The following is a 250,181-nucleotide window of genomic DNA, read 5'->3' as shown; positions in this document are numbered from 1 at the left end:
TGCGCCAGCAGGGGGTGCACCATTCCATCTCTTCATTGACGCACCCGTGACTTGATCACTGAAGATCCCTGTGTCTGTCATCACTGGATTCCTGTGACAGCCAGCCTGTTGCTAGTGTTCATAGGAGACCGTGATTTCTGCTATATATAGCAATGCTGTATATAGCACAAGCAATCAGATGATCGCAGGTTCAAGCCCCCTAAAGAGACGAACAAATACAGTGAAAAGTAAAAAAAAATGAAAAAAGTATAAAAGTTCAAATCATCCCAGTTTCCCCCCATTAAAAATTAAGAAATATAAAACATTTAAAAAATACACATATTTGGTATCGCTGCGTTTGTAAAAGTCAGATCCATCAAAATATAAAATAAATTAATCCATTTAGTAAACGGCGTAACTAGAACATTACATAAAATGCCAGAATTACAGATTTTCAGTCGTTGCAACAAGGAAAAAATATATAATAACAGACAATCAAAACATTGTATATACCCCAAAATGATCTCAATATAACCATCAGTTTGTGGTGCAAAAAACAGCCCTCACGCAGCCCCATTCCCAAAACATGAAAACGCCGCGGCTTTCAGATCTCGGAAAGTGGCGACACAAGCAAATTATTTTTATTATTTTTTTTTACAAATTTCTGAATTTTTTTCATCACTTAAATATAAATCCTATAAATCGTCACTTAAGTAGAACAGATGAAGCTTTACTACCTCCTGCTCCAGGTCCAGCACTTCACCGCTGCCGCTGATCTTTAGTCACTGGCTTCAAGGGTGACATCATGACTGCAGCTCTGCAGCCAATCACTTGGCTCAGTGGCCACGCTGACAGAGCTTCTAAGCTCAGTGATTGGCTGCAGCAATGATGTGTGCTGAAGCTGAGCCATCACCCCTGCAGCCTGTCACAATAGAGCACAGGAAGCGCTGAAGATCCAGAGCTGGAGCAGCAGGAGAAAGTAAAGCTCTGTGTGTTTTCTCTACCACTGGGAACCTCCTATATATTACATAAAAACATTCCTGAAAACCCCTTTAATCTGACTTTATAGAAAAAGTCTATATCCGGCTACTGTCCTCCCCTCATGAATCACAAAATATGCCAAGTGTGAACAACTCCTGTCCCCAAATGAGGACTTGCAGGCGATCAGTTGATAGTCGGGGGTCCGGCAGTGAACACCCTCAGCAATCAGCTGTGTTTTGCTGGACGTAGCGGCCTCTTCAGGACACATGTGGTATTACATGGTGCTCTTTCAGAATAATATGTAATATGTAATACATGATATCTTGAAGTCTTCCAGAAGAAGATATTGGCAGACAGGTAATGACTTATTACCTACCAGCCATTGTCTCCTTTATCACTCGCTACTTCTTATACACATTTGGATGATGTCACATCTTCGTTGGAAGCCGTATTAGGAACCTCCATCGCAGATTTTATCATATAGGACGACTTCTCAGCCAACAGTTATTTGGCCATTGTTCACATGATGTAACCTTATGTTATATACAGCAATATGCAGCAGGATACACGAGATCCAGGGAAACATCCGATCGCCAAAAATGGGGTCAGGAAGGAATTTTTTTCCCCCTTGAATCAGAATTCTTTTGGGGGGGTTTCTTTGCCTTCTTCTGGATCTTTGGGTCCCAATGACTCTCAGGTGGTCCCCAATGACCGCAGCTCGTTTTGTGGTCTCCACCGGGGCCAATCTGAGAGTGACTGTGACCATAGTTTAATTTCTTAAAGGACCAGTAATATTTTCATTACAATGTTGCTTATTGCTATTTCAATAAAAAAATTAATTTTATATATATATTGTTTTGTGTGTTTTTTTTTCCTGGATTTCACCTTACACAGTGAGAATGATAAGAGTAATCACAAAATATGGGGGCTCCATACACAGAGAGAACTCTGGTAACAAATTCCATGACAATTGTTCTGGGGTTCAGTCTGTGATGGAGCAGTAACATTGTATCCAGGACGTCGTACACACCATGCTACAGAAAGAAGACTGAAGAACGGGACGCAGCTGCAGAATACAGGAGACACAGGGTCTTGTGTAACAGTAAAAAACAGGAAAGATGTTCAACAAGTGGCCGGGGGGCTCCAGGACCAAACCAGGAGGGAGGCCTCAGTCATCAGTGGCCAATATTCGCATGAAGTGGCCCACATTTACCAACCGCTCTGCAGCCACTCGTTTACCTTTCTCCAACACCTCCGTCGGTCCTTGCAGTTATTAGGCCACCACTGAAATTCTCTTCTGACTACACACAGACACGTACATAGAAACCGTGCATGCCGCCATCACCGTCCAGACCAGTGGCCTTTCCAATTCAAGTCTACTTGGGTTTAAACAAGGGTCCTGTCTCTAAGAGAACCATGTGCTTGCCACTTGGAACAGCAGTAATACAGTAACACCAGGTTAATATTCTTCGGGCACAGAGATGCACAGACAGTGAACCCTCTTAAAAAGAAGAATTGGACTGACATTCCCTAAGCAATAAGTACCCACACAATTGGAGGGACAGATTGCTTGCCCTTGCTGCACCATGGTGTATGCCCAGTGGTGGCCACTCTTAGTCCAAGTTGTCTCTTCAGATTGCATGGTGATAAAGAACCTGAGGGCCATATACCTTCAAGAAAAAGATCTCATAAGGACACGTCGCCTTGAATTGTGAAGAACACAATAATGTTTTCCATACAATTCTATTGTGTTCTATTCAGGATACATTAAAAAAGTCTGGTCCTTAGAAGTTATAAAATGAGATCAATACAACCTCAGGTGAACAACGACACATCACAAATTACACCAGGTCATCGAATATTTACCAAAAAATAGACTTAAATGCAGAAACAGGGTGTGAAAAATTAAAGGGGTTGTCCAATGAAAACAAGCTCAAATCTACAGGAACCTTCATCCCCTTTAGATTGGAACGGTGGTCCGCATGCTAAAATGCTGCTCCATTCATTCTATATGAGGCGGCCATGAAGTGCGCCTGACTTTTTTGGACCAATGAGATAGAGTGGCCTTACAGAGAAGGGTCCTTGGATTGGACGCCGAGTTACGGACCCCAAAGCAGCACTGAATATGATGTACTAGTGGGAGTCACGAGTGCAAGGGTTCAAGGGCACCAGTAGTGGAAGACATAGTGCGCGAAACCGAAGAACAAGTAAGCAGACCTGCTGATCAGCACTGCAGTGCCGAGGCCGAGTTATGGTGAAATAGGGAGCGACAGTGCGCCCCACCAGTCCTGGAGTATATTACACAGGAAGGATACTGTGTGGAAAATGCTTCATACTGTAAAGGAAACCTCCAGAACACTTTGTGCCCCCCGATATCCCTTGTATGCCGGGACGTTGCTACGGTCCTAAAAGATCAGGGGCCAAAGCCCCAAAGTAGGAGTTTCCCCATACAACCTCCCCGCCACTTAAAAGAGGACCTATACATATATAATTACAGTACACCATTGTTGCTAACCTAAAATACACAACTGAAAGACCAATATTCCCAAAATTACTTCTATACAAGGCAGTAATAATCCCGCTACACAATGCCCTCTACCATCACCACTACACAGTGAGTACATAGTACTATGATATGACCATTGCCTCTACATAAAAAAACACACTGTACAAAGACCATCTGACTTCTCACATTTCCAGCACCGTCCCCATCTATTCCCACCCTGCACAACCTCCCCATGCTGCCTGCTCTTCCGACGTGGAATAGGAACCTCAATACTTCAAAAATTATGTCATTACTATGATTACCCTCCACCAATTAATGCTACAAAGACTGTGTGCCAGATAGAGGGGACCTATAAAAATAATAGCGTCCCATAGAAAGTAGTAAAGACCCCACTGTGCTACCTAGCAAGTAATAATGCCAGATATGCTCTTATGAAAGTTTCAGTATCTGAAGTGTTCCCTCCAAGCAACAAATACCGTTGAGTATCCCCTTTAAGTAATAATGCCCCCTTAAAGCCACAATCAAACTACACCCAACTACAAAGTTCTTCTTCAAGTCTATGGACGATGATTTCGGGGTGGTGAAAGAAGAAATTTCTGATGATGCACCCATTTAAAAGAAATAATGTCCTGAGTGCTCCCATAGCACCCTGTATATTGTATGATAGTCCCACAGCTCACTACACACTGTATGATGGTCCCCACAGCTCCCTATGCACTGTAAGATGGTCCCGAGAGATCCCTATACACTGTATGATGGTCCCCACAGCTCCCTACGCACTGAATGATGATCCCCGTAGCTCCCTATACCCTGTATGATGGTCCCCACAGCTCCCTATGCCCTGTATGATGGTACCCACAGTTCCATATGCACTGTATCATGGTCCCCACAGCTCCCTACGCTCTGTATGACGGTCCCCACAACTACCTATGCACCGTATGATGGTCCCCACAGCTCCCTATGCACTGTATCATGGTCCCCACAGCTCCCTATGCTCTGTATGATGGTCCCCACAACTCCCTATACACTGTATGATGGTCCCCACAGCTCCCTATACACTGCATGATGGTCCCCACAGCTCCCTAGACACTGTATGATGGTCCCCACAGCTCCCTACGCACTGTATGATAATAATATAATAATAATAATCTTTATTTTTATATAGCGCTAACATATTCCGCAGCGCTTTACATACATTATCGTCGCTGTCCCCATCTGGGCTCACAATCTAGATTCCCTTTCAGTATGTCTTTAGAGTGTGGGAGGAAACCGGACAACCCGGAGGAAACCCACGCAAACACGGGGAGAACATACAAACTCCTTGCAGATGTTGTCCTTGGTGGCATGATCCTCATAGCTCCCTATACCCTGTATGATGGTCTCCACAGCTCCGTATGCACTGCATAATGGTCCCCACAGCTCCCTATGCCATGTATGATGGTCCCCACAGCTCCCTATGCACTGTATGATGGTCCCCACAGCTCCCTATGCACTGTATGATGTTGCCCACAGCTCCATATGCACTGGTATCATGGTCCCCACAGCTCCCTATGCTCTGTATGATGGTCCCCACAGCTCCCTATACACTGTATGATGGTCCCCACAGCTCCCTATGCACTGTATGATGTTACCCACAGCTCCATATGCACTGGTATCATGGTCCCCACAGCTCCCTACGCTCTGTATGATGGTCACCACAGCTCCCTATACACTGTATGATGGTCCCCACATCTCCCTACACACTGTATGATGGTCCCCACAGCTCCTTAGATACTATACGATGGTACCCACAACACCCTAGACACTGTATGATGGTCCCCACAGCTTCCTACACACTGTATGATTGTCCCCACAGCTCCTTAGATACTGTATGAGGGTCCCCACAGCTCCCTAGACACTGTATGATGATCCCCACAGCTCCCCCATGCACTGTATGATGGTCCCCATAGCTCCATATGCATTGCATAATGGTCCCTACAGCTCTCTATGCTCTGTATGATGGTCCCCACAGCTCCCTATGCACTGTATGATGGTACCCACAGCTCCATATGCACTGGTATCATGGTCCCCACAACTCCCTACGCTCTGTATGATGGTCCCCACAGCTCCCTATACACTGTATGATGGTCCCCACAGCTCCCTACACACTGCATGATGGTCCCCACAGCTCCTTAGATACTGTACGATGGTCCCCACAGCTCCCTAGACACTGTATGATGGTCCCCACAGCTCCCTACACACTGTATGATTGTCCCCACAGCTCCTTAGATACTGTATGAGGGTCCCCACAGCTCCCTAGACACTGTATGATGATCCCCACAGCTCCCCCATGCACTGTATGATGCCACAGCTCCATATGCATTGCATAATGGTCCCCACAGCTCTCTATGCTCTGTATGATGGTCCCCACACCTCCCTATGCCCTGTATAATGGAACCCACAGCTCCCTATGCACTGTATGATGGTCCCCACAGCTATCTACGCTCTGCATGATGGAACCCACAGCTCCCTATGCACTGTATGATGGTCCCCACAGCTCACTATGCACTGTATGATGGTCCCCACAGCTCCTTAGATACTGTATGATGGTCCTCATACTTCCCCATACACTGTATGATGGTCCCCACAGTTCCCTACACACTGCATGATGGTCCCCACAGCTCCTTAGATACTGTATGATGGTCCCCACAGCTCCCTAGACACTGTATGATGGTCCCCACAGCTCCCTATGCTCTGCATGATGGTCCCCACAGCTCCCTATGCTCTGCATGATGGCCCCCACAGCTCCCTAGACACTGCATGATGGTCTCCACAGCTCCCTATGCCCTGTATGATGGTCTCCACAGCTCCCTATGCACTGTATGATGGTCTCTACAACTCCTTATAACTGGCATGATGGTCCCTACAACTCCCTATATCCTGTATAATAGCCCTCACAGCCCCATATATACAGTACTGTATGATGGCCCCCGCAGCCCAATATATACTGTATGATGGCCCCCACACCCACTTGCACACTATATTATGGCCCCTACAGCTCCCTTTATACTGTATGATGGCCCCACAGACCCTTATAAACTGTATTCTGGCACCCACTCCCCATTTTATATAATATGATGGCCCCACTGCCCCTTATATATAGCATGATGACTCCCATAGCCCCTTATAGTATGATGGCACCCACACCCCTTATATATACAGGTGCATCTCACTGAATTAGAATATCATCAAAAAGTTTATTTATTTTAGTTCTTCAATGCTGAAAATGAAACTCATATATTATATAGAGTCATTACAATCAAAGTGATCTATTTCACGTGTTTATTTCTGTTAATGTTGATGATTATGGCCAGGGGCGCACATAGAAATCATGAGAGCCCATAGCAGAAGCTCTAATTGGACCCCCCCACCAAAAAAATAAATAAATATTTGTCTGTGTCACAGAAGAGCCGATCTCACAACTTTCCAGCCTTTACTTCGCTTTTCTAATGTTCCTCCTACTGAAGTCCTAGATCCCTCTTTCATTGCCCCCATGAAGTATGATGCCAATAAAAGTGCCCCCCAAACACAGTATGATACCCCATGGTGCATTCCTCCACATTAGCCTCTACATGAACAGTATAATGACCTTATTGTACCCCACTTCAACTCCCAAGGCAAAGTATGGTGACCCTAATACAGTATGATTCCCCCAACTGTGACTCCCACACAGCCCCCCATACAGTATAATGGGCCTACATACAGTATAATGGCCCACACTAGCCCTCCAAACAGTATAATGGCCCCACACAAACCTTCACACCATATAATTGCTTTCATACAGTATAACGGCCCCCCACATAGCCCTCAAAATATCATAATGGCCCCACATAGACTTCCATATAGTATAATATGCCAACCACAATCCTCCATATAGTATAATGCAGCCTCCAAAATCCTCCATATAGTATAATGCACCCCCCATAATCCTCCATATAGTATAATGAACCCCCCATAATCCTCCATATAGTATAATGAACTTCCCATGGTCCTCAATAGAATATAATGCACTCCCCATAGTCCTCCATACAGTATATTTCACACCCCAAAGGGTAAAATGCAGCCCCCATATAGTATAATGCACCACACAGTCCTGCAGTATTATGGGCACCACGTACTCACTGATTTTAAAATAACGTATGTTTTAAATGAGACGACCCGAGTATAAGCCGAGGCCCCTAATTTTACTACAAAAAAACTGGGAAAACGTATTGAGTTCAGTATAAGCCTAGGGTGGGAAATGCAGCAGCTACTGGAAAATTTCACCATCCTGGTATGTATGGCTCCCTTATCACCAATCCTGGTATCTATGGCACCCCTCATCCCCCAATCCTGGTACATATGGCACCCCTCATCCCCCAATCCTGGTATGAATGGCCCCCCACTCATCCCCCAATCCTGGTATGCATGGCTACCCCTCATCCACCAATCCTGGTATGCATAGCACCCCTCATCCCCCAATCCTGACATGCATGGCCTCCCTCATCCCCAAATCCTGGTATGCATGGTCTCCTCATCCCCCAATCCTAATATGAATGGTCTCCTCATCCCGCAATCCTGGTATGTATGGCCTCTTCATCCCCCAATCCTGGTATGCATGGCCTCTTCATCCCCCATTCCTGGTATATATTGCCCCCCTTATCCCCAATCCTGGTATGCATGGCACCCCTCATCCCCCAATCCTGGTATGTGTGGCCTCCTCATCCCCCAATCCTGGTATCTGTGGCCTCCTCATCCCCCAATCCTGGTATGTGTGGCCTTCTAATTCCCCAATCCTGGTATGTGTGGCCCTGTCAACCCCCAATCCTGGTATGCATGGCCCCCTCATCCCCCAATCCTGGTATGTGTGGCCTCCTCATCCCCCAATCCTCGTATGTGTGGCCTCCTCACCCCCCAATACTGGTATGTATGGCCTCCTCACCCCCCAATCCTGGTATGTGTGGCCCCATCACTGCACACACAAAAAATAAACACTTATACTCACCTTCCTTCCTCACCTCTGCTCCAGAGCTGCTGTGTTCTGTCTGCCAGCAGCTCATGTTGGCATCTGAGCAGTGTGAGCTCTCAGTTGTCGAGGTGAGCTGCTGCTGCTGCCGGCATATTCACTCCTCTCCATGCCGGGACTATGGGCGTTGACAAGCGTGAATATGCATTCTCTTTAGTAGCGGGCACTGTAAGCAGGAGCCACGGGCTCAGCGCTCCTCTGTGCCCGCTACTAAAGAGAATGAATATTCCCTCTTCTCCACGCCCATGGAAGTGGAGAAAAGAGAACATTTCCCTTTAGCAGCGGGCACACGTGGTAGCTACAGCAGCCGCTACTGCGTGTGCCCGCTCCTCCGCCGCCGCAACCTCCCACCCCCCCAATACTCACCTATCCTCCTCGCTCCCCCGTGGCTCACGGGCCCCATAGCAGTGGTGTGGCCTGCCACCATTGGTGGTACGCCACTGATTATGGCTTATAGTCAATGAAATCACAAAAGTCATTATCTCAGTAAATTAAAATACTTTATAACATCAGCTTGAAAAATGTTTTTAAAATCCAAAATGTTGGCCTACTGACATGTATGTTCAGTAAATGCCCTCAATACTTGGTCAGGGCTCCTTTTGCATCAATTACAGCATCAATGCGGTGTGGCATGGAGGCTATCAGCCTGTGGCACTGCTGAGGGGTTATGGAAGCCCAGGTGGCTTTGATAGCAGCCTTCAGCTCGTCTGCTTTGTTGGGTTTGGTGTCTCTTATCTTCGTCTTGACAATACCCCATAGATTCTCTATAATAGATTCTCTATGGGGTTAAGGTCATGTGAGTTTGCTGACCAATTAAGCAGAGTGATACTGTTGTTTTTAAACCAGTTATTGGTACTTCTGGCAGTGTGGACAGGTGCCAAGTCCTGCTGGAGAATGAAATTTCCATCTCCAAAAAGCTTGTCGGCAGAGGGAAGCATGAAGTGCTGTAAAATGTCCTGGTAGACGGCTGCGCTGACTTTGGTCTTGATAAAACACAGTGGACCTACACCAGCAGATGACATGGCTCCCCAAACCATCACTGATTGTGGAGACTTCACACTAGACCTCAAGCAGCTTGGATTGTGGCCTCTCCACTCTTCCTCCAGACTCTGGGACCTTGATTTCCAAAGGAAAATTGTAACTCTGGGACCTTGTGGATGGTGTCAATGACTGCCTTCTTGACATTTGTCAAGTCAGCAGTCTTCCCCATGATTGTGGAGCCTACTGAAACAGACTATGGGACATTTTTAAACACTTAGGAAGCCGTTGCAGGTGTTTTTTGTTAATTATTCTAATTTACTGAGATAATGACTTTTGTGTTTTCATTGGCTGTAAGCCATAATCATCAACATTAACAGAAATAAACACTTGAAATAGATCACTCTGTCTGTAATGACTCTATATAATATATCAGTTTCACTTTTTGTATTGAAGAACTCAAATAATTTAACTTTTTGATGATATTGTAATTTAGTGAGATGCACCTGTATATGATGACTGTTGCCCCCAGTGGAATATATGCGGTGTCTATTTTGGGATATTTTAGTACACCCATGATGATACTATAGACAGCCATTATACCTGGAATGGCCCCTTCCTTGCGTGCCGTGCTTTTTTTGGCTTACATGTCTAACAATCACATATGTGTTGTGTCCCTTCCCCCATCATCCTATTGTTCTATTGCTGAATAAATAGGATAGATTTTATACTCCCTGGACTCCTTTGATGGTCTTTTACCCTGCGGGGTTTTCTTTCATATATGGACTCGCTGTGTGGTGGTGATGGTAGAGGACATTGTGTAGCAGGATCATTTTGGCCTTGTATAGTAGTAATTTTGGGAATATTGGTCTTTGTATAGTGTATTTTAGATTAGCAACAGTGGTGTACTGTAATTAAATATGTATAAATCCTCTTTTAAGTGGCAGGGAGGTTATATGGGGAAACATGTACTTTGGGGCTGGGGTACCTGACCTCTTAGGACCCCAGCAACGCTCCTGCACTGGGGAAAAGCAGGGTCTGGAGGCCACTTTAATATGATCATTTTATGGATATGACGCCAAAGAAACTAATGAAGTGCTTTGCAAAGTGCCATAATTATCACAATTCTGAAAAAAAATTGTAAGTTTAGTTCCACTATAAGTGATGTTAATTCTGTTATGAGAGCTAACCTTCTGAGACAATTTATCAATGCGCTGTGTGAATTGTCACATTAAGCTTTGCTACATCTATACATAGTGAAGTTCAGGATCAAAATGCTGCAGGTCCCATCTCTTCTACATAACAATCCCATGGAAATAAAGCTGATCATTTTATCAGATGGGATCATTAGAACTTACCTGGTTGGATCCTTTGTTTCTGGTGGTTTCTTTCCCAGGTCGTCATTAAGGCCCTTTACAATAAGCTCCAAAAACTCATCGGACTTTCTGAATCTTTCAAGCGTTTTCTCCATCACAGAAAGGACAGAAAGGAGGCGCTTATCCTGGCAGAAGAGAATCACAGATATATTGTTCTACATCTTCCAGATGTTTGGATTTATCTACAGACTAATGATTAATCTCGCATGAAGAATGATAATATTATAACAGATCACAATTTTTGGGTAAAATTATTCAATTTTAAAAAAATATATATATATATATAGCAATTACATTATTCTGACAAGACCAATTTTTTGTTTTTTTTCCTCCCCTTTTTCCCAAAAAATATAACTTTGTTTTTTCATTAACATAGACGGAGGGCTTGTGTTTTGTGGGACTAGTTGTTCTTTGGAATGACAACATTCAATTTAGCACATAAAGTATTGAAAAATGGGGAAAAAATCAAAGTAAGGTTATTATTTTTGTTTGTTTGGGTTTTTTTATGAACATTTAAAAAAAAATGTGGTTTGTGAGACCATTTTCATCTTGCGAAGACCTAATTTTATAAAATGATCCCATTGATGGAGTTGTCGGCTTTTTCTTGTGGAGAGATCAGTAGTTACAAGTTTCTGATTGCATTTTTGGGAGGGAAGTAGAGAGACCCAAAAACCACAACCACAACCATGGCACTTTACTGTCCTTTACAGCATTGACCTGACGTGTAATAGATTTATATATAATGAAAGATTGTACTTATGTCAATGCAGCAGTAACAAATATTGTTTTACGCTTTTTCTTTTTTATAGCTGGCCAGAAAACCGCAGAACCTTAAGCAGAAAATGACATGAATGAGAACATCTGCCCGGCTTGTACCGGATCCGGGGGTGTTACGTACAAGGCGAAGCTCCCAGAATAAGGATTTGCTTCATTTTGGTGCAGAGTTTCTAGTAGTTTCTGGTTACTACTGTTACAGGCAGATGCCGTCTGCATAATACAGCCAGCACCGCCTCAACCCCTCCATGCATGTGGACCCCGGCACAAACACCCAGGTACATCCTTTTATGCTAAGACATTAATAATTCTACAATTATCCCACACAACTTATATACAGAAACCCCCCAACCGTCCCCGATCCAATGGGACTGTCCGGCTGTCGCTGGAGGTCGGGGCCATGTCCTGACGAGCTGTGTTCTGTCAGGACAGTCTGTGTAGTACAAGAATGTCTCATGCCGTGCTGCTGTGATCGCTCCTGGAGAGGGGAAACATCCGCTCCGCACGCCTCGTACACGCCCGGCTCCGCTCCGTATGCCTCGTACACCCGGCTCTTCTCCGCAGGCCTCGTACACGCCCGGCTCCGCTCCGTACGCCTCGTACACCCGGCTCTGCTCCGCAGGCCTCGTACACGCCCGGCTCCGCTCCGTACGCCTCGTACACCCGGCTCTGCTCCGCAGGCCTCGTACACGCCCGGCTCCGCTCCGTACGCCTCGTACACGCCCGGCTCCGCTCTGTACGCCTCGTACAAGCCCGGCTCCGCTCCGTACGCCTCGTACACGCCCGGCTCCGCTCCGCACGCCTCGTACACGCCCGGCTCCGCTCCGCACGCCTCGTACACGCCCGGCTCCGCTCCGCACGCCTCGTACACGCCCGGCTCCGCTCCGCACGCCTCGTACACGCGCGGCTCCGCTCCGTACACCTCGTACACACAAGGCTCTGCTCCGTACCCCTCGTACACACGCGGCTCCGCTCCGTACACCTCGTACACACAAGGCTCCGCTCCGTACACCTCGTACACGCCCGGCTCCGCTCCGTACGCCTCGTACACCCGGCTCTGCTCCGCAGGCCTCGTACACGCCCGGCTCCGCTCCGTACGCCTCGTACACGCGCGGCTCCGCTCCGTACGCCTCGTACACGCCCGGCTCCGCTCCGTACGCCTCGTACACGCGCGGCTCCGCTCCGTACGCCTCGTACACGCCCGGCTCCGCTCCGTACACCTCGTACACGCGCGGCTCTGCTCCGTACACCTCGTACACGCGCGGCTCTGCTCCGTACCCCTCGTACACACGCGGCTCTGCTCCGTACCCCTCGTACACACGCGGCTCTGCTCCGTACCCCTCGTACACACGCGGCTCCGCTCCATACACCTCGTACACACGTGGCTCTGCTCCGTACACACGCGGCTCCGCTCCGTACACCTCGTACACACAAGGCTCCGCTCCGTACACCTCGTACACACGCGGCTCCGCTCCGTACCCCTCGTACACACGCGGCTCCGCTCCGTACACCTCGTACACACAAGGCTCTGCTCCGTACACGCGCGGCTCAGCTCCGTACACCTCGTACACGCGCGGCTCAGCTCCGTACACCTCGTACACGCGCGGCTCTGCTCCGTACACCTCGTACACACACGGCTCCGCTCCGTACACCTCGTACACACGCGGCTCCGCTCCGTACACCTCGTACACACGCGGCTCCGCTCCGTACACCTCGTACACACGCGGCTCTGCTCCGTACACCTCGTACACACGCGGCTCCGCTCCGTACACCTCGTACACACGCGGCTCTGCTCCGTACACCTCGTACACACACGGCTCCGCTCCGTACACCTCGTACACACACAGCTCTGCTCCGTACGCCTCGTACACACGCGGCTCCGCTCCGTACGCCTCGTACACACACGGCTCCGCTCCGTACACCTCGTACACAGGCGGCTCTGCTACATCCACACTGTAAACCCCTCCTGACCCCACACATAAACTTCAGCTCATCCAGCACCATGACAACCAGCACAGCAGAGTCCTGCATCCACTGAGGCCCCTGATCATGTGACCCCTGACTCCTCCCCTCCTGTGACCTCATCACAGCTCCTGTGCGCACAGAGCAGCCATATATGTGGTGGCGGCTCTGCAGGTGGAGGTATGTGGAGACCCCATTACTGGGCGCAGGGGGCATTAACCCCTTCAGCACGGGGACTCTTTTGGGGTCTTGTGTTGCCCCTTTATAAGAATCATAAGGTTTTTGTTCTGTTTCCTGTAATAGATACATACGACCCAACTATGGAGACAGGAAGGGGGGAAACGTATTGTTCTCATAGTACAGGACCCCCTTTACTGCTCCCACAGTGTAATGCCCCCATTATGCCCCTTATGCAGGATGTATGATGCCCCCACACAGTGTAATGCCCCCATTATGCCCCTTATGCAGTATGTATGATGCCCCCACACACTGTAATGCCCCCATTATACCCCTTATGCAGTATGTATGATGCCCCCCACAGTGTAATGCCCCCATTATGCCCCTTATGCAGTATGTATGATGCCTCCACACAGTGTAATGCCCCCATTATGCCCCTTATGCAGGATGTATGATGCCCCCACACAGTGTAATGCCCCCATTATACCCCTTATGCAGGATGTATGATGCCCCCACACAGTGTAATGCCCCCATTATACCCCTTATGCAGTATGTATGATGCCCCACAGTGTAATGCCCCCATTATGCCCCTTATGCAGTATGTATGATGCCTCCACACAGTGTAATGCCCCCATTATGCCCCTTATGCAGGATGTATGATGCCCCCACACAGTGTAATGCCCCCATTATACCCCTTATGCAGGATGTATGATGCCCCCACACAGTGTAATGCCCCCATTATGCCCCTTATGCAGGATGTATGATGCCCCCACACAGTGTAATGCCCCCATTATGCCCCTTATGCAGGATGTATGATGCCGCCATTATGCCCCTTATGCAGGATGTATGATGCCCCCACACAGTGTAATGCCCCCATTATGTCCCTTATGCAGGATGTATGATGCCCCCCACACAGTGTAATGCCCCCATTATGCAGGATGCATGATGCCCCCACACAGTGTAATGCCCCCATTATGCCCATTATGCAGGATGTATGATGCCCCCCACACAGTATAATGCTCCCATTATGCCCCTTATGCAGTATGTATGATGCCCCTACAGTGTAATGCCCCCATTATGCAGGATGTATGATGCCCCCCACACAGTATAATGCTCCCATTATGCCCCTTATGTAGGATGTATGATGCCCCCATTATGCCCCTTATGCAGTATGTATGATGCCCCCACACAGTGTAATGCCCCCATTATGCAGTATGTATGATGCCCCTACAGTGTAATGCCCCCATTATGCCCCTTATGCAGTATGTATGATACCCCCACACAGTGTAATGCCCCCATTATGCCCCTTATGCAGTATGTATGATGCCCCCACACAGGGTAATGCCCCCATTATGCCCCTTATGCAGGATGTATGATGCCCCCCACACAGTATAATGCTCCCATTATGCCCGTTATGCAGTATGTATGATGCCCCTACAGTGTAATGCCCCCATTATGCACCTTATGCAGTATGTATGATGCCCCCACAGTGTAATGCCCCCATTATGCCCCTTATGCAGGATGTATGATGCCCCCACACAGTGTAATGCCCCCATTATGCAGGATATATGATGCCCCCCACACAGTATAATGCTCCCATTATGCCCCTTATGCAGTATGTATGATGCCCCCACACAGTGTAATGCCCCCATTATGCCCCTTATGCAGGATGTATGATGCCCCCATTATGCCCATTATGCAGGATGTATGATGCCCCCCACACAGTATAATGCTCCCACAGTACCACCTGAGATTTTACAGTTGGAATAATCCCTCTGGAAATGGTTTTCCCTTTGCCTGCTCCCCTACATGTAGACCCTCGAGCATGTATATAAAAACAACCTTTATTCCAAATGGATTAAAAATTCATGTTCTACAAACAAGCGCTGATTCAGATGCATTCAACTGACTCGTTTTGAACCAATAAAGTTCTTATTCCTAGAATTGCAATTCCATTTGGAATAAAGGTCATTTTTATTTATTTTTCAGATTTTTCCACGTGACTGGTGCTGGATTATTCACCTGCCTCTTTTTGCTCTAATAACTTGTGGCTGAGACAAGCTTTCAGCCTGGGCACTACTGTTGGACTTCATCAGTGATGAGTGAGCTGGATATATTCTTTTTTATTCCTCGAGCATGTAGGGGAGCAGGCCTTACTCAGCTCCCAACCGTCCTGTCTTCTGCGGGACTGTCCCGTCACGGCTCAGCTGTTCTCCTGCGGGACTGTCCCGTCACGGCTCAGCTGTTCTCCTGCGGGACTGTCCCGTCACGGCTCAGCTGTTCTCCTGCGGGACTGTCCCGTCACGGCTCAGCTGTTCTCCTGCGGGACTGTCCCGTCACGGCTCAGCTGTTCTCCTGCGGGACTGTCCCGTCACGGCTCAGCTGTTCTCCTGCGGGACTGTCCCGTCACGGCTCAGCTGTTCTCCCGGCTTCTTCTTATACTCACCGCTCCATGTTTGGCTGTAGCTCCTCCTCCTCCTCCTCAGTGGGGATATGGGGGGAGGGTGTCAGTGAATAAGTTAAATTATATTACTCAGTACACGCCTCTTCATTCTCCTGTGACCACACCTGCCCGCAACTCCAACCAGGAACTCAGTATCCAGAGGCTGAAGATCTAACCATTGAGCTACAGCCCCCAATGGTGAACATAGGAGGATTTAGTTAACTTGACTTTACAATGCAGTCAATGCATCCAGAAGCAGCTCATATAAGCCCATAGAAATACATTGTGTATAGCAGTATTTTTATGGTGCCTGTATACTGAGCAGAAGAAAATGATTATTTTGGTCCTATAAATGAAAAGTGGTAAATTTATGAGCAATTACAAATTATTTTTTTCCTGTGAGTCCCTGGTGTTGAACCCTCAACCTCAAAACATTACAGACACAGCAGACCCTTATCCTGCTGAGCCACCAGCTATATTGAGATCAGGGCAGGCAGGGTCCTCGCTCCTCCTGTACCAGTCGCTGTCACATTGTGTTCAAGATTATTGTAATTGTTCTTGTATTATACCCCTTTTTCACATGTAAAGCGCCATGGAATAAATGGCGCTATAATAATAAATAATAATAATCTGTGCTGCAGTATCTGCCCAGGATAGAAATACTCTGCTGTGTACAATGAATGGATTTCTATACACACATTGTACACGCCTCTTCATTCTCCTGTGACCGCACCTGCCCGAGATAATAATAAAGAAAAACACTTGATAATTAAATAAAAATTTACATTTTTAATGAGTTTTGTAAAAAATAATGAACATCACAAATCAGCACATAACATGGACATATTTGGTGTCCCTGTAATCGTGATGACCCGCGCTACACAGCGATCAGATTATTTATGGGGATCGATAAATGGCGCAATAACAATCTTCTCTGATTATTGGTGTTTGCTGCGTTTCTATTATGCGTTTTCCTGCTTATTTGATGTGATTTTGGGGCGGATATGAAGTAGAGTTTTCAACGCTTTTTAATAGTACAGAAAAGCTTTGATTCTGCGCTTAAATATGCAGCTGAGTTTTTTTTCTTCATTCTTTTTTTTCAGAAGAAGTATATAGAGAAAATGCACCAAAACCGCAGAGTAGTGATGAGGGTGTATTGTTAACCCTTTCGGCAAGCACGCTCGGGTGCTTGCGGAGTATTTTCAGCGTGTTTGGCATCTACATTTAAGCCATTGCATGTGTGTGGCGGCACTAAGATTAATGCCGAGCGTGCTTGCCGAAAGGGTTAACAATACACACTCGCTCATCTCGCTCTTCAGACGCTTCTATGTGGAGCCTAAAAAATGCAGATACTTCGTTAAGTTCAAAATCAAAGCTTTTCTGTCCTATAGAAAGCACCTTAAAACCATGGCTTCACATCTGCACCAAAACGCATCAAATAAGGGGAAGAAAAGTGTTCTTGTGTAGTTTGGTGCGGACATCTGCAGACACACAGATGACGTCGCGCTGCCCCGGAAGATAAAAGACTCCAGGCCTCTCATCCACCCACCAGGTGGCACTGACCTGGACGCTGGATCAGAGACCCAGGAATCCATCTGCTTATCTCTGTCCCGGATACAGTGGACAGTCCTGGATTTGGGTCTACACCCTGCAGTCTCAGGCGTCTGCTGAATTTTCCTCACTACCAACGCCCCTCTGACAACTCTTCCTATGGGGGGGGGAGATAATGGTAAATGGGCATGGATTGGGGTGTAGCCAGGGGCGTGACCAAAATTTGCCGTGGCACACATAGCTGGTGAAAGGAAACCACAATATCATTAAGAATAATAAGTGGTGACATCCATATATTGGGGTATGGTATAGATATATTGATGACATTTTTGTCATCTAGTCAAGGACGAGTGAACAATTTCTTGGATTTGTCTGGGAACTCAAAATCAATAGAGTGGGCCTGAGATTTATATCAGAGTTTAATTATTACCAGTTCCTGGATGTACTAATCAAGAAAGAACGGGATGGGACCCTAGGGACATAAACCTACACAGCACTAGTAGTCTATTCAAGTGGGATAGCTTTCGTTTTTTGCCTTACTGTGTGATCAGAAGGTGATATGTTGCCAATGATAGGAGAGGTGTTACTATTGGCAACATATCACCTTCTGATCACACAGTAAGGCAAAAAACTAAAGCAAAACGCAACTGGTTATCTGAGTCCGGTTCATACAAATGCGGCAGACGACAGTGCGGCTTATGTCCATACATGGATAATTAAAGCCCCAGCTGCTCCATACACACATAGGAACCGCACGGTTATTAATTGCAGTACAACCTATGTGGTTTATGTCATTACGTGCACACAGTGCAATCTGCAATATGTTGGTTGCACTACACGACCTCTCAGGACCAGAATTTCCGAACATATGTATGATGCTGCAAATGTCACAACAAGAGCTTTATCAGGAGCCTCTTACCATTTTCTGTCTGTCCATAAAGGTTGTCTGGACTTTTTTCATGTTCATGCATTAGAGGAGGTTCTCACCAGTGATCGAGGTGGTGATAGAGATAAAGTATTGCATTTTAGAGAAGCACAATATATTTTCAAGTTTAATTGCAGAGTTCCTTCCGGATTGAATAAGAGAACGGATATCACGTATTATTATTATTGAATTAATGCTTTTACACCTATGACATTTGTTTGGTTTATTAGCATAATTGTTTCATTTACATGACTAATTGCTCACCTTGTTCCTTTTCCTCCCTTTTTTTTTATTTAACTTTGCTTTTGTAATGATCACAAGACATGGTTATGACTAAGAACATTTTTGTTCGAAACGCGTAATCCCCTGGATTTATAATTTTAACAGCATGATTTTAAAGGAATTCTAATAAACATGAAGTTTTAACACACATTCATATTCCTATTTTGATGTTTGTCGCTGGATCCTTGCTTTTTGTTGATTTCTATATAAAAAAGTACGGATCCGGGAAATATTTTTGAGTTGGAGTCGGCAGGAAGTGGAAAGGGCTTGGATATGTGGTTTGAAGGCGAGAACAGAGTACAGGGTTACCCCGAGGCAGCGAGCCTGCGGGAGTGTGGAGAGTGAGCAGTCATTTACTTTAATTGATAGGTCTGTTGAGAGGGTTGAGTGAGATGGGGGAAAGATGATCAATTCTGTTTTGTCCATGTTAAGTTTTAGAAATCTAGCAGAGAAGTATGAAATAGCGGACAGACATTGTGAGATTCTGGTTAGTAGGGAGATGATATCGGGTCCAGAGAGGTAGATCTGTGTGTCATCAGCATAGAGGTGATACTGAAAGCTGTGGGATTCTATGAGCTGTCCCAGGCCAAAGGTGTAAATGGAGAAGAGCAGGGGCTTTAGGACTGAACCTTCCGGGACACCGACACATAGGGGGCGAGGTGAGGAGGTGGTGTGTGAGACTCAGAATGTCCATTCAGTTAGGTAAAATGAAATCCAAGATAGGGCCAAGTGATGAGAGAATCTGTAGTAATAGGGAATGGTCCACCATGTCAAAAGCAGAGGACAGAATAGTGTCGCTTGGATTTGGTGGCTAGTAGGTCATTGGTGACTTTAGTCAGGGCAGTTTCAGTGGAATACTGCAGTCGGAAGCCAGATTGAAAGAGGGAGCAGGAGGAGAGGTGGAAGGACAGTAATTTTTGGCCAGTCATTTTTTGAGGCATAGAGGAGAAGTAATATGAGGCGATAGCTAGACAGAGAGGATGGGTCATGGGAGGGCTTTTTGGGGAGGGGTGTGATTGAGGCATGTTTAAAGTTGGAGGGGAAGACACCAGTTGTTAGTGATAGGTTGAAGAAATGGGTTAGGGTTGGAGTAAATACTGTTGTGAGATTTGGGATGAGGTGGGAAGGGAACTGGTCGAGTGCACAGGTGTTGAGATGTGATCTTGAGGGTAAAGCGGAAAGTTGATCTTTCATGATGGCAGAGAAGCTGGTTTTGGAAGAGGAGGGCTGAGTAGATATGAGGAGGTGCTGTGAGGGTTGTTGGCCAAAGCTTTCTCTGAAGTTATCAATCTTCTGCGTGAAGAATGAGGCAAAGTCTTCAGCTAAGATGGGTGGAGAGGGAGGACGTGCTTGGGGACGGAGGAGAGAATTGAAAGTGTTGAATAATTGTTTAGGGTTGTGAGACAGGGAGGATAAGAGATGAGAAGTATGTTTGCTTTGCTGCAGTGAGTGTGGACTTGAAAGTAGTGAGGGACTGTTTGAATGCCATGAAGTGCTCTTTGGTGTGGGATCTTTTTCATCTCCGATCAGCAACTCTGGAAGCCCGCCTCAGTTCTCTAGTCTAGTCTCTCTGGTGTGCAAGGGTTGCCTGTTAATTTTGCGAGCTTTGGTATGTGTGAGAGGGGCAGCCGATTCGAGAGCTGTAGATATTGTAGTGTTATATAAAGCGGCAGCAGCATCTGCATTGTGTAAGGATTCAAACTTATGTTTGAAAGAGGGAGAAGGGACTCAGAAAGTGAATGTAGATCAAGGTGTTTAAGATTTCTGCGAGGGTGTGCAGGTTTGTGGAGTGGGGATTGTGGACTTAGAGAGGAGAGGGAAGATAATGTAAGTAGGTTGTGGTCAGAAAGAGGGAGAGGTGAGTTAGAGATGTTAGATAGGGAACAGAGAAGGGAGAAGATGAGGTCCAGAATGTGGCCATAATAATAATTATAATAATATTTTTTTATTTTTATAGCGCCAATATAGCTGCACTTTACAATTTTAGGGGGAACTTATACAGACAATACAGAATAAGCATATCTCATGTCGAAAGGAGTGAGGGCCCTGCTCGCCAGCTTACAGTCTATGAGGAAATGGGGGAGACACAAAAGGTAAAATGTACATCTATTGTATAATACAGCCTTGATATACTATATAGGATAAATAATACATGGACTGGTCGCCAGCCAGTATGTGTGCAGTCCTGACCGAAGCTATTTAGTGCATGGCTGGTATGAATCTGAAATTGAAGAATATTTTAATATGGGGGAAAACTGGGACGGACAGATAGTGTGTGGAGGCGATATGCCAGTCTAAAGAAATGGGTTTTTAGGGTCCGCTTGAAACTGTGGGTATTGGGAATTAATCGAACTGTCCTGGGTAGTGCTTTCCATAGAATTGGCGCAGTACGCGAGAAATCTTGGAGACGGGAGTGGGTAGTTCGGATTATGGAGGATTTTAGTTTTAAGTCTTTGGCAGAACGGAGGGCACATGTAGGGTGGTAAACTGAGACAAGGGAGGAGATGTAGGGGGGTACTGAAGCATGGAGCCCTTTGTGGGTAAGCGTAAGTTTAAATTGAACTCTATATTGGATGGGCAACCAATGCAATGACTGGCACATGGTGATCCTGGCTGCTGCATTAAGGACGGATTGGACAGGGAAAGTTTAGTAAGAGGGAGACCGATTAGTAGAGACTTGCAATAGTCGAGACGAGAATGAATAAGAGCTACAGTAAGAGTTTTTGCCGAGTTAAAGGTGAGAAAAGTCCTGATTCTTGAGATGTTTTTGAGGTGTAGATGACAAGAACGAGCGAGTGATTTGATGTGAGGAGTGAAGGAAAGATCTGAATCAAAAATGACCCCAAGACAGGGGTCTTGTTGCTGGAGAGTAATGGTTGAGCCACAAACGGAAATGGCAATATCGGGCTCAGGTGGGTTAGTGGAGGGAGGAAATGTGAGTAGTTCAGTTTTTGACAGATTCAATTTTAGACAGAGGGAGGACATAATGTTAGACACAGCAGAAAGACAATCACTGGTCTTTTGTAGTAATGAAGGGGTGATGTCCGGAGCAGAGGTGTATAATTGGGTGTCATCAGCATAGAGATGGTACTGAAAACTGAATCTGCTGATTGTTTGTCCAATAGGAGCGGTGTATAAGGAAAAAAGAAAGGGGCCTAGGACTGATCCTTGAGGAACACCAACAGTAAGGGGAAGGAGAGAGGAGGAGGAGCCGGCAAAAGACACAGAGAAGGAGCGGTCAGAGAGATAGGAGGAGAACCAGGAGAGAACAGTGTCCTTGAGGCCAATAGTGCAGAGCATGGTGAGGAGGAGCTGGTGATCCACAGTGTCGAATGCTGCAGAGAGATCCAGGAGAATCAGCATGGAGTAGTGACCATTAGATTTAGCTGTTAGTAGATCATTAGAGACTTTAGTGAGGGCAGTTTCAGTAGAATGTAAAGAGCGGAAACCAGATTGTAAAGGGTCAAGAAGAGAGTTGTCGGAGAGATAGCAGATTAGACGGGAATGGACCAGGCGTTCCAGGAGTTTAGAGATAAAGGGAAGATTGGAAACAGGTCTGTAGTTGGCCGTGCAGTTCTGGTCAAGGGATGATTTTTTAAGTAATGGATGTAGGCTGGCATGTTTAAAAGAAGAGGGAAAGATACCAGGTGAGAGGGAGAGGTTGAAAATTTTAGTTAGGTGAGTGGTGACAGCTGGAGAAAGGGACTGAAGGAGATATGAGAGAATAGCGTCACTGGTGCAGGTGGTAGACCGAGAGGAAGCAAGGAGCCTTGTCACTTCTTCTGTGACTGGTTCGAAGACAGAGAGTGAGCCAGATGCAATGGGGCGGGGAAGAGCATGCATAATGTTTGGGAGAAAACTTCCTGTCGGATATGGTCAATTTTTTCTTTGAAATAATTGGCCAGATCGTCAGCGCTGAGGTCGGTGGTCGGGGCCTGTGCTGTTTAATTGAGGAGAGAATGAAACGTGTCAAAGAGTCGTTTAGGATTATTGGAAAGTGAGATGATGAGGTTGTTAAAGTAGGTTTGTTTGGAGAGGTGAAGGGCAGAGTTATATGTTTTCAGCATAAATTTATAATGGAGGAAATCTTCGGGCAGATTAGATTTTCTCCACAGCCGTTCAGCGCACCTGGAGCACCGCTGGAGAAGACGTGTTTGAGGCGTGTGCCAGGGTTGTAGCCGTCTATGCCGAATTGTTCTTTGTGTAGGAGGTGCGGCTTCATCCAGGGCGCATAGCATTATTTCGTTACAATGCTTCAATGCAGAGTGGGGACATGAGAGGAAGGAGATTGGGGCCAATGATGATTGCAACTTTTTCAGAAATTTATGGGCGTTAATGGCGCGTATATTTCTATAAGTGTGGAGAGTGGGGGTGTCTTGAATAGAGTCACAGTTCTTGACAGAGAATGAAAGAAGATTATGGTCAGAGAGTAGAAGGGGAGAGTTAGTAAAGTCATGTACTGAGCAAAGCCGGGAGAAGATCAGGTCCAATGTGTTCCCATCTTCATGTGTAGGAGAATTAGCAAGCTGTGAAAGGCCGAAGGAGGAGGTTAATGATAAAAGATGAGCGGCAGATGGGGCCATCTTTGTGAGTGGCTGCGGAGTACCAATCAACAAGGCCGAAAGAGGAAGTGAGAGATAGAAGCTTAGAGGCAGCTGAGAGGGAAGTGTCAATGTGGATGTTTAAGTCACCCATGATGATAATGGGGATGTCAACGGAATGGAAATTAAATTAAAGGGGAATAAGTTAAGGACGGATTCCTTATCTTAGACTAACATTTAAGCGAACAATTGTCTATACTAGAGAGGAAGCTACAGTGTCACCAAACTGGGACATGAGTTATCCCACGAAGAACTGAAAGCCACAGCAAGGAGGCATTGAATGTAATTTGTGAGTACTAGTGAGGAGTCGTACCAATATACCACAGCCAGTGAGGTACTTACAAGTCAACTGGGAGCAGAGGGCACCCATATGGCCCCCATAGGGGATGATGGACCTAGCTATGATGATTTTCTGGACTGTTGTAGCTTGTAACAAAAGTTATGTAGTGCCACATGTAACCGGAAAGTACTTGACTCTGCATAATACAAAAGAACCATCCATGAAATGTTGTGCCTGATGTATATCAAGTTCTTGTAAAGTAAAGAAAAGTTTATTTTCGGACTTTGGTTTCCCTCATTCATCTCCATACCATCTGGTCTGCATTATATAGTTATATTTATGTTTTATATTGGGATCTGTGATTTCAATCTATTCCACTGTGTATAGGATGTCTATAGGATAATAGAGTATAATAAAGTTGTTATGGACGTGACTTAACTAACATTATGCAGTGTGTCTGGTTTCCCTATAGTGACGGATATTTCTTGTTGCTAAAACTGTGATATTTTTTTTACGTTAAACCTTTTTTAAACAACTCTCATTAGTGCGATCATACAACACAGAAGCCTCTGATTGCTCAGATGATGCACTGTACTACTGTAGTGCTGTATACTATCCCTGCCTGTCAGTGTAATACTAACGGCCCCGTACACATGAGATAAGTGTTGGCTGAACGGTCATTTGGCAGACGGTTATCTCTCCAGACTCCTCCATACACAGAAATATTCCAGCTTTCCTGTGATCTGTATGAGAGTCGCCTCCAGACTCCTCTAGCGGAGGATTATCTACAGGAAGAAGAAACGGATTAACCTCTGAAATTCAGGAAATTCAGGATGCCAGATCCTTCTCTGCCCTGACATTATCTGTCAGGAGGCCCCCAAATACATTATATAGTCTACCAACACCCCCCCCCCCCCAAAAAAAAAAATAGTGCTTTCATGCACCTTTAGTCTAATATGTATGGGGGCATTAAAAGGTAACTTATTGGACGCTGCCTCTGGCCCGGCCTAATAGAATTTAGTACATTACAGGCCCAGGCACCATTATTAGGCATTTATATATCGTAGTAACTAGGCGGCCCCATATTATCAAGACCTTGGAGGAGGAGGGGCATTTAGAATAACTCTGTCAAACCTTCTTAGATGCCATGTTTGCTTTTGACATCAGCAAGTGGTTAAACTGCCAGGGTTTATGTTGCAGCCGCACCTGTGCCATCCCTGCGGTGTAAATCTATGTTCTGGTGCTGAAACAAGTTAATTTTTTTATATTTAACATATTAAAAAATAAGAAAATATGTCTCATGCTTTTTGCATGTTTTTTTTCTTTTTCCTAGAATTGTTGGGGCCAATTTTCTTTTGAAGCATTTTAATATCTGCTTTTTTCTGGTGTATTTTTTGTAACATACGAAAGCCTAAGGCCAGAAATAAACTCCATAAAACACTGTACATGGAGACTTTGGTATCAAATAATTTCTGTCCGAGGTGTTTGTGGAAAGAAAAAAGCTTTTATAAAAGCCTCAAACTTCTGTGTGTGAATCAGACATGAGATCTAACGTGATAGAAGATTACAGTCCGGGGAAGACGGGAAACATTCATATAGACTGCCGGTGGTGATGTAGTCAGTGATGGACTCTGGCCAAATATGTTTCTAGAGCCGTAGTAGAAGATGAAGATGTCGTCCTCATCATGAAGTAGTTATTTCTCATGTCACGTGTAATGAATATCTCCTGCAGTATTGCTAATGCCGATTCCAGTGTCTGTAAATAAAATGAGAATTAGCGTCATGGACGATGAGTCTATGAGAAACGTATTCAGCTGCAGACTCCGAGGAAGAAACTGCTTGTTGTCTGTGGCCTAAAATATATAGGTTTTATTAGTAGATGTAAAGAAGAAAACTAAATACTGTAAAATAACAAATCTCCTCATATGTTTCCCTTATTATCTCCAGTAATTGTATTATTACACTGCACTTTTATGATGTTTCATTGGCTTATCTTCTTCTCACTCAGGTCTCTACAATATCGGATCCTCTTAGTGAAGATCTTCTATAGAAGAGAATTTTCCTGATTTACCCATCAAAGACAGAGACAAGATGGCAGAGAAAATATTACACCTCACCCTAGAGATCCTCTTCCGGCTTACTGGAGAGGTGAGAGATTCTGATGATGTCACATTACATCATTCTTATCTATGGGAATAACAGATGGACAGAACTGGAGAGGTGAGGACTCTGGAAATGTCTGTAGTGAGATTTATTAATGTGTCTCTCCATAATCAGGATTACACAGTAGTGAAGAAAACCTCTAGTGAGCGCCGTCAGGACCCTGTGTCTGAGCAATGGGAAAGACCCCTGAGCCCAATCACAGGACCTCCACCTCACCCCCTGATACATGAGGACATCAATGACCAGAAGATCCTAGAACTCACCTACAAGATGATTGAGCTGCTGACTGGAGAGGTGACACTGCTGGGACATTATACAGTAACGCTATGAAGGGATCGGGGAGATGATGGTATCATTGTATGTGTCAGGTTCCTATAAGGTATCAGGATGTCACTGTCTATTTCTCCATGGAGGAGTGGGAGTATTTAAAAGGACACAAAGATCTGTACAAGGACGTCATGATTGAGGTTCCCCAGCCCCTCACATCACCAGGTAATAGACAGGACTAAATACACACGGCCTATAATTATCTGTATGTAAAGAATGAATTCAGTCCCTGTATGTGTTTCCTCCAGATCTGTCCAGTAAGAGGACAACGCGAGAGAGATGTCCCCATCCTCTTCTTCCACAGGACTGTAAACAAGAAGACCCCAATGTTCCTCAGGGTCATCAGGTAGATGGAGAGAAGGTGTCATGAGATCTCCTCTATGATGTGTAGACGGCTGTGATGGTCTTGTGCTCAGTCTTGTTTTATCCACCAGTATTATATGTTTTATACTTGTGTAATGAGAACGGTGGAGATGACAGGATTAGAGCCGATCATAGATGTGACTTCTCCATCTGTCTGTGACTTTTACAATATTTGTTTCAGGCTGAAGATCTGACCCATATTAATACTATAGAGACATATGTGAGGGGTGATGAGCAGTGTAAAGAGGAGATTCCTACATATGACTATCCAGGTGAGTAGTAACCACTAAATGCAGAGAAGTTACAGATTCTTCCCAGCTTCTCAGCTTTGCTGGTAGTGTATCCCGACCATATCACAATTGTGTAATCACCATTTTGCCTTTAGACCACAACATTCTCCTCCACCCAAAACTGTTCAAATGACTTTGGGTATTAAAAGCCCTTTTCTATAGAGTTTACAACTTTAGAGGATCCACCTACCCCCTGGGATTAGAAAACGCTAACTCTTACCTGCCCAGATCTGTAAACTACAAATCCAAATGACAGCGTACGTAGAATGTGCTGACAAATCAGAAAATCACTTGAAGAAAAATATTATCATGGACCTCTAAGAGAAAGTGGAGGGTAATGATGCTGTTGGCATCCTAGAATCCTGATATCTTATTGGATGAATCTACCTTCTCTCCATTCTGTGCTGCTGAATGTGCTCATATGTTTCCTAAAAGACCAGGTCCAGTCTTTCTGACCAAACTTCACTTTTATGATCGATAAAATTAAATGTACAGTGAGGGCCAAGTGTGAATTTCTGTACAATAATAGATTACTTTGGAATTTTTCACAAATGGTGCTTTACATGTGAAAAGAGGTTACCGACTGGTACAAGAGGAGAGAGGACCCTGCCCGTGAGGGCGCTCAAACAGTCTATAAGGGATGGGTGGGGATACAGTAGGTGAGGGTACAGCTGGTCGTGCAGCTATATGGTGGAGCGAGGGTTACTGGGGGTTGTAGGCTTGTCGGAAGAGGTGGGTCTTCAGCTTCCTTTTAAAGGTTTCAACAGTAGGTGAGAGTCTGATATGTTGGAGTACAGAGTTCAAGAGTAGGGGGGATGCACAGGAGAAATTTTGTATATGATTGTGGGAAGATGAGTTAAGAGGGGAGTAGAGAAGGAGATCTTGTAAGGATCGAGGTTGCGTGCAGCTATGTACCAGGAGACTAGGTCCCAGATATATTTAAGAGACAGGTTGTGGATGGCTTTGCATGTCATGGTTATGGTTTTAAACTGGAGTCTCTGGGCAATGGGTGAGCCAGTGAAGGGATTTTATAGATTGTAATCTTATAGTAGATTGATATTGAAATGATAATAGGAAACAGATTAACTTTATAAGTTATTTTCCAACTTCTCTTGAATACGACAATCCCCTATATACGTATACGGTTGTACACTATTATCTGGGCACATGGCAGATTAAGAAGAGAAAGAGCGGCATTTAGCTATTTGAATGTAGATCTTGCTGGAATAGTTTGCAGACTCAATGTATTGGATTCACAAAAGATGGCTACCACGAACAGGCTTGGCACTATCTACTCCGTTTCCAGATTTCACAGATTGCCTTGTTCATCACTAGTGATGAGTGAGAACTAAAATGCTCGGGTACTCGTTGCTCTCGAATTAAGCAAATTGGAATGCTCAAGTGCTCGGCCCGAGCAACGAGCCCAATGTAAGTTTATGGGAAACGCGAGCATTTGTCTGGCGCCCCCCCCCCCAAAGGTCTGCTGGGGTTAGGGTTTTGAACTGGAGTCTCTGGGCAATGGGGAGCTAGTGAAGGGATTGACTGAGAGGAGAGGCCAGGGAATAGCGAGGGGACAGATGGATTCGTCGGGCAACAGAATTTAGAATAGATAGGAGGAATGCGAGTATGTTAGAAGGGAGGCCACAGAGCAGGAGGTTCCAGTTGTCGAGACGGGAGATGATGAGGGCGTGCACTAGTGTTTATGTAGATTCGTGGTTGAGGAATGTGCGGATCCTGGAGATTTTTTTTTACTTCGAGTCGGCATCCTCCTTACTCCCACCATTCCAAGTTCCCTGAGACAACTGATCCCACACTTGGACACTTCGAAGAGCTGTTTTGTTCATCTTTCCATTTATAGATTCTGGCCTCTCGCTTGGTCCGCTCGGAAGTCGAAAGAACTTGGATATGTGGTTTGAAGGAGAGATTAGAGTCCAGGGTTACCCCAAGAGCTGTTCACTTTTCCATTGATAGATTTGGGCCTCTCGCCCGGCCAGCTTCAAGCAGGGTAGCAGAAGATCGCATGCAGCGATTTGAGCAGCCATGGTCACCCGAAGGTGACAGTGGGAAAATGAAATTACTGTCGCAAGGGGTGGATAATGATGAGACACAATGGACAGAAAGTCAGGAGGAGAACCAGGGTGTGGAAGTGGAAGACGAAGCGGTGGACTATGAAGTCACTAACCCAACCTGGTAAGGGGACATGCAGAGCAAGAAAAGCATCACATAGGGGGAGGGAGGCGTAGCACCACAACAGGCAGGAACAAGCAGTGTGGTGGCCACAGACACAAGGCAGGCAACTGCTCCCTGGAATACCCACACGCCGGAAGTTGCCAGTGCAAATATTATGTCTTCCTGAGACTGGTTCTTTTTTAAAGACTGTTTAGATAACCCCAAAAGGGGCATTTGCAACATCTGCCAGGCCAGCATCAGCAAGAGCACCAAAACGAACAGCCTGACCACCAACAGCATGCTCAGGCATATGACAGAGGATTGCAGAGTTGTTGAAAGCTGTATCAGAGAACCTGATGGCGGCTCTGAAGCTAGGCAAGCTTGCACACGTACCATGCCTGGTCCATGTGCTCAACTTAGTGGTTCAGCGATTTCTCAAAATCTACCTGGATCTGCCAGAGCAGCTTGTGAAAGTACTCCACGTGTGTGCCCATTTCAGAAAGTCAGCTACAGCTTCCGCCGCCCTGGCCGGGTTTCAGCAGCGTTTGCAGCTTCCAGTTCACCAACTGGTGTGTGATGTGACTACTCGTTGGAAATCAACGTTGCAGATGTGTGGAATGATTTTGAGCAGCAGAGAGCAGTTGTTGAGTACCTGCTTCAACACGCCCGTTGGCATTCAGGTCAGCCTCCGCACATAAGAGCTGATGAGTGGGCATGGATGTCTGACATCTGTGTCGCCATCCAAAACTTTGAGGACTCCACCAAGATAGTGAGCGGCTATGACACAATAATTAGCGTCGTCATGCAGGTGACATGAGCAAGTGAGTGATTTTTCACGTTGAATAAAGGATAGTTGTGTGTCAAATATGACTCCAAGACAGCAGGTGTGCCGAATGGGAGTTATAGTGGCACCAACTAAAGGAAATTGCAAAGTTAGGTATAGGTAGGTTAGTAAAAGTCAGGTATAGGTAGGTTAGTAGAGGGAGGAAACCAAAGGAGTTTATTGTTGGAGATATTAAGTTCAGGCTCTTGAAGAATTATATAAAAAAAATTCCTATCTGACAACGCTGGTGGCAGAGGTCACAGTTCCTTGGACAACCAAGGAATACAGGCAGGAGAGACACAAATCAGATGCAGCAGAGGTAGGGGAACGCTGTCAAAGGTCTGTGACAGTTTTCTCAGACCCTCCCAGTGCCCAGGCTCTAATAAACCTGGTACTCTGACAAGGAGGGAAAAGGTTTGGAAGATGCTGAAGGACTACCTTGGCGACTGTACCAGCATCCTCCATGATTCCTCTCTGTGCCTTACAACTGTTGGGTATCCAAGCTGGACCCTTGGAGGTCCTGGCGGCTAGCGTTTTGTCAGAGATGGTTTTTAATGCTGCTGAGGGCATTATAAATTATATAACTGATAGGCGCATCTGCCTGTCAACTGAAAATGCTGACAGGCTGACTTATCAAAATGAACAAGGGCTGGATTGGGCCAGACCTCTCAACACCACCAGATGATAGCATCGAGCATAAACTCAAATCCAGTGGTTATTTTTTTGGGGTCTATTCCCATGCACCCCTTCACACCCAGACATCCTCCTTCTCCTCATCCTCCACCTCCATATTTCCATGCCCACATAAATTTTTAAGAGTGTTTCTAATTAGAGACGAGCGAATATTTCAACATTCGATTCAGATTATAATTACCGTTTTTGCAATATTCGCCAATGTAATTGTCGAGTATTCGCCGAACATTGCCGAACGCCATTGGATTCAATGGGGGTCAAAACCAATCGCATACACAACACCTTCAAATGGGACCAAAAGCTGCAAAACACATCAATTTAGGGGCAGACAACAGGAAAGTGCTATCAATTGACCCACAGTACAAGTAGTATAATTATTATTCATTATTATAGCGCAATTTATTCCATGGCGCTTTGCATGTGAAAAGAGGTTACCGAGTGGTACAAGAGGAGAGAGGACCCTGCCCGTGAGGGCGCACAAACAGTCTATAAGGGATGGGTGAGGATACAGTTGGTGAGGGTACAGCTGGTCGTGCAGCAATATGGTGGAGCGAGGGTTACTGGGGGTTGTAGGCTTGTCGGAAGAGGTGGGTCTTCAGCTTCCTTTTAAAGGTTTCAACAGTAGGCGAGAGTCTGATATGTTGGAGTACAGAGTTCAAGAGTAGAGGGGATGCACAGGAGAAATCTTGTATATGATTGTGGGAACATGAGTTAAGACGGGAGTAGAGAAGGAGATCTTGTAAGGATCGAGGTTGCGTGCAGGTACAGTACAGATCAAAAGTTTGGACACTCCTTCTCATTTAAAGATTTTTCTGTATTTTCATGACTATGAAAATTGTACATTCACACTGAAGGCATCAAAACTATGAATTAACACATGTGGAATTATATACTTAACAAAAAAGTGTGAAACAACTGAAAATATGTCTTGTATTCTAGGTTCTTCAAAGTAGCCACCTTTTGCTTTGATGACTGCTTTGCATACTCTTGGCATTCACTTCATGAGCTTCAAGAGGTAGTCACCGGAAATGGTTTTCACTTCACAGGTGTGCCCTGTCAGGTTTAATAAGTGTGATTTCTTGCCTTATAAATGGGGTTGGGACCATCAGTTGTGTTGTGCAGAAGTCTGCTGGATACACAGCTAATAGTCCTACTGAATAGACTGTTAGAATTTGTATTATGGCAAGAAAAAAGCAGCTAAGTAAAGAAAAACGAGTGGCCATCATTACTTTAAGAAATGAAGGTCAGTCAGTACGAAAAATTGGGAAAACTTTGAAAGTGTCCCAAGTGCAGTTGCAAAAACCATCAAGCGCTACAAAGAAACTGGCTCACATGAGGACCACCGCAGGAAAGGAAGACCAAGAGTCACCTCTGCTTCTGAGGATAACTTTATCCAAGTCACCAGCCTCAGAAATCGCAGGTTAACAGCAGCTCAGATTAGAGATCAGGTCAATGCCACACAGAGTTCTAGCAGCAGGCACATCTCTTCAACAACTGTTAAGAGGAGACTTTGTGCAGCAGGCCTTCATGGTAAAATAGCTGCTAGGAAACCACTGCTAAGGACAGGAAACAAGCGGAAGAGACTTGTTTGGGCTAAAGAACACAAGGAATGGACATTAGACCAGTGGAAATCTGTGCTTTGGTCTGATGAGTCCAAATTTGAGATCTTTGGTTCCAACCACCGTGTCTTTGTGTGATGCAGAAAAGGTGAACTGATGGACTCTACATGCCTGGTTCCCACTGTGAAGCATGGAGGAGGAGGTGTGATGGTGTGGGGTGTAACGGGTCTGGGAGGCGGAACCTCTGAGCTACTATACAAGGGGGCAGCCCTTGTAAGGGAGCGGGTGGCAGTCTCTGGATGAACGGACAGGGAGATACGGCAAGTGATCAGGGCAGTCTCTGGGTAAAGGGTAGGTACGACCTGTGATGGCAGAGCCTCCGGGTAGGCTAGCAGGCAGATGGTAGATGTGTGCTCCCAGGTGAGCAAGCGAGAGTCTCTGGAATAACAGGTGGTCACGGCACGTGACGGCGGAACCTCCGGGCTGGCAAGCAGGTAGGTAACGGAGAAGCGCTCCCAGGTGAGCGGGCAAGAGTCTCTGGAATAGCTGGTGGTCACCGCACGTGACAACGGGACCTCCGGGCTGGCAAGCAGGCAGGTAACGGAGATGCGCTCCCAGGTGAGCGGGCAAGAGTCTCTGAGATAGCTGGTGGTCACAGCACGTGACAACGGAGCCTCCGGGCTGGCAAGCAGGCAGATAACGGAGAAGCGCTCCCAGGTGAGCGGGCAAGCTGGTCCATAGACAGACTGACCGGAGTAGTAAGGCAGACCGTCGGACCTCAGGCAAGCAGGCAGGTAGCTGATATGCGCTCCCAGGTGAGCGGGCAGGCTGGTCCTTTAGACAGACTGACAGGAGTAGTAAGGCAGACCGTCGGACCTCAGACTGGCAGACAGGTAACAAGTATTCAGGCAGGAATCAGGCAGGTAACTGGCAGGAAACTGGCAGGTAACTGGCAACGGGACCTGAGGGCTGAAGCACAGGTGAGACACAGGTGCAAACAACATTGCTCGGGCACCTCCATTTTGGAGGAGGTGCCTTATATATGATGAAGTCCTCCGGCCATTGGCCGGGGACTCTTTAGGGCGGCGCGCGCGGCCCCTTTAAGAGGAGGGGAGCGCGCGCGCCCTAAGCACAGGGGCCGGGAAGGAGCGCGCGCTGAGAGCAGAGCAGGAGGAGGACGCCGGGACGGAGCGCGCGCTGACAGCAGAGCGGGGGGAGGAAGCCGGGCACGGAGCAGAGCGGTGAGGGGAGCAGCGTCCCTGCCTAGCAGAGGGCAGGGACGCCGGCACTACATGGGGGTGCTTTGCTGGTGATACTGTTGGGGATGTATTCAAAATTGAAGGCATACTGAACCAGCATGGCTACCACAGCATCTTGCAGCGGCATGCTATTCCATCCGGTTTGCGTTTAGTTGGACCATCATTTATTTTTCAACAGGACAATGATCCCAAACACACCTCCAGGTTGTGTAAGGGCTATTTGACCAAGAAGGAGAGTGATGGGGTGCTACACCAGATGACCTGGCCTCCACAGTCACCAGACCTGAACCCAATCAAGATGGTTTGGGGTGAGCTGGACCACAGAGTGAAGGCAAAAGGTTTCTCAAGCGCTAAGCATCTCTGGGAACTCCTTCAAGATTGTTGGAAGATCATTTCAGGTGACTACCTCTTGAAGCTCATCAAGAGAATGCCAAGCGTGTGCAAACCAGTCATCAAAGCAAAAGGTGGCTACTTTGAAGAACCTAGAATATAAGACATATTTTCAGTTGTTTCACACTTTTTTGTTAAGTATATAATCCCACATGTGTTAATTCATCGTTTTTATGCCTTCAATGTGAATGTACAATTTTCATAGTCATGAAAATACAGAAAAATCTTTAAATGAGAAGGTGTGTCCAAACTTTTGGTCTGTACTGTAAGTACCAGGAGACTAGGTCCCAGATATATTTAAGAGACAGGTTGTGGATGGCTTTGCATCTCATGGTTATGGTTTTGAACTGGAGTCTCTGGGCAATGGGGGAGCCAGTGAAGGGATTTTATAGATTGCAATCTTATAGATTTTTGGAGCCAGTCCACAGTAAAAAAGCAACCATAGAATGTCCGGGAACCTTCCCACAGACTTCTTAGCCAGGGCTGCTTCTCGTCTGGGTTGGATGGGCCCACCAGAGAACCGGAAACTCCTCCAGTGGGCCCTGGCTTCTCCTTCAGGAGAGTTCATAGTGCAAACCTTGCAGGTCGTGATGATGATAGAGGCCACCATCTTGTCACACACGACCATGCCTAGCTGTATGTTCAGCGGTGAGATCCACCAATCTGCCTGTTGTGTTACAGCTTTCAACAACTCTGCACCGGTGTGTGTTTTGTCACCTAAGCATTAAGCATATTATCTTCAGCACAGCCTGTTGCCGCTTGGCCAAGGCAGTGCTGCAGTGCTTCCAACTTGGGACTGATGTGGTCATTTCGGAGATGGATGCCGAACAGGAGGAGGAGGGGGGTGCAGGAGCTGAACAATGTTATTACATTGAGGGTACATTAGCGAGTCTGGTTTTTATACAAAAGAAAGATCCTACTGTGTTTTTATTTTATTTGTTTTTTTACAGCTCTTCAAATGTGTATTGGAGTGCGTCCTAATTTTTGGCAGCCCTTGAAATTGCTGCATATGCAATAACAGTGTAACATCCCTGGCAGCGTGCTTGCATAGTGCACCACCTCCCACTATGCAAGACCGCAATCTTACCTGTCAGTCCAGCCTAAAAACCGTGCTCCCGTTCATGCTGTGTGCATGTCTCTTGACTGACTGCTTAGGGTGGCGGCCCGGTTACTTCCTGATTCTTATAGCTGCTGTGGGCACACCCCTAATGCGTCTCCAGCCTATTGCTGTGAGTCACTGGATATTTAAACCCCCTCCACCCAGAAGGAGGTGCCTGAGCAACACTTTCACTCAGTTTGTCTTTGCAACTGTATTGCCAGGTCCTGTCCTGTTTCTGCCACTCTGGGGGCTGCATACCCAGACCTGTTATCTCTGACTTCTAGTCTGTTTCCGCCACTCTGGGGGCTGTATACCCAGACCTGTTACCTGTGACTTCTAGTCTGTTTCCGCCACTCTGGGGGCTGTATACCCAGGCTCGTTCTTGTATCTCATTGCAGTAGCAGTTCCTGTCTGAACTGTATCCTAGCCTGTTACCTGTTTGTCTCTATGTCCGTACCTTCCCTTTTCCTGCAGTATCTGAACCTGCACCTAACTCCAACTCGTTGTCTCTGTACTTCTGTTTGCGAGTTTTGTGTCCACTCGCTACTTCATAGGAAGTACCCTGTGTGTATCTGGTTCTGCTTGTCCCTTTTCCCTTCCTCCGTATCTTCCTCCTGTGTTCTAGCCATCTTCCTGTATTTTCCAGTCTGTTCCATGTGAACAGAGCCCTGTCCTCTCTGCCTTGTTCACCGCACCCCCGGTTTCGCTCCGCTCTGTCTTGCCCACCACTCCAGCGGTTTCTCTCTGCTCTGACTTGCCCACCGCTCCGGTGGCTTCCCTCTGCTCTGCCTTACCCACTGCTCCGGCGGTTTCTCTCTGCTCTGACTTTCCCACCGCTCCGGCGGCTTCCCTCTGCTCTGCCTTACCCACTGCTCCGGCGGCTTCTCTCTGCTCTGCCTTGCCCACCGCTCCAGCGGCTTCTCTCTGCTCTGCCTTGCTCACCGCACCAGCGGTTTCTCTCTGCTCTGCCTTGCCCACCACTCCGGCGGCTTCTCTCTCCTTTGCCTTGCCCACCGCTCTGGCGGCTTCTCTCAGCTCTGCCTTGCCCACCGCTCCGGCGGTTTCTCTCTGCTCAGCCTTGTCCACCGCACCTGCGGTTTCTCTCTGCTCTGCCTTGTCCACCGCTCCGGCGGTTCCGCTCTGCTCTGCCTTGCCCACCGCACCTGCGGTTTTCGTTCCGCTCTGCTTGCTCACCGCACCAGCAGTTTCTCTCTGCTCTGCCTTGTCCTCTGCTCCGGCGGATTTGCTTTACTCTGCTTGTCTACCGCATCTGCGGCTCTGCACCTGTCTCCCAGTCTGTACTGGACCCTATCCAGCCTGCGCTCCAACCTGCTAGTACCTCCCTGTCTGCACTCCAGCCGTGCTTGCCAGTATCTCCCTGTCTGCACTCCAGCCGTGCTTGCCAGTGCCCACCTGTCTGCATACCAGCCGTGCTTGCCAGTACCCACCTGTCTGCATACCAGCTGTACTTGCCAATACCCACCTGCCTGTATGCCAGTCTAACCTGCCTGTTCCTGCATTCCCCGGTGTGGGTCAACAACTGTGACCGGGATCTGACCTGGAGTCGCACCTGGTCCCTCTGCTCGGTTCCTCCTTGGTCCACGGAGTCGACTAAGCCGCCGTGCGACCTTGGTCGGATCGGGTTGATACTTAGTTACGCCCCTCCAGGCACTCTTCGGTTCATGGTACAGTGGGATCACTAATCACGCTCATGCCAGTCAGTCCGGGTGCGAGCGTAACAAACAGTATTGGAGACACACTCTTTAATAATGGGAAAGAAAATTCAAATAGATTCTATATTCTAGAATATTAACTGTCTTATCTGAAATTCATTTACGGGTGAGGAATCGCAGTATGGATTGCGTATTACACCGATCCAGCCAGGTATTATTGCCTTATACTGCGTGCTGCTGGTGCTGCCCAAAAAATGTAAAATCTGTTCTATTCCCTATCGATAATGCTGTTAGATGCATTAACAATAGGGACAGGTGCTGCTAGGTGGTATCATCAGCTCCAGATGAGTTCATTCTGGTCGCATAAATGTCTTCCACAGTCCATAATTTTTTTTTTAGTATTTCTTTGGCTTTATATACAAGTCATTACCCTGGAAAGAATGTTTCTTAACATTTTTTCTATTTTAGCTTGTTTTTTGTATGTTTTCTTTTTTGGCAGTGGTGTAATACTCTGACAACATTGTTCACAGATTTTGTCAGCAGCCAACTGTGAATAGGTTTGAACCCATAACTGCAATTTTTTAAATAGAGTGTAATATTTGACACACTTACAAAAATTGCTGGATTATTAGGCAGGTCATATGGGATCACGTCTGATGGCCACAGTTTCAGGTAGTCGCCAAATAGTATGGTATTTCTCAGCGACCAACTATCAATTGGTTCAACAAAACACAGCTGTCTAAATTTTAATAGTCTGATCATTGAAAAAAAAAGTTTCTCTGCTTCCACAATACAGTAATGTGAATAAAATAAAAAAAATCTGTCTGTATTCTGCCAACAAGCAAATGGAGCAGTAAAATGGTGTACTCTGGATTACTTTTTAAGCAAATAATAAGGATTAAGATAAAAAAAAATTTTAACCCTGGCCCCTGATACCTTGGGCTATATCTACGGATATCTGTAACAGCAGCAGCAGACAGAATGTGCAATGGACCCTCTTGTGCTGTATACACTGCCACAAACCCTGACTGCCTGATTGCCTAACTCCTGCTATCACCACTGAATATATGCAGCTGGATTAGTCCTCAGAAGGACTGTTAGTTCAGATGAATTTATATATACTCCTTGAGTACCACTACCTATATCTAATTATTACACCGACAATTCTGTCCCTCACACAGCAGCACCTCTCCCTACTCTGCCTGTTCCCGGGATAGACTGTGACGAGCCTAGTGTCATCAAGTCTTATATAGACCTGATGACGCTATGCGGCCAGCCAATCACTGTAATGCCAGAACCAACATGGCTACGACAATACAGTGCTTGGCAGGAATCCCTGCATGTTCGTTGGCTCTCTAAAGAGCGTCAAACATGCAGGGCGGGGACCCCGAGCAAGCCGGAAATACTCGCCAAGCATGTCGATGCTCGGGCGAGTCCCAAGCAGTAGCGAGCATGGTCGCTCATCATTACTCCCTACCCTTTATCCCCTCTACATGGATCTGGACTTACACAGAGACCCCTAGGCTTGGGCCACGGTGTTACCTGCTGTTCTGGGGAGTGAGATGGGAAGAAGAATAGTCAAGTATCCGGGTCAGAACAAGGGGGGAAGAGAAAATACAAAATCAGAAGACACAAGAGTAGTCCGTAAACGGGCCGGGGTCACAACAGGAAACAAATACACAAGCCGGGAGCTGAGCACAGAGGACTGAACCAGAGGAGAACAAGGCTGTATCTGGCAGCTTCCGGCAATATGCTTCCAGCTTTAGTAGGGTGTGGTGCTTTCTAATTGGCTGAAGCAGAGAGCAGATTACTTCAGCTGGACAGCACACACCCCCATACTGCCAGACTGGATGGTACTAGAGGTCAAAGGCACCCTAATTTTAGTAGCTGGACAGAGCCTATGCCTCACAGAGCTTCTGGTTCAGATGTCTCTTCCATCACCAGTGCTGCCTGCCAAATGAATAAGGCGGCTCCTGGTGACTGAATCAGTCGTCACAGCAGCAGATCCCAGAGGAGATGGGACACACCATTTGCAGAAGCCCTAATGTGACCAAAATGGCAAAAAACCATAGCAGTAGAAATCCCCATAAGTGACTCCATTTTGGACATTATAACCCTCAGTGAATTCATCTATAGGAATAGTGACTATATTGACTCCACAGCCACTTTCTGGAAATTAGCACACAGTGGATGTTGGAGAATGAAAATTGGAAATATACCATTTTATTACCCAACACAGAGTGCCCAGATTGTGCTCCTGGAGACACACACCATCAATTAACTGGGTTCTTCTCACTATGGTAATGCCAAATACATGGATGCTAAATGTCTTTTGGGCGCACTGCAAGGCTCAGAAGCAAGGGGGAGATTTGACTTTGGGAGATCGGATATTGCTGGATTGGTTTATGGAAGCCATGTTGCTTTTCAAAAGCCTTTGAGCCACTAATAATGAGGAAACCTCCGTTTTTCCACTGACAGATGATGGACCTGAATAGGGTCTTGTTTTTTGTGAGACGAGTATATATTTTTATTCATATTATTTTCTCCTACATAACATTGGTGGCTTTTTATTCCATATTTTGGAGGCAGAATGAACAAACAGTTGAACACCATGCACTACTGGTTCATGCTATGAGGTTTTCTATTAGACTGTGAACTGTCATCTTGGTGAATAATTCAATATTTTACATAACTTAACATTTTTACGGACAATTTGAGTAGAAATGTTCAAAAATATTAATTTCAAGGATATTTTATTAAAAAATAATAATTGGTTTTATTCTTTGCAGTTGTCTGTACTAAGAGATCAGAGGAACAGCTGACATTTTTGATTTTTAAATCAGATGAGCTGGAGATCACACAGGATACAATTGAAGTGAATTATATTACTCCTGAAATACCATCATCCCTTTGCAGCAAAGATCTGTCATCTGATCCTTTGAAACAGGTCCTGTCTTCTGATTCATTGCAGACTACTAAGGAAAATCCAAGCCATAAAAGAACCATTAAAAAACAAACTGCTCTTAAAGCAAAGAAACCATTTTCATGTTCAGACCGTGTGAGATTTTTTAACAAGAAATCGCAACTTGTTAGTCACCAGAGAACTCACACAGGGGAGAAGATCTTTTCATGTTCAGAATGTGGAAAATGTTTTGTAGATAAATCAACTCTTGTTACACATCAAAGAAGTCACACAAGGAAGAAGCCTTTTTCATGTTCAGAATGTGGAAAATGTTTTGTAGGGAAATCACACCTTGTTAGACACCAGAGACTTCACACAGGGGAGAAGCCATATTCATGTTCAGAATGTGGGAAATGTTTTGTAGGTAAATCCATTCTTCTCGCACATCAGAGAATTCACACCGGGGAGGAACTGTATTCTTGTTTAGAATGTGGGAAATTTTTTATCTGGAAATCGTATCTTGTTAAACACCAGAGAATTCACACAGGGGTTAAGCCATTTTCATGTTCAGAATGTGGAAAATGTTTTGTGAATACATCATCTCTTATTAGTCACCAGAGAAGTCACACAGGGGAGAGGCCTTTTTCCTGTTCAGAATGTGGGAAATATTTTACACAGAAATCAAGTTTGGTTCTACACCAGAGAAGTCACACGGGAGAGAAGCTTTTTTTCTGTTCAGAATGTGGGAAATATTTTACACAGAAATCACGTTTTGTTCAGCACCAGAGAACTCACACAGGGGAGAAGCCTTTTTCCTGTTCAGAATGTGGGAAATGTTTTAACTATAAATCATATCTTGTTAGTCACCAAAGAACTCACACAGGGGAGAAGCCTTTTTCATGTTCAGATTGTGGAAAATGTTTTAATCAGAAATCGCATCTTGATAGACACCAGAGAACCCACACAGGGGAGAAGCCTTTTTCATGTTCAGAATGCGGAAAATGTTTTATCCAAAAATCATATCTTGTTAGTCACCAAAGAACTCACACAGGGGAGAAGCCTTTTTCATGTTCAGATTGTGGGAAATGTTATAACCAGAAATCGCATCTTGATAGACACCAGAGAACCCACACAGAAGAGAAGCCTTTTTCATGTTTAGAATGTGAGAAATGTTTTGCAAAGAAATCACTGCTCATTAAACATCAGCGAACTCACACAGTGGAGAAGCCTTTTTCATGTTCAGAATGTGGAAAATGTTTTGTAGTGAAATCACACCTTGTTAAACACCACAGACTTCACACAGGGGAGACCTGTATAAATCCTGAAGGTAAAACTAGAGAAGACAACTCGGACCTGGCTCCCTGAAAGGCTGTTGAATGTATCATGTACCTCCTAAGGAACCGTGCAGCATAGGAAGAAACCCAAGCAGTACACTTATTGGACTGGCCTAGATATTCAGAAGTAGGACCAGAACTCCAAGCAGAATCCACTAAAGACTATCAGCAGCAGCGAAGACCAGCAGGGGGAAGATTTAACTAGTAGGACAGGCAAGATAACAAATGAAAAACAATTGCTATTCGAAATGAATGGACAAAGGCAAATGGTAATCAGCACCCATACAGGTACAGAACCTGCTGTGGCTCCGTGGACAGAGACGCCAACATAAAAGAACAGGACCACCGATCAAATCCCGAGGCATGACAGTTTTATACAGAAATCAAATATTATCACACATCAAGGACCTTACACAGGGGATAAACTGTATTCTTGTTTAGAATGTGGGACATTTTTTAACTGGAGATTACATCTTGCTAGACGCCAGAGCAGTCACACAGAAAAGAAGCCTTTTCCATGTTCAGAATGTGGGAAATGTTTTACACAGAAATCAAGTTTTGTTTAGTACCAGAGAACTCACACAGGTGAGAAGCCTTTTTCCTGTTCAGATTGTAGAAAATGTTTTAACCAAAAATTCTATTTTGTTAGGCACAAGAGAACCCACACAGAGGAGAAGCCTTTTTCATGTTTAGAATGTGAGAAATGTTTTGTAGAGAAATTGCAGCTTAAGCTTATTAAACATCAGAGAACCCACACAGGGGAGAAGTCTTTTTTTTTGTTCAGAATGTGGAAAATCTTTTGTGAAGAAATCATTTCTTCTTAGTCACCAAAGAACTCACACAGTGGAGAAGCCTTTTTCATATTCTTAATGTGGGAAATGTTTTACACCGAAATCAACTCTTAATAAACATCAGGGAAGAAGCCTTTTTCATATTCAGAATGTTGGAAATGTTTTAACTGAAAATTGTATCTTGTTAACCCCTTCCCCCCGAATCTGTTTTACAATTCTGATCAGTGTCACTTTATGTGGTAATAACTCTGAAACGCTTTAACAAATCCCAGTGGTTCTGAGATAATTTTTTCGAGACACATTGTACTTTATTTTAGTGGAAAATTTTACTTAGAGTTTACTAAGTAATTACTGCACGTATTATATATTTATACCCAAGCTGGAGATTTTATAATTATATATATATATATATATATATATATATATATATATATATATATATATATATACATACACACATACACACACACACACACAGTATATATATATATATATATATATATATATATATACACATACATACAGTATATATATATATATACTGTATATATATATTTATACACTGCTCCAAAAAATAAAGGTAACACTTAACACAATGTAACTCCAAGTCAATAACACTTCTGTGAAATCTACCTGCCCAGTTATGAAGCGACACTGATTGTGAATCAATTTCTCCTGCTGTTGTGCAAATGGAACAGACAACTGGTAGAAATGATAGGCAATTAGCGAGATACCCCTTATAAAGGAGCGGTTCTGCAGGTGGTGACCACAGACCATTTCTCTGTTCTCATCCTTTTTGGCTGTTGTTTTGGTCACTTTTTCATTTTGCCATTTCTCTCACCCCTAGAGATACAGTAGCATGAGGCGATGTCTACAGTACAACCCACAGAAGTTGCTCAGGTAGTGAAGTTCATCCAGGATGGCATATCAGTGCGAGCTGTGGCAAGAAGGGTAGCTGTGTCTGTCAGCACAGTATCAAGAGCATGGAGCAGATACCAGGAGATGTGGAGGGAGCCATAGGAGGGCAACAACCCAGCAGCAGGACCACTACCTCCTCCTTTGTGCAAGGAGGAACAGGAGGAGCACTGCCAGAGCCCTGCAAAATGACCTCCAGCAGGCCACAAATGTGCATGTTTCTGCACAAACGGTTAGAAACCGACTCCATGAGGGTGGTATGAGGGCCCGACGTCCACAGATGGGGGTTGTGCTCACAGCCCAACACCATGCAGGACGCTTGGCATTTGCCACAGAACACCAGGATTGGCAAAGTCGCCACTGGCGTCCTGTGCTCTTCACAGATGAAAGCAGGTTCACACTGAGCACATGTGACAGAGTCTGGAGACGCCATGGAGAGCGATCTGCTACCTGCAACATCCTTAAGCATGACCGGTTTAGCAGTGGGTCAGTAATGGTGTGGGGTGGCATTTTTTTGGAGGGCCATCCATGTGCTCGCCTGAGGTAGCCTGACTGCCATTAGGTAACAAGATGAGATCCTCCGACCTCTTGTGAGACCATATGCTGATGCGGTTGGCCCTGGGTTCCTCTTAATGCAGGACAATGCCAGACCTCATGTGGCTGGAGTGTGTCAGCAGTTCCTGCAAGATGAAGGCATTGAAGCTATGGACTGGCCGCCCGTTCCTCAGACCTGAATCCTGTTGAGCACATCTGGGACATCATGTCTCGCTCCATCCACCAACGTCACGTTGCACCACAGACTGTCCAGGAGTCGGTGGATGGTTTAGTCCAGGTCTGGGAGGAGATCCCACAGGAGACCATCCGCAACCTCTTCAGGAGCATGCCCAGGTGTTGTAGGGAGGTCATACAGGCACGTGGAGGCCACACACAATACTGAGCCTCATTTTGACTTGTTTTAAAGGACATTACATCAAAGTTGGATCAGCCTGTAGTGTGTTTTTCCACTTTAATTTGGGGGGTGACTTCAAATTCAGGCCTCCATTGGTTAATAAATTTGATTTCCATTGATTATTTTTGTGTGATTTTGTTGTCCGCACATTCAACTTTGTACAGAACAAAGTATTCAATGAGAATATTTCATTCATTCAGATCTAGGATGTGTTATTTTAGTGTTCCCTTTATTTTTTTGAGCAGTGTATTATGGCTGCGATCAGACTGCTACTATAAGTAGTCCCCATAGTGGGACTAAGTAAAAAAGTGAGAAAAAACAACAACAATAAAAGTACCCATATTTGGTATCGCCGCAACTGGAACGACCTGACCTATAAAACTGTCCCACTAGTTAACCCCTTTAGTATACACAGTAAAAATAAAAAAATAAAAAAAAGAATGCTTTATCATCATACCGCCGAACAAAAAGTGGAATAAAACGAGATCAAAAAGACAAATATAAATAAAAATGATACCGCTGAAAACGTCATCTTGGCCCGCAAAAGACAAGCTGCCATACAGCTCCATCAGGGGCTCCCCAACACGACACTGCGTCCTCCTGTTACACTTATGAAAATGCAAAATTGCTGGCTGAAAAACATTTTTGCTGGAAAAATGTAATTTTATTTTTACGTCTCAATGTTATAAACTTCTGTGAAGCACCTGGGGGTTCAGGGTGCTCACCACACATCTAGATAAGTTCCCTGAAGGGTCTAGTTTGCAAAATGGTGTCACTTGTGGTGGGTTTCCACTGTTTAGGCACATCAGGGGCTCTCCAAATGCAACATGGCGTCCCACTAATTATTCAAGCAAATTTTACTTTCAAAAAGTCAAATGCGCTCCTTCCATTCCAAGCCCTGAAACACCGAATATGAGGTCAGTCAAAAACCTTTAACAAGCAATTGGTTACATGGTGGCACCGCAGAAGCGGGTGCCCACACTACATAAAATACAATGATTGTATAAATACACAAATAGTTAAATATATAATATATATAAATACACATACATACACACACACACACACATGTAGTCTGAACCACAAAGGAGCAAGTATGTACAAGTAGAGTGAGGCCAAGCGTATAAAGCAATATACCTAGTGTAGCATGTCAATGAACCTCGAGTAGCCTAAAAATAACATATAGATGAGCTTAACTGTATAGCATAAGATGATTGTAGATATAAAGTGGTCCTACACAGGCGGCGAGCCAACTGATGGCACCAGGGAATGAATCCCTCTTGTGAAGATTTAAATAGAGTCAATGACTAATGAAGGAAGTATAATGTAAGGTATAGAGTATTCCAAAGAGAGGGAAGGGGGAGGGGACACAATGGACATAACACCAGATCAATGGCAGACAGTGTTATATATAAGAAAGGGGCTTAATGACCGGCTGTGGAGAGGCGTGCCCAGAAGATGCTGGTTAGATGTTAGAGGACGTGTTCAACATGAGGGTCAGGTCAAAACTTGTAGACAAGATAGGTAATATGACTTATACTTCTGTTCTACGTGGTCCAGGGTACCGACCGAGTATGCGCCACACTCGGCACCCTGGGCCACTTAGGTAATATGCCTTCCATGACCTCATGTTCGGTGTTTCTGCTTTGGGTTTTGGCTTGAAAAACGCAGATTTCATTAGAATAGATTGTGGGCTCCATTAGCTGAGCCCCTGAGGTGGCAGAAACACCCCCCCCCCCCCCCGGTGACCCCATATTGGAAACTTCACTGCCTAAGGAATTAATCTAGGGGTGTAGTAAGTATTTCGAACCCATAGGTGCCTTACAGAATTTTATAACATTGAGTCGTGGAAATATGACATTTTAGTGGTAAAAATGCAATTTTTCTATTTGCTACAAATTTGTCAGGTACACAAGGGTTAATAGGTGAAACTGAACCTAATTTATTAAATAATATATCCTGAAAGAGGTGATGTCCCATGTCATCAGAAATTAGTTAGCCCACACCTCAGGGGCCACTCATAGCCATGGTGACTCGATGTCATCATGACAACATCCGGGTGACCAGAGCTAACAAGTTCTTTAGGTCATGTGCAGTGCATGATCTACCTAACTGGTGTCAGCGCAGCACTAAAAGTTATAAAGCATAGCAAAGCTCCTGTATATATATATATACACATAAAGGCAGTTGTACTCAAAAGTTTACATACCTCGGCAGAATTTTTCATTTTTTGGCCTTGTTTCAGAGAATATGAATGCTACAGTTTTTTTGTTTTCTCCACTCATGGTTATTGGTTGGGTGAAGCCATTTATTGTCAAACTACTAAATTTGCTCTTTTTATATTTTAATGACAACCAAAAACATCCAAATGACCCTGAGCAAAAGTTCACATACCCTGGTGATTTTGGCCTGATAACATGCACAGAATTTGACCCAAATGGGTTTGAATGGCTACTAAAGGTAACATCCTCACCTGTGACCTGTTTGCTTGTAATCAGTGTGTGTGCGTAAAAGCCGAGTGAGTTTCTGGGATCCAGACAGACTCTTGCATCTTTCATCCAGCCACTGACGTTTGTGGATTGAGAGTCATGGGGAAAGCAAAAGAATTGTCAATGGATCTACGGGAAAGGGTAGTTGACCTGTATAACACAGGAAAGGGATACAAAAAAAAATATCCAAGGAATTGATAATGCCAGTCTGCAGCATTCAAACTATGATTAACAATTGGAAAATCAGGGGCTCTGTAAAAACCAAACCACGCTCAGTTAGACCAACAAAAATTTCGGCCACAACTGGCAGGAAAATTGTCTGGGATGCAAAGAAAAACCCACAAATAACATCAGCTGAACATCAGGACTCTCTGAAAACTATTGATGTGGCAGTTTCAAGATGCACAATAAGGAGGCACTTGAAGAAAAATGGGCTGCATGGTCAAGTCGCCAGAAGAAAGCCATTACTGTGCAAATGCCACAAAGTATCTCACCTAGAATACACCAAACAGCATAGAGACAAGCCTCAAAACTTCTGGAACAAGGTAATTTGGAATGAGGAGACCAAAATTGAACTTTTTGGCCACAATCATAAACGTTACATTTGGAAAGAGGTCAACAAGGCCCATGATAAAAAGGAACACCATTCCTACAGTAAAGCACGGAGGTGGATCGCTGATGTTTTGGGGATGTATGAGCTACAATGGCACAGGAAACTTGGTAAAAGTTGAAGGAAACATGAATGCCGCACGTTATCAGCAAATACTGGAGGCAAATTTGCCCTCATCAGCCCGGAAGCTGCGCATGGGGACCTACTTGGACGTTCCAACATAACAATGATCCAAAACACAAGCCCAAGTCGACCTGTCATTGGCTACAGCAGAACAAAGTGAAGGATCTGGAGTGGTCATCTCAGTCTCCTGACCTCAATATCATTGAGCCACTCTGGGGAGATCTCAAGTGCGCAGTTCATGCTAGACAGCCCAGGAATTTACAGGAACTGGAGGCTGTTTGCCAAGAAGAATGGGCAGCTTTACCATCTGAGAAATTAAAGAACCTCATCTACAACTACCACAAAATATTTCAAGCTGTCATTGATGTTAAAAGGGGGCAATACACGCTATTAAGAACTGGGGTATGTGAACTTTTGATCAGGGTCATTTGGATGTTTTTGGTTGTCATTAAGATTTAAAAAGAGAAAACACAGTAGTTTGACAATAAATGGCTTCATCCAACCAATAACCATGAGTGGAGGAAAAGTTTTTTTGTTATCATTCATATTCTCTCAAACAAGGCCAAGATTGGAAAAATTCTGCTGGGGTATGTAAACTCTTGAGCACAACTGTAAGAGATTTCAAGAATGTGGAATGTTAATTGGAAGATCTAGGAACTGCAAGTTATCAGGCAGTAATGGGCAAGCTGAAAGGATATATAGGAGAGACGAATGTATGTGATCCCTATGGTATGTTGCTTTATTATTGTATGTACTGGTTTCTTGGTTTTGTTAAAAAAAAAAACTAATGAAAAAAATCTCAAATGTATTGGATTAAAAAAAAAAGACTAAGAAAAAGGCTTCTCCCCTGTGTGGGTTCTCTGGTGCCTAATCAAATCTGATTTCTGGTTAAAACATTTCCCACATTCTGAACATGAAAAAGTCTTCTCCACTGTGTGGGTTCTCTGGTGCCTAATCAAATCTGATTTCTGGTTAAAACATTTCCCACATTCTGAACATGAAAAAGTCTTCTCCACTGTGTGGGTTCTCTGGTGCCTAATCAAATCTGATTTCTGGTTAAAACATTTCCCACATTCTGAACATGAAAAAGTCTTCTCCACTGTGTGTGTTCTCTGGTGCCTAATCAAATCTGATTTCTGGTTAAAACATTTCCCACATTCTGAACATGAAAAAGGCTTCTCCCCTGTGTGATTTCTCTGGTGATTGACCAAAGCTGATTTCTGGTTGAAACATTTTCCACATTCCGAACAGGTAAAAGGCTTCTCCCCTGTGTGAATTCTCTGGTGCTTAACCAAAGATGATTTATCGTTAAAACATTTCCCACATTCTGAACATGAAAAAGGCTTCTCCCCTGTGTGAGTTCTCTGGTGGATATTAAGATGCGCTTTCTGGTTGAAACATTTTCCACATTCTGAACAGGAAAAAGGCTTCTCCCCTATGTGAAGTCTCTGGTGCTTGACAAAATCTGATTTCTGGTTAAAATATTTCCCATATTTGGAACAAAAAAATCTATTGTCCGCTGTGTGTATTTTTTGATGTTTAAGAAAATACTTTTCAAGGGTAAAACTATTTCCATTTTCTGAACATGAAAATGACTTTGTTCCTTTAGGAGCAGTTCGTTTATTAATGCTTATTTTTTTATTTTGATTTTCCTTAGTAGTCGGTAATGAATCAGAAGACAGGACCTGTTTCACAGGATCAGATGACAGATCTTTGCTGTGAAGGATTGATGGTATATCTGGAGTAATGGCATTCACTTCAATTGTATCCTGTGGGATCCCAAGATCATCAGATTTAAAAATTGAAGATGTCAGCTGTCCCTCTGATCTCCTGGTACAGTCATCTGCCAAGAATAAAACAAATTATTATATTTTGAATAAAATATCCCTGAAATTTATATTTTTGAACATTTCTACTTAAAATGCCTGTAGAAATGGCAAGTTATTGACAGAATGACAGTTAACAGTCTAATAGAAAACCTCATAGGATGAACCAGTAGAGCGTGGTGTCCAACTGTTTGTTCATTCTGTCTCCAAAATATGGAATAAGAAGCCATCAAAAAATGTTATGTATGTGAAAATTATACCAATAAAAGCTTCAACTCATCAATAAATCAATCCAGCAATATTCGCTCTCTCAAAGTCAAATCTCCCCCTCGCTTCTGAGCCTTGCAGTGCGCCCAAACCATATTCAGCATCCATGTACTTGGTATTACTATAGTGAGAAGAACCCACTTAATTGATGGCGTGTGCCTCCTGGAGCACAATCTGGGCACTATGTGTTGGGTAATAAAATGGCCAATGTGCAATTTTCATTCTCCACCATTCATTGCGTGCTAATTTCCGGAAAGTGCCTCTGGAATCAAAATAATCGCTACGTCTATAGATTAATTCACTGCGGGTTATAATTTCCAAAATGGAGTCACTTTGTTATATTAAAGAAGTTGTCCAGTACTTTTTACAATTGCCCCAATTTCCCCCAATGTTTTTACCCTGTGCCCATAAGTCTTTTTGCAATTACCTTCTGCAGTCCTTCTTGCCTGTGCGCATTGCTATCGCTGGCCGCTCTCAGGCACCACGTGACCCCCGATAGCGCCACTCACAGGCTACATGGTAAATACATTGGGAGACATTGGGCAATTGTAAAAAGTACTAGAAAACTTCTTTAAGGCTTCCGTAAATAGTGTGTCCAATCTCCCCTGGGATCTGCTCCCCCGACGTCTGCTTCTGTCACCAGGCGCCGTCTTATTCATCCTGCAGGCGGCGCTGGTGATGGAAGAGACAGAGTAACCAGAAGCTCTGGGCGGCGCAGGCTGTGTCCAAACACTAAGATTAGGGTGCCTGGGACCTGTAGTACCATCCAGTCTGGCAGTATGGGTGCGTGTGCTGTCCAGCTGGAGTAATCTGCTCCCTGCTTCATCCAATCAGAAAGCACCGCACCCTACTAAAGCTGGAAGCATATTGCCGGAAGCTGCCAGATACAGCCTTGTTCTCCTCTGGTTCAGTCCTCTGTGCTCAGCTCCTGGCTTGTGTATTTGTTTCCTGTTGTGACCGTTTACTGACTACTCTTCTGATTTAGTATTTTCTCGGTCCTCCTGGTTATGACCCGGCTACCAGACTATTCGTCTTGGGGTTAAAGGGTGATGAGCAAGGCAATCCCTGGGATCAGGAAAATGGAGTAGATAGCACCAAGCCTGTTCGTGGTAGCCATCTTTTGAGCTGTCAGGTGACCATGAACAGTGTCCCCAATACATTGTGTCTGCAAACTATTCCAGCAAGATCTGCATTCAGATAGCTAAATGTCGCTCCTTCCCTTCTTATCCTGCCATGTGCGTACAGTAGTGTACAACCTTATATAGGGGATTGTTGGATTCAAGAGAAGTTGGTAAATAATTTGTAAGATCCATTTGTTTCCTATTATCCTTTGTGAAGAATTACAAAGTTATCACCACATAAAGTGACACACGTCAGATTTGAAAATGGGCCCTGATAGGAACACAAAACTGTCTGCAGGAAGGGGTTAAATCAGAGTATTTTGGGAACTAACTACTGTAGTCAAAAACTGTGAGTATAGACTATAACATCTACTGAAATTATCAAACTCAACAGTCTCCATCAGTAATAAATGAGTAACTAGTGGTGAAACCTCTCTGGGGTAATTAGAGTATGGGGCTCGGTGGCTCTTGGCAATCTAAACTATCGTAAGGGACAATATTTTCTGTCAGATGAGTTTCAAGAAGAAATATTAGACGTTCAAAGAGAACTTTTTATAATAGTGCAGGGATGAGGTGTCTTAAATTTAGATCTCAGGCATTGGGAAGAGGTAATGGAGACCTTCTTTTAAAGACTACCAGGGAGTTACAGAGTCAAATAAGTGAGTCAGGCCGATCCCACCAAAATCAAACAAAGTGAACCTGTAAAAAAGACAGAATAAAAGATATGTTACATCCCCAACAACAACGTATATACAAGGGAGAGCTCCAACACTAAACCGGAGTCACACTCATTTATGGTGGAGCATTGGAGCTACTATGAGTCCTGACCAGGAGAGTAGAGAAAGTATTAGCGCCCCCATTTCAGGAGAGATTGTGCAGTAATCTGAATTCCTTAGGATTGAAAACATAATGGAATTTATGACATGGAGTGAATCCATGAAACCAGGGCTGGAGCCAACACATCTCCTGCAGGTGTGAATAAATGTATATTACAGCCATCAGCCACGCACAGCTTAGAGATATATCATGGCACAGGTGTAATGTTTTCTGTATAGTTTATCACAATCCTGTTTGAAGTTAGTTGGTTTAAAAAGAAATTGAAAAGTCAGGATAAAGGGAAACTCTGTTGTTATTGTACAGAAATTCACACTTGGCCTCACTGCACATTTAATATTGTCGATCATAAAAGTGAAGTTTGGCCACAAAGACTGGACCTGGTCTTGTAGGGACCATATGAGCACATTCAGCAGCACAAAATGGAGAGAAGGTAGATTCATCCAATAAGATATTAGGGATCTAGGAAGCCAACAGCATCATTACCCTCCGCTTTCTCTTACAGGTCCATCATAATTTTGATTTTCTCACTTGTCAGAACATTCTACGTACGCTGTCATTTGGCTTTACAGTTTACAGATCTGGGCAGGTAATGGTCAGCATCTACTAATCCCAGGGGGTAGGTGGATCCTCCAGGCTGTAGGTTCTACAGAAAAGATCTTTTACAATTACACAAAGTAATGTGAACATTTTCGGATGGAGGAAAATATTGTGGTCTAGCGGTAAAATGGTGATCACACGATTGTGATACAGCTGGACTACACCAGCGATAAAGCAGCCACAGCCGGTGACTGAGAAGAATCTGTGACTTCTCTGCATTTAGTGGTCGCTACTCACCTGGGTAGTCATATGTAGGAATCTCCTCTTTACACCGCTCATCACCCCTCACATATGTCTCTGTAGTATTAATATAGGTCAGATCTTCACCCTGAAACAAATATTGTAAACATGGAGAAGTCACATCTATGATCAGCTCTAATCCTGCCATCTCCACCGTTCTCATTACACAAGTATAAAACATATAATACTGGTGGATAAAACAAGACTGAGCACAAGACCTTCACAGCCGTCTACACATCATAGGGGAGATCTCATGACACCTTCTCTCCATCTACCTGATGATCCTGAGGAACATTGGGATCTTCTTGTTTACAGTCCTGTGGAAGAAGAGGACGGGGACATCTCTTTGGTGTTGTCCTCTTACTGGATAGATCTGGAGGAAACACATACAGAGATTGAATTCATTCTTTACATACAGATAATTATAGGCCGTGTGTATTTAGTCCTGTCTATTACCTGGTGATGTGAGGGGCTGAGGAACCTCCATCATGACGTCCTTGTACAGATCTTTGTGTCCTTCTAAATACTCCCACTCCTCCATGGAGAAATAGACGGCGACATCCTGACATCTTATAGGAACCTGACACATACAATGATACCGTCATCCCCCCGATCCCTCCATAGCGTTACTGTATAATGTCCCAGCATTTCCAGCAGTGTCACCTCTCCAGTCAGCAGCTCAATCATCTTGTAGGTGAGTTCTAGGATCTTCTGGTCATTGATGTCCTCATGTATCAGGGGGTGAGGTGGAGGCCCCATGATTGGGCTCTGGGTTCTTTCCCATCCCTCAGACACAGGGTCCTGACAGTGCCCACTAGAGGTCTTCTTCACTACTGTGTAATCTCTGGTTATGGAGAGACACATTAATAAATCTCCCTCCAGACATTTCCAGAGTCCTCACCTCTCCAGTTCTGTCCATCTGTTATTCCCATAGATAAGAATGATGTAATGTGACGTCATCAGAATCTCTCACCTCTCCAGTAAGCCGGAAGAGGATCTCTAGGGTGAGGTGTAATATCCTCTCTGCCATCTTGTCTCTGTCCATATTCATCTTTGATGGGTCAATAAGGAAAATTCTCTTATATAGAAGATCTTCACTGAGAGGATCCGATATTGTAGAGACCTGAATGAGAAGATGAGCCGACATAACATCATAAAGAATTCTGTGTATTAATACAATTACTGGAGACAATAAGAGAAATATATCAGGAGATAGAATGTGTAGATGTTGTATTCTCTAGTCTTTTATGGACTGGAACATAAGTTGAATTGATGACTTAGACATCTCCTCCATACTTCCAATCACTGGCTAAGTTGGCCACTGCTGCAGTAAGAATCACCCAGAAACCCAAGCAGCAATGGTATTTTTATTATTTTACAACATTCTGCTTTTGTCCCTGACGTACTAATAAAACCTATATATTTTAGGCCACAGACAACAAGCAGTTTCTTCCTTGGAGTCTGCAGCTGAATACGTGTCTTATAGACTCATCTTCCATAACGCTAACTCTCGTCATATACATTACACGTGACATGAGAAATAACAACTTCATGATGAGGACGACATCTTCATCTTCTAATACGGCTCTAGAAACAAATTTGGCCACAGTCCGTCGCTAACTACATCATCACCGACTGTCTATATGAATGTTTCCCGTCTTTCCCAGGTTGTGATCTTTTATCACGTTAGATCTCATTTATAAGAGCTTGTTTGTAAGAACACAGACAGGAGTTATTTGATGCTAATGTCTCCATGTACAGTGTTTTGTTTCCTGGATATTATGTTTCTTTTAGCATTTTTATGTTGGCTTCCATATATTACATGAAAAACACCAAAAAAAGAAAACCAAGTGTTAAAACATAAAATAAAATTGGGGTTGGCGGGACTGTGACAACATTATACTGTATGTGGGAAGATTGCGGTACTGTGGGAACATTATACTGTATGTGGGTAGATGGCGGTACTGTGAGAACATTATACTGTATGTGGGTAGATGGCGGTACTGTGAGAACATTATACTGTATGTGGGTAGATGGCGGTACTGTGAGAACATTATACTGTATGTGGGTAGATGGCGGTACTGTGAGAACATTATACTGTATGTGGGAAGATGGCGGTACTGTGGGAACATTATACTGTATGTGGGTAGATGGCGGTACTGTGAGAACATTATACTGTATGTGGGAAGATGGCGGTACTGTGGGAACATTATACTGTATGTGGGGGTGGGGGTATTGTGGGAACATTATACTGTATGTGGGGGGGGTACTGTGGAAACATTATACTGTATGTGGGGGGGGTATTGTGGGAACATTATACTGTATGTGGGAAGATGGCGGTACTGTGGGAACAGTATACTGTATGTGGGAAGATGGCGGTACTGTGACAACATTATACTGTATGTGGGAAGATGGTGGTACTGTGGGAACATTATACTGTATGTGGGAAGATTGCGGTACTGTGAGAACATTATACTGTATGTGGGTAGATGGCGGTACTGTGGGAACATTATACTGTATGTGGGAAGATGGCGGTATTGTGAGAACATTATACTGTATGTGGGAAGATGGCGGTACTGTGGGAACATTATACTGTATGTGGGGGGGGTATTGTGGAAACATTATACTGTATGTGGGGGGGTATTGTGGGAACATTATACTGTATGTGGGAAGATGGCGGTACTGTGGGAACAGTATACTGTATGTGGGAAGATGGCGGTACTGTGGGAACATTATACTGTATGTGGGAAGATGGCGGTACTGTGGGAACATTATACTGTATGTGGGAAGATGGCGGTACTGTGAGAACATTATACTGTATGTGGGAAGATGGCAGTACTGTGGGAACATTATACTGTATGTGGGAAGATGGCGGTACTGTGAGAACATTATACTGTATGTGGGGGGGGTATTGTGGGAACATTATACTGTATGTGGGGGGATGGCGGTACTATGAGAACATTATACTGTATGTGGGAAGATGGCGGTACTGTGGGAACATTATACTGTATGTGGGAAGATGGCGGTACTGTGAGAACATTATACTGTATGTGGGGGGGGTATTGTGGGAACATTATACTGTATGTGGGGGGATGGCGGTACTGTGAGAACATTATACTGTATGTGGGTAGATGGCGGTACTGTGGGAACATTATACTGTATGTGGGAAGATGGCGGCACTGTGAGAACATTATACTGTATGTGGGAAGATGGCGGCACTGTGGGAACATTATACTGTATGTGGGAAGATGGCGGTACTGTGAGAACATTATACTGTATGTGGGAAGATGGCGGGACTGTGATAACATTATACTGTATGTGGGTAGATGGCGGTACTGTGAGAACATTATACTGTATGTGGGAAGATGGCGGGACTGTGATAACATTATACTGTATGTGGGTAGATGGCGGTACTGTGGGAACATTATAGTGTATGTGGGAAGATGGCGGTACTGTGGGAACATTATACTGTATGTGGGAAGATGGCGGTACTGTGAGAACATTATACTGTATGTGGGAAGATGGCGGTACTGTGGGAACATTATACTGTATGTGGGTAGATGGCGGTACTGTGGGAACATTATAGTGTATGTGGGAAGATGGCGGTACTGTGGGAACATTATACTGTATGTGGGAAGATGGCGGGACTGTGATAACATTATACTGTATGTGGGAAGATGGCGGTACTGTGGGAACATTATACTGTATGTGGGTAGATGGCGGTACTGTGGGAACATTATACTGTATGTGGGTAGATGGCGGTACTGTGGGAACATTATAGTGTATGTGGGAAGATGGCGGTACTGTGGGAACATTATACTGTATGTGGGAAGATGGCGGGACTGTGATAACATTATACTGTATGTGGGAAGATGGCGGTACTGTGGGAACATTATATTGTATGTGGGTAGATGGCGGTACTGTGAGAACATTATACTGTATGTGGGAAGATGGCGGTACTGTGGGAACATTATACTGTATGTGGGAAGATGGCGGTACTGTGGGAACATTATACAGTGTGGGAAATAGAGGTACTATGAGAGCATTATATTGAGAGGCTTAATGACCGCAGTCGCTCCTGTGACCGGGCCCAGCGAACACCAACCCCTGCTGCAGCTGGATGTGTGTTCTCGGACTGACATTCAGCTTAGTGCCACAATACACGCTGCCGACCAATCAGAGGCCAGCAGCCGACATCGGCATGTACGTCATTAGGGGGCGCATGGAAGTAACATCATCCTCTCCTGTCGCTTCCAGCTGAAGTCAGCGGCAGCTCCAGAAAAAGACACCGCGCGGCGAGGGAGCGGAGAGAAGGCGAGTATAATGTTTTGGTATTTTTTAAATCAGCGAGTACACGGTGCCCTTGGCCATAATACTACATGTAAGAGGATGGGCTATGCATTATACTACATGTACAGACTATGGGCTGTGCATTATACTACATGTATGACTATGGGCTGTGCATTATACTACATGTACGGACTATGGGTTGTGCATTATATTACATGGATGACTGTGGGCTGTGCATTATACTACATGTACGGACTATGGGCTGTGCATTACACTACATGTACGGACTATGGGCAGTGCATTACACTACATGTACGGACTATGGGCTGTGCATTATACTACATGTACGGACTATGGGCTGTGCACTATACTACATGTATGGACTATGGGCTGTGCATTATACTACATGTATGGACTATGGGCTGTGCATTATACTACATGTATGGACTATGGGCTGTGCATTATACTACATGTACGGACTATGGGCTGTGCATTATACTACATGTATGGACTATGGGCTGTGCATTATACTACATGTACGGACTATGGGCTGTACATTATACTACATGTACGGACTATGGGCTGTGCATTATACTACATGTACGGACTATGGGCTGTGCATTATACTACATGTACGGACTATGGGCTGTGCATTACACTACATGTATGGACTATGGGCTGTGCATTATACTACATGTACGGACTATGGGCTGTACATTATACTACATGTACGGACTATGAGCTGTGCATTATACTACATGTACGGACTATGGGCTGTGCATTATACTACATGTACGGACTATGGGCTGTGCATTATACTACATGTACGGACTATGAGCTGTGCATTATACTACATGTACGGACTATGGGCTGTGCATTATACTACATGTACGGACTATGGGCTGTGCATTATGCTACATGTACGGACTATGGGCTGTGCATTACGCTACATGTACGGACTATGGGCTGTGCATTATACTACATGTACGCACTATGGGCAGCGCATTACACTACATGTACGGACTATGGGCAGCGCATTACACTACATGTACGGACTATGGGCTGCGCATTATACTACATGTACGGACTATGGGCAGTGCATTATACTACATGTACGGACTATGGGCTGTGCATTATACTACATGTACGGACTATGGGCTGTGCATTATACTATATGTACGGACTATGGGCTGCGCATTATACTACATGTACGGACTATGGGCAGTGCATTATACTACATGTATGGACTATGGGCTGTGCATTATACTACATGGATGACTATGGGCTGTGCATTATACTACATGTACGGACTATGGGCAGTGCATTATACTACATGGATGACTGTGGGCTGTGCATTATACTACATGTACGGACTATGGGCTGTGCATTATACTACATGTACGGACTATGGGCTGTGCATTATACTACATGCACGGACTATGGGCTGTGCATTACACTACATGTACGGACTATGGGCTGCGCATTATACTACATGTACGGACTATGGGCAGTGCATTATACTACATGTATGGACTATGGGCTGTGCATTATACTACATGGATGACTATGGGCTGTGCATTATACTACATGTACGGACTATGGGCAGTGCATTATACTACATGGATGACTGTGGGCTGTGCATTATACTACATGTACGGACTATGGGCTGTGCATTATACTACATGTACGGACTATGGGCTGTGCATTATACTACATGCACGGACTATGGGCTGTGCATTACACTACATGCACGACTATGGGCAGTGCATTATACTACATGGATGACTGTGGGCTGTGCATTATACTACATGTACGGACTATGGGCTGTGCATTATACTACATGTACGGACTATGGGCAGTGCATTATACTACATGGATGACTGTGGGCTGTGCATTATACTACATGTACGGACTATGGGCTGTGCATTATACTACATGTACGGACTATGGGCTGTGCATTACACTACATGCACGACTATGGGCAGTGCATTATACTACATGGATGACTGTGGGCTGTGCATTATACTACATGTACGGACTATGGGCTGTGCATTATACTACATGTACGGACTATGGGCTGTGCATTACACTACATGCACGACTATGGGCAGTGCATTATACTACATGGATGACTGTGGGCTGTGCATTATACTACATGTACGGACTATGGGCTGTGCATTATACTACATGTACGGACTATGGGCAGTGCATTATACTACATGGATGACTGTGGGCTGTGCATTATACTACATGTACGGACTATGGGCTGTGCATTATACTACATGTACGGACTATGGGCTGTGCATTACACTACATGCACGACTATGGGCAGTGCATTATACTACATGGATGACTGTGGGCTGTGCATTATACTACGTGTACGGACTATGGGCTGTGCATTATACTACATGTACGGACTATGGGCAGTGCATTATACTACATGTACGGACTATGGGCTGTGCATTATACTACATGTACGGACTATGGGCAGTGCATTATACCACATGTACGGACTATGGGCAGTGCATTATACAACATGTACGGACTATGGGCTGTGCATTATACTACATGGATGACTGTGGGCTGTGCATTATACTACATGTACGGACTATGGGCTGTGTATTATACTACATGTATGACTATGAGCTGTGCATTATACTACATGTATGACTATGGGCTGTGCATTATACTACATGTATGACTATGAGCTGTGCATTATACTACATGTATGACTATGAGCTGTGCATTATACTACATGTACGGACTATGGGCTGTGCATTATACTACATGTACGGACTATGGGCTGTGCATTATACTACATGTACGGACTATGGGCTGTGCATTATACTACATGTACGGACTATGGGCAGTGCATTATACTACATGTACGGACTATGGGCTGTGCATTATACTATATGGAGGACTATGGGCTGTGCATTATACTACATGTACGGACTATGGGCTGTGCATTATACTACATGTACGGACTATGGGCAGTGCATTATACTACATGTACGGACTATGGGCTGTGTATTATACTACATGGAGGACTATGGGCTGTGCATTATACTATATGGAGGACTATGGGCAGTGCATTATACTACATGGATGACTGTGGGCTGTGCATTATACTACATGGATGACTATGGGCTGTGCATTACGCTACATGTACGGACTATGGGCTGTGCATTATACTACATGTACGGACTATGGGCAGTGCATTATACTACATGTACGGACTATGGGCAGTGCATTATACTACATGGATGACTGTGGGCTGTGCATTACACTACATGTACGGACTATGGGCTGTGCATTACACTACATGGATGACTATGGGCTGTGCATTACGCTACATGTACGGACTATGGGCTGTGCATTATACTACATGTACGGACTATGGGCAGTGAATTATACTACATGTACGGACTATGGGCAGTGCATTATACTACATGGATGACTATGGGCTGTGCATTATACTACATGGATGACTATGGGCTGTGTATTATACTACATGTACGGACTATGGGCAGTGCATTATACTACATGTATGACTATGAGCTGTGCATTATACTACATGTACGGACTATGGGCAGTGCATTATACCACATGTACGGACTATGGGCAGTGCATTATACTACATGTACGGACTATGGGCTGTGCATTATACTACATGGATGACTGTGGGCTGTGCATTATACTACATGTACGGACTATGGGCTGTGCATTATACTACATGTATGACTATGAGCTGTGCATTATACTACATGTATGACTATGGGCTGTGCATTATACTACATGTATGACTATGGGCTGTGCATTATACTACATGTATGACTATGAGCTGTGCATTATACTACATGTACGGACTATGGGCTGTGCATTATACTACATGTACGGACTATGGGCTGTGCATTATACTACATGTACGGACTATGGGCAGTGCATTATACTACATGTATGGACTATGGGCTGTGCATTATACTACATGGATGACTATGGGCTGTGCATTATACTACATGTACGGACTATGGGCAGTGCATTATACTACATGGATGACTGTGGGCTGTGCATTATACTACATGTACGGACTATGGGCTGTGCATTATACTACATGTACGGACTATGGGCTGTGCATTATACTACATGCACGGACTATGGGCTGTGCATTACACTACATGCACGACTATGGGCAGTGCATTATACTACATGGATGACTGTGGGCTGTGCATTATACTACATGTACGGACTATGGGCTGTGCATTATACTACATGTACGGACTATGGGCAGTGCATTATACTACATGGATGACTGTGGGCTGTGCATTATACTACATGTACGGACTATGGGCTGTGCATTATACTACATGTACGGACTATGGGCTGTGCATTACACTACATGCACGACTATGGGCAGTGCATTATACTACATGGATGACTGTGGGCTGTGCATTATACTACATGTACGGACTATGGGCTGTGCATTATACTACATGTACGGACTATGGGCTGTGCATTACACTACATGCACGACTATGGGCAGTGCATTATACTACATGGATGACTGTGGGCTGTGCATTATACTACATGTACGGACTATGGGCTGTGCATTATACTACATGTACGGACTATGGGCAGTGCATTATACTACATGGATGACTGTGGGCTGTGCATTATACTACATGTACGGACTATGGGCTGTGCATTATACTACATGTACGGACTATGGGCTGTGCATTACACTACATGCACGACTATGGGCAGTGCATTATACTACATGGATGACTGTGGGCTGTGCATTATACTACGTGTACGGACTATGGGCTGTGCATTATACTACATGTACGGACTATGGGCAGTGCATTATACTACATGTACGGACTATGGGCTGTGCATTATACTACATGTACGGACTATGGGCAGTGCATTATACCACATGTACGGACTATGGGCAGTGCATTATACAACATGTACGGACTATGGGCTGTGCATTATACTACATGGATGACTGTGGGCTGTGCATTATACTACATGTACGGACTATGGGCTGTGTATTATACTACATGTATGACTATGAGCTGTGCATTATACTACATGTATGACTATGGGCTGTGCATTATACTACATGTATGACTATGAGCTGTGCATTATACTACATGTATGACTATGAGCTGTGCATTATACTACATGTACGGACTATGGGCTGTGCATTATACTACATGTACGGACTATGGGCTGTGCATTATACTACATGTACGGACTATGGGCTGTGCATTATACTACATGTACGGACTATGGGCAGTGCATTATACTACATGTACGGACTATGGGCTGTGCATTATACTATATGGAGGACTATGGGCTGTGCATTATACTACATGTACGGACTATGGGCTGTGCATTATACTACATGTACGGACTATGGGCAGTGCATTATACTACATGTACGGACTATGGGCTGTGTATTATACTACATGGAGGACTATGGGCTGTGCATTATACTATATGGAGGACTATGGGCAGTGCATTATACTACATGGATGACTGTGGGCTGTGCATTATACTACATGGATGACTATGGGCTGTGCATTACGCTACATGTACGGACTATGGGCTGTGCATTATACTACATGTACGGACTATGGGCAGTGCATTATACTACATGTACGGACTATGGGCAGTGCATTATACTACATGGATGACTGTGGGCTGTGCATTACACTACATGTACGGACTATGGGCTGTGCATTACACTACATGGATGACTATGGGCTGTGCATTACGCTACATGTACGGACTATGGGCTGTGCATTATACTACATGTACGGACTATGGGCAGTGAATTATACTACATGTACGGACTATGGGCAGTGCATTATACTACATGGATGACTATGGGCTGTGCATTATACTACATGGATGACTATGGGCTGTGTATTATACTACATGTACGGACTATGGGCAGTGCATTATACTACATGTATGACTATGAGCTGTGCATTATACTACATGTACGGACTATGGGCAGTGCATTATACCACATGTACGGACTATGGGCAGTGCATTATACTACATGTACGGACTATGGGCTGTGCATTATACTACATGGATGACTGTGGGCTGTGCATTATACTACATGTACGGACTATGGGCTGTGCATTATACTACATGTATGACTATGAGCTGTGCATTATACTACATGTATGACTATGGGCTGTGCATTATACTACATGTATGACTATGGGCTGTGCATTATACTACATGTATGACTATGAGCTGTGCATTATACTACATGTACGGACTATGGGCTGTGCATTATACTACATGTACGGACTATGGGCTGTGCATTATACTACATGTACGGACTATGGGCAGTGCATTATACTACATGTACGGACTATGGGCAGTGCATTATACTACATGGATGACTGTGGGCTGTGCATTATACTACATGGATGACTATGGGCTGTGCATTACGCTACATGTACGGACTATGGGCTGTGCATTATACTACATGTACGGACTATGGGCAGTGCATTATACTACATGGATGACTATGGGCTGTGCATTACGCTACATGTACGGACTATGGGCTGTGCATTATACTACATGTACGGACTATGGGCAGTGCATTATACTACATGTACGGACTATGGGCAGTGCATTATACTACATGTACGGACTATGGGCAGTGCATTATACTACATGTACGGACTATGGGCTGTGCATTATACTACATGTACGGACTATGGGCTGTGCATTATACTACATGTATGACTATGAGCTGTGCATTATACTACATGTATGACTATGAGCTGTGCATTATACTACATGTACGGACTATGGGCTGTGCATTATGCTACATGTACGGACTATGGGCTGTGCATTATACTACATGTACGGACTATGGGCAGTGCATTATACTACATGTACGGACTATGGGCAGTGCATTATACTACATGGATGACTGTGGGCTGTGCATTACACTACATGTACGGACTATGGGCTGTGCATTACACTACATGGATGACTATGGGCTGTGCATTACGCTACATGTACGGACTATGGGCTGTGCATTATACTACATGTACGGACTATGGGCAGTGCATTATACTACATGTACGGACTATGGGCAGTGCATTATACTACATGGATGACTATGGGCTGTGCATTATACTACATGTACGGACTATGGGCAGTGCATTATACTACATGTACGGACTATGGGCAGTGCATTATACTACATGGATGACTATGGGCTGTGCATTATACTACATGTACGGACTATGGGCAGTGCATTATACTACATGTACGGACTATGGGCAGTGCATTATACTACATGGATGACTGTGGGCTGTGCATTACACTACATGTACGGACTATGGGCTGTGCATTATACTACATGGATGACTATGGGCTGTGCATTATACTACATGGATGACTGTGGGCTGTGCATTATACTACATGTACGGACTATGGGCAGTGCATTATACTACATGGATGACTGTGGGCTGTGCATTATACTACGTGTACGGACTATGGGCTGTGCATTATACTACGTGTACGGACTATGGGCTGTGCATTATACTACATGTACGGACTATGGGCAGTGCATTATACTACATGTACGGACTATGGGCTGTGCATTATACTACATGTACGGACTATGGGCTGTGCATTATACTACATGGATGACTGTGGGCTGTGCATTATACTACATGTACGGACTATGGGCTGTGCATTATACTACATGTATGACTATGAGCTGTGCATTATACTACATGTACGGACTATGGGCTGTGCATTATACTACATGTACGGACTATGGGCAGTGCATTATACTACATGTACGGACTATGGGCAGTGCATTATACTACATGTACGGACTATGGGCAGTGCATTATACTACATGTACGGACTATGGGCTGTGCATTATACTACATGTACGGACTATGGGCAGTGCATTATACTACATGTACGGACTATGGGCAGTGCATTATACTACATGTACGGACTATGGGCAGTGCATTATACTACATGGATGACTGTGGGCTGTGCATTATACTACATGGATGACTATGGGCTGTGCATTACGCTACATGTACGGACTATGGGCTGTGCATTATACTACATGGATGACTATGGGCTGTGCATTACGCTACATGTACGGACTATGGGCTGTGCATTATACTACATGTACGGACTATGGGCAGTGCATTATACTACATGTACGGACTATGGGCAGTGCATTATACTACATGTACGGACTATGGGCAGTGCATTATACTACATGTACGGACTATGGGCTGTGCATTATACTACATGTATGACTATGAGCTGTGCATTATACTACATGTATGACTATGAGCTGTGCATTATACTACATGTACGGACTATGGGCTGTGCATTATGCTACATGTACGGACTATGGGCTGTGCATTATACTACATGTACGGACTATGGGCAGTGCATTATACTACATGTACGGACTATGGGCAGTGCATTATACTACATGGATGACTGTGGGCTGTGCATTATACTACATGGATGACTATGGGCTGTGCATTACGCTACATGTACGGACTATGGGCTGTGCATTATACTACATGTACGGACTATGGGCAGTGCATTATACTACATGTACGGACTATGGGCAGTGCATTATACTACATGGATGACTGTGGGCTGTGCATTACACTACATGTACGGACTATGGGCTGTGCATTATACTACATGGATGACTATGGGCTGTGCATTATACTACATGGATGACTGTGGGCTGTGTATTATACTACATGTACGGACTATGGGCAGTGCATTATACTACATGGATGACTGTGGGCTGTGCATTATACTACGTGTACGGACTATGGGCTGTGCATTATACTACGTGTACGGACTATGGGCTGTGCATTATACTACATGTACGGACTATGGGCAGTGCATTATACTACATGTACGGACTATGGGCTGTGCATTATACTACATGTACGGACTATGGGCTGTGCATTATACTACATGGATGACTGTGGGCTGTGCATTATACTACATGTATGACTATGAGCTGTGCATTATACTACATGTACGGACTATGGGCTGTGCATTATACTACATGTACGGACTATGGGCTGTGCATTATACTACATGTACGGACTATGGGCAGTGCATTATACTACATGTACGGACTATGGGCAGTGCATTATACTACATGGATGACTGTGGGCTGTGCATTATACTACATGGATGACTATGGGCTGTGCATTGCGCTACATGTACGGACTATGGGCTGTGCATTATACTACATGGATGACTATGGGCTGTGCATTACGCTACATGTACGGACTATGGGCAGTGCATTATACTACATGTACGGACTATGGGCAGTGCATTATACTACATGTACGGACTATGGGCAGTGCATTATACTACATGTACGGACTATGGGCAGTGCATTATACTACATGTACGGACTATGGGCAGTGCATTATACTACATGTACGGAGTATGGGCAGTGCATTATACTACATGTACGGACTATGGGCAGTGCATTATACTACATGTACGGACTATGGGCAGTGCATTATACTACATGTACGGACTATGGGCAGTGCATTATACTACATGGATGACTGTGGGCTGTGCATTATACTACATGGATGACTATGGGCTGTGCATTACGCTACATGTACGGACTATGGGCAGTGCATTATACTACATGTACGGACTATGGGCAGTGCATTATACTACATGTACGGACTATGGGCAGTGCATTATACTACATGTACGGACTATGGGCAGTGCATTATACTACATGGATGACTGTGGGCTGTGCATTATACTACATGGATGACTGTGGGCTGTGTATTATACTACATGGATGACTGTGGGCTGTGCATTATACTACATGGATGACTATGGGCTGTGCATTATACTACATGGATGTTTTGGGCTGTGCATTATACTACATGGATGACTATGGGCTGTGCATTATACTACATGTACGGACTATGGGCTGTGCATTATACTACATGAATGACTATGGGCTGTGCATTATACTACATGAATGACTATGGGCTGTGCATTACACTACATGCACGACTATGGGCAGTGCATTATACTACATGGATGACTGTGGGCTGTGCATTATACTACATGTACGGACTATGGGCAGTGCATTATACTACATGTACGGACTATGGGCTGTGCATTATACTACATGGATGACTGTGGGCTGTGCATTATACTACATGTACGGACTATGGGCTGTGCATTATACTACATGTATGACTATGAGCTGTGCATTATACTACATGTATGACTATGAGCTGTGCATTATACTACATGTACGGACTATGGGCTGTGCATTATATTACATGTACGGACTATGGGCTGTGCATTATTATACTACATGTACGGACTATGGGCAGTGCATTATACTACATGGATGACTGTGGGCTGTGCATTATACTACATGGATGACTATGGGCTGTGCATTACGCTACATGGATGACTATGGGCTGTGCATTACGCTACATGTACGGACTATGGGCTGTGCATTATACTACGTGTACGGACTATGGGCTGTGCATTATACTACGTGTACGGACTATGGGCAGTGCATTATACTACATGGATGACTATGGGCTGTGCATTATACTACATGGATGACTATGGGCTGTGCATTATACTACATGGATGACTATGGGCTGTGCATTATACTACATGTACGGACTATGGGCAGTGCATTATACTACATGTACGGACTATGGGCTGTGCATTATACTACATGGATGACTGTGGGCTGTGCATTATACTACATGGATGACTGTGGGCTGTGCATTACGCTACATGGATGACTATGGGCTGTGCATTATACTACATGGATGACTATGGGCTGTGCATTATACTACATGGATGACTATGGGCTGTGCATTACGCTACATGGATGACTATGGGCTGTGCATTATGCTACATGGATGACTATGGGCTGTGCATTACGCTACATGGATGACTATGGGCTGTGCATTATACTACATGGATGACTATGGGCTGTGCATTATACTACATGCACGACTATGGGCTGTGCATTATACTACATGGATGACTATGGGCTGTGCATTATACTACATGTATGACTATGGGCTGTGCATTATACTACATGTATGACTGTGGGCTGTGCATTATACTACATGTATGACTGTGGGCTGTGCATTATACTACATGGATGACTGTGGGCTGTGCATTATACTACATGGATGACTATGGGCTGTGCATTATACTACATGGATGACTATGGGCTGTGCATTATACTACATGGATGACTATGGGCTGTGCATTATACTACATGGATGACTATGGGCTGTGCATTATACTACATGGATGACTATGGGCTGTGCATTATACTACATGGATGACTATGGGCTGTGCATTATACTACATGGATGACTATGGGCTGTGCATTATACTACATGTACGGACTATGGGCTGTGCATTACGCTACATGTACGGACTATGGGCTGTGCATTATACTACATGTATGGACTATGGGCTGTGCATTACGCTACATGTACGGACTATGGGCTGTGCATTATACTACATGGATGACTATGGGCTGTGCATTATATTACATGGATGACTATAGGCTGTGCATTATACTGTATGGAGGATTATGGGGAGTGCATTATACTTCTGTTATGGGGCCCCATTACTTCTATGTTTGCCCCTGGTGAGTGTAATAGTTTATTTTTTTTCTATACACTAAAGAACAGAGGCAGAACGGAGGACATATATCAGGATGGGGCCTAGGATAAGGGACATACATATACAGTGGGTACGGAAAGTATTCAGACCCCTTTAAAGTGTTCACTCTTTGTTTCATTGCAGCCATTTGGTAAATTCTAAAAAGTTCATTTTTTTCTCATTAACCCTTTTACAACCCAAGGTGGTTTGCACGTTAATGACCAGGCCAATTTTTACAATTCTGACCACTGTCACTTTATGAGGTAATTACTCTGGAACGCTTCAACGGATCCCCCTGATTCTGAGATTGTTTTTTCGTGACATATTGTACTTCATGATTGTGGTAAAATTTCTTCGATATCACTTGCTTTTATTTGTGAAAAAAATGGAAATTTGGTGAAAATTTTGAAAATTTTTCAATTTTCAAAATTTGAATTTTTATGCCCTTAAATCAGAGAGATATGTCACACAAAATAGTTAATAAATAACATTTCCCACATGTCTACTTTACATCTGCACAATTTTGAAACCAAAATTTATTTATTTTTATTAGGGAGCTATAAGGGTTAAAAGTTGACCAGCGATTTCTCATTTTTCCAACAAAATTTACAAAACCATTTTTTTAGGGACCACATCACATTTGAAGTAAATTTGAGTGGTCTTTATGCCAGAAAATACCCAAAAGTGACACCACTCTAAAAACTGCACCCCTCAAGGTGCTCAAAACCACATTCAAGAACTTTATTAACCCTTCATGTGCTTCACAGGAATTTTTGGAATGTGGAAGAAAAAAATTAACATTTAACTTTTTTCACAAAAATGTTACTTTAAACCCAATTTTTTTTATTTTCGCAAGGGTAATAGGAAAAAATAGACCCCAAAATTTGTTGTGCAATTTCCCCCATATGTGGGGAAAAACCACTGTTTTGGCTCATGGCAGGAAGGGAAGGAGTGCCATTTGACTTTTTGAATGTAAAATTTGCTTGAATAATTAGCGGACGCCATGTTGCATTTGGAGAGCCCCTGATGTGCCTAAACAGTGGAAACCCCCCACAAGTGACACCATTTTGGAAACTAGACCCCTCATGGAACTTATCTATATGTGTGGTGAGCACCCTGAACCCCCAAGTGCTTTACTGAAGTTTGTAACATGGAGCCGTGAAAATAAAAAAATCTAACTTTTTCCACAAAAATTATGTTTTAACCCCATTTTTTTATTTTCACAAGGTTAAGAGGAGAAAATGGACCCCAAAAACTTTTCTGCAATTTCTCCTGAGTACGCCAATACCCCATATGTGGGGAAAATACAGTGTTTGGGCGCACGACAGAGTTCAGAAGGGAAGGAGCAGTGCGTGTCCTTTTGAACGCAAAATTGGCTGGAATTGAGAGCGGATGCCTAAATAGTAGGGTGCCTAAATAGTGGAAACCCCCCACAAGTGACCCCATTTTGGCAACTACACCCCTCAAGGGGTATAGTGAACATTTTGAACCCAGAGGTACGACAGAATTTGATAACATTAGGTCATCATATTGAATAAGTTGTCATTAGTCTTGAGCGCAAGGAATTGTTTTTTTTAAAAAAAAAATTATGCCGTTTCGTATGTGGTAAAATTGATAAGGCAGCTTTATTCTTCGGGTCAGTACGTTTACAGCGGTACCACATTTATATCGTTTTTCTATGTTTTGGCGCTTTTACACAATATAAACTATTTTATAGAAATAACATTTTTTTGCATCGCTTTATTCTGAGAGCTAGAACTTTTTTATTTTTCAGCTGATGGAGCTGTATGGTGGCTTATTTTTTGTGGGACAAGATGACCTTTTCAGCGGTACCATTATTATTTATATTCGTCTTTTCGATCGCGTGTTATTCCAATTTTTGTTTTTGCAGTATGATGATAAAGCATTGTTTTTTGCTTAGTTTTTTATTTATTTTTTCTACCGTGTTCACTAAAGGGGTTAACTAGTGGGACAGTTTTATAGGTCAGGTCGTTCCGGACGCGGCGATACCAAATATGTGAACTTTTATGTTTGTTTTTTTTCATAATAATATTTATTGATAGGGACATTATATTTTTATTTGTGGTGGATTCTTTTTTGATTTTTTAAAATATTTTACAATTTTATTTTTTTTTTCATTTTTTAACACTTTTTTTTACTTTTATACTATTTCCCACTATGGGACTTGCACTTTTTTTACTCTGATCGCCTGTATAGCATAGGGATGGACATACATACTGCATAAGGGGCATAAAGGGGGCATTACACTTTGTGGAGGCATCATACATCCTGCATAAGGGGTATAATGGGGGCATTACACTGTGTGGGAGCATCATACACACTGCATAAGGGGCATAATGGGGGCATTACACTGTGTGGGGGCATCATACATCCTGCATAAGGGGCATAATGGGGGAATTACACTGTGTGAGGACATCATACATCCTGCATAAGGGGCATAATGGGGGCATTACACTGTGTGGGGGCATCATACATCCTGCATAAGGGGCATAATGGGGGCATTACACTGTGTGAGGACATCATACATCCTGCATAAGGGGCATAATGGGGGCATTACACTGTGTGGGGGCATCATACATCCTGCATAAGGGGCATGATGGGGGCATTACACTGTGTGGGGGCATCATACATCCTGCATAAGGGGCATAATGGGGGCATTACACTGTGTGGGGGCATCATACATCCTGCATAAGGGGCATAATGGGGGCATTACACTGTGTGAGGACAACATACATCCTGCATAAGGGGCATAATGGAGACATTACACTGTGTGGGGGCATCATACATCCTGCATAAGGGGCATAATGGGGGCATTACACTGTGTGGGGGCATCATACATACTGCATAAGGGGCATAATGGGGGCATTACACTGTGTGGGGCATCATACATCCTGCATAAGGGGCATAATGGAGACATTACACTGTGTGGGGGCATCATACATCCTGCATAAGGGGCATAATGGAGACATTACACTGTGTGGGGGCATCATACATCCTGCATAAGGGGCATAATGGGGGCATTACACTGTGTGGGGGCATCATACATACTGCATAAGGGGCATAATGGGGGCATTACACTGTGTGGGGGCATCATACATCCTGCTTAAGGGGCATAATGGGGGCATTACACTGTGGGAGCATCATACATCCTACATAAGGGGCATAATGGGGGCATCATACATCCTGCATAAGGGGCATAACGGGGCATTATACTGTGTGAGGACATCATACATCCTGCATAAGGGGCATAATGGGGGCATTACACTGTGTGGGAGCATCATACATCCTGCATAAGGGGCATAATGGGGGCATTACACTGTGTGGGAGCATCATACATCCTGCATAAGGGGCATAATGGGGGCATTACACTGTGTGGGGGCATCATACATCCTGCATAAGGGGCATAATGGGGGCATTACACTGTGTGAGGACATCATACATCCTGCATAAGGGGCATAATGGGGGCATTACACTGTGGGGGCATCATACATCCTGCATAAGGGGAATAATGGGGGCATCATACATCCTGCATAACGGGCATAATGGGGGCATTATACTGTGTGAGGACATCATACATCCTGCATAAGGGGCATAATGGGGGCATTACACTGTGTGGGGGCATCATACATCCTACATAAGGGGCATGATGGGGGCATTACACTGTGTGGGGGCATCATACATCCTGCATAAGGGGCATAATGGGGGCATTACACTGTGTGGGGGCATCATACATCCTGCATAAGAGGCATAATGGGGGCATTACACTGTGGGGGCATCATACATCCAGCATAAGGGGCATAATGAGGGCATTACACTGTGTGGGAGCATCATACATACTGCATAAGGGGCATAATGAGAGCATTACACTGTGTGAGGACATCATACATCCTGCATAAGGGGCATAATGGGGGCATTACACTGTGGGGGCATCATACATCCTGCATAAGGGGCATAATGGGGGCATCACACGGTGTGGGGGCATCATACATCCTGCATAAGGGGCATAACACTGTGTGAGGACATCATACATCCTGCATAAGGGGCATAATGGGGGCATTACACTGTGTGGGGGCATCATACATACTGCATAAGGGGCATAATGGGGGCATTATACTGTGTGGGGGCATCATACATACTGCATAAGGGGCATAATGGGGGTATTACACAGTGTGGGGGCATCATACATCCTGCATAAGGGGCATTACACTGTGTGGGGGCATCATACATACTGCATAAGGGGCATAATGGGGGCATTACACTGTGTGGGGGCATCATACATACTGCATAAGGGGCATAATGGGGGCATTACACTGTGTGGGGGCATCATACATCCTGCATAAGGGGTGTAATGGGGGCATTACACTGTGTGGGGGATCATACATACTGCATAAGGGGTGTAATGGGGGCATTACACTGTGTGGGGCATCATATATACTGCATAATGGGTGCATAACACTGTGTGGGGGCATCATACATCCCGCATAAGGGAAATAATGGGGGCATTACACTGTGTGGGGGGCATCATACATACTACATAAGGGGCATAATGGGGGCATTACACTGTGTGGGGGGCATCATACATCCCGCATAAGGGGCATAATGGGGGCATTACACTGTGTGGGGGCATCATACATCCTGCATAAGAGGCATAATGGGGGCATTACACTGTGGGGGCATCATACATCCAGCATAAGGGGCATAATGAGGGCATTACACTGTGTGGGAGCATCATACATACTGCATAAGGGGCATAATGAGAGCATTACACTGTGTGAGGACATCATACATCCTGCATAAGGGGCATAATGGGGGCATTACACTGTGGGGGCATCATACATCCTGCATAAGGGGCATAATGGGGGCATTACACGGTGTGGGGGCATCATACATCCTGCATAAGGGGCATAACACTGTGTGAGGACATCATACATCCTGCATAAGGGGCATAATGGGGGCATTACACTGTGGGGCATCATACATCCTGCATAAGGGGCATAATGGGGGCATTACACTGTGGGGGGCATCATACATCCAGCATAAGGGGCATAATGGGGGCATTACACTGTGGGGGCATCATACATCCTACATAAGGGGCATAATGGGGGCATTACACTGTGGGGGCATCATACATCCTGTATAAGGGGCATAATGGGGGCATTACACTGTGTGGGGGCATCATACATACTGCATAAGGGGCATAATGGGGGCATTATACTGTGTGGGGGCATCATACATACTGCATAAGGGGCATAATGGGGGCATTACACAGTGTGGGGGCATCATACATCCTGCATAAGGGGCATTACACTGTGTGGGGGCATCATACATACTGTATAAGGGGCATAATGGGGGCATTACACTGTGTGGGGGCATCATACATCCTGCATAAGGGGTGTAATGGGGGCATTACACTGTGTGGGGGATCATACATACTGCATAAGGGGTGTAATGGGGGCATTACACTGTGTGGGGCATCATATATACTGCATAATGGGTGCATAACACTGTGTGGGGGCATCATACATCCCGCATAAGGGAAATAATGGGGGCATTACACTGTGTGGGGGCATCATACATACTACATAAGGGGCATAATGGGGGCATTACACTGTGTGGGGGGCATCATACATCCCGCATAAGGGGCATAATGGGGGCATTACACTGTGTGGGGGCATCATACATCCCGCATAAGGGGCATAATGGGGGCATTACACTGTGTGGGGGGCATCATACATCCCGCATAAGGGGCATAATGGGGGCATTACACTGTGTGGGGGGCATCATACATCCTGCATAAGGGGCATTACACTGTGGGGCATCATACATCCTGCATAAGGGGCATAATGGGGGCATTACACTGTGTGGGGGCATCATACATCCTGCATAAGAGGCATAATGGGGGCATTACACTGTGGGGGCATCATACATCCAGCATAAGGGGCATAATGAGGGCATTACACTGTGTGGGAGCATCATACATACTGCATAAGGGGCATAATCAGAGCATTACACTGTGTGAGGACATCATACATCCTGCATAAGGGGCATAATGGGGGCATTACACTGTGGGGGCATCATACATCCTGCATAAGGGGCATAATGGGGGCATTACACGGTGTGGGGGCATCATACATCCTGCATAAGGGGCATAACACTGTGTGAGGACATCATACATCCTGCATAAGGGGCATAATGGGGGCATTACACTGTGGGGCATCATACATCCTGCATAAGGGGCATAATGGGGGCATTACACTGTGGGGGGCATCATACATCCAGCATAAGGGGCATAATGGGGGCATTACACTGTGGGGGGCATCATACATCCAGCATAAGGGGCATAATGGGGGCATTACACTGTGGGGGCATCATACATCCTACATAAGGGGCATAATGGGGGCATTACACTGTGGGGGCATCATACATCCTGTATAAGGGGCATAATGGGGGCATTACACTGTGTGGGGGCATCATACATACTGCATAAGGGGCATAATGGGGGCATTATACTGTGTGGGGGCATCATACATACTGCATAAGGGGCATAATGGGGGCATTACACAGTGTGGGGGCATCATACATCCTGCATAAGGGGCATTACACTGTGTGGGGGCATCATACATACTGTATAAGGGGCATAATGGGGGCATTACACTGTGTGGGGGCATCATACATCCTGCATAAGGGGTGTAATGGGGGCATTACACTGTGTGGGGGATCATACATACTGCATAAGGGGTGTAATGGGGGCATTACACTGTGTGGGGCATCATATATACTGCATAATGGGTGCATAACACTGTGTGGGGGCATCATACATCCCGCATAAGGGAAATAATGGGGGCATTACACTGTGTGGGGGCATCATACATACTACATAAGGGGCATAATGGGGGCATTACACTGTGTGGGGGGCATCATACATCCCGCATAAGGGGCATAATGGGGGCATTACACTGTGTGGGGGCATCATACATCCCGCATAAGGGGCATAATGGGGGCATTACACTGTGTGGGGGGCATCATACATCCCGCATAAGGGGCATAATGGGGGCATTACACTGTGTGGGGGGCATCATACATCCTGCATAAGGGGCATTACACTGTGGGGCATCATACATCCTGCATAAGGGGCATAATGGGGGCATTACACTGTGTGGGGGCATCATACATCCTGCATAAGAGGCATAATGGGGGCATTACACTGTGGGGGCATCATACATCCAGCATAAGGGGCATAATGAGGGCATTACACTGTGTGGGAGCATCATACATACTGCATAAGGGGCATAATCAGAGCATTACACTGTGTGAGGACATCATACATCCTGCATAAGGGGCATAATGGGGGCATTACACTGTGGGGGCATCATACATCCTGCATAAGGGGCATAATGGGGGCATTACACGGTGTGGGGGCATCATACATCCTGCATAAGGGGCATAACACTGTGTGAGGACATCATACATCCTGCATAAGGGGCATAATGGGGGCATTACACTGTGTGGGGGCATCATACATCCTACATAAGGGGCATGATGGGAGCATTACACTGCGTGGGGGCATCATACATCCTGCATAATGGGGGCATTACACTGTGTGGGGGCATCATATATCCTGCATAAGGGGCATAATGGGGGCATTACACTGTGTGGGGGCATCATACATCCTGCATAAGGGGCATAATGGGGGCATTACACTGTGTGGGGGCATCATACATACTGCATAAGGGGCATAATGGGGGCATTACACAGTGTGGGGGCATCATACATCCTGTATAAGGGGCATAATGGGGGCATTACACTGTGGGGGCATCATACATCCTACATAAGGGGCATAATGGGGGCATTACACTGTGGGGGCATCATACATCCTACATAAGGGGCATAATGGGGGCATTACACTGTGTGGGGGCATCATACATCCTGCATAAGGGGCATAACACTGTGTGAGGACATCATACATCCTGCATAAGGGGCATAATGGGGGCATTACACTGTGGGGCATCATACATCCTGCATAAGGGGCATAATGGGGGCATTACACTGTGGGGGGCATCATACATCCAGCATAAGGGGCATAATGGGGGCATTACACTGTGGGGGCATCATACATCCTACATAAGGGGCATAATGGGGGCATTACACTGTGGGGGCATCATACATCCTGTATAAGGGGCATAATGGGGGCATTACACTGTGTGGGGGCATCATACATACTGCATAAGGGGCATAATGGGGGCATTATACTGTGTGGGGGCATCATACATCCTGCATAAGGGGCATTACACTGTGTGGGGGCATCATACATACTGTATAAGGGGCATAATGGGGGCATTACACTGTGTGGGGGCATCATACATCCTGCATAAGGGGTGTAATGGGGGCATTACACTGTGTGGGGGATCATACATACTGCATAAGGGGTGTAATGGGGGCATTACACTGTGTGGGGCATCATATATACTGCATAATGGGTGCATAACACTGTGTGGGGGCATCATACATCCCGCATAAGGGAAATAATGGGGGCATTACACTGTGTGGGGGGCATCATACATACTACATAAGGGGCATAATGGGGGCATTACACTGTGTGGGGGGCATCATACATCCCGCATAAGGGGCATAATGGGGGCATTACACTGTGTGGGGGCATCATACATCCCGCATAAGGGGCATAATGGGGGCATTACACTGTGTGGGGGGCATCATACATCCCGCATAAGGGGCATAATGGGGGCATTACACTGTGTGGGGGGCATCATACATCCTGCATAAGGGGCATTACACTGTGGGGCATCATACATCCCGCATAAGGGGCATAATGGGGGCATTACACTGTGTGGGGGCATCATACATCCCGCATAAGGGGCATAATGGGGGCATTACACTGTGTGGGGGGCATCATACATCCCGCATAAGGGGCATAATGGGGGCATTACACTGTGTGAGGACATCATACATCCTGCATAAGGGGCATAATGGGGGCATTACACTGTGTGGGGGCATCATACATCCTACATAAGGGGCATGATGGGAGCATTACACTGCGTGGGGGCATCATACATCCTGCATAATGGGGGCATTACACTGTGTGGGGGCATCATATATCCTGCATAAGGGGCATAATGGGGGCATTACACTGTGTGGGGGCATCATACATCCTGCATAAGGGGCATAATGGGGGCATTACACTGTGTGGGGGCATCATACATACTGCATAAGGGGCATAATGGGGGCATTACACAGTGTGGGGGCATCATACATCCTGCATAAGGGGCATAATGGGGGCATTACACTGTGGGGGCATCATACATCCTACATAAGGGGCATAATGGGGGCATTACACTGTGGGGGCATCATACATCCTACATAAGGGGCATAATGGGGGCATTACACTGTGTGGGGGCATCATACATCCTGCATAAGGGGCATAACACTGTGTGAGGACATCATACATCCTGCATAAGGGGCATAATGGGGGCATTACACTGTGGGGCATCATACATCCTGCATAAGGGGCATAATGGGGGCATTACACTGTGGGGGGCATCATACATCCAGCATAAGCGGCATAATGGGGGCATTACACTGTGGGGGCATCATACATCCTACATAAGGGGCATAATGGGGGCATTACACTGTGGGGGCATCAGGAAGGGGCATAATGGGGGCATTACACTGTGTGGGGGCATCATACATACTGCATAAGGGGCATAATGGGGGCATTATACTGTGTGGGGGCATCATACATCCTGCATAAGGGGCATTACACTGTGTGGGGGCATCATACATACTGTATAAGGGGCATAATGGGGGCATTACACTGTGTGGGGGCATCATACATCCTGCATAAGGGGTGTAATGGGGGCATTACACTGTGTGGGGGATCATACATACTGCATAAGGGGTGTAATGGGGGCATTACACTGTGTGGGGCATCATATATACTGCATAATGGGTGCATAACACTGTGTGGGGGCATCATACATCCCGCATAAGGGAAATAATGGGGGCATTACACTGTGTGGGGGGCATCATACATACTACATAAGGGGCATAATGGGGGCATTACACTGTGTGGGGGGCATCATACATCCCGCATAAGGGGCATAATGGGGGCATTACACTGTGTGGGGGCATCATACATCCCGCATAAGGGGCATAATGGGGGCATTACACTGTGTGGGGGGCATCATACATCCCGCATAAGGGGCATAATGGGGGCATTACACTGTGTGGGGGGCATCATACATCCTGCATAAGGGGCATTACACTGTGGGGCATCATACATCCTGCATAAGGGGCATAATGGGGGCATTACACTGTGTGGGGGCATCATACATACTGCATAAGGGGCATAATGGGGGCATTACACTGTGGGGCCAGTAAAGGGGTCCTGTACTATGAGAACAATACGTTTCCTCCCTTCCTGTCTCCATAGTTGGGTCGTATGTATCTATTACAGGAATCAGAACAAAAACCTTATGATTCTTATAAAGGGGCAACACAAGACCCCAAAAGAGTCTCGGTGCTGAAGGGGTTAATGCCCCCTGCGCCCAGTAACGGGGTCTCCACATACCTCCACCTGCAGAGCCGCCACCACATATATGGCTGCTCTGTGCGCACAGGAGCTGTGATGAGGTCACAGGAGGGGAGGAGTCAGGGGTCACATGATCAGGGGCCTCAGTGGATGCAGGACTCTGCTGTGCTGGTTGTCATGGTGCTGGATGAGCTGAAGTTTATGTGTGGGGTCAGGAGGGGTTTACAGTGTGGATGTAGCAGAGCCGCGTGTGTACGAGGTGTACGGAGCAGAGCCGCGTGTGTACGAGGTGTACGGAGCGGAGCCGTGTGTGTACGAGGTGTACGGAGCAGAGCCGCGTGTGTACGAGGTGTACGGAGCGGAGCCGCGTGTGTACGAGGTGTACGGAGCGGAGCCGCGTGTGTACGAGGTGTACGGAGCGGAGCCGTGTGTGTACGAGTTGTACAGAGCGGAGCCGCGTGTGTAAGAGTTGTACAGAGCGGAGCCGCGCGTGCACGAGGTGTACGGAGCGGAGCCGCGTGTGTACGAGGTGTACGGAGCGGAGCCGCGTGTGTACGAGGTGTACGGAGCAGAGCCGCAGGTGTACGGAGCAGAGCCGCGTGTACGAGGTGTACGGAGCAGAGCCGTGTGTGTACGAGGTGTACGGAGCGGAGCCGCGTGTGTACGAGGTGTACGGAGCAGAGCTGTGTGTGTACGAGGTGTACGGAGCGGAGCCATGTGTGTACGAGGTGTACGGAGCGGAGCCGCGTGTGTACGGAGCAGAGCCGTGTGTGTACGAGGTGTACGGAGCAGAGCCGCGCGTGTACGAGGTGTACGGAGCAGAGCCGCGTGTGTACGAGGTATACGGAGCAGAGCCGCACGTTTACGAGGTGTACGGAGCAGAGCCGCGCGTGTACGAGGTGTACGGAGCAGAGCCGCGTGTGTACGAGGTGTACGGAGCAGAGCCGCGTGTGTACGAGGTGTACGGAGCAGAGCCGCGTGTGTACGGATCAGAGCCGTGTGTGTACGAGGTGTACGGAGCAGAGCCGCGTGTGTACGAGGTGTACGGAGCAGAGCCACGCGTGTACGAGGTGTACGGAGCAGAGCCGCGTGTGTACGAGGTGTACGGAGCGGAGCCGAGTGTGTACTAGGTGTACAGAGCGGAGCCGCGTGTGTGCGAGGTGTACGGAGCAGAGCCGCGTGTGTACGAGGCGTACGGAGCGGAGCCGCGTGTGTGCGAGGCGTACGGAGCAGAGCCGCGTGTGTACGAAGCGTACGGAGCGGAGCCGCGTGTGTACGAAGCGTACGGAGCGGAGCCGCGTGTGTACGAGGCTTACGGAGCAGAGCCGCGTGTGTACGAGGCGTGCGGAGCAGAGCCGCGTGTGTACGAGGCGTACGGAGCAGAGCCGCGTGTGTACGAGGCGTACGGAGCAGAGCCGCGTGTGTACGAGGCGTACGGAGCAGAGCCGCGTGTGTACGAGGCGTACGGAGCAGAGCCGCGTGTGTACGAGGCGTACGGAGCAGAGCCGCGTGTGTACGAGGCGTACGGAGCAGAGCCGCGTGTGTACGAGGCGTACGGAGCAGAGCCGCGTGTGTACGAGGCGTACGGAGCAGAGCCGCGCGTGTACGAGGCGTACGGAGCAGAGCCGCGTGTGTACGAGGTGTACGGAGCAGAGCCGCGTGTGTACGGAGCAGAGCCGTGTGTGTACGAGGTGTACGGAGCAGAGCCGCGTGTGTACGAGGTGTACGGAGCAGAGCCGCGCGTGTACGAGGTGTACGGAGCAGAGCCGCGTGTGTACGAGGTGTACGGAGCGGAGCCGAGTGTGTACTAGGTGTACAGAGCGGAGCCGCGTGTGTGCGAGGTGTACGGAGCAGAGCCGTGTGTGTACGAGGCGTACGGAGCGGAGCCGCGTGTGTGCGAGGCGTACGGAGCAGAGCCGCGTGTGTACGAAGCGTACGGAGCGGAGCCGCGTGTGTACGAAGCGTACGGAGCGGAGCCGCGTGTGTACGAGGCTTACGGAGCAGAGCCGCGTGTGTACGAGGCGTGCGGAGCAGAGCCGCGTGTGTACGAGGCGTACGGAGCAGAGCCGCGTGTGTACGAGGCGTACGGAGCAGAGCCGCGTGTGTACGAGGCGTACGGAGCAGAGCCGCGTGTGTACGAGGCGTACGGAGCAGAGCCGCGCGTGTACGAGGCGTACGGAGCAGAGCCGCGCGTGTACGAGGCGTACGGAGCGGGGCCGCGCGTGTACGAGGCGTACGGAGCGGAGCCGCGCGTGTGCGAGGCGTACGGAGCGGAGCCGCGCGTGTGCGAGGCGTACGGAGCGGAGCCGCGCGTGTGTGAGGCGTACGGAGCGGAGCCGCGCGTGTGCGAGGCGTACGGAGCGGAGCCGCGCGTGTACGAGGCGTACGGAGCGGAGCCGCGCGTGTACGAGGCGTACGGAGCGGAGCCGCGCGTTTACGAGGCGTACGGAGCGGAGCCGCGCGTGTACGAGGCGTACGGAGCGGAGCCGCGCGTGTACGAGGCGTACGGAGCGGAGCCGCGCGTGTACGAGGCGTACGGAGCGGAGCCGCGCGTGTACGAGGCGTACGGAGCAGAGCCGCGCGTGTACGAGGTGTACGGAGCAGAGCCGCCCGTGTACGAGTTGTACGGAGCAGAGCCGCGCGTGTACGAGGTGTACTTAGCGGAGCCGCGCGTGCACGAGGTGTACGGAGCGTAGCCGTGTGTGTACGAGGTGTACAGAGCGGAGGTTTAATTTGATAATCTTGTTCTGCCATTTGGATTCTCCAATGCACCAACAGGATTTCACAACTTTCTGAATGATATTTCTCTGATTACTTTGGGAGATTTCTTGTGATTTATCTTGATGATATAGAATTTTCTCTCCTGATTTGGATTCTCACCAGGAACATGTCCTTGTTGTATTAGAAAGGTTGAGGGAGAATTCTTTCTTTGTTACAATTGAGAAATGTTTTTTTTTCTGTTCAGGAAGTTTCATTCCCGGGTCATTTTATCGGCTGATGGGTTTACGATGGATCCTGGGAAGGTGAAAGCCATAATAGATTGGGTCCAACCTAGTGACCTGAAAGTGTTGTAACATTTTGTAGGATTCGCCAACTATTATAGGAAATTCTTTAGGGTTTTTTTTCTCAGATTACTGACCTCACACGTAATGGTGCAGATCTCAAGGTTTCGCCACCGGATGCTATTGGGGCTTTTGAAAAATTGAAGAAGTGTTTTATGTCTGCTCCTTTTCTAATCCAACTCGATGTCCAAGAATCATTCATTGTGGATGTGGATGTTTCGGAGGTCGGGGTAGGGGCCGTTTTATCTCAGGGTTCCAAAACTCTGACCAATCTGGGGTCATGTGCTTTTTTCTCGAAAAAATTTTCATCTGCTGAAAGAAATTCTGCTGTTGGGAATTGTGAGTTACTCACTATTATATTGTCCTTTAAGGTTTGAAGACATTTTCTGGAGGGAGAAGCTCATCAAATCACTGTGGTCACTGACCAGAAGAATTTAGCGTATATTGAATCAGGTAAATGGCTAACTTCTAGACAGGCCAGAGGGTCCTTATTTTTCTCTAGATTCAATTTCTCTATCACTTTCAGGCCGGGGTCCAAGCAGTTTTAGTTCTGTTTCTCCTCCAAAACCTCCATTCTCCCTGAGGGCATTGTGGTTTCTGTGATATCCTTGGAGGTTGAAGCTGAGATCTGTAAAGTCCAATCGTCTCCTTTCGCCATGCCTAGGTCCAAATTATTTGTAGTTGGGTACCTAAGATTGCGTCTGTTGCAGGAGCTTCATGATTTAATCATGAGTGGTCATCCGCGGTTCACAGCTATGCAGAAAGCTATTACTAGGCTTTTTTGGTGGCCATCTATGAATAATTATATTAAAGATTTTGTATCTGCTTGTGTAGTTTACGCACACGCTAAAGTCTGTCTTAACAGTCCAGGTGGAGTATTGGCTCCATTGCAATTCCAGAAAGACAGTGAAGTCATCTGTCCATGGATTTCATCACAGATTTGCCTCTGTCTGGTGGGAAGACTGTCTTTGGGTGGCTGTTGACCGATTCATTAAACGGGCTCATTTTGTTCCTTTGTCAGAGGATTACCTAATGCAGAGACATTCTACAGGTTTTTTATTTCTCATAAAGTACGGCTACATGGGATCCCTATTAACATTGTGTTTGATAGGGGAGTGTAATTTGTCTCCAAATTCTGCAGAGCTTTTTGTAATAAACTGGGAATTCATTTATTTTCCTGTGCCTACCACCCTGAAACCAATGGTCAGACAGAAAGGACTAATCAATCTCAAATTTTAAGGTGTTTTGTTGCAGCTCAGTGTTTTGTTGCGACTTCATTCTTACTTCTTGCTGAGTTTGCCTTTCAGGCCACCGCCCCACTATTACTATTTGGGCAGTATTGTTTCTCAGGAGTGGGAGCCAAAACCAGGAGTGGGTGATAAATGTAGAATTGGTGACTTGTTTCTATTATACCTTTTTTCTGGTTGTTCCTCACCTGGTTTTGGCTCCCACTCCTGAGGAAAAATACTGACCAAATACTGACAGTGGAGCCGTGGCCTAACAGTCGGGTTAGTCAGTCTGCTGGAACCTCGCCGTTTTATTGTAATTATGGTGATCATCTCCATTATTTTGAATTTTCCTTTCTTTTTCCTGTTTGCCCAAATGGCCATTTCTCCACCCGTAATAAGTGCTACCTAGTCCTTAGTATGGTCTTTGGAAGGAATAAGTCAGCTAGAGATAGTCGCCATCATGCTCTCCAGAGACCCCCAAGCATCCCCAAGGAATAATCGTAAATCATGGGCAAACAATGCCACCTTCTTTTCCTTGGTCCCATATTTAAATCCATTTATCTCAGACATTTTACTAATTGCTGCCGCAAGAGGTTCAGTTGCTATTGAAAACAATAAGAGACAGGGGGAACCCTTGTCTTGTACCTCTGTACAACAAAAATCGGTTAGCCATAGAGCCATTCGCTCTTATTTTGGCCTTTGAGTCCGAATAAAGCAATTGCACCCATTATATAAATTTGTCACCAAAGCCCATCTGCCGCAATGTAGGTCACAAATATGGCCATTCTACACTGTCAAAGGCCTTAGCTGGGACCAAAGACAGGATCACTCTCTGACCAATATTATCAGTCCTTGCTTGTATATTAATATAAAGCCTTCTGAGATTGATCGCTGTGGACTTATTTGGCATAATCCCAGACTGATTGGGGTGTATTATTGAGATTACTTTTGAGAGTCTGTTAGCAAGAAGTTTGACGTCTACTGTTAAAAGAGAGATGAGTCTATAGGATGCCAGCAAGCTGGGGGTCTTGCCTTGTTTAGGTAACACTGTAATTATGGCTTCCTGCATGGACGTGGGCAATGATCCACCTTGAAAACATAAATTGTATACATCCAATAACACTGGTAGTAATATTTCCTTATATCTCTTATATACTTCCACTGGAAGACCATCCATTCCCGATGCTTTATCGTTGGCCATTGAGCCAGTTCCCATTCTAGCTCTTCTACATCAAGCGGTTCATCTAATAAATTCCGAGAGTTTAAGGAAAGGACCGGGAGCTGAGCTTTATCTAGGAAGGTCCTGGGTCTGTTCTTCTGAGGGTTGAACCTGAGAAGTATACAGCTTGCATAGTATTCCTCCAACACTTTCAGTATGTCCACTGTGGACTGTACCACATTACCCTCCCTAGTCTGCAGACTGGATATAAAGGCGGAGTCCCTCTGGGTGGCAGCTATCACAGATATAAGTGACCTGGTCTATCCCCCTCTTCACAATATTGTACCTTATGAAACAGCTTCTTCCTTCCTGCAGCTGCAATGTTACCTTATTCAGCAGGTCCTGAGCTGGTTTCAGCCTGTTTTGCGCAGCCGGCGTTGGATCTGTAATCATCGCACTCTCTGCATCTCCCAATTCCTGAAACACCAATGGATCCTGCTGCTTAGTTCGGGATTTAGCTGCTGAGATTTCTGTTATAAATATTCCTCTAAGGTCGGCCTTCATGGCTTCCCATACATATAAGATAGAAGGTGTATTTTTATTAATCACAAGATACTTCTTTAGTTCCCCTTTAATTTTCCCCTTAAGGTCTATAACTTGTAACCAAAAGGGGTTAATTTCCCTGTGGGTCTGTACTGCATTGGGGGATTAAGCTTAGGGAGACACAGAGGAGAATGATGGGATAGCGCTCTGGGCAGGAGCTGATGTCAGATATAAGACCCTGCATCAGTTCATTTCCAAGAGACAAATCATTTCTCCACAAAGAGGAGAATGTGGACGAAAAACAGGAGTATTGGTATACATTAGGAGGACGGACTCTCCAAAGAGCAATTAAAGCTGTCTCCTTAAAGGGGTGGTGCCACCATAGAACATATAGGTAATCCTGTAAGTATCATGTAAAGAAATGCTTTTGTAAATTAAACCTATTACAGATGATGCCACATTCAAAATATATGTTCCTCTGATGATCAGTATGGCGCCCCCTAGTGATAGCATTACTGGTATTTATGTCCATCCTTCTAGCCATCTCTAGAGGCCGAGCATGCGCGGTTCCCTCTCCAATGCAGGTTGGATCCCTCCGCCCGTCAGCCTGCCGGATCTCATCCAGCTGACTAACAGCCGCTGTGAAGTGTGAAGTCCCTTTGCCTCGGCTGTCCTCACTCAGGCAGGTGTTTTCTATCAATGGCGGCTGCTGGAAAACAGCTGAGTGTTGGCTCTAATCCTGATAATACATGGAGGAACGCACAGACTTAGGACATTGTCCTCCCACAGACATACAGGACAGGTCACCAGCAATTCTGGCTCCAGCACAGGTATGTCTCAGACCTTCCCTGCAGTCAATGAGTGACAGGAATATTCATAAGCCACATGTAAACCAGGGCTGGGAAAGTGCAGAATGTGAACCCAGGTAGAGGATAACACCTCTCTCAGGGACACAGATAACAATAGGAAACAACTTTACATCTATGTCCCCTCATCCAGTAATAGTGACTGCAGACACGGGATTACAATATCTGTGAGTGCAATACAGAGGACCAGTATACGAGGAGTCCTACACCTCCATTTATGATGAAGGAATCCATATCACCTGATAATCATATGTGGCATGCAGAAGTAGTGCTGTTGCTTCAAAAGCATCTAGAGGGGTTAACACAATCACAAGAGACAGGGAGTGGTTAGCAGAGCCCCAGGGAAATTGTGGGGAACTTGTTTACTATTCTGGCTGCAGCCAAAGAAAGAAGTGGTGTGTGTGATCTGTATCTCACAGAAGTGCAGGAAAGAGAACAGGATTCAAGTCCAGGGTGAAGCTCAACTCAGGTCAGATACCCTGCACTGTTAGTTCAGGAAGTCTATCATTGGGCAGGAAGATAAGGACTGGAAGGAATTGTGTCACAGAGATCATCTTCCTCATCAACCCCCCCCCTCCATCTCCATGCAGGATGAAGAACGCTGTGTACAATTGAGTCCTTGTGAAGGAAAAACCTGTGGTTGTGTATCCATTAAAACTGTGCTGTACTGTGCTACCGGATAATAGACTGTGTACTGCTGTGCTGCAAAGGAGACTGTACTGTTATTACTGGAGCCTGTTGCTTAAAGAGACATTTACATTGCACTGGCCATGCCTCATTAAATGTTACTGTTCTACCGTTTTTGACTCTTGTCAAATGTGTCTGGTCAGCAATTGAATCTGTCCTGTGCCTGAGAGAAGCTGCAGCCTATGGTTGCCTGGAATAATGGTTCCCCCAGGATTCCAACGATTTCATGTAACCGGTCTCGCCCCTATCTGAACTTAGGCTGCGTGCGTGTAACACATATGATTAAAATATCTGTGAGTGCAATACAGAGGACCAGTGTACGAGGAGTCCTACACTGCTATTTATGATGAAGGAATCCATATAACCTGATAATCATATAGTGAATTTTACTCCAATAACATTTACTGTCATTTGCCTGTGGATGAAGAAAGCGATAATTCTGAAGACACTTCCTCAGATCCTGATAAAAAAATAAAGGATGAAATCCTTAAATTTGTATCAAAAAGTCCCGATGAATACACCGATGTCTCATCTTGCGCAAAAGACGTACTAGATAACCAGACAGTAGAGGACGTGTAAGTATGTATACTTTGTTCTTTATTATTCTTTATTCTTTCCCCTGTTCCCTTTCCTCTATTTTCTTCAGGCTGTTAGTATAGTATTTAGATCCTTTTGTGTGTAATGTATATCCTCCCCTTCTAAAAAAACACAATAAAAATAATTTGACAGAGAAGAGAAAGAACTTACTGATGGCTTTACTAATTCATCTCCTTCTCTCCTCCCACTGGTCGGCCTCCCTCATCTCTTCCATTGCTGATTTCTCCTCCCATGTATCTTGCTGTCCACCTTACTTGACACTGCTTTCCCCCCTGGCTAGCTGAGTCAGTAGAGCAGTCAGTAAGTGCTCTACCTTCTCAAGTATTTTACAGGCACAACTAAGAAGGGAATAGGTTTTTCTTCTTGGTCAGCTGAGGCAGTAAATGCTTTTCATCCTCTCAAACAGCTTTCTCTAGGGCTCCTGTTCTGAGCCAACCTAAGGTCAATCTGCTTTTCTTTGTCGTGGTAGAAGCTTCTGCTATTAGTATGTGAGCTGTTCTTTCACAGAAAAAAATAGGGTATCTACATCCTTGTGCTTTTCTTTCCCAGAAGTTCACTCAAGCAGAGTCTATTCATGATATAGGTGACCTAGAGCTTCTGGCAGTTAAAAGAGCCTTTGAGGAATGGAGAAATTGGTTGGAGTGGGCAAGACATGAGGTGGGCAAGACATGAGGTTCTTATGATCGGTAGAGACAGATCTGTCTCTACCGATCATAAGAACCTGTTGTATAGTGACGCTGCTAAGTGCTTAAGCACCAGACAGGTTTGGTGGGACCATGTTGCCTGGTTTGATTTTGCCATTACTTATCTCCCCAAATCCAAGAATGTCAAGGCTGACTCTTTGTCCCTTAGTCTAGTCGCAGAGTTGATGGACGAAAATCCAGTCAAGATTCTTATTGAGGGGGTGGTGTTTAGTGCTTTGGGGGTAGATATCAGGCAGCGCATTCAGTGTGCCGGAAGGTTTACCTATAAATAAACTTTATGTTCCACCTTCTTTAAGTGTAGATCTTCTTAATGAAATACATGATTCCATTTTAGCTAAGTACTCGGTCTCTTCTGCAATTTGGAGATCTCTTTCCAGGTCCTTTTGGTAAATAAAAATGGAAAAACTGGAAAGACAAGAAATACAAGATAGGGTCTTATCTTGTCAGAAAAGGGTGTAGGGAGTTAAGAAATAAGCTCACCTGATGGGGTTGTGACAGTCACATTCCCTGTGTGAAGCATGTGAAGGCTGCTGCAGGATCACCAATGGGGTTTGATGCAATAGAATATGGAATCTGTTGATTCAAAAAACACGCTGCCAAGTATCCAAAGTGTGATCATAGACGCAGATGTGGTATGATTGCAGTTTATTGCGTCAACGCGTTTCAAGGTCTACAAACCTCTTCATCAGGACAAAACCACAGTAAGGATTACAATTCAAAAGTACTGGAATATATGGACAATACATTTAAAAGAAAGGCGAGCAGTAACGGACCCCTGAGATCATATGATGCTACGTCACAGTGACAAGTGCACAACATAAAAAAGTGTGTGTATTTTTTAAAAGACCAGGAAAAAACACAAGGATAGTTGGTATATAGTAGTTTTTATAGTAGTTTTTCTTTCTCTAGTCCTACAGTGCCTCGCAGAGAAATAAATTCATTACCTTCTCTCCCCCTTTTTTTCTGCTTTCAAAATATTTTCATTTGACTCGTACTTGGCATATCTACCCCACATCCACATCTATAACTTTGCTAGTCACATACACACCCATCACAGGCAGAGCTAGACTCTGCAGATTTCCCTCTTCTCCAGTCTCAATCCAAGGTCCCCAACAGCCTCGAATACAGTATGGTCACCATAGACCCAGTATTATATCCCCCACAGCCCCCCTATGCAGTTTGGTCACCTCAGCCTCCTATACAGTGGAATAATAAAATTAACAACCTCATCCACAACTACCACAAAAGACTTCAAGCTGTCATTGATGTTAGAGGGGGCAATACACGGTATTAAGAACTGGGGTATGTGAACTTTTGATCAGGGTTATTTGGATGTTTTTGGTTGTCATTAAGATTTAAAAAGAGAAAACACAGTAGTTTGACAATAAATGGCTTCACCCAACCAAATTTTTTTTTGTTATCATTCATATTCTCTGAAACAAGGCAAAGAAAGCAAAAATTCTGACGGGGTATGTAAACTTTTGAGCACAACTGTATATACTGGACTCTAGTTAGCAGTCATTGCTAGAGAGAGCCTCATGCTGCATGGTTAGGAGTTTGGTGGTTTGTTGTTGTTTGAGAAGGCGTTTGGTGGATTTATCTAAGACTGTTGCATGGTTTTGGTTGTGTATTAATCCTCTCTTTCTCCTACTTTGGTTTTTCCCATCCTCCACTCACCACTGTTATCCTCTGTTGTTTGTGTGCATATATTTGTATGATTGGTATTTTCCTTTATCCCTGTTTGCATTACCTTGTTACTCTGGTTGGTGTATTGCCTTACACTATTACTCCTCTCTTCCCTTGGTGGAGGAAGAGAACAGGCAGATTGAGGAGTTCAGACAAGGTACGTGGTCCCGGCATTTTCACCTTCAGAAGTAATTCGAGGAACATGGGCAAGCTAGGACGTCCCTAGTGTTAGGGACAGGGAAGGAGCCCCTGGTCCTGGGATACCCGACAACAGAGTCATGACATTAACTCTGGCTGAAACTGTTTTCTGATCCATCATGGATCCTATCACAGCTCTCACAGGGCAACTGCAGCAACTTAGCCTAGAGGTTGCAGATCTATGCACTGTCATGTTGCAGCTCCCTAACACGTCAGGTCCTGGGACCATGACTCCCAGGCAACCCCCTGTGGAGCCCAAGATTGCTTTGCCTGACAGCTTCTTTGGGGGGGCGTGACATGTTTGTTTTCTTCAGGGAGGCCTGTAAGCTGTACTTCAGGTTATGTCCTATCTCCTCAGGAACCGAGGAGCAATGGGTGGTGATACTAATCTCGCTCCTTCAGGGTGACCCCCAAGTATGGGCATTTTCTCTCCCGCCAGACTCCCAATTGCTCCGGACGGTGGAGGAATTTCTTTTAGTCCTGGGTCATATATACAACGACCCTGACCGCATCTCCCTGGCTGAGTCCATGCTATGTCAGCTTCAGCAGGGAGATCGGCCAGCGGAGGTGTATTGCTCTGAGTTTCGGAGGTGATACACTGACACTAAGAGGAATGACCCCGCACGACGTAGCCAGTTTTGTCAAGGGCTATCGGTATGCCCTTGTCGTATAGGAGACTCCAGTTTCTCTTGAAGCAGCCATGTCTCTGGCTATCCAGGTGGATCACAGTCTTCGCCAGAGACATAAAGAAACACCCCAATATGCGAGAGGTCCAGCGCCAAGGGAACCCTGGTCTGAGTCATCTGAGGAGCCTATGCAGTTGGGTGTGGTGACTCGTTCTGTGTATCAAACTCGAGTTCAGCGTAAAGGGGGAGTATGGAATCCATCTGGACAAAAATAAGGTGATCATTTCGGCCTTTCTGGACAGTGGGGCGGGTTTAATTTGATAAACGTTAGGTTCGTCCAGGTCCGGGGCCTCAAACCATATACACTGTCCAGACACATACCCATAATCAGCATCAACTCTGCATCCTTGAGCCAGGGGTGTTTTACTCAAGTCATCCGAGGGTTACATCTACAGGTAGGCCATACACTCAGAATGTATTGAGTTTTATGTGCTAGAGGGTCTGCCCTCTCTTGTGGTTCTGAGACTACCTTTGCTCACACTGCACAACCCTGTGGTAGATTGGCAGACTCAGGAGGTAGCAAATTGGATCAAGTATTGTCAAGGACACTGGGCACCTGGCTGGCTAGTGTGGATACCCAGTCTGTGCCTAAATACCTGTCTGACTTTGAGGATGTGTTCTCGGAGCAGGGGTGTCAAAATCTCCCTTCCCATCAACCTTATGACTGTGCCATTAATCTTGTTTCTGGGGCCAAGCTGCCTAAGAGCAGACTTTGTAAAATCTCTGGTCCATAGAAGCGGGCCATGAAGGACTATATCACGGAAAGTTAAAAAAAAGGATCATATCACACCATCGTCATCCCCCATTGCTGAAGGGGTTTTCCTTGTAAAGAAAGACGGGGGGTTACGCCCCTACCTAGATTTCCGCAAACTAAATCCAATCACGGTCTGGGAACCGTATCTGATCCCTCTCACCCCGGACTTATTTAATCAGATCGTGGCAGCAAAATGGTTTTCTAAACTGGTTCTCAGGGGGGCATATAATCTCATTCGTATTAAAGAGGGGGATGAGTGAAAACCAGCTTTCAATATGCCTGAGGGACACTATGAGAACCTTTGTCATGCTATTTGGGTTGAGTGATGCTCCCGCCGTCTTTCAGCATTTTGTAAATGTCATGTTTAGTCACCCGGCAGGTATATTTGTTGTGATCTATCTTGATTACATTAATTTTTGCGCCTGACCTTGAGTCATATCAGGTACATGTCAGGTAGGTCTTACAGATACTCAGAGTCAATGAAGTATTTGTTAAACCAGAGAAGTGTATGTTCTCTTGAGGAGATCCCTTTTATAGGCTAGATTTTATCATCCACCGGTTTTCACATGGATCCAGCAAAAGTCTGGGCGGAACAGGATTGGGATTGTCCTGAGGATTTAAAGGCGTTACAAAGGTATTTGGGTTTCGCCAACTACTACCGCAAGTTCATAAAAACTTTTCGGTAGTGGCCAAACCTCTGGCGGATATGACCAGAAAATGGACTGACTTTTCTAAATGGTACAGTCCGGCCAGGGAGGCATTCAATACCTTAAGGAGTGTTTTGTATTTGTGCCGATTCTCATGCAGCCTGACGTCACTCAGCCATTCATTGCTGAAGTTGACATGTCAGAAGTGTGTGTGGGGGCTGTTTTGTCGCAGGGTGCATCTCCTAGTAAATGGCATCCATGTGCATACTTTTCTAAAAAACTGTCACTCGCTGAGAGAAATTATGACATTGGTAACAGGGAACTCTTGGCAACCAAGTGGGCTTTTGGAGAGTGGCATCATTTTCTGGAGGGGGCAGATCATCCGATTATGGTAATCACGGACCATAAGAATCTGGTATATCTAGAGTCTACGAAACGTCTAACGCCTAGACAGGTGGGATGGCCGTTATTCTTCACCAGATTTAACTTTTTCGTTACATATAGGCCAGGGAACAAGAACATTAAGGTGGATGCCTTTTCCAGCGGTGGAGATAATTGTGAACCAGTTTCTATACTGCAAAATGGGGTGGTTATTGCATCTATATGCTCCGATCTTGAGAAGGAGGTTGTTGAGGCTCAGGGGGACGCACCTGCTGCCTGTTTATTAGGTAAACTGTTTGTACATGTGAATCTCCATCTTAGAGTTCTCAGTGAACATCATGATTGGGTCTTGGACAGACATCCCTGTTATAAAGACACTACAGATCTCCTTACTCTGCGTTTTTGGTGGTCAGGAGTTCATCAGGATGTTCACGAGTATGTAGCCGCCTGCCGTGTCTGAGCATGTTCTAAGATCTCTCATACTTGTTCATCTTGGTCTCTCCATCCATTGGCGATTCCCAGTAGACTGTGGATTCATTTATCGTTCGATTTTATCACTAATACTAATCTACCCGTGTCGGTAGGTAATACTGTAATTTTGGTGGTGGTGGACAGATTCAGTAAGATGTCACATTTCATTGTGCAACCCGCATTACCTAACACCAAGACTTTGATGCAGATTTTCATCAGAGAGATGGTAAAATTACATGGGAACCCTACTGATATTTTTTCTGATTGGGGGATGTAGTTTATTTCCAAATTTTGATGGGCATCTTGCAATCTTTTGAGGATCCATCTGTTGTTCTCTTCAGCAGTCTTCCGCAGTCTAAAGGGCAAACTGAACATGTTAACCAGAATCTTGAGACTTATCTTAGGTGTTTTATGTCTGAGAATCAGGAGGATGGGGTTACTGACTTACCTCTTGCTGAATTTGTAGTGAATAATCATTGTCATGAATCCACTGGTAAGTCCCCATTTAACAGGAATACCTGAAGAACGTTTTCCATCTTCAATTACGTCTGTGTGGCAAAGGGTTCTTGATTGCTTGAGGAAGATGGGGTCCAAATATAAGAGTGTGGCTGATTGGAGACGTGTGGTGGGTCTGGACCTGTGTGATGACTTGGTGTGGTTGTCTTCAAGGAGCATTAAGTTGAAGGTTCCATCTTAGAAACTGGGTCCCAGGTTCACTGGTTCTTATAAGATTGTGGTCGTCGTCAATCCCGTAGCATTCCACCTTGATTTGCCGCCCACCTTTAGGATCCATAATGTTCCATTAGTCTCTACCCAAAAAATACGTTGCGTCCTTTGTATCATCAGCGCTACTGCCATCTCTGGTCATTGTGGATGGACATTTGGAATTCCAAATAGGTAAGATCGTTGATTCTTGCTTAGTTCATCTGTCACTTCAGTAACTGGTACACTGGAAGAGTTATGGTCCTGAGGAGAGGATGTGGTTACCAGCATCTGACGTCCATGCAGCCAGGTTGATCTGGTCTTTTTATGCGGTACACCCTGATAAACCCAGCTATGAGGTTCCAGAGGTCCCTCGTAGAAGGGGTTACTGTCATGGGTTTACTGCGACAGAGAGGAGCCAGAACACTGCAGAGTCTGATTCCTCCTAATCCTGCACTCATTAGAAGCCTTTCACCTTCATATTAAATGGTGCAGATTTCTTCTAACAGTACAGGAGTTAATCTGCTCAGTTGAGAGCTCCTTGAAGCTTTCCTGCCTTAGTGTTCACAGCTATTCACTATTAGCCACTCCCCGTTCCTATATATACTGGATTCTAGCTAGCAGTCATTACCAGAGCTAGCTGTTGTTTGAGAAGGCGTTTGTGGATTTAGCTAAGACTGTTGCATGGTTTTGGTTGTGTGTATAATCCTCTTCTTCTACTTTGGTTTTACCCCATTCTTCCACTCCCCAGTGTTATCCTCTGTTGTTTGTGTGCATATATTTGTATGATTGGTATTTCCTTTATCCCTGTTTGTATTACCGTGTTAGTCTGGTTGGTGTATTGCGATACACTACTACTCCTCTCTTCCCCGGGTGGGGGAAGGGAGCAGGTGGATTGAGGAGCTCAGACAAGGTACATCGCCCCAGCATCTTCACCTTCAGAAGTAATCCAGGGAACAGGGCCAGCTAGGGCACCCCTAGCGTTAGGGACAGGGAAGCTGTGACAGCAGAGCTGTGAGCAACAAGCATGCTGAGAGATTTCACCAAGATATTGCGGATATGGAGAAAAGATATCAATGAAAATGCTTGCAGATAATGATTGAACAATTGTAAGAAATGATTCAATGCAGGAGTACAAGAAGCAAGCAAAAAAGAGTTGTCCCTGAATGAGGACCAAATTTTGTATCGCAATTTCTGTAACTGTTTATATTTCGCAATAGTGTTTAGACAGGTTTTAGTTATTTGAACTGTTGTTAAGTTTCCTCTAAATAAATATCAGAAAATTGGCATAACAAAATATTTGCATCTTTATATTTGCAAAAATAATGTTTCAAAGTACTGAAACTTTTATGCATCAATTATATGTACACACAAAAAGCAAAGACACACCAAGAATAATTAACCTACCATTTCATGGAGGGGGTGACTGCTTAGTATTTGAATTGCACACAAAAAGGCTTGTATAGGGTGCTGTTCACACTAGGGGGAATTTTAATTCTTCTTGGTGTGGCTTTGCTTTTTGTGTTTAGAGTAGGGCTCGTAAGCATGAGAACCCTTGTCGCGGGTTCCGAGCTTACATATTTTGGCCAACATATCAACTAATATCTCATATATTATATATATGTATTTTTGCACTTTTTAATTCCAGGGTGCAGCCAGGCCCATCAGTTCCGGCATTGTAAACTGGGGTGTCTGTTCCTATGGGGTGCACTTGGATAATACTGGGCAGCCCGCCTAATCTAATAGTATGGGCTTAACTAGTAGACTGTAAGCCGGATACTGTGCACTACCCTAGTGTGAACAGCACCCTATACAAGCCATTTTGTGCAGTCACCCCCTCCATGAAATGGTAGGTTGTGAGTGATTGTCTCATCAGTATTTTGCACCTGTGTAGCCGCCATCTTTATGTGGGTTTGCTGCACCCTGGTAGTGCATTTAGTTCTGAAGATCTGGGCAGGTCCCTGCTGCCCTTTTTTGCTGTGTTTTTTCATCAATTATATGTAGCAGTAAAAGGAAAACTCTGATATCACAGAAACAAGAGGCAACTAAAAATTTTATTGTGCAATTTGAATTCACATGGTCAAAATCATTAAAAATGGCTCATTTCATAAATGATCTGAAAGGTCCTTGAGGAAGTCTTCAGCTGCTCATTCAGGACATGCAGCCTCTGTGCAGGTTCCTGTAGTTTCTTCTCCTACTTTGCACCAATCAGTTAGATAAGTGGAGTGGAGGAGAGAGCAATTTTCTGATTGATCAGGAAGGACACTGTTTCAATGTTTTCCTCAGTAACAGGAAGCTGCCTAAAGTCTATAAGACACACTCACTTATTAGAAAGATTTTTTCTTGCTAATAAGTTTGTTTTTCCAAGTTAAACATTTCCCATATTAAGAAAAAAAAAAGGCTTCTTCCTTGTGACTGCTCTGGTGACTAAGAAGAGATGATTTATTCGCAAAACATTTTCCTTTAAAATGGCTTCTATCCTGTGTGAGTTCTCTGATGTGTAACAAGAGTTGATTTCTCGGTAAAACATTTCCCACATTCTGAACATAAATAAGGCTTCTTCCCTGTGTGGGTTCTCTGGTGTATAACAACATCTGCTTTCCGGTTAAAACATTTCCCACATTCTGTACATGAAAAAGGCTTCTCCCCTGTGTGAGTTCTCTGGTGTATAACAAAATTTGATTTCTGTGTAAAACATTTTCCACATTCTGAACATGAAAAAGGCTTCTCCCCTGTGTGGGTTCTTTGATGTCTGATCAGACTTGATATCTGTGTAAAACATTTCCCACATTCTAAACATGAAAATGGCTTCTCCCCTGTGTGAATTCTCTGGTGACTAACAAGATGTGATTTCTGTGTAAAACATTTCCCACATTCTGAACATGATAAAGGCTTCTCCCCTGTGTGGGTTCTCTGGTGTATAACAACATCGGATTTATGACTAAAACATTGCCCACATTCTGAACATGAAAAAGGCTTCACCCCTGTGTGAGTTCTTTGGTGCTTAACAAAAATTGATTTCATTGTAAAACATTTTCCACATTCTGAACATGAAAAAGGCTTCTCCCCTGTGTGAGTTCTTTGGTGACTAACAAGATTTGATTTCTGGTTAAAACATTTCCCACATTCTGAACAGGAAAAAGGCTTCTCCCCTGTGTGAGTTCTCTGATGTTTGATAACACTTGATTGCTCTGCAAAACATTTCCCACATTCTGAACATGAAAATGGCTTCTCCCCTGTGTGAGTTCTCTGATGTTTCATAAGACTCGATTTCTCTGTAAAACATTTCCCACAATCTGAACATGAAAATGGCTTCTCCCCTGTGTGAGTTCTTTGGTGACTAACAAGATTTGATTTCTGGTTAAAACATTTCCCACACTTGGAACAAGAAAATATATTCTCTGCTGTGTGAATTTTTTGATGTTTAAGAAGAGACATTTTGAGAGGAAAACTATTTCCATATTCAGAATGTGAAAATGGCTTCTTTGCTTTAGGAGCAACTCGTTTTTTAATGCTTATTTTGGGACTTTGATTTTCCTTAATAGTCAGTAATGAATCAGAAGACAGGACCTGTTTCATAAGACTAGATGATAAATCTTTGCTGTGAAGGGATGATGGTAGATCTGGAGTAATGGAATTCACTTCAATTGTAGCCTGAGGGATCTCAAGATCATCTGATTTAAAAATTGAAGATGTCGGCTGTCCCTCTGATCTTCTGGTACAGTCATCTGCCAAGAAGAAAATCAATTATTATTTTTGAATTAAATATCCTTGAATTTTATAGTTTTGAACATTTCTACTTAAACTGTCTGTAAAAATGGCAAGTTATGTAAAAATATTGAATTATTCACCAAGACAATGACAGTTCACAGTCTAATAGAAAACCTCATAGCGTGAACCAGTAAAGTGTGGTGTTCAACTGTTTGTTCATTCTGCCTCCAAAATATGGAATAAAAAGCCAAACAATGTTATGTACAGTGGGGAAAATAAGTATTTGATACTCTAGTGATTTTGCAATTTTTCCCATCTACAAAGAAGGGAGAGGACTGTAATTTTTATCGTCGGTACACTTCAACTGTGAGAGACAGAATCTAAAAATAAAAAACAGAAAATCGCATTGTATGATTTTAAAATAATTAATTTGTATTTCATTGTATGAAATAAGTATTTGATCACCTACCAACCAGCAAGAATTCTGGCTCTCACAGACATGTTAAGTTTTTCTTTAAGAAGCCCTCCTACTCTGCACTCATTACCTGTATTAATTGCACCTGTTAGAACTTGTTACCTGTATAAAAGACACCTTTCCACACACTCAATCAAAGACACTCCAACCTCCACCATGGCCAAGACCAAATAGCTGTCTAAAGAAACCAAGGACAAAATTGTAGATCTGCCCAAGGCTGGGATGGGCTATGGGACAATAGGTAAGCAGCTTGGCAAGAATGGAAAAACTATTGACACAATTATTAAGAAATGGAAGAAACACAAGATGACTTTGAATCTTCCTCAGTCTGGGGCTCCATGCAAGATCTCTCCTCGTGGGGTAAGAATGATTCTGAGACAGGTCAGGAATCAGCCCAGAACTACACGGGAGGTCCTGGACAATGACCTGAAGAGAGCTGGAACCACAGTCTAAAACATTACCGTTAGTAACACACTACGCTGTCATGGATTAAAATCCTGCAGGGCATTAAAGGTCCCCCTGCTCACACAAGCACATGTCCAGGCCCGTTTGAACTTCTCCAATGACCATCTGGGTGATCCAGAGGAGGCATGGGAGAAGGTCATGTGGTCAGATGAGGCCAAAATAGAACTTTTTGGTATCAACTCCGCTCGCCGTGTTTGGAGGAAGAATAAGGATGAGTACAAACCCAAGAACACCATCCCAAACATGACGACTGTACCGTATTGAAGGGAGGATGGATGGGGTCACGTATCGCAAGATTTTGGCCAACAACCTTCTTCCCTCAGTAAGAGCATTGAACATGGGTCGTGGCTGGGTCTTCCAGCATGACAATGACTCGAAACACCCAGCCAGGCCAACTAAGAAGTGGTTCCATAAGAAGCATTTCAATGTCCCGAAGTGGCCTAGCCAGTCTCCAGACCTGAACCCAATAGAAAATCTTTGGAGTGAGCTGAAACTCCATGTTGCCCAGCGACAGCCCCAAAACCTCAAAGATTTGGAAAAGATTTGTATGGGGGAGTGGGCCAAGATCCCTCCTGCAGTGTGTGCAAAGCTGGCCAAGAACTACAGGAAACTTCTGACCTCTGTAATTTCAAACAAAGGTTTCTGTACCAAATATTAAGTAAAAATTCATGCAATGTGATTTTCTGGATTTTTTTTTAGATTATGTCTCTCACAGGTGAAGTGTACCTACGATAAAAATTACAGATTTCTCCATTCTTTGTAGGTGGGAAAACTTGAAAAATCAGCAGTGTATCAAATATTATTTTCACCATTGTAGGTGAAAAGAATATCAATAAAAACTGCTACTCATCTCACAAAAAACAAGTCCCCAACTCAGGTCCATCATCTGTCAGTGTAATAACAGAGGTTTCCACATTATTAGTGGCTCAAAGGTTCTAGAAAAGCAACATGGCTTCCATAAACCAATCCAGCAATATCCGCTCTCTCCCGAAGTCATATCTCTTCCTCTCTTCTGAGCCTTGCAGTGTGTCCAAACCACATTTATCATCCATGTACTTGGCATTACTATAGTGAGAAGAACCCACTTAATTTATGGTATGTAAGTGCCCAGATTGTGATCCAGGAGACAATGTGTTGGGTAATAAAATGGAATATTTGCAATTTTCACTCTCCAACATCCACAGTGCAGAAAGTGCCTGTCGAATCAAACTATGGATATGGAAACTAACAGTGCAATAGTTACTTTGTGTCCTTCTCCTATTGGGGAGAATCAAGCAAACACTAGTGGAGCTATTAATTCTATCTTACCAGTGGTGAATAAGGATAGTGGTGTTTCCAATGATACAGAGCAATCATCACTAATTCATTTTGGGTTAAATGAATTAATTGGTGCAACCTCAACGCAGAGTGTTAGTGCATTGGATTTTTCTATTTTAACTATCCATCCTGATTCCCAAAATTCCTTACCAACAATATCTCAGTCATTAAGTGTAGGGCATACATCATTAGAGGAAGGTTCCACTGATAAATCAGTGAAGCTACCACCTCCGCAAAATATAACTTCTTCAATAGAATTGTTATCACCAGCTGTAATATTAACTAATGAAACTGCACCGCCTCTCAATGGTAAAAAAACACACCGCTCCTTTATGATACAAAAATCCCAATTTTTTCAGCCGGCCCAAGCTCGCCAACCAAAAAGAAAAAGAAATATCGGGGATGTAGGGGGCGAGGTAGAGCCATCCCAAAAAATAGCAGCCCTGTAGGATTTGCTAATTAAAAAGACAAAGCCATTAGGGCAAATATTGAGGAAAGAGAAAAAGACGAGAAGCAGAAAATGGTATGCAGTTTTAACCAGTCTCACCACACCTTATCTGAGGGGGAGATCTCACTATTGAGTAGAGGACTCTCTTTTTGACCTGTTTCAAGTTTGAATGTTTTCAATTTATATGTAGATTTGAATGAGTACTTTAGGAAATTGATGTTAAAACGTCACTTTATTATTGAAGAAAAACGTAAATCAATAAACGCAAGTATACCCCTTGCTAATAATGGAGTCGAAAATCATGTGCCCGCTATGGGTTTCCACCATGTTCCACTAGGTGGTAAATCTCATTTTTATCCTACTCACCATAAGGGAAGTCATCTCGAGACTTTTCAGCAACTGATTTTAAAAGACATTCGCACTTTTACTCGTATTAAAAAGAGGGATAACCTGACGACTCCAGAAAGACAAGCCATCTCTAGTTTACGGAAGAATAAAGGAATAATTATTAAGGAAGCTGATAAGGCGGTGGTATTGTGGTGATGAATCGGGGTTAGTACACTGGAGAAGGTTTGCGGATACTCAGTGATACTGATTATTATAATAAATTAGATTGTGATAATTCTGTCACCATCTTATGGAATATAAAAACTTAACTAAGGGAGCCCTTAGGGAGGGGATCTTGGATGTGAGAGAGAAAAGATTTTTGGATATATCATTTTTTCAGACCCCTTATTTTTATTTCCGACCCAAGATCCATAAAAGTACTACCAATCCCCCTGGTCGCCCCATCATTTCGGGGATAAAATCTATTACAGCTAATTTATCAAATTATGTCGATTTGTTTTTACAAAAATATGTGATTAGGCTTGAATCTTATTTAAAATATTCTTCACATTTTATTAGCTTGTTGAGGGATTTACCTCCCTAGGAGGAGGGCGGAATGGTGGCTCAGTGGTTAGCACTGCAGCACGGGGGTCCTGGGTTCAAATCCCACCAAGGACAACATCTGCAAGGGGTTTGTATGTTCTCCCGGTGTTTGTGTGGGTTTCCTCCGGGTTCTCCGGCTTCCTCCCACACTCCAAAGACTGATAGGGAATGTAGATTGTGAGCCCCAATGGGGACAGTGATGATAATGTCTGTAAATTGTCTGAGTTATAAAGTGCTGCGGAATATACTGGCACTATATAAATAAAAAGATTATCATTATTATGTTTTTTGTGAGTTCCTTATACTTCAACATTACACATATTTTGGGTTTAGAGGCTATTGATCATTATTTGTGTTCAGATACCTCTATATTTTTGGAACAGAAAAGGTTCTTATTAGAAAGTATTGAGTTTATCTTAAACAATAATATTTTTTCATTTGAAGGGACCACATATAAACAGATGAGAGGTTGTGCGATGGGGACGAGATTTGCCCCTAGCTATGCAAATTTATTTATGGGGAGGTTTGAGTCTGTCTTCATCGTACAGTCCCATCTATATGCTAGACATATATGTCTCTTTAGGAGATTTATAGATGATTTTTTCTTTGTCAGGACCGGTACCCATGAGGAAGCATCTATATTTGTATCTGAATTAAATAATAATACCCGGGGTCTTAGTTTTTCATCTAATATATCCAGTTTAAGTATTCAATTCCTTGACGTCCTGATTCATAAAAACCCAGAAGGAAAGATAATCACCATCAAGCATTTCAGGTGGATGTGAATAGTTACCTAGCATATGATAGCAGCCATCTTCCAGCCTGGGTGCGTAATATTCCCTATGGACAGTATTGGAGAATTAGGAAAAATTGTAGTAGAGATGTGGATTTTATTAATGAATCTAGGATTTTAAAGATGAGATTCAGGGAAAAGGGATATCCTGACAAATTATTAAGTGATGCATATAAGAAAGCCAAATGTTTATCCCAAGAAAAATGCTTGGAAATGATAAACAATAAGGGGAATCTGGCCGGACCTACCACTGTGGTAAAAAATGAGACTATTAAACCATTGAGTGCTGAGTATAGTCTCGTTACAACATTTAGCCAATATAGTTATTCTTCATAACCTATTGAAGACGTATTGGTTCATTTTATCCGGTGATCCGATTTTGGGCAAGCAACTGCCGGCCAAACCAAGGATTATATATTAGAGGTGTTAGAATCTGAAAAATGTGTTAGCGCCTAGCTCCACATCACTGACTAAGAATTATATAAAGTATAAAAATATAAACCAAGGAAGGGGGGATGGGTGCTTTAGATGTAGAACATCAAGATGTGTCTGTTGTGGGATCATTAATAATGGAACAAAAACTTTTAGTTTGCCCACCACGGGGGAGACTTTTCAGATTAGATGCCGGACAGACTACCAGTCGTCATATCTATATATATAATCGTCTTATCCCATCTGTCTGTCTGTCCAGGAAATCCCGCGTCGCTCATTGGTCCGGCAGAGGCCAATCAGCGACGCGGGATTTCAGAAAAAAGATGGTGGCCGTTAGCGGCTCATCTGCGGGACGGAGATGCAGCCGGGAGATGACCGGCACGAGGCATTCATCTCCCGGCCAGTAGCAGCAGAAGGACTTTGACCGCCGGCGCCGCTGACCTCCATGCGGAAGGGAGCACCGGGGAGCGGCGCTGCGGGTCGGGATACTTCTGCTGCGAGCAGCCACTCATATCCCGGTTTCTCGCAGCGGAAGTAGCCGCACAGGCAGCGGCGCTGACATCCATGCGGCTAGGGTGTCAAGGGAGGACCGGGGAGCGGCGCTGCTGGTCGGGATACTTCTGCTGCGAGCAGTCGCTCATCTCCCGGCTTCTCGCAGCGGAAGTAGCTGCACAGGCAGCTCCGCTCCCCGGTCCTCACCAATACGATTCCGCTCCCCGGTCCTCACCAATATGATTCGCTGATTGGTCGCGCTCTCCGGCCGCAACCAATCAGTGATCTTGGCGCAAAAGTTAAACACCGCTGTGCTGATTGGTCGCGGGCGCTGCTCGCGACCAATCAGCGATCTTGCCGACAAATTTAAACACTGCTGTGCTGATTGGTCGCGGACGCTGCTCGCGACCAATCACCGATTTGGGCGCAACATTTAAAAAGCGGCCGCGACCAATCACCGATCTTGGCGCCACATTTAAACACTGCTGTGCTGATTGGTCGCGGACGCTGCTCGCGACCAATCAGCGATCTTGCCAACAAATTTAAACACTGCTGTGCTGATTGGTCGCGGTCGCCGGCCGCAACCAATCAGCATTATTGGCGCCAAATTTAAACAACGCTCTGCTGATTGGTCGCAGCCGCCAGCCGACCGCGACCAATCAGCGAGATTGGCGCCAAATTTAAACAACGCTCTGCTGATTGGTCGCGGATGCTGGTCGCGACTAATCAGCATTATTGGCGCCAAATTTAAACACCGCTCTGCTGATTGGTCCCGGTCACCGGCAGCGAACAATCAGCAGTATTGGGGCCAAATTTAAACACCGCTCTGCTGATTAGTCGCAACCACCGGCCGCGACTAATCAGCGATTTTGGCGCCAAATTTAAACACACTCTCCAGTACTCACTAACACGGTTCGCTGATTGGTTGCGGCCGCCGCCCGCAAACAATCAGCAGTATTGGCGCCAAATTTAAACCCCGCTCTGCTGATTGGTCGCGGTCGCCGGCCGCGACCAATCAGCAGTATTGGCGCCAAATTTAAACACCGCTCTGCTGATTGCTCGCGGTCGCCGAACGCGACCAATCAGCATTATTGGCGCCAAATTTAAACACCGCTTAACTTATTGGTCGCGGTGGCCGGCCGCAACCAAGCAGCGATATTGGCGCCAAATTTAAACACCGCTCTGCTGATTGGTCGCGGTTGCCGGTCGCGACTAATCACCATTATTGGCGCCAAATTTAAATACCGCTCTGCTGATTGGTCGCGACCACCGGCCGTGACCAATCAGAGATATAGGCGCCAAATTTTAACACCGCTTTGCTGATTGGTCACGGTTGCCGGCCGCGACTAATCAGCGATTTTGGTGCCAAATTTAAACACGCTCTCCAGTCCTCACTAACACGGCTTGCTGATTGGTCGCGGCCGCCGCCTGCGACCAATCACCGATATTGCCGCCAAATTTAAACACTGCTTTGGTGATTGCGCCCGGTCGGCCGCATACATATTCTAGAATACCCGATGCGTTAGAATCGGGCCACCATCTAGTGTGATATATTTGTTGGAGTGCACATGTGGCCTACAGTATGTAGGTCGCACCATACAACCAATGCGCGCCAGGCTAAATAAACATTGGCAGAATATTAGAAATGGAGATTTGTTCCATAGTTGTCAAAGCACTTCTTAGAAGATCAGAAAGATCCAAAATATCTACACCTTACGATTATTGATCATATATCTGACACGGTGCATGATAGATAGAAAAGGTTGGTAAACCGGGAAAATTATTGGATCTATAAGTTGGGAACTTTATCCCCGGAAGGTCTGAATCTCTGACTTGAAAATATTATTAAGTAAGTTATATAATTTATGTAGAATTGAAAAATCTAGTGGATATTTATTTTTATTAGGTTTTTAATATGAGTGTAATTATGAATATATGCAGCTTTTACTCTTTTTATATTCTTCTTTTATTTGTATATATAGTTTTTTTCATGTAGTTTTATTTTAGTGTTGATGTTTTGTCTCTGTTATCAGCCAAGTCAGGTTGGCCCTTAGAAAGGGGATTTGAGGGTTAACTGGTCAATTGTTGGCACCTGCTGGTTAATTCTTTAAACTTCTATATAAAGTGCTTGTGTGGTAATATTGGCCATCACCTGATGAAGGCGGCATTAGCCGAAACATGTTGTGAAGCCATTTGATTAATAAAAAAAATGATGGAGTAACAAATACCCCGGCCTGCCGTCACCTTGCGCCCCATTGAAATCCACAGCAACTTTGTATTCTTGATTCCCTCTTGGGTGGGCGGTTGGGGGCTGCAGATATCAGCTTATTAACCGTTTACAAGGACCCGCGGTGATGTCACACCCCATGTGATTCTGTCAGCTGGTCAGCCTGAGACCCGTGCGGGGTGCGGTTCACGCCGGAGCCTTAATCCGTGGTTTTGCAGCGGTGCGCAACCACACAAGGTTAGTCAATCTATTTTCCGGTTTCCTCCCCTCAAAGATCACCGGGTATACACAGGAGCGCCTCTCTTTTCTTCTTTTTTTTTTTAGGATGTGGAATCAAAATAATCACACTACTTCTAAAGATTATATCATTCAGGGTTATAATTTCCAAAATGGAGTCACTTTATGGGGATTTCTACTGCTCTGTTTTTCTGACATTTTGTCATATTAGGGCTTCTATAAATGGTGGGTCCCATCTCCTCTGGGATCTGCTCCTGCGAAGTCTGCTTCTCTCACCAGGAGCCGCCTTATTCATCCTGCAGGCGGCGCTGGTGATGGAGGAGACGTCAGAACCAGAAGCTCTGGGAGGCACAGGCTCTGTCCAGCCACTAAGATTAGGATGCCTGGGACCTGTAGTACCATCCAGTCTGGCAGTAGGGGTGTGTGTGCTGTCCAGCTGGAATAATCTGCTCCCAGCTTCAGCCATTTGGAGAGCACCGCACCCTACTAAAGCTGGAAGCATATTGCCGGAAGCTGCCAGATACAGCCTTGTTCTCCTCTGGTTCAGTCCTCTGTGCTCAGCTCCCGGCTTGTGTATTTGTTTCCTGTTGTGACCTCGGCCCGTTTACTGACTACTCTTGTGTCTTCTGATTTTTTATGTTCTCTGCCCTCCTGGTTCTGACCCGGCTATCTGACTATTCTTCCCATCTCACACCATAGAACAGCAGGTAACACCGTGGCCCAAGCCTAGGGGTCTCTGTGTAAGTCCAAATCCATGTAGAGGGGTTAAAAGATGATGAGCAAGGCAAACCCTGGGATCTGGAAAATGGAGTAGATAGCGCCAAGCCTGTTTGTGGTGGCCATCTTTTGAGCTGCCAGGTGACCACGAACAGTGTCCCCAATATATTGTGTCTGCAAACTATTCCAGCAAAATCTGCATTCAAATAGCTAAATGTCGCTCCTTCCCTTCTTAACCTGCCATGTGCCCAGACAGTAATGTACAACCGTATATCGGGTATTGTAGGATTCAAGGAAAATAATTTGTAAGGTCCATTTGTTTCCTATTATCCTTTGAGAAGAATTTCAAAGTTATCACCACATAAAGTGACACACGTCAGATTTGAAAAATGGGCCCAGATAGGAACAGAAAACTGGCTGCAGGAAGGGGTTAAATCAGAGAAATTTGGGCACTAACTACTATAGTCAAAAACTGACTATAGACAATAACACATCTACTGAAATGATCAAACTCAACAGTCTCCATCAGAGAAAAATGAGTAACTAGTGGTGAAACCTCTCTGGGGTAATTGGAGTACGGGGCTCGGTGGCTCTTGGGAATCTAAACTATCGTAAGGGTATGTGCACACGATGCAGAAATGCTCAGGATTTTTTCCTGAGCGTTTCTGCATCTCCCTGGCAGGAAAAAACGCATGCGGATTGTACATGCGGTTTCCTGCCAGGGACATGCGGATGTGAAGCGGTCTTCACTTTCATTTCCGCATGCGGGTTGACAAGCGCTTCCCAAGCAATTTTAGCATCACTTGGAAAGTGCTTGTCAACTTCACACTATATAAATCCATGCAAACTGCATGGATTTATATAGTGTGTGAATTTCAAAAAATAAAAAATAAATATATACTTTACCCTCTGATGGCCCCCGGTGTCCTGCTTCGCTCGGTCCGGCTACCGGCAGTGAAGACTGAAGGACCTGCCGACGTCAGCGTCACGTGACCCGTCACATGACTCTGACGTCAGCGAAGGTCCTTCTTCATTCAACCGCGAAGTGCCGGGAACCAAGCAGGAGCGCTGCGCGGGTCGTCAGAAGGTAAGTATATATATATTTTTTATTTTATTCTTTTTTTTTTAATGGTACCTGGGTCTGGATGAGAGTCCTCTCATCCACACCCGGGTACTATCCGCACATTAGACCGCATGAAAAGCGCATCAACATATACAGTAATGCGGATTCCATGCGGTCTAATGCAAGTCAATGGCGCCAAAAAAGCAGCGTTTCCGCAAAATTAATTGACATGCTGCGGATTTTTGAGCGCAGCGTTTACGCTGCGGAAAAATCCGCATCATGGGCACAGCACATGCGGATTTCAATTGGAGAACATTGCTGCCCTTCTACCATGCGTTTTTCATGCGTTTCCGCAACTGCAAAAACGCCGCGGAAACGCATTAAAAACGCATCGTGTGAACTCAGCCTAAGGGACAATACTTTCTGTCTGATGAGTTTCAAGAAGAAATATTAGACATTTAAAAATAACTTTTTATAATAGTGCAGGGATGAGGTGTCTTAAATTTAGATCTCGGGCATTTGGAAGAGACAATGGAGATCTATTTTTTAAAGACTACCAGGGAGTTACAGACTTACATAAGTGAGGCAGGCTGATGCAACCACAAATCAAACTTTCATACAGAATAAACCTATAAAAAAAGACATATTTTTTGATTCTATGTTACATCCCCAACAACAACGTATGTATGAGGGGAGAACTCCAACATTAAACCAGAATTGCACTAATTTATGGTGGACCATTGGGGCTACTATGAGTCCTGACCAGGAGAGTAGAGAAAGTATTAGCGCCCCCATTTCAGGAGAGATTGTGCAGTAATCTGAATTCCTTAGGATTGAAAACATAATGGAATTGATGACACGGAGTGAATCCATGAAACCAGGGCTCGAGCCATGCCAACACATCTCCTGCAGGCGTGAATAAATGTATATTACAGCCATCAGCCACGCACAGCTTAGAGATATATCGTGGCACAGGTGTAATGTTTTTTGTGTAGTTGGCCGTCACTGCACATTTAATGTTATCAATCATAAAAGTGAAGTTTGGCCAGAAAGACTGGACCTGGTCTTGTAGGGACCATATGAGGACATTCAGCAGCACAGAAAGTTTTTGCATTGCCACATTTTGAGAGCTATAATTTTTCCATAGTTCGGCCAACAGAGTCATGTGATGGCTTGCTTTTTGCGGGACAAGTTGATGTTTTTATTGGTACCATTTTTGGGCACGTGACATTTTTTGATCTCTTTCTATTCCGATTTTTGGGAGGCAGAATAAACAAAAAACACCAATTCGGGAATTGTTTTATTGGGGTTCTTTTTATGCCGTTCCACGTGTGGAAAAATTTATAAGATCGCTTTATTATTCGGGTCAGTACGATTACAGCCGCACTACATTTATATTGTTTTTTAGGTTTTGGCACTGTTACACAATAAAAATTATTATTATTTTTTTTTTTTGCATCGCTTTATTCTGAGAGCTATAACTTTTTTATTTTTCGTCTGATGGAGCTGTATGGCGGCTTTTTTATCGCGTTTTATTCCATTTTTTGTTTGGCAATATGATGATAAAGCACCGTTTTTTGCTTATTTTTTTTTTCTTTTACGGTGTTCACTAAAGGGGTTAACTAGTGGGACAGCTTTATAGGTCAGGTCGTCCGGACGCTGAAATACCAAATATGTGTGCTTTTATTGTTTTGCTTTTTTTCATATATTATTTTTAATATATGTTGCAAAAATATATTTTTTAAATATATTTTTACAACAGGCTTATCGCAGTTATAAGACATAGCAGTGCAGGATCACTGCTATAACTAATAAACTGTCAGCTCTGCAGACACAAGTTACTTTGATCATGCACTGCGCATGATCAAACTAACTTGCTGGGGCTGGTGACCCGGATGTTGTCATGACCCGGATGTTGTGACCCCGCTGCTGTCCCTCTGCTCACTCGCTAAATGCTACAATCACATCGATTGCAGCATTTAGGGGGTTAAAGTGCTGGGAGCGGTGCGGGCACTGCGTGCCGAGTGTCAGCTGTCAGAATCAGCTGACACGGGCAGAGATTGCGCCCGCACAGCCTGTGTGCGGGTGCGATGGCCATGTAGTAATAATACGTACCTGGTCCATAAGGTCCAGGGCACAGGGACTTTAAGGACAATGTCAGAAAGGGGTTAACAGTTTTGTGTAGGGGAGAATGTTGTGGTCTAGAGCAGGGGTCTCAAACACGCGGCCCCTGAGGTTGCTTTATGCGGCCCGCAGGCACAGACCCCTTGATGATCCCGACCAGGTCCAGGAAGAGCCGCCGACAGCAGCGCTGCATTGCCGCACAGAGACTGTCTCCCAGCACTGCATTTCCAATGCCAACCGCTGGCCAATCAGAGGCCAGCAGCTGATATCTGCGTGTCGGCGCAGCGAGTATGACGTCATTGCCATATGTAGATATCAGCTGCTGGCCTCTGATTGGCCAGCGGCTGACATTGGAAATGCAGTGCTGGGAGACAGTCTCTGTGTGACAATTCAGCGCTGCTGTCCGCGGCTCCTCCTGGACCTGGTCGGGATCGTCAAGGGGTCGGACTCTGTGGTGCCTGCGGGCCACATCTGCAGGAAGGACGCCGAGGGAACGGAGGACAGGTGAGAATCATCTTTTTTTCTATTTTATGTGTGTGAAGAACAGCACAGGGGGCACATAGCCACAAGAGGGGACCTGGATGGGGCACATAGCCACAAGAGGGGACCTGGATGGGGCACATAGCCACAAGAGGGGACCTGGATGGGGCACATAGCCACAAGAGGGGACCTGGATGGGGCACATAGCCACAAGAGGGGACCTGGATGGGGCACATAGCCACAAGAGGGGACCTGGATGGGGCACATAGCCACAAGAGGGGACCTGGATGGGGCACATAGCCACAAGAGGGGACCTGGATGGGGTACATAGCCACAAGATGGGGACCTGGATGGGGCACAGAGCCACAAGATGGGGACCTGGATGGGGCACAGAGCCACAAGATGGGGACCAGAGCCACAACATGGGGACCTGGATGGGGAACATTGCCACAGGATGGGGACCAGAGCCACAACATGGGGACCTGGATGGGGAACATTGCCACAGGATGGGGACCTGGATGGGGCACATTAGTACAAGATGGGCGCCAGGATGGGGAACGTTGCCACAGGATGGGGACCTGGATGGGGCACATAGCCACAAGATGGGGACCTGGATGGGGCACATAGCCACAAGATGGGGACCTGGATGAGGCACATTAGTACAAGATGGGCGCCAGGATGGGGAACATTGCCAAAAGATGGGGACCTGGATGGGGCACATAGCCACAAGAGGGGACCTGGATGGGGCACATAGCCACAAGATGGGGACCAGAGCCACAACATGGGGACCTGGATGGGGCACAGAGCCACAAGATGGGGACCAGAGCCACAACATGGGGACCTGGATGGGGCACATAGCCACAAGAGGGGACCTGGATGGGGCACATTAGTACAAGATGGGCGCCAGGATGGGGAACATTGCCAAAAGATGGGGACCTGGATGGGGCACATAGACACAAGATGGGGACCTGGATCGGGAACATTGCCACAGGATGGGGATCTGGATGGGGCAAATAGCCACAGGATGGGGACCTGGATGGGGTACATAGCCACAAGATGGGGACCTGGATGGGGCACATAGCCACAGGATGGGGACCTGGATGGGGCACATAGCCACAGGATGGGGACCTGGATGGGGCACATAGCCACAGGATGGGGACCTGGATGGGGCACATAGCCACAGGATGGGGACCTGGATGGGGCACATAGCCACAGGATGGGGACCTGGATGGGGCACATAGCCACAGGATGGGGACCTGGATGGGGCACATAGCCACAGGATGGGGACCTGCATGGGGTACATAACCACAAGATGGAGACCTGGATGGGGCACATAGCCACAAGATGGGGACCTGGATGGGGCACATAGCCACAGGATGGGGACCTGGATGGGGCACATTAGTACAAGATGGGGACTTGGATGGGGAACATTACTACAAGATGTTTTCCATTATTTCTATATGATGCTAATTGTAAGACAATATTACTATATGTGGCCAATTGGGGGAAATAAAATTGTAAAAAAAATAAAAAATAAAATAAAGCATGAAAAAATATTGGGCACTAAAAATGCTGTTTTATATGTAAACTAAAGTAAACACAAAAAAGTGCACGTTTATTATCGCCACATCCATAACGACCCAAGCTATAAAAAAATAAACACGGCAAAAATGTTCAAAAGGTGTATACAAAAAAAATGGTATCACTAAAAATGTCACATTGAACAAAGAATGCGGCCCCCCAAATTCAAATGTTTCCCATGTGTGGCCCATATACCCAGCCGAGTTTGAGACCCCTGGTCTAGAGGAAGAATGGTGATCACATGATTGTGATACGGCCGGACTACACCACCGATAAAGCAGCCACAGCCGCTGACTGAGAAGAATCTGTGACTTCTCTGCATTTAGTGGTTACTACTCACCTGGGTAGTCATCTGTAGGAATCTCCTCTTTACACCGCTCATCACCCCTTACATATGTCTGTGTAGTATTAATATGGGTCAGATCTTCACCCTGAAACAAATATTGTAAAAGTCACAGACAGATGGAGAAGTCCCATCTATGATCAGCTCTAATCCTGTCATCTCCACCGTTCTCATTACACAAGTATAAAACATATAATCAGGGCCGGCTCCAGGTTTTTCTGGGCCCCGGGGGAAAGAGTCTCAGTGGGCCCCTTTAACACATACCACGATTCATGATGCACAGATACCGCAGAGAAATATATACATAGTACAATGCCGAAGATTTCACTTCTTACATTACATGAGTGATATCTATTGTAAATTCCACTATAGCTCAGAAAACAGTGAATCTCTCCACACAGTATACTGGCCCCCATAAAATGCTCCATACAGATTACTGGCCCCCATATAACGCTCCATACAGGATACTGACCCCCATATAACGCACCATACAGAATACTGGCCTCCATAAAATGCTCCATACAGAATACTGGCCCCATATAAAGCTCTATAAGGAATACTGGCCCCCATATAACACTCCATACAGAATACTGGTCCCCATATAACGCTCCATACGGAATACTGGCGCCCATATAACCCTCCATACAGGATACTGGCCCCCATATAACGCTCCATACAGAATACTGGCCCCCATATAATGCTCCATACAGAATACTGGCCCCCATAAAATGCTCCATACAGAATACTGGCCCCCATGAAACGCTCCATGCAGGATACTGGCCCCCATATAACGCTCCATACAGAATACTGGCCCCCATATAACCTCCATGCAGGCTGTTCCCCCCATATAATGCCCCACGCAGGCTGTTCCCCCCACATAATTCCCCATGTAGAATGTCACCCCCCCTTATAATGCCCCCTGCAGGATGTCACACAGACCCCCTCCCTTATAATGCCCCATGCAAGATGTCATACACCCCCCCCCTCCCTTATAATGCCCCATGCAGGATGTCATACACCCCCCTCCCTTATAATGCCCCATGCAGGATGTCACCCCCCCCTCCCTTATAATGCCCCATGCAGGATGTTACACCCCCCCCTCGCTTACAATGCCCCATGCAGGATGTCAGACCCCCCCTCCCTTATAATGTTCCATGCAGGATGTCACACACCCCTCTCGCTTATAATGCCCCATGCAGGATGTCACCCCCCCCTCCCTTATAATGTCTCATGCAGGATGTCACACACCCCCCTCCCTTATAATGCCTCATGCAGGATGTCACACACCCCCCTCGCTTATAATGCCCCATGCAGGATGTCACACACACCCCCTCTCTTATAATGCCCCATGCATGATGTCACAACCCCCCTCCCTTATAATGCCCCATGCAGGATGTCACACACCCCCACCTCACCCCCCCCCCATATAATGCCCCATGTAGGATGTCACACACACCCACCTCACCCCCCATATAATGCCCCATGCAGGATGTCAGACCCCCCCACCTCACCCCCCCCACATAATGCCCCATGCAGGACGTCACACACCCCCACCTCACCCCCCCATATAATGCCCCATGCAGGATGTCACACACCCCCACCTCACCCCCCCCATATAATGTCCCATGCAGGATGTCACCCCCCACCTCACCTCCCCCCATATAATGCCCCATGCAGGATGTCACACATCCCCACCTCACCCCCCCATATAATGCCCCATGCAGGATGTCACACACCCCCACCTCACCCCCCTATATATTGCCCCATGTAGGATGTCACACACCCCCACCTCACCCCCCCCATATAATGCCCCATGCAGGATGTCACACACCCCCACCTCACCCCCCATATAATGCCCCATGCAGGTTGTCACACACCCCCACCTCACCCCCTCCACATAATGCCCCATGCAGGATGTCACACACCCCCACCTCACCCTCCCCATATAATGCCCCATGCAGGATGTCACACACACCCACCTCAGCCCCCCATATAATGCCCCATGCAGGATGTCACACACCCCCACCTCACCCCCCATATAATGCCCCATGCAGGATGTCACACATCCCCACCTCACCCTCCCCATATAATGCCCCATGCAGGATGTCACACACCCCCACCTCACCCCCCTCCCTTATACTGCCACAGGCCTCCATTCAATAAAAAAAAAAAATGAAATACACACCTCACTCCTCACCTGCGGCCGCTGCTTCGGACTCCAGCGTCGCCGGCCTCATCCCGCTCTGCGCTGTGACTGCGCAGGAGAGAGCGCCCTCTGACCTGAGACGCCACAGTGCAGCAGCTGCGGAGGATGCAGGAGCTGCTGCGGAGGCACGAGGAGGGGTAAGTATTGTGCCGGGGCCCTGAGCAAGCGGGGGGAGAGCGGGCGCTAACACCGCTCTCCTCCGTTCACGGCTCCCATAGGGCAGCGGGGAGCCCGACGGCGAGTGGGTCCCTCCGCCTGCTCAGGGCCCCCTGCATTTGCCTGGGTGTGCTGGGTGCTGACGCCGGCCCTGCATATAATACTGGTGGATAAAACAAGACTGAGCACAAGACCTTCACAGCCGTCTACACATCATAGGGGAGATCTCATGACACCTTCTCTCCATCTACCTGATGATCCTGAGGAACATTGGGATCTTCTTGTTTACAGTCCTGTGGAAGAAGAGGACGGGGACATCTCTCTGGTGTTGTCCTCTTACTGGATAGATCTGGAGGAAACACATACAGGGACTGAATTCATTCTTTACATACAGATAATTATAGGCTGTGTGTATTTAGTCCTATTACCTGGAGATGTGAGTGGCTGGGGAACCTCCATCATGATGTCTTTGTACAGATTTTTGTGTCCCTCTAAATACTCCCACTCCTCCATGGAGAAATAGATGGTGACGTCCTGACACCTTATAGGAACCTGACACATACAATAATAATGTCATCACCGCAATCCCTTCATATCGTTACTGTATAATGTCCCAGCATTCCCAGCAGTGTCACCTCTCCAGTCAGCAGCTCAATCATCTTGTAGGTGAGTTCTAGGATCTTCTGGTCATTGATGACCTCATGTATCAGGGGGTGAGATGGAGGTCCTGTGATTGGGCTCAGGGGTCTCGCCCTTCCCTCAGACACAGGGTCCTGACAGCACTTCACTACTGTGTAATCCTGGTTATGGAGAGAGACATTAATAAATCTCACTACAGACATTTCCAGAGTCCTCACCTCTCCAGTTCAGTCCATCTGTTATTCCCATAGATAAGAATGATGTAATGTGACGTCATCAGAATCTCTCACCTCTCCAGTAAGCCGGAAGAGGATCTCTAGGGTGAGGTGTAATATTTTCTCTGCTATCTTGTCCTTGTCCATATCCAGTTTTGATGGGTAAATCAGGAAAACTCTCTTATATAGAAGATTGTCACTGAGCGGATCGAATATTGTAGAGACCTGAATGAAAAGAAGATAAGTAGATGTAACATCATAAAAATCCTGTTTAATAATACAATTACTGGAGATAATTAGGGAAACATATGAGGAGATTTATTATTTTACACTATTTAGTTTTTTTCTTTATATCTGCTAATAAAACAAATATATTTTAGAACACAGCCAACAAGCAGTTTCTTCCTTGGAGTCTGCAGCTGAATACGTTTCTCATAGACTCATCTTCCATAACGCTAATTGTCATCTCATTTACCGACATTGGAATCTGCATTAGTAATACTGCAGGAGATATTCATTGCACGTGACATGAGAAATAACTACTTCATAATGAGGAAAACATTTTCATCTTCTTCTACGGCTCCAGAAACATATTTGGCCAGAGTCCATCACTGACTACATCTCCACCGGCCGTCTATATGAATGTTTCCCGTCTTCCCCAGACTGTAATCTTCTATCTTATTAGATCTTATGTCTGATTCACACACAGAAGTTTGATGTATTTAGAAAACCTTTTTTGTTTACACAAATATTTGGGCAGAAATTATTTGATACCAAAGTCTCCATGTACAATGTTTTATGGGGTTTATTTCTGGCCTTAGGCTTTACTATATTACAAGAAAAACACCAGAAAAAAAGCAGAAATTAAAATGTTTCAAAAGAAAATTGGCACCAACAGTTCTTATAAAAAGAAAAAAACATGCAAAAATCATAAGACACATTTTGTTATTTTCTAACACATTAAACATTTGTTTTAAAATAATTAAATCCTTTGAGCAGCAGAACATAGATGTACACCGCAGGGATGGCACAGATGCCACTGCAACATAAACCCTGGCAGTTTAACCAATTGCTGCTGGCAAAAGGAAACATGGCATCTCAGAAGGTTTGACAGAGTTCAGCTGAATGCCCCTCCTCCCCAAGTACTCGATAGTATGGGGCTGCCTAGTTACTATGATACTTAAATACCTAATAATGGTGTCTTAACCTGCAATGTACGAAAGTCTATTAGGCCGGGCCAGAGGCAGCGTCCAATGAGGTACATTTTAAAGCCCCCATACACATTAGACTAGAGTTGCATGGAAGTAATGAATTGGGGGTTGGCTGACTATATAATGTATTTGGGGGCCTCCCGACAGATGATGTCAGGGCAGAGAAGGATCTGGCATCATTAATTTCAAAGACTAATCCGTTTGTTTTTCCTGTAGATAATCCTCCGCTAGAGGAGTCTGGAGGTGACTCTCTCATACAGACTAGAAGAAAGCTGGAATATTTGTGTGTATGGTGGAGTCGGGAGAGATAGCCGTCTGCCAAATGACCGTTCAGCCAACACTTATCTCGTGTATGGGGCAGTTAAGTACACTACTCAAAAAAATAAAGGGAACACTTAAACAACATAATGTAACTCCAAGTTAATCACACTTCTGTGAAATCAACTTGTCCAGTTATGAAGCAACACTGATTGTGAATCAATTTCTCCTGCTGTTGTGTAAATGGAACAGACAGCAGGTAGAAATGATAGTCAATTAGCAAGACACCCCCTATAAAGGAGAACATTTCTCTGTTCTCATCCTTTTTGGCTGTTTTGGTCACTTTTGCATTTTATCATTGCTCTCACCCCTAGAGGTACAGTAGCATGAGGCGGTGTCTGCAACCCACAGAAGTTGCTCATGTAGTGCAGCTCATCCAGGATAGCACATCAATGAGAGCTGTGGCAAGAAGGGTATCTGTGTGTCACCACAGTGTCCAAAGCATGGAGCATATACTGTATCAGGAGACAGGTCAGTACACCAGGAGATGTGGAGGGGGCCGTAGGAGGGCAACAACCCAGCATCAGGACCGCTACCTCCTCCTTTGTGCAAGGAGGAACAGGAGGAGCAGTGTAAGATCCCTGCAAAATGACATCCAACAGGCCACTAACATTTATTTGTCAGCTCAAACTGTCAGAAACAGATTCCATAAGGGTGGTATGAAGGCTCGACGTCCACAAGTGGGTGTTCCGCTTACAGTACAACATGGTGAAGGGTCATTGGCATTTGCCAGAGAACACCAAGATTGGCAGATTCCACATTGGCGCCCTGTGTTCTTCATGGATGAGAGCAGGTTCACACTGCGCACATGTGACAGACGTGATAGAGTCTGGAGATGCTGTGGAGAATGTTCTCCAGCACGATCGGTTTTGCAGTGGGTCAGTAATAGTGTGGGGAGGCATTTCTTTTGAGGGTCGCACAGCCCTCCATGTGCTAGCCATAGGTACCCTGACTGCTATTAGGTACTGGGATGAGATCCTCAGATCCATTGTGAAACCGTATGCAGGTGCAATGATCCCTGTGTTCCTCCTGATGCAGGACAATGCTAGGCCTCATGTGGCTGAAGTGTGTCAGCAGTTTCTGCATGATGAAGGCATTGATGCTTTGGAATGGCCTGCCCGTTCCCCAGACCTGAATCCAATCGAGCACATCTGGGACATCATGCCTTGTTCCATCCACCAATGACACGTTACATGACAGACTTTAGTTTGGCGAAGTCATACTTCCCGACTCTGCAGACCGTATGCTGCCACTGTACTTGGCAGGCCCAGTCCAGATGGTATGGAGATAAATGAAGGAGACCAAAGTCCAAAAATAAACTTTACTTTACTTAACAAGAACTTGATGACAAGTATATATATGAGATAACAGGCACAACACTTTGTGAATGTTTCTCCTGCATTATGCAGAGTCAAGAACTTTATGGTTACATGTGGCGGTACATAACTTTTGTTAAAAGCTACAACAGTCCAGCAAGCCATTATGGGAAGGTCCATCATCCCTGTGGGGACCATACAGGTTGAGATGTGTCGATACAGCCCCTCAGGGCAACTCAGAGCTCCCAGTTGATTTGAGGACCTCACTGGCTGAGGTGCATTGGTACGACTCCTCACTAGTACTTTCAAAGTCCATTTGATGAAGGCCACACACTCATTGCTGTGGCACTGCATGTTCAGCTCTTCTTAGGAGAACAGATGTCCCAGTTATGCGACACTGTAGCTTCCTCTAGTATAGACAACTCTTTGTTTAAATCCTGTTCGTCTAAGATAAGGAATCCTTCCTTAACTTAATTCCCTTTACTCACAGTGGCATGTAAAGGTTTAAACACCCATGGTCAAAATTACAAAACGGAAAATGGGCCAATGCAAAAGTTTGGACACCCTGCATGGTTAGTACCTAGTAGCACCACCTTTTGCAAGTTTCACAGCTTGTAAACGCTTTTTGTAGCCAGACAAGAGTTTTTAAATTCTTGTTTGAGGGATTTTCATCCATTCTTCCTTGGAAAATTCTTCCAGTTCCATGAGATTCCTGGGTCGTCTTGCATGCACTGCTATTTTCATGCACAGATTTTCAATGATGTTCAGATCAGAGGACTGTGAGGGCCATTGTAAAACCTTCATCTTGTGCCTTTGAGGTTGTCTATTGTGGATTTTGAAGTGTGTTTAGAATCCATTATCCATTTGAAGAAGCCATCCTCTTTGCAACATCAGCTTTTTTTACAGATGGTTTTATTGCATTAAGAATTTGTTGAAACTTCATTGAATCCATTCTTCTCTCTACCCATGAAATAATCCCATGCCATTGGCTGCAAAACAACCCTAAAGCATGATTGATCCACCTCCAGACTTAATGGTTGGCAAGGTGTTCTTTTCTTGAAATTCTGTGCCCTTTTTTCTCCACACATACCTTTGTTCTTTGTGGCCAAAGAGTTTTATTTTAACCTCATCAGTCCACAGAACATGTTTCCAAAATGCGTCAGGCTTGTTTAGATGTTCTTTTGCATACTTCTGACACAGAATTTTATAGTGAGGACGCAGGAGAGGTTTTCTTCTGATGACTCTTTCATGAAGGCCATATTTGAGCAGGTGTCTCTGAACAGTAGAAAAATGTGCAACAACTAAAGAGTCTTCTAAATGTTTCTGAAGGTCTTTTGCAGTCAAGGGGGGGTTTCTGATTTGCCTCTCCAGCAATCCTACGAGCAGCTCTCACTGAAATTTAGCTTGGTCTTCCTTGCTGTTGCTGTTAACTGCCATTTCTTAATTACATTTCGAACTGAGGAAAGAGTGTAAAGATAAGTGTCCTAAAATATGTATGCATATATATATATATATATATATATATATTTATTTATTTGTCTTATCCCGTCTGTCTTTCTGTCTGTCCTGGAAATCCCAGGTCGCTGATTGGTCCGGCTGCGGCCAATCAGCGACGCGGCATTTCCGAAAAACATGGCGGCCATTAGCGGCTCATGTGCGGCACGGAGGTCAGCAGCGATGCAGCCGGGAGATGCAGCCGGCTGCTCGCAGCATAAGTCCCCCGACCGCAGGCGCCGCTGACCTACACGCGGCTATCGTCGGAAGATCAGTGGCTACGGCCGCTTAACTCCCGAGGACAAGTGTGACGCCCCTCCCCTCCTTTCCCCTCCTCTCCTCTCCCCTCCCCTCTCCTCCCGTCCCTCCCCCCGCTCGATCAGAACCCCGGCACCCGGCGTCATACTTACCACTCCCCGTGCCTGCGCAGCAGCTCCTGTGTCTTCCGCTGCAGCTCTGTGACGTCTCAGGTTAGAGGGCGCGGTGACGTCTTTACACCGTGCTCTCTCCTGAGCGATCATAGCGCACAGTGAGAAGATGCCGGCTACGCTGGAGTCCAGAGAAGCAGTGAGGTGAGTATTGGATTTTTTTTTTTTTTGTATGGGGCCATAGGGGACCTGCTTGGGGAACTATGGGGGGATGTGACATCCTGCATGGGGTATTATATAGGGGGGATGTGACAGCCTGCATGGGGCACTATGGGGGGATGTGACATCCTGCATGGGGTATTATATAGGGGGGATGTGACAGCCTGCATGGGGCACTATGGGGGGATGTGACATCCTGCATGGGGTATTATATAGGGGGGATGTGACAGCCTGCATGGGGCACTATGGGGGGATGTGACATCCTGCATGGGGTATTATATAGGGGGGATGTGACAGCCTGCATGGGGCACTATGGAGAGATGTGACATCCTGCATGGGGTATTATATAGGGGGGATTTGACATCCTGCATTGGGCACTATAGTAGGATGTGACTTCCTGCATGGGGCATTATATAGGGGGGATGTGACATCCTGCATGGGGTATTATATACGGGGGATGTGACATCCAGCATGGGGTATTATATACGGGGGATGTGACATCCTGCATGGGGTATTATATGCATGGGGTATTATATAGGGGGGGATGTGACTTCCTGCATGGGGCATTATAAGGGAGGGGGGGGATGTGACATCCTGCACGAGGCATTATAAAGGAGGGTCGGGAGACATATGCTAGAATACCCGATGCGTTAGAATCGGGTCACTATCTAATATATATATATATATATATATATATATATATATATATATATATATATAATATATATACACACAGTACAGACCAAAAGTTTGGACACACCTTCTCATTTAAAGATTTTTCTGTATTCATGACTATGAAAATTGTACATTCACACTGAAGGCATCAAAACTATCAATTAACACCTGTGGAATTATATACTTAACAAAAAAAGTGTGAAACAACTGAAAATATGTCTTATATTCTAGGTTCTTCAAAGTAGCCACCTTTTGTTTTGATGACTGCTTTGCACACTCTTGGCATTCTCTTGATGAGCTTCAAGAGGTAGTCACCGGAAATGGTATTCCAACAATCTTGAAGGAGTTCCCAGAGATGCTTAGCACTTGTAGGCCCTTTTGCCTTCACTCTGCGGTCCAGCTCACCCCAAACCATATATATATATATATACACACATGCATACATATATATGCACAGTACAGACCAAAAGTTTGGACACACCTTCTCATTTAAAGATTTTTCTGTATTCTCATGACTATGTAGAGTCCATCCATTCACCTTTTCTGCGTCGCACAAAGACACGGTGGTTGGAACCAAAGTTCTCAAATTTGGACTCATCAGACCAAAGCACAGATTTCCACTGGTCTAATGTCCATTCCTTGTGATCTTTAGTGAAACAAGTCTCTTCTGCTTGTTGCCTGTCCTTAGCAGTGGTTTCCTAGCAGCTATTTTACCATGAAGGCCTGCTGCACAAAGTCTCCTCTTAACAGTTGTTGAAGAGATGTGTCTGCTACTAGAACTCTGTGTGGCATTGACCTGGTCTCTAATCTGAGCTGCTGTTCACTTGCGATTTCTGAGGCTGGTGACTCGGATAAACTTATCCTCAGAAGCAGAGGTGACTCTTGGTCTTCCTTTCCTTGGGCGGTCCTCATGTGAGCCAGTTTCTTTGCAGCGCTTGATGGTTTTTGCAACTGTACTTGGGGACACTTTCACCAGACTTCTGCACAACACAACTGATGGTCCCAACCCCATTTATAAGGCAAGAAATCCCACTTATTAAACCTGACAGGGCACACCTGTGAAGTGAAAACCATTTCCGGTGACTACCTCTTGAAGCTCATCAAGAGAATGCCAAGAGTGTGCAAAGCAGTCATCAAAGCAAAAGGTGGCTACTTTGAAGAACCTAGAATATAAGACATATTTTCAGTTGTTTCACACTTTTTTGTTAAGTATATAATCCCACATGTGTTAATTCATAGTTTTGATGCCTTCAGTGTGAATGTACAATTTTCATAGTCATGAAAATACAAAAAAAAATCTTTAAATGAGAAGGTGTGTCCAAACTTTTGGTCTGTACTGTATGTTTTTTTCATACTACCATGTATGCGAATGCATATATATACACAGGTGCATCTCACTAGAAAATCATCAAAAAGTCAATTTATTTCAGTTCTTCAATAAAAAAAGGAAACTCATATTATATAGAGTCATTACAAACAGGGTGATCCATTTAAATTGTTTAGTTCTGTTAATGTTGATGATTATGGCTTAAAGCCAATGAAAACACAAAACAGTCATTATCTCAGAAAATTAGAATAATTAACAAAAAAACATCTGCAAAGGCTTCCTAAGCATTTAAAAAGGTCCCTTAGTCTGTTTCAGTAGGCTCCACAATCATGGGGAAAACTGCTGACTTGACAGATGTCCAGAAGGCAGTCATTGACACACCCCACAAGGAGGGTAAGCCACAAAAGGCCATTGCTAAAGAAGCTGGTTGTTCACAGAGTGCTGTATCCAAGCATATTAATGGAAAGTTGAGTGGAAGGAAAAAGTGTGATAGAAAAAGGTGCACAAGCAACCGGGATAACTGCGGCCTTGAAAGGATTGTTAAGAAAAGGCCATTCAAAAATGTAGGGGAGATTCCCAAGGAGTGGACTGCTGCTGGAGTCATTGTTTCAAGAGCCACCACACACAAACGTATCCAGGACATGGGCTACAAGTGTCGCATTCCTTGTGTCAAGCCACTCATGACCAATAGACAGTGCCAGAAGCGTCTTACCTGGGCCAAGGAGAAAAAGAGCTGGACTTTTGCTCAGTAGTCCAAGGTGTTTTCAGATTAAAGTAATTTTGCATTTCATTTGGAAATCAAGGTCCCAGAGTCTGGAGGAAGAATGGAGAGGTCACAATCCAAGCTGCTTGAGGTCTAGTGTGAAGTTTCCACAATCAGTGATGGTTTGGGGAGCCATGTCATCTGCTGGTGTAGGTCCACTATGTTTTATCAAGACCAAAGTCAGAGCAGTCGTCTACCAGGAAATTTTAGAGCACTTCATGCTTCCCTCTGCTGACAAGTTTTTTGGAGATGGAAATTTCATTCTCCAGCAGGACTTGGCACCTGTCCAATCTATGAGGTATTGTCAAGAGGAAGACGAGAGACCCCAGACGCAACAATGCAGACGAGCTGAAGTCTGCTATCAAAGCCACCTGGGCTTCCATAACACCTCAGCAGTGCCACAGGCTGATCGCCTCCATGCCACATTGCCACATTGATGCAGGAATTGATGCAAAAGGAGCCCTGACCAAGTATTGAGTGCATTTACTGAACATACATTTCAGTAGGCCAACATTTCGGATTTTAAAAGCATTTTTCAAGCTGCAGTCATCAAATATTCTAATTTACTGCGATAATGACTTTTGTGTTTTCATTGGCTGTAAGCAATAATCATCAACATTAACAGAAATAAACACTTGAAATAGATCACTCTGTTTGTAATGACTCTATATAATATATGAGTTTCACTTTTTGTATTGAAGAACTCAAATAAATTATCTTTTTGATGATATTCTAATTTAGTGAGAAGTACCTGTATAAGCATTTGCCTTATAATGCCTATGTCCCCATGTGTCCCCACACTTATATATGTCCACATGAACATGAATATAATTGTGCCACCACACATATATAGTTGGCCCCCTTATAATAATTCCCCCACTGCATGTCAAAAGAAGATGGACAGATGTTCATCTATTGCCTGTGACTATAGGCTGACGTGGTTAATTACCATGTTAGTAGAGAGTCACACTGCTAGGACAAAAGGATCAAAGAGATCCTTTGTCCTGGTAACAGCCGCTGCCTGCAGGGGTCCAGATGCCAGCACTGATATAATCATATCAGTGTGGGCACTGGCACTTCAAAGCGCACTGCCGCTGGGTGCGCACAGGTGCATACAGGGATGCCTGTGCATACAGTGTCATCATAACGCCATGCTGGCACTCGCGTCCTGCATGCACGGCAGGAGGAGGGCGGAGGTCGTGGCAAAACGGCAGTGCTTGCACGCTCTACTCTTCTACTTCCCTGCCTGCCTCCACCTGACCTGCCACTGTTCCCCTCCTCTCTAGCCCCACGTGTCATCCTTTGCCCGCAGTCCCTTCATCTCCTCTACTCTCCAGCCTCAGCCCTGCTCCCGTCCTGCACTGTACTCCGCAGCAGCCCCTTCATCCATGGCCGCCTCCTCCTCTCTGTGTCATCCTCTGCCTGCAGTCCCTTCATCTCCTCTGCTCTCCAGCCTCAGCCCTGCTCCCGTCCTGCACTGTACTCCGCAGCAGCCCCTTCATCCATGGCCCCCTCCTCCTCTGTGTCATCCTTTGCCCGCAGTCCCTTCATCTCCTCTGCTCTCCAGCCTCAGCCCCTGCTCCCATCCTGCACTGTACTCCGCAGCAGCCCCTTCATCCATGGCCCACTCCTCCTCTCTGTGTCATCCTTTGCCTGCAGTCCCTTTATCTCTTCTGCTCTCCAGCCTCAGCCCTGCTCCCATCCTGCACTGTACTCCGCAAAAGCCCCTTCATCCATGGCCTCCTCCTCCTCCTCTCTCCATGTCCTCTCTGTGTGCCGCAGCGGGCAGCCTGTCACACTCTGCTGCTCACCTTCTGACCTGATCTTCTGCCTCGCTTCACCCCCCAGGACCCCAGCGTTCCTTCTGGCTGCAGTACCCCCTCTCCTACCATCAAGCAACTGTGGTCATCCTCAAGGAGGATCTTCAGCCTCACAGTACCTGGCCTCTGCTAAATATCGCCCCTTGTTCTCTGTAGGGATAGTTAGTGATGGGCGGGCGGACTGTTATTAATGTATGTATGTTTTTAGGTAAGTGGGTGGGAAGTATAATTAGGTTACTGTGGGGCTAATTATATATTATTATTGTGTACTGTGATAGTGTGGTAATTAGTAGTATAATAACTGAAGACTTGTGTGTAATAAATATCTTTCATTGATACACGGTTTCTTCTCAGTTAGTCGCTGTTCAGTATAGTTTATAACAAGGGAATCGGAGTACGTAAAATGTGAGGTATTAGCCGGATATTGGTTACTGATGGTCAAGGCCGGCATTAATAATTAATATACGGAATACCACCCTGTAACAAAGGGCAAATTGAAAATGCTTTGTTATCTTCTTATAGCCTTCTCCTGCTTTGTGGCCTCCACCATTTTCATTTTCAGAGTGCTAGGCAGCTGCTTAGAAGAACCCATGGCTGCTGTTTTTTGGCACAAGGTTAGAGGAGGCTGGATTTTTATAAATCTGGGAAATTTCCATCACCTGGCCTTTCCTAACGATGATAGTGAACAAGCCATAACCCTAAGGTATGTGCGCACATTGAGTATTTGGTGCAGAAATTTCGGCACCGTTTCTGCATCTCTTTGCAGCAAAAACACAGCGGCTAATTAAGGTCAGAGACCTTGGTCAAACTGAGTCTCCACACTACAGTTGTGATGTAGTGACGTCTTTGTGCCTGCAGTGCACGGAGTCTCAGACTCACAGACAAATGCTGAATGGTGGATCAGGGAGCTTTCAACTCCTGATTCACTATTCTATTCAATGGTATCACCATCATAGGAATGTCGATGTCGCTGAAACGGTGATGATGGGGAAGGAGAGGGAAGTCCGAGATACTGTTGTGGCAAAGTTTAAAGCCAGATTTGGATACAAAAAGATTTCCCAAGTTTTAAACATCTCAAGGAGCACTATGCAAACGATCATATTGAAATGGAAGGAGTATCAGACCACTGCAAATCTACCAAGACCCAGTCGTCCCTCTAAACTTTCATCTCGAACAAGGAGAAGACTGATCAGAGATGCAGTCAAAAGGCCCATGATCACTCTGGATGAACTGCAGAGATCTACAGCTGAGGTGGGAGAGTCTGTCCATTGGACAACAATCAGTCGTACACTGCACAAATCTGGCCTTTATGGAAGAGTGGCAAGAAGAAAGCCATTTCTCAAAGATATCCATAAAGTCTCGTTTGAAGTTTGCCACAAGCCACCTGGGAGACACACCAAACATGTGGAATAAGGTGCTCTGGTCAGATGAAACCAAAATCAAACTTTTTGGCCACAATGCAAAATAATATGTTTGGCGTAAAAGCAACACAGCTCATCACCCTCAAAACACCATCCCCACTGTCAATCATGGTGGTGGCAGCATGATGGTTTGGGCCGGCTTTTCTTCAGCAGGGACAGGGAAGATGGTTAAAATTGATGGGAAGATGGACGGAGCCAAATAGAGGACCATTCTGGAAGAAAACCTGTTGGAGTCTGCAAAAGACCTGAGACTGGGATGGAGATTTATCTTCCAACAAGACAATGATCCCAAACATAAAGCAAAATCTACAATGGAATGGTTCAAAAATAAACGTATCCAGGTGTTAGAATGGCCAAGTCAAAGTCCAGACCTGAATCCAATCGAGAATCTGTGGAAAGAGCTGAAAATTGCTGTTCACAAATGCCCTCCATCCAATCTCACTAAGCTCGAGCTGTTTTGCAAGGAAGAATGGGCAAGAATTTCAGCCTCTCGATGTGCAAAACTGATAGAGACATACCCCAAGCAACTTGCAGCTGTAATCGCAGCAAAAGGTGGCGCTACAAAGTATTAACTCAAGGGGGCCGAATAAAATTGCACGCCACACTTTTCAGTTTTTAATTTGTTAAAAAAGTTTAAAATATCCAATAAATTCCGTTACACTTCACGATTGTGTTCCACTTGTTGCTGATTCTTCCCCAAAAAATTAGATTTTTTTATCTTTATGTTTGAAGCCAGAAACGTGGCAAAAGGTAGAAAAGTTCAAGGGGGCCAAATACTTTCACAATGCACTGTATATCAAAAAAATACACTGATGCATTAAATAGGCTCAGATATGTCTCAAGGTATATATAAAGAAAAGGGTATGGTAGTCATCGGAGAATGGTTCAATAATCTGTCTCAATGTGTTTTCCCAACAGCTTCATCAGGAGGCTTGATGATAATTCATGATGTTCAGCATAGTGTGTCTAATAGCCATGTATAAATATCCCACTTCATCCAAAACCCCTCCCCAGACTAGGAGACCCATTCCCATTTCTAGAGGTGAATTGTCATAGGATATACAGAATGGAGTCTGTCTACAATAATGTACTGCACCTGCGCTACTTCTCATGAGCTAGAGGTCCAATAATGTCCATCCCCTAGTGTGCATGTCCGGAAGTGACGTGCTTTACACTGAAACACCCGATAAACTGATTGCCGCCGCGCCACTCTTACCTGTGACTGCGCATGCCCGTAGTTATGCACTCCATACCAGAGAGCATCTATAGTCATTGTCAGTGATTGCGCATGCCCAGATGTGTGTATTCTACACTGGAGAGCATTACAGTCTCCTATCTATGACTGGGCATGCGTTCCACTCTGGAGCGCATTATGAATTCGGATTGCGTTCCAGCAATATAGAAAATCCTAACTCTGAGATCAGTGTCATGGGAGACTAAAAACAAGTATTGCACATCCTCCCATCATGTAATAGGCATGTAGATCTACTTTATTACTACATAAAATATGGGATGATGGCCAACAGCATGTTCCTAAATGGTCAAATTTGACCCATATTGCATAATTCGAGATACACAAGGATCACCACACTTGTTAGTTACTAAATAGTATAAGTGTGTGATATACAGTACAGATCAAAAGTTTGGACACACCTTCTCATTTAAAGATTTTTCTGTATTTTCATGACTATGAAAATTGTACATTCACACTGAAGGCATCAAAACTACGAATTAACACATGTGGGATTATATACTTAACAAAAAAGTGTGAAACAACTGAAAATATGTCTTATATTCTAGGTTCTTCAAAGTAGCCACCTTTTGCTTTGATGACAGCTTTGCACACTCTTGGCATTCTCTTGATGAACTTCAAGAGGTAGTCACCGGAAATGGCCTTCCAACAATCTTGAAAGAGTTCCCAGAGATGCTTAGCACTTGTTGGCCCTTTTGCCTTCACTCTGCGGTCCAGCTCACCCCAAACCATCTCGATTGGGTTCAGGTCTGGTGACTGTGGAGGCCAGGTCATCTGGCGTAGCACCCCATCACTCTCCTCCTTGGTCAAATAGCCCTTACACAGCCTGGAGGTGTGTTTGGGGTCATTGTCCTGTTGAAAAATAAATGATGGTCCAACTAAACGTAAACCGGATGGAATAGCATGCCGCTGCAAGATGCTGTGGTAGCCATGCTGGTTCAGTATGCCTTCAATTTTGAATAAATCCCCAACAGTGTCACCAGCAAAGCACCCCTACACCATCACACCTCCTCCTCCATGCTTCATGGTGGGAACCAGGCAAGTAGAGTCCATCCGTTCACCTTTTCTGCGTCGCACAAAGACACGGTGGTTGGAATCAAAGATCTCAAATTTGGACTCATCAGACCAAAGCACAGATTTCCACTGGTCTAATGTCCATTCCTTGTGTTCTTTAGCCCAAACAAGTCTCTTCTGCTTGTTGCCTGTCCTTAGCAGTGGTTTCCTAGCAGCTATTTTACCATGAAGGCCTGTTGCACAAAGTCTTCTCTTAACAGTTGTTGTAGAGATGTGACTGCTGCTAGAACTGTGTGTGGCATTGACCTGGTCTCTAATCTGAGCTGCTGTTAACCAGCGATTTCTGAGGCTGGTGACTCAGATAAACTTATCCTCAGAAGCAGAGGTGACTCTTGGTCTTCCTTTCCTGGGGCGGTCCTCATGTGAGCCAGTTTCTTTGTAGGAATTGATGGTTTTTGCAACTGCACTTGGGGACACTTTCAAAGTTTTCCCAATTTTTCGCACTGACTGACCTTCATTTCTTAAAGTAATGATGGCCACTCGTTTTTCTTTACTTAACTGCTGTTTTCTTGCCATAATACAAATTCTAACAGTCTATTCAGTAGGACTATCAGATGTGTATCCACCAGACTTCTGCACAACACAACTGATGGTCCCAACCCCATTTATAAGGCAAGAAATCCCACTTATTAAACCTGACAGGGCACACCTGTGAAGTGAAAAACATTTCCGGTGACTACCTCTTGAAGCTCATCAAGAGAATGCCAAGAGTGTGCAAAGCAGTCATCAAAGCAAAAGGTGGCTACTTTGAAGAACCTAGAATATAAGACATATTTTCAGTTGTTTCACACTTTTTTGTTAAGTATATAATTCCACATGTGTTAATTCATAGTTTTGATGCCTTCAGTGTGAATGTACAATTTTCATAGTCATGAAAATACAGAAAAATCTTTAAATGAGAAGGTGTGTCCAAACTTTTGGTCTGTACTGTAACTGATAAGAAATAATTCTGATATAGAAGCTCAGATATCTCGATGAATGACAACAATATGTGAACGCCATTTACAGGAAACTAAGTAGCAATAGTAGAGCATAAAATCCAAAATTATAATCCAGAAATGGGGCTGTATTCACACAAAACAGGCATAGGAAATTTTCTCATTGAGTCCCTTAGGGACCAGTGAATCACGTCTAACAGTCCACTCACTTTTCTTTTTTAGGATACATCTATTGTGATCACCTTCTCTCACATTGGGTTTAACTGCATCAATGATACAAAAGGAAATGTATCAGGTTTCACATTGATGTACACTGTTCATGTGTCTCGCTAATGGGGTGTCCTGACCATGGCGTATATCGCCCAAATGCCCCCTTACTCACCCTCCTGCTAAATAACTCTTGGCTGTGCCTACATTATCTAGGGGGCAGGTGCATGTAGCCATTCGCAAACATTAATCTGACATTTAATGTTTCGTTTGGAGTAATAGCTTCTTCCTGGTAGAGTTGCCTTTCAGCCCATGTTGATATAGTACTCGTTTCACTGTGGTTATTGACACAATCTTACCAGCTTCCGCCATCATCTTCACAAGGTATTTTGCTTTTGTCATTGGATTGATATGCACATGTCGGACCAAACCACGTTCATCTCTGGGACACAGAACCAGTCTCTTTCCTGAGCGGTATGATGTCTGGACATTCCCATCTTGTTTGTACTTGGTATAATTGTTTGTGCAGATGAACGAGGCACCTTCAGGTATCTTGAAATTTTACCCAAGGATGAGTCAGACTTGTGGAAGTCCATAATTCTCTTCCTGACATCTTGACTGATTTCTTTAGACTTTCCCATGATGCTACACAAAAAAGCAGTGTGTTTCAGGTGTGAATTAAAATACATCCACAGGTGTGTCTCTTATTAACTCAGATCAGAAGCTTCCAAACATATGACATCATCATATGGGCAGTCCAGAATTTAAAGGCATAGTAATCTTAGCATATGTAAACTTTTGATTTTGCAGTAAGTAATAAAAATGCCATAAAACATTCTCTCTCCATCATTATTCTGGCATTTGGCAAATATTAAAAATTATGGTAATCCTAATTGATCTTATACGGGAAAGGTTTATTCTGATTTCATGTCAGATATTGAGAAAAACCTGCATATGTGTCTTTTTATATAGTGGATGTAAATTTCTGGTTTCAACTGTATATGTCCTGAGGTTTTACAATTGGAATAATCCCTCTGGAAAAAGGTTTTACCCATGGATGAAGTCGAGAAAGATTTACATGGTGTTACGGGTCCGGGTGGTGGAACCTCTGTGCTGCGGTGCAAGGAGGGACCAGAGGGGCGTAACTAAGTATCAACTCAGACCGACCAAGGTTGTACGGCGGCTCAATCGACTCCGTGACCAGGGAAGGAAAGAGCAGAGGGACCAGGTGTTACTCAGGGATCAACCTTGTATGAGAGCAGGTGACTCCCACGGGTCAGAGGGCAGGAACTGACCGGTACAGCAGATGAGCACGGCAGGCAGGCTAACGGGTGATCCGGGTAGACGGACTGGCAGACACGGCAGGTAACAAACAGGAGCCTCCAGGTAGGCTGGCTGGTAGGCACGGCAGGTAACAGGCAGGTGCTTCCAGGTAAGCAAGCGGATTGACAAGAACGGCAGGTGACCGGCAGATGCTTCCTAGGTAAGCAAGCGAGCAGAGCGCATAGACAGACTGGCGGACTGGACTGTAGACAGACTGTCGGGCTGGAGAGTAGTCAAGCTGGCGGGCAGGACTCGTAGTCAGGCTGGCGGTCAGGACTGGTAGTCAGGCTGGCGGGCAGGACTGGTAGTCAGGCTGGCGGGCAGGACTGGTAGTCAGGCTTGCGGGCAGGACTGGTAGTCAGGCTGGCGGGCAGGACTGGCAGCGGGACCTGAGGGCTGAAACAGAGGTGAGTACACAGTGCTACAACTTTACACGGGCACCTCCATTTTGGAGGAGGTGCCTTTTAAATGAGAGGTCCTCCGGCCATTGGCCGGTGACTCCTTTGGACGGCGCGCGCAGCTGTCAGGGGGCAGAGATGCCGATACTACAGTACCCCCCTCTTTACGCCCCCCTTTTTTAGGCCTGAAAATTTTTTTTTAAGGAGAAACGGGGTGTGGATGTTCTCCCTGGGTTCCCAAGTTCTCTCCTCTGGGCCAAACCCCTTCCAATTCACCAGATAAAAGGTTTTTCCTCTTACCCTCTTGGTGGCCAGAATGTTCTCTACCTCATAGACGTCCTCAGCGGAGACCGGAGCTGGGGAGGTACCTGGATTGTCCGAAAAAGAATTAAGCACACCTGGTTTGAGGAGAGATACGTGGAAGGAGTTGGGAATCCGTAAGGTGGCCGGGAGTTTTAACTTGTAGGCCACTGGATTGACTTGCTTGAGGACTTCAAATGAACCGTGGACCCAACTTATAGGAGGATATTTTGAGACGAACATGTTTGGAGGAGAGCCAAACTTTGTCTCCCGGCCGGAATTGAGGTGGATCCAGAGGTCTCTTATCAGCATGTCTCTTCATCCGCTCAGAGGATTGAAGAAGTGCGGACCTAGTGTCATCCCAAATGGTGGAAAATTCGCTGACCAGAGACTCCGCGGCAGGGTTGTCCACAGAAGCTGAAACGGGAAACGGAATCCGGGGATGTTGACCAGAAGATTCGCTCTCATGGTTGTTATAGGAGAACTCGGCCCATGGCAGGAGCTCCACCCAATCGGTATGGTGAGCATTGACGAAGTGCCGGAGGTAGCTGGTAAGGATCTGGTTGATACGTTCCACTTGGCCATTGGACTGCGGATGGTAAGCAGAGGAGAAATCAAGGTTGACATCCAGCAGCTTACACGTAGCTTTCCAGAAGTGCGAAGTAAACTGGACCCAACGATCGGACACAATGTGGAGGGGTAGGCCGTGGAGACGAAAGATGTGATGGATGAAGTCCTTAGCCAGCACAGATGCGGATGGGAGACCAGGCAGAGGGATGAAGTGAGCCATTTTAGAAAAGCGGTCAGCGACCACCCAAATGGCCGTACAACCGGCAGAAACAGAGAGATCAGTAATAAAGTCCATAGCGATGTGTTGCTACGGGGCAGCAGGTACGGGAAGGGGCAGAAGGCGGCCGACTGGAAAATGTCTGGGAACCTTGTTGCGGGCACAGGACGAACAGGCTGTGACGAAGTCTACCACATCCTTGTGCAGGGTAGGCCACCAGTAATACCGGGTAATGAGCAGGAAGGTCTTCTGGCCAGCATGGCCGGCTAATTTAGATGAATGACCCCAGTGAAGAACCTTCTTACGATCCGGAACCGCTACAAACGTCTTACCGGGTGGGAGACGAGACAGGTCCAAGGGGGCCACATTCATCACTTTGGAGGGATCAATAATGTGCATAGGCTCCTCCTCTTGATCGGAGGACAGGAAGGATCGGGACAAGGCATCGGCTTCAACGTTCTTGTCCGCAGGGGGGTAATGTAGGGAAAAGTTGAAGCAGGCGAAAAACAAAGACCACCGGGCCTGACGCAGATTGAGTCTTTGGGCATTCTGTAGATATGCCAGGTTTTTGTGATCAGTATAGATGACCACCGGATGCAGAGCCCCCTCAAGCAGGTAACGCCACTCCTCCAGCGCCAATTTGATGGCTAGCAGTTCACGGTCTCCTATGGAGTAGTTGCGCTTGGATGAGGAGAAGAGCTTGGAGAAGAAGCCGCAGGTTACTATTCTCCCAGACGGGGACTTCTGGGTGAGCACCGCTCTGGCTCCGGAAGAGGAAGCATCAACCTCCAGAAAGAACTGTTTGTTGCAATCCGGACGGTGCAGCACCGGGGCTGAAGAGAAGGCTAGTTTTAAGGAGAGGAAGGCCTCCTCCACTTCGGACAACCACTCCTTAGGATTCGCTCCCTTACGGGTGCGCACAGAGATGGGAGCAGTCCGGGAAGAGAAATGTGGGATGAAGACACGGTAATAGTTGGCGAAGCCCAGGAATCGCTGAATCGCCTTCAACCCCTCTGGATGGGGCCACTTTAAGACGGCAGAGACCTTCTAAGGGGTCCATCCGTAGACCTGTCTTAGAAATCATATAGCCCAGGAACGGAAGAGAGGTCTGCTTGAAGAGGCATTTCTCAAATTTTGCGTATAGATGATTCTGCCTGAGCAGGACCTGACGAACATCCGTCCGGTGTGTGGGAAGATCTGGAGAGAAGACCAAGATGTCGTCCAGGTATACCACCACACAAGAATATAAGGGGTCATGGAAGATGTCATTAACTAATTCTTGGAAAACGGCTGGAGCATTACAGAGACTGAAGGGCTTCACACGGTATTCATAGTAACTGTCCCGGGTATTGATTGCCGTCTTCCACTCGTCTCCTTGGCGGATCCGGACCAAATTTTACGCCCCACGAAGATCGAGCTTGGTGAAGATCTTCGCGCCTTTAAGGCGGTCGAACAGCTCAGAGATGAGCAGCAGGGGGTATTGGTTTTTGATAGTAATCTGGTTGAGTCCTCTATAATCGATACAGGGGCGTAGTGAGCCGTCTTTCTTTTTTACAAAGAAGAATCCGGCTCCAGCCGGAGAGGTAGATTTCTGGATGAATCCCCTAGCCAGATTTTCTTCGATGTACTCCGACATGGCCCGGGTTTCGGCCAACGACAACAGGTAAATACGCCCACGGGGTGGAGTGGCACCGGGTACCAGGTCGATAGGGCAATCATATGGCCTATAGGGTGGCAGAGTCTCTGCTTCCTTCTTGTCGAAGACATCTGCGTAGGACCAATAAGGTGCCGGTAGACCAGGTAAATTAGCCGGAGTAGACTGAGGTCGAGCCTGGCGAACAGGGACCAGGCAGGTCCCATGGCAATCCAGCCCCCAACGGAGCACTTCACCAGATTGCCAATTCAGGACAGGTTGATGTCTCTGTAGCCAGGGTAGGCCTAGCAAAAGGGAGTGAGAGAGTCCGGAAAGCACATGGAAACAGATCTTCTCTGAGTGCAGCATACCCACCTGAAGGGTTACGGGCTCAGTGACGAGCAAGATGGTCACCGGAAGGAGTCTTCCATCCACGGAAGCGACTGCCAAAGGTTCAGCCAGGGGTTTGGTAGGAATCTGATACTTCTCTACCAGGGGATACTTCTCTACCAGGAACTGGGAAATGAGATTCCCAGCGGCTCCGGAATCCAGATGGGCGTTTTCAAAGAAGCGGATTTCTCCACAGGAGACAGAGACGGATAAAGTCAAGAACGGAGAGGATTTACTCTTGCCTAGGACGACCTCTCTGAGCGGTCCTAGACATTGGAGTTTCCCGGTCTCACCGGGCAGGAACGAATCAGGTACTCCTTACTACCACAGTAGAAACAGCTCCCCTCAGCTCAGCATGTTTCTTGGCGAGACTTGACTATCTTGGTCTGGTCGATCTGCATAGGTTCGGGAGAGCATGCCCGGGGAGTTGCTGGTTGGGAGGCAGGTCTCTGGAAAGTAGGAGCAAGACGAGGAAATCTTCTCTCCCGGGTAGTCTCTTTAGCACGTTCCAGGAAACGGATGTCAATCTGGGTAGCCAGTGACACCAGGTCATCCAGAGTGGTAGGGATGTCCCGACAGGCTATCTCGTCCTTAATCCGGCCGGAAAGACCCTCCCAGAAGGTGGACACCAGGGCCTCGTTGTCCCAGGCAAGCTCAGAAGCGAGGGTACAGAACTGTATAGCATACTTGGCCACGGTCAGACTTCCTTGGCGGAGACGGTGCAATGAGGAGGCAGTAGAAATTCTTCGTCCGGGCTCATCGAAGACCCTCCGGAAGGCAGTGAGAAAAGCCGGAAGATCAGACACCAGGGAATCCTGTCTCTCCCATAGAGGGTTTAGCCATGCCAATGCTTCCCCAGTGAGGTGGGACATGATGAACGCCACCTTGGCCCGGTCGGAGGGGAACTGATGTGCCAGAAGTTCAAAGTGCTGCGTGCACTGGTTCAGAAAGCACCGACATAAGACGGGGTCACCTCCAAAACGAGGAGGCGCAGAAAGCCGGGGTCCTGGGCTGGATGCCGTTGTATTGGTAGGCAGCGGCGCTGCCGGAGTGGAAGTCGCTCGACTCGAGGCGGACACAGGTGGGACAGACAGCGTGTCCAGGCGAGAGTTGGCATTCCGCAGGTAAGTCAGGATGGTTTCCTGTTGGGATCACTGACGAGAAACCTCCTGGTACAGGTCAGCAAGCGAAGGGGCCTGGGGGCCACCTGGGTTCCATGGCCTGTGCAAACTGCTACGGCTCCGGGTGGTGGAACCTCTGTGCTGCGGTGCAAGGAGGGACCAGAGGGGCGTAACTAAGTATCAACTCGGACCGACCAAGGTCGTACGGTGGCTCAATCGACTCCGTGACCAGGGTAGGACCGAGCAGAGGGACCAGGTGCTACTCTGGGCCAGACCTTGTATGAGAGCAGGTGACTCCCACGGGTCAGAAGGCAGGGACTGACCGGTACAGCAGATGAGCACGGCAGGCAGGCTGACGGGTGATCCGGGTAGACGGACTGACAGACACAGCAGGTAACAAGCAGGAGCCTCCAGGTAGGCTGGCTGGTAGGCACGGCAGGTAACAGGCAGGTGCTTCCAGGTAAGCAAGTGGATTGGCAGGCACGGCAGGTGACCGGCAGATGCTTCCTATGTAAGCAGGCGAGCAGAGCCCATAGACAGACTGGCGGACTGGACAGTAGACAGACTGTCGGGCTCGAGAGTAGTCAGGCTGGCGGACTGGACTGGTAGTCAAGCTGGCGGACTGGACTGGTAGTCAGGTCCCGCTGCCAGCCTGACTACCAGTCCTGCCCGCTAGCTTGAGGGCTGAAGCAGAGGTGAGTACACAGTGCTACAACTTTGCATGGCACCTCCATTTTGGAGGAGGTGCCTTTTAAATAAAAGGTCCTGCGGCCATTGGCCGGGGACTCCTTAGGATGGCGCTCGCGGCCCCTTTAAGAGGGGGGAGCGCTCGCGCCCTAAGCACAGCGCCCGGGAAGCTGCGCGCGCCGACAGCAGCAGCAGCAGGAGCTCCGGAGGACGCCAGGCGGGGAGCGCGGTGGTAAGGGGGGCCGGCGTCTCTGCCTGTCAGGGGGCAGAGACGCCGATACTACACATGGTCTCATCCAATTACATGAACAACATTCTCCACATCTAAAGAAACCGCAGATTCTTCTATCTAGCCAAGTCCCCTTTGGTGCAGGGTTTTTATAGAAACTATGCACTAAATAGTCCCTAAATGACCAACCCTTTCTGAAAGTTATTGTGGGAGTAAATCCCACAGAACCCTCAGGTCACAAGTATATCACAGTGCTTTCTGAAGATATTAAAAATACGGTCACTCTGATAGTCGTAAGTTCCTATTACTTGTGTTTTCCCATCTTTTTCTTGGTCTCTTGGTTAGGTATGGAGTGTCTGCCTATCCTGTCTTTCTGCAAACGATTGTGCGAAATCCAAAATGTACTGTGGATACCCTTTTTCCTTGAATCTGGTGTTCATGTCTATTGCCTGTATATTAATATCTGTGATATTAGGACAGATACTTCTCAACCATAAAAATTGGCCCTTAGGTTTTCCCTTTTTAAGGGGGATGGGGTGTTGGTTATCCCACTTCAATAGTTTATTAGTGGTTGTAGGTTTATGGTAGATGAGTGTCCATAGGGTCCCATCCCATTCTTTCTTGATTAGTACATCCAGGAAAGGCAACTGGTTATAACTAAACTCCAATGTAAATCTAAGACCCACTCTATAGATATTGAGTTCCCTGACAAATTCAAGAAATTGTTCACTCGTCCCTGACCAGATGATAAAAATGTCAATATATCTATACCATACCCCAATATATGGATGTCACCACTTATGATCATCTATGAATATTGTGGTTTCCTCCCACCAGCCCAGGAACAGGTTAGCATACGAGGGGGCACAGGGGCTCCCCATCACAGTACCCCTGAGCTGGTGGAAGTACTTCCTGTCAAAAAGAAAGACGTTATGAGCAAGAGTGAATTTTAGAAGATCCTCCATGAAGTCATTATGTCTACTACATATAATGGAGGTATTGTGGGAACATTACACTGTGTGGGGGCATCATACATACTGCATAAGGGACATAATGGGGGCATTACACTGTGTGGGGGCATCATACATCCTGCATAAGAGGCATTACACTGTGTGGGGGTAGCATACATCCTGCATAAGGGGAATAATGGGGGCATTACACTGTGTGGGGGCATCATACATACTGCATAAGGGGCATAATGGGGGCATTACACTGTGGGGGGCATCATACATACTGCATAAGGGGCATAATGGGGGCATTACACTGTGTGGGGCATCATACATACTGCATAAGGGACATAATGGGGGCATTACAATGTAGGGCCAGTAAAGGGGCCCTGTACTATGAGAACAATACGTTTCCTCCCTTCCTGTCTCCATAGTCAGGTCGTATGTATCTATTACAGGAAACAGAACAAAAACCTTATGATTCTTATAAAGGGGCAACACAAGACCCCAAAAGAGTCTCCATAGTGCTGAAGGGGTTAATGCCCCCTGCGCCCAGTAATGGGGGATCTCCACATACCTCCACCTGCAGAGCCGCCACCACATATATGGCTGCTCTGTGCGCACAGGACCTGTGATGAGGTCACAGGAGGGGAGGAGTCAGAGGTCACATGATCAGGGGCCTCAGTGGATGCAGGACTCTGCTGTGCTGGTTGTCATGGTGCTGGATGAGCTGAAGTTTATGTGTGGGGTCAGGAGGGGTTTACAGTGTGGATGTAGCAGAGCCGAGTGTGTACGAGGTGTACGGAGCAGAGCCGCGTGTGTACGAGGTGTACGGAGCGGAGCCGCGCGTGTACGAGGTGTACGGAGCGGAGCCGCGCGTGTACGAGGTGTACGGAGCGGAGCCGCGCGTGTACGAGGTGTACGGAGCGGAGCCGCGCGTGTACGAGGTGTACGGAGCGGAGCCGCGCGTGTACGAGGCGTACGGAGCGGAGCCGCGCGTGGACGAGGCGTACGGAGCCGCGCGCGGACGAGGCGTACGGAGGGGAGCCGCGCGCGTACGAGGCGTACGGAGCGGAGCCGCGTGTGTGGAAGGCATATCCTTGTATTCCTCAGCACTTTACATACATTATCATGGCTGTCCCCATTGGGGCTCACAATCTAAATTCCCTATCAGTATGTCTTTAGAGTGTGGGAGGAAAACGGAGAACCTGGAGGAAACCCGTGCAAACTTGGGAAGAACATACAAACTCCTTGCAGATGTTGTCCTTGGTGGGATTTGAACCCAGGACCCCAGTAGCAAGGCTGCAGTGCTAACCACAGAGCCACCGTGCTGCCTGTGCTGCCTGAATCGTAAGGGCCAATATTTTCTGTCAGAAATATTTGACATTTAAAGAGAATTTTTTTATAATAGTGCAGTCCTGACCAGAAGAGTAGAGAAAGTATTAGTGTCCCCATTTCAGGAGAGATTGTGCAGTAATCTGAATTCCTTAGGACTGAAAACATAATGGAATTTATGACGTGGAGTGAATCCATGAAACCACTTGAAACCACAGGGAATCCATGAAAGACTTTAGTCTGTGTCCATCACCTTAAGTGTCCATTAGCTAAAGTGTCTGAAATTTGAATTAATCCTGAATTGAACCTGAAGGTAACTGGATACTAAGTCCCAGTAAACAAAGTTTGTCTATGTTTTCACTCTCACCCCCTTAATCCTTCACTTCTTACAACCACCCCTAATCCCTACACCTAGTAATGAACTCTTCATCTCTCCCTCCATTCTCCCCACCCATCTCACCTCCTCCTCAGAGCTATTCCTCAACATACAATCCTTTGTCTCCAAACACAGACAGCCACCTCATGCCCTCTCCTGCTCCCACCTACTAACGCTTTCTCTGCTCCTCCTTACTGCCGGCAACATCTCTCCACATCCCGGCCCTCCTCACCACATCCCTACTGTCACTTCCACTTCCTACCCACGATCTATCCCAAACTCTCGTAACCCTTCTAACCTTATACCCATCCGCCAAGCCCCTGCTTCCCCAGTCCCCCTAACAGGAGCTCTATGGAACGCTCGCTCCATCTGCAACAAACTTTCCTACATTCACGATCTCTTCATCACTAACAAGCTTTCCTTCCTCGGCATCACTGAAACCTGGCTCACCCCCTCTGACACGGCCTCTCCTGCTGCACTTTCGTATGGCGGATTCCACCTCTCCCATATCCTCCTCTCAGATAACTGCTCCTTCACCCATATCCCACTGCCGCCCTCAATTACTCTCCCCTCTTTTGAAGTGCACTGCGTGCGTATCTACTCCCCCTCCAACCTCCAACTGGCTGTCATCTACCGCCCGCCAGGATCAACCACCACTTTCTTTGACCACTTCACCACTTGGCTACTTCATTTCCTCTCCGTTGACATCCCCACTATCCTCATGGGCGACTTTAACATCCCCATTGATACTTTCATCTCAGCTGCCTCTAAGCTTCTATCCCTTACTTCCTCCTTCGGTCTTACTCAGTGGTCTTCCACACCCACCCACAAAGACGGCCACACACTGGACCTCATCTTCACCTGCCTCTGTTCCCTATTTAACCTCTCTAACTCACCTCTCCCTCTTTCTGACCACAGCCTACTCACATTCTCTTCTCTCTCCTCCCAAGGGCAACAATCCCCACTCCACAAACTTGTATACCCTCGCAGAAATCTCAAACACCTTGACCTACACTCACTCTCTGAATACCTCCTCCCTCTTAAAGACATTAGTTCCTTACATGATGCAGATGTTGCTGCCCCTTTATACAACACCATAGCCTCTTCAGCTCTCGATTCGGTCGTCCCCCTCACACATACCAAGGCTCGCACAATCAACAGACAACCCTGGCACACCAGCCTAACTAAACAACTGCGACGGGCCTCCAGGGTTGCTGAGCGTAGATGGAAAAGGTCACACTCCAATGAGCACTTCATCGCATTTAAATAGTCCCTCACTACCTTCAAGTCCACACTCACTGCAGCAAAACAAACATACTTCGCATCTGTCATATCCTCCCTGTCTCACAACCCCAAACAACTATTCAACACCTTCAATTCTCTCCTCCATCCCCCAGTGCTTCCTCCCTCTCCTCTTATTTCAGCTATTTACTTTGCTTCATTCTTCAAGCAGAAGATTGACACCATCAGACAAAGCTTTTGCCTAAAGCCCCCACAGCCCCTCCCCACACCTACTCAACCCTCTTCCTCCAAAACCACCTTCTCCACCATTTCTGAAGATCAACTTTCCTCTCTACTCTCCAAATCACACCTCACCACCTGTAAACTTGACCCAATCCCGTCCCACCTCATGCCAAACCTTACCACTATCTTCATCCCAACCCTAGCCCACCTCTTCAACCTGTCACTAACAACTGGTGTCTTCCCCTCATGCTTCAAACATGCCTCAATCACACCCATCCTCAAAAAGCCCTCCCTTGACCCATCCTCTGTGTCTAGCTATCGCCCCATATCACTTCTCCCCTATGCCTCAAAACTACTGGAACAACATGTCCACTCTGAGCTGTCCTCCCACCTCTCCTCCTGCTCCCTCTTCGAACGCCTACAATCTGGTTTCCGACCACACCATTCTACTGAAACTGCACTGACTAAAGTCACCAACGACCTACTAACCCCCAAATCTAAGCGACACTACTCTGTCCTCCTCCTCCTCCTAGACCTGTCATCTGCCTTTGACACAGTGGACCATTCCCTCTTTCTACAGACCCTCTCATCTCTCGGCATCACAGACTTGGCCCTATCCTGGATCTCCTCATACATAACAGACAGGACATTCAGTGTCTCCCACTCACACACCACCTCCTCATCTCGCCCCCTATCTGTCGGTGTCCCCCAAGGTTCAGTTCTAGGACCGCTGCTCTTCTCCATCTACACCTTAGGCCTGGGACAGCTCGTAGAATCTCATGGCTTTCATTATCACCTCTATGCTGATGATACACAGATCTACCTCTCTGGACCCGATATCACCTCCTTACTAACCAAAATCCCACAATGTCTATCTGCTATTTCATCCTTCGTCTCTGCCAGATTTCTAAAACTTAACATGGACAAAACAGAATTCATCTTTCCGCCATCTCATTCAACCCCCCCAACTGACCTATCTATCAATGTCAATGGCTGCCCACTCTCCCCAGTCCCTCAAGCTCGCTGCCTTGGGGTAACCCTGGACTCTGAACTCTCCTTCAAACCACATATCCAAGCCCTTTCCACTTCCTGCCGACTCCAACTCAAAAATATCTCCCGGGTCCGCACATTCCTCAACCATGAATCTGCAAAAACACTAGTGCACGCCCTCATCATCTCCCGCCTTGACTACTGCAACCTCCTGCTCTGTGGCCTCCCCTCTAACACTCTCGCACCCCTCCAATCTATCCTAAAGTCTGCTGCCCGACTAATCCACCTGTCAACCCGCTATTCCCCGGCCTCTCCTCTCTGTCAATCTCTTCACTGGCTCCCCATTGCTCAGAGACTCCAGTTCAAAACCCTAATCATGACATACAAAGCCATTCACAACCTGTCTCCTCCATATATCTCTGACCTAGTCTCCCGTTACATACCCGCACGCAACCTCCGATCCTCACGAGATCTCCTTCTCTACTCCCCTCTTATCTCCTCCTCCCACAATCACATACAAGATTTTCCCGTGCTTCCCCCCTACTCTGGAACTCTCTACCCCAACATATCAGACTCTCGCCTACCGTGGAAACCTTCAAAAGGAACCTGAAGACTCACCTCTTCCGACAAGCCTACAACCTGCAGTAACCACCGCTTCACCATACTGCTGCACGACCAGCTCTACCATCACCTACTGTATCCTCACCCATCCCTTGTAGATTGTGAGCCCTCGCGGGCAGGGTCCTCGCTCCTCCTGTACCAGTCGCTGTCACATTGTGTTCAAGATTGTTGTACTTGTTCTTGTATTATACCCCTTTTTCACATGTAAAGCGCCATGGAATAAATGGCGCTATAATAATAAATAATAATAATAACCAGGACTCGAGCCATGCCAACATCTCCTGCAGGCATGAATAAAAGTATATTACAGCCATCAGCCACGCACAGCTTAGAGATATATCATGGCACAGGTGTGATGTATTTTATGCAGTTTATCCCAATCCTGTTTGAAGTTAGTTGGTTTAAAAGAAACTGAGATGTCAGTATAGGTGGAAACTGTTGTTATTGTACAGAAATTCACAAGACTGGAACTGGTCTTGTAGGGACCATATGAGCACATTCAGCAGCACAGAAGGGAGAGAAGGTAGATTCATCCAATAAGATATCAGGGAACTAGGAAGCCAACAGCATCATTACCCTCCGCTTTCTCTTCAACTTATTTTCTAACTTGTCAGCACATTCTACGTACACTGTCATTTGGCTTTGTGGTTTACAGATCTGGGCAGGTAATGGTCAGCGTCTACTAATCCCAGGGGGGTAGGTGAATCCTTCAGATTGTAAATCCTGACGAAGGACGTGTTGTCCGAAACGCGCGTCGGGGTTTGCCGCGGAGTGCCATTCACACTAGCTGCTGTAGACACAGGTACGCTATATATTCTTCTCCATTTGACTGTATGTTGCCCCTTTGGTACTGCCTGCATATGTATGTTGGATATAGATATGGCCAATACTATAGTGCACATAGCACTCTTATACATACTGGCTGATCATATACCTGCTCTTTATCCTAGATTCTTAGGAGATTCTCAGGGGACTCTCATTATATGTTAACTAGATTTCTAGCAAATACGATCTAATATTTGTACCTGCTGTATTACCATCATATTTTGTATTATGCAGCTTATTATGTAAATCTTCATTCTGAGATGTAATTCTATGTTTTTTGGACTCCACTATGCGGCTCTCTCTTTGCATGTAGTGCCACTTGTTACCTTTACTTAATAAAGTGATTTATATAATCCTTTGTATGATTGGACCTATCATTCGGTGGTTCTCTTTTCCCTATGTGTGTTACCGAATGGTCTGCCATTCCCTATTGGTCCATATACTAAGCACTTGATATATTCCTTTGACCAGGCCAGCCTACGGGTGTTAGTATGGTCTGTGTCTTGTGCTTCAAGATTCAGTGTTTTCTGTCTCTCCAGATTGTAAATTCTATAGAAAAGAGCTTTCACAATTACACAAAGTAATTAGAACATTTTTCATATGGAGGCGAATGTTATGCTCTAGTGGCATGAGCCATGAGCCATATGAGCACATTCAGAAGGCAGAAAAGGTGGATTCATCCAATAAGATATCAGGGATCTAGGAAGCCATCAGCATCATTTTATTTAAATCAAATGTTTTTTTATTAATTTTTATAAAGTTTTCCAAAAAACATCAACATAACAAACATTAGAGGAACGCAGTCCTCTACCCCCCCAACAGTAACAAACATTTCACATGTAGTGTTTATGTTTCTTGGTTCTGCAAAAAAAATAAATTCTTTTCCAGCTTAGATAGCAGTATGCTGGGTCACAATAACAAACATTTTAGCTTTTTATAGTTTATGAAAATAATATGAAAATGCTTGTTTACTCTTGGGGAAGTCTTCACATAAAACGTGGAGTCAAAAGAGACCTATGCGGAATCTCTGCAATTCCCTAGACCCCAAAGCCGGAGCTATCAATCCATAAATTCCATAATTTATCAAATTTAGAGATAGAGTCTCTGTTTAGGTATATACCTTTTTCCATATTTACAATCCAATTAACTTTGTCTATAAATTCTAACCTCATAGGCTCCTGGTCTGTTATCCATTTTTGGCCTGTTAACTTCCTCGCCATATATAATATACGTGCCACCGCTATTTTGCCGTGCTCATCAATAGTCAGATCTTGTGAGGTTCTGAGACTTTCTATCATGGTTTTTTCATGTTGTGCTTAGATCTTGTTTTTTCCCTGCAGCCATCTTGCTTTCTGTTTTGTGCATCCATTTTGCCCTCAGTTGTAATGGAGTCTTCAGCCTCTATGTCTCCACCCTGTTTTTCTGCCATTTGCACTTAAGCAGCCTCAGCTGTTAGTTCAGTGCTTCTGAATCCTGTCTGCAGCCAGTCTGTAACATTGCTTCCTGAAGCCTCTGGACTAAGCTCTTCAGTCAGCTTCACTCTCTGAGGAATCCTCATAGTTTACCTGCCTGTCTGAAGTTCCCATTTATGGATCTGAGTCTTCTTACCTGCTGGATCACTGGACTACTGCTTAACTCAAAGGACTTCTCAGCACCCGTAAGAGAGACTTTGCTTATTGCTTAAAGACTGTCTTTTGTTGTTGTGCCTTTTGCAACTCCGGGGAATCCGGGGTTAATCCAGTTACACCAGGAGGTGTTCCCTTTTGCTCAGAGACTTGTATATTACTGTGCATCTGCTTGTATGACGTAATACGAGAATATTACTTTATCAAGACCTGTGTTTCTTGTACTTCCTTGCACTCATGCCAAGACTCCATATACACTGAATTCTAACACTTTACAAGATTCAGAAGCCATAAGATGGATTCAGCTGGGTCTGGGAGTACTGATGCCCGCATTAAGAAATTGTATGAGGTGACTAACTCAATCCTCACTGATTTGCAGACTTTAAAGGCGAACTTTGCAGGTCTGCAGGATCGTAGCGATCACAGCCTACAGGTGCTTGGTCAAAATTTTCGAGATTTCTGCACCCGGACTGAAGCTTTGGAGGAGTTAGTTCGTGCACCAGTTCCTACCCCGGTATCGGGCCTCCCCAAGTTACCACCTTTTCGCTTTGGCGGAGAACGAGAAAAATTCAGGGGATTCCTCAATCAATGCAAACTGTTTTTTGCCACCCAGGCATCACAATACCCTACTGACCGATCTAAGGTACTAACAATAATCATGCTTCTCACTGACAGGGCCCTAGCATGGGCGAACCCTTTGATTGAGACTAATGATGCATGTCTGGACGATCTAAATACTTTCATATTGGCCCTGGGGCAAATGTTTGATGATCCCAATCGCAGTGCTACAGCAGAAGCTGCCATGCTAACTTTGCGTCAAGGTAAACGCTCAGTAGCAGAATATGCGCTGGATTTTAGGAGATGGGCCCTCGACACTACTTGGAATAGCTCCGCCAAGAAATCCATTTTCCGGAAGGGGTTGTCTTCTGAAGTTAAAGATGAGCTCGCCCGTGCTGACCCTCCCACTGCTTTGGGAGATTTCATCAATTTCTGCATCCGGATCGATGCCCGGCTTACGGAACGTAGACAGGAGAGATGGTCGGCAATTAATCGTGTTAACAGATACCTTCCTCCCTCTCCAACTAGAGACTTTGTTCCTCGGACTCCTCGAGAAGCTGAACCTGAACCCATGCAAGTGGACTCTCTACAGAAACGGGTCAGTGACGCACGTAAGGAGCATCGGTTGAAGGAGAATCTATGTTTCTACTGCGGTAAGTCTGGGCACTTCATTATAAACTGTCCCAGCCATTCCCGTAAGGCTACTGCTGCAGTTATACACTGTGAATGCTGTGAAAAGGGGTCTGTGATGGCGGCTCGGGAACTCTTGTCTGACCCGGCTGCACCTATAGATATTGACTATTCAGACTTAAACTCTGTCACATCTGAGTCTGATTCACATATCAATGCTGCAATTTTTCCGGTTTCCTCTGCTGTGTCTCGTCCGAACTGCAACAAAAACAGTTCTCATTGTCTTCTTTCTATTAAACTCTGGATTAATGCTGTTTGGGTGTCCACTTCAGCTATGATTGATTCTGGAGCTAGCGGCAATTTTATGGACATTTCCTTTGCCCAAAGACACGGAATACGTTCTGTGAAGAGGACAACCCCTATACAGATGGAGACAGTGGATGGTTCTCTGTTAAGTTCAGGACCCGTGGATCAGGAGACGGTACCCGTCAAGGTTTTCATGGGGAAAGGTCATCTAGAGAGACTGTCATTTATGCTCATCACTTCTCCACATTTCCCCATTATTTTAGGATTACCTTGGTTGCAGATTCAGAACCCTACAATAGATTGGGAAACCAAGGAGCTGCATTTCCCGGAGAAGAAGACAATTCCCGGGGTTATGATTTGCTCCACTCCGGTAATTTCCACACCATCAGTCTTCAAGCTGCCGCCCATGTATAGTGAGTATGCTGACATCTGTGATAAGAAGAATGCTGACCAGCTTCCTCCCCACCGTCCCTATGACTGCCCAATTGAACTATTACCAGGTGCAGCAATACCCTTTGGTAATATTTACCCTCTGGCAGGCCCAGAACTAAAGGCGTTGAAAGACTATATCGATGAAAATCTAGCTAAAGGCTTTATACGTCCCTCTTCTTCCCCTGCAGGTGCACCCATCTTTTTTGTAAAGAAAAAGGACGGATCTCTTAGACCCTGTATAGATTATCGGGAGCTTAATAAGATCACCATCAGGAATCGCTACCCACTACCCTTGATCCCCGAATTGTTGGAGAGGGTACGACAGGCTAAGATTTTTACTAAATTAGATCTTCGTGGGGCCTACAATCTGGTCCGCATTAGGCCAGGTGATGAGTGGAAGACAGCTTTCAGGTCACGTTACGGACATTTTGAATATCAAGTCATGCCGTTCGGCTTATGCAATGCGCCAGCAACATTTCAACATTTAGCCAATGACCTCTTCAGGGATCTTTTGGATACATTTGTGGTGATTTATTTGGACGATATTTTAATTTTCTCTAATTCCATAGATGAACATCATGAACATGTGAGGACCGTCTTGGGACGTCTAAGAATGCACCGCCTCTATATCAAGCCTGAGAAATGCGAGTTTCATGTAACTAAGATCCAGTTTTTGGGGTACGTAATTTCTTCACAGGGAATAACCATGGATGTGAGGAAGACTCAGGCTATTCAGGACTGGCCAGTGCCCAGGAATGTGAAAGAGGTTCAGCGCTTCATCGGGTTTGCAAATTTTTACAGGCGTTTTATCAGGAACTTTTCTGAAATAGTGTCACCCATCACACAGCTGACCCGTAAGAAGTCTACCTTTGCCTGGACCTCTCAAGCCCAAGAAGCGTTCTCCCGTCTTAAGACCAGATTCACGACGGCACCCATCTTGGTGCACCCAGATCCTGAACTCGCTTTCATAATAGAGGTGGATGCTTCGGACTGTGCCATTGGAGCTATACTCTCCCAAAGGATAGGTGAGAACAGTATTTTACATCCTTGTGCTTTCTTTTCTCAGCGATTGTCGTCAGCAGAAAAGAACTATGACGTAGGGAACAGAGAACTGCTGGCCATTATTGCCGCCTTCAAGGAATGGAGACATCATCTTCAAGGAGCATCTCAGCAGATAGTTGTACTGACGGACCACCGCAATCTGGAATTCATTAGGTCGGCCAAGTGCCTGACCCCTCGTCAGGCCCGCTGGAGTCTTTTTCTAAATCAATTTAATTTCGTAATTTCCTATAGGCCTGGTTCCCGCAATGGAAAGGCCGATGCATTATCTAGGATCCACTCAATTGAGACCACTCCAATCATGACACCTAAGACCATTCTTCCTGATTCCAAGGTCCTGGGGGTGATCCATAATCAAGATTTACTAAACGACATTAAGGAAGCTTATCAACTGGATTCCTTGTTAGAACAACCTTCTAACGAGGTAAGTCTGACTTATAAGAATGGTGTGTGGATGCAGGGACAACGCTTGTATATACCTGAGACTGTCAGATTGAGAGTACTGCATTTAGTTCATGACTCTAAGATGGCGGGTCACAGAGGAAGTCTAAAGACTCAGGAGTTTCTATCCCGTTTCTTTTGGTGGCCCACCTACAGGAAGGATGTCCTAAATTATGTTGCTTCTTGTGAAATCTGCGCCAGATTCAAGACACCACGTTCCTCACCTACAGGTCTTTTGCAGCCCTTGCCCATCCCATCCCGCCCTTGGGGCTCAATTTCTATGGATTTCATTGTGGAATTGCCAAACTCTCAGGGGAAAAACTCCATTTTGGTGGTGGTGGATCGTTTGACAAAGGCAGCTCACTTTATTGCTTGTACCGGTTTACCTTCTGCCAAACAGACATCAGACTTAATCGTTCAAAATGTGTTTCGCCTACATGGAGTACCAGATGAAGTCATTTCTGATCGGGGGGTGCAATTCACTTCAAAATTTTGGCAGAGTTTCTGCGCTGCTTTAGACATTAAAGTTAATCTCTCTTCTGCATTTCACCCCCAGACAAATGGACAAACTGAACGCACCAATCAGACCCTGGAGCAATATCTCCGCTGCTTTATTTGCCATCTGCAGGATGATTGGGTGGATCTTCTCCCATTGGCTGAGTTTTCATATAATAACTCACAGAGCGCTTCCACAAAGCAATCTCCATTTTTTGCCAATTTAGGCTATCATCCTAACATTCTTCCTCGGTTTCCCATAGATACGCCTCTACCAGCTGTGGCCGACAGAATTTCTTCCCTACAACAAAATCTGGAGGTGTTAAAGGAGAATCTGGAATCAGCTCGGGAAAGGTATAAAAAAGCAGCCGATAAATTTCGAAAGCCAGCACCAGACTTCAAGGTAGGAGATTTAGTCTGGTTGTCAACCAAGAATTTGAACTTAAGAATTCCATCATCTAAACTTGGACAAAAGTACGTGGGTCCTTATAAGATTAACAAGATTATAAGTGCAGTGGCTTATAGTCTTCAACTTCCTAAATCTATGAGAATTCACCCAGTGTTTCACGTGTCTTTACTTAAGGCAGCAGTTCCTAATATATTTCTTGGACGGTCTCCTTCCCCTCCTGATCCAGTGTTGATCGATGGACAGGAAGAATTTGTGGTGGAAAAGATTCTGGACTCTAGGCTGCACAGAAATCGTCTCCAATACTTGATCAAATGGCAGGGCTACTCAGTGGAAGATAACTCTTGGGAACCAGTTGACAACATCAATGCCCCCCGTTTACTCCGCCAGTTCCATCAGAGGTACCCAGACAAACCTGGTTCGGAGCCGTCCGGAGGCCGTCCTCAAGGGGGGAGTAATGTGAGGTTCTGAGACTTTCTATCATGGTTTTTTCATGTTGTGCTTAGATCTTGTTTTTTCCCTGCAGCCATCTTGCTTTCTGTTTTGTGCATCCATTTTGCCCTCAGTTGTAATGGAGTCTTCAGCCTCTATGTCTCCACCCTGTTTTTCTGCCATTTGCACTTAAGCAGCCTCAGCTGTTAGTTCAGTGCTTCTGAATCCTGTCTGCAGCCAGTCTGTAACATTGCTTCCTGAAGCCTCTGGACTAAGCTCTTCAGTCAGCTTCACTCTCTGAGGAATCCTCATAGTTTACCTGCCTGTCTGAAGTTCCCATTTATGGATCTGAGTCTTCTTACCTGCTGGATCACTGGACTACTGCTTAACTCAAAGGACTTCTCAGCACCCGTAAGAGAGACTTTGCTTATTGCTTAAAGACTGTCTTTTGTTGTTGTGCCTTTTGCAACTCCGGGGAATCCGGGGTTAATCCAGTTACACCAGGAGGTGTTCCCTTTTGCTCAGAGACTTGTATATTACTGTGCATCTGCTTGTATGACGTAATACGAGAATATTACTTTATCAAGACCTGTGTTTCTTGTACTTCCTTGCACTCATGCCAAGACTCCATATACACTGAATTCTAACACTTTACAGATCTTCAACATATCGTAGTATATATACTAGTAGTGAAAGCTCTGCATTAACTGAATAAACCCTGTTAATCATTGCTACAACTCCTTTCCAAAGGACATTAGTTTAGGACAATCCCACATCATATGAAGCAACATATCTGCTGAGTGAATTTTGCATCTAGAACATGAGGACTTGAACGAAATCCAATACTATATAAGAATTGAGGCGTCCTATATACCTGGTGTATCACATATACAGTACAGGCCAAAAGTTTGAACACACCTTCTCATTTAAAGATTTTTCTGTATTTTCATGACTATGAAAATTGTACATTCACACTGAAGGCATCAAAATATGAATTAACACATGTGGAATTATATACAGTTATATGAAAAAGTTTGGGCACCCCTATTAATCTTAAGCTTAATGTTTTATAAAAATTGGTGTTTTTGCAACAGCTATTTCAGTTTGATATATGTAATAACTGTTGGACACAGTAATGTTTCTGCCTTGAAATGAGGTTTATTGTACTAATAGAAAATGTGCAATCTGCATTCAAACAAAATTTGACAGGTGCATAAGTATGGGCACCCTTATCATTTTCTTATTTTAAATACTCCTACCTACTTTTTACTGACGTACTAAAGCACTTTTTTGGGTTTTGTAACCTCATTGAGCTTTGAACTTCATAGCCAGGTGTATGCAATCATGAGAAAAGCTACTTAAAGTGGCCACTTGCAAGTTGTTCTCCTGTTTGAATCTCCTCTGAAGAGTGGCATCATGGGCTCCTCAAAACAACTGTCAAATGATCTGAAAACAAAGATTATTCAACATAGTTGTTCAGGGGAAGGATACAAAAAGCTGTCTCAGAGATTTAACCTGTCAGTTTCCACTGTGAGGAACATAGTAAGGAAATGGAAGAACGCAGGGACAGTTCTTGTTAAGGCCAGAAGTGGCAGGCCAAGAAAAAACATCAGAAAGGCAGAGAAGAAGAATGGTGAGATCAGTCAAGGACAATCCTCAGACCACCTCCAGAGAGCTGCATCATCAACTTGCTGCAGATGGTGTCACTGTGCATCGGTCAACTATACAACGCACTTTGCACAAGGAGAAGCTGTATGGGAGAGTGATGCGAAAGAAGACGTTTCTGCAAGCACGCCACAAACAGAGTCAGCTGAGGTATGCAAAAGCACATTTGGAGAAGCCAATTTCTTTTTGGAAGAAGGTCCTGTGGACTGATGAAACCAAGATTGAGTTGTTTGGTCATACAAAAAGGCGTTATGCATGGGGGCAAAAAAACACAGCATTCCAAGAAAAACAGTTGCTACCCACAGTAAAATTTGGTGGAGGTTCCATCATGCTTTGGGGTTGTGTGGCCAATGCCGGCACCGGGAATCTTGTTAAAGTTGAGGGACGCATGGATTCCACTCAGTATCAGCAGATTCTTGACAATAATGTTCAAGAATCAGTGATAAAGTTGAAGTTACACAGGGGATGGATCTTTCAGCAAGACAATGATCCAAAACACCGCTCCAAATCTACTCAGGCATTCATGCAGAGGAACAATTACAATGTTCTGGAATGGCCACCCCAGTCCCCAGACCTGAATATCATTGAACATCTGTGGGATCATTTGAAGAGGGCTGTCCATGCTCGGCGACCATCAAACTTAACTGAACTGGAATTGTTTTGTGAAGAGGAATGGTCAAAAATACCTTCATCCAGGATCCAGGAACTCATTAAAAGCTACAGGAAGCGACTAGAGGCTGTTATTTTTGCAAAAGGAGGATCTACTAAATATTAATGTCACTTTTCTGGTGAGGTGCCCATACTTATGCACCTGTCAAATTTTGTTTGAATGCAGATTGCACATTTTCTGTTAGTACAATAAACCTCATTTCAAGGCAGAAACATTACTGTGTCCAACAGTTAATACATATACCAAACTGAAATAGCTGTTGCAAAAACACCAATTTTTATAAAACATTAAGCTTAAGATTAATAGGGGTGCCCAAACTTTTTCATATAACTGTACTTAACAAAAATTATATACTTAACAGGGCACACCTGTGAAGTGAAAACCATTTCCGATGACTACCTCTTGAAACTGATCAAGAGAATGCCAAGAGTGTGCAAAACATTCATCAAAGCAAAAGGTGGCTACTTTGAAAAACCTAGAATATAAGACATATTTTCAGTTGTTTCACACTTTTTTAAGTATATAATTCCACATGTGTTAATTCATAGTTTTGATGTCTTCAGTGTGAATGTACAATTTTCATAGTCATGAAAATACAGAAAAATCTTAAAATGAGAAGGTGTGTCCAAACTTTTGGTCTGTACTGTATATGAGACAATCTGTGGGATTCGCTTAAAGATAATTGTGGGATTCTTTCCAATATATTTAGCCAATGGTTTTCTTCTATAGGGCATTTTTCCTTTGAACATATAGGATGATTTGTCAATATCTTATCCAGAACAATGTTATAAATTATTGAGATTAGTCCCCGAGAGCTATGTAAATTAGCTATTCTCTGTATTATTTTATATTGAGAAACCCCTTCTTCTGCCGCACATCCGGGGCGGCCACGCCCCTGACCCACAGGGAAATTAAACCCCTTTTGGATGCAAGTTATAGACTTTTAAGGGAAAATTGAAGGAAAATAGAGAACCTTGTGATTAATAAAAATACAACTTCTATTTTCTATGTATGGGAAGCCATGAAGGCCCACCTTAGACGAATATTTCAAAAATAAATCTCAGCAGCTAAATACCATACTAAGCAGCAGGATAAAATGGTGTTTCAGGAGTTGGGAGATGCAGGAAGGAAGAAGCGGTTTCTAAAGCTTCCGGTCCTTTTCTTAGACTCTCAGAATTTATTAGATGAATCACTTGATATACAAGATTTAGAATGGGAACTGAGCTCAATGGCCAACGATAAAGTACTGGGAATAGATGGTCTTCCAGTGGAAGTACAGTGCCTACAAGTAGTATTCAACCCCCTGCAGATTTAGCTGGTTTGATAAGATGCAAATAAGTTAGAGCCTTCAAACTGCAAACGAGAGTAGGTTTTATGAACAGAAGCATAAATCTTACAAACCAAAAAGTTATGTTGCTCAGTTGAATTTTATTAAATTTTAAACATAAAAGTGTGGGTCAATTATTATACAACCCCTATGTTTAATATTTTGTGCAATAACCCTTGTTTGCAATTACAGCTAATAATCGTCTTTTATAAGACCTGATCAGGCCGGCACAGGTCTGTGGAGTTATCTTGGCCCACTCCTCCATGCAGATCTTCTCCAAGTTATCTAGGTTCTTTGGGTGTCTCATGTAGACTTTATTCTTGAGCTCCTTCCACAAGTTTTCAATTGGGTTAAGGTCAGGAGACTGACTAGGCCACTCCAACACCTTGACTTTTTCCCTATTGAACCAGGCCTTGGTTTTCTTGGCTGTGTGCTTTGGGTCGTTGTCTTGTCGGAAGATGAAATTACGACCCATCTTAAGATCCTTGATGGAGGAGCGGAGGTTCTTGGCCAAAATCTCCAGGTAGGCCGTGCTATCCATCTTCCCATGGATGCGGACCAGATGGCCAGGCCCCTTGGCAGAGAAACAGCCCCACAGCATGATGCTGCCACCACCATGCTTGACTGTAGGGATGGTATTCTTGGGGTCGTATGCAGTGCCATCCAGTCTCCAAACGTCACGTGTGTGGTTGGCACCAAAGATCTCGATCTTGGTCTCATCAGACCATAGAACCTTGAACCAGTCTGTCTCAGAGTCCTCCAAGTGATCATGAGCAAACTGTAGACGAGCCTTGACATGACGCTTTGAAAGTAAAGGTACCTTACGGGCTCGTCTGGAACGGAGACCATTGCGGTGGAGTACGTTACTTATGGTATTGACTGAAACCAATGTCCCCACTGCCATGAGATCTTCCCGGAGCTCCTTCCTTGTTGTCCTTGGGTTAGCCTTGACTCTTCGGACAAGCCTGGCCTCGGCATGGGAGGACACTTTCAAAGGCTGTCCTGGCCGTGGAAGGCTAACAGTAGTTCCATAAGCCTTCCACTTACGGATGATGCTCCCAACAGTGGAGACAGGTAGGCCCAACTCCTTGGAAAGGGTTTTGTACCCCTTGCCAGCCTTGTGACCCTCCACAATCTTGTCTCTGATGGCCTTGGAATGCTCCTTTGTCTTTCCCATGTTGACCATGTCTGAGTGCTGTTCACAAGTTTGGGGAGGGTCTTAAATAGTCAGAAAAGGCTGGCAAAAGAGATCTTTAATCCACACATGTGAAGCTCATTATTCTTGGTGCCTGAACTACTTCTTAATAATTTAGGGGGACCAAACTGAATTCTTGTGGTTTGAGGGGTTGAATAATAAATGACACTCTGAATTAACTTTTAACGTTTTAAAAAAACAAAAAAAACAAAAACAAAATTTGCTGCAGTGCATTTCCCACTTCCAGGCTGATCTACAGTACAAATGTCACAATGCCAAGTTAATTCCGCATGTGTCAACCAGCTAAATCTGCAGGGGGTTGAATACTACTTGTAGGCACTGTATATAAGATATAAGGAAGTATTACTACCACTGCTATTCGAGGTATGCTATTCATGTTTTGAGGGGATCATTGCCATGCAGAAAGCCATAATTATGGTATGACCTAAACAAGGCAAGGCCCCCAGCTTGCTCGCATACTATAGACCCATCTCTCTTTTAACACTAGACGTCAAACTTCTTCCTAACAGACTCTCAAAAGTAATCTCAATAATACACCCCGATCAATATGGATTTATGCCCAATAAGTCCACTGTGATCAATTTTAGAAGGCTTTATATTAATATGCAAGCAAGGGCTGATAATATTGGTCATAGGGGGATCCTCTGTTTGGACACAGCTAAGGCCTTTGACAGTGTAGGATGGCCATATTTGTGGGCTACATTGCAGCAGATGGATTTTGGTGACAAATTTATAAAATGGGTGCAATTGCTTTATTTGGACCCTAAGGCCAAAATAGGAGCGAGTGGCTCTATGGCTAATCATTTTTTGTTGCACAGAGATACAAGTCAAGAGAGCCCCCTGTCTCCCTTATTGTTTGCAATAGCAATTGAACTTCTTCTGGCAGTAATTAGTAAAATGTCTGAGATTTAAATATGGACCAAGGAAGAGAAGGCGGCATTGTATGCTGATGATTTACTCTTATTCTTAGGTGATGCTTTGGGGTTTCTGGAGAGCACGATGGTGACCATCTCTAGCTGACTTATTCCATTCATAGTTCAAATATGATTAATCGCACACTCGGGAGGTGAAGATGCAAAAATTAATTTATTAATATAAGAAATAAAGAAATAGAAGTATCAAACCAATTGTGGATGGCGACAATACAAGACATTTCGGCCTATTAGTTGGCCTTAATCATTTTGGTCGCGACTGTAAAAATGAACAGAAATTATCAGGTACATTGGCCACAGGAATTACATGAAAATAATTATAAAAAATTCCAAACAGAATTTGACAGCAGGGTATGATGAAGGAGGGGAGTGGGGGTTGGACAGGAGTGGGGAGGGGGAGATGGGTAGATACTAGGGTCTATACAATATATACAGCAAACATATTTACAGCATATTTACAAAATTACCATAGAAAGTCCGGTAGAGAATACGCAATTTCCTTAATTGTAAATTGGTTTGTAGGCAAGTCAGACTTAAATAGAAGGCAAAGAGGGAAGATCCACAAGGGTGAGGGACTGTAATGTAAAGGGAATATGATGAGAAACAGGCTTCACACAGAGAGGAAGAAGTTATATGTAGATAAATACCTTGTACTTGTCCCATATACAGGTAGGGCTATTGAGGCCTGGAAAGACAGGTCAGAGTAAAAGGAGACCTCCGTGAACAGGGTGCCTCCACCATGGGGCGTCCCTGCCCTGGAACTCTCCATAGCAGCTCTAGGTTTAGCAATACAATTTCCTTTAATCCTCCACATATGAATCACGCAGCAGAGACCACAATAGCCTTGATAGATAGGGACATCAAGAGCCTATTGCATCAGCAACACCTAGGCTTCTTCCCCACACATCAAAATATTTCTGGTGAGGAAAAAAGGGCCCGCAGCGCCATGCAGAACAATAAACACATAGTAATCAAGCCGTCTGACAAGGGGGGAGCTACGGTTATCATGGACCGGACATTCTATGTTGAAGAAATTAATCGCCAATTATTCAACACAACTACATATAGGAAGATTAGCCATGATCCCACCAGCACTATCTGCTCTAAAATCCGAGAGGTTCTCAATCGACATCATGATATAAATACTATAGATTCTAAGACTGTGACATTTCTGACCAACCCCCACCCGACAACCCCGGTGTTCTACATTATACCAAAAATCCACAAATCACTGACGAAACCACCTAGCCGACCAATTGTGGCCTCCACTGACACTATCTTGTCACCCGTAACAATATACCTTGAAAAAATTCTAACACCAGTAGTCCAGAATACACAAGCTTTTTTGCTCGATACAAGTCAATTCCTAAGCATCATCATGAACATTTCAGGCATTCCCACACACAGTTTATTGGTCACACTGGATGTTAATAGCCTGTATACATCCATCACCCTCACTAGAGGTCTGGAAACCTCTTCGCACCTCCTTTTACAGTCCAACCTCTCATCTAACTGTTGATTTCTGCCTTGAACTCCTCTCATTAGTACTCCACGAAAATTTCTTCATGTTTGGAGATGACTACTACGTACAGGAGCGGGGAACTGTGATGGGCATCAATGTGGTGGCGGCCTATGCAAATACGTATATGCATAGGTGTGAGGAAGAATTTGTCTATACTCATGAACTCTTGTCGCTACATCGATATTTTTTGCATCTGGCAGGGACCAGTTGAGACACTGAATTACTTTTCAACTCGCTCAATTCCATTAGAACAGAGCTGTAATTTACACTCAATCATGACCTAAAACAAATCTCCTTCCTGGACACCCTAGTTGTAAAAGATGAAAATGGTAATCTCACGACCGACCTATTTTCCAAACCAACTGACTGTAATGTAAGTCTGTTACACTATTCTAGCTGTCACCCTAGAACTACCAAGAATAGCCTCCCTCGCTCTCAATTCCACAGAGTCACCCGCATTGTCACCAATCATGACCTCCAATCCCAACGCCTGCAAACCATGTCACAGAAATTCCAGCACTAAAACTGCACACAGATGAAACTTGCAGTAGGGTGCAATTCACACACTCGCGGCACCGTGCCTAGCCAGTATCCTATTACACGCCCCTACTATTCGACTAGGCGGGATGCTCGGCACCCTATCCGTGCATCGCAGAGTTGCGAAGCCCCCACTCACAAGGTCACCATTACTGGGCCTGGCCGTGCCCTGGCAGATAAAAAAAAGTGCAAAAAATATCATATGAGGTATTACTTAATATTTTGGCCAAAATACGTAAGCTCGCAACCCATCGTCAAGGGTCCTCACGGTTTTGCGAGTCCCTACTCTAACATTAAAAACAGACAGCATAGCCAGAACAATAGACAGAATTTTTAGAAAATAGTAAAAGGCAATAGTACTCACCAGCCAAAGTTTCAAGAGAAATGCTCACCAGGAGGGCGATTGTTCATCAGCATTCTGCACCTGTGTTACCTCCTTCTAACAAAAGGGGGCCGGCCGCGTCCTGGTGTGCATTTCTCTTGAAACTTTGGCTGGTGAGTACCATTGCCTTTTGCTATTTTCTAAAAATGTTGTTTATTGTTCTGGCTATGCTGTCTGTTTTCAAAACACACAGTGGCCAAACTACTTTTCCAAGTGATAGAGCATGTAGCTAGACCAAGGAGGGGCGGGAATCATGTCAAATTATTGAAACAACGAGCGTCACACTGGATATACACCTTACAAACGTCATCTCCCAAAGGCCTCAATAGGGAGATTGAATGGATTTACTAATACATTCATTTTTCCACAGACCCAATGAATCCTACTGTACAACAGGGTGAGTGCCCACCTAGCATAATGCAATAACCAATGCCCCACATAGTGTATATCCTCTTTCTTCTCTGATAATACCATACCCCCCTATTACTCCATCACCATCCCATCATCCTATCCTCACCCTCTGCGGCAGATGTACCTCTTCCAAAATTACTATTTCCCTATCATTGGTCTCTCCATATAATATTTTCCACTCTCCCATAATCAGTTCTGGTACTATCACCCCCATTCAGCAAGTCTCAATTACTCCTGACCCCATTTACATATCATCATCTCCATTTGGCACCCCCCACATGTGTTCTGCACATTGCTATATTTCCAATATGTCACATATCTGTGCTATTATTACTTCCTATTAGCATGTCTCATGTCTGTCATCAGCTCATTGTTATATTCAGTTTTCTACTCCGTGTAATTCCCAAGCATTCACAGATGCCCCTAGCTTGCCACACTCCTAATGAAGGCTTTTACTGGTATCCCCTGTGACATCATGCAGAGTTATCACTGCATACTAGCCTAAGAACATTGTGCGCTCTGCTTACCCTCATCACCATAACAACTGGCATCTCTCTGCAGTGTGAGAGCACCAGCACCTTGTCACTTCCGGCGCCATGCCCCCAAGGATGACACACTTCCGGTCCAGCAATCAGCCACCAAAAAAGGCCCCCAGGCCAGTGTAACACCAAAGCCTGAAGCAGCAAGACACGGGAGCGCCCCTCTAACTACCCCCTCACTCACAGGATGCTGGATCTCCATGGCCCACTGGACCCAGGTGAAATTTATCCTCATTTAAGGTACTGACATGCTAATCAATGGATTGTCCGCTGCTAGTATGCAGAACCTGTTAGCACACTGATCTCTAAGTTGCTCCTCATTTTACTCTGACCTGTCTTTCCAGGCCTGAATAGCCCTACCTGTATATGGGACAAGTACAAGGTATTCATCTACATATAACTTCTCGCTCTCTATGTGCAGGCTGTGTGATTCTCATGATATTCCCTTTATATTACAGTCCCTCGCCCTTGTGAATCTTCCCCCTTTGCCTTCTATTTACGTCTGACTTGTCTACAAACCAATTTATAAGTAAGGAACTTACGTATTCTCTACTGGGTTTTCTATGGTATTTTTGTAAATATGTTTGCTGTATATATTGTATAGACCCAAGTATCTACTTATCTCTCCCTCCCCCTCCCCACCCCTGTCCAACCCCCACCCCCCTCCTTCATCATACTCTGCAGTCAAACTCTGTTTGGAATTTTTTCTAATTATTTTCATGTAATTCCTGTGGCCAATGTACCTGATAATTTCTGTTCTTTTTTTACAGTAGCGAACAGGCCAACTAATAGGCCGAAACGTCTTGTTTTGTCGCCATCCACGATTCGTTTGATACTTCTATTTCTTTATTTCTTATGTTAATAAATGAATTTTTGCATCTTCACCTCTGGAGTGTGCGATGAATTATATTTGAACTATTGGAGCCCATGCCCATTACATCAGCACCTCAGCTGTGACAGAGTGCACGCCATCATCTCCTCTCTATTATTCCATCCATAGACCATACGAAGAACTAAGGGGCACTTATTACAGGTGGAAGAATGGCTATTCTGGCAAGCGGGAAAGGGTTCTTTACAGTTAGAGCAGTCATACTGTGGAACGCTCTACCATAAGAGGTAGTAATGGTAAACACTAACAAATTTTAAAAAAAGGGCTGGATGATTTCCTCAGTACACATAACATTGTAGGTTATAGATAATTTAGTGACAAAAATTTATAATTGGTGGACAAAGGGTGAACTTTATGGACCTAGGTTTTTTTCAACCTACTCTATGTAACATCCCCATGTTTCTGTAGGACGACCTCCACCCCAGGACATTCAGAACTTATCTTAGAAAATTCACCAAAATGGGGATGAAAACCATAACATAAAAACCTTCCCTGGATCCATCTTAAACCCATCAGCTGATAAAATGAAACCCATGAATGAAACTTCCTGGACAGAAAAAAAAACACATTTCTCAAGTTTAGCAAAAATTTTAGAAAAAAATATGTTTTAGGCTGCGTGCACACGATGCGTTTTTCATGCGTCTCCGCAGCAGAAACGCATCAAAAACGCATGGTAATCCACACCCCATGGTCCCCAATGGCATTCCGCAATGTCAATGCACATGCTGTGGATTTTTCCGCAGCGTTTCTGTAGCGCTCATAAATCCACAACATGTTCATTAATTTTGCGGAAGCGCAGCGGAATGGCCGCCATTGACTTGCATTGAGACGCATAGAATCCGTGTCTGTACATCTGTACAAGCGGATAATATGCATTTCAATGTGCGGATGGTACCCAGGTCTGGAGGAGAGAAGACTCTCATCCAGACCTGGGTACCATTGTACCTGTAAAAAAAAGAATAAAATAAAAAATAAAGTTTATATTCACCTGTCCGGCGGCCCCTGCAGCGCTTCTCCTTCCAGGACCTGAGATGACGTCGCGGTCATGTGACCGCAGGCTGTCTCGCGAGATGCCGGCAAGCCAGGAAGGAACCAGGAAGGAGCGCGACAGCACACGCGGCAGCATTGGAGGTAAGTATAGCTTTATTTTTCTATTTTTACGGTCACACTATATAAATCCATGCCGTTTGCATGGATTTATATAGTGTGACCTAGTTCTCAAGCACTTTCCAAGTGATGCTATCGCCTTGAAAGTGCTTGTCAGTCCATATGCGGAAACACATGCATTAACGCATGTGGATACGCATGTGAATCCGCATGTATTCTGCAGGAAAAACGCATGCACAATCTACATGCGTTTTTTCTGCCAGGGAGATGCAGAAATGCTGCAGAAATTTTCTGCTTCATTTCTGCATCGTGTGCACGCAGCCTAATTGTATCGTGTTAGCCAGTAGATAGAAAAATATTAAGATTTGAGAGCCCTCAGTGGTTGATACCTTTTAATGGCTAACTGAAAAGATGGTAAATTGCAAGCTTTCAAGACTACTCAGGTCTCTTCATCACGCATACTATAACACAATCTGAAGAGCCACATATTCATACACAGCAGGGCACAGGAATAATGCAGTAGATAAGACAAGTGATATGAAGCAGAACTATCAGTATTGGAGAGGGAGAAGCAGTTGTGGCCGTAAATATTGACACAGCTCATACATAAGGAGTGTGAACGTTTTATTGTCCTGTGATTGAGGTCTGGTCCATGATTGTGATGCTCCCAAAATGGTCTGAGGAGCACATTCCTTAGTTGATGTACAAAGACATAAATACATGCGATATACATACATTCATTGCTGCTCTGAGTGTGTGAAAGACTAAGATGTAGTCTTTCCCAGATGTGGGAACGACTAAGTGAACACAGAGGGAAGAGGGAAAGGGAGCCCAGACACTAGGGAAAGGGGGAAGTGGAGATCTCCTAGTCTGGTCACCCTGTCTCAACTACCGTCACTATATTGGCTCCTCGCTAATTGCCGCACACGTGCCTCACCCTGGCGTATGGCTAAGGCTAGGGAAGGGAGGAGATGAGCACTAGTCGATCTCACTAAACTCTATAGACAACAAGGGTAAACAAACAGGGGGGAGATTGCTTAGCTTTAGATGAAGTCTAGACAAATGTGCACTTGGCCTCAAGCTCCAGAGATGACGCAGTACTTCTCTTGCTAAGCCTTCACAAGTAGAAATGAATATAGCCGGCACCTCCCTCTCAGACACACCAGGTATTTATACACCCAGGCCAGAGAGCCAATTAGCTAGAGGGAGGTAGCCGCTAGGTCTTAGAGACAGCCTCTCATCTAAGATGTCTGTAATGCCAAACATAGAGATCTCCTGCAACCAACTGCAGGGCGACTACCTGTCACCTCTGATACACCCGTGACAGTAGGTCAAAGATTGTCATAAGATTTTTTTGTCTCTCTGAGATTTGAAGTTACATTTTAATACAAGTAATTTCATGTCCACGATGCTGTGATCAGGGATAAAAAATGTTTGGCCACAGGTAGCTCTATTCTTTTTTCTTTTATTGGGTGGCGATGAGAATTCATCCTTGTTCTAAATTTTTGCCCTGTCTTCCCTACACACAGACCCTCAGCTGGACATTTGGTACATATAATTAAGTACACTATATTAGATGTAATGCAGCTGAAAGCACCTGGGATCTTGTGGTGCTGATGCGGGTTGGGAATCTTTATCTGGTCAGTGGTCATTATAAATAGACAGGTTTTACATTTTTTCTGGCTGCAGGGAAAAGTTCCTGTAGCTGTTGGAGAGGACTGCCTAAATCACAGAAGTGGGGAGTCTGGAAATATAGATTGTTGTAATTTCCATGCAGCTCCCATTAGCACCTCCAGATTTGGATTTTAGGTGACTACGAGAGGCACCCGATTGCTTTCTTGTTTAGTTTTGAAATCTAGAAGATGATTCCTTGATATTCTGGTGGCTCTTGCAATCTGGTTTTCAATTCTTGTTTGGTGGTAGCCCTGGTTCAAAAAGGTGTTTCTGAGGCCACCAAGGTGTTTGCCTCTGTCCATAGCGTTGGAACATATCCAATTGTATCGGATGGCCTGGCTGTAGCCAATAGAGGTTATGTGTTTTGTATGGAAACGGACCCATTTAAGGGATGTTGGACGGTCAACTGGCTTCTGGTACATGGACGTCTCTATTTCATTGTTCTGTAACTTAATGATGGCGTCCAAAAAGTTCATTTCAGTACAGAAGTAGTTGAGTGTTAAGTTGATGGTGGGATTAAATTGATTAAAGTGTTCAAGGAACTTCTTTAGCTGTTGCTCAGATTATGTCCAGATGATTAAACTATCGTCAATGTAACGGTAGTAGGCCAGAGGCCTGATGTGACATGAGGACAAGAAGTCACATTCAAGCTTGGTCATGAAAATTAAGATACTGTTAAGCCATTATACTTCCTATTTCTGTATCAGTCTCCTGTAGATATATGTGGTTATCAAATTCAAAGTAATCGTGGGTGAGGATGAATTTTGTAAGTTTCACCAAAAAGGTGAAACTATCCTCTCCATCCGTTTGCCTTCTCTTCCATCAACTTTTCCTTCTTCCACAATTAGGTTTCTGGGAAATTATACTTTTTATTCCTTTTATTTTTGATTCTTCTTAGCTTGACTTCTTTGCCCTATATGAATGTGTTTTAGTTTCTCACCCAGAGTTTTTGTATCTTACTTCACACTTTCCTTTCCCCTTGTTGACAGTGTGTTGTGGCCTCCCCTCTGGTTCCTCGGGAGGTACAAGAAACCCCTCAATGGCCTATTACGGAGTTAGATCCGAGGTGGTGTTTTAAGTTGGGCAGCTAGGGTCTTTTTAGTCTATACAGAGACCAGTTGGGTGTAGTTGCGGCGTTTTCCCGTGTGGGTTCTCCGGTGGCTATCAAAATGCGCTTTCTGGTTAAAACATTTTCCACATTCTGAACATGAAAATGGCTTCTCCCCTGTGTGAGTTCTTTGATGTCTGACAAGATCTGATTTCCTTGTAAAACATTTTCCACATTCTGAACATGAAAATGGCTTCTCCCCTGTGTGAATTCTGTGATGTATAACAACTTCTGATTCATGGTTAAAACATTTCCCACATTCTGAACATGAAAAAGGCTTCTTTCCTGTGTGAGTTCTCTGATGTTTGACAAGATTTGATTTCTTTGCAAAACATTTCCCACATTCTGAACATGAAAATGGCTTCTCCCCTGTGTGAGTTCTCTGATGTGCAATAAGATTTGATTTATTTGCAAAACATTTCTCACATTCTGAACATGAAAAAGGCTTATCCCTTATGTGAGTTCTCTGATGTTTGACAAGATTTGATTTCCTTGTAAAACATTTTCCACATTCTGAACATGAAAATGGCTTCTCCCCTGTGTGGGTCCTTTGGTGTATTACAACATCTGATTCATGGGTAAAACATTTCCCACATTCTGAACATGAAAAAGGCTTCTCCCCTGTGTGAGTTCTCTGATGTTTGATAAGATGTGATTTCTCTGTAAAATGTTTCCCACATTCTGAACATGAAAATGGCTTCTCCCCTGTGTGAGTTCTCTGATGTGAGATAAGATATGATTTATTTGCAAAACATTTCTCACATTCTGAACATGAAAATGGCTTCTCCCCTGTGTGAGTGCTCTGATGTTTGATAAGATTTGACTTCTTTGCAAAACATTTCCCACATTCTAAACATGAAAATGGTTTCTCCCCTGTGTGAGTTCTCTGATGTTTGTTCAGATCTGATTTCCCTGTAAAACATTTTCCACATTCTGAACAGAAAAAAGGCTTCTCCCCTGTGTGAGTTCTCTGATGTACGATAATATTTGATTTCCTTGTAAAACATTTTCCACATTCTGAACAGGAAAAAGGCTTCTCCCCTGTGTGAGTTCTCAGATGTTGGGTTAGCCTTGATTTCTCTTTAAAACATTTCCGACATTCTGAACATGAAAATGGTTTCCCCCCTGTGTGACTTCTCTGGTGACTAACAAGATCTGATTTCTGGTTAAAACATTTCCCCTGCTTGAAACAAAAAAATCTATTCTCTGCTGTGTACGTTTTTTGAGGTTTAAGAAAAGACTTTTTGAGAAGACTATTTCCATATTCTGAACGTGAAAATGGCTTTGTTGCTTTAGGTGCAGTTTGTTTCTTAATGCCTCTTTTGTGACTATGATTTTCCTTAGTAGTCAGTAATGAATCAGAAGACAGGACCTGTTTTAAAGAATCAGATGACAGATCTTTGCTGTGAAGGGATGATGGTAAATCTGGAGTAATGGCATTCACTTCAATTGTATCCTGTGGTATCTCAAGATCATCGGATTTAAAAATTGAAGATGTCAGCTGTCCCTCTGATCTCCTGGCACAGTCATCTGCCAAGAATAAAACCAATTATTATTTTTGAATAAAATATCCTTGAGTTTTATATTTTTGAGCATTTCTACTTAAAGTGTCTGTAGAAATGGCAAGTTATGTAAAAACATTGAAAGATTTACCAAGACAATGACAGTTCACAGTCTAATAGAAAACCCCATAGGATTAACCAGTACAGCGTGGTGTCCAACTGTTTGCTCATTCTGGATCCCAAATATGGAATAAAAAGCCACCAAATGATGTTATGTAGGTGAAAATAATACCAATAAAAACTTCCACTCATCTTACAATAAACAAGTCCCCACTCAGGTCTATCATCTGTCAGTGGAAAAACAGAAGTTTCCACATTATTAGGGTCTCAAAGGCTCTTGAAAAGCAACATGGCTTCCATAAACCAATCCAGCAATATCCACTCTCCCAAAGTCAAATCTCCCCCTCACTTCTGAGCCTTGCAGTGCGCCCAAACCACATTTAGCATCCATGTATTTGGCATTACTATAATGAGAAGAACTCACTTAATTTACGGTGTGTGTCCCCTGGAGCACAATCTGGGCACTATGTGTTGGGCAATAAAATAGTATATTTGCAATTTTCACGCTCCAACATCCACTGCGTGCTAATTTCCGGAAAGTGGTTTTGCAGTCAAAATAGTCACTACTCCTATAGATTAATTCACTGAGGGTTATAATATTCAAAATTGAGTCACTTTATGAGAATTTCTACTGCTCTGGTTTTCTGCCATTTTGTCATATTAGGGCTTCTACAAATGGTGTGACCCATCTCTTCTGAGATCCGCTGCTGCGACGTCTGCTTCTTTCACCATACCTGTCCTCATTCATTCTGCAGAGAATCTGACTTTAAGGTGTATGTAATCAAATGCCCATGTTGTCTACTATTCGTAGGGGAAACTACTCAACACATCAGGGACCATATTGCCAGCCATAAATCCACGATTCATTGCGGCAAAACCTTGTTACCACTATCCCATCATTTCTCCAGCGCCAGGCATGCAGTATCACAACTCAGGTTCCAGGTGATCGAACAAGTACCCAGACGAGGTGGTAACCATATTAAACTCCTTAAACAACGGGAGTGGTTCTGGATACACACCCTCCAGACACTGACAGAGGGTCTCAACCATGAAATAGATTGGCTAACCTGATCATCTTTTTTTCAGACACACTAGATCAGCTCTACAACCTCTCCTATTCCTCCTCTCCAGGTGAGTTCCAGAAACCCCCTTCCCGTCTCTCCTGGCTTCCCCCTCCTATCTCCGTCTCCACCCCTTCCCCTCACCCTCTTACACACAGCTCCCATATATCATTCTAGCAAACGTAATTACATACAAGGGGCATGGCCTCACACTATTTAGTTTCATACAGGACTCCATACATTCCTTACACCCCCCTCCATTATTCCTTTCATCCACAGCACCAATTGACCAAACCAGCACAATTTTATTCCCCCACCCAGATCAACCTCAATTTTGCCCCTCATCGATACACCATGATGACAACATAACAGAACTGAGTATGTATAATAATTCACTAGCGCAGGAATAAGGCTGGAGATATACTAATGAGATACTAAAAAATTTGTATATTTTATCGGTTTAAAATGGATTACACCACGAACGTGCCATAATAAGCACTTTTCTCTCCAAGTCATCCCTGGACTGTTTCCAGAGGTAATTGATTTAATTAAAAGTTACAATTCCTAATAAAATTATATGTTTTTTATTCTAACCTATTTTACCTTACCTATATTGTTTCTTTGATTCTCCAAGTCAAGGGACCAAAAAAACCACTTGGACAATCGTAACTCGCTTCCTAAAAAGCTATCTACCAACATCCTCTTTTTCTTCCAGGTAGGTGTGGTACCACCAAACCCTTACCTGTAGACATAATTTTGGAATTAACTAATTTTCAATATTTTAGCTTTCTCTACCACCGAGAAAATACACCAACACAGAGGACCACTAACCATCCTTCCTTCCTCACCAGCAGGTAAGATCGGTTACTCCTCAATCAGACCTGCTATCTTCACACCACATTCTAAACCATTTGTCTTCAAACTAGGAAAGAAACTACTAAACCTCAACCGGACAAATTATCTGAAATACAGGAGGAAAATTACTATCCCACCACTCTTCCCTCCACGTTTGACCGTATCTCCGACAGGCTATATTTTATCCTATTTATACCCCTGATTTAACTTTTGTAATGTATTTTAAACAAATACTAATACATTCGTATATTTTATCTCATTAGTATATCTCCAGTCTTATTCCAGCGCTAGTGAATTATTATACATACTTTGTACATTCACTTTCCCCGACAGTGTGAGGATACTGTCCCACTTGCAGCAGGAATAATAGGCCTACCTGCCAGCGCTACTCCTCTCTAAAAGAATTAACATAACAGAACTATCGCATATAGCCTAACGAGCATGCGCATTCTTCACCAGACGCCATGGATGTGCTACACGTGACACGGCCATACGGGAGAACAGGCCTGCCCCAACAGACCCACTCTCCCTGCCACATCACCTGCCTGTGACGCAACTTCCAGGGGGGGGGGGGGCGAGTTTGAGCGCACGCACTTACGGTCTGGCGGTAATCACGGAAACATACATAAACCCTCCAACCGCAACAAGAGACCGATGCACAAGATGAAGGTGCGGGAGCGCCTGTTCACAGCTCCATTAAAAGGTACCCAGCACATTTTGAGCAGTCAGGCAAGCCACCTGGCCACATGCCTCTATACTGATCTGTTTGGGGACCTGTACTCCCTATATGTCTCTGCCCTGTTACTTAATAAGCTTTATTACTTAGCTTAGTGGGGACCTATATTCCTCATATGTCTCTGCCCTATACCTAACATAACTTTATACGCATCTATTTGGTGACCCATTTTCCTTATGTCTCTGCCCTGATACCTAACTTTTTTACCACCTTTGCTCTATCATTCTTCTCCTTGGCCCTCCTCCGGCTCCTTTGCTCCTCCACTTAATCATTAATCTTTTTGCTTCCATTGTCCCATCTTTTTACCAATGACTTACCATGCGCCCAGAATATCAGCAATACTTACCTGCAGGACGGATGTCCTAGAAGCCGCTGAAGATTGTGCGACAGTTACAAGTACATTCATTATGAGCATATGAAAGGCTCATGTATATAATTTCAGTATATATCTAAATATGTATATGTGTCTTCACAGCGACATTATGAATAAGACTCTGGCAGGGTCGAAACGTTAAAATTGATATGTGTCGCATATCCCTGCACCTTTTTAGGTCAGCGCTTATGTCTGAATCACCATATGTGAAATAAACTGTTTGCATACCAAAAGGATTGTGCGGTGAATCACTACCTACAGATATTCATTCTGCAGGCGGCGCTGGTGATGGAGGAGACGTCAGAACCAGAAGTTCTGGGCGGCGCAGGCTCTGTCCAGCCACTAAGATTAGGGTTGCTGGGACCAGTAGTACCATCCTGTCTGGCAGTATGGGTGTGTGTGCTGTCCAGCTGGAGTAATCTGCTCCCTGCTTCAGCCATTTGGAAAGCACCGCACCCTACTAAAGCTGGAAGCATATTGCTGGAAGCTGCCAGATACAGCCTTGGTCTCCTCTGGGTCAGTCCTCTGTGCTCAGCTCCCGGCTTGTGTATTTGTTTCCTCTTGTGACCTCGGCCCGTTTACTGACTACTCTTGTGTCTTCTAATTTTGTATTTTCTCTGCTCTCCTGGTTCTGACCCGGCTACCTGACTATTCTTCTTTCCATCTCACTCCACAGAACAGCAGGTAACACCGTGGCCCAAGCCTAGGGGTCTCTGTGTAACTCCAAATCCATGTAAAGGGGTTAAAGAATGTTGAGCCAAGCAATCCCTGGGCTCTAGAAAACAGAGGAGATAGTGCTAAACCTGTTCGTGGTGGCCATGTTTGAGCTGCCAGGTGACCATGAACAGTGCTCCCAATACATTGTGTCTGCAAACTATTCCAGCAAAATCTGCTTTCAAATAGCTAAATGTTGCTCCTTTCCTTCTTAACCTGCCATGTGCTCAGACAGTTGTATACAACCATATATAGGGGATTGTGGGATCAAGAGCCACCATGGGCAGCACGGTGGCTCTGTGGTTAGCACTGCAGCCTTAGAAAAATCCGGAACCCCCGGCGAAACGCGTGTCAGGGACGACTCCTGATAGTTTCATCAGACAGTATTATGCCATATTTGACCGCACTATAGAGTGCTGCATAAAACCAAATTTACCCCGTTTTAGTTGTCAGCTCTGTTAGATCTGACAGACTGCTGACATAGTTGAAATGGTCTCTCATGCTGATCATACCCACACACGTGTTGACAGAGTGGGAGAGGCCGATAGTGGCATATGCTAGCCGCATCGGATATCTAAATCTGCAGAAAGAGTGTTGGATCTCCTGCACAACCAGGAGATCGTGACTTAGTTGGATCGCTTGCTTCTCCTGCTGACCATCAATTCTTGTGCAGACAGTGTGAGAGAGACTGTCAGTGGCATAGCTGAGCCACTTGTGCTCTTAAGCTGGCTAAGTCTGTTATATTGCCGGAGTTATTTCACTGCTGACAGCACGACTGGAGCTGCGAGTGGAATTATTAAGGATCCATTACACAGATTATGTGACAGGTGCAATAGTGTACCCTGATAACCTCTGTACAAGGGCTCATTACACTTATATCTATCAGACCTGCCACACTTTTGAAGTCACTTTATAATATGGGGAGTGTATCCAACGGGCTAGGAGAATTTTTTACTATTGAATTCACACTGGCAAATTGAGCCTTTATTTATTAAAATCTCTCCTGGCTGAGGATACTATCATAATTCAGCACACCCTTGATATAATCTATGGCATTCATTTTGTAAGCATAAACCCAGCCATCAATTATAAGGGACATTGGCTAGGGGCTTATTTTATTAATAATTTGATTCACCGTCTGACTCTATCAGTAATTTAGTGGATCATGACTCCATTTATATAATCATGATCCATTATACATTCCTAATGGGAAGTATGATTTACTAGGTTTTAATATTATTATTTAATAAAGAATTTCACTTTTACTCACACCCTTTTCCCTTTCCTAATTCTTAACTTGTAATATGGTGGTGTTCACCTTTGTGAGTACTGTCTGATGAGATCAGACAATACTTTGATTATAGAATTGCAGCCTTGCAGCGCTGGGGTCCTGGGTTCAAATCCCACCAATGACAACAAAGGAGTTTGTATGTTCTCCCTGTGTTTGCGTGGGTTTCCTCCAGGTTGTCCGGTTTCCTCCCACACTCCAAAGACATCCTGATAGGGAATTTAGATTGTCAGCCCCAATGAGAACAGTGCCAATAAGGTCTGTAAAGCGCTGTGGAATTAATGACGGTATATAAGCGAGTAAAATAAATAAATAAGCTGGAAAATAATTAGTAAGGTCCATTTGCTTCCTATTATCCTTTGTGAAGAATTCCAAACTTATCACCACATAAAGTGACACACGTCAGATTTAAAAAATGGGGCCTGATTAGGAACACAAAACTGTCTGCGGAGTGCGAAGGAACCTGTGAAAAAAATAATTTTTTTAATCTGTTACATCCCCAACAACAACCTATGTATAAGGGGAGAACTCCAACACTAAAACCGGAGTTGCACTCATTTATGGTGGACCATTGGAGCTACTATGAGTCCTGACCAGAAGAGTAGAGAAAGTATTAGCGCCCCCATTTCAGGAGAGATTGTGCAGTAATCTGAATTCCTTAGGATCGAAAACATAATGGAATTTAGGACGTTGAGTGAATCCATGAAACCAGGGCTGGAGCCAACACATCTCCTGCAGGCGGGAATAAATGTATATTACAGCCATCAGCCGCGCACAGCTTAGAGATATATCATGGCACAGGTGTAATGTTTTTATGTAGTTTATCACAATCCTGTATGAAGTTAGTTGGTTTTAAAATAAAGTGTAAAGTCAGGATAAAGGGAAACTCTGCTGTTATTGTACAGAAATTCACACTTGGCCTCACTGCACATTTAATGTTGTCGATCATAAAAGTGAAGTTTGGCCAGAAAGACTGGACCTGGTCTTGTAGGAACCATATGAGAACATTCAGCGGCACAGAAGGGAGAGAAGGTAGATTCATCCAATAAGATATCAGGGATCTAGGAAGGAACAGCATCATTACCCTCCACTTTCTCTTACAGGCCCATCAGAATATTTTTCTTCAAGTGATTTTCTAACTTGTCAGCACTTTCTACGTACGCTGTCATCTGGGCAGGTAACGGTCAGCATCTTCTAATTCCAGGGGGTAGGTGGATCTTTCAGATTGTAAGTTCCATAGAAAAGAGCTTTCACAATTTCCCCAAGTAATTAGAACATTTTTCATATGGAGGCGAATGTTATGCTCTAGTGGCAAAATGGCGATCACACGATTGTGATATGGCCGGACTACATTACCGATAAAGCAGCCATAGCTGGTGACAGACAAGAATCTGTCACTTCTCTGCATTTAGTGGTCACTACTCACCTGTGTAGTCATATGTAGGAAACTCCTCTTTACACCGCTCATCACCCCATACATATGTCTCTGTAGTATTAATATGGGTCAGATCTTCACCCTGAAACAAATATTGTAAAAGTCACAGACAGATGGAGAAGTCCCATCTATGATCAGCTCTAATCCTGTCATCTCCACGGTCCTCATTACACAAATATAAAACATATAATACTGGTGGATAAAACAAGACTGAACACAAGACCTTCACAGCCATCTACACATCATAGGGGAGATCTCATGACACCTTCTCTCCATCTACCTGATGATCCTGAGGAACATTAGGATCTTCTTGTTTACAGTCCTGTGGAAGAAGAGGACGGGGACATCTCTCTGGTGTTGTCCTCTTACTGGATAGATCTGGAGGAAACACATACAGGGACTGAATTCATTCTTTACATGCAGATAATTATAGGCCGTGTGTATTTAGTCCTGTCTATTACCTGGTGATGTGAGGGGCTGGGGAACCTCCATCATGACGCCCTTGTACAGATCTTTGTGTCCTTCTAAATACTCCCACTCCTCCTTGGAGAAATAGACGGCGACATCCTGACACCTTATAGGAACCTGACACATACAATGATACCGTCATCCCCCCAATCCCTTAACAGTGTTACTGTATAATGTCCCAGCATTCCCAGCAGTGTCACCTCTCCAGTCAGCAGCTCAATCATCTTATAGGTGAGTTCTACGATCTTCTGGTCATTGATGTCCTCATGTATCAGGGGGTGAGGTGGAGGCCCTGTGATTGGGCTCAGGGGTCTTCCCCATCCCTCAGACACAGGGTCCTGACAGCGCTCACTAGAGGTCTTCTTCACTACTGTGTAATCCTGGTTATGGAGAGACACATTAATAAATCTCACTATAGACATTTCCAGAGTCCTCACCTCTCCAGTTCTGTCCATCTGTTATTCCCATAGATAAGAATGATGTAATGTGACGTCATCAGAATCTCTCACCTCTCCAGTAAGCCGGAAGATGATCTCTAGGGTGAGGTGTAATATCCTCTCCGCCATCTTGTCTCTGTCCATATCCATCCTTGATGGGTGATTCACAAAAATTCTGTCAATATAGAAGATGTCCACTGAGAGGATCTGATATTGTAGTGACCTAAATAGGAAGACAATGAGACGATGGAACATCATAAAGAATTCCGTGCAATAATACAATTACTGGAGACAATAAGGGAAGTATATCAGGAGTTAGAAGGTGCAGATGTTGTATTCTCTAGTCTTGTATGGATTTGAACATAAGTTGAATTGCAGAAAAAGACATCTCCTCCATGCTCCCAATCACTGGCTAAGTTGACCACTGCTTAGCCAACTGATTAGCGGTAGCTGTAATCACAAGTACGCAGGAAATACAGAGACTGGTGGGGGACCCAAGCAGCAATGGTATTCTTATTGGTTTACAACATTCTGCTTTTTACCCTGTCATGTACTAATGAAACCTATATATTTTAGGCCACAGACAACAAGCAGTTTCTTCCTCGGAGTCTGCAGCTGAATAAGTTTCTCATAGACTTATCTTCCATAACGTTAATTATCGTCTCATTTACCGACATTGGAATTGGCATTATCAATACTGCAGGAGATATTCATTACACGTGATATGAGAAATAACTACTTCATGATGAGGATGACATCTTCTACTATAACTCCAGAAACATATTTGGCCAGAGTCCTTCACTGACTTCATCACCACTAGTCATCTATATGAAAGTTTTCCATCTTTCCCCGGCTGTAATCTTTTTATCAAATTAGATCTCATGTATAAAAGTTTGCTTGTAAGAACACCAACACAGGAGTGATTTGAAGCTAATGTCTCCATGTACGGTGTTTTTTTTTTCTGGATAGGTCATAGAAAATATTAAAAATCTCTGAAGTTAATAGCCTCCCTCCTTCCCTCTGTCATCTGCAATCTGATCAGACACTCTTAGGTGGAGGATTGTACAAATTACACTGGTCAACAAATTGTAACTTTTTTTCTGTTTCCTGTTTTAAAATATGTTGTCCATGTATTTTGAGGAGCTGATTTCAGAAATGTAAATCAGAATTTCTGTAGCATGTACCATTCCCGAGATAGTTTAAGTTTATGATTCTAATGATAAGGACAGTACATAAATTGGCACTTATATTAAACTTTTTATTTCAGAAGCGTATTTTTTGTAGAAATAACCAATAAAAATTCATAATATGGACTCTCTTTATTATAATATACAGCACTTAAGTCCTGTCCAATCATGCATTGCATTAGTTGTGCACTCTCAGGCACGTCCAGACACAACTGTCAGACTTTGGTAGCATTATATAATAGCAGCAGTAACGACGCTGTAATCTTCATGAGTTTCTTCTGTTTTGAGAAAATTTCATAAAGGAGCAAAACTGTTTAATAAGTAATGAGTTGTAGAATATCGCGTCAATGTCGCAATAGTAATGAGCTCTTTTGTTATATATGTGGAGATTATACCCTTAAAGCCCAGAAAAGGAGTATAACTGCAGTTGTTAAGAAGGCATAGGAGTTATATTTTGGATGCTAAATTGGTGACCAAGACAGAGCAAGGGCTACTCATATATGCTGCTCATCTTGCACTACGAGTTTGAGGTCTTGGCTGAAGGGTGTGCGACCATAGATGCCGTTTGTCATTCCAATGATCGGGAGGGAGCAGAAGGACCATATAACCGATTGTTACTTCTGCACGATGAATGTATCCGGTTTTTCCTTCTAAGAACAGGAGGTCTATTGAATATCCCAACCTTGCTTCTGCAATTTGACCAGTGGCGCACGATGAAAGTCTGCCAGTTCCAAAACCACCGCCGGTGTGGAGAATAGAAGAGGGCGATGAAATGATGGTTGATTCATTAGAGATGGAACCTGCTGCTGATTCAGATTTCGAACCATCAATATCAACTGCTCCACGTTTAATATCTCAAGCAAGACTCAACGATCTGGTTAGAGATTTGGGTTTATCAAAGAGTCAGGCAGAACTACTTGGATCAAGGTTGCAAGGGTGGCATCTGTTGCAGCCAGGTACAGAAATTTCAGTATTTTGCAGTCATCATGAAGATTTAACCAAATATTTCAGTCAACCTGACTGTCTCACTTTTTGCAGTGATATTACTGGATTGTTTTCTGTCCTTGGAGTTGACCATGACCCAAGGGAATGGCGACTGTTCATTGATTCATTGGCCTTAAGTTTGAAGGCTGTCTTGCTACACAATGGCAATGTCTACTCTTCGATCCCTTTTGCACATGTCGATCAGTATGAAGGAGACCTATGAGAATATGCAGATGCACATTCAATACTCAAGGTACAAATGGAATATATGTGGTGATCTCAAGGTAGTTGCAATTTTATTAGGTTTACAGATGGGATACACTAAGTACTGTTGTTTCCTTTGGGAATGGGACAGTCGCGCAAGAGACTCGCATTATATCAGGAAGGACTGGCCACTACGCAATAAATTTATTCCAGGGCAGAAGAATGTTAAACACGAACCATTGGTAGATGAAAAGATGATATTCTTTCCACCTTTGCACATCAAACTGGGATTAATGAAGAACTTTGTCAAAGCAATGAACAAGCAAACTGAAGTCTTTGCTTACTTGCGACAGAAGTTTCCATGCATCAGTGATGCAAAGATAAAAGAGGGTGTTTTCATTGGCCCACAAATCCGAGAGCTAGTAAATGATAGTAAGGCTAAGTGCCCACGATGCAGAAATGCTGCATATTTTTTCCACATCTCCCTGGCAGGAAAAAAGCATGCGTTTTTTTACATACGTTTTTCCTGCCAGGTAGAAGCATTTGTCAAGCGTTTTTGCATGCATTTCCGCATGCGGGTTATCAAGCTCTTTTCCAAGCGATTTTAGCATCACTTGGAAAAGTGCTTGACAACTTGATCACACTATATAAATCCATGCAACCGGCATGGATTTATATAGTGTGACCAAGTAATAGTAAAAAAAAAAGAATAAGAATGGTAAAAAATAAAAATTATACTTACCTTCCGATGGCCCCCGGTCTCCTCAGCGATGCGACCGGTGTGTTGGGCAGCTCGTGATGGTCTAAAAGGACCTTCCATGAGCCGCCCAACACACCGGACGAATCGCTGAGGAGACCGGGGGCCACCGGAAGGCAAGTATAATCTTTATTTTTTATTTTAAATTCTTTTTTTCACAGGTACTATGGTACCCGGGTCTGCTTGAAAAACGCATAGTGGGCATGCAGCCTTTCTTTGATGGTCTTCTGCATGGTGCAGAACATGTAGCATGGTCGGCCTTCAAGAATGTCGTTTTCAACTTTCTAGGCAACTACAAGGTGCCAAACTATGCTGAACAGTTTGAAAGTTTTCTTCAGGCTTACAAGTCAATGAAGTGCAACATATCACTTAAAATACATTTCCTTCATTCACACATTGACTTTTTCCCAACAAACCTAGGCACTGTAAGTGATGAACATGGTGAAAGGTTTCATCAAGACATTTCCCAGATGGAAAAAAGGTACCAGGGGAGGTGGAGGCCCTCGATGCTGGGTGACTATTGTTGGAATCTTGCCTGTGAATTATGGGACAGTGATTATAAAGAAAATCAATGGCAAAACATTTCTAAACTTGATCGCTGTTTCTGACTTTTGAATTCGGAATATCACATGCCACCACAAATTTGACAGTATTCAATGCATACATAATTGCATTTTTCTCAAAAATCTTACGTGATAGAGCAATTCTGAAGTTATTTCTCAGCATGACAATTCCGATAAGATTCACCCAATTTCATGCCGGAAACAAAAGCCTTGTTGAACAGTGTTACCTATAGTGTGAAGTGAACCAGCCTAATCAACATGCAGGCCGTCCCTTGTGAAGTAAGAGGATTAAAGTAGACACCTCACAAGGTTTTCCAGTAAGACAAACAGCTGACAGTCTCCAAGACTTAGACAAGAAACTAATACCAGTAGGAAATTGAATGTGGCCAAACAGTGAATCAGCTTAATTAACATGCAAGAGGTTCTTGTAGGGAAAAGACTATGAGGATGTGTATTGTGCATAGACAAAGAGTGCAGATTAACCTATCTGTTCAGACAGGAAAAGGTCTATCAAGGATAAAAGGGATATCTCACACTCTTTAGAAATAGCCATGTTCACCCAGCATACACATTCCTTTCATCAGCAGAGCTTCAGCAGTCAGGAAGTCTCCGAATGAAAATATAGAATATTAGAATTTACAAAAATCTGATATTAATGAGACATACATTTCCAGCACCGGGGCTAGCCAGAGAAAAGGATACATATTTTCTCATAACTGTAGCCCCTCTGCCAATGAGCCATAAAGGCACAGTGGCCACATAACTGACAACAGCTATGCCATTTTTGGTCTCTAAGTAAAAATAAAATCCTGATGGAAAGTATGGTGTCAATCTACAACTTCTGCGATCATCCAGAGAGGCGTTATCACATAAGTTGGGGATTCCATAAAATCATGAAGTGCTGAGACCAGCCCACAACCTGGCCCATGTATGAGAGATACACATCATGTATGCAGGAACCCCCGTTCACAAAATGGCCATTTGAAGTGCTCTCCTTCAGCTAAACTGAATCGTCTCTGCGATCGGTGTAGCAAGTTCTCTTGTTAATCCCTTTTATTTTCTGTAACTGTATATGCTGTAGGTACTGTGGGAGTATTTTATCTAGAGGCTTAATGACCGCGGTCACCGCTACGACCAGGCCTAGCCAATGCTAGCCCCTGTTTCAGCTAGATGTGTGTCCTCGGACACACATTCATACCAACATAGCAATGTAGGTTGAATAAAGACCTAGGTGCATCCAGTTCAACCTTCCTTATCTTTTTATACATCCTACAGTCTTGTTTGCTTTTGTGGCTGCTGCTTGACATTAAGTACTGCTGCTCAGCTTACTTGTACCCAGAATACCCAAGTCCTTCTCCTGTTCTGTAGTCCCAAGTATACTCCCATATAATGTATATGCAGCAATAGAATTACTCCGACCTAGTTGCATTACTCTACATTAAACCTCATCCGCCAAGTGTTTGCCCATTCAGTCATCTTATCCAGATCGTTCAGCAATATCATAATGTCAAGATCAGATTTTAACATTCTACATAGTTTGATGTCGTCAGCAAAAACTGACACTTTACTCTCAATCCCATCCCCAAGGTCATTAATAAAGAGGTTAAAAAGAATCGGTCCTCGTTCAGATCCCTGCGGCACACCACTGCTGACTATATCCCAAAATGTAGTATATCCCTCCATGTTTGTCACCCAGTCATGGCTTTCATCCAGCTAGGTTTCCGTAATACCCACCACATCGTATTCTGTGACCGATATAAGAGTCTCCAGTTCATTCATTTTGTTTGCGAGACTTCTTGCATTTGCCGGCAGACATTTAATATTATTAGCACATTTATTACACCTACTCAGCTCCCTACTTTCCTTGCATATCCCAGCCCCTCCTAGATCCTCATTCACCCTACTACCTCACTCCCATCTTGTCCGTGTGCCACAATACACGCTGCCGACCAATCAGAGGCCATCAGATGAAGTCAGCGTACACGTGACTAGAGGCGCATGGAAGTGACATCATGCGCTCGCGTCGCTTGCACGCTGAAGTCAGCAGCCAGCTCCATAAAAATATGCAGCGCGACAGAGTGAAGGCGAGTATAATGTGTTGTTTTTTTTTTAAATCAATGAGTACATGGTACCCTAGGCCATAGTACTACATGCACGACTGTGGGCTGTGCATTACACTACATGCAAGACTGTGGGCTGTGCATTACACTACATGCAAGACTGTGGGCTGTGCATTACGCTACATGCAAGACTGTGGGCTGTGCATTACGCTACATGCACGACTGTGGGCTGCGCATTACGCTACATGTACGGACTATGGGCTGTGCATTATACTACATGTACGGACTATGGGCTGTGCATTATACTACATGTACGGACTATGGGCTGTGCATTATACTACATGCACGACTGTGGGCTGTGCATTACGCTACATGCACGACTGTGGGCTGTGCATTACGCTACATGCACGACTGTGGGCTGTGCATTACGCTACATGTACGGACTATGGGCTGTGCATTACACTACATGTACGGACTATGGGCTGTGCATTACGCTACATGTACGGACTATGGGCTGTGCATTACGCTACATGCACGACTGTGGGCTGTGCATTACGCTACATGCACGACTGTGGGCTGTGCATTACGCTACATGCACGACTGTGGGCTGTGCATTAAACTACGTGGAGGACTATGGGCTGTGCATTACGCTACATGGAGGACTATGGGCTGTGCATTACGCTACATGGAGGACTATGGGCTGTGCATTACGCTACATGGAGGACTATGGGCTGTGCATTACGCTACATGGAGGACTATGGGCTGTGCATTACGCTACATGGAGGACTATGGGCTGTGCATTATACTATATGGAGGACTATGGGCTGTGCATTATACTATATGGAGGACTATGGGCTGTGCATTATACTATATGGAGGACTATGGGCTGTGCATTATACTATATGGAGGACTATGGGTTGTGCATTATACTATATGGAGGACTATGGGCTGTGCATTATACTATATGGAGGACTATGGGCTGTGCATTATACTATATGGAGGACTATGGGATGGGCATTATACTATATGGAGGACTATGGGTTGTGCATTATACTATATGGAGGACTATGGGCTGTGCATTATACTATATGGAGGACTATGGGCTGTGCATTATACTATATGGAGGACTATGGGCTGTGCATTATACTATATGGAGGACTATGGGCTGTGCATTATACTATATGGAGGACTATGGGCTGTGCATTATACTATATGGAGGACTATGGGCTGTGCATTATACTATATGGAGGACTATGGGCTGTGCATTATACTATATGGAAGACTATGGGCTGTGCATTATACTGTATGGAGGACCATGGGGAGTGCATTATACTTCTGCTATGGGGTCCCATGACTTCTAAGTTCGTACATGGTAAGTATAAGGTGTAGTGCCGGCATCCCTGCCCTCTGCTAGGCAGGGACGCTGTTCCCCTCACCTCTCTGCTCCGTGCCCGGCGTCCTCCTCCCGCTCTACTGGCAGCGCGCGCTCCTTCCCGGCCACTGTGCTTAGGGCGCGCGCGCGCGCTCTCCCTCCCTCTTAAAGGGGCCGCGCGCGCCGTCCTAAGGAGTCCCCGGCCAATGGCCGGAGGACTTCACCATATATAAGGCACCTCCTCCAAAATGGAGGTGCCCGAGCAATGTTGTTGCACTGTTCACTACTCTGCTTCAGCCCTCAGGTCCCGTTGCCAGTTACCTGCCAGATTCCTGCCAGTTTGCTGTCTGATTCCTGCCAGATATTCTGCTTACCTGCCTGCTAGCCTGAGGTCCGACGGTCTGCCTACCGACTCCTGTCAGTCTGTCTAAGGACCAGCTTGCCCGCTCACCTGGGAGCGCTCCTCTGCTACCTGCCTGCTAGCCTGAGGTCCGACGGTCTGCCCTCCAACTCCTGTCAGTCTGTCTATGGACCAGCTTGCCCGCTCACCTGGGAGCGCACACCTGTTACCTGCCTGCTAGCCTACCTGGAGGCTCCGCCGTCACGTGCTGTGACCACCTGCCATTCCAGAGACTCCTGCCCGCTCACCTGGGAGCGCACACCAGTTACCTGCCTGCTAGCCTACCTGGAGGCTCCGCCGTCACGTGCTGTGACCACCTGCCATTCCAGAGACTCTCGCTTGCTCACCTGGGAGCACACATCAACCATCTGCCTGCTAGCCTACCTGGAGGCTCTGCCATCACAGGTCGTACCTACCCTTTACCCAGAGACTGCCCCGGTCACTTGCCGTGACCTCCTGCCCGTTCATCCAGAGACTGCCCCGGTCACTTGCCGTGACCTCCTGCCCGTTCATCCAGAGACTGCCCCGGTCACTTGCCGTGACCTCCTGCCCATTCATCCAGAGACTGCCCCGGTCACTTGCCGTGATCTCCTGCCCGTTCATCCAGAGACTGCCCCGGTCACTTGCCGTGACCTCCAGCCCGTTCACTCAGAGACTGTCCCGGTCACCTGCTGTGACTGCCTGCCCGTCTTCCCTGGTCGCCACCCGCTCCCTTACAAGGACCGCCCCCTTGTATAGTAGCTCAGAGGTTCCGCCTCCCTGACCCGTTACAGTTTGCTGGGGGCCATGGAACCCGGTGGCACCCAAGCTCCCTCACTCTCGGACCTGTGTCATGAACTGTCCCGTCAGAGGTCCCAACAGGAGTCCATCCTGGGTCACCTGCGGAATGTCAATACTCGCCTGGACACTCTGACTGCTCCACCAGCAACCACCGCCAGAGCCATGACTCGCAATCCGGCAGCTCCGCTGCCCACCAATACTATGGTATCCTACCCCGGACCCCGGCTTTCCGCACCTCCTCGCTTCGGAGGCGACTCCGCTCAGGCTCGGGGCTTTATAAATCAGTGCACCCTGCACTTTGAACTCCTGTCCCACCAGTTTAACTCCGACCGGGCCAAAATTGCCTTCATCATGTCCCATCTCACCGGGGAGGCCCTGGCCTGGCTAAATCCTCTATGGGAGAGAGGAGACCCCCTGGTGTCTGACTTGCCTGCCTTTCTCACGGCTTTCCGGAAAGTCTTCGACGAACCTGGACGGAAGACCTCATCCGCATCATCTCTGCTACGCCTCCGTCAGGGAAGTCTCACCGTGGGCCAATATGCCATAAGGTTCCGTACCCTTGCCTCGGAGCTGGCCTGGGATAACGACGCTCTGGTATCTGTCTTCTGGGAGGGTCTGTCCGGCCGTATTAAAGATGAACTTGCCGGTCGAGACATTCCTACCACTCTCGATGACCTAATAACTCTTGCCACCCGGATTGACCTACGGTTCCAGGAGCGTGCCAAAGAAGTCACCCGTGAGAGGAGGTTTCCACGTCTAGCTCCTACTTTTCAGAAATCCGTCACTCCCTCCGTTTCTCCCCAGGTACACTCTCCTGAGCCTATGCAGGTCGACCAGACCAAGATGGTCAAAACCCGTCAGGACTTACGCCGTGCCGAGGGGAGCTGCTTCTACTGTGGCAGTAAGGAGCACCGGATCCGTACCTGCCCGGAGAGGTCGGGAAACGCCTGTGTCTAGGTTCGCTCAGAGAGGTCGACCTAGACAAGAATAAATCCTCTCCATCTCTGCTGCTGTCAGTCTCAATTATCTGCGGGGAGAATCGTTATTTTGAACTAGCCCAACTTGACTCTGGAGCGGCCGGGAATCTTATTTCACAGGCCCTGGTAGAAAAATACCGCATTCCCACCAAACCTCTGGCTATACCATTATCTGTCGCTGCTGTGGATGGGGGCCTCTTACCACGTCCCATCCAACTCATCACCGAATCCGTAACTCTGCAGGTGGGAATGCTGCATTCTGAGAGCATCTCTTTTCATGTTCTGCCTGGACTCTCTCACGCCCTCTTACTAGGTCTACCTTGGCTCCAGAGACATGCACCCGTGCTTGACTGGCAGACCGGAGAAGTCCTTCACTGGGGACAGGACTGCCATAAGACCTGTCTGGTTCCCGTCCATCCCGTCCGTCCTTCTCCTACCCCAGCTAATCTATCTGGATTTCCGATTCCTTATTGGTCTTATGCTGATGTCTTTAATAAAAAGGAGGCAGAGACACTACCCCCTCATAGACCATACGACTGCCCTATCGACCTGTTACCTGGTACTACTCCTCCCCGTGGGCGTATTTATCCATTATCCGCTGCTGAGACCCGGTCGATGTCCGAATATATTGAGGAGAATCTGGCCAGGGGATTCATCCGGAAATCTACCTCCCCGGCGGGAGCAGCCTTCTTTTTCGTCAAAAAGAAGGACGGCTCTCTCCGTCCCTGTATAGACTATAGAGGCCTTAACCAGATCACGGTGAAGAATAAGTACCCCCTTCCGCTCATTCCGGAGTTATTTGATCGTCTGAGGGGGGCTAGAATCTTCACCAAACTGGACCTCCGTGGGGCGTACAACCTGGTTCGTATCCGTCAGGGGGATGAATGGAAGACGGCATTCAACACCCGGGACGGCCACTATGAATCTGGTAATGCCCTTTGGTCTCTGTAACGCTCCTGCCGTCTTTGAAGAGTTGGTCAATGACATCTTCCGGGACCTTCTCTACTCCTGCGTAGTGGTGTACCTGGACGACATCTTGGTCTTCTCTCCGGATCTCCAGACTCACCGGAGGGACGTTCGTCAGGTCCTGCTCAGGCTCAGGCAGAATCACCTCTTCGCTAAATACGAGAAGTGCCTCTTTGAGCAGACCTCGCTTCCGTTTTTGGGCTACATTATTTCTCAGACCGGCCTACGAATGGATCCAGAGAAACTGTCTGCCATCGAGAAATGGCCTCGACCGGAGGGGTTGAAGGCCATTCAGCGATTCCTGGGCTTCGCCAACTACTACCGCCTCTTCATACCACACTTCTCTTCCCGGACTGCCCCAATTTCCGCGCTCACCCGTAAGGGTACTAATCCCAAAGAATGGCCGCCCGAAGCAGAGGAGGCCTTTCTTTCCTTAAAACAGGCCTTCTCTTCCGCCCCGGTGCTGCATCGCCCGGACAGCAACAAGCAGTTCTTCCTGGAAGTTGACACCTCCTCCTCTGGAGCCAGAGCGGTACTTACTCAAAAATCATCTTCCGGGAGGATGGTAACTTGCGGCTTCTTCTCTAAACTCTTCTCCTCCTCAGAGCGCAATTATTCCATAGGAGACCGAGAGTTATTGGCCATCAAACTGGCATTGGAGGAGTGGCGTTACCTGCTCGAGGGGGCTCTTCACCCGGTAATAATTTACACTGACCACAAGAACTTGGCTTACCTCCAGCATGCCCAGAGACTTAACCCGCGCCAAGCCCGGTGGTCCTTGTTTTTTGCTCGCTTTGATTTTGTTCTTCATTTTCGCCCGGCTGACAAAAAAGTCAAGGCGGACGCCTTGTCTCAATCCTTTCTGGTGTCTGATCTCGAGGAAGATCCGAAACACATCATCGATCCCGCCAGAGTAATGCAGGTGGCTCCCGTGAGTCTAAATCGTCTCCCTCCCGGAAAGACGTTCGTATCTGTACCTGATCGGGAGAAGATCTTTCACTGGGGTCACTCGTCTAAACTGGCTGGCCACGCCGGTCAGAAAAAGACCCTCCAGCTTATTACCCGGCACTACTGGTGGCCTACCCTGCACAAGGACGTAATAGACTTTGTTTCTGCCTGTGTGTCCTGCGCCCGCAACAAGGTTCCGAAACATCTGCCAGCCGGTCGCCTCCTTCCGCTTTCTGTACCTGCTGCCCCCTGGCAGCATATAGCAATGGACTTTATAACTGACCTCCCAGTCTCTGCCGGTTGTACGGTCATTTGGGTGGTTGCTGACCGCTTCTCCAAGATGGCTCATTTCGTTCCCCTGCCTGGCCTCCCGTCTGCACCCGAGCTAGCTAAAGACTTTATTCGTCACATCTTTCGTCTTCATGGCCTGCCCCTCCACATCGTGTCGGATCGTGGGGTACAGTTCACCTCACGCTTCTGGAGAGCCACTTGTAAACTGCTAGACGTCACCCTGGACTTCTCTTCCGCTTACCACCCACAGTCCAATGGTCAAGTGGAGCGGATCAATCAGAACCTGACCAGTTACCTCCGGCACTTCGTTAATGCCCATCATTCAGACTGGGTGGATCTCCTACCATGGGCCAAGTTCTCTTACAACAATCACGAGAGCGAATCCTCCTCCAAATCCCCGTTTTTTGTAGTCTTCGGTCAGCATCCTCGGATTCCTTTTCCTGTCTCCACCTCTGTGGACAACCCGGCTGCGGAATCTCTCGTTAGCAAATTTTCCTCCATTTGGGAGAGTACCCGATCAGCACTCCTTCAGTCGTCCGAACGGATGAAAAGACATGCTGACAAAAAACGCCTGGATCCTCCACAATTTCGTCCTGGAGATAAAGTCTGGCTCTCATCTAAATATGTCCGACTCAAGATACCTTCTTACAAGTTAGGGCCTCGGTTCATCGGTCCTCTGGAGGTCATCAGTGAGATCAACCCGGTGGCCTATAAATTGAAACTCCCGGCCAACTTACGGATCCCTAACTCCTTCCATGTATCTCTCCTCAAACCTGTGGTACTTAACTCTTTTTCCAAGTCTACAGGTACGCCTCCTGCTCCGGTTTCTGCTGAGGACGAGTTTGAGGTAGAGAACATTCTTGCCACCAAAAGGGTAAGAGGAAAGACCTTTTTTCTAGTAGATTGGAAGGGGTTTGGTCCTGAGGAGAGAACGTGGGAGCCCCGGGAGAACATCCATGCCCCGCTCATCCTTGCTAAATTTCTGTCTGGCCTAAAAAAGGGGGGGCCTAAAGGGGGGGGTACTGTAGTGCCGGCGTCCCTGCCCTCTGCTAGGCAGGGACGTTGTTCCCCTCACCTCTCTGCTCCGTGCCCGGCGTCCTCCTCCCGCTCTACTGGCAGCGCGCGCTCCTTCCCGGCCACTGTGCTTAGGGCGCGCGCTCTCCCTCCCTCTTAAAGGGGCCGCGCGCGCCGTCCTAAGGAGTCCCCGGCCAATGGCCGGAGGACTTCACCATATATAAGGCACCTCCTCCAAAATGGAGGTGCCCGAGCAATGTTGTTGAACTGTTCACTACTCTGCTTCAGCCCTCAGGTCCCGTTGCCAGTTACCTGCCAGATTCCTGCCAGTTTGCTGTCTGATTCCTGCCAGATATTCTGCTTACCTGCCTGCTAGCCTGAGGTCCGACGGTCTGCCTACCGACTCCTGTTAGTCTGTCTAAGGACCAGCTTGCCCGCTCACCTGGGAGCGCTCCTCTGCTACCTGCCTGCTAGCCTGAGGTCCGACGGTCTGCCCTCCAACTCCTGTCAGTCTGTCTATGGACCAGCTTGCCCACTCACCTGGGAGCGCACACCTGTTACCTGCCTGCTAGCCTACCTGGAGGCTCCGCCGTCACGTGCTGTGACCACCTGCCATTCCAGAGACTCCTGCCCGCTCACCTGGGAGCGCACACCAGTTACCTGCGTGCTAGCCTACCTGGAGGCTCCGCCGTCACGTGCTGTGACCACCTGCCATTCCAGAGACTCTCGCTTGCTCACCTGGGAGCACACATCAACCATCTGCCTGCTAGCCTACCTGGAGGCTCTGCCATCACAGGTCGTACCTACCCTTTACCCAGAGACTGCCCTGGTCACTTGCCGTGACCTCCTGCCCGTTCATCCAGAGACTGCCCCGGTCACTTGCCGTGACCTCCTGCCCGTTCATCCAGAGACTGCCCCGGTCACTTGCCGTGACCTCCTGCCCGTTCATCCAGAGACTGCCCCGGTCACTTGCCGTGATCTCCTGCCCGTTCATCCAGAGACTGCCCCGGTCACTTGCCGTGACTTCCAGCCCGTTCACTCAGAGACTGTCCCGGTCACCTGCTGTGACTGCCTGCCCGTCTTCCCTGGTCGCCACCCGCTCCCTTACAAGGACCGCCCCCTTGTATAGTAGCTCAGAGGTTCCGCCTCCCTGACCCGTTACATAAGGCTATGTGCCCAAGATGCAGAAATGCTGCATATTTTTTCCGCTTCTCCCTGGCAGGAAAAAGGCGTGCGGTTTTTACATGCGTTTTTCCCACCAGGTAGAAGCGTTTCTCAAATGTTTTTGCATGCATTTCTGCATGCAGGTTATCAAGCGCTTTTCCAAGCGATTTTAGCATCACTTGGAAAAGTGCTTGACAACTTGTTCACACTATATAAATCCATGCAACAGGCATGGATAGTAGTGTGACCAAGTTAGTTAAAAAAAAAAAATAATAACAATGGTAAAAAATAAAAAAGATTATACTTTCCTTCCGATGTACTCCCGGTGTTTGGTTTGCTCCGTCCGGTGTCTTGGGCGGCTCCCGGTGGTGTGAAGGACCTGTGATGAAGTCATTGAGTCATGTGACAGGTCACATGACTCAATAACGTCATGGCAGGTCCGTCACAACAACGCAACCCATACAGCAGACCAGACGGAGGGGAGAAAACACCGGGAGGACATCGGAAAGTAAGTAGAATCTTTTTTTTTTTTTATTTTAAATTCTTTTTTTTACAGGTTCTATGGTACCTGGGTCTGGAGGAGAGTCTCCTCTCCTCCAGACCCGGGTACCATCCGCACATTGAACCGTGTGATATCAGCATGTGCAGATGCAGTGATGCGGATGTCATGCGGTCCAATGCAAGTCAATGGCGGCGATTACGCTGCGTGTTTGCAAAATTAATGGACATGTTGCGTATTTTTCCGCAATGATAATCCGCAGCGGAAATTTCCGCAGCATGTACACAGTACATGCGGATTATCATGGGGGAACATGGGGCAAGTATTACCAAGAGTTTTATAAGTGTTTTCGCTGCAGAAATTCTGCAGCAAAAACGCTTGAAAAACGCATAGTGGGCACGCAGCCTAGGGCGTTTTTGGTGCGTTTTTTGGTGCAGATTTGCAGCGCAGAAAAGCTCCAGAAACGCACTGCATACCTTATCCCATGACTTCCTATGACATTCTGCAAGTTCTGTGCACATGGTCAGGATTTTTTCTGCGCGGATTTAACTCACAGAAAAAATCCTGACATGACCAATTATTGTGCGTTTCTGCATGCAGATTTGCCTATACAATGCAAATGCATTGAAAAAAAAAAAAAACGCGTCAAAAACGCATGTAAAAACTGCATGCGTTTTTCTGCCAAGGAGATACAGAAATGCTCAGGAAAATTTCTGCTTCATTTCTGCATTGTGGGCACTAAGCCTAAGGGTCCGTGCCCACGATGCGTGTTTCAAGCGTTTATGCTGCAGAATTTTTGCATTAGAAACGCTCGGGAAACGCTTGGTAATCCTTCCCCCATGGTCCCCAATGGAATTCTGCACTTTCAATGCCCATGCTGCGGGTTTTTCCACAGCGTTTTTGATGCGCTCAAAAATCAGCAGCAGGTCCATTATTTGTGCGCTTACGCATGCGGAATTGCCATCTACAATGCATTAGAAAACGCATGGCAAATCCACATGTGCAAAACGCGCGAAAAACGTGTGTCAAATTCCGCATGTGTTTTTCCGGGCAAGGAGATGCAGAAATGAAGCAGAAATTTTCTGCTTCATTTCTGCATCGTGTGCACATAGCCTTATAGTTCATTTTTTTTCTTTCTATACATTAAACGGGGGATATATATACCAAGATAGGGGACATATCAGGATGAAAGGGGAGGGGAAGGTCAGTCGAAATCTTTGCACCGGGGCCCATCAGACCCTAGTTACACCACTGATTATACTGTGTGGGGGGGATTATGGCACTATGGGAACATTATACTGTGTGAGGGCATCATACATACTCCATAAGGGGCATAATGGGGGCATTACACTGTGTGGGGGCATCATACATACTGCATAAGGAGCATAATGGGGGCATTACACTGTGTGGGGGCATCATACATAATGCATAAGGGGCAAAATGGGGGCATTACACTGTGGGGGGCATCATACATCCTGCATAAGGGGCATAATGGGGGCATTACACTGTGTGGGAGCTTCATACATCCTGCATAAGGGGCATAATGGGGGCATTACACTGTGTGGGGGCATCATACATCCAGCATAAGGGGCATAATGAGGGGCTTTACACTGTGTGGGGGCATCATACATACTGCATAAGGGGCATAATGGGGGCATTACACTGTGGGGGCATCATACATCCTGCATAAGGGGCATAATGGGGGCATTACACTGTGTGGGGGATCATACATACTGCATAAGGGGCATAATGGGGGCATTACACTGTGGGGTCAGTAAAGGGGTCCTGTACTATGAGAACAATACGTTTCCTCCCTTCCTGTCTCCATAGTTGGGTCGTATGTATCTATTACAGGAAACAGAACAAAAACCTTATGATTCTTATAAAGGGGCAACACAAGACCCCAAAAGAGTCTCGGTGCTGAAGCGGTTAATGCCCCCTGCGCCCAGTAATGGGGTCTCCACATACCTCCACCTGCAGAGCCGCCACCACATATATGGCTGCTCTATGCGCACAGGACCTGTGATGAGGTCACAGGAGGGGAGGAGTCAGGGGTCACATGATCAGGGGCCTCAGTGGATGCAGGACTCTGCTGTGCTGGTTATCATGGTGCTGGATGAGCTGAAGTTTATGTGTGAGGTCAGGAGGGGTTTACAGTGTGGATGTAGCAGAGCCGCGTGTGTACGAGGCGTACGGAGCGGAGCCGCGTGTGTACGAGGCGTACGGAGCGGAGCCGCGTGTGTACGAGGTGTACGGAGCGGAGCCGCGTGTGTACGAGGTGTACGGAGCGGAGCCGCGTGTGTACGAGGTGTACGGAGCGGAGCCGCGTGTGTACGAGGTGTACGGAGCGGAGCCGCGCGTGTACGAGGTGTACGGAGCGGAGCCGCGCGCATACGAGGTGTACGGAGCGGAGCCGCGCGTGTACGAGGTGTACGGAGCGGAGCCGCGCGTGTACGAGGTGTACGGAGCGGAGCCGCGCGTGTACGAGGTGTACGGAGCGGAGCCGCGCGTGTACGAGGTGTAGGGAGCGGAGCCGCGCGTGTACGAGGTGTAGGGAGCGGAGCCGCGCGTGTACGAGGCGTACGGAGCGGAGCCGCGCGTGTACGAGGCGTACTTAGCGGAGCCGCGCATGTACGAGGCGTGCGGAGCGGAGCCGCACGTGTACGAGGCGTGCGGAGCGGAGCCGGGCGTGTACGAGGCGTGCGGAGCGGAGCCGGGCGTGTACGAGGCGTACGGAGCGGAGCCGGGCTTGTACGAGGCGTACGGAGCGGAGCCGGGCGTGTACGAGGCGTACGGAGCGGAGCCGGGCGTGTACGAGGCGTACGGAGCGGAGCTGCGCGTGTACGAGGCGTACGGAGCGGAGCCGCGCGTGTACGAGGCGTACGGAGCGGAGCCGCGCGTGTACGAGGCGTACGGAGCGGAGCCGGGCTTGTACGAGTTGTGCGGAGCGGAGCCGGGCGTGTGCGAGGCGTACGGAGTGGATGCTGCCCCTCTCCAGGAGCGATCACAGCAGCACGGCATGAGACGTTCTTGTACTACACAGACTGTCCTGACAGAACACAGCTCGTCAGGACATGGCCCCGACCTCCAGCGACAGCCGGACAGTCCCATTGGATCGGGGACGGTTGGGAGGTTTCTGTATATAAGTTGTGTGTGATAATTGTAGAATTATTAATGTCTTAGCATAAAAGGATGGACCTGAGTGTTTGTGCCGGGGTCCACATGCATGGAGGGGTTGAGGCGGTGCTGGCTGTATTATGCAGACGGCATCTGCCTGTAACAGTAGTAACCAGAAACTACTAGAAACTCTGCACCAAAATGAAGAAAATCCTTATTCTGGGAGCTTCGCCTTGTACGTAACACCCCCGGATTCGGTACAAGCCGGGCAGATGGTCTCATTCATGTCATTTTCTGCTTAAGGTTCTGCGGTTTTCTGGCCAACTATAAAAAAGAAAAAGCGTAAAACAATATTTGTTTCTGCTGCATTGACATAAGTACAATCTTTCATTATATATAAATCTATTACACGTCGGGTCAATGCTGTAAAGGACAGTAAAGTGCCATGGTTGTGGTTGTGGTTTTTGGGGTCACTCTACTTCCCTCCCAAAAATGTAATCAGAAACTTGTAACTACTGATCTCTCCACAAGAAAAAGCCGACAACTCCATCAATGGGATCATTTTATAAAATTAGGTCTTCGCAAGATGAAAATGGTCTCACATACCACATTTTTTTTTAAATGTTCATAAAAAAACCCAAACAAACAAAAATAATAACCTTACTTAGATTTTTTCCCCATTTTTCAATACTTTATGTGCTAAATTGAATGTTGTATGCAGTGTGACAGGGATCAAGGGGGGCCATACATACAGGGATGAAGGGTGCAATACATACCATGATGAGGGATGAGGGGGGCCATATATACCAGGATGGGGGATGAGGGCTACCATGCATACCAGGATGGGGGATTGGGGTGCCATGCATATCAGGATGTGGATGAGGGCCACGTATTACAGGAAGGAGGGGACCATATACACATGTGGTCAAAATTGTTGGTACCCCTCGTTTAATGAAAGAAAAACCCACAATGGTCACAGAAATAACTTGACCATTGAAATAAATTAAAAATCTATGAAAATGAACAAATGAAAGTCAATCATTGCTTTTCAACCCTGCTTCCACAGAATTTAAAAAAAATTAAACTCATGAAATAGGCCTGGACAGAAATGATGGCACCCCTGAAAATAATGTGACAAAAGGGACATGTTAAATCAAGATGTGTCCACTAATTAGCATCACAGATGTCTACAATCTTGTAATCAGTCAGTGGGCCTGCATATAGGGCTTCAGATACTCACTGTGCTGTTTGGTGACATGGTGTGTACCACACTCCGTTATGGTTCCGGGTGCTGGAACCTCTGTGCTGCGGTGCAAGGAGGGACCAGAGAGGCATAACTAGGTATCAACTCGGACTGACCAAGGTCGTATGGCGGCTCAATCGACTCTGTGACCAGGGAAAGACCGAGCAGAGGGACCAGGTGCTACTCTGGGCCAGACCTTGTATGAGACCAGGTGACTCCCACGGGTCAGAAGGCAGGGACTGACCGATGGGCACAGCAGGCAGGCTGGCGGGTGATCCGGGTAGACAGACTGGCAGATACGGCAGGTAACAAGCAGGAGCCTCCAGGTAGGCACGGCAGGTAACAAGCAGGAACCTCCAGGTAGGCATGGCAGGTAACAAGCAGGAGCTTCCAGGTAGGCTGGCTGGTAGGCACGGCAGGTAACGGGCAGGTGCTTCCATGTAAGCAGGCGGGCAGAGCCCATAGACAGACTGGCGGACTGAACGGAAGACAGACTGTCGGGATGGAGAGTAGTCAGGCTGGTGGACTGGACTGGTAGTCAGGCTGGTGGACTGGACTGGTAGTCAGGCTGGCGGACTGGACTGGTAGTCAGGCTGGCGGACTGGACTGGTAGTCAGGCTGGCTGGCGGGCAGGACTGGTAGTTAGGCAGGCAGTGGAACCTGAAGGCTGAAGCAGAGGTAAGTACACAGTGCTACAACTTTGCTCGGGCAAAGTGCCTTATATACGGGAGGTCCTCCGGCCATTGGCCGGGGACTCCTTAGGACGGCGCGCGCGGCCCCTTTAAGAAGGAGGGAGCGCGCGCACCCTAAGCACAGTGCCCGGGAAGCTGCGTGCGCCAGCAGCCGCAGTAGCAGGAGCGCCGGAGGACGCCGGTGTCACACTGACACTGCGTACAGGAGGTCAGGGGCCTAAGCTGACCCTAAGCTGGGGCCCTGACTAATCCCTCTACCTGGAGGTACTGTTAAAGGTACAGAGGTCCAGGCCGCCAGCGTAACCCCTACCTCCTGAGGATCCCTGCACCTCAGTAATCTAGTCCTGAGAAGGACCCCGATCACAACAATAGGGGACAGGAAATAATATGCCAACACTCAGTACTTAGACGAACGAGACAGTACAAGGGTCAAACCAAAAACCACCTTGCATACAAAAACTACACCACAACTACAGAGGGAACACCAACGGGAAAGGAGATAAATGATAAAGCGAGGAAGGGAAAAGCCACACCAAATACACTTAGCTTAGAACTCCAAAATACCACGATCTGCTCTGTTAGTCTGTATGAAATGATTTCACCGACACTTCCCTAACAGACTGGCAGGCATATGAAGGAGTCCCCCTACTGCAGCATTGATTGCAGCTGGGCGAGGCTGAACCTCTCTAGCACAGAGAGAGAGAGTTAACTCCCTCACTGCCGAAAAACACAAAACACCAAAAACTCAGCTGCGAGAAGTCAGGCTGTGTAATCGTGACGATCTTCGTGGCGACACACCCGTGACAGCCGGGCGGGAAGCGCGGCGGTAAGAGGGACGGCGTCTGTGCCTGTCAGGGGGCAGAGACGCCGATACTATACACTCAACATGGACCAGAGGAAACAAAGGAAAGAGTTGTCTCAGGAGATTAGAAAGAAAATTATAGACAAGCATGATAAAGGCAAAGGCTATAAGACCGTCTCGAAGCAGCTTGATGTTCCTGTGACTACAGTTGCACATATTATTCAGAAATTTAAGATCCATGGGACTGTAGCCAATCTCCCTGGATGTGGCCGCAGAAGGAAAATTGATGACAAATCAAAGAGACGGATAATATGAATGGCAACAAAAGAGCTCAGAATAACTTCTAAAAAGATTAAAGGTGAACTTCAAGCTCAAGGAACATCAGTGTCAGATCGCACCATCCGTCACTGTTTGATCCAAAGTGGGCATCATGGGAGACGACCAAGGAGAACACCATTGTTGAACAAAAATCATAAAAAAAGCCAGACTGGAAATTGCCAAACTACATGTTGACAAGCCACAAAGCCTCTGGGAGAATGTCCTATGGACAGATGAGACAAAAATGTAAGTTTTTGGCAAGGCACATCAGCTCTATGTTCACAGATGGAAAAATGAAGTATATCAAGAAAAGAGCACTGTCCCTTCTGTGAAACATGGAAGAGGCTCTGTTATGTTCTGGGGCTGCTTTAACTGACACAGGGTGTCTTGAATTTGTGCAGGGTACAATGAAATCTCAAGACTGTCAAGAGATTCTAGAGAGAAATGTGCTGCCCAGTGTCAGAAAGCTTGGTCTCAGTCGCAGGTCATGGGTCTTGCAACAGGATAATGACCCAAAACACACAGCTAAAAACACCCAAGAATGGCTAAGAGGAAAACATTGGACTATTCTGAAGTGGCCTTCTATGAGCCCTGACCTTAATCCTATTGAGCATCTTTGGAAAGAGCTGAAACATGCCGTCTGGAAAAGGCAACCTTCAAACACGAGACAACTGGAGCAGTTTGCTCATGAGGAGTGGACCAAAATACCAGTCGAGGTGCAGAAGTCTCATTGACAGTTACAGGAATCGTTTGATTGCAGTGATTGCCTCAAAAGGTTGTTCAACAAAATATTAAGTTAAGAAGAACCATCATTTCTGTCCAGGCCTATTTCAGGAGTTTAATTCTTTAAACATTACTGTGGACGCAGAGTTGAAAAGCACTAACTGACTTTCATTTGTTCATTTTCATAGATTTTTTATTTATTATTACTTTTGTCAGATTCAAGTTATTTAATGTGACCATTGTGGGTTTTTCTTTCATTAAACGAGGGGTACTAACAATTTTGACCACATGTGTATATCAGAATGGAGGACATTAACATAATTCGGGGACGTTACCCATATAACAGTGTCAGCAGCAAACCCCCCTTAACAGTGCATCATGACCACATTTTTGCTTAAATTTTTTTTTCTATTTTCCTCCACTAAAACCTAGGTGCGTCTTATAGTCCGAAAAATACGGTAATATAAATAAATTCTTATCTATGGGAATAACAGATGGACAGAACTGGAGAGGTGAGGACTCTGGAAATGTCTGTAGTGAGATTTATTACCTGTCTCTCCATAACCAGGATTACACAGTAGTGAAGAAGACCTCTAGTGAGCGCTGTCAGGACCCTGTGTCTGAGGGATGGGGAAGACCCCTGAGCCCAATCACAGGGCCTCCACCTCATCCCCAGATGCATGAGGACATCAATGACCAGAAGATCCTAGAACTCACCTACAAGATGATTGAGCTGCTGGCTGGAGAGGTGACACTGCTGGGAATGCTGGGACATTATACAGTAAAGCTATGAAGGTATCAGGGGGATGACGGTATCATTGTATATGTCAGGTTCCTATAAGGTGTCAGGATGTCGCCGTCTATTTCTCCATGGAGGAGTGGGAGTATTTAGAAGGACACAAAGATCTGTACAAGGACGTCATGATGGAGGTTCCACAGCCCCTCACATCACCAGGTAATAGACAGTTCTAAATACACACGGCCTATAATTATCTGTATGTAAAGAATAAATTCAGTCCCTATATGTGTTTCCTCCAGATCTATCCAGTAAGAGGACAACACCAGAGAGATGTCCCCGTCCTCTTCTTCCACAGGACTGTAAACAAGAAGATCCCAATGTTCCTCAGGATCATCAGGTAGATGGAGAGAAAGTGTCATGTGATCTCCTCTATAATATGTAGATGGCTGTGAAGGTCTTGTGTTCAGTCTTGTTTTATCCACCAATATTATATGTTTTATACTTGGGTAAAAAGGACAGTGGAAATGGCAGGATTAGAGCTGATCGTAGATGTGACTTCTCCATCTGTCTGTGACTTTTACAATATTTGTTTCAGGGTAAAGATGTGACGCATATTAATACTACAGAGACAAATGTGAGGGCTGATGAGCGGTGTAAAGAGGAGATTCCTACATATGACTACCCAGGTGAGTAGTAACCACTAAATGCAGAGAAGTTACAGATTCTTCTCAGTCACCGGCTGTAGTTGCTTTATCATTGGTGTAGGGTCTGCTGTATCACAATCGTGTGATCACCATTTTGCCTCTAGATCACAACATTCTCCTCCACCCAAAACTTTTCAAATGACTTTGGGTATTTAAAGCCCTTTTCTATTGAACTTACAACATGGACAATCCACCTACACTCTGGGATTAGAAGACTCTGACCGTTACCTGCCCAGATCTGTAATTTGAAAAATCAAATGTCAGCGTAGGTAGAATGTGCTGACCAGTTAGAAAATCACTTGAAGAAAAATTATGATTGGCCTCTTAGAGAAAGTGAAGGGTAATGATGCTGTTGGCTTCCTAGAACCCTGATATCTTATTGGATGAATCTACCTTCTCTCCCTTCTGTGCTGCTGAATGTGTTCATAAGGTCCCTACAAGACCAGGTCCAGTCTTTCTGTCCAAACTCTATTTTTATAATCGACAACTTTAAATGTGCAGTGAGGGCCAAGTGTGAATTTCTGTACAATAACAACAGAGTTTCCCTTTATCGTGACTTTTCAATTTCTTTTAAAACCAACTAACTTCAAAAAGGATTGCGATAAGCTGCTTAAAAACATTACACCTCTGCCATGTTATATCTCTGTGCCATGATATATTTCTTGGACCAGAGAGTCCAAGAATAGGTACATTCTATATGCTTCCCAAAATCCACAAATGTGGTAATCCAGGAAGACCAATAATTTCATGTGTGGACACCCTTACTTAGCAAGTTTCTGGATGGGTAGAGCGTGTTCTTAAACCACTGGTAAAGATTACACCCAGCTACATTCAGGACACAACGGACCTACTAAATAAACTATCAGCTATAGGTCCTCTACCAGAAGAAACCATCCTGGCCACCATGGATGTGGAATCTTTGTACTCTAATATCCCACACCAGGATGGATTAAATGCCTGCAAAATCTTCATGGAAAATACAAGAATTGATGGTGATTCTGTGGTGAAGCTTACAAAATTCATTCTCACCCACAATTACTTTGAATTTGATAACAACATATATCTACAGGAGACTGGTACAGCGATAGGTAGAAAAATGGCTCCACAGTACGCAAATCTTTTCATGGCCAAGCTTGAAAGTGACTTTTTGTCCTCATGTCCCATCAGCCCTCTGGCCTACTATCGTTGCATTGATGATATTTTAATCATCAGGACGGAGTCTGAGCAACAGCTGAAGACGTTCCATGAACACTTTAATCAATTTCATCCCACCATCAACTTAACACTCAACTACTCCTGTACTGAAATTAACTTTTTTGACACCATCATCAAGCTACAGAACAATGAAATAGAGACATCCTTGTACCGGAAGCCAATCGACTGTCCAGCATACCTTAAATGGGACAGTTTCCATCCAAAACACATAAAAAGCTCTATTGTCTACAGCCAAGCCATCAGATACAATCGGATGTGTTCCAACCCTATGCATAGAGGCAAACACCTTGGTGGTCTCAGAAAGACCTTTTTGAATCAGGGCTACCATCCAAGAACAATTGAGAACCAGATTACAAGAGCCACCACAATATCAAGGAATCATCTCCTACATTACAAATCTAAACAAGAAAGCAACCGGGTGCCTCTAGTAGTCACCTACAATCCAAATCTGGAGGCGCTAAGAAGAGCTGCACAGAAACTACAACCCTTACTACAAAAAGATGCCCGATTACAATCCATATTTCCAGACCCCCATTTCTGTATTTCAGGCAGCCCCCAAATCTAAGAAGCATCATTGTCAGAATCTCCCTGTCATCTCAACCAGCTACAGGTACCTTTCCTTGCAACCAGAAAAAATGTAAAACCTGTCCGTTTATAATTACCACAGACAAGATAAAGATCCCCAATTCACATCAGGACTACAAGATCCCAGGTACTTTCAGCTGTATCACATCCAATGTAGTGTACTTAATTATATATACCAAATGTCCAGCTGGATGTGGGGAGACAGGGCAAAAACTTAGGACAAGAATGAATCATCATCACCACACAATAAAAGAAAAAAGAATATATCTACTTGTGGCTAAGCATTTTTGTCTCCCTAATCACTGCATTAAGGACATGAAATTACTGGTATTAAAAGGTAATTTCAAATCTCAGAGAGAAAGAGTCTGGGAATAAAAACTAATGGTGATGTTTGATACCTTCAGAGCAGGAATGAATGTGTCACACGGATTTATGTCATTCTACATCAACTAAGGAATGTGCCCATCAGACTTGTGGGGTCATCATAACACTGGACCTAGTCACAATAAAACCTTCACACTCCTTATCTATGAACTGCTAAAATATTTACAGCCAGAACTGTTTATCTCCCATAGTAATAGCTCTGCTTTTCATCACCTGTCTCATCTATTGCATTGTTTCTGTGTCCTATTGTGTATAAATATGTGATTCTTCAGATTTTGGGTTATACTAGCCTGATGAAGAGGCCTAAGTAGTCTCAAAAGCTTGCAACTTGTTACCATCTTTTCAGTTAGCCATTAAAAAGTATCAACCACTGAGGACTCTCAAATCTAAATATTTTCAATCATATCTCTAAGCTAAATTTAAGACACCTCAGCTCTGCAGTATTATGAAAAGTTATCTCTGAGGGTCTAATATTTCTTTTTGAACCTCATTTAATAGAAAATATTGGTTCTTACGATAGTTTAGATTGCCAAGAGCCACAGAGACCCATACTGAAATTACCCCAGAGAGGTTTCACCACTAGGTACTCATTTTTTTACTGATGAAGACTGTTGAGTTTGATAATTTCAGTAGATGTGTTATTGTCTATACTCACAGTTTTTTACTACAGTAGTTAATGCCCAAAATACTCTGATTTAACCCCTTCTTGTAGCCAGTTTTGTGTTCCTAATCAGGACCCATTTTTCAAATCTGACGTGTGTGAATAATTCCAAAGTTATCACAACATAATGACAAAGGATAATAGGAAACAAATGGACCTTACAGATTACTTCCAACTTCTCTTGAATCCAACAATCCCCTATATATGGTTGTACCATACTGTCTGGGCACATAGCAAGTTAAGAAAAGAAGGAGCACCATTTAGCCATTTGATTGCCGATCTTGCTGGAACAGTTTGCAGGCACAATGTATTGAGGGCACTGTTCATGTTCACCTGGCAGCTCAAAAGATGACTACCATGAACAAGTTTGGCACTCTCTACTCCGTTTTCCAGATCCCACGGATTGCTTTGCTCATCACCCTTTAACCCCACTACATGGATCTGGAATTGCTTGGGCCACGGTGTTACCTGCTGTTTTGTGGTGTGAGATGGGAAGAAGAATAGTCAGGTAGCCGGGTTAGAACCATGAGGGCAGAGAAAAATCAGAAGACACAAGAGCATTCAGTAAATGGGCCGGGGTCACAAATGCACAAGGCGGGAGGTGAACACAGAGGACTGAACCAGAGGAGAACAAGGCTGTATGTGACAGCTTACGGCAATATGCTTCCAGCTTTAGTAGGGCGTGGTGCTCTCCAGTTGGCTGAAGGAGGTAACAGATTACTGCAGCTGGACAGCACACACACTCATACTGCCAGACTGGATGGTACTACTGGTCCCAGCAACCATAATCTTAGTAGCTGGACAGAACATGCACCGCCCAGAGCTTCTAGCTCCTATTTCTCCTCCATTACCTGCGCCGCCTGCAGAATGAATAATGCGGCTCCTGGTGACAGAAGCAGACGTCGCAGGAGCAGATCCCAGAGGATATGGGACACACCATTTGCAGAAGCCCTAATATAACAAAATGGCATAAAACCAGAGCAGTAAAAATCCCCATAAAGTGACTACATTTTGGACATTATAACCCTCAGTGAATTAATCTATAGGAGTAGTGACTATTTTTGACTCCACAGCCACTTTCCAGAAATTAGCACGCAGTGGATGTTGCAGAGTGAAAATTGCAAATATGCAATTTTATACCCCAACACAATACATAGTGCCCAGATTGTGCTCCAGGAGACACACACACACCGTAAATTAAGTGGGTTCATCTCACTGTAGTAATGCCAAATACATAGATGCTAAATGTGATTTGGGTACACTGCAAGGCTCAGAAGCGAGGGGGAGATTTGACTTTCTGAGAGTGGATATTGGTGGATAGGTTTATGGAAGCCATGTTGTTTTTCAAGAGCTTTTGAGCTGCTAATGTGGAAACCTCAGTTTTTCCACTGATAGATGATGAACCAGAGTGGGGACTTGTTTTTTGTGAGATGAGTATAAGTTTTTATTGATATTATTTTCACCAACATAGCATTGTGGTGGCTTTTTATTCCACATTTAAGAGGCTGAATGAACAAACAGTTGAACACCACGCTCCACTGGTTCATCCTGTGAGGTTTTTGTGATGAAACAGTTTCTAATCTTAGTCAGCCAGATGTCTAGATTTGTTAAGCCAAGAGAAATACACTATTCTGTTTGTGAATGTATGTATTTTTCTTTGGCTGGTCAAGAAGGACATACTATTATGTGTATAAACCTAAATGTTGACTTCTCTTGGTCTGGAAACAATAATGTTTGTTAATATGCTAATTACATATTGTATTAAAGCCAGCTAATTGTTGATTTACAAGAGTCACCCTGCTATACCAACTATGTAAATTGATTAAATGCACAAACAATGTGACCTGAGCCCAGTGGAATAATATCTTCCCTTTTTTGACCTGTGAATGTGTACTTGAAAGGACAATCGTGACTATCTAAGAGACATATGACTCTGTAGCAGTCAGAATGAAAAAGGAGAATCAAAGATCAGAGAGACTTTAGGACATCAGGTTGGTAGCATGGATCCATCCAGAGAGACACAGATTTGGATTCTACATGATTCCGACCTAAGGGTGCACGGCCCTGACTGGAAAGATATGGATCTGCTCCATTGACCATCAGAGCGCCCATGGATACTTTTGACGAGACCAGGTTGGGATGGTGAAGTCACCTGGCCCCATGGATATGTTGTTTGGGGTTGCCAGTTGAGACCCTCCAGTCGCCTGGAACCCATGGAGACATTTGGAGAAGCCATATTGGGACCTGCCGGTCATCTGGCCCCATGGAAACTCTCAGAGACCAGAGTGGGACCTTCAGGTCCCCTGGCCTTGTAGCTCAATGGACTATCAGCTTCCTAAGCTTGCTTCTACCTCCTCTGTGTGGGGGCCTGCCAAAAACGGGGGGCCACTGGTTGAGGTAGTTGGGCCTGGATGTTCCAAAGTCGCAGTTGTTCTACTCCCAGGCGGGCCAGCGGAAGAGTGAGACTGTGTATTTTTGCACCATCTTGGGTATTTGCTGGGACTGTTCTATGTGTTTATTGTCCGTTTGGTGGTTTTACCCTCAACATTGTCTGAGTAGTATTATGACCATGGAAGACCCCCGGGTCTTCACAGTTTCTTATTAGACTATGAACTGTCATTGTCTTAGTGAATAATTCTATAAATTTACATAACTTGCTATTTTTACGGAGAGTTTAAGTAGAAATGTTCAAAAATATAAAATTCAAGGATATTTTTTGTTCAAAAATAATAATTGGTTTTATTCTTGGCAGATGACTGTACCAGGAGATCAGAGGGACAGCTGGTATCTTCAATTTTTAAATCAGATGTTCTTGAGATCCAACAGAATACAATTGAAGTGAATACCATTACTCCAGATGTACCATCATTCCTTCACAGCAAAAATCTGTCATTTGATCCTTTGAAACAGGTCCTGTCTTCAGATTCATTACCAACTACTAAGGAAAATCAAAGTCACAAAATAAGCATTAAAAAACAAATTGCTCCTAAAGCAAAGACGACATTTTCACGTTCAGAATATGGGAATAGTTTTCCTCTCGAAAAGTGTTTTCCTAAGCATCAAAAAATTCACAAAGCAGAAAATAGATTTTCTTGCTTCAAGTGTGGGAAATGTTTTAGGCAGAAATCAAATCTTGTTAGGCATGAGAGAACCCACACAGGGGAGAAGCCGTTTTCCTGTGCCGAATGTGAGAAATGTTTTAACCGGAAAAGTAATCTTGTAATACACCAGAAAACTCACAGAGGTGAAAAGCGTTATTCATGTTCAGAATGTGGGAAATGTTTTAACGATAAATCATACTTTGTTAAGCACCAGAGAACTCACACAGGTGAGAAGCCTTATTCATGTTCAGAATGTGGGAAGTGTTTTAACGATAAATCATATTTTGATAAGCATCAGAGAACCCATACAGGTGAGAACTCTTATTCATGTTCAGAATGTGGTAAGTGTTTTAACCAGAAAGGACATCTTGATAGCCACTGGAGAACCCACACGGGGGAGAAGTCTTTTTCCTGTCCAGAATGTGGGAAATGTTTTAACCACAAATCAAATTGTGTTAAGCACCAGAGAACTCACACAGGGGAGAAGCCTTATTCATGTTCAGAATGTGGGAAGTGTTTTAATGATAAATCTTATTTTGCTAAGCACCAGAGAAGTCACACAGGTGAGAAGCCTTATTCATGTTCAGAATGTGGTAAGTGCTTTAACCAGAAAGGGCATCTTGATAGCCACTGGAGAACCCACACGGGGGAGAAGCCTTTTTCCTGTTCAGAATGTGGGAAATGTTTTAACCACAAATCAAATTTTGTTAAGCACCAGAGAACTCACACAGGGGAGAAGCCTTATTCATGTTCAGAATGTGGGAAGTGTTTTAACGATAAATCATATTTTGATAAGCACCAGAGAACTCACACAGGTGAGAAGCCTTATTCATGTTCAGAATGTGGGAAGTGTTTTAACCAGAAAGGGCATATTGATAGCCACTGGAGAACCCACACGGGGGAGAAGCCTTTTTCCTGTTCAGATTGTGGGAAATGTTTTAACCACAAATCAAGTTTTGTTAAGCACCAGCAAACTCACACAGGGGGGAAGCCTTTTTCATGTTCAGAATGTGGGAAATGTTTGGTGACGAAATCATCTCTTTTTAGTCACCAAAGAATTCACACATGGGAGAAACCTTTTTCATGTTCTTAATGTGGGAAATGTTTTACACGGAAATCAACTCTTAATAAACATCAGAAAAATCACACAGGGGAGAAGCCCTTTTCATGTTCAGAATATTGGAATTGTTTTAACTGAAAATTGTATCTTTTTAAAGGAGTTGTCCACTACTAGGACAACCCCTTGTCATTCCTCATATTTGACCTTGTTATAATGAAAACACTCATAATCACCTTCCGTGTCAGCTCCGTTCTTGTGGTTTTGAGACTTGCATTCTCGGGGCTTATGTGAGGTTGCTTCATCAGACAAGTCCTGCCCCAAATCTGCTTCAATCTGCTTCAACGTCGCCGCCTTCGGACGTGTTGAACATCAAAAGGAAGCCAGGGCTGCAGCTGCGCTCCGACTTCCTCTTAATGTTTGATTTGTTTGAAGGTGGGGACAGTAACGTCGGCACTGATTGGGTGCAAGGCTCACAATTACCTCACATGAGCCTTGGGAATGTAAATGCTGACACCGCTGGATTGGGAAGTTTGTGTAATTGTTTTTATTTTAACAGGATCAAACATGAGGAATGAAATGGGGTTGTCAATGTAGTGGACAACCCCTTTAAACATCAAAAATCCCACATAGAGACTAGTCATTATCATACCTAGAGTGTGAAAAATTATTTTCTGGAAAATCGTATCTTGTTGACCATCAAAAACAACTCAGACGGGGAGGGAAACTATATATGTTATTGGCAAACTGTACAAAAACAGTATAAATAAATGAGATATCACTTTAAAACTGACTATTTTTTGGACTATAAGACACACTATTAGCAAGAAAAAAATCTTTGCTAATAATTGAGAGCGTCTTGTAGACTGAAGACAGATTGCTGTGACAGAGGAGAACAATGAGACAGTGTCCTTCCTGATCACTGAAAGAACTGCTCTCTCCTTCAGCTCCACATTTATCTGACTGATTGGTGCAGAGCAGTAGAGGAAGGTACTGGGACTTGCACAGAGTCTGCACATCCTGAGTGAGCAGCTGAAGAACCTTCGAGCTGACTAGCTCAAGGACCTTTCAGATCATGTAATCCATCACTTGACCTTAAAAGAATTACAAAATGGGGTCATGTGTGTATATATAGTGTATGTGTATGCAAATGTGTATATTTAGTAGAGCTGTATATATTTAAGTGTGCATACAGTGGCATGTAAAAGTTTGTGCACCCGTGGTCAAAATTACTGTTATTGAGAACAGTTAAGCAAGTTGAAGATTAAATGATCTCTGAAATGCCTAAAGTTAAAGATGACACATTTCCTTTGTATATTAAACAAAAGAAAAAAATATATTGTAATTTTTTACATTTTAAAAATTAGAAAAAGGAAAATGGGCCGATGCAAAAGTTTAGGCATTCTTTGAGATTTGTGTGCTTAGATAACTTTGACCAAGGTTTCAGACCTTAATTAGCCTGTTAGAGTTATGGCTTTTTTCATTGGTGTGTGGCCTATGGATATTGAAACCCTTTATCAGGGGGGTACAATTATTAGGCAGCTTATTTTTCTCAGGCAAAATGGGCCAAAAAGAGTTTTAACTGACTATAAAAACTCAAAAATGGTTAAGTCTTACAGAGGGATGCATTACTCCTTAAATTGCTCAGATATTGGGTGTGATCACAGAACCTTCAAAAGTGTATAGGGTCACAAAAGAAAAAAAAAGAATAGCATTAACTGCAAAAGATTTCAGAAGACTCAAATGTGAAGTAACCAGGAAGATATTATCCTCCAGTGCTGTTGTATTCCAGAACAGCAGCCTCACTGGAGGACCAGAAGTACAAGATGTTCAGTGCTCAGAGACAAGGCTGAGGCTGAATACCGACCACCACTGAACAAGACACAAGAAAAGACTTGGCCAAGAAATATCGGAAGACAGATTTTTCAAAGGTTTTATGGACTGCTGAAAGTGACTCTTGACGGACCAGATGGATGGACCTGTGGTATTATTACAGATGAACTAGTTGAACATTTTCAAGTTACAATTAGGTGCAAAATCAACTCCCAAACCTCCTGCCAGTTTTTAGAAGACACTTTAAGCAGAGGTACAGAAAAATCTTCATCTTTCAAAAAAAACAAACAGTATTGTTCTGCAGGACAATTCTCAATCACAGCATCAAAGTCTTGACTGCTCGGTGTCGAAAAGGTCTTAAAGATGAAAAAATAATGAAATGGCCTTTTCCTCATTGGACCTAAACTGTAGAGAGAACTTTCTAGCTTTTCTTAAACTCGATATTTATGGTGAAGGAGAACAGTCCCCTCTGTGATCAGTGTCTGGGACTATGGTTGGTGCTGCCCACAAAGATGATCGTCAACAGATTAAGAAACTAATGGACTCCATGGATGGATGACTTATCACTGGTATTGAAAAGAATGGTGGATATATCGGTCACTGATATATTTTTATTAAATGTCAGAAATGTATTTTTTTACATTGAGTTGTTTGGTTCTTATCCTCACTATACCAGATGAAAATAAACAATAAAGATGGAAAATTTACATTTTTCACATAGTTGCATAATAATTCTGGACCCAGAGATATTCTCCTAAGACAACACCTCACTTTTACTTTCTTAAATATTCAGGTTTATTACCCTTTGGATTGACCAACAGCACTGGAGATGTTAGATAATAAAAGTAATCATCAAAAATACAAATAATCGTGCACACAGTGTAGAGTAGGCGGTGGAGTTAGAAGACCTCTTCTTTCTAGAACTTATCATGGAGTGGTGAGATGTGTACAAATAAACCATTAACATATTGTTACGGATTTGGGAGGTGGAACCTCTGTGCTGTGGTGCAAGGAGGGACCCAGAGGGGCGTAACTAGGTATCAACTCGGAGCGAACAAGGTCGTACGGTGGCTCAATCGACTCTGTGAGCAGGGAGGTTCCGAGCAGAGGGACCAGGTGCTACTCTGGGGATGACCTTGTAAGGGAGCAGGTGACTCCCATGGTACAGATAGTTGGGACTGACCGTTATTGCAGATGGGCACAACAGGCAGGCTGATGAGTGATCCGGATAGATGGACTGGCAGACACGGCAGGCGACAGGCAGGAGTCTTTAGGTAGGCTGACAGGTGGTCATGGCAAGTGACGGGCAGGAGCCTCCAGGTAGGCCCGGCAGGTAGCAAGCAGGAGCCTCCAGGTAGGCACGGCAGGTAGCAAGCAGGAGCCTTGGTAGGCACGGCAGGTAGCAAGCAGGAGCCTCCAGGTAGGCACGGCAGATAGCAGGCATGTGCTTCCAGGTAAGCAGATGGGCAGAGCCCATAGACAGACTGGCGGGCTGGACTGGAAGTCAGGCTGGCGGACAGGACTGGAAGTCAGGCTGGCGGACAGGACTGGAAGTCAGGCTGGCGGACAGGACTGGAAGTCAGGCTGGCAGACAGGACTGGAAATCAGGCTGGCGGACAGGACTGGAAGTCAGGCTGGCGGACAGGACTAGTAGTCAGACTAGCAGCGGGACCTGAGGGCTGACGCAGAGGTAAGTACACTGCAACAACTATTGCTCGGCACCTCCATTTTGGAGGATGTGCCTTATATATGGGAGGACCTCCGGCTATTGGCCGGGGACTCCTTAGGATGGCGCGCGCGGCCCCTTTAAGAGAGAGGGAGCGCACGCGAGCCCTAAGCACAGTGCCCGGGAAGCTGCGTGCGCCAGCAGCAGCAGGAAGAGGAGCGCTGAAGGACGCTGGGCGGGGAGCGCGGAGGTGAGAGGGATGGTGTCTCTGCCTGGCAGGGGGCAGAGACGCCGATGCTACAGTACTCCCCCTTTTACGCCCCCTCTTTTTTAGGCCAGAAAGAAATTTTTTAAGGAGAAGCGGGGCATGAATGTTCTCCCTGAGTTCCCAAGTTCTCTCCTCTGGGCCAAACCCCTTTCCAATCCACCAGAAAAAAGGTTTTTCTTCTTACCCTCTTGGTGGCCAGAATGTTCTCTACCTCAAAAACGTCCTCAGCAGAAACCGGAGCAGGGGGAGCACCTGGATTGTTGGAAAAAGAATTAAACACAACTGGTTTGAGCAGAGATAGATGGAAGGAGTTGGGAATCTGCAAGGTGGCCGGGAGTTTTAACTTGTAGGCCACTGGGTTGATTTGTTTGAGGACTTCAAATGGACCGATGAACCGAGGACCCAACTTATGGGAGGGTATTTTGAGCCGGACATGTTTGGAAGAGAGCCAGACTTTATCTCCCGGACGGAATTGAGGCGGATCCAGACATCTCTTGTCAGCATGTTTCTTCATGCGCTCGGAGGACTGAAGAAGTGCGGACCTAGTATTTTCCCAAATGGTGGAGAATTCGCTGACTAGAGACTCCGCGGTAGGGTTGTCCACCGAGGCGGAGATGGGAAACAGAATTCGGGGAAGTTGACCGTAGACCACAAAGAACGGGGATTTAGAAGTAGATTCGCTCTCATGGTTGTAGGAGAATTCGCCCCATGGTAGGAGCTCCACCCAATCGGTATGGTGAGCGTTAACAAAGTGCCGGAGGTAGCTGGTAAGGATTTGGTTGATGCGCTCCACTTGGCCATTGGACTGTGGATGGTAAGCGGAGGAGAAATCCAGGGTGACATCCAGCAGCTTACAAGTAGCTCTCCAGAAGCATGAGGTGAACTGAACCCCTCGATCCGACACAATGTGGAGGGGTAGGCCATGGAGACGGAAGATATGAAGGATGAAGTCGTTAGCCAGCTCCGATGCAGACGGGAGACCAGGCAGAGGGATGAAGTGGGCCATTTTAGAAAAGCGGTTGGCGACCACCCAAATGACTGTACAACCGGCAGAAACAGGGAGATCTGTAATAAAGTCCATGGCAATGTGCTGCCACGGGGCAGCAGGTACAGGAAGAGGCAGGAGGAGACCGGCTGGAAGATGTCTGGGAACTTTGTTGCGGGCACAGGACGAACAGGCCGAGACGAAGTCTACCACATCCTTGCGCAGGGTAGGCCACCAGTAATGCCGGGTAATGAGCAGGAAGGTCTTCTTCTGACCGGCATGGCTGGCTAGTTTAGATGAATGACCCCAGTTAAGAACCTTCTCACGATCTGGAACCGCTACAAACGTCTTACCGGGTGGAAGACGAGTCAGATCCAAGGGGGCCACATTCATCACTTTGGAGGGGTCCATGATGTGCCTAGGCTCCTCCTCTTGATCGGAGGACAGAAAGGATCGGGACAAGGCGTCGGCTTTAACATTCTTGTCTGCCGGATGGTAATGTAGGATAAAGTCGAAGCGGGCGAAGAACAAAGACCACCGGGCCTGACGCGGATTGAGTCTTTGGGCATTCTGGAGATATGCTAGATTTTTGTGATCCATATAGATGATCACCGGGTATAGAGCCCCTTCAAGCAAGTAACGCCACTCCTCCAGCGCCAATTTAATGGCTAACAGTTCTCGGTCTCCTATGGAGTAGTTGTGCTCAGTCGAGGAGAAGAGTTTGGAGAAGAAGCCGCAGGTTACCATTCTCCTGGATAAAGATTTTTGGGTGAGCACCGCTCCGGCTCCGAAGGAGGAAGCATCAACCTCCATGAAGAACTGTTTGTTGCAGTCCGGACGGTGCAGCACTGGAGCAGAGGAGAAGGCTTGCTTTAAAGAAAGGAAGGCCTCCTCAGCTTTGGGCGGCCATTCCTTGGGATTTGCTCCCTTACGGGTGAGCGTAGAGATGGGAGCAGTCCGGGAAGAGAAGTGCGGGATGAAGTGACGATAGTAGTTGGCAAAGCCCAGAAATTGCTGAATCGCCTTCAACCCCTCTGGACGGGGCCACTTTAGGACAGCAGAAAGCTTCTCGGAATCCATTCGTAGACCTGTCTGGGAGATAACATATCCCAGGAATGGAAGAGAGGTCTGCTCGAAGAGGCACTTCTCAAATTTTGCATAGAGGTGATTCTGCCTGAGCCTAAGCAGGACCTGACGAACATCCCTCCGGTGTGTGGGAAGATCCGGAGAGAAGACCAAGATGTCGTCCAGGTACACCACCACACAAGAATATAGGAGGTCACGGAAGATGTCGTTGACTAATTCTTGGAAGACGGCGGGAGCATTGCAGAGGCCGAAGGGCATCACACGGTATTCATAGTGACCGTCCAGGGTATTGAATGCCATCTTCCACTCGTCTCCTTGACGGATCCGGACCAGGTTATACGCCCCACGTAGATCCAGCTTGGTAAAGATCCTAGCGCCCTTAAGGCGGTCAAACAACTCGGAGATGAGCGGCAGGGGGTATTTATTTTTGACCGTGATTTGGTTGAGTCCTCTATAGTCAATACAGGGGCGTAGTGAACCATCCTTCTTTTTAATGAAGAAAAATCCGGCTTCAGCCGGGGAGATGGATTTCCGGATGAATCCCCTGGCCAGATTCTCCTCGATGTACTCCGACATGGCCCGGGTTTCAGCCGACGACAGCGGGTAGATAGGTACTCGGGGTGGAGTGGCACCGGGTACCAGGTCGATCGGGCAATCATATGGCCTATGAGGTGGCAGTGTCTCTGCTTCCTTTTTGTCAAAGACATCTGCATAGGACCAGTAAGCCTGGTAGATTAGCCGGGGTGGGTGGAGGACGTACCGGGCGAACCAGGACCAGGCAGGTCTTATGGCTATCCTGCCCCCAACGGAGTACTTCACCGGATTGCCAATTCAGCACGGGTCCATGTCTCTGAAGCCAGGGTAGACCTGGCAATAGGGAGTGAGAGAGTCCGGAAAGCACATGGAAAGAGATCCTCTGAGTGCAGCATTCCCACCTTCAGAGTTATAGGTTCTGTGACGAGCAGGATGGTCACCGGAAAGAGTCTTCCATCCACGGAGGCGACTGCCAATGGTTCAGCCAGTGGTTTGGTGGGAATGTTATATTTCTCTACCAGGGACTGGGAAATGAGGTTCCCAGCGGCTCCGGAATCCAGGTGTGCAACTTCAAAGTAGTGGTTCTCTCCCCAGGAGATAGAGACAGACAAAGTCAGGGAAACAGAGGGTTTACTTTTGCCTAGGACAACCTCTCCGAGCAGTCCTAGACACTAGAGTTTCCCGGCTTCACCGGGCAGGAACGGATGAAGTGCTCCTTACTGCCACAGTAGAAACAGCTCCCCTCGGCTCGGTGTGACTCTTGGCGAGATTTGACCATCTTGGTCTGGTCGATCTGCATAGGTTCGGGCGAGGGTGCCCGGGGAGTTGCTGATTGAGAAGCAGGTCTCTGGAAAGTAGGAGCAAGACGAGGAAATCTTCTCTCCCAGGCGACCTCCTTGGTACGTTCTTGGAAACGGAGGTCAATCTGGGTAGCTAGAGACACGAGGTCATCCAGGGTGGTAGGAATATAACGGCCGGCTAACTCGTCCTTAATCCGATCAGAAAGGCCCTCCCAGAAGATAGACACCAGGGCTTCGTTGCCCCAGGTAAGCTCAGAAGCAAGGGTGCGGAAGCGTATGGCATACTGGCCCACGGTGAGACATCCTTGCCTGAGACGGAGCAAAGAGGAGGCAGTAGAAATCCTTCGTCCTGGTTCATCGAAGACCCTCCGGAAGGCAGAGAGGAAAGCCGGAAGATCAGACACCAGGGAATCCCCTCTCTCACATAGGGGGTTAAGCCATGCCAGTGCTTCCCCGGTGAGGTGAGACATGATGAACGCCACCTTGGCCCGGTCGGAGGAGAACTGATGTGCCAAAAGTTCAAAGTGCAGCGTGCACTGGTTCAGAAAGCATTACATGAAACGAGGTCACCTCCAAAACGAGGAGTCGCAGAGAGCTGGGGACCTGGGTTGGATGCTGTGGTATTGGTGGGGAGCGGCGCTGCCGGAACGGGAGTCGCACGACTCGAGGCGTACACAGGTGGGACAGACAGCATGTCCAGGCGGGAGTTGACATTCCGCAGGAAGTTCAGGATGGTTTCCTGTTGGGATCTGTGACGAGAAACCTCCTGGTACAGGTCAGTAAGTGAGGGGGCTTGGGGGCCGCCGGGTTCCATGGCCCGAGCAAACTGTTACGGATCCGGGAGGTGGAACCTCTGTACTGCGGTGCAAGGAGGGACCCAGAGGGGCTTAACTAGGTATCAACTCGGAGCGACCAAGGTCGTACGGCGGCTCAATCGACTCCGTGACCAGGGAGGGTCCGAGCAGAGGGACCAGGTGCTACTCTGGGGATGACCTTGTAAGGGAGCAGGTGACTCCCACGGTACAGATAGTTGGGACTGACCGGTATTGCAGATGGGCACAGCAGGCAGGCTGATGAGTGATCCGGATAGATGGACTGGCAGACACGGCAGGCGACAGGCAGGAATCTCTAGGTAGGCTGACCGGTGGTCATGGCAAGTGACGGGCAGGAGCCTCCAGGTAGGCATGGCAGGTAGTAAGCAGGAGCCTCCAGGTAGGCACGGCAGGTAGCAAGCAGGAGCCTTGGTAGGCACGGCAGGTAGCAAGCCGGAGCCTCCAGGTAGGCACGGCAGGTAACAGGCAGGTGCTTCCAGGTAAGCAGACGGACAGAGCCCATAGACAGACTGGCGGGCTGAACAGAAGACAGACTGTCGGGCTGGAGAGTAATCAGGCTGGCGGGCTGGACTGGAAGTCAGGCTGGCGGACAGGACTGGAAGTCAGGCTGGCAGACAGGACTGGAAGTCAGGCTGGCGGACAGGACTGGAAATCAGGCTGGCAGACAGGACTGGTAGTCAGGCTAGCAGCGGGACCTGAGGGCTGAAGCAGAGGTAAGTACACTGTGCAACAACTATTGCTCGGGCACCTCCATTTTGGAGGAGGTGCCTTATATATGGGAGGACCTCCGGCTATTGGCCAGGGACTCCTTAGGACGGTGCGCGTGGCCCCTTTAAGAGAGAGCGAGCGAGAACGCGCCCTAAGCACAGTGCCCGGGAAGCTGCGTGCGCCGGCAGCAGCAGGAAGAGGAGCACCGGAGGATGCAGGGCGGGGAGCGCGGAGGTGAGAGAGACCTCGTCTCTGCCTGGCAGGGGGCAGTGACGCCGATGCTACACATACTTTATTGGCTGTACAAAGACTGTTGCGTTCTTTATATTGTTAAATTACCTGAATTATTTTAGATCTTCCGTAATCCCAACTGATAGCACATAGGTATCTCTGTATGACCTGAAGATGTATGAAGAGCTCTACCACATTATTGCTTTGTACCAGCAGCACAATTGTATTAATTTTTTTTTATTACACAGAATTTTATAGATTTTACACCAACTCATCTTCAATCCACTCAGATTCCCACAATATGAGATACTAATAATTTATCTATATCACTTTCCTAGAGAAGAATGGATAGAAACAAAACGAAGATAGTGGAGAGGATAATGCACCTCACCCTAGAGATCGTCTTCTGGCTTAATGGAGAGGTGAGGGATTCTGATGACGTCGCATTACATCATTCTTATCTATGGGAATAACAGATGGACAGAACTGGAGAGGTGAGGACTCTGGAAATGTCTGTAGTGAGATTTATTAATGTGTCTCTCCATAACCAGGATTATACAGTAGTGAAGAAGACCTCTAGTGAGCTCTGTCAGGACCCTGTGTCTGAGGGATGGGGAAGACCCCTGAGCCCAATCACAGGGCCTCCACCTCACCCCCTGATACATGAGGACATCAATGACCAGAAGATCCTAGAACTCACCTACAAGATGATTGAGCTGCTGACTGGAGAGGTGACACTGCTGGGAATGATGGGACATTATACAGTAACGCTATGAAGGGATCAGGGGATGACGGTATCATTGTATGTATCAGGTTCCTATAAGGTGTCAAGACTTCACTGTCTATTTCTCCATGGAGGAGTGGGAGTATTTAGAAGGACACAAAGATTTGTACAAGAACGTCATGATGGAGGTTCCCCGGCCCCTCACATCACCAGGTAATAGACGGGACTGAATACACACAGCCTATAATTGTCTATATGTAAAGAATGAATTTAGTCCCTGTATGTGTTTCCACCAGATCTATCCAGTAAGAGGACAACACAAGAGAGATGTCCCTCTCATCTTCTTCCACAGGACTGTAAACAAGAAGATCCCAATATTCCTCATAATCATCAGGTAGATGGAGAGAAGGTGTCATGTGATCTCCTCTATATTATGTAGATGGCTGTGAAGGTCTTGTGCTCAGTCTTGTTTTATCCACCAGTATTATATGTTTTATACTCGTGTAATGAGAACGGTGGAGATGTCAGGATTAGAGCTGATCATAGATGTGACTTCTCTATCTGTCTGTGACTTTTACAACATTTGTTTCAGGGTGAAGATCTGACCCATATTAATACTACAGAGACAAATGTGAGGAGTGATGAGTGGTGTAAAGAGGAGATTCCTAGATATGACTACCCAGGTGAGTAGTAACCACTCAATGTAGAGAAGTCACAGATTCTTCTCAGTCACCGGCTGTGGCTGCTTTATCGGTGGTGTAGTCCGGCCATGTCATAATTGTGTGATCACCATTTTACCTCTAGACCACAACATTTTCCTCCATCCAAAAATGTTCACATTACTTTGTGTAATTGTGAAAGACCTTTTCTAGAGAACTTACAACCTGGAGGATCTACCTACCCCCTGGGATTAGGAGACGCTGACCGTTACCTGCTCAGATCTGTAAACTATAAAGCCAAATGACAGCGTACGTAGAATGTGCTGACAAGTGAGAAAATCACTTGATCAATGTTTTCAATCCTAAGGAATTCTGATTTCTGCACATTCTCTCCTGAAATGAGGGGCACTAATACTTTCTCTACTTTTATGGTCAGAACTAATAGTAGCTCCAATGGTCCACCATAAATGAGTACTCTCCCGGAGTAAACTCCGGTTTAGTGTTGAAGCTGTCACTTACCAGTTATATGAAAAAGTTTGGGCACCCCTATTAATCTTAAGCTTATTGTTTTATAAAAATTGGTGTTTTGGCAACAGCTATTTCAGTTTGATATGTGTAATAACTGTTGGACACAGTAATGTTTCTGCCTTGAAATGAGGTTTATTGTACTAACAGAAAATGTGCAATCTGCATTCAAACAAAATTTGACAGGTGCATAAGTATGGGCACCTCACCAGAAAAGTGACATTAATATTTAGTAGATCCTCCTTTTGCAAAAATAACAGCCTCTAGTCGCTTCCTGTAGCTTTTAATGAGTTCCTGGATCCTGGATGAAGGTATTTTTGACCATTCCTCTTTACAAAACAATTCCAGTTCAGTTAAGTTTGATGGTCGCCGAGCATGGACAGCCCTCTTCAAATGATCCCACAGATGTTCAATGATATTCAGGTCTGGGGACTGGGATGGCCAGTCCTGAACATTGTAATTGTTCCTCTGCATGAATGCCTGAGTAGATTTGGAGCGGTGTTTTGGATCATTGTCTTGCTGAAAGATCCATCCCCTGCGTAACTTCAACTTTATCACTGATTCTTGAACATTATTGTCAAGAAACTGCTGATACTGAGTGGAATCCATGCGTCCCTCAACTTTAACAAGATTACTGGTGGCGGCATTGGCCACACAGCCCCAAAGCATGATGGAACCTCCACCAAATTTTACTGTGGGTAGCAAGTGTTTTTCTTGGAATGCTGTGTTTTTTTGCCGCCATGCATAACGCCTTTTTGTATGACCAAACAACTCAATCTTGGTTTCATCAGTCCACAGGACCTTCTTCCAAAAAGAAATTGGCTTCTCCAAATGTGCTTTTGCATACCTCAGCAGACTCTGTTTGTGGCGTGCTTGCAGAAACGGCTTCTTTCGCATCACTCTCCCATACAGCTTCTCCTTGTGCAAAGTGCGTTGTATAGTTGACCGATGCACAGTGACACCATCTGCAGCAACTTGATGCTGCAGCTCTCTGGAGGTGGTCTGAGGATTGTCATTGACTGATCTCACCATTCTTCTTCTCTGCCTTTCTGATGTTTTTCTTGGCCTGCCACTTCTGGCCTTAACAAGAACTGTCCCTGTGTTCTTCCATTTCCTTACTATGTTCCTCACAGTGGAAACTGACAGGTTAAATCTCTGAGACAGCTTTTTGTATCCTTCCCCTGAACAACTATGTTGAATAATCTTTGTTTTCAGATCATTTGACAGTTGTTTTGAGGAGCCCATAATGCCACTCTTCAGAGGAGATTCAAACAGGAGAACAACTTGCAAGTGGCCACTTTAAGTAGCTTTTCTCATGATTGCATACACCTGGCTATGAAGTTCAAAGCTCAATGAGGTTACAAAACCAAAAAAAGTGCTTTAGTAAGTCAGTAAAAAGTAGGTAGGAGTATTTAAAACAAGAAAATGATAAGGGTGCCCATACTTATGCACCTGTCAAATTTTGTTTGAATGCAGATTGCACATTTTCTGTTAGTACAATAAACCTCATTTCAAGGCAGAAACATTACTGTGTCCAACAGTTATTACATATATCAAACTGAAATAGCTGTTGCAAAAACACCAATTTTTATAAAACATTAAGCTTAACATTAATAGGGGTGCCCAAACTTTTTCATATAACTGTATTTATATGATGTTGTTGCGGATGTAACATATCTTTTATTCTGTCTTTTTTTACAGGTTCATTCTGTATGGTAGTTTGATTGTGGTGGGATCGGCCTGACTCACTTATGTGACTCTGTAACTCTCTAGTCTTTAAAAGAAGGTCTCCATTACATCTTCCCAATGCCCGAGGTCTAAATTTAAGACACATCAGCTCTGAACTATTATAAAAAGTTCTCCTTCAATGTCTAATATTTCTTCTTGAAACTCATCTGACAGAAAATATTGGCCCTTACGATAGTTTAGATTGCCAAGAGCCACCGAGCCCCATACTCTAATTACCCTAGAAAGGTTTCACCACTGGTTACTCATTTTTTACTGATGAAGACTGTTGAGTTTGATCATTTCAGTAGATGTGTTATTGTCTATAGTCAGTTTTTGGATACAGTAGTTAGTGCCCAAAATACTCTGATTTAACCTCTTCCCGCAGCCAGTTTTGTGTTCCTATTCAGGGCCCATTTTCAAATCTGACATGTGTCACTTTATGTCGTGATTAGTGTTGAGTGAGCACTAAAATGCTCGGGTGCTCGAAGCTCGGGCCGAGCTCACTGTGATACTCGGGTGCTCGACCCGAGCAACGAGCCCAATGTTAGTCTATGGGAGACCCGAGCATTTTTGCGGCGGTACCCCCGGCAGTCGGTAGAAAGCCTAAAAAGTGCCCAAAAAGATAGTGACAGTGCTCAAAAGACATGGGGACAGCATGGGAATCGCCCCAGGAAGCATTTCTGACCCCCAGGTCACTGCTGTCAACAACGTGGTCAGAGGTATTAAGCCACTTTTACGGGCTCACAAAAAAACATTCAAAAACTAAACTGAAACAGTTTTCCTGTGAAATATGTTAAGGAACTTCCTTTAAAGGGTAAAGAGACTTGTGTATAAGGTAAAATAAATAACCAAAAACAAAAATACTCCTCCACACCTTGGGCTATGTTCACAAGTAGCATTTTTTATGCGTTTTTGCACTTTTGTATTGCTTTCAACCGTGACAAATGCTTTCACTGGGAAATGTCATTTTAACATTTTACAATCTTATCTGGCCATGTGCTGTGTGACACATGCATACAGTGCTGAAAAGACATGGGAACAGCATGGGGAAGACCCCTGGAAGCATCTCTGACTCCCAGGTCACTGCCTAAAACTGTGCCCATCAGAAGTGATCCTTGCCGCATCAGAAGATGCAGACTTGCAACTATCCCCGTGCAAGTCCTTGTCCCAGGGCAGTGTTCAATTGTACCTCCCCCATTCCTTGCAATGCAAGTGCAAGTATGCAGCCTGCCACCCACCCACCCCCAGGCTGCAATACCATACTGCTAGCTTGCTTGCACTTGAAATTGGGCCTTTTTGGCATGTGGAGGCAGACGCCATGTCATGGCTGCGTCGGCGGCCTGGTATCCATACTCAGTCCCCAGCCGCCCGGCGGCCGGGTGTCCACGCTCGGTCCCCAGCCACCAGGGGGTGGCCGGCCGGGTGTCCATACTCGGTCCCCAGCCGCCCGGGGGCGGCCGGGTGTCCATAAACGGTCCCCAGCCGCCCCTATTTCTCCTGGGACCTTCCTCTACACTTTGCTTAGCCTGGCCTGCTTTAGGGCAGCATTGGACGAGCTCACCAGAGAACCAGACTCCTCCGGTGGGCCCTGGCTTCTCCATCAGGGGAGTTGAGAGTGCCAAGGTGAGGAGCATGATGATGATGATAGAAGTTAGCATCTGCTTTGTTTTCTTGGAATGCAAGCGGAAGTGTGCAACCTGCCACCCACCCACTCCCAGGATGCAATACCATACTGCTAGCTTGCTTGCACTTGAAATTGGGCCTTTTAGGCATGTGGAGGCAGACGTTGGCCACCATGTCATGGCTGCATCGGCGGCCTGGTATCCATACTCAATCCCCAGCCACCCGGCGGCCGGGTTTCCACGCTCGGTCCCCAGCCACCAGGGGGCGGCCAGGTGTCCATACTTGGTCCCCAGCCGCGCCTATTTGTCCCGGTGCACCTTATACACAAGCGCGCATACCAAAACATTACCTGTGCCCTCCCCAGTGCATTTAGTGGGAAGGACAGCCTAACCACAAACACGTGGACAAGTGAATGTGGCCAGGGATGGTCCATCTCACTGACGCCTTCACACTGGGTTAATATTGTGGAAGCCGGGACACAGTTGGATACTGGGATGCAACACGTCCTCCAGACATAGAGGATTGTGGGTCCTCGGTCAATCAGGCTTCAACACAAGGTTCAGTAGGTAGACAGCAGCAGTGGTCGGCCTCCTACACAACGAGTAAATTATTCATGATCATGAGGCCATCCATCTCCTTAGCTTTCTGTTCCTTGGAATTCAAAGCGCATGTATGTAGTAGCGGCTAGGCCTCAGGTGGTCAGCGTTTTGGCGCATATCCTACCTCCTCCGAAGATTGCTGGATGTTTTCCTGCTACTATCTTAGTTCTCTGACTCCCGTTAAAACAAAGCTTCAGGTGATGAATGATGGATGAGGTGGTGGCAAAGGAGAAAGAGCAGGAGGAACAGGGACCATTCACATCAATATCAGGCCAGTCAACCACACATGTCTTGTAGGATATGTTTCTGTACCAAAAGGAGCGGTTCAGCTACACAGTTATAGGGCATACAGTGAGTGCAATGCCTACCAAAAATTTTGAGGCACTCCAATGCCCCTTGGAAGTGACATGGAGGTCAGAGGGCCTTAACTAAACCATTTTTCCATTTATAGCAACTGGATCTCCTGTACACTGTTGGCCTAAGCAGTGAATGGAAGGCTTTCCAAAAATTATGAGAAACTGCAATGCCCCTTGAAACAGACGTGGATTACAGCGTACTAAAAACCTTCTACCCATTATTGGGGAGTGGGTCTCCCTTAGTTTTCGCCTATGCATTGAAAAGCAAAAGCTGACTAAAATTAGGAGGAAATGCAATTTCCATTGGAAGAGTCGTGGAGGTTAGAGGTAACTAAAAACAAAATTTCAATGCCCCTTGGAAGAGCTGTGGAGTTCAGAGTGGTTTAACAAGACGGTTTTAATGCCCATTGGAAGAGTGGTGGAGGTCGCAGCTGATTAAAAAGACAATATCAATGCCCCTTGGAAGAGCTGTGGAGTTCAGAGTGGTTTAACAAGACGGTTTTAATGCCCCTTGGAAGAGACGTGGAGGTCACAGTGGTTTAACAAGACGGTTTTAATGCCCCTTGGAAGAGACGTGGAGGTCACAATAGCTTAACAAGACAGTTTTAATGCCCCTTGGAAGAGTGGTGGAGGTCGCAGTGGAATAAAAAGACAATATCAATGCCCCTTAGAAGAGCTGTGGAGTTCAGAGTGGTTTAACAAGACGGTTTTAATGCCCCTTGGAAGAGACGTGGAGGTCACAGTGGTTTAACAAGACGGTTTTAATGCCCCTTGGAAGAGACATGGAGGTCACAGTGGTTTAACAAGATGGTTTTAATGCCCCTTGGAAGAGACATGGAGGTCACAGTGGTTTAACAAGACGGTTTTAATGCCCCTTAGAAGAGACGTGGAGGTCACAGTAGCTTAACAAGACGGTTTTAATGGCCCTTGGAAGAGTGGTGGAGGTCGCGGTGGTTTAACAAGACGGTTTTAATGCCCCTTGGAAGAGACGTTTAGGTCACAGTAGCTTAACAAGATGGTTTTAATGCCCCTTGGAAGAGTGGTGGAGGTCGCAGTGGAATAAAAAAACAATATCAATGCGCCGTGGAAGAGACGTGGAGGTCACAGTAGCTTAACAAGACGGTTTTAATGCCCCTTACAAAAGCCATGCAGTACAGCATCTTAAAAACATTATTCCCATTGTTGGGGAGTGGGTCTCCCATAGTCTTTGCCTATGCCTTCCAAGCAAAATCTGCCAAAAATTAGGACGGAGGAACTTGCAATGCTGGCAAACAAGAGCCATGCAGTACAGCATCTCAAAAACATTATTCCCATTATTGGGGAGTGGGTCTCCCATAGTCTTTGCCTATGCCTTCCAAGCAAAAGCTGCCAAAAATTAGGATGGAGGAACTTGCAATGCCCCTTACAAGAGCCATGCAGTACAGCATATTACAAACATTATTCCCATTATTGGGGAGTGGGTCTCCCATAGTCTTTGCTTATGCCTTCCAAGCAAAAGCTGCCAAAAATTAGGACGGAGGAACTTGCAATGCCCCTTACAAGAGCCATGCAGTACAGCATATTACAAACATTATTCCCATTATTGGGGAGTGGGTCTCCCATAGTCTTTGCTTATGCCTTCCAAGCAAAAGCTGCCAAAAATTAGGACGGAGGAACTTGCAATGCCCCTTACAAGAGCCATGCAGTACAGCATATTACAAACATTATTCCCATTATTGGGGAGTGGGTCTCCCATAGTCTTTGCTTATGCCTTCCAAGCAAAAGCTGCCAAAAATAAGGACGGAAGAACTTGCAATGCTGGCAACACGGACCACGGTCACCCTGGTGGTATAGTGGTAGTGGAGGCAGAGGATAAGGAGAAGAGCATAAAACAGCCGAAATGAGGAAGCGTATACCCATGTGTGGGTGTGAAGCGGTGCATGTGAATACACCTCCCGAAATAACACAGTGGATTTGACTTTATGTTACTCAGCTGTCATTTGGTGGTGATGAGAAGTCTGGCCCAATCCAGCCCTTGTTCATTTTGATAAGGGTCAGCTTGTCAGCATTTTTGTTATGAACTGCTACAAACACTAAGGAAAGATAGGAAAACTGTCCCTACAATTGGACTAACCTGATTCCATACGATGCAGCGGGGGACCTGTTCCTTGTGAACAGACCCGCCTAAGTCCACGGCTAGTCTGAACGCAGACCTATAGATATAAGGGAGGGGTCCCTACAAGAACTAAGGACTGGGATATAGTTGGACACCTCCTAGCAGAAATTGTAGCAGAGCAAAGACAAACAAACAAACAGAAGTACTAGTGGTCAAAAGACCAAGCAAACTACAGAGTAAGGTACAAGGCACCTGGCTAGCTTAAGAGTAAATGTAACACTGAAGTCCAGCAAGGCCAGGAGGGCGGAGCTGGATTAAATAGGCAAAAAGTCATGTGACCAGCAAAATAGAAAAAACTAACAGGAGGGTTCTAACAGTACCCCCTCTTCTATGAGGATCCTCCGGATCCTCCAGGCCCAGGTCTATCAGGAAACCTCCTGTGAAACGCTCCGACAAGTCTAGGAGCAGAGACATCATCCGCCCTTACCCAGGAGTTTTCATCGGGACCGAAACCTTTCCAAGAGACGAGATACTGCAATCTCCCTCTATGCCGTCTAGAATTAAGAATGCGAGAAATTTCATATTCACCGTCTTCCTCCACCGGAGGAACAGAGACAGTGGCGTCCCTATCAGAAACATCAGCTTTTTTCAATAAGGAAACATGAAACACCGGATTAATCTTCCAGGAGGTAGGAACCTCCAACCTAACAGCAGATTGGTTAACTACCTGAAGCACCTTAAACGGACCCACAAACTTCGGGCCCAATTTCTTAGAAGGAATCCTCAACTGCAGATTCCTAGAGGACAACCAAACCATGTCACCAACAGTAAACAAAACCTCTTGACGTTTCCTGTCAAAGTACCTCTTGGATTTTTTGTTAGCCTCTTGAAGGTTACGACGTACATCAGTCCAAACTCTCTCCAAATCACCGGAAAAATTCTCCTCCTCCGGCACAGCCGATACCAATTTGGAGAATGACTCAAACGACGGATGTCTCCCAGTACAACAAAAAAAAGGAGAACACCCAGCAGAAGAGGATGTATTGTTGTTAAGAGCAAATTCAGCCAGTGGCAGAAACTCAGACCACCCCTCTTGATTGTCAGCCACAAAACAACGCAAAAACTGTTCAACATCCTGGTTCTTTCTTTCTGTCTGTCCATTAGACTCAGTATGATAACCAGATGAAAATGACAAATGGACTCCCAACCTGTCACAAAAGGCACGCCAAAAACGAGCCACGAACTGAGGTCCCCTATCGGAAACAATGTCGGTAGGAACGCCATGGAGCCTGACAATTTCTTTAACAAAAGCCTTAGCGAGTGTCTTGGTGCAGGGCAGTTTGATGAAGGGAACCAAGTGACACATCTTGCTAAAACGGTCAACGACCACCCAGATAACAGTGAAACCCTCAGAGGCAGGAAGGTCAGTAATAAAATCCATAGCAAGATGCGTCCAAGGAGCACTAGGAACCTCCAGAGGGCAAAGCAACCCCGCAGCAGGAGCATGTGAAGACTTAGATCTAGCACACACAGTACATTGACGCACCCACTTAATGACTTCCTTCTGCCACCCAGGCCACCAAAAACTGCGACCTACAAGTCTCTTAGTCTCCGAAATTCCTGGATGACCTGCCAACCGAGACTCATGACACTCCACAAACAAATCTTTCCTAAAGTTCCTAGGCACAAACAACCTCCCATGGGGAGTGTTAGATGGGGCATCCTCCTGGGCTTTCAGAATCCCATCTTCCAAAATGGAGTCCAATGCTGCTATCACAACTCCTTCCTGTAAAATGCTCTCCTCCTCCTCGGTACCAACCATGGGAGAAAAACTGCGAGATAAAGCATCTGCTTTTACATTCTTGGTACCCTGAATGTAAGTAACAGAAAAATTAAACCACGAAAAAAAAAGTGCCCACCTAGCTTGACGGGCATTCAAGCGCTTGGCAGCATCAAGATAGATCAGATTCTTATGATCAGTAAAAACCTGAATGGCAAATTTAGCACCTTCCAAGAGATGACGCCAATGTTCAAATGCGAGTTTAATTGCCAGCAATTCCCGATTACCAACATCGTAATTAAGTTCGGTCTCAGAAAAATTTTTTTGAAAAAAAAGCACAGGGATGTACTCCATCCTTGTTTTCCTGAGACAAAACAGCACCGACCCCCACCGAAGAAGCATCAACCTCGACCAAAAAAGGCTTGGTCTCATCAGGCTGCATAAGGATGGGGGCAGAACTGAACCTCTCCTTGAGATACACAAAAGCTTCAATGGCCTCAGTAGTCCACTGGACCGTATTCGCACCTTTCCTGGTGAGATCGGTCAGCGGCTTAACAATTATAGAAAAATTCTTAATGAATTTTCTGTAATAATTGGCGAAACCCAAAAATCTCTGTATTGGTTTCAAACCAATAGGCCTAGGCCATTCCTGAACCGCCTGAACCTTCACCGGGTCCATCTCAAATCCCTCGCTGGAGATAATGTAGCCCAAAAAACAAATTCTCTGCACAGCGAACTCACATTTCTCCAGCTTAGCAAAAAGTGAATTGTCACTCAATAACTGCAATACCTCACGTACGCTCCGCCAATGAGACTCCAGATCCGGCGCAAAAATAAAAATGTCATCCAAATACACCACCACATTCTTACCGATCAACGGTCTTAGGATGTCATTAATAAGGTTCTGAAAAAACGCTGGTGCGTTGGTAAGACCAAAGGGCATAACCAGATTCTCAAAATGACCCACTGGAGTGTTAAAAGCAGTTTTCCACTCATCACCTTCCTTCATACGTAACAAATTGTATGCCCCCCGGAGATCAATCTTAGAGAACCACTTGGCCCCCACTAACTGGTTGAACAAGTCAGGAATTAAAGGCAGTGGGTAGGAATTGCGTACTGTAATTTTATTAATTTCGCGAAAGTTCAGACATGGACGTAAACCGCCGTCCTTTTTTTTACAAAAAAGAATTCAACAGCCACAGGTGACTTAGAAGGTCTAATGTGACCGGCGGCCAAGCTTGTCTGTATGTATTCCTCCAAGGCCTTTCTCTCAGGGATTGTAAGATTAAATAAGCGACTCTTCGGAAGAGTTGCTCCAGGGACAAACTCAATAGTACAAACATAGTCCCTATGAGGAGGCAAAACTTGCGACTCCTCCTCAGAAAAAACCTTCCAAAAATCCTGAATAGGTACAGGTAATTCCCCTCTTTCCACAGCAGCAATGCGACCGTTGCAACATCTATCATAACACTTAGGACTCCAAGACTTAATTTCATTGGTAGACCAGTCCAGTACAGGATTGTGCAATTTTAACCAAGGTAACCCCAAAACCACTGGAGCAGGCAAATTATTTAATACCGCCAAATCCAAATTCTCTTGGTGGATACCATTAATGGTGAGGGGAAATTCAAAAACCTTGTGAGTAATACCTTTCAAGGGAGAGCCATCAACAGCAACCACAGAAATAGGAGATGACAAAAGTTTGGATTCTAATTTAAATTTTTCCAAATAACCCTCATCAATCACATTGAGTGTAGAACCACAATCCACAAATACCCGAAATTCAATCAACTCCTCCTGAAATGAGGTGCTCCCAGAAAAAAATACTCCTTTTGAGTTTAAACAAGCTATGCGGGCGTAACTGACCTCTTTTTTTTTCTTTGTTCAAACGAAGCACACAGTTCTTAATAAAGTGGTCAGATGTACCGCAATAAAAACACAATCCTTTAGCCAACCTGCGGTCTTTTTCCTGAGAGTGGGGTGACATCGCCCCAATCTCCATCGGTTCTCCACCCTCCGAACAGACCCTCTGAAAACTAGGAGCTGCCATAGCAGTAGATTTCTCTTCATTGCTCCTAGCACGCAGTCTCCTGTCCACACGTATGGCTAATTGCATTGCCTCCTGCAAGGTTCCAGGTTTTGGGAAGGCAATCAGCCGATCCTTAACCCTTTTACCTAGACCATCAAGAAACAAACATTTTAATGCTGAGTCATTTCATTCCACTTCAGCCGACCATCTTCTGAAGTATGTACAATAATTTTCCACATCACCTGATCCCTGCTTCAAATGTCTTAATTCAGTTTCAGCAGATGAGACTCGATCAGGGTCATCATACAACAACCCCATAGCAGAAAAAAATCTTCCACAGATCTAAAACACGGATCATTAGGTTGTAGAGAAAAGGCCCATCCCTGTGGTTCTTTGCGTAAAAGTGACATTATAAACCCAATGCGCTGTGATTCATTCCCCGAGGATCTGGGTCTTAAACAAAAATATAATAAACAAGCGTTTTTAAAGGAAAAAAAATCTTGCCGTTTACCATAAAAAAAATCTGGCAGTCCTACCTTCGGTTCAACAAAATGCGCTCCAGGACAGCTACTCACGTGTTGCTGGAGCTCGGCCACCTCCAAAGACAGTCCCTGCAGGCGTTGAGCCAACTCCTGAACCGACACCATGCTGAAATCAGGATTTCTTTCCTTAGAGTGTTTTATTTTTGGGCTGGACTTAATGTCATGAACTGCTACAAACACTAAGGAAAGATAGGAAAACTGTCCCTACAATTGGACTAAGCTGATTCCCTACGATGCAGCGGGGGACCTGTTCCTTGTGAACAGACCCGCCTAAGTCCTTTGCTAGTCTGAACGCAGACCTATAGATATAAGGGAGGGGTCCCTATAAGAACTAAGGACTGGGATATAGTTGGACACCTCCTAGCAGAAATTGTAGCAGAGCAAAGACAAACAAACAAACAGAAGTACTAGTGGTCAAAAGACCAAGCAAACTACAGAGTAAGGTACAACGCACCTGACTAGCTTAAGAGTAAATGTAACACTGAAGTCCAGCAAGGCCAGGAGGGCGGAGCAGGATTAAATAGGCAAAAAGTCATGTGACCAGCAAAATAGTAAAAACTAACTAGAGGGTTCTAACAATTTTCAGTTGACAGGCGAATGCGCTTATCAGTTATAATTCCACCCGTGGCACTAGAAACACGCTCCAATAACACGCTAGCAGCAGGGCAGGCCAGGACCTCCAAGGCGTACAGAGCGAGTTCATTCCAAGTGCCAGCTTGGATACCTAATAATTAAAAGGCACAGAGGATTCACAGAGGACGCTGGTACGGTCGGCAAGGTACTCCCTCACCATCTTTTGAAACTTTCCACTCCTTGTGATTGTACCCCGCACCTCAGGGCCTGTCCGAAGGGAGGGTCTGAGAAAACTCTCCCAGAATGTTGACAGTGTTCCCCTGCCTCTGCTGGATTGGAGTTGCGTCTCTCTCTCCTGTACGCCTTGGTTGGGCAACGAACTGTGACCTCTGCCGCTAGCGTGTTCAGATGGAAATTTTTTTAACAGTTCTGCAGCAAGGGCCTTCTGGTACTGCCCCATTTTTGTAGACCTCTCCACCTCAGGAATAAGAGAGTGAAAGTTCTCCTTGTAGCGGGGGTCTAAAAGTGTCACCAACCAGTAATGACTGTCACCCAACATTTTGACAACACGAGGGTCACGGTTAAGGCAGCGTAAAATAAAGTCAGCTATGCGTGCCAGACTGGTAACGGGCAAGACTTCAGTGTCCTCACCAAGATGACGATTGACCATGCTCTCCTCCTCCTCCCCCCTGTCCTCAGGCCACCCACGCTGAACCGACAGTATGACAGTTGTACAGGTACTACCGTCTACAGCGCATGATACCAGCTCCTGTTCTTCGTCCTCCTCCTCCTCTCCCTCATTGTCCCCCAATGCACGTTGGGATGAGATGAGGCTGGGTTGTGTGTAATCGATCGCTATGGCTTCTTGATCCATCTTATCATACTCTGGCTGCAATGCCTCCTCTTTAATTCTCTGCAGAGAGCATTGCAAAAGACAGACAAGTGGGATGCTGATGCTAATGATGGCGTCATCGCCACTCACCATCTTGGTGGACTCCTCAAAGTTTGTAAAGATGGTACATATGTCAGACATCCAGGTCCACTCCTGAGGTCTTATGTGTAGAGTCTGACCTGAATATCGACGGCCTTGTTGCAGCTGGTACTCCACAACTGCTCTCTTCTGCTCACAAATCCTTTGCAACATGTGGAGGGTAGAGTTCCAACGTGTGGGGATATCACACACCAGTCAGTGTGACGGAAGCTGCAAACGCTGCTGCAACACAGCAAGGGCGGCGGAAGCTGTAGCCGACTTGCGAAAATGAGCTGACAGGCGGCGTACTTTGACAAGTAGATCTGGCAACTCGGGGTACGATTTAAGAAACCGCTGAACCACGAGGTTAAGCACATGAGCCAGGCATGGTACGTGTGTGATCTCGCCTCGCCTCAGAGACGCCACCAGGTTACGGCCATTGTCACACACGACCATGCCTGGATGTAGGTTCAGTGGTCTCAGCCACAGATCTGCATGCTCTTTCACAGCTGTCCACAACTCACAAGCAGTGTGAGGTTTCTCACCTAAGCTTATGAGTTTCAGCACAGCCTTTTGCCACTTGGCTGAGGCTGTACTGCAGTGCTTCCAGCTTGTAACTGATGTGGTGATATCAGAGATGGAGGCTGAACATGAGGAGGAGGAGGATGATGCGCAGGATCTGTACACTGTGGGGGCAACTCTGACTGACATAGGGCCCGCAATCCTCGGTGTGGGGAGGATGTGTTCCGTCCCAAGGTCCGACTGGGTCCTGGCTTCCACTATGTTTACCCAGTGTGCCGTCAGGGAGATGTACCGTCCCGGCCACAAGCACTTGTCCACGTGTCCATTGTCAGGTGGACCCTCCCAGTAACTGCGTTGCTGAGGGCACGGCAGATGTTTTGGGACACGTGCTTGTGTAGTGCGGGGATGGCATACCGGGCAAAATAGTGTCGGCTGGGACCGAGTACCGAGGGACAGCCACTGCCATAAGGTTGCGGAAGGATTCTGTCTGCACCAGCCTAAAAGGCAACATTTCCAACGCAAGCAGTCGTGAAATGTGCAAATTTAGGACTGAGGCCTGTGGGGCGTTGGCTGCGAATTTGCGCTTTTGTTCAAAGGTCTGGGATATGGACAATTGAACGCTGTGGTGGGACGTGGACGTGGATGTTGATGCTGTTTCTTGAGAAACTGCCATAACAAGTGAAGACTGAGAGGAGGGGGCATCTTTGCATGCAGTATGGACAGGGGATTGCCTTGCACGCACAACAGGGGGTTCTCTTACATGCACAACAGCGGAAGAAGCAGTGGTGACACCCGCTGACACTGGTCGTGGACCCTGGGGTTCGCCCCACAAAGTCGGGTGCTTTGTTGACATGTGCCTGATCATGCTGGTGGTGGTCAGGCTGGTAGTTTTGTCACCCCTGCTGATGCTGTCCTGGCAGGTGGTACAAATGGCCTTTTTGGGGTTATCAGCAGAGTCTTTAAAAAAAATTCCAGACTCTGGAAGACTGACCGGTTGTACTTGCAACGTCCCTCGTGTTGGTATTACGGGGAATGGTTGCCTGCCTTCTGTCTGCGGCCACCACACTGCTTCTTCCTGCCTGTTGGGGTACTCTGCCTCCCTCCCCCTGTGTGCTGCTGGCCTCGCTCTGTGTGTCCTCCTGCCAGGTTGGGTCAGTTACTATATCAACCACCACCTCGTCTTCCACTTCCGTACCCTGGTCCTCCTCCTGACTTTCTGGCAATTGTGTCTCATCATCGTCCACCTCTTGTGACACTTTCCCACCGTCGCCTTCGTGTGACCGTGGCTGCTCAAATATTTGGGCATCGCTACATGGGATCTCCTCTTCCACCACTTCAAGCGGAGCAGGCGAGGGGTCCAAATATGGAAATGGACCAGTGAACAGCTCTTCTGAGTGTTCAAGTGTGGGATCAGTTGCTGTCTGACGACACTCGGCATGGTGGGAGGAAAGAGCATCAGGGTGAGGAGGAGTATGCGGTCGAGACTCACGGCTACTAAGACTTGACCGTGTGGAAGACAGACCGGAGGTGGTGGTGCCCAGGTAACTGAAAGTATTATCTGCTATCCAATTAACAACCTGTTCACACTGATCAGTTCGCAATACTGGTGTTGTTCTGTGCTTCCCTAGTAATTCGGTCAAGAACTGGGAGTGAGACGATGTGGCTGTTGGTTGTGGCACATTTTCACCTTGGCCACGGCCCCGTCCTCTGCACGCACCATTGCCAGAACGTCCAGTTCCACGTCCCTTGCCACACGCCTTGCCCATTGTAAATGAAGTAAAATAGCTTACACTCGCACTATCAATGGCAAAAGGGTAATAAAAAGATTAGAACCGTGGAAGAGGAAAACCACAGTTCTAGTTCTCTGGCCTACACCAGAATCTTTTAAACAGATATATTTCTGTCTGAACAGACCGGGAGACACTATTACTGTTTTTTTTACGTAAAACAGGCCAAAAGCTGGATAATACAGAGATTTGAACCGTGGAACTGCAAAACCACAGTTATAATTTACTGGCATATACCAGACTTTTTTAAATAGATATATTTGCGGCTGAACAGTGAGCGACACACTCAAACTGTTTTTTTTATGTAAAAAAGGCCCAAAAGTGGATAATACAGAGATTTGAACCGTGGAACTGCAAAACCACAGTTATAGTTATGTGGCGTACACCAAAATCTTTTAAACAGATATATTTGTGTCTGAACTATCAGGGAGACACTATTACTGTTTTTCTTTACGGAAAAAATACCAAAACCTGGATAATACAGAGATTTGAACTGTGGAACTGCAAAACCACAGTTATAATTTACTGGCATATACCAGACTTTTTTAAATAGATACAGTATATTTGCGGCTGAACTGTGAGTGACACACTCAAACTGTTTTTTTTTGTAAAAATGGCCCAAAAGTGGATAATACAGAGGTTTGAACCGTGGAACTGCAAAACCACAGTTATAGTTATGTGGCCTACACCAGAATCTTTTAAACAGATATATTTGTGTCTGAACACTCACAGACACACTATTTTTTTTTTGGGGGGGGGGGGGACACCAAAAGGTTAATAAGACGGGTATTTGTACAGTGTGAAGGAGGAAAAAAAAAAAAGGGGATTTAGAAGAAAAAAAAAGGATTTTTCCTGGCCCCTGAGACCTGGAGCTAAGTCTAGCAATTTCAGCAGTAGGAGCACACAGGACTGTAATGCAGCGTTTGCTGGTATAACCACTGCGTCTCCTATACAGCCTGCCTGCCTGCCTGATATCTGGGATGGATATTAGTCCTGAGAAGGACTGTTTGTTTGATTTGGCAGGCTTTAGAGACCCTACACTAACTATTTTGCAGTATAAATCTCTCCCTAGCTCAGCAGCACTGTCCCTACACTGTCTGATCCCGGCCGTCTGTGTCCAAGATGGCGGCGCCCGGTTTTAAATACTCGAGGTGACGCTGTGCGGCCAACCAATCAATGTAATGCCCACAACTAACATGGCTGCGGCATTACAGTGACTGGCTGGCAATCCCTGCATGTTCATTGGCTCTGTAAAGAGCGCCAAACATGCAAGGCGGAGACCCGAGCTCCCGCCCGAATAACCCGGAAATGCTCGGTGCTTGCCGAGCATCCCGAGTAGCGTGATGCTCGGGCGAGTACCGAGCAGTGTTGAGCATGCTGGCTCAACACTAGTCGTGATAAATTTGGAATACTTCCCCAAGGATAATAGGAAACAAATGGACCTTACAGATTATTTTCCAACTGCTCTTGAATGTGCCAATACCCTATATACGGTTGTACACTACTGTCTGGGCACATTACAGGTTAAGAAGGGAAGGAGCGACATTTAGTTTTTGGAATGCAGATCTTGCTGGGATAGTTTGCCGACACAATGTATTGGGGGCACTGTTCATGGTCACCTAGCAGCTCAAAAAATGGCTATCATGAACAAACTTGACGCTATATACTTAATTTTCCAGATCCCAGGGATTGCCTCACTCATCACCCTTTACCCCCAAGAAGAATCGTCAGGTAGTTGGGTCAGAACCAGGAGGGCATAGAAAATACAAAATCAGAAGACACAAGAGTAGTCAGTAAACGGGCCGAGGTCACAACAGGAAACAAATACACAAGCCGAGAGCTGAGCACAGAGGACTGAACCAGAGGAGAACAAGGCTGTATCTGGCAGCTTCCAGCAATATGCTTCCAGCTTTAGTAGGGTGCGGTGCTTTCCAAATGGCTGAAGCAGGGAGCAGATTACTCCAGCTGGACAGCACACACACCCATACTGCCAGACTGGATGGTACTACTGGTTCCAGGCAACCTAATCTTAGGAGCTGGACAGAGCCTGCGCCACCCAGAGCTTCTGGTTCTGACGTCTCCTCCATTTCCAGCACTGCCGGCAGAATGATTAAAGCGGCTTCTGGTGACAGAAGCAGACGTCGTGGGAGCAGATCCCAGGGGAGATGGGACACACCATTTACAGAATCTTTAATATATTAAAATGGCAAAAAAACAGAGCAGTAGAAATCCCCATAAAGTGACTCCATTTTGGAAATTATAACCCTCAGTGAATTAATCTATAGGCGTAGCGATTATTTTGACTCCAGAGGCACTTTCCGGAAATTAGCACGCCATGGATATAAGAGAGTGAAAATTGCACATTGACCATTTTATTACCCAACACATAGTGCCCAGATTGTGTTCCATGAGACACACACCATAAATTAAGTGGGTTCTTCTCACTATAGTAATGCTAAATACATGGATGATAAATGTGATTTGGGCACACTGCAAGGCTCAGAAGCGAGGGGGAAATTTGACTTTGGGAGAGTGGATATTGCTGGATTGGTTTATGGATGAGTAGAAGTTTTTATTGGTATCAGTTTCGCCTACATAACATTGTTTGGTGGCTTTTTATTCCATATTTTGGAGGCAGAATAAACAATCAGTTGGACACCTCGCTCCACTGGTTCATCCTATGAGGTTTTCTATTAGACTGAAAGGTCATTCACTGTCATTCTGTCAATAACTTGCCATTTCTACAGACATTTAAGTAGAAATTGTCAAAAATATAAATTTCAAGGATATTTTATTTAAAATTAATAATTGTTTCATTTCTTGGCAGATGACTGTACCAGGAAATCAGAGGGACAGGATATTTTTAAATCAGATGATCTTGAGATGCCACAGGATACAGTTGAAGTGAATGCCATTACTCCAGATATCCCATCATCTTTTCACAACAAAGATCTGTCATTTGATCCTTTGAAACAGGTCCTGTCTTCTGATTCATTACCAACTACAAAGGAAAATCAAAATAAGAAAATAAGCAATACAAAACGAACTGCTCCTAAAGCAAATAAGTCATTTTCACTTTCAGAAAATGGAAATAGTTTTACCCTCGAAAAGTCTTTTCTTAAACATCAAAAAATTCACACAGCGGACAATAGATTATTTTGTTCCAAATGTGGGAGATATTTTAACCAGAAAGCGCATCTTGATGTCCACCAGAGAACACACACAAGGGAGAAGACTTTTTCATGTTTAGAATGTGGGAAATGTTTTATCCAGAAATCAGATCTTGTTAGACACCATAGAACTCACACAGGGGAGAAGCCTTTTTTATGTTCAGAATGTGGGAAATGTTTTAACCAGAAAGCCCATCTTGATATCCACCAGAGAACCCACACAGGTGAGAAGCCTTTTTCATGTTCAGAATGTGGGAAATGTTTTAACCAGAAATCATATTTTGTCAAGCACCAGAGAATTCACATAGGGGAGAAGCCTTTTTCCTGTTCAGAATGTGGAAAATGTTTCAACCTGAAAGCAAATCTTAATAGCCACCAGAGAACCCACACCGGGGAGAAGCCTTTTTCATGTTCAGAATGTGGGAAATGTTTTAACCGGAAACCAGATTTTGTCAAGCACCAGAGATCCCACACAGGGGAGAAACCTTTTTCATGTTCGGAATGTGGGAAATGTTTTAACCAGAAAGAACATCTTAATATCCACCAGAGAACCCACACAGGTGAGAAGCCTTTTTCATGTTCAGAATGTGGGAAATGTTTTAACCAGAAATCAGATCTTGTTAGACACCAGAGAACTCACACAGGGGAGAAGCCTTTTTCATGTTCAGAATGTGGGAAATGTTTTAACGTTAAATCAGCGTTGGTTAAGCATCAGAGAACCCACACAGGGGAGAAGCCTTTTTCATGCTATGCATGTGGGAAACGTTTTAAACAGAAAGCGCATCTTTATAACCACCAGGCAACCCACACAGGAGAGAAGCCATTTTCTTGTTCAGAATGTGGAAAATGTTTTACATTGAAATCAAGTTTTATCAGACATCAGAGAACTCACACAGGTGAGAAGCCTTTTTCCTGTTCTGAATGAGGGAAATGTTTTAACCTAAAATTGGCTGTGGTTAAGCATCAGAGAATTCACATAGGGGCGAAGCCTTTTTCATGTTCAGAATGTGGGAAATGTTTTAATGATAAATCCGCTTTGGTTAAGCACCAGAGAACTCACACAGAGAAGGGAGAAGCCTTTTTCCTATTCTTTTTTTTTTTAATCCAATACATTTTTATTCAGATATTGGTTCAGTAGTTTTTTTTGTTTTTTTTTTACAAAACAATAAACCAGTACATACAATAATAAAATAAAATATCATACCATAGGGATCACATACATGCATTTTTATTATTATTATTATTATTTATTTATTTATATAACGCCATTGATATCTTGGTGCTGTCCTTAAGAAGGGGTTACATACCAAATACAGATATCACTTACAGTAAACTAACTAACAATGATAGACTGGTACGGAGGGAAGAGGACCCTGCCCCTCTGGGCTTACAATCTACAGGAATGGGGAAGGAGACAGTAGGTTCAGGGGTTGCAGTAGCTCTGGTGTTGTTGAGGTGGCAGCAAGCAAGGTTATAGCAGGCTGTAAGCTAGTTTGAAGATATGGGTTTTCAGGTTCCGTCTGAAGGATCCAAGTGTGGCGGATAATCGGACGTGTTGAGGCACAAAATTCCATAGGATGGGGGATATTCAGGAGAAATCTTGGAGGCAATTGCGTGAGGAACGAATAAGTGTGGAGAAGAGAAAGAGGTTTTGGGAGGACCGGAGATTACGTGAGGGAATATATCGGGAGATTAGTTCAGAGATGTATGGAGGAGAGAGGTTATGGGTGGCTTTGCAGGTCAGTGTTAGTAGTTTGAACTGGATACGCTGGGCAATTGGGAGCCAGTGAAGGGATTTGCAAAGGGGGGGTAGCAGAGGAGTAGCCCGGCGAGAGATGGACTAGTCGCGCAGCAGAGTTAAGGATGGACTGGAGGGGTGCGAGAGTGCTAGCAGGTAGGCCACAGAGGAGAATGTTGCAGTAGTCGAGGCAGGAGATGATGAGGGCATGCACAAGCAGTTTAGTAGATTAAGGGTTGAGGAAAGGACGGATTCTGAAAAAAATTTTGAGCTGGAGGCGACAGAAGTGGCGAGAGCTTAGATGTGGGGTTTGAAGAAAAGGGCAGAGTCAAGGGTTACTCCAAGGCAGCGGATTGTCGGTACAGGGGAAAGAGTGATGTCATTTATTGGGATAGAAAGATCAGGTGGGAAAGATATGCGAGATGGGGGAAAGATAATGAGTTCAGTTTTGTCCACATTGAACTTGAGGTAGCGGGAGAAGAAGGAGGATATGGCTGCTAGACATGCTGGGATTCTGGACAGCAGAGAGGTGACATCTGGGCCAGAGATGTAGATCTGGGTGTCATTAGCATACAGATGGTACTGGAAGCCATGGGATTTTATGAGCTGTCCCAGGCCAAGGGTAGATTGAGAAGAGTTGGGGTCCTAGGACAGAGCATTGAAGGACTCCCAACAGAGAGGGGGTGGGGTGAGGAGGTAGTGTGGGAGTGGGAGACGCTAAATGTGTGGTTAGAAAGATATGAGGAGATCCAAGATAGGACAAGGTCTTTGACACCAAAGGAAGAGAGGATCTGTAGTAGGAGGCAGTGGTCAAGTGTATCGAAAGCAGAGGACAGGTCAAGAAGAAGGAGTACAGAGAATTGTCTGTTAGCTTTGGCTGTAAGTAAGTCATTGGTGATTTTGGTAAGGGCAGTTTCAGTGGAATGGTGAGGACGGAAGCCGGATTGTCGGTTGTCAAAGAGAGAGTTAGATGAGAAGTGGGAGGAAAGTTCAGTGTGAACGTGTTGCTCAAGGTGTTTGGAGGCAAATGGGAGCAGCGATATGGAGCGATAGCTGGACAAGGTGGTTGAGTCGAGGGATGGCTTTTTGAGGATGGCGCGATTGTGGCATGTTTGAAGGCAGCTGGGAAGATACCAGAAGATAGTGATAGGTTGAAAAGATGGGTTAGGGATGGGATGAGTGTGGGGTTAAGGTTGGGGAGGAGGTGGTATGGGGTCGAGTGCACAAGTGGTGAGGTGTGATTTGGAGAGGAGATGAGTAAGGTCTCTTTCCGTGATGTTGGGAAGGGCGGTTATGGGGGTAGGGCAATGGTGTGGAAAACAAGGGGGTTGTGATGGTCGGACAGTAAAGACTTGCCGCGTTTGGTCCATATTGTTTTTGAAGTGTGTAGCAAACTCCTCAGCAGAGATGACGGAGGTCAGAGGGGGCAGTGAAGGGCGGAGGAGAGAGTTAAAAGTGTTGAATAGCTGTTTGGGGTTGTAGGATAGGGAAGAAATGAGGGTTGTGAAGTAGACCTGATTAGCAGAGGTGAGTGCTGATTTGAATGCAAGTGTTGTTTGTTTGAATGCAGTGACGCTTGTCTAAGCTGTTTAGTGAGATTGTTGTGCCAGGGTTGCCTGTTGACTCGTCGCGCTCTACCATGCATAAGAGGGGTGACCGAGTCAATAGCTGATGCGAGAGTGGCATTGTAGAAAGTAGTGGAGCTGTCTGTGTCATGAAGTGAAGATATGGATGTCAGTGGAAGAACAGAGTCAAAGAGTGTGTGGGTGTCTAGATTTGCAAGGTTTCTGCGGGGGAGTGCCAGTTGCTGGACATGGGTGACAGGTGAGGAAGACAGGGATGAGAAAGTGAGTATATGGTGGTCAGATAGGGGTAGGGGGGGAGGTTGTGAAGTTAGATAGGGAGCAGAGTCGGGTGAAGATGAGGTCTAGTGTGTGACCGTCTGTGTGGGTGACTGAAGAGGACCACTGAATAAGTCCAAGGGATGAAGTAAGCGACAGGAGTTTGGGTGCTGCTGACTGGTGAATGTCAGTGGGGATGTTGAAATCACCCATGATGATTGCGGGAATGTCAGCAGAGAGAAAGTAAAGAAGCCAGGTGGAGAATTGGTCAATAAAGACAGTGACCGAGTCTGAAGGTCGGTATATGACAGCCACTTGGACGTTGGAGGGAGAGTAGATGTGGACAGAGTGGACTTCAAAAGAAGGGAGAATAAGGGAGGGTAGAGGAGGAGTAGGGCTAAAGGTGCAGTTGTTAGAAAGGAGAGGACCCACTCCACCATCTCTGTTACCAGGGCAAGGAGTATGGGTGTAGTGCAAGCCACCGTAACACAGCACAGCAGGGAAGGCAGTGTCGGAGGGTGTCAGCCATGTCTCTGTGATGCCCAGGAAGGAGAGATGATGAGAGGTAATGAAGTCGTGGACAAAATGGAGCTTATTGCAGACAGAGCGGGCATTCCTGAGTGCTCCTGAGAGAGGGAGCAGGGGGGTGGGTGTCAGGGGGACCGGTTTTGCGCAAGAGAGGTTGAGGTAGTTTGCAGTTGGTTTGCTGCGATAGGTGGGCGAATTGGTGGAAGGTGCAAGCTGTGGGGGTCCAAGATTGAGAGATATGTTGCCAGCAGTGAGGAGAAGCAGAGAGAGGGAGAGCAGGTGGGAGAAGTAGAGTGTTCAGCTTGTGTTACCTTTTGGTAAGATAGATCTAAGGTTGAGGAGCAGGTCTGTAGATGAGGTCAGGTGGGGAGGTAAGAGGGAAGGAGAGATGATGATTTGGTTAGAGGGTTCTGGGGTTTGGGGATAGGGAAGGAAAGTGAGGATTAGTGGGGCAAAACAGTAAGGGCATAAGTGAGCATAATGAATGTTAAGTGTGAATGAGAAAGAGAATCTAAGTTCAAATAGTAAATAGTTATCCATACCTTCTGGTCACTTCTGGCCCATATCTGGCAGATTTCATTTTTAGCCCCTTAAAAACCAACCCTTTGAAAGCCAGACCCGTCTGTGCCAGACTTGGCTCGTTTGATTTATGGAGCTCTGGCCAGCAAATTAGGTGGGTCAGATGTGCAGGAGGGGAGGAGCCGCAGGAACACTGCTCACAAAAGCATGGGTGGAGGGGGGATGTAATTAGGACACAGAGGCTAAATGTATTCAGGAATAAGACAGCTAGAGACCAGTGTGTATTGGGATCAAAGGATTGAGGTGATGAACATGCAGATTGGATCAAACGTACCAAGGACAGATAGAATGAAATTAGCTGGGATCTGTGGATACACAGCAGATAATGGATGCAGGGAACATACCGGGGGACAGATAGATACAGTTTGGAAAAGACTGTCAGATATGTAGCATGGGGTTTGCAAATGGGGTCAGATGACGTACCGGGAGACAGATAGATACAGTTTGGAAATGCATCTCTCCTATATATCCTTTCAGCTTGCCCATTACCGTCTGATAACTAACAATTACTATATCTTACAATTAACATTCCACATTCTTGAAATTTCTTATATAACCATAATATTGTAATAAACATTATAATCCTATACACATATAGGTGTGCTATATTACCCATACCACATGTTAAGGAATTCCAGTACACATTACAATGAAACATTAGACCTCGCCAATACCCCCCTTCCCCTATAAGTCATTGTCTCTCCAACAATAACCCCCTTGATGGCATTCCAGGTGTATCCAACCATAAGCCCCATATTTTCTCAAATGTATTCATTGAGTTTTGTTTTTTATATACCCCTTTTTCTAATCTGATAATATTATTTGTCCTATTTTTGCATTCACTAATTTCTGGAGGTGAGGGGTTAATCCATTTGGATGCAATATGTTTCCTAGCTTGAAATAAAATATGTGAAATCCCTATTGAAATTGGGTCAAATTCCATATCATCTTCTAATATACCTAATAGGCATTTTTGGGGTCTGGTTGAATATCTATTTTATATACCCTCTTTATAATAGACAGAACTCCTTTCTAGTATTTACCTAACTCCCGGCATTCCCATAGCGTATGTAATAGGCCCGCAGCATCCATGTTACATCTTGGACATTCAGCAGCAGTCCGGTATCCTATGTTACATAGGAAATATAGGACGCCTAGATTCCTATGTATCAGGAGTAATAATCACTGCACTCGGTATTGAACAATTCTGCTTCAAGCGAAATTTATTCCAATATAATGGCAGGAATGACAAAGTAAAATCTGACGTTTCGGCCACTTTGTGACCTTGATTACAGTGTCACTAGAATAAATGAAAACAATCCAAATAAATACAGATAATATTTACAAGAATAAATACATATTATGTGAACTCAAGTCAAATGGTCATTTGCAGCAGAGGAAGATCTAAAATAGTCAATGTTCATAAGGTCAACTAACCTCAATAATAAGAAAGCAGTTCAAAGGTAGGAAAAAACTATATGTGGATTGTTATATAAAAGATCTAATTAGAAGTAGGTGATAGTACCTGTTGGGTCTTGTACCACAGACGTTATATGGATCCCCCTATAGTTGCAAGGAGGTATTGGGAACTCAAAGAGGAATAATCAGGTCCCAGGTGTGGATTATGGTTTCTTGAGACAGAATGGGTTCCTGTTCAATTATGACAATATGAGTACTAAGGTCCACCTGACCTAATGTACAATTAATATAAACAATGGAATTAAGTCATACCACTGTGCCCAATGAATTCTGCATATAATGACCGGTTCCTCATCCTAAGTATACAGTATGTGGTATATGGACACCTATATGAGGAATTTATAGGAATATATCTTAATTTCTGTGTACATATCATCACAAACAATGACTGTGTATAATTAAACAACCTATAATACCTTAGGGTAGTATTTAGAAAAAGGCAAGAGAATCCCAGGTACTAGTCCCTACTTTGCTATAAAGTGCATTGTTACAGTTTCAAAAAGGAAAGCATGAATCTGTTGGTAAAATAGAAGAAGTCCCATTATATAGTACATAATAATGATAGTAAGGTTAACTTATCTCTGATCTCCATGAATGTAGATGGCTCATTACTATGTCTGCAGCCGGCACGGTCCGTGCCCTGGCGGTGTGCGGTATGTAGTGTGGAGTTATGAATTATTATGATCTGGGAAAATCTCTGAGCCTCATGTAAAGATAATTGGGGAACCAGTTCTAATACCTCTCTCCATTGATCCTCAGAAATTGGACCTATATCTCCATCCATTTTTGTCTAGCTGGAGAAGGAAATATTTTTAAATAATTATCAAGAAGGACTCAGTAAATATCAGAAATACGACCCTTAGTATTTCCCTTCTCTAATACCAACTTAACAAAAGTATTATTTTCTACCCAAAAGGGCGTCCATCTTGATGCATTAAATGAATGCCGAAACTGTAGATATTTATACAATTGTTTGTCACCCAAATTCCCCCTTTTATTGATCAAAGCACTTAAGTATCCCTTCACACAATATGTTTTATATCGTATATATTCCTTTATCCACCCAACTCTGAAATCCCTCTAATTTATAGACCTCTGCATATTTATTATTAAACCATATAGGTGTAGATTCATTGCAGTCTCCTACTTCCATTATATCTTTACCCCTATCCCAGACCTTGTAGAGTAGAGCAAGTGTAGGGTATAGTGATTTCTTGTGTGCGAGGTCATTCAGTTCCACTATATGAATAGGAATATTCCACGGTGTCCTGAGGTAATTAACCCCTTAATACTATTTGGGTTTTCAGCGCTATGCCACCCACCCAAATGTTGCAACATAATATATTAGTGCATTAGGAATCGGCAATCCACCAGATTCCTTGTCACTTTGTAGATATTCACATTTTATCCTAGACGATTTCTTTTTCCATATAAGAGAATGAAATTTGCTATGAATTTTCTGAAAATGGGAATTATGGATCCAAATAGGGGCATTATGCAGAATGTATAAGAGTTGGGGCATCAATATCATTTTTAATAAGTTCCCTCTTCCTACAGCCGATAATGGTAATCTCCATCACACATCGATTTTCTTTTTATACTTTTCCAGAAGAAGATATAGATTCAGTACAATGTAATCCGGAGTTCTTCTTGTGATATTTATACTCGGTATTAGAATTTCTCAACTCTTTGTATTTGTGTATGTTCTAATATGCTGGAATTAGGGATATCATCAAATGGTAGAATAACCGACTTATCCCAAATAATGGACAGTCCTGACCATTCACCAAACTCTCCAATAATGATCAGAATAGGATCAATAGACTTTACTGAGATCACCTACTGTATATATATCAGTAAATCGTCAGCATAGAGTGAAACTCATTCATCTAAGATACCATATTTAAAGCCTACAATATCCAGACTAGCACATAACATACAGGCCAAAGGTTCAATGGCCATCTCGAAAAGGAGGGGAGATGGGGAATCCCTGCTGTGTGCCCCTCCCCAGCTCGATTGAAGCAGATAAGAGACCGTTAGTTCTTATTTTAGCCTGAGGTCCTGAGTACAAAACCTGTATGTATGATAGGAATTTTGGGACCCACCCCAAACCTTTTCAGAACCTCCCACAGGTATTTCCATTCTACGCCATCGAATGCTTTAGCCGCAATGAGAGAGACAATAGCTTTATGTCCTATTATTACATCTGATTTCTGAATATTCAAAAAAAGCCTTCGTAAATTTATTGTTGTGGACCAGTCTACCATAAAGCCTGATTGATCCTGATGAATAATCTCTGTAATAATGTGAAATAATCTATTTGCCAGGCCTTTGCAATAATTTTAGTGTCTACCGATAGAAGAAAAATGGGTCAATATGACAGCAGGTCTTTCCCTGGTTTCAAAAGGATAACTACAATTGCCTCATTCGTAGCTTTTGGCATGTGACCCGATTCTATTGCTTCATTAAAAGTATCTAATAGTTTAGGGATTAAGAGATACTTATATTTTTCAAAAACTCACATAGCAGTCTATCAGAGCCAGGTGACTTTCCATTAGCAAGGGACTGTAATGCATCCTCAAGTTCAGACATTGTCAGTGGGTTTCCTAGGAGCTACTTTCCTCTTTAAACTTTAGGTAATTTTATATCATCAAGAAACAATCCAAGTTCGTCCTCATTTCCTCTAAATCTTGATTCATAAATACTAGAATAGTAAGTATGAAAGGCATTTAGCACATTGTTTCCTGATGTGGTGTCTCCATTTTCCGTAATCAACTGAGTGACATCAGATGGACCCTCTTTTATTTATTTTTATTTATTATTTATTTCTTGTGATTTATCTACGGTAGAAAGAAGATGCCTCACACTTTCCCCTGCTCAAAATATTTTTGCTTTGTAAAGAACTGCTTGTTTTCTGCCTTCGAGATAAGATGATCATGAAATAATCTCTGAGCTGCCTCTTACTCCCGCCATTACCAGCTGATGGGTTTAGGATGTATTGCACCTCAGCCTGTTGTACCCCATCTTGGAGATCTTGTGTGAATTCTTTAATTTTAGCTTTGTATCTAATAATATCTCTTATAAGTGTTCCTCTTACATAATCCTTCATGGCCTCCCATAGTTTTATTATTATTATTATTATTAACTTTTTTTTAACATTTTATTGGTTTTATTGTAAAGATAATACAAAACACATCCAAACATAAACACAAGAAAAAATCAATCCAGATGGCTCTTGCTGTTGATTCTTGAGCTTTCAGCCATACGCTGTGACATAGACCAATCCTTCCTTTCTAATTTGTTCTTATTCTCATCCTCCTTCCTTTCCCTGATCTACATGCTATTGATTATTAATCTTTGTCTAACCATTTCACACCTTTATGCAAGTTGGTTTCTCATTATGTTCTAATATCTATTACTTTTCCCAATAGATTCTTATGTATCATACAATATTTGTAGGATCATCTGTTGGGTCTTGTAGGAGTTTTCCTAGGGATCCACTCAGTCTCTCAGTGTGACACCAAACAGAGTTAACAAACGACGTTACAATATGTGATTTCTTCTTGATTACAGTGTTTTCCAATAAAAGTTTTCCATTTCACAAAGTATTTGCTTGTGAGTTTCTTATTTCTTTCTGCTTCTATTCTTTCTAGATATAATAGATTTTTTGATTGTGAGATGAAATCCTGTAAAGTCGGGATTGAAGGTTCCAACCAGCAGCCTAGTAACATACGCTTTGCCAATAAAACCAAAACATATAATAATTGGGGGATCTTATCCGGAGAACTTCCTTCTTTCGTTTTCTCTCTAGGCCAGTAGTGAAACAATATCATCATAAGAGGGAGTTGTGTTTTAAAGTTCCACATTTCTTTAATGCAATCTAGAATAGCCCCCTAGCCCCCAGAATATGCGTAGTTTTGGACACAGCCAAAGCCCATGTAATAAGTCTGTATAAAGGGTTTTACATTTAGGACAATAAGTAATTCTATCAGGTTTAAGGGGCGTTTTGGGGAGATCAAAGGAGTATCTTGCTTTATGAATGATCTTAAATTGGGTTTCCCTCCACATCTCATTAGTTATTGCTTTACTGTTTTTTTCCAACCTTCTCATATCTTAACACCAATGTCTTGATCATTAAATTTTCTCCCAGTGTTTGAAAACAAATTCAGTATTTACTCCCAACATCACATCCCTCATTGCAGAAAGATAGATGATGACGTCCTCATGGCCCTCAATAAGCAATCAAAGTTATTAGTAGTAATTTCTAGGGAGGTGTCTTTCAGGTGACTCATGATAGAGCGTCTAATTTGTTCCAATTGTAATGTCTGATTAGGGTTTAGATGAAATTTCTCAATCAACTCCTCTTGATTTTTGATCTTGATCCCTCGTTTATTTGAAAAAATTCTATCAGATCCTCTTTTAAAGAATTACCCACCAACATCAGCCAATATGGATTCAATCGTCACGGGCATTTCATTTCCCCCTCTATTCCCCCTGTTCTCAATTGCACACATATCGCAGAATGGTCTGAGATTCCCCCGGGTAAATATTTCACTTCGTGAATTAATGGATTCAGAGATTCTGTTCCAATTGTCAAGTCAGTCCTTGACAAGGAATGGTGTGACATTGAGTAGCATGAATATTGTCTAATTGATTTCTCTGTCTCCAAATATCCACATACCCAATTTCTGAAAATAATCTAGCCATCCCCTTATAGGAGGCCGAGTCAGGTATGTTACCCGTATGTAGTCTATCCCAATGTGGGTGGAAATAATTATTGAAATCTCCCACCAACAAAACTGGAGTCATAGGAGAGTCCAAGGTTAAGTATAATTTTTTTTAATAATTGTATCCTTATATGGAGGGGGTTTATATAAAGCTACCAAAATTATTTGAATTCCGTACATATAGCCTAATATACCAATATACCGCCCTTCAGTATCCAATGCAGTTTTAAATGGGATTGATTTATAAATCAAAACAGATACCCCTCCGGCTGAGAAGAAAAGTCTGAATGAAAAACATGGCCTAACCACAACCTATTAATTTGTTTTGTTTCATAGGTCAAATGTGTTTCCAACAAGCAGACAATAGCTGGTTGGTATTGATATAGCCAAGTATATACAGCACACCTCTTAGTTTGGTCTCCCATGCCCCGCACATTCCACGCTATAATATTTACAAAGAAAAAACTGGAAGTCTGAACTGAAACGTAAATTGATGTGCATGCAAAGTGTAAATGCATGTTCACGTAAGGCCACTAGACAGAGAAAAACCAAAAACAAGCAAAATACCCAAATAACTGGAATCAAATGGATATAATATTTACAAGCTTAGCCATATGTGCGCAGGGAAACAGAATAACCAGTAGACCGTTTTGAGCTGTTCCTCCACCCTCCCTTCTTTTTTGCATGTACCCCTTTTTAACACATAACATAAATAACTTCTAACATTGCAATACAACCAATCAAACATTACAGACATTTCTCCCTGGAGGGGAGATTGGGAGCCTTTATAAGTCCAAAAACTGACCTAAAAAGAAAAGCTCTTCTTCAAAACCTTTTCAGAGATTCCCGCTGTCCATATCAAATGGCATCAAGATTCAAAAGCCACCAAAGCAAAAGTGTTGATGTTTATGGAGGTCCGGATTTAGCCGCTCTCAATGTAGCTTCGCTGATGTCCAGCCATTGTGTAGTTTCCCGGGGAGGTTCATGGATGAGCCCCTTTCCTGAGACTACGATCCTCAGGTGTGCCGGATACATCACAGAATATGGGAGTAGTAAGTCTCGCAGCCTTTTCTTTACAGATGTAAATTGTGCTCTCCGTTTCTGCACTTCAGCAGAGAAGTCAGGAAAGATGGCCACCTTTGGTCTTCGATAAGTTAGGACAGTCACATGATTGTAGCTCTGTATTGCAGTAACTTCAATACAAAAGGCCTTGGTGGAGCTCCTGGTGGAGAGGGTCTGAAAGGTATCCTATGAGCACATTCTATGCCAACATAGGAGACAGGGCCTCTCTTCCAAACTCGTCCCTGAACCAGGTCTCCATAAATTCAACCAGGTTTTTGCCTTCAGCTCTTCTAGGACTCCTATAAGGAGTAGATTGTTTCTACGGAGTCTGTTCTCCAAGTCATCCAATCCGTTTTATTAAGCAGAGTAATCAGATTTTGCTTGTATGTTTTCATATCCTTTTGCATCTTAGACAAGATCCTCAATATTACTAATTCTGCCCTCTGTTTCTTAAATTCTTTCAAACGCCCTTTGAATATCTCTCCTTATAGATGACATATCTTCCTTCATAAATCCCATATGGGTGGTAATGCTGGTCAGGGACTTGTTGGACCTATTGACCACAGATAGCACATCCCTCATGGTGGGTTCCTGATCTGTGGTATGCTCTAGGTTTACTGCCGGAGCCAATTCAATTCCTTCACTTTATACCCAGGAAAGTTGCTGCTGAATTTTTTGCTGCGTCATCTGCTCTTTATCAGGAGTACACGATTCTCCTTGTTCCTCCTGTTCCTCCCCCGGCTGACCTATAGGAGAATCCTCTATGGCCGCCACTGTCACCCGGGCAAAGCGTCTCGGACGAGATGCAGCCTCTGACATCTTATCTCCCTGTTGGGCAGCCTGTCCTCCTTGCCAGTGCGGCTCTTTTGACGGGTCATTCTCCTCGGGGGCCCCAGATATGAACTCCTCACAGGTACCGCAGTGTGTTAGGAGGTAGGATCAGCAGTATAAGGCTGAGTTCACACGATACGTTTTTCATGCGTTTCCGCGGCATTTTTGCAGTTGCGTAAACGCCGCGGAAACGCATTAAAAACGCATGGTAGAAGGGAAGCAATCTTCCCCAATTGAAATCCGCAGCATGTCAATTAATTTTGCGGAAACGCTGCTCTTTTGCCGCCATTGACTTGCATTAGACCGCATGGAATCCACATCACTGTATATGTTGATGCGCTTTTCATGCGGTCTAATGTGCGGATGGTACCCGGGTGTGGATGAGAGGACTCGCATCCAGACCCAGGTACCATTAAAAGAAAAAGAATAAAATAAAAAATATATATATTTTCACCTTCTGACGGCCCGCGCTGCGTCCTGCCGGCTTCCCGCGCACTTCGCGGTTGAATGAAGGACCTTCGCTGACGTCAGAGTCATGCGACGGGTCACGTGACGCTGACGTCGGCAGGTCCTAAAGTCTTCACTGCCGGCAGCCGGGACCGAGCGAAGCAGAACACCGGGGGCCATCAGAGGGTAAAGTATATATTTATTTTTTATTTTTTGACATTCACACTATATAAATCCATGCCGGTTGCATGGATTTATATAGTGTGAAGTTGACAAGCACTTTCCAAGTGATGCTAAAATCGCTTGGGAAGCGCTTGTCAACCCGCATGCGGAAATGAAAGTGAAGACCGCTTCATTTTCGCATGTCCCTGGCAGGAAACCGCATGTAAAATCCTCATGTACAATCCGCATGCTTTTTTTCCTGCCAGGGAGATGCAGAAACGCTCAGGAAAAAATCCTGAGCATTTCTGCATCGTGTGCACATACCCTAAATCTGTTTTCTGTCGGTGCAGACTGGGATTACAGGATTATGAGCAGGAGCTCTCAGTCCATGTATCTGCTCACATCAAACATCAGGCCACGCCCCCTGTCTTGTTTTTTAATTATTTTTTATGGTGTTCACTGAAGGAGTTAACTAGTGGGACCGTTTTATAGGTTGGGTCATTCTGGACGCGATGATACCAAATGTGTGTACTTTTTTTTTTTTTTCATAAAAAATATTTATCGGTACGATATATTTGTATGTACAGTATATATATGCATGTATTTTTATTACTATTATTTTGTCATTTTTTAAAAAAGTTTTTACTATTTTGTATTGTACTTTTTTTTTACTTAGTCCCACTCTGGGACTTTCGCTTTCACAGCTCTGATTGCAGTTATAAAGCCTAGCAGCAATGCAGGGGTATAGCTATGCTTTATAACTGTCGGTGCTGCACTGACACCAGTTAGGTAGATCATGCACTGCACATGACCTAAATAACTTGTTAGCTCTGGTCACCCGGATGTCGTCATGATGACATCGAGTCACCATGGCAATGAGTGGCCCCTGAGATAGCTAATTTCTGATGACATATGGGACATCACTGCTTTCAGGAGAAATTGTGCAATAAATTATGGGGTCCAGTTTCACCTATTAACCCTTGCGTACATGACAAATTTGCAGCAAATGCAAAAATTGCAATTTTACCACTAAAATGTCATATTTCCACGACTCAATGTTATAAAAGTCTGTAAGGCACCTATGGGTTCAAAATACTCACTACACCCCTAGATGAGCTCCTTAGGCAGTGAAGTTTCCAAAATGGGGGGGGGCTTTTAGGTTTTGGCTTTTGCGCCACGCTCGGTACCCTGGACCACTTAGAGCAGGCGTATAAGGCATATTACCTATCTTGTCTTCTTGTCTACAAGTTTTGACCTGGCCCCCATGTTGAACACGTCCTCTAACATCTAACCAGCATCTTCTGGGCACTTCTCTCCACAGCCGGTCACTAAGCCCCTTTCTTATATATAACGCTGTCTGCCATTGATCTGGTGTTGTGTCCATTGTTTCCTCTCCCCCTTCCCCCTCTTTGGAATTCTCCATACCTTACATTACACTTCCTTCATTCATCATTGACTCTGTCTCTGTATCTTTACAAGAGGGATTCATTTGCTGGTCCCACCAGTTTGCTCGCTGCCTGTGTGAGGTCACTTTATATCTACAATCATCTTATGATATGCAATTAAGCTCACCTATATGTTATTATTTTTAGGCTACCCCAGGATCATTGACATGCTACACTAGGCACTAGGCATATTGCTTTATACGCTTGGCCTCATTCTACTTGTACATACTTGCTCCTTTGTGGTTCAGGATACTTGTGTGTGTAAATATATATGTAGTGTGGGCCCCCGCTTCTCCAGTGCCACCATGTAACCAATTGCTTGTGAAATAAAGGTTTTTGACTGAGCTCATGTTTGGTGTTTCTGCTTTGGGTTTCTGATTATTCCCAAATAGTCTGCCATTCATATCCTAGCATAGATATGTCACCATCTTATTGGTACTAGACAATTGTCTGATACTTTGAAACTTTCCTTTGGTTTGATATATATTATTTGCTCCGTTTTTTGTTTTTGTTGTATTAAAAGCCAAGTAGCGCTTCTTCCCATCCGATCCCTGCCGTGTGCTCAAACACTAGTGTACAACCACATATGGGGTACTGCCACATTCGGGAGAAATTGCTTAACAAATTGTGGGGACCAGTTTCTCCCATTACCCCTTGTGTAAATTATAAATTTGGTGCTAAAACAGTATTTTAGTGGAAAAAATATATTTTTTGTTCTCACATCTAAATGTTATAAAGTTTCGTCAATCACTTGTAGGTTAGAAATGCTCAGTACACTCCTAGATGAATTCATTGGGGGGTTTCTGTTGTTTTTGCATGTCAGGGGCTCTCCAAATGCGACATGGCATTCATCTATTCCAGACAAATGGTTCTCTTTCCTTTCCTAGCCCTGCCATGTGCCCAAACAGTAGTTTTTGACCACATATGGGGTATCATCGAGTTCAGTAGAAATTGCATTACAAATTATGGGATCTGTTTTCTCCTATTATCCATTGTGAAAATTACAAATTTGGGGCAAAAACAACATTGAAAAAATTAAAATTTTCAATATGTCAACCTAATGTTATCAAATTCTGTGAAGTACTTGTGGGTTCAAAATGCTCACTATACCCCTGTAAAAAATCTTTCAGGTGTGTAGTCTCCAAAATGGGGTCACTTGTGGGTCGTTTCTGCTGTTTGGGCACCTTAGGGGTCCTGCAAATTCGATATGGTGCCCACAATTTATTTCACCCAAATTTGTGTTCCAAAATTCAAATAGTGCTCCTTCCCTTCCGAACCCTTCCAAACAGAGGTTTCTGACCACATAAACTGTGTAACAAATTTTGGGGTCCATTTTGTCGTGCTATCCCTTGTAAAGTAAAAAACTGGGGCTAAAGTAACATTTTAGAGGCAAGATTTAAATTAATATTTTTTAATTCCACTTTGCAATAATTCCTGTGTAGCACATGAAGGATTAAAAAATTTCCTGACAGCAATTTTGAAATATTTGAGGGATGTCGTTCTTAAAATGGCATCACTTTTGGGGAGTTTACGGTATATAGGCCCCTTAAAGTTCTTTGAAATCTGAATAGGTCCTTAAAAAAAAAAAAGGTTTTGAAAATTTCTTGAAAAAATGAGAAATTGCTGATAAACTTTTAACCCTTTTAACATTCTAACAAAATAAAATGACGTTTGCAAAATGATGCAGATGTAAAGTAGACATGTGTGAAATGTTATTTATTAATTATTTTGTACAGCAGGACTAACTGGTTTAAGGATATAAAAATTGAAAGTTTGAAAATTTTCCCCAAACTTCTGATATTTTCACAAATAAATGCAAAAATATATGGACCCAATTTACCATTAACATAAAGTAAAATGTGTCACGGAAAGCCGTCTCAGAATCACTAGGATCCGTTGAAGCGTTCCAGAGTTATCACATAAAGTGACACTGGTCAGATTTCAAAAATTTGACCTGGTTAGGAAGGTGAAATTTGGCTCAGTCACTAAGGGGATAAATGTTTTTAGATTTATGTGAATATTCACAAGTTTTCTGTATGGTGCAAAATATATTCCACTACTATCTTGTTTAACAGTAAGATTAATGTCTAGAACATTACATTTTTTTAATGAGAAAAATGATTGAACCTTGAATTGAAAGGATTGTTATTAATGTAGTCTACATAGTTCTCTATTTCCTCTCGTGTACCCTACCAGAATATCAAAATGTCATCAATAAAACAGGCGTACCATATGATACTTGATTGAAAATTACAGTCTCCATATAAAAATTGTTCATCCCATTTGGACAGGACTATATTAGCCTGGGAAGGTGAAAATTTGTCTCCGATGCCAACTCCTTGTCTCTGTAAAAAATCTCTAAGGTTTATGAATAGATGACTGGGGTCATTGTCATCCCAGTCATCTATATATTCTATTTTTGGGTATATATTTTTTGTGTTTTTAATTTTAGGTACCAGCTGACAATTAATCTCCAACTAGTCCCTGACGTGGGTCACATCGAAAGAGTGCATAGATATATCATATATATAGGGAGCTAGGAGTATCATGTTCAGACCATGAATAAGGCTTATTGCTGAAACGCGAAGGTCCGTCCCGATACCTACAGTATTTTATTTTGCTGACCAGCCAGGTACTGCTTCTGGATGTTTTTAATGATGAAATACAAGTAAAGCTTTATATACTTACCTGGAATGATGTGTCACTGCTGGATTCCTCCTCTCTTGTACATATGTATCTTCAATATGTTTTGGTAAACAGATAAAATGCCAAAACTTGTGTCACTGTCCAAATATTTAGTGGACCCAAATCTCTAAAGGTGCCATTGATATGAAATTTTCAGCAGATGTCAGTACCAACCAATGCAATCCAAACAGGCACTGTGGACTCCCCGGCGCCTGCGCAATAGAACACTGCGGCACTGTGCTCAGCCAAATGGGCCCAAGAGGAAACAAAGCTCGCTCCCTGTGAGCCGCACTTTGCGCATGCACTGGGAGGGAAAAAAGCGCACGTCACAGGGACCTGTGACATGCAGGGAGGGGGGAAAATATGGTAAACGTGGACATAGACGGGGAATTGGGGGAATAATAAGCAGATTGGTGGGGATAGCTTGGTATCTTGTGAAAAACCAAGGAGATAAAACTACATTTCTCTGCATTCAGACCTCTACCATGGGCCATACAGGTATGTATAGATTTACTTTTCTATTCCCTGTATGCCCGTAGTAGAGGTCTGATAACTCCAAAGTGGTGCCAGATTCCCTTTAAAATAAAAACAATTCTTGACAGGAGAATTTCACCTTTTACCATGTGAGATAGGAGATCATCTGAATTCCGGCGTAAAACTGTTTATTTTGTTTGTTAACAAAGAGACAAGTGAGATGCTCAGCAGGCTGTCTGACACTAATACATTTTGATAATATTTACATAGGCAATGCAAAATATAGACAATCAGATATGAGAGGTAGTTAAAACTAGTTCTTGCTGCAGACTATAGATAATATTTTAAGCATACTGTGTTTTAAAAGATACGGTTACTGCTTCTACACATCTCAGAATGTCAATTGTTTCTGACCGCAAAGATAACATCTGTCTACTTTTCAGTCATGCTATGATCTTTTGGTAAACATATTTATAATTTATATATAACTAAGGTTTTAAATCTCTAGTATTGAACACATTGAATATATTCATAATGGATAAATGATATTCTTTTAACACAAATTATTGTTAGAATTATGATAAGGTATGTAAAGCGCTGCGGAATATGATGGCGCTATATAAAAATAACGATTATTATTATTATAATCCTGCAATGCTGGTGCCGTTCCAGCGGTATCAGCATGTGTCTTCCCGGGGCTCATGTTAAGTTGTTACGCCATGTGAGCCCTGCGCCCAATCATTGCTGGCATCACTTTTAACAATGACAAAGATGAGGAATGACAAAGGGTTGTCCTAGAAGTGGACAACTCATTTAAGAAGGTACAATTTTCAGGTAAAACATTTCTAACATTCTGAACATGAAAAAGGTTTCTTCCCTGTGTGAGTTCTTTGGTGACTAGAAAGAAATGATTTCTTCACAAAACATTTTCCACATTCTGAACTAATATGGGATGGGGAATACATGACCAGAAAAAAATATGCAGTATAAGAATTCTTTTGAGAACCCTGCTATTAGAAATGGAAATAAAGAACAAAAACATCAAATTCTGAATGAAAATAGAAGAGCAAGTGAAACCGACTACAAACTAAAATGTGTCTATACAAATACACAGAGCTTGAGAAACAAACAAGGAGAATTGGAGCTGCTAACAAAGGAAGAGAGATATGATGTCATAGACATCACTGAAACTTGGTGGGATGATACACATGAATGGAATACAGCGAGGACTCAGACTTTAAGGTTGGACTTCAGAAAGGCAGATTTTAATGGAAGGTTCAATGACTGGATGTTCTAAAGGACAGAAATGTCCAATGAGGGGAGATTTTGCTAAATGAAATTCTCACTGCACAGTAACAATCCCGAAAAGAAGGAAGAATTGGAAGCATTTAAAGAGACCAGGATGGATATACACAGAACTGAAACACTTGTTAAAAAGGAAAAATGAAGTGTATATTGAATGGAAAGAGGGGGGCATATTTAAAGAAGAATGTAATGCTGTTTGCAGGTAATGCAGGGCAAGCATTAGAAGAGTTAAAGCCAGTAATGAAGTGAGGCTTGCAAGGGAGACCAAAAGCAATAAAAATGGTAAAGTCAGATGCTATAGAATTTTTACAGGATGAACAGGGTGAATTGGTAAAAAATTACATTGCGAAGGCTGAACTTTTAAATTCCTATTTTGTATATGTCTTCAAGAAAGAAATTGTAACATCAACATCAACTGATCTTCATGGTGCTATCGAGGAATACAAGAATACACATTATCTATAAACAGAGAGATGGTGAGTGTGAAGACCCGAGGGTCTTCCGTGGGCATAATACTACTCAGACAAGACAGGGTGAGGGTAAAACAGTGTGGCAGTCTGAGAAAATATCCGAGATGGTGCAAAATTACACAGTCTCACCCTTCCGCTGGCCTGCCGAGAATAGAGCAGCTGCGAATTTGGGACTTCCAGCGTCAACTACCTCAACTAGTGGCCCCTCACTTTTGGCAGGTCCCCACAGAGAAGAGGTAGAGGCAAGCTAATGAAGCTGACAGTCCATCGAGGTACAAGGCCAGGAGACCCGAGGGTCCCACCCTGGCCTCTCCGAGAGTTTCCATTGGGCCAGATGACAGGCTGGTCCCAATCTGGCTTCTCCGAATGTCTCCATGGTTTCCAGGCGATGGAGGGTCCCACCTGGCAACCCCAAACAAAATAGCCATGGTGCCAGGTGACCTCATTGTAGCAACCCTGATACCTAGTTGTATCCATGAATTCTCTGATGGTCAATGAATCAGATCTGTATCCTTCCAGTCAGAACCATTTTGGGGTAAGTGAAGAGTCTCCGCGAGCTCAAAGAACACTGGATTTTGGCTGTTGGAGCTGAAAAGAGGACATCGGTAAACCAGGGGAGGAGTCCTGAGGAGATAATTTGCATATTCCCACTGCATTTTGGGGTAAGTGAAGAGTCTCCGCGAGCTCAAAGAACACTGGATTTTGGCTGTTGGAGCTGAAAAGAGGACATTTTGAAGCTTTTTTTTTAAGCTTTTTTCACTGTTTTCAGAACATTAACAATAAGAACATGGAAGAGTCCAGGACCCATTTGGTGAGCTGCATATCCTGCTACATGTTCACAGACTTGCCAGTGGAAAAGCCAAACTTCACATGCCAGAAATGCAAGCTTGTGTCCCTGTTGGAGGAAAAGTTGCGAAATCTAGAAGAGAGGTTAACTACCTTGAAAATCATTAAGGAAGGTGAAGAGTTCTTAGACAGAGCAGAATTATCTCTTCATGATTCAGAAAGAGAAGAAATTCGAACTGCACCTGACGAAACAGAGGAATGGAAGAATGTGACCCAGAGAAGCAGGAGGATCGAGAGGCAGTCAGCACCCATACTGCTCAGGAACCAGTACCAGGCTCTCACGCAGGAGAACCATGAAGAAATACAGCAAAATAAGACTTTGCCAGCAATGAATAACCTTGTAAGCCCTCAGAATCCTCCTGGATGGAGAAAGAAGAATGTTGTGAAGAAAAAACGGAGAGTGGTGGTCATGGGGGATTCCCTGTTAAGAGGAACAGAGGCCGCTATCTGCAGACCAGACATAACCTCAAGAGAAATGTGCTGTCTTCCAGGAGCAAAAATTAAAGATGTGTCTGACAGGATATCAAGACTCTTCAGACCTACAGATCACTACCCATTCCT

General features: G+C 45.1%; 5 protein-coding genes across 7 annotated transcripts; 2 read left to right on the top strand and 3 right to left on the bottom strand.

Moving 5' to 3' along the window:
- Positions 1 to 13,721: 13,721 nt before the first annotated feature.
- On the top strand, positions 13,722 to 43,625 carry LOC141207910 (uncharacterized). Of its 3 annotated transcripts, none has more exons than XR_012278207.1 (8): positions 13,722 to 13,780; positions 25,868 to 26,007; positions 26,137 to 26,316; positions 26,391 to 26,514; positions 26,598 to 26,695; positions 26,894 to 26,984; positions 39,457 to 41,488; positions 42,542 to 43,625. XR_012278207.1 is itself a non-coding variant. In XM_073664473.1 (7 exons), exons 2-7 carry the CDS (start codon positions 25,951 to 25,953, stop codon positions 40,932 to 40,934), a joined length of 2,028 nt encoding a protein of 675 aa, XP_073520574.1. In that variant the 5' UTR covers positions 13,722 to 13,780; positions 25,868 to 25,950; the 3' UTR covers positions 40,935 to 41,841. The 3 variants fall into 3 exon arrangements, 1 of the variants encoding a protein (XP_073520574.1); XR_012278208.1 differs by lacking the exon at positions 13,722 to 13,780 and adding an exon at positions 15,765 to 15,879; XM_073664473.1 differs by lacking the exon at positions 42,542 to 43,625 and having other exon boundaries at positions 39,457 to 41,841.
- A 3,734-nt stretch (positions 43,626 to 47,359) lies between these two features.
- Positions 47,360 to 96,457, bottom strand: LOC141207914 (uncharacterized). Its single transcript, XM_073664477.1, has 2 exons — positions 95,119 to 96,457; positions 47,360 to 48,217 (listed from the first exon to the last, which is right to left on the bottom strand). Exons 1-2 carry the CDS (start codon positions 96,213 to 96,215, stop codon positions 47,608 to 47,610), a joined length of 1,707 nt encoding a protein of 568 aa, XP_073520578.1. The 5' UTR covers positions 96,216 to 96,457; the 3' UTR covers positions 47,360 to 47,607.
- Positions 96,458 to 100,769: 4,312 nt separating this feature from the next.
- Positions 100,770 to 136,557, bottom strand: LOC141207913 (gastrula zinc finger protein XlCGF66.1-like). Its single transcript, XM_073664476.1, has 7 exons — positions 136,483 to 136,557; positions 113,763 to 113,912; positions 113,469 to 113,633; positions 113,262 to 113,385; positions 113,085 to 113,182; positions 110,469 to 110,559; positions 100,770 to 100,822 (listed from the first exon to the last, which is right to left on the bottom strand). Exons 2-7 carry the CDS (start codon positions 113,832 to 113,834, stop codon positions 100,776 to 100,778), a joined length of 597 nt encoding a protein of 198 aa, XP_073520577.1. The 5' UTR covers positions 113,835 to 113,912; positions 136,483 to 136,557; the 3' UTR covers positions 100,770 to 100,775.
- A 23,898-nt stretch (positions 136,558 to 160,455) lies between these two features.
- LOC141207909 (uncharacterized) lies at positions 160,456 to 174,436 on the bottom strand. The gene is made up of 7 exons (XM_073664471.1): positions 174,417 to 174,436; positions 170,941 to 171,091; positions 170,632 to 170,811; positions 170,425 to 170,548; positions 170,244 to 170,341; positions 169,955 to 170,045; positions 160,456 to 163,409 (listed from the first exon to the last, which is right to left on the bottom strand). Exons 2-7 carry the CDS (start codon positions 171,016 to 171,018, stop codon positions 161,875 to 161,877), a joined length of 2,106 nt encoding a protein of 701 aa, XP_073520572.1. The 5' UTR covers positions 171,019 to 171,091; positions 174,417 to 174,436; the 3' UTR covers positions 160,456 to 161,874.
- Positions 174,437 to 192,203: 17,767 nt separating this feature from the next.
- LOC141207908 (uncharacterized) lies at positions 192,204 to 238,531 on the top strand. The gene is made up of 11 exons (XM_073664470.1): positions 192,204 to 192,677; positions 192,761 to 192,884; positions 192,968 to 193,065; positions 193,264 to 193,354; positions 198,970 to 199,127; positions 209,658 to 209,741; positions 209,871 to 210,050; positions 210,133 to 210,256; positions 210,340 to 210,437; positions 210,636 to 210,726; positions 228,659 to 238,531. The coding sequence occupies exons 1-11, from the start codon at positions 192,411 to 192,413 to the stop codon at positions 229,924 to 229,926; spliced, it is 2,583 nt and encodes an 860-aa protein (XP_073520571.1). The 5' UTR covers positions 192,204 to 192,410; the 3' UTR covers positions 229,927 to 238,531.
- Positions 238,532 to 250,181: the final 11,650 nt, after the last annotated feature.

Source organism: Phyllobates terribilis, unplaced genomic scaffold (genome assembly GCF_046119375.1).
Source record: "Phyllobates terribilis strain yellow unplaced genomic scaffold, ASM4611937v1 Scaffold_167__1_contigs__length_4167997, whole genome shotgun sequence".
In the NCBI taxonomy this organism is placed as follows: Eukaryota; Metazoa; Chordata; class Amphibia; order Anura; family Dendrobatidae; genus Phyllobates; species Phyllobates terribilis.
The sequence above is the reverse complement of the archived record's forward strand: the minus strand, read 5'-3'. Positions and strand labels throughout refer to the sequence as shown.

Coding starts and splice junctions, on each gene's coding strand:
- LOC141207909 (XM_073664471.1), bottom strand. CDS start 171,018: ATGGATATGGACAGAGACAAGATGGCGGAGAGGATATTACACCTCACC. Junction 170,549..170,631: donor TTGAGCTGCTGACTGGAGAG/GTGACACTGCTG, acceptor TGTATGTGTCAG/GTTCCTATAAGGTGTCAGGA. Junction 163,410..169,954: donor TCCTACATATGACTACACAG/GTGAGTAGTGAC, acceptor TATTCTTGGCAG/ATGACTGTGCCAGGAGATCA.
- LOC141207910 (XM_073664473.1), top strand. CDS start 25,951: ATGGCAGAGAAAATATTACACCTCACCCTAGAGATCCTCTTCCGGCTT. Junction 26,317..26,390: donor TTGAGCTGCTGACTGGAGAG/GTGACACTGCTG, acceptor TGTATGTGTCAG/GTTCCTATAAGGTATCAGGA. Junction 26,696..26,893: donor ATGTTCCTCAGGGTCATCAG/GTAGATGGAGAG, acceptor TATTTGTTTCAG/GCTGAAGATCTGACCCATAT.
- LOC141207913 (XM_073664476.1), bottom strand. CDS start 113,834: ATGGACAAGGACAAGATAGCAGAGAAAATATTACACCTCACCCTAGAG. Junction 113,183..113,261: donor CCAGCCACTCACATCTCCAG/GTAATAGGACTA, acceptor TGTTTCCTCCAG/ATCTATCCAGTAAGAGGACA. Junction 110,560..113,084: donor ATGTTCCTCAGGATCATCAG/GTAGATGGAGAG, acceptor TATTTGTTTCAG/GGTGAAGATCTGACCCATAT.
- LOC141207914 (XM_073664477.1), bottom strand. CDS start 96,215: ATGAAACAGGTCCTGTCTTCTGATTCATTACTGACTATTAAGGAAAAT. Junction 48,218..95,118: donor ACACATCAGAGAACTCACAC/AGGATAGAAGCC, acceptor GAGACTTCACAT/AGGGGAGAAGCCTTTTTCCT.
- LOC141207908 (XM_073664470.1), top strand. CDS start 192,411: ATGGGAATAACAGATGGACAGAACTGGAGAGGTGAGGACTCTGGAAAT. Junction 192,678..192,760: donor TTGAGCTGCTGGCTGGAGAG/GTGACACTGCTG, acceptor TGTATATGTCAG/GTTCCTATAAGGTGTCAGGA. Junction 210,727..228,658: donor TCCTAGATATGACTACCCAG/GTGAGTAGTAAC, acceptor ATTTCTTGGCAG/ATGACTGTACCAGGAAATCA.